The 244,465-nt window shown below is 53.7% G+C and overlaps 9 protein-coding genes and 2 pseudogenes across 20 annotated transcripts; 5 read left to right on the forward strand and 6 right to left on the reverse strand.

The window, feature by feature from the left end:
• The first annotated feature begins 6,396 nt into the window (after nucleotides 1–6,396).
• L3MBTL2 (L3MBTL histone methyl-lysine binding protein 2) lies at nucleotides 6,397–25,776 on the forward strand. The gene is made up of 17 exons (XM_070411192.1): nucleotides 6,397–6,478; nucleotides 9,866–10,106; nucleotides 11,699–11,832; nucleotides 13,532–13,655; nucleotides 14,443–14,522; nucleotides 16,202–16,319; nucleotides 16,743–16,877; nucleotides 17,134–17,222; nucleotides 19,733–19,964; nucleotides 20,398–20,474; nucleotides 20,639–20,743; nucleotides 21,090–21,237; nucleotides 21,341–21,423; nucleotides 21,699–21,933; nucleotides 22,391–22,456; nucleotides 23,231–23,347; nucleotides 23,771–25,776. The coding sequence occupies exons 1-17, from the start codon at nucleotides 6,455–6,457 to the stop codon at nucleotides 23,881–23,883; spliced, it is 2,121 nt and encodes a 706-aa protein (XP_070267293.1). The 5' UTR covers nucleotides 6,397–6,454; the 3' UTR covers nucleotides 23,884–25,776.
• Nucleotides 12,780–12,940, reverse strand: LOC139007967 (U2 spliceosomal RNA; annotated as a pseudogene).
• CHADL (chondroadherin like) lies at nucleotides 23,233–33,865 on the reverse strand. Its single transcript, XM_070411191.1, has 6 exons — nucleotides 33,794–33,865; nucleotides 32,222–32,390; nucleotides 29,781–31,478; nucleotides 29,094–29,260; nucleotides 28,280–28,466; nucleotides 23,233–23,406 (listed from the first exon to the last, which is right to left on the reverse strand). The coding sequence occupies exons 1-6, from the start codon at nucleotides 33,799–33,801 to the stop codon at nucleotides 23,380–23,382; spliced, it is 2,256 nt and encodes a 751-aa protein (XP_070267292.1). The 5' UTR covers nucleotides 33,802–33,865; the 3' UTR covers nucleotides 23,233–23,379.
• A 2,993-nt stretch (nucleotides 33,866–36,858) lies between these two features.
• RANGAP1 (Ran GTPase activating protein 1) lies at nucleotides 36,859–60,376 on the reverse strand. Of its 2 annotated transcripts, XM_070411194.1 has the most exons (17): nucleotides 60,134–60,189; nucleotides 59,538–59,616; nucleotides 56,245–56,394; nucleotides 52,134–52,261; nucleotides 49,323–49,382; nucleotides 48,167–48,346; nucleotides 46,071–46,205; nucleotides 44,908–45,066; nucleotides 44,707–44,820; nucleotides 44,084–44,183; nucleotides 43,907–43,991; nucleotides 42,758–42,947; nucleotides 41,761–41,880; nucleotides 40,444–40,546; nucleotides 39,401–39,489; nucleotides 39,042–39,163; nucleotides 36,859–37,837 (listed from the first exon to the last, which is right to left on the reverse strand). In XM_070411194.1, exons 2-17 carry the CDS (start codon nucleotides 59,599–59,601, stop codon nucleotides 37,768–37,770), a joined length of 1,869 nt encoding a protein of 622 aa, XP_070267295.1. In that variant the 5' UTR covers nucleotides 59,602–59,616; nucleotides 60,134–60,189; the 3' UTR covers nucleotides 36,859–37,767. The 2 variants fall into 2 exon arrangements, with proteins under 2 accessions (XP_070267295.1, XP_070267296.1); XM_070411195.1 differs by lacking the exon at nucleotides 59,538–59,616 and having other exon boundaries at nucleotides 60,134–60,376.
• Nucleotides 60,377–68,517: 8,141 nt separating this feature from the next.
• Nucleotides 68,518–108,657, forward strand: ZC3H7B (zinc finger CCCH-type containing 7B). Its single transcript, XM_070411196.1, has 23 exons — nucleotides 68,518–68,891; nucleotides 81,355–81,413; nucleotides 82,354–82,387; nucleotides 82,505–82,702; nucleotides 87,274–87,432; nucleotides 89,302–89,382; nucleotides 90,136–90,192; nucleotides 91,723–91,765; nucleotides 92,341–92,534; nucleotides 92,825–93,146; nucleotides 93,904–93,962; nucleotides 94,631–94,730; nucleotides 96,035–96,196; nucleotides 97,742–97,947; nucleotides 99,005–99,105; nucleotides 99,987–100,168; nucleotides 100,459–100,544; nucleotides 103,851–103,984; nucleotides 104,451–104,556; nucleotides 104,687–104,795; nucleotides 105,050–105,183; nucleotides 105,275–105,438; nucleotides 105,808–108,657. The coding sequence occupies exons 2-23, from the start codon at nucleotides 81,361–81,363 to the stop codon at nucleotides 106,049–106,051; spliced, it is 2,928 nt and encodes a 975-aa protein (XP_070267297.1). The 5' UTR covers nucleotides 68,518–68,891; nucleotides 81,355–81,360; the 3' UTR covers nucleotides 106,052–108,657.
• A 4,526-nt stretch (nucleotides 108,658–113,183) lies between these two features.
• Nucleotides 113,184–142,451, forward strand: TEF (TEF transcription factor, PAR bZIP family member). Of its 8 annotated transcripts, none has more exons than XM_070411202.1 (6): nucleotides 113,288–113,330; nucleotides 125,015–125,039; nucleotides 125,915–126,232; nucleotides 130,697–130,917; nucleotides 132,295–132,453; nucleotides 141,739–142,437. In XM_070411202.1, the coding sequence occupies exons 3-6, from the start codon at nucleotides 125,971–125,973 to the stop codon at nucleotides 141,829–141,831; spliced, it is 735 nt and encodes a 244-aa protein (XP_070267303.1). In that variant the 5' UTR covers nucleotides 113,288–113,330; nucleotides 125,015–125,039; nucleotides 125,915–125,970; the 3' UTR covers nucleotides 141,832–142,437. The 8 variants fall into 8 exon arrangements, with proteins under 8 accessions (XP_070267299.1, XP_070267300.1, XP_070267303.1 ...); XM_070411203.1 differs by lacking the exon at nucleotides 113,288–113,330 and adding an exon at nucleotides 122,542–122,578; XM_070411198.1 differs by lacking the exon at nucleotides 125,015–125,039 and having other exon boundaries at nucleotides 113,184–113,330; nucleotides 141,739–142,438.
• A 13,049-nt stretch (nucleotides 142,452–155,500) lies between these two features.
• On the reverse strand, nucleotides 155,501–165,407 carry TOB2 (transducer of ERBB2, 2). Of its 2 annotated transcripts, none has more exons than XM_070411205.1 (2): nucleotides 165,001–165,407; nucleotides 155,501–159,334 (listed from the first exon to the last, which is right to left on the reverse strand). In XM_070411205.1, the coding sequence occupies exon 2, from the start codon at nucleotides 159,235–159,237 to the stop codon at nucleotides 158,230–158,232; it is 1,008 nt and encodes a 335-aa protein (XP_070267306.1). In that variant the 5' UTR covers nucleotides 159,238–159,334; nucleotides 165,001–165,407; the 3' UTR covers nucleotides 155,501–158,229. The 2 variants fall into 2 exon arrangements, with proteins under 2 accessions (XP_070267306.1, XP_070267307.1); XM_070411206.1 differs by having other exon boundaries at nucleotides 164,997–165,407.
• Nucleotides 165,408–172,296: 6,889 nt separating this feature from the next.
• PHF5A (PHD finger protein 5A) lies at nucleotides 172,297–179,947 on the reverse strand. The gene is made up of 4 exons (XM_070411207.1): nucleotides 179,748–179,947; nucleotides 179,316–179,339; nucleotides 178,696–178,862; nucleotides 172,297–172,938 (listed from the first exon to the last, which is right to left on the reverse strand). The coding sequence occupies exons 1-4, from the start codon at nucleotides 179,797–179,799 to the stop codon at nucleotides 172,849–172,851; spliced, it is 333 nt and encodes a 110-aa protein (XP_070267308.1). The 5' UTR covers nucleotides 179,800–179,947; the 3' UTR covers nucleotides 172,297–172,848.
• A 561-nt stretch (nucleotides 179,948–180,508) lies between these two features.
• On the forward strand, nucleotides 180,509–223,767 carry ACO2 (aconitase 2). Its single transcript, XM_070411208.1, has 18 exons — nucleotides 180,509–180,589; nucleotides 199,341–199,477; nucleotides 204,468–204,726; nucleotides 208,684–208,776; nucleotides 212,630–212,788; nucleotides 213,013–213,163; nucleotides 214,642–214,746; nucleotides 215,615–215,706; nucleotides 216,231–216,336; nucleotides 217,475–217,632; nucleotides 217,832–217,905; nucleotides 218,389–218,500; nucleotides 220,251–220,373; nucleotides 220,607–220,762; nucleotides 221,578–221,769; nucleotides 222,214–222,346; nucleotides 222,833–222,954; nucleotides 223,293–223,767. Exons 1-18 carry the CDS (start codon nucleotides 180,554–180,556, stop codon nucleotides 223,425–223,427), a joined length of 2,343 nt encoding a protein of 780 aa, XP_070267309.1. The 5' UTR covers nucleotides 180,509–180,553; the 3' UTR covers nucleotides 223,428–223,767.
• LOC139007606 (small ribosomal subunit protein eS26 pseudogene) lies at nucleotides 185,836–186,272 on the forward strand (annotated as a pseudogene).
• A 985-nt stretch (nucleotides 223,768–224,752) lies between the features above and the next one.
• POLR3H (RNA polymerase III subunit H) lies at nucleotides 224,753–233,433 on the reverse strand. 3 transcript variants are annotated; one of them, XM_070411209.1, is made up of 7 exons: nucleotides 233,377–233,433; nucleotides 232,940–233,253; nucleotides 229,663–229,759; nucleotides 227,990–228,076; nucleotides 227,428–227,491; nucleotides 225,864–226,065; nucleotides 224,753–225,045 (listed from the first exon to the last, which is right to left on the reverse strand). In XM_070411209.1, exons 2-7 carry the CDS (start codon nucleotides 233,078–233,080, stop codon nucleotides 224,992–224,994), a joined length of 645 nt encoding a protein of 214 aa, XP_070267310.1. In that variant the 5' UTR covers nucleotides 233,081–233,253; nucleotides 233,377–233,433; the 3' UTR covers nucleotides 224,753–224,991. The 3 variants fall into 3 exon arrangements, with proteins under 3 accessions (XP_070267310.1, XP_070267311.1, XP_070267312.1); XM_070411210.1 differs by lacking the exon at nucleotides 233,377–233,433 and having other exon boundaries at nucleotides 232,955–233,336; XM_070411211.1 differs by lacking the exon at nucleotides 233,377–233,433 and having other exon boundaries at nucleotides 232,970–233,334.
• Between the last annotated feature and the right edge of the window lie 11,032 nt (nucleotides 233,434–244,465).

Below are 244,465 nucleotides of genomic sequence, written 5' to 3' on the forward strand. Positions count from 1 at the left end.
GGTAGGAGAGGAGACCAGCTAGAACGATTCAGTGGAATATAGAGGAGGAATCGCCCTAACCAGTCTGGCTTAGTGGATAGAGCATCGGCCTGTGGACTGAAGGGTCCCGGGTTCGATTCTGGTCAAGGGCATGTACCTTGGTTGCAGGCACATCCCCAGTAGGGGGTGTGCAGGAGGCAGCTGATCAATGTTTCTCTCTCATTGATGTTTCTAACTCTCTGTCCCTCTCCCTTCCTCTCTGTAAAAAATCAATAAGATATATTTTAAGAGGAGGAATGATGGTGGTCTAGAGTTGAGTGGTGGCAGTGGAGATAGAAAGAAGTGGAAGTTGCCCTGGCCGGTTTGGCTCAGTGGATAGAGCCTCGGCCTGCAGACTGAAGGGTCCCAGGTTCAATTTTGGTCAAGGGCTCATGCCCAGGTTTCGGGCTCAATCCCCAGTAGGGGGTGTGCAGGAGGCAACCAGTCAATGATTCTCTCATCATTGATGTTTCTGTCTCTCTCTCTCCCTCTCCCTTCCTCTCTGAAAGCAATAAAAATATATATTAAAAAAAAGAAGTGGAAGTATTTGAGGAAGGTTGGGGAAAAATAAAAGATTTACTGGTGGGTAGAAAGTGAGGAGGGATGGAGAAGGAGGAATCAAGAGGTTCCTGAGTTGTTGGTAGTGCTGTGCACTGACATGGGTTTGGGGTAAGGGAATAAAGTTCTGTGGTTTATGATGCAATGTCGAGTGGTCATCTCTACAGAAGGATATAGGAATCTGGAGCTCAGAGGACAAGCGCATGGGCTGGAGATGTGAATCTGGGGCATATACATGGCATTTACAGCACTGAGAATGAAAGACATCACTTACGGCGAAAAGTGAAAGGAAGAGGCCTCAGGGCAGAGCCCTGGAGAATGCCAACCAATACTTAGCATTCAGGTAGAAGAAAGGAAAAGATAAATAAAAGCATTCAGGTAGAAGAGGAAGGTCCTGAAAAGGAGAGAGAATTGGCCAGAGAGGCAGGACGAAAACCAAGGGGCCCAAGAAAGGACAGCGAGTCATGAAGGAGGGGCGTGGCTATGCATCAGAGAAGCTGTGTGTAAATTTGACCAAGCAGTTTGGGTGGAGTGTGAGGATGCAGGGACTCTCATTCTGTCTTAAAGGGAGGATGCCAACATTGCAGAATTTAGATCTGCAGTCAGGGCTCTCTGATGAGCCCCAACTGCCTTCTTGCCCCCCTTTTTTTAGTCCTCACCCAAGGAGTGAGGATATTTTTTCCCATTTATCTTTAGAGAGAGAAAGAAACATTGAGGTGACAGAAATACAGCAATTGGTTGCCTCCCACCACCAGGGCCAGGGACCAAACCCGCAACTAAGGTACGTGCCCTTGACTGGGAATCGAACCCTCAACCCTTAGGTCCAAGGGCTGATGCTCTAACCACACTGAACAACTGGCCAGGGCCCTTCTTGCCCTCTTGGAGACATCTCAGACGAAGTAAAATTCTTATGCCTCTATTCAGCTACCCAAACAATGTTTTTAATTTTTTTTATTGGTTTTTCTTTTTGTATTTAAAGAGAGAGGGAGGACAAGAGAGAAAAATATCTATGTGAGAGAGAAACATTGGTCTGCTGCCTCCTGCACACCCCCTACCGAAGACAAAGCCTGCAACATGGGCATGTGCCCTGGCTGGGAATCAAACCATGATCTCCTGGTTTATGGGTCGATGCTCAACCAACTGCGCCACACTGGCCAGGGCCCTCCTAAAATTTTTAACGATTACAGATCTCACTATCTACCCAACTGACATGTTTGGAGTCATTCTGGATTCCTCCCTCTTCCAAGCCCACTCCATGCAACTAATTACTGCTTCCCATTTTTTTTTCTCAAATTCCTCTACTTCTCTGCATGCCCTCTGCGCCTGCCCTGATCCAAGCCATGATCACCCTTCCCCTGGATCATTAGAAGAGTCTCCCAACTTGGTCTCCCTGCTGCCTCTCTCCATCCTCTTCCAACCCATTCTCCACACGGCAGCCAGAGAGGGAGCAATTAACACACAATCTGAGCCCTGGCTGCTGTGGCTCAGTTGGTTAGAATGTTATCCAGGACACCGAAAGGTTGTGGACAACTGATCAATGTTTCTCTCATATGTCAGTGTTTCTCTCTCTCTCTCTCTCTCTCTCTCTAGCAATAAAAACATATCCTCTAGTGAGAAATGTAAAAAAAACCCACATAAATCAATTCACTCCCCTGCTTAAAGCCTTCACAGGTTTCCCATTATATTCTCCTGCGACTGGAGCAGTTCACCTCTTTCCCTAGATTCTGTCTCTTTGCCTGGGATGCCCTTCCCCTCTGCTCCTAACGGCTCCTTCATATCCTGTAAGTCAAGGGTGTTCCTTAGGTAGCAGGCCTTCTCTGGACATCCCCGAACCCGGCGCTCCCTTCCCGTTCCTCCCACAGAGCACCCTGCTCAGTGCCTTCCCGGTTGGAATGAGCTGTTTTCACCGTCTCCCTGCAGGAGGCAGGAAACTCCCGGAGGAAGAAATACGCACCCGTGTCTTCTCAGAGTGCAGCACGGCCCTGGCACACAGTAGGCACTAAATAAATATTTAATGAGCACGGTGATTCGCCATGAGTAGATTCTCTACCTGTGAGATTCACGGCTGCTCTCTGATAAAAATTAAAAGATTAAGTAAACCATGCCCTGACCAGATAATTCAGTTGCTTAGAGCATCATCACCATATGCAAAGGTTGTGGGTTCAATTCCTGGTCAACCAGTGAATGCAACCGATATTCTTCTGGTTGCTGCCATTCTAATGTCTAGGACAGGGATGGCGAACCTATGACACGCGTGTCAGAGGTGACACGCAAACTCATTTTTTTGGTTGATTTTTCTTTGTTAAATGGCATTTAAATATATAAAATAAATATCAAAATATAAGTCTTTGTTTCACTATGGTTGCAAATATCAAAAAAATTTCTATATGTGACACGGCACCAGAGTTAAGTTAGGGTTTTTCAAAATGCTGACACGCCGAGCTCAGAAGGTTCGCCATCACTGGTCTAGGAGGATGATAGTAGCTGCCATTTACTGCATCCAGTCTATGCAATGGCAAGCGCTGCACATTTCTAACAGCACATTTCTAACTCATTGGGTTGCTGTGATTTCTAACAGCAACCCAATGAGGGGGCCCTGTATTTCCATTTTACAAATTAAAACCTCGACTCCATTTATTTATCACGTTTGATGTTTAGTCTTGAATTGCTTATTGTACTCCGAAATCATGGAACTCCTCAAGTTGAGTGAGATGAACTCAATCCCGTTTACCTGACGAGGCAGGTAAGGCCCAGAGAAGGAAAGCCTAGCTCTCTTGGTGGGGGATCTGGGCCTGGACCCCGCTAACGGTAAAACAGAAGAGTTTACAAGCGTCAGGAGAGCAAGCTACCCGCTCTAGTGTTCTCCCTGCAGGCAGCAGCGTGTTGTCAGTCACAGAGAGACAAATACCGTACGACTTCACTCATATGTGGACTCTAAAAAGAAAACAAGCAGACCAAGCCAAACAGAAACAGAGATTCATAGAGACAGAGAATAAACTAGTGCTTGCCAGAGGGGAGTGGGGAAGGGCAAACAAGGTGAAGAGGATTGAGAGGAACAAACTTATCACATAAATAAGTCACAGTGATGTCATGTACAGCACAGGGAGTATAGTCAATTATAATTATTAATGTTGTACGGTGACAGATGGTTACTAGACTTACTTCATAAAGTGTAAGAATGTTGAATCACTTTGTTGTACACCTGAACTAATATAATATTATATGTCAATTATATATACTTTAATTTTTTTAAAGCAGCGGCCTGTTGTAATCCTTGAAGTCTTATTATTTAGCTCTTTAGTTATGAAGCACCTCATGTATGCGAGGCTCTGTTCTTGACTCTGGAAATACAGCAGAGAACAAGAGAGACTAGGTTCCTGCCCTCATGGGGCTTATAATCCAGTGGTGGGAGAACGGCAGTGAACAAGTAAATAAATGAACAGGATAATTTCAGACAGAAACAAATGCTACCAAGGACTGTAAAATGGGTGAAGGGATACACAGTGAGGGGAGAGAACAGCTACTTTAAATAAGTTCCTGAGAAGGTGACTTTGAGCTGAAACCTGAAAAATGAAGAGCCATCCTTGAGAAGAGCCATGGAAAGAATTTCCCGCACAAATGGAACAGCGAGTGCTAAGGCCCTGAGGCCAGCTCAAGCCAGGCAGTCAAGAACAGGAAGCGGTGAGTGGATGGACACAATGGAAAGGTGGAGAGGATGGTACAAGAAGAGGTTGGTGCCCTAACCAGTTTGGCTCAGTGGATAGAGCGTCGGCCTGCGGATTGAAGGGTCCCAGGTTCGATTCTGGTCAAGGGCATGTACCTTGGTTGTGGGCACATCCCCAGTAGGAGGTGTGCAGGAGGCAGCTGATCGATGTTTCTCTCTCATCGATGTTTCTAACTCTCTATTCCTCTCCCTTCCTCTCTGTAAAAAATAAAATATATTTTTTTAAAAAAAGAAGAGGTTGGTGAGACAACTGGGGCCAGTCACTTAGGGTTCTTGAAGTGTTTGGATTTTATTCGTCAAGTTTTAACCAAGAGAATAAACATGAACCAGTTTATGATATTAAAAGAGCACCTGTGAGGATTAAAGAAGGTGAGTTTTTCAAATAAGGAGACCAGTGAGATGGCTGTTGCAGTGCACTGGTGGCTTATATTAGGATGGTGGTCGTGGAGGAATAGGGATATATTTTGGAGATAGAATAATCAACAGTACTTATTGATAGCATGAAGGTAGAAAAGGTTGAAGGAAAGAGTTCAAGGAAGACTTTTACTTCTATGTAGTGGAACACAAATTTAGAAATATAATGTCCTGGCTTTGTAGCTCAGTTAGTTAGAGCATGGGCCGGATACAGCAAGTTTGTGGGTTTGATCCCCAGTCAGCACACATGCAAGAGTCAACCAATGAATGCATGGAAGGGCAGAGTGGCAAGTTGGTGCTTCTCTCTCTCAAATCAATCAATTAATAAATAATTTTTTAAAAATATATATTTTATTGATTTTTTTACAGAGAGGAAGGGAGAGAGATAGAGAGTTAGAAACATCGATGAGAGAGAGAAACATCGATCAGCTGCCTCCTGCACACCCCCTACTGGGGATGTGCCCGCAACCCAGGTACATGCCCTTGACCGGAATCGAACCTGGGACCTTTCAGTCCACAGGCCGACGCTCTATCCACTGAGCCAAACCGGCCAGGGCAGATAAAATTTTAACGCATTTTTAAAATTGATTTAGAGAGAGAGGAAGGGAAAGGAATAGAGAGAAACATTGACAAGAGAGAAACATTGATTGGCTGCCTCTCGCATGCTCCCCACCTGGGGTCGAGCCCACAACCCAGGCATGTGCCCTGACCAGGAATCAACCAGTGACCTCTTGGTTCATGGATCGCACCCAACCACTGAGCCACACTTGCTGGGCAATTTCAAAAAAATTTTATTAAAGAAATATATTTAACACATATTTAGCCTCCACTTACTACATTTAGATTCTCAATGAAATCAGAGCACAGCATAACATAGGGAAAGAATTTGAACTAATTCTTAAACTCCAATCCAGTGTGATCTTGGAAATTGTCTGAACACAAAGGGTGAGGCGTCCCCGGATTTGAGATGTTTGTGAAGCTCCAGGACAGCACCTGGCATCGGGAGCCTGAAGAAGGTTGTGGGAAGTCCAAACGGAATGAGGCAGAGAGCCTCATACTGAGGTTTTATTCAGGAGATGGTGATGTAGGGCCAGTGTCGCAGGATTTTCAATATGCAGAACATGTATAGCATTGGGCATAAGAATATTCCCGTTTCTCCCTGAATAGGCACCTACCTGGTCCTGGAACAGCACCTGACTATCGCGGGTATCAATAACTGACTAATGCAGAATGGGATCTGGGTGACGGGAAGAGGTTGTCTTGTAGTGGTTCTCAACCTTCCTAATGCCGCGACCCTTTCATACAGTTCCTCATGTTGTGGTAACTCCCAATTTCATTGTTACAAATTGATCATAATTAAAGCATAGTGATTAATCACAAAAACAATATGTAATTATATATGTGTTTTCCGATGGTCTTAGGCGACCCCTGTGAAAGGGTCGTTCGGACCCCCAGGTTGAGAACCGCTGTAGAGAAATAAAAAGAACCAGCGCCTGGGAATTTTCAGGTCGCTCTTGTAACGCCCCCCGCCACAAGCACCCCGGGGTGAACTACAAGTCCCACAAGACCCCGCCTCAAGGGGAGGCGGGGCCCAGGCGAGGGCGGCACCGGCTGTTCCTCTTTCTTGAAGCGTGATTGGCTCGCGGCTCTGGAAGGCGACCAATGAGCGCACTCGGGAAAAGCGGCGAGGCCAATATGGCTTCCTGCACCTGGTGACGGTTGTGGGAACTGTTGGGTCTCATGGAGAAGCCGCGCGCCGTCGAGGTGAGTGGGAGAGGACTTTGGCGGGAGGGAAAGGGAACCCCGAGAGCCCAGCTCGGGGGACGCTGCGGGCCTTTCAGCGACGCCTTGCGGTGCTGGGTGGGAGGATGGATAAACAGGCTGAGCAGGGCCAGAGGGGTCGGTGCTGCCTTCTGGTCCGAGGTGGCTGGGGTCGGCGTCTGGCGAGCAGTTCCGGGAGGAACCGCCTCCCTGGCCTCGGGAAGGGGAACCGGGTTGGGGGTCGGAGAGCTCCCGAATCCCCGTCGTCCCTCCTGTCGCGCGGCCCCGTTCTTTAGGGCTTGCGAGGCCTGTCACATCCCGGGTGACGTGACGGGAGATGAAGGCAGAATAAACATTCCGTGTCTAGGCTGCCCACGTGCGCGGTCTCCCGGGACACGCACCACCGTCCCGGTTACTGTTTCGCTTTTACGGTTCTAGTGGCTGCGGCTTCGGTAGCGAGACTCCGGGAAGTTCACGCCGCCGGGAGGCGGAGGAGGCCGGCGCCACGCCCGGCCGGCCCCCAAATCCACCTGTTAGGTCCCCGCTCTGCCGACCTGTGCCCCACTCACTCGTTCATCATTGGCTTCCGGTCGCCTTGTGTTTTGTGTGTTGTTTTTGTTTTTGGAGACCAGAAAGGAGAGGGAGAGAAACATCCATCGGCTGCCTCCTGCGCGCCCCCTACTGGGCATTTGGGGATCGACCCCGCACCCCAGGCTGGTGCCCCGACGGAGATCCCAACTGGCCACCTCCCGGGACGACGCCCAGCTAACTTAGCCTCCACGGCCGGGGCCTTGTCACCCTGTATTTGAATTCAGTTTCCTTTCTAGCACATTTGCATGTGTAATTGGAAATATAAAGTGGAATCGCCCTTGAACCAGGGGGTCACGGTTGGATTCCGGGTCAGGGCACACGCCCCGCTTGCTCCCCGCTTGCGGGCTCCATCCCCAGTAGGAGGCGTGCAGGAGGCAGCCAGTTGATTCTCTCTCATCACTGATGTTTCTCTCTCTCTTCTCCCTCTCCCTTCCTCTCTCTGAAATCAATTGGGGAAATAGATATATATTTTTTATTTTTATTTATTTATTTTTTTTAAGAATAATAGCTCACACTTTGAGAGCTGTCACTAAGTCCTGGAAACAGATCTAGGCTTTACATATCTCAGTCTTCACAACAGTCTTCTAAGGGAGGCCTGCTTTTCTCTCCGGTGCACTAGTGAAGAACAGAGCGGCCAGGGTGACTGTCCTGCACCAAAGCACACAAAAGTGGCAGAGCCAGGATTCAAACCTGGGCAAATCTGATTTGAAATGCCATGCTTTTAACCAGTAAAAATTGCCAGTACTTATTGAACACTTACTATGTGCACGTCACTCACTGTTCCCAGTGCTTTACATGTATTTTTTTTTAAATATATTTTATTGATTTTTTACAGAGAGAGGAAGGGAGAAGGACAGAGAGCTAGAAACATCGATGAGAGAGAAACATTGATCAGCTGCCTCCTGCACACCTCCCACTGGGGATGTGCCCGCAACCCAGATACATGCCCTTGACCGGAATCGAACCCGGGACCCCTCAGTCCGCAGGCCGACGCTCTATCCACTTAGCCAAACCGGTTTCGGCAGCTTTACATGTATTAATCCTTACTTTTCCCCCGAAGCCTATGAAATAGGTGGTATTGTGCTCATTTACAGATGGGGAAACTGAGACACTGAAAGACTGACTTACTGCAGAGCATACAGCTGGTAAAAACTAGCGATGGGCTCTGGCCAGTGTACTCAGCGATGCAGCGGTTCTCAACCTGTGGGTCGGGACCCCTTTGGCGGTCGAACCGCCCTTTCACAGGGCTCGCCTAAGACCATCCTGCAGATCAGATATTTACATTACAATTCATAACAGTAGCAACATTACAGTTATGAAGTAGCAACGAAAATAATTTTATGGTTGGGTCACAACATGAGGAAGTGTATTTAAAGGGCCAGAAGGTTGAGAACCACTGGATTAGAGCATCACACTTCGCACCCGCATCGGTGGAGGTGGAGGTGTGTGGGGAAGGCAACCAATAGATGTGTCTCTCTCACAATGATGTTTCTCTTTCTCCTCCTCCTCCTCCTCCTCCCTCCCTCCCTTCCACACTCTCTCTAAAAAGCAATGGAAAAAATATCCTCAGGTGAGGATTAACAACAACAAAACTAGAGATGGTATTTGAGCCCTGACCTAGAGTCCAAATTCTTCACACCTTTTCTACTACACGCCAGGTAGATTCATATACACTATCTCATTTACATCTCACATCCTGTGAGCCAAGTTTTTTATTTATTTTATAGATAGGAAAACTGAGTCCCAGAGGTTAAATGCCTTGCCCCAGCTAGTTAGGATCAGAGCTAAGTCCCAAGTTGTGGTACATTCCACTGTGCTATAGCTAGTGTGTCTTCTGCCTTCCAAATCCTTCTTATGGCAGTCTGGGTCCCAAATTAACTTTTCTCTGACTTAAGTTGTTTTTGAGTTGAGGTTATTTTGATGTACATATGCTGAAGGGGGAAGAGTACATTTCTCCTGAGTTCAGTTCCAGGCCACCGCGACAAAGACAGTCGTAATCTTTTTGCTGGTGGAGAGTCTTGCCTTCAATTTGTGAAAATTGCAACATCTGTGAAGTGCAATGAAATGAGGTATGCCTGTACAGGTTTCCCTCAGAATCCGTGGGGGATTGGTTGCAGGAACCCCCACAGATACCAAAATCTGCAGATGCGCAAGTCCCTTATATAAAATATCATAGTATTTGCAAATAACCTATGCACATCCTCCCATATACCTTAAATCATCTCCTGATTACTTATAATACCTAATACAATATAAATGCTATGTAAACAGTTGTTATTCTGTATCACTTAAGGAATAATGAAAAGAAAATTGCCTTCGTATGTTCAGTACAGATGCGACCACAGGCCTAACTATATGGTACATGTCAGCAACACTAACATTGTATTGATGTTTTTTTACGGAAATGTGGAACCCACTGATATGGAGGGCTGGCTGTATATTTCTCTCCCAGAAAGTCTTCATGAGGCATCTCACTTAGGATATTTTCATATCATTGTATTCTATTGAATCATGTAAAATATCATCACTTACAAATCCACAGAAGGAGCTTGCTTAATTCCTAAAACATGTTTTTTTCTGTTTTAAGCTATTCTGTTGAATTGTGCCTGCAAAGTGTATGAACAAGAGTGACGCTTCTGTTGTTCCCAAAGGGGTGTTTGATTCTGCCTGCCATTTTGCCCAAAAATGTTGACTGACCAAAAACTGGAAAGGGAGCAGCTAGCGATCTGCAGCTGCCCTCCCTGTACACGAAGCCAACCAGGATTCCTGCCTGCTTTGTGTCCTCCTTTCTTGCACTAGGAGATTCCTTCTTCAGAACCCATGGAAGAAGAAGAGGAAGATGACGACTTGGAGCTCTTTGGTGGCTATGACAGCTTCCGGGGTTACAACAGCAGTGCGGGCAGCGAGAGCAGCTCCTATCTGGAGGAGTCCAGTGAAGCAGAAAATGAAGAGAGGGAAGCAGGGGAGCTGCCCACCTCCCCCCTGCATTTGCTCAGCCCTGGGACTCCTCGCTCCTTGGACGGCAGTGGTTCCGAGCCAGGTGCCTTCAGAGTGTCCCCGAAGATGGGAGGTTTCAGGAGGCTGTGGCGGAAGAGGGGGGATCTAGGCCATGTGGACAGAGTTGTCAGGTGTAAAGGGCTGTTTGGTCTTAAGTATGAGGGATCAGATGTGTAAGGACCTGTGAGAGAGACAGAAGCACCCCAAGCATCCCCAAAGGTCATTTCCCCTGGTGCATCTGATTTCAAATTGTGATTTCACTCCTTTCATACAACTGATTTTATTCAGCACATATTAGATGCTAGTCATTAACATGGCACTGCTTTTACATTTGTGTGAATAGTTGGTGTATTTTTAAAAAATATATATATTTTTATTAATTTCAGAGAGGAAGGGAGAAGGGAAAGAGAGATAGAAACATCAATGATGAGAGAGAATCATTGATCGGCTGCCTCCTGCACGCCCCCTACTGGGGATCGAGCCCACGACCCGGGCATGTGCCCTTGACCAGAATTGAACCCAGGACCCTTCAGTCCACAGGCCAATGCTCTATCCACTGAGCCAGGGTAGCTGGTGGATTTTTTTAAAATATATTTTTATTGATTTCAGAGAGGTAGGGAGAGGGAGAGATAGATAGAAACATCAATGATGAGAGAGAATCACTGATTGGCTGCCTCCTGAGGATTGAGCCCGCAACCCATGCATGTGCCCTTGACCGGGATCGAACCTGGGACCCTTCAGTCCACAGGCTGATGCTCCATCCACTGAGCCAAACCAGCTAGGGCCGCTGGTGGATTTTTAAGCGTGGATGTTGAGAAGGTAGGATACCTAAAGTGTTCTGATTATTATCCAGTAAGCAACAAGAAATAGCTTATGGTTTGGAAGTGACAGTGAGGGAAATAGAGAATAAAGTGACCCCTGGGTAAGAGGAGTAGGTGGTTGGGCAGATAAGAATCCCCATGGAGCATATGGAAGCCAGTTGGCTTCAGCGATGTGATGCTTGGACAGCTGCTGGACCCATGTCGGGGTCTCCACATGTCACTGCCTGTGAAGAGAGGCAGGTTAGGGGTCTGTGAGGACACTCTGTTCCTTGGTGCCCAGCCTCTTCAGAACAATTACCTAAGACTCTCTGCCACTTGAATCTTATTTCCTTTCTATTCATCCTGTGCTGTCTGCCTTCGTGTGTCTGTCTCCCTTCTGTCTTCTAGTTGTTCTCTTAGAATCTCAGAACTTTAGGAATAGAAAGACCCGAGAGAGACCATCGAGCCCAGGGTTCTCTAGCTCTGGCCTGGGCATTTTTAAGAGCCCCCAAGTGATTCTAATGTGAAGCCGGGGTTGCAACACTGATCTAGTTCAGTCCCTTTATAGATGAGAAAAAAAATAGACTCAGAAGTTAAATGATTTGGGCACTTTTTTCTACTTTTTTCCCCTGCAAACTTTCCAACACACGTTTCTTTGTGGATTTTTCTTAGCCCCACTATTGACACATAGCCAAGGGATGCCAAGCAGCTTATCTTAGGTGAAGTAGATTCAGGATTTACCTGGTTAATGCAGTGCCAGGTTTTTAAGGGCCTATCATTCTGTTTGATTTGGGGTGACAGATCAGGTGAGTCATGTGCTAAGTTCTCTTCCCAGCTGTCTGTGAGATGTGTGGTATCGTGGGTACAAGGGAAGCCTTCTTCTCCAAGACCAAGAGGTTCTGCAGCGTCTCCTGTTCCAGGAGCTACTCCTCCAACTCCAAGAAAGCCAGTATCTTGGCTAGATTACAGGTGAGAGGCAGTCACTTGGGAAGACCCTTCCTGGGGCCCAGGGTGCTGAGACAGGAACAGCCAACTAACTGATGGCAAGGGGCCAAGAGGGCTTGGGAGGACCTTGCCTGTATCCATCCCAGGATATAAATTGCCTGGTATTTATTATGATCTCAAACTTTAGGGGGCAGAGGAATCTATTTATGGAGCTTATTAACTTGCAGATTCCTGGAGCTGCATTCACTTCATTCCCCACTCTGGGGAGGTTCAATAAGTCTTAAAAATGCCCTTGGTCTTTGCACCACATTTTTATAAATGTTCTGAAAGGAAGCTGGGGACCAGCCACAGGCTCATCAGCCCAGTGGGTTTAGATGGTTGATGCTCATCTCTGACTCCGTGTCATAGCCACCCAGAAAGTCTTACAATCTCTAGTTAATTACTGACATTCATAGCAGTTTCAGACATGGAGAGATTCTGATGTGCTGTCCGACCCATACACTAACTGGGACGTGTGCCGGAGTCCAGAGGAAGAAGGACTTGCTAGGGTGGCTCTGGGCTGAGGCAGCAGAGCGAGGCTGGAAGCTAATCTCAGGTGCAGGCCTTGTGTTGTTTATGGTGACTGGCTGCCGTCCACAACGCCTGTTCTCAGACTTGACTGCATGTTGAGCTCACCTAGAAGGTTTTAAAAATATTGACGCTTGGGTCTTGCTCCCAAAGAGCCTGGCTTAACTGGGATGAAGTGTGGCCTGGACACAGGGGCTTCAAAGAGCTCCTCAGGTGAACCTACTGTGCAGGCAGGCTTGGGGCCTGCTCTGGTGTGTAGTGAGTCAGCGAGCCAGTTCTGCTCAGTGCTTCCTACACTCGCTCACCTTCACGAGATCATTACTGTTGTTGCCCTCATTTTGTGGATTGTAGTCAAGGCATGGAAAATCCTTCCTCCGTGAGCTGGTAATATTGTGAATAGCTGCAATTTGGAGGTACTTACTAAGGGCTTGGCACTCTCAGTGTAACCAGTGATCTCTAAAAAAAATAATTTTTAAAAAGTCCTTTTAAAGGGCCAAAAATTTTTAGTAACTTGCTGAAAGGTACACAGATACACTTGATCTTAGCCAAAAGGCCGAGAAGCGATGAAAGGCACGCAAGTAAAATGGAGCCAGGATTTGACCCTAGGTCTGTGTGGGTTCTAAACCCACATTTCTACTACACTGATCTCTAGCAAATTCTCTGGGCCTCTGAGCAGTGCTTAGGTTACAAATTACAGAATGGATCGGCGTCCTTCAGCTTTGGGGGAGGACTCTGAGCCCTGATGGAAGCGGAACCTCCATGTATATACAAAAAGTCTCCCGGTTCCATTCACAGATCCCCTGAAGCCCATTCTCTGCCATAAATCTGCAGAAGCGCAGGAGCAAGTAATGGCTGAGAGTTCAAGCCACTAGGAAAAGGTTGCTGGAGGAAGCAAAAGTTTAAAAGATGGGACAGGTGTCGCTCTCTGCCTTCCTGCTCAGCCGTCTGTCCGTCCCTCCCCAGTGACAAGAGTTAAGCCCTTCTCCCATCCTTGCAACCCTTATTGTTATTAGCATCACCTCGATTTACAAATGGAGAAACTGGAGCCCCGAGAGCTTACTAGGAACTGACCCATGTTAAGATTTAAACCTAGGCAGTCTAAGTCTAGAGCTATATTCTTAGCCAATATTCTCCACACATCCTCTCTGCCCTTCAGGGAAAACCACCTACCAAGAAAGCCAAAGTCCTGCACAAAGCAGCCTGGTCTGCCAAAATTGGAGCCTTTCTCCACTCCCAAGGGACGGGACAGCTAGCAGATGGGACACCAACAGGGCAAGACGGTAAGCGGGCAGAGGACTGTGCTCAGGGAGCTGCTGGGCATGGGTATGGGGGTGGGGGGCAGGGCTGGGGGCCCACTCTGGGAGTGAGGAGAAAAGATGGTCCGCTAGAAAGAGCCCTGACACAGGCTTACTGTGGGTTGCATCTTCCTCACCTGGTAGCTATTGTGGAAATCACTGCAGAAAATCCCTTCAGACACCCTAAATGGCAGGACCCCCACTGATCATTCAAAAGCCATGAATTAGCCTCTATTGTTTTGCAATGATGTTAGCTCTGTGCTTTCCGTTTCCCTGGGCGGTGGAAAACCAGGTCTAGTTGGGAGAGGGGTGGTGCAATAAGAAAGGGAACTTTGAGTGCTGAGTGCGGAGCAATTTCTGAGCAAGTTAAATAGAGGCACAAAGCAACTCTGCTCTGAGTGGTCAGAGTTTCTGACAGAAATTGAGCTCCATAGGCGTGAGGGTTGCCTGCTGTAGCCAATGACAGGTCAGGGGGAGGTCTGAGGAATTTAAACTCAAGGGTCTTTGAATTTCATTTTCCTTTGGGGGAAGAAAGGCCAGACATTTCCTTCTGATTGTTTACTCCTGAGAGTCTGGCAGCCTTTGGAGAAGGTCCTGATGGCCACTCGTGGGCCAGGTATGGGGACAGGTGGCCTCGCCATGCACTTGGGACTGAGATCCTGCTGTGGTGGGAAAGGGACCTGCCTCTCCAGGCTCCTCAGGGGCCAGGTGCCTGGAGTGGCTGCTGCCTGAGCTCCGGACTCCACTCTCTTCAACTCCTCTTTGTCTGCAGCGCTGGTCTTGGGGTTCGACTGGGGGAAGTTCCTGAAGGATCACAGCTACAAGGCTGCTCCTGTCAGCTGTTTTAAGCACGTGAGTGCCCTGGCGGGGAGGGAAGAGGGAGCAGGGAGCCCAGGGGCTCACCACCCACCTCACCTCACTGCCTCGCAAACACTGTTCCAGGCTGGGCGCAGCACTGGCACCGCGAGAGAACAGTGGTGGTGGAGCAGGGTCCTGGTGGTTGAAGTCCAGCTTTGTTACTCATTTACCTTTCTGTTCACTTCTTTGCAAAAGTCTTCCCTCGGACCCTCACTGAGGGCTTCTAGCACTGCACTGCCCCTCTGAGGGCAACTTGTTATTTACATAATGGAACGTGGTGCTCGCTTATGTCTGCGCACCAAATATGAACTCCTTTTCTCCTTTCTTCCCATTGTCCATGTTTCCCATTGAAAGCCTGGTGCTTCTGAACTACCCTGGGCCCCTTGGTCCCTGGAGGCGGATGTGGATGCCTCCTGGAGCCCCTTCTGCAGACGGCTCCCTGGCCCCTATCATTGAGAAACACCATCAGGGTGAGGCCCTGGGGGCTGGGCGTGGAGTGGAGGCGCTGACTGTGAAGCATCTGTAGGCGATGGTTGCAGGCTAGGAGGGAGGCCTAGAGCAGCACTCTTTTGTCTTCCAAGCCAATTTCTAAAACACCAGGAAATGTAGGTGGAGGCCTCTCACCAGAGTAAACCCACCCCCTGGCCTCTCCTTTCTGAGCTGCTGCTGAACTCTGCAGGGTGCCCTGAACAGTGAAGAGCTGACCTTCGACTCCTCTGAATTGCTAGTGCAGGCGGCCTCTCCTAGTTGCCCTGAATTCTCTAGCACCCCCGGCATTGGCACCTTCGCTGCAGGGGAGTTAACGGCACACTTGCATTTAACATGTGCGGTTCATGTGCCCTGGGAAAAGCCCGCTCCTGTGTGCCTGGGTAGCATTCTAGGTCTATGATGAACCCAGTCTGTGGCCAGGGACATGGGACAGGATACCCCGATTGGCGTAAGCAGGCTGGGATGCAGAAAAGGTGAATTTCCCCAAAGGAGATCAAGGTGCCTGGCAGCAAAGTGAGGATTAGTCAGTGGGGGGCACCCAAAAAGCAGTCCCTTGCTGTGGGGGGGGGGTGGGTGGGAGGGGCACGTGAACAGGCGGAGAGGACCAGCTGGAGGGGTGGAGAAAGAACACGCGGGAGTGATGTGTGGTGGGCGGCTCTGTGAGAGGTGGAGAAAGAACACGCGGGAGTGATGTGTGGTGGGCGGCTCTGTGAGAGCCGGCGTGGCGATGGCTGAGAGATCAGGGGTCATGATCCTTACTGCCCAGGCTTGAATGATGATTTAAGGAGGTGATATTTGTGCCAAGAACAGGGTTTGGCATGTGGTAAGCACTAGCAGCTGTAATGTGGCATGCAGGGTGTCATGCAGGCTGGCACAGGTGTGATGTGCTCAAGATGATACAGCGAGGAGCTGGTCCTGTACCGACTAGTACCGGCGCTGCCTGACTGGATCTCTGACCGTCACCCTGGCCACCCCATCTCCATTCCCTGACTGCTCTTCAAGGGCAGCAGACACACCTTGCTCACCTCTCCCTCCCTCGTCCTGTGCCTGGTTTTCCTCGTCCAGGGACTGATGCGAAAAGGCGAAAGACACAATCAGTTGGGAAGCCATGGGGCCAGTGCTCTTCTCTGCCAGCCCAGGCAGTTACTTCACTGTTTCCTTTGGGTTCTCTCATCCCCACCCAGGTCCCACTCTATGACCAGTGGGAGGATGTGATGAAGGGGATGAAGGTGGAGGTGCTCAACAGTGACGCTGTGCTCCCCAGCCGGGTGTACTGGATCGCCTCTGTCATCCAGGCCGCAGGTGGGTGTCCTCTGGCCAAAGAGGAGCAGGGTCTGGAGAGTGGTGTCTGCAGATGGGTGGGCAGTGCTGTGGGCAACAAAACCCCACCTGCTGGAGTTGCTGGCGCCCTGGCAGCCCTACCTCGCCTGCCTTAGAGGGGACCACCGAGCTGGGTGAGTTTGGAAACTCCCATTTTTTAAGGTTTATTCCAGGGGTAATCAGGCTATAGAAAATTAATTCTCCCCATTATGCCGCACTGCTTTCCAAGTAAGTGGCATGGGTTTGTTTTGGCCATGACTCTGTGGACAGCAGAGACCACAGTGTCTGCAAGGAGTTCTTGGAGGTGGCAGCTGAAAGTCTGGGTTAGGCTGCGGAAGGAGGAAGGCCTAAGAACATACCTTTCCCCATCGCACCCTCCCTCACTGCGGCTCGTGTCCTTTCCAGGGTACCGAGTACTGCTTCGGTACGAGGGCTTTGAAAATGATGGCAGCCACGACTTCTGGTGCAACCTGGGAACTGTGGATGTCCACCCCATCGGCTGGTGTGCCATCAACAGCAAGATCCTGGTGCCGCCCCGGAGTGAGTTGATGAGGGCTTCCGTGTGCTGGTTTCCGAGAGCCCTTGGGTTAGGCAGAACAGAACCCACTTGCCTCCTCTGTCCCAGAGGCCTCGTGGCAGCTCCAGGTTTAGAGCCTGATTGTATAGGATGAGGTGATTGCGGACCGAAAGGCAGAAATAAGTCGTCCATCTCCTCTGCTGGTCTCTGGGGTGGCTCTGGCGCCCCCTGTCGGTGGAAGTGTTGTCAGCGTGTAACCAGGAATCTTCTGTCCCGCAGCCATCCACGCCAAGTTCACCGACTGGAAGGGCTACCTCATGAAGCGGTTGGTGGGCTCCAGGACGCTTCCCGTGGATTTTCATATCAAGGTCTGGCACTGAGCCCTTTGGGTCTCCTCAGTGGTCTCCTTCCTGCCCTCCTATTTGATGTGCTTCCTGCTGCTCGTTGGTTCTTCCTAAGACCCTTGTTTAACAGTCCGTAGTGGCTCCATGGTTCTCCAGGAAGGATGGTGGTTCTTGCCTCCTCCCCAGCCCGACTCTGATCCCGCCGCATCGACCACCTGCCTTGTCTGCCGTTTGTTCTCCTGGGCCCTCACCTGTGCTCAGGGCGTTGTTCGGGAGCATTGCTCAGGAGGCTTTGTTAAGAGCTGTGGGAACACAGGCCCTGCATCCCAGGACCCTCCTGTCTGGCCGAGGACACGAAGTCATGCACATGAATAATTATAAAGCGGCCTTGGTTCTGAACCAGGGAGGTGCTTCAGAACCACCTGTGTGGCATTGAATTGTAATTTTAAAAATTATTTAGTTCTTTAACCTAAAAAGCCATACACATGGTAAAAATTCAAAGGGATCTCAAGGGGACAGAGTGAAGACTCAGTCTCTCCCACTCTAGAGGCCAGATTGCTTGGGGCTCACTCACCGAGGTGGTGGGGCCGAACCTCAGGTCTCCTGACCCGGATCTCACAGGTGTGGTTCCCTTGTTGCCTGGGTGTCACAACAGTGAGCAGGGAATGCAGGGCAGGTGCTGCCATGACACGAAATTGAACTGGAACAAGTATTAAAGAAGGGTTCATGGAAAAAATGGCATTTGAATTTGACCTTGGTCAGTAGGGTGTGGGTGGCATGGAAGCCAGCATTGGAAAACAAGGATGGAGGGGGAGTTGCCGTATCGCCCAGGGAACCGGCACCAGCCTGCAGCAAGAGGTGGTCCCCAGCCCTCAGGAGGCATTCTCGGACTTTCTTTCCCTAAGTAGAAATGATTTTTCCCTTCTTTGAACTCAGTGGGTGCTACTCCCTTGCTGCTTATCTCTCTATCTGTTGTTAATCATCGTTTTGTATTCTCTTTCCAACCAAACTGTAAGCTTTTCCTCCTGCATTTCCCATAGTGCCTTGCACAGTTGACAGATTTGCCTTGAGGATGACTGTTTACTCTTTCTCAGCTGGACCTTGTCTCAAGATGAGGCAGAGGATGGTGGTGGTGCAGGGCACTATGAGTATTAAGGTGGCCTCTTTTCTGGTGGCAGAACAGGGTTCCATGTGAACCAGTCGGCAAGCGTGCGGTTCGTCACCTACCCAGGTGTGCAGTGCGTGCTGGAGCGGACACAAAGCAGCTGCCTGTGAAGACGGGGGGAGGGTAAGAGGTGGGTTTGTGGAGGAAGCTTCAACTCAAACATGCCCTTTGATGCCTGCAGTATGGTCAGTGCTTAGTAAAATCTTTTGAATGAATGACCCATCAGCCAGTGTCTGGTGTTGCCTGTGTTTGTTCGTTGCTGAGAAAAATCATTAACTGGGCACTAACTCTGTGCCTAGTTCTGTGCTCGGCTGAGAATGTCGACCGGAGTCAGAGAGAACCTAGTTTCTGTCCTTGCAGAGCTCAGGTTCCGGTTGTGACCATAAACCCTGGAGTAGGGTTGTTGGGTTGTGGGCTGCCACGGGTGGGTGCAGAGGAAAGGAATGTCTCAGGGAGGCTGGTGGGGGGCAGTCCAGAGGGACCCCAGTCCAGGCCTCACCTGCATCTCTCCCTCATCTAAATGGACCAGCAGGCAGGCGGTGTTGGGGTGGTGCATTCCGGCCTTGAGGGCTGAGGGTCTGTGGTGGAGGACTGTCAGCTTTTCCAGGTGATCTGGAGACGCCTTCCCTTCTGGTGGGATTTGAAATAGCACAGCTCAGTGCCCCCATGCCAAGGGGTTGAGAGAGCCCTGCGGAGCTCACTGTCCCCAGTCCTCACCAGAGTTACAGCAAACAGAGCATCTCCTGCCCCCGTCACCCGTGCCCACCACAGGGCTCTCTAGAGCCGTTGGTGGGCCTCTTGGTCACTGTCCTTGCTGCGTCAGAGGGGGCAGGCATTGCTACTGAGGTGCTACAAAAGCCATTCAGAGTCGCGGCCCGGTGAGGCCAGAGCTGGAATTGGATGGATGGAAGCAAAGGCGACTCTACTCAGGAAGCTTGTGTGTGCCACCAGCAGGAGGCGGGCAGGAGAGGGGAGTGTGGGACACCTGTGGGTCAGAACACAGGTCCCGGAAGGAGCACAAGGCTGGATACTGGGATCAGGTTCAAGGCTCAGCTCTGGCACGAATGACTGTGTGACTCTGGGCAAGTCACCTGACCCTCTGGGCACCCGCTTCCTTAGTCTGCGAAGGGTTTTGTAATTCCCCGCAGGTGGGCTTACTGGCACTTTGGTGTGCGCGTTGTGAGCTGCCTGCCTTCTCAGTGTCATCCTCAGGACGTGGAGGCCAGGGTGGAATCGGGGGACAGGAGGGCTCACTTCCTGACTCAGTGTTCGGGCGGCTCCACCCCACTTTCCCCGTCCTCTGGTTGCTTGTAAGAAGGTGGTGGCAGGGGCCCCATGCCCACAGCAGGCCTGTGTTCTGATGTTGCAGATGGTGGAGAGCATGAAGTACCCCTTTCGGCAGGGCATGCGGCTGGAGGTGGTGGACAAGTCCCAGGTGTCTCGGACCCGCATGGCCGTGGTGGACACGGTAATTGGAGGTCGCCTGCGGCTCCTGTACGAAGATGGCGACAGTGACGACGACTTCTGGTGCCATATGTGGAGCCCCCTGATCCATCCAGTGGGTTGGTCACGGCGTGTCGGCCACGGCATCAAGCTGTCAGGTTAGCAGAGCCCCAGGCAGCCTGACCCCAGCTCTGCCACCCCGAGGCTGGGTGGGAGCACCTCTGTACCCCACAACAACGCCCTGTGGTATAGGTGCTCATCTCCATCCTGCAGTTGGCAATACTGAGGCCCAGAGAGGTTGAGTGACTTGACCAAGGTCACTCAGCTTGCAGGTGGTAAAACTGATTTGGAACTGGAGACCACAGGCCCCATCTTCCCCCTGTCACCTGGGAGGAGAATGGGTCTTGGGGCTAATAGTTCCCATAGAGGGTGCCTGACGCTTTTGGCTTCTAGTCCAGGCGGGTGGGGGCTGAGACACAGATGGCAGCACCTGCAGGGCAGCACCCGCACTTCTGGGGAGTGTAGCAATGGCCCTGTTAGCAGCCTTCAACTCCCTTCTCTCCCTCACTCCCTCTGCCATCTCCCCAAAAGAGAGGCGCAGCGACATGGCCCACCATCCCACCTTCCGGAAAATCTACTGTGATGCTGTTCCTTACCTGTTCAAGAAGGTGAGGCAAGCTCTTGGGCCCCTTCCCCTTGATCATGGGTCCAATCCAGGCCTTTGGACCCTGGCCCTCCCTGTTCCCTTCCCAGGCCTCTGGCAGTAGAGGCCTGCTCCCTCCGCCCTGCACTTGGGCTGTCCCAGGTGCCCCAGCTGTCCCGTTCCTTTAAGGTTCGCGCTGTCTACACAGAAGGCGGTTGGTTTGAGGAGGGGATGAAGCTGGAGGCCATCGACCCCCTGAATCTGGGCAACATCTGCGTGGCAACCATCTGCAAGGTGAGCCTGTGGCTGCCTCAACCTCCAGGCGGCTCGGGGGAGGGAGCTGGTGCAGAGCCCTCACTCCGTGTCCACCACATTCCCGGCTGCCTGCTCCTGGAGCCTGGAGTTCTGTGAGCTCCCCACTGAGAACACAGTGGCACAAAGACAGACATGGGCCCTGTGGGCACGGACTGCTGTCCAGTGAGGAGGGTCAGTAATCTCCAGCATAGGCTTCGAGTGCTGTAGCTGGAGCAGCAGCTCAGGGGAGCCATGGCCTCGTGTCCCCACCACAGCCGACTTGCCCTGGGATGGGGTGCAGCTAATGATACCGTGTTCTCTGGGTACCCCTCTCGACCACCCCCAGGTTCTCCTGGATGGCTACCTAATGATCTGTGTGGACGGGGGGCCCTCCACCGATGGCTCGGACTGGTTCTGTTACCACGCCTCCTCCCACGCCATCTTCCCAGCCACTTTCTGCCAAAAGAATGACATTGAGCTCACACTCCCAAAAGGTAAGACTGGCCTGACCAGGCTACAGGCGCCCCTTTGGCTGGTGCTCCCCCCTGGACTCCTCCCACTCCCCCTCCTCCCTCCACATCTCCTTCTGCTCCTCAGGCTACGACACACGCACTTTCAACTGGGACACCTACTTGGAGAAGACCAAGTCGAAAGCAGCTCCATCGAGACTCTTTAACATGGTGAGGAGACTGAGGACTGGGCACCCGGTGGCCTCGGATTGGCCCTGCCCACTGTCAGCGAGTATGTGCTGCTGAGATCAGCCACTTCCGGGGAGAGGGCCCCGCTCCGACACAGGCACCGCGCCCCAATAGTCCAGCGGTCCCTTTCCCACAGGGACTGGTGCTTGGGCACAAAGTACAGGGGGGCCATTGGTCAGAGGGACCTTCCCCTGCAGGCACTCACCACTGGGGCAGGGAGCTGGCTGGCCAGGTCACTGCCTTCTTCCTCCTCCCAGGACTGCCCCAACCACGGCTTCAAGGTGGGCATGAAGCTGGAGGCCGTGGACCTGATGGAGCCCCGGCTCATCTGCGTGGCCACAGTGAAGCGGGTGGTGCATCGGCTCCTCAGCATCCACTTTGACGGCTGGGACAACGAGTATGACCAGTGGGTGGACTGTGAGTCCCCGGACATCTACCCCGTCGGCTGGTGCGAGCTCACCGGCTACCAGCTCCAGCCACCCGTGGCCACAGGTCTGGGTTCTTGCAGCCCTAAGGGGCTCCTGACTTTCATTTTTCCTTCCTTCCAACCACGCCCCCTGCCCCATGCCCACCTCATTCTGTGGCATGAGATCGAGAAGTCTCCTGGCCCACCCTTGCTCCTGACTTCTCTGTCTCCCTTTCCCTCTGGCCTGCAGAGCTCCTTCCTTGATCTTGCCCACTCTGTCATATGCTCGTGCCCTTATGCACCCAGGTAAACTACCCAGGTCCCTCGGCGCAGCCCTGGTGACGAGGGTGGGAAGGGACAGCTGCTCTCCAGTCCCTCCCCCAGCCCCTTCCCCTTTCTCATGCCCAACTTTGGCTTTCCTTCTTGGGGTGTCCCGAGTGTCAGGGAGGCTATGAGGGGTGGGCAGGGGTCTCGGGATATGCCTCTACCCTGTGTCCTCTCAGAACTCTCTCCTCACCTCTTGTCCTTTTCTTTCAACAACAGAGCCAACCACACCTCTGAAGGCCAAAGAGGCCACGAAGAAAAGAAAGAAGCAGTTTGGGAAGAAAAGTAAGTGACGCTCTAGAGCTGCCTGGGCTGGTGTGGGACCCGGATCAGCAGGGCCTGTGGCCCTGGGAGCAGAGCTTGGGTGTTGTCACTTAGGTTGTGATGACGGTCCCTCCATTTCCTCCCCTTCCCATTTGGCCCCACGGGCGGTCATCCTGTCTTCCGTGACCCAGAGCAGAGTAGGGAGCCTTTAGTCCCTGGCAGTGGTCAGATGCCAGGAAAAGACAGGAGGTTGTATTTGAGAGCAGGAAGGGGAGGGAGGGGCCCCATGCTGCCCATGACAGGAACCAGCCCCTCTGCTGTGCTCAGCTGCTGGGTGTGGAAGTCAGAGGTGCTGGAGGAAACGAAGCTGCTCCCCAGGCTGCCGGTCTTCCCTCTGCCCCCTCAGGGATGGGAGCAAGGGCAGCCACAGCTTCAGGGTCACTTCCCCAGGCGGCGCCACTCTCAGCAGGTCCTGAGTCCAGCAGGGGCTTGGCTCGGGGCAGCCGGTTGGAGGGGGCAGGGCGTAGAGGAGGGTGGTGGCGAGGCAGCCTCCATGACCAGCACCACCCAGAGAAGAGGTGCCCGCAATGGGAGGCCGCTGAGCAGGATTAAGGTTGTGAGGGGCTCTGAGCCTCAGGCACAGGGCCTGAGGGGTGATGTCAGAAGTTCAGGCCAGTTCCCCTAAGTCAGTACCGTCCCCTCTGCTCTGCTGCCCAGCCGCTGGATGAGATCCAACCTTCAAGCCTCACATGGATGTGACCCTAATGCTGGGTTTAATTCCGTTTTTATTCAAAGGGAAAAGAATGCCACCGACCAAGACGCGGCCCCTGAGACAGGGGTCCAAGAAGCCCCTGCTGGATGAAGACCTACGGGCCACAGAGAAGGTCTCGGCGGGGGCCGTTCCCGATGAGAGTAAGAGCCCAGGGCGGGCTGGCGGGCAGGGCTCAGGGGCGGCGCCTCTCCTTCCCCACCTGGCACAGAAGGGTACAGTCAATTTTGAAGGGAATTTTCTGGGCACCAAGCAGCCCTTCTCAGACCACTGGGCAGAAGAGCTTCCGAAACACCCACCCCAGATCTGAGCGGAGCCAAGCCGCTCAGCCTGGCCTCTCCACCTCTGCCCACCTCGTGCTTGGCAGGGTGGGCAGCAGAGGGGCAGGTGCAGCGTCTGTGGCACAGCCAGCCTGGTGGGCGTGTGACGGGCCTGGGCCTTCTCCCACCTCATCCTGAGACCCCCAGCTAGGGAGTGAGATCCCTCCCCCAGATCCGGAGCCCCCACCCTTCCCAGCGTTACATGCACAGCCTCTCTCTCCCCCACCCCCCCTCCTCCCTCTCCAGTCATCGCTGTGCGTGTGAAGGAAGAGCATGTGGAAGCGGCCACGCCTGACAAGGCCCTGAGTCCAGAGCTGCCCGTTTCCATCGAGAACATCAAACAGGAGGCAGACGACTGAGCCGCCCCTGCTGCCAGCCTGGCCACCTGGAGGCCAGCGCAGGCTCCTCTGTCGCCACCTCCCTTCCACCCTCCTCAGTTTGGAGACTGAGCCTTTCTGCGTAAATACTGCCTGGTGCTGAGGGCCCGGCACTGAAGGATGAGCCGGGTCTCCTTTGACCTGCCTTGTGACCTCTGCCCTCTGGCAAGGCCTGGTGACTGGGGCTGCCTGGGGTCCCCACATGGTCGGAGTGGCTCCCTCTCCAGCTCCAGTTCCTGAAGCTCTGCCTCCCAGTCGCCCCTCCACACCCCTCAGCCGCCCGGGTTGGGGCTGTGGCCACACTGCAAGACCCAACAGTGAAGTGTCGTGCGCCTGTGTGTGCGGCCCGGCCCGGCCCGGCACATAATAAAGGCGGCACATAATAAAGGCTGCGGCCGCTCCTGAGGGGGAGGCCTCGCCTGGTCGGGGTGAGTGGTGTGATGGTCTGAACATTTTACCAAGTGGCCTGTCTTGCCCCCTGGGCTGTGCTCTTTCCTCCCAGCACCGCAGGGACAGCCATGTCTGTCGGGCAGCTGAGAAGCAGTGACCAGGATGTGGGTTTCAGTGGCTTGTGAGGCGTCCTTGACCTATGTTCCCTGTTGGCAGGAGCACCAGTTCCCATTTCTAAAAGGGCAGAGGTGGGGTGTGCTCCCTGGGCTGGGGGCTTGCAGGGACCTGGCGAGGGGAAGACCACGCCAGCCCGTGCCCCTGGGGGAGCAGCAGGTGTGGTGGGGGCCCCACTGATTGGGAGACGACCTCCAGCCTCCATCTGAACCTGCTCCAGAGGCCGGCTGGGCGGGGGCCTGTCCTTGTCACTCCCCTTCTGTGAACCAGGGTCAGAGTCAGGGCTGCGAGGGGAGTGTCAGTCCTGCTGGCGGAGGAGCCTGTGCAGGAGCCCCGGAAGCAGGGAGCAGGGGTAACAGGACACACTTCCTGGTTCCCTCTTCTTTGCTGTCCGAGCCCTTAACTCCTTAACACGGGTTTCCCTGCTCCTCTCGGAAATTACATTCTAGTTCACCTCCTCTTTGCCCAAATTAGTCTCCTTTGAAACTGTCTCCTTTCTGATCAATCCTGTCTCTTCATTCGCTCCCCTTTCTGGAACCTAAGGCGGAAGCTGCAGCCTCAGCCCTTTTCTCTCCTCTGCTGTGGGTAGGGAGCCGCACTGTCAGGGTCCACCTCTAAGGCGCAGCTGTGCTGGCCTGGAGTCCAGCTGCCGCCTGAGCTGGTCAGTCAGGCTGCTGTGGCCTGTGCTTGCCACTCGGGGTGCTGTCTGCTTGCTCAGGGCCTGGCTATGGGGTGTCATCCCAGAGATGGGTGATCAGCCCAAGGGGAGCCAGTTTCCAGTCAGTGGAGAGAACGTGGTCTGGTCTCCTTTGCTGAAGCCATCAGGCAGCCCCACATGGTGCAGAAACGAGCCCCAGAAAGCAGCTTGTTGGTGCAGCCTGATTTCTCCAAAAAGTGGCTAGATTTGCAAACAGTGAAGGCCAAAAGCAGGGACAGACCGGGGTGTGACAGGCAGTGGCATCAACCCCCAGGGACGAAGATGGCCTAGGTGTTCCCTGTGGCTTCTGGGGAAACGAATCATATGGCACTTTGGCCTTTAGTTTCTTCTTGAATGAAGAAGTTACGCCTACAGGTGCCGTGGGCACAAAAGCTCCTGATGGCGGAGCTGAAGGACAAGTGTAGCTGCTACTCAGGCCCTGGACTGGCCTCCCCAGACAGTGAGATAATGAAATCCCTTACTTGCTGAAGTCCAGTTTGTCTGATTTTTGTTCCTTACAGCAGCGTGTTCTGATATACCGCCTCATAGTAACAATTGCGAGGTGAGTTCACATGTGAAGAAGCAATAAAGAATAAATGGCACCTGTCTCCATAGCAACCACACATAGTGCCCTTATTTCTGCCATTCCCCTCCCCCAAACCCTGAGTTCCCCCAAGGCCTAGCGCCAGTGATGGCAAACCTATGACACGGGTGTCAGAGGTGACACGCGAACTCATTTTTTTGGTTGATTTTTCTTCGTTAAATGGCATTTAAATATATAAAATAAATATCAAAAATATAAGTCTTTGTTTTACTATGGTTGCAAATATCAAAAAATTTCTATATGTGACACGGCACCAGAGTTAAGTTTGGGTTTTTCAAAATGCTGACACACCGAGCTCAAGAGGTTCGCCATCACTGGCCTAGCCTGTGCCTTGTGCCTCGTGCCCTCTGCATGGGCCTGGTGCAATGAGTGTGTACGACATGAAAGGGTATGGATGGGGCCTAAAGGTCAATTTGATGTGTCCCAGGTGCAAGAGTTGACCTCTGGGGCATTCTTCCCCAAGGCACAGAATGACCCTGTGTCTCAGCTCCCGGATGGTCTCAGTGGGGCTGCTGGCTGGGAACCTCCTGAAGGGCCCTTCTGACTCCCTGCTTCTGCTGCAGGACATGCCGAGGCTCCCGGTGCGGATTCGGCCAAGTCCAAATGCACCTCACACTTTCCTGCCACCTGGTCCAGACCTCCTCTGCCGAGGGACTGGGAGAAGCAAGGGGACGGCCGTTTATGGCAACTTCACATGCTGGCCCTGGTTTACACACTTACAGCTTCATCTCCACAGGGCCTGCAAGGAACATGCCTTCATCTTACAGACAGGACAAGAAAGGCTCCTTAAGGTCTAGGAACTTGGTTGCTTAAATTTACTACTTAAATGACAGCAGCGGGATTAAACCCTGGTTGATCAGCCATATTGCTGCTGCACAATCCATTCCCTCACCATTAAGCATCTTCCATGTGCTGGGCCCCAAGCTAGAGGTTAGGCTCCAAGGAGAGGCAAGGTCAGCATCCCGACCCAGAGCATCCTGCCACAGGTCAGGACCCTTATCCTTCAGTTCCTTTGTGTTCCTGGGAGAAAACTGCCACTTTCAACAAAATAAGAACAAGCCCAGAACTCCAGGCTGGCCTTCGGTGGGGTATCTGCGTCTCAGGAAGGGTGGCTGGAGGGCATGGTCTGAGGTACCCTCATTCCTGCCACACCACCGTACTCTGTGTGTGTGGGGGGGGTGGGGGGTGTCCCTTTGAACTAAAGCCCTGGCATGGAGCCGGGGCCGGCAGCTGTGCTCCAGGAGCCCGGGCCGGCACAGGGAGAGCCCGTGCCGTTCATCAGCACAAGCCTGGCTTAAGTCCATGCACACAAGTGTCAGCATCTGCTGCCACTGTCACCACTCTTCCAGGCCGTGCTTCTACGGCAGAACTGCTCACCTTCAGCTTAGGGTCCTATGAGGGGTTCCTTTCTACCCCCACACGGAACACTCTTAGGGGTTACATTATGTCCTCCAGAGAAACACCTCAGAATGAGACCTTATTTAGAAACAGAAACTTCACAGAGGTAATCAAGGTCAAATGAGGTCATTAGGGTGGACCCCAACCCAATAGTCTGTGTTCTTATAAGAAGGGGGCACAGGATGTCGTGAGATGATGTGAAGACAAGGAGATACCAGAGGTTGGAGCTGTGCTGCCACAGGCAAGGAGCATCTGGGGCCCCCAGAAGCTGGAAGGGGCAGGAAGGACCCCCCTAGAGCGTCAGAGGGAGCATGACCATGCCTTGGTTCAGACTTGTGATCTCTGGAACAGTGAGGTGATAAACATACCGTTCGTGGTACGTGGTTCTGCAGCCCCAGGGAACTACTCCATCATCTAACGGTCCCCAGGCACCCCAAATCTTCCGATGCAGGTCCTCTCCCTCCCAGTGCCTCCTTGTTCTGTTCTCATTTCCCTCTGAGGACTGGCTGCTCCCCTATAGACCCTCCCGCTCCCAGTGCCCTCACCACCCAGCGCGGGCCCGACCTGGAGAGGCGCCCGCATCTCGCTCACTCTCCTCTGTGCGGTGAGATCTGGCTACAGCTGATCTTTCAGGTGTGAATGCATTTGTCAGGATGGTGAACACAGTGCCAAGGGGCTGACAGACCACCGCAGAGTGGAGTCCAGCTGGTGGCCGAGAAGCAGGGGGGCATCGGCACTGCTGGCCGCCCGCCCCTGGGACAGCCAGGCCCTCGAGGTCAGAGTGGGAAATGGTTGAGTCAACAGGGATCCAGCCTTTCAGTGACAGTGGGATTGATTTCACGAACACGTCGGTCCAGTGTGCTGTGGCCTAGCGGAAAGGCCACTGTCCCACGGGATGAAATCACGTGAAGCAGCGAGTCCGACAGACCCACCCCAGGCCCAGCCCGGAGGTAGAGGAGGTGAGGAGGCGGGCATGGGCATTCCTGAATGGAGGCAATGGGTCCTTGCCCAGATCTAGAACCACATGAAACTGAGACCAAGAGAAGTCAGAGCCCTGCTGCCCCGGGAGCTCTGGAACCTGCCCCACCCCCCGAGGCCTCCCCCCACCTGCCAACCTTGTCTGCTCCCCGCTGTCTTCCCTTCACGCGGGTTCTCCGGGCACTGGGCATCCGCTTGGCCTTCCTGGAAGCCCAGCTCGGGCAGGCTTCAAAGACAGCAACTGCAGCCTTCACCCTCTGGCCGCGGGCACTGGGAGGGGCGGCACAGGTGGCCCCCACGCGCAGGTTCAGCCCAGTGAGCCACCTGAGGAGAAAGAGTTCGGGGAACCCACGGTGCTGAGCTTTCCTGAGGCGAGGGCCTCGGGAATTTGGGGCAGTGGGGCCTCGTGCCTGAGAACCGACTCCAGAGAATCCTGGTTCGGTCGCTCACCAATTACGTGACCCTGAGCAAGTCACTTCCAACCTCACATCCCTTCTCTGTAACAAGAGGGCAGTCGTGGTGATAAACACTTACGCAGGGCTGTAATGGGTCACACCAATCTATACACGTAACTAATTCAATGTAACTGCTAACAAGCTGCCGCCATGAGGTGGACACGATTACTATCAGCCCCTTACAGAAGGGGGTTGTGTGGCCCAAGTCAGACGGCCAGACAGGCAGGACTCCAGGTGACTCTTGCTTTCTCGTGTAATTATGTGAAGCGCCCAAGAATATTGATGAGGTCCGGCTCCGCTGGGCTGGGCAGATCTCATTCCCACTCTATGGATGAGGGACTCGAGGCTCAGAGAAACCACTCCAAGCTGTGCCCTGGCAGGACCCCGCTCCCCGAAAGCTGCTCAGCCGGGCAGACTCGGGGCCCTGGAGAGCCAGAGGGGACTGGACTGAGAGCAGCTGGCGGGTCCCGCTGGGGGTCCAGGGGGAGGTGCTCACCTGTGAAGTGGGAGCAGCTGGCAGTCGCAGCGGAAGGGATTGCCGCTGAGGTCGACCAGCTCCAGCTGGCTGAGCCCCGGCAGGGCCGGCAGGGCCTGCAGCTGGTTCTTCTGCAGGTGGAGGCTCTGCAGCCGGGGCCCCAGGCCTGAGAAGGCCCCCGGAGAAACCTGCAAGGAGGCGCCAGGCCCTGGGGTGAGCTCCTGTCAGGCCCGGGAGGGAGGCCCATGCTCCCCTAGCACAAGGCAGTGGGGACCCTCAGGTGGCCAGGCAGGAGGCAGCGCTTGGGTGGAAACAGAGGTGCCTCTGACGCCAAAGCACTTGCCCTTTACAAGTCACCTGGACCCGGTCCCGGTGCTTTCTGCTTTGCCTGAGACACCCCACCCCCATCGCGGCAAAGCCCCTTGAGGGCTCCACTGCCTCACAGTGCACAACAGTAGGGGGCCCTGAGGGCCCGCCTCCTCCCTCCTCAGAGCCCAGCAGTGCCCTCCCGGGCAGGCCTCTGTGTGGCATGGATTCGAATGCTCTGTCACCCACACCCAGTTCCCTGGGCAGTGTGGTCTGGCTTATCTAAGGGTCCCGTGCCCAGCCTCGGGCCTGGCACTGCCGGGCTGGCAGTGTTTGTTGAGTGAATGTTCCCTACATAGGACCAAGCTGCCCCCCCCCCCAGTCCCCACCCCCTGTGCCCACCTGCTCCAGGCCACTGCTGTTCAGGAAGAGGTGCTGCAGCGACCGGCCCACGGGCTGGAAGGCGCCATCCCGCAGGGCCCTGAGCGGGTTCCCCGAGAGCTGCAGCTCCAGGAGGGCAGGCAGCCCCTCCAGGGCCCCCGTGGGCACCTCTCGCAGCTGGTTCCTGTCGAGGTGCAGCTTCTCCAGCTCCGGAGCCGGGCCCAGGGCGCCGGGGGACACCTGGGAGAGGCGGTTCCCGCTCAGGTAGAGCCAGCGCAAGGCCTGCGCGCCCGCCAGGTCCCCGGGCGCCAGGCGCTCCACCGCGTTGTCCTGCAGGTGCAGGGAGAAGAGGCGCGGCAGGGCGCGCAGGGCGGCCCCCGGCACCTGCAGGAAGCGGTTGCGCTCCAGGTACAGGTAGCCCAGGCGGGGGGCCCCTTCCAGGGCGGCGGCGTCCAGGCCCGAGAGCTGGTTGTCGGAGAGGTAGAGGTAGAGCAGGCTGCCCAGCCCGGCCAGGGCGCCCGCCTCCAGCGCCGCGATGCCGCAGTGCTGCAGGTGCAGCGACACCAGCTGGCCCAGGCCCGGGAAGGCCGCGCGGGGCACCGCCGGGAAGCGGTTCCGCCGCAGGTCCAGGAGCTGGGTGTCGCCGGGGAAGCCGCGGGGCACGGCCTGCAGGCCTCGGCCCTCGCAGCCGCTGTGCCGGGACGCGGAGGCGCACACGCAGGCGCGCGGGCAGGGCTGGGCCGCGCCGTCCTCCTCCGCGGGGCCCGGAGGGGCGCGGGGCCGCGCGGCCGCCGGCTCCTCGTCCTCGTCGAGGTCCTCGGCCGGGTCCCCGGGGCAGCGCAGGTCCGCGGGCCGCAGGGCGTCCAGGGCCTCGCCCCGCAGGCGCCGGGGGCCCCGGCACGCGCCATCGGAGCGCACGCGCGCCCGCGCCAGCCACTCGAGCAGGGGCCGGGCCTGGCAGCCGCACCACAGCGGGTTCCCCTGCAGCCTCAGCCGGCGCAGCTGGCCCGGGCCCTGCAGCGGCGGCAGCGTGTCCAGCTGGTTCCCGCGGAGGTCCAGGGTGTGCAGGCGCGGGCAGTGGGCGAAGGCCCGGGGGTCCAGGGCCTGCAGGGCGCCGTGGTCCAGCACCAGCTCCCGCAGGCCAGGCAGGGCCAGCCCGTCCTCCTCGCCCGCGTAGGTGAAGGGGTTGTGGCCCAGCTCGAGGCGCGCCAGGCCGCGGGCCTGGGACAGGGCCGCGCCGGGCAGGGCCTGCAGCTCGTTGTGGTGCAGGCTGAGCCTGCGCAGGGCGGGCAGGCCGGCCAGCGCCTCGGGGGCCAGCACGCTGAGCGCGTTGTGGGCCAGCCGCAGCCCGCGGGCGCGCAGCAGCCCCTGGAAGGCCATGGCGGGCAGGTAGACGAGGGCGTTGTGTGCCAGGTTGAGGGTGACCAGCGCGCCCAGCGCCCCGAACGTCCCGGGCCGCAGCTCCTCCAGCAGGTTCCCCTCCAGCTCCAGCCGCCGCAGGGAGCCCAGCCCGTCCAGCGCCTCCTGGGGCAGCGCGCGCAGGCGGTTGGAGGCCAGGTTGAGGACGAGCAGGCGGCCGAGGCCACGGAAGGCACCCTCGGCCACCAGCTCCACCTGGCAGTGCCGCAGGTCCAGGTGGGTCAGGTAAGGCAGGTCCTGGAAGGCGGCTGGGCCGAGCACCTTCAGCAGGTTGCCCTGGAGGTCCAGCCGCTGGGTCAGCTAAGGGGGAGGGGAGAGGAGCCTGAGCACCATAAGGACCAGTGCGGCCTGTGCCCCTGGACACGTCTCCTCCCCTTCACCTCTCTCTCATTCTTCTCCTCCTGCTCCCTGACACCTCCTCCAGGGAGCCTTCCTCCCCAGCCACCTGGGCCTCCCCAGCTCTGGCACTTTTTGCATTGAATTATCACTGCCTGTTTACTTTTTTTCTTTTTTTAAAAATATTATTATTGATTTCAGAGAGGAAGGGCGAGAGAGAGAGAGAGAAACATCAATGATGAGAATTATCGATTGGCTGCCTACTGCACAGCCCACACTGGGAATTGAACCTGCAACCCAGGCATGTGCCTTGACCAGGAATTGAACCGTGACCTCCTGGTTCATAGGTCGACGCTCAACCACTGAGCCACACCGGTTGGGCATGCCCATTTACTTTTGTCCCCACTAGTTCTTGTGTCTCTAGAGCAGACACCATATCTTCCTCCAATATATCTCCTGTTCTCTGCCACAGGGTCTGTAATTAATTCAATGTTTATAGGTCAACTACTTATGCCAATCACAGAGGATTTTAAATAGCTTGTCATCTTGTTGTTGCTTATTATCATTCCCATTTTACAGATGTGAAGACTGAGGTTCAGAAAGGAAAAGTGACTTTCCAGGGTCTCCTCCCAACCAGGCAGTGGCAGGTCCTCTCATGCCAGCCAGAGTCCTCCTGCCATCCTCCCCCACCCCCTCACCCTGCTGACCTCAGGGATGGCGTTGGGCACCTCAGTGAGGTTCTGGTGCCGGCAGGCCACATGCCGCCTGGAGTTGTCACAGACGCAGGTCTGTGGGCAGCGCTGGGCAGCTGTGTGCCCAGTTGGGCCCAGGGGCAGCAGCAGAAAAAGCAGCAGGACCGAGGAGATGCTTTGGGGACTGGGAGAGAGGAGAGCCCGTTGTTCACAGGGGCCAGGGTCCCACATTGTCCACTCACGGAGCCCAGGCTCTGGTCCTTTGGCCCCAGGGAAGGTGTCATCTCCCCCCTCCCCCACGCAGCAGAGGTTCTGTTGTTAGCCCTGCTTTACACTGGAGGAATCTGAGGCTCAGAGAGGTGACCTGGCACCTGCCTTTGGCTGTGTGCACGGAGGCCTTGCTAAATCCCAGAATGCCTCTGGGTTCAGTCTGTGCAGCTGTAGGGAGGCTCCCAGTCCAGGGAGGCCCGGACCTCCCAGCCGAGGTGGGAGGTGTAGGGAGAAGCAGCCCCCGTGGTGGCAGGGAGCATAATGACACTCATCTCAAGAAGACAGGCTGCCAGCCAGAGGGGAGGGCTTAGGTCCAGCCCAGGTTGTGGGGTAGGACTTGGGGGACCAGGAATTACGGGGTCCGAGAGCCTTGAGGAGCCTTAATGGCTGGTCAGAGCCACCTGACAGGTGAGCCAGTGGCTCAGCCCTCTCCTCTCCTGGTTATTCCCTGTTGTCCTCTCATTTTAGTGTCACTAGCTGGCCAGGACTGGGAAGGGAAACTGAGGGTCTGGGATTAGGGCTGAGCTTTGGGCAAGGCCTATCCACTTCCCTGTCTGTCTCCCATCTGTCCCTCCACCCCCACCCCCACTCCTCCGTCACCCACTGGGACCTCTTCATGTCACAACGTCAGCCACTGCCTATTGCTTCCTGGGGACAGTCGCTGTCACAGTGTGTCTCCTGCCTCCGCAACGCTCTGCTCACCACCAAAGGGAACTTTCCCAAGTACAGATGGGCCCTGACAGCCCCGCTGAAAGCCCTCAGCACCTCCCAGCTGCCTGTGATGGCAAGTCCCGCTCCTGGTTCCAGTGGGAATCTGCTCAAACACTTGAGGTTCAGCGTGTAGCTCCCCACCCTAAGCCCAGAGCTCCCCCCCTCACCTGCAACACCTAACGCACCGGCTCTTCCTTCTGTTTACAGCTCTGTCAGGGCCCCTAGCAGCCTGTCCTGATCCCTGGACTCCGTTCCACCCTGGGCCTCCCCCATTTCCACTCACTGCTTTGTCACCATCTGTTTTTCACTCTCCTTGGGGTCTCAGGGCTCAGCCTGGCCTTGGGGCTGGTGGCATCCCCCAGTCTGTGGCGAGGCTGAGGCTCAGGGTGGACCAGGGAGGGGGGCCTGGAGGAGGGGACAGATCCCTGAGGGACAAGCCCCCAGGGACTAGCCCACATTCCCACTCCCTCCCTCCTTGGAGTCTCTGCCCAGGCAGATCCCAGAGGCTGGAGAGGGGCGGGGTGGGGGTGAGGGGCTTGACAGCAGCCGCTCAGCTTCTCTAAACCCGCCCCCGCCCCCCCAGACTCCCGGGACCCAAAGACTCACCCCTCCATGCCGTCTCACGGGCAGTCCAGCCTGAAGAGCAGCAGCACAAGGGAAAGGCTGCGTCTGTCCCTGTCGGGATGCTGGCAGGAGCCCCCTCCCCGCCTGCAGGCCTGGCAGTGGGGACAGGGCTGAATGGGAGGCATTGTGGGCAGCTCAGCAGAGGCTGAGGTGAAGGAGGGGCGGGCAGGGGTGGGAGCAGCGGCTGGAGTTACACGGCCTCCTGCCCAGCGCCAGCTCAGGACTCCGGCCCAGGCCTCAAGGCCGGGCCTGGGCAGCCAAGTCCCAGGGTGGCCCGGCAGGGAGGGGCCTGGAGGGGTTGAGGGGCCTCCAGCTGTGGGGTCCTGTGTGGGGCTGTGCCTCACGGATCCTCAGTTTCCTACTCTGTGAGGAGAAACCCTAATTAGTAACTAGCTCAGTGGGTTCCTGTGGGCATTAAATTAGGCACCTGGCACATAGTAGGTGCTTAAGAATGGTTAACTCTGTCTGTTCCGTTTGTTATTAAACATTACCTACATTGTTTAATACTATACATACAGCATTCTGCAATGTTTTTTTCCACTCAATATCAAATTATTGTAAGCTATTCAAATTGATTCTTAGCCATACTCATTCATTTTGACAGCTGTATAGTATTTCCTGGTATAAATGTGTCAACTTTACTTACCCATTAATTTCTGTTACTTCCAAGTTTTTGCTACAGTGTTGCAAAAAATATACAAATAATTACCTTCTTGGAAATAAACAATTGAGCGCACAGTTGCATTTTTAAATGCAATTGTTCATCCAGACCATAGCAAACATGAAATTGCATTTTTCATTATTTTAATTGACTTAATTTTTAAACATATATTTTTTAATTGATTTCAGAGAGTAAGGGAGAGGGGGAGAGATAGAAACATCAATGATGATAATCATTGATCAGCTGCCTCCTGCACACCCCCTACTGGGAATCAAGCCCAAAACCTGGGCATGTGCCCTGACTGGGAATTGTGGACTGGCCTCATGGCTCAACCACTGAGCGACACCAGCTAAGCTTTTGTTTCTTGTTTAAGCCGAAATAGAACCACATCACACACAACCTCTGCATGTGCTATTTCACTCAGCAAATCCCCTATCAACGGAATCCCAGTGCACACCCTTTATGTCCGGCTTTCTTCACTCAACGATTAGTCTTGAGATTCACCGTGATGCTGTTTTTGCATGTGTTCATTTTCCTATAGCCCTCAGCATCCCCTCTGTAAGTACTCCACAACACTGGCGGTATATTCTCAACATGAGTCCTTGTTTTATGCTCTCCATGTTGCCAGGTCTTTCCACTCTCTGACCTTGTCTTCACTTCCATGGTATTTCCCCATCACACAGGCCAAGGTCCCATGTTTTAAGCTTTTTGTGTGTCCAAAACACTGCTCTCCTGTGTTCTCTTTCCACTTGAAGACTATGGCTCTGAGGTGGATGGACTTGGGTCACTTTGAGTGCTTGGTGCTTCCACCCCACCCTGTCCCCTGCCCTTCCCAGACTAAGTCCTACTGTGAATGCTGGGTTTAGCGCCCCTTTCATTGATGACAGCGTCGCACATACATACGGACGCCTGAACGCACGTTAACGTGCTACTGCATCGCCCTATTTTCCTCACTCAGCACTGCAGACTCACCGTGGCGTGCGTGGAATGCTCCCACCTAGCTGACGCGTTTTCACCGTGTGGACCCTCCACTGGCCCGCATCGCATCTGACCCATTTCCCCGATACTGGCTCCTGCCATCAGGATGTGCGGCCGGGGCACCCCTGACTACACTTCCTGGGCTTTCCTAGCCGGAGTTTCAGAATGGGATTGGTGGGTTAGCTCCAAGCCAGAGGTGGTGTTCCCTTTAGTGGGGACAGCCCGGTGCTGAGCAGGCCCTTCACACGTGGGGCTCCCAGGCCGGGGCTTCTATGATCTTGCAGATCCCCCAATCACGGTGCTTAGGGACTTGCAGCCTCTGCAATCTCAGGGTTGGCTAGAGCTCTCAGGACACAGCGCTTTCCCGAACCTGCAGCCGGTGCGGGGGGTGGGGGTGGGGGTCCCCACGGCTGAGCTGGCCTGAGATGAGTGGGGCTGGGCAGTCAGAGCCTGCACCCCTGGGACCGCGAGGAAAGGACAGCCAGGCCAGGAAGCCTCGGACAGGCCCCTACTCAGCCTCGAGCCTATTTCTCCACCTGTCAATGTCTCCTGTGAGAAGTTCTATTTGAACCTCAAGACTCAGTTCTTGCATCCCTAACTCGAGCGTCCCTGCCCTCGCCACTGTCCCCACGATGGGCCTCGATTGTGGGTCTCCTGCACTGGCCTGGGGGCTCCCCAAAGGCAGCCGGCAGCTCCAGAGCCCAGCATTCCCGAGGCAGGGGTCTTGCCCTGCTCCTCCCCCACCTGACGAAGGGTCACCTGAGTGGCCCATAGCCAGTAGGAAAACCTGCCCCCAGAAAACCTAGAGGAGCTCTCCATCCAGTGGACCCCAGGGTGCTGCTCTCCAGGCACGAGGTGAGGAGGGTCTGCGGGCCTGCCCTTCCACCACATGTGGCAACGGCAGGAAAGACCCTCCAGGGAGGTGTCCTCTCGTCCAGGCCCCACAGCCCAACACCCTTCAGTGGCTTCAGCCAGGCCCGACCCTGTGCAGTGACCTTGCTGGCCAGCCCAGGGGGTCCAGACTGCAGACAGCGGAGCCTGTGGTGAAGTCAGCAGTGTCCAGCCCAGCCAGGCCCACAGATGGGGCAATGCTGGGACCCTTGGCGCTGTGCTCAGGGAGGGGGAGGGTGGCCTGGAGCCCGGCAGGTGAAACAGGCCCTGAGGGGGAGCCCTCCGCCCACCAGCGCCCCCGAGCTGGAGCTTGGTCCTTGCACCACCACTCGGCTGTCAGGGCGCTGGCGTGCCCACATGGAGGACGCATTGGGCTGTGGTGGGAGACCTGCCCCAGGTGATGACCCGAGGCTGGCAGGGGGACTCCTCGGCAGGAACGACTGCCCCTTCAGCGGAGGTGGGGTGCCAGGTACACAGGCCCCGAACGGCATGAGGGGAAGAGCTTCTCAGTCTCCACTGTTGTCACACGACTTTATTATGAAGCCTCAGGCACAGCCCGGACACACAGCACGAAGGGAACCACAGGACGCTGAGGGCATCGCTGGCCAGTCCAGCCCCCTGGCCCCACCCCTTTAAGAGCTCAGTAACGCAGCTCAGGCAGCAGTGGGCCCGGCCCCGCCCTCGCCCCCCAGGCTGGAGAACAGGTGTGGGCCTGTCCAGGTGCCCCTCCAGGCCAGTCACTGACATCTCCTCGGAGTCCAGAGCCAGCACCGTCCGGGCATCTTCTACTCCAGGACCCTCTGGTGTCTGCCCACTGGCTTTTGTCTTGTCCACATGGCACGGCACCAGGGTCTGGCCCTCTGCTGACCACCCCGGGGCTCCACCCAGGGCCGTCTCTGCCTCTCATGGGAGGGGTCGGCACAGCAGAGATGGACAGAGGGGACTGCGGTGGCTGCAGGGCCCGGGCTTGGTGACAGGAAGCAGAGGCCCAGGCAGTGAGAAACGCAGCTGAGCCACAGCCCAGAGGGAGGACAGCATGTGGGCAGCAATGCCCCAGGCGCTGGTGCAACCTGAGGGCAAGGAAGGCAAAGTGGTGGGAACAGCCACAGGCCGAGCCTGAGGCACAGACCAGCAGAGCGCCCTCAGATGGCGGTGAATTTAATGGCAGAGCAGCTCGCAGCTCACAGCCCTTTCTCCTGGGCCAGCTCCCCTCCAGCGGACCAGGGCCAGCCCAGCAGGGAGACGTTAAACACCCACACCCGACAGGAAGCACACACCGGCACGCATACCACACCGACACACATACTCGGGACCAGCACGACACACGCAACACAGACCCTCCCTGCCTCGGCCAGGCCCTTCGTCCGAGTCCCTTCCCGTCACTGGTCCAGGCTGAGGGTCGAGGAGAGCCGCCTCGTGTCCAGGTCTAGACCTTGTACAGCGTCTGCAGCAGGTTGTGGCGTGCGAAGGAGCAGGCCTCCAGGGCGCCGTTGGGCCTGTGGGGAAAGGCACCTGTGGGTCGGGAGCTCAGGTGGCAGCAGAGCGTGGGGCCATTTTTGCGGCTAGAAATGTGCCTGACTCCACTCTTCTAATTTTCACGACTTTTCTTTTTTTAATTTTCATAATATATTTTATTTAGCCCAATGGATCCAAAATATTATCCTTTCAATATATAATTACTACGAGATTAATGAAATACATGAACTATTGCTGTATTGTGCACTGCCGTGTTCTCGCTAAGTCTGTGGAACGCAGTGCTCCTCTCAGCCCTCAGTGTGCTGACCGTGTGGAGCTCAGGGCCACACGCGGCTGGTGTTAGAACGTCGGCGCACAGCTCTCCGCTGTCCCCTAGCTCCTCATCTCCCCCAGCCCCTCTCTCCACTGCAGCCAGTGGGGCATATCTGCTGGTGTCGCTGCTTTTTTAAGATCCTTGCTTGATTCCATGCTGCTTCAGACTTCAAGACCCGTGATAAAGGTAATAAGCTGTACTTACCTCTCCAGCATCGTCTCACTCACTCAATCCCACCCGAAACCCTACCCGGATTCAGTTCATAGTGACTTTTCAAAGGGGATGCACACGCGGTGGGGGTGGCCCCGTCCCACCCCTGCCCACCACTGTCCCCCAAGGCACTGGATTCACCCGCAGTGTGGCTGGTCAGAGCCCTTGGAGACAACCTTGGTTGGTCATATGGGGAATCTGAGGCTTGAGGCCTCCGTGAGGACAGGGGACCAGCCCACCCCCCCATCCATGCTGGGCCTCAACAGGGCCTGGAGGCTCCTCATGACTTGACTGGTCAGCACTCACCAGCCCCAGGATCCTCCAGGCCAAGGCCAAGGTTTTCACGGCCGGTGGCTGTGCAGGGCCAGCACGACCAGGCCCCGTGGCCTCGGCTGCTGTGGGAGTGGACACAGAACTGCTCGGAGGGACGTCGCTGAGCGCCGGTGAGGGCAAGCTCCTAACTGACTGGGCTTCCCCTCTGGAAAATGGGGCGCTATGTCCCCAGTCTCTCGCAAGGAAAGGCTTTGTCCCCGAGTCCTGTGTCCTCAGCTGGGCCCAGGGAGGAGGCCTCAGGGGTGGTGGTCACACAGAAGCGAGACCCAACATGGATGCCAAGAGCCTGGGAGGCCCAAGGGCCTCTCACAAGCTGAGTGGAGGCCAGGGAAGCCTCGGACCACAGGCGCCGCTGTGGACACACTCACTTGGTCATGAACGCCTGCAGCAGGGGAGCGAGGGCCTTGGGGAAGTAGTCCTGTTGCACCATGTGGTTCAGTGCCATCAGGGGACCGTACAGGTTGGCAATGGCCTTGACCTTGTCTTCACTCTGTGAGGGGCACACACGGAGCTGCAGGTGAGCTTTGAGGTCCCCTGGGGGCCCAGGGTCTCCACCATCCAGTCCCTGCTCAGAAGCCCCACAGCCAACGTGCTGGAGCAGAGCCAAGCCCAGGACGGGGTGGGTGGCAGACCCCTGCAGGACTCGTGTGGGACAGGGCGTGGAGCGTGGCCAGAACACCCGCTGGGGCCCCCCCTCCGCTCCTCCCACCACTCCTTCCAGCCGCACCTTGAGCAGACCCATGTGGATGAGGAGCCTGGTGAGGAAGACATTGGGGTTGAAGGAGGATGAGCTGAAGGCCTTCTTCATCAGGGCGTCTGCAAGGCAGAAGCAGCGTGGGCAGAGCGCTCACTGCAGCAAAGGGCTGGCCTCGGGCCAAAGGGCATCAGCCCTTCCCCAAGCCAGTCCTGCTGAGGGGACAGCTAGCACCGGGGAAGGGCTGGCTTTACCGGCTGTGACATCTTGGCCCTTCCCTGTCCTGGCCTCTCAAGTAAAATGGGCTCGGGGACCTCGCACCGCTGGGGGGGAGATGAAGTGAGGGTTCAGCCACCTTGTGGAGGCGAGGGAGATGGACAGGGAGACAGGGAAGTCTGTGCTGGGCTGCTCAGGGAAACAATTTGGGTAACTTGTCCTCACAAACGGGGCTGGGCTCTCACCCACCAGCCCGGGCTCGCTGCTCAGTGACCCTCCTGCCTCAATGCTGCCTTTTCCGCGTGCTGTGCCCCTCACATGCAGGCCCTTCCTCTCATCTGCCTAGCAGGACCTGGGCCACCCCAGCACATGCTGACAAGGTGGGAGGTAGATGGAGGTAACAGAGAACCAGGTGGGAGAGGGAACTCATGACAGGGCTTGGGGAGGGGGACCAGAGATCCCGGAAAGCCTGGGAAAGACATCAGGGAAGCAGGGGAACCTCCAGGTGGAGAAGACACATGTGCAGAGGCTCAGAATTGAGGACAAAGGCTCAGTCTTCACACCCCTCCTCTGAGAGCAGTGCCTCCCCAGGGCCCTGGGCTGTGGCCAGCTGGTCCTCCTGTGTGGCTGTCCCGGCCCGAGTTCTAAATGCAGAGCTGAGCTGACCTGGGAAAGGCCTCTGTCTCCGCATTTACAAAAACCAGAGAGGAGAGCCTCCAGCGAGAACCCAAGAGGAACAGGTGGGAGGGGCCCAGAGCAGTTCATACATCAGCGCTGGAGGGGATCCAAGTAACTGGAAACGCCCCCCGCCCTGGAGCAGCGAAGAGGCAGGAGCCCCCCAGGCCCCACGCCCACGTTACCTACTGCGTCCTGTACTGCCGTCCTCACGGTGGCTTCATCCTTGAACACAGAGGACACCTTCAGGAAGGCGGAGACCACCTTCTCCGGGTCAGAGGTGTCGGTCTGAGGACACAGGAGACAGTGGCTGGTCAGCAGGGCCAGAGCCCCAGGTCCTGCCTTGGCCCACACGGTCCCCGCAGAGCCTGGCGTGGACCCGGCCCAGGCAGGTGGGCCACACACACTGAGTGAAGCAGCAATCGCCACCTGGTGACTCTGACCCCTTCCCATGATCTAACCTGAATAACCCCCGCTGCAGACAACATTCCCAGGCAGCCACGTGACCTCAACTTGACCGCTAACGAGAAAAGGAGGGACAACGCACACGTCCAGAAGCCGGGGCTGCCTGGCTGCTCCATCTCCTCCCCGGGCAAAGGGCACAGAGAGTTTTACTGACACAGGAAGACGATGAACCGTAGCCAATGGAAAGGTGGGCCACAAACAGGTTCACATTATACAATCTCACTTTTCATGAAAACACAAAACAAACACAGATAAAACAAGGAAATCAGCCAAGCCAGCCGAGAGTGAGCCCATTTAAAAAAACCCCATATATTCTTATTGATTTCAGAGAGGAAGGGAGAGAAAGATAGAAACATCAATGAGAGAGAATCACTGATCGGCTGCCTCCTGCACGCCCCCTACTGGGGCATGTGCCCTTGACCGGAATGAAACCCGGGACCCTTCAGTCCGCAGGCTGATGCTCTATCCACTGAGCCAAACCAGCTAGAGCGAGTGAGCCCATTTTATTTCTATTTACCACTCACCCTCTTTTAGCCTCAGTGTTTTCATCTGTACAGTAAGAGTAACAGGTCTCCATTTCTAGTTGCCAACAGTGTTAAACAAAACCACGCCCAGGTCTCAGAACAGTGCCTGGCAGACAGGAGGTGCTTGATAATCACCTCAGAATGAATGAGTGGAAGAATGAATGAATGACCAAACCCACTAACCAACCAGCAAGGGAGGCCAGAGCAAGGGCAGCCTGCCAGCAAAACACACAAGATGATGGCCACAGAGTCCTGGGCAGCCGGTTGTTCTAGAAGCAGCTGGTCCTACAGAACATGCAGAGGGAAGCCTAGGGCTGTGTGTGTGTAAGAGAACACACTCCCTAATTCCAGTGGTCCGAGTGCGGCAGGCCTGCCCGTCTGCGTTCTGCCTTAGAACGCCACACTCACTTACACGTCTACCTGTAAAAGGGTCTGCGCATGAAAGGAACCCTGGCAGCCCCTCCCGCTGACAGCCTCCCCTCCCAGTCCCCGCGCACAGCTGCGCACTCTCACCTGTTGGGCTATCAGCACGGAGCTCTTGGGCCCCAGGCGCAGCAGCTTCTCAGGGGAGGGGAAGGCCAGGAAGGTGGAGACATCAGCGGGAGGCGGGGAGGACAGCACGGGAGCTGGGTCCTGGATGGGGGGCACGGGCAGCACGGTAAGGTCTGAACCCAGACTCCTCACCCAGAACACGAGCCAATCGGGGCTCAGAGTCTGAATTCTTCCTACCACTCACATGCACTTCCCCAAAGGGCAGAGCCCAGACACTGGCTCCCAGCGCTCAAGCCTCTGAGCTGGGGACAAGCCACCTCCCGAGGACTCCAAGAGCCTTTAAGACCGAGTGGGCCCTCGCCATGACGTGACATGCCCCAGAAATGACTCAGGAGCCACGTGGGCCCTACCGTGGACCCCCCAGACCTGGATGGAGCCTCGCCCGAAGAAGCACTGCTAGTGAGCACCAGCGGTGCCCAGAGAAAAACTAAAACTGCCGAGTGGTGGCTGAAATGCTTCCCTAAAACTAGGAAAGCCAAACTCAGCAAGAGCAGGGGATCCTTGTCCAACCCAAAGTTCTCCAGAAGCTTTACTGGGGAACCTAGAGGGAACAGGATCAGTGAGGCAGGACATGGCAGCCCTGGCTCCACCAGCCTCCTGGCCAAGGAAGGGCACCACGTACCCAGCTGGGTCATGTCCCAGCCAGCCTATGGGATGGGGCTGTCCCTACAGGTCACCACGATAACCCACTGATGGGTGGGAAAATTCTCTATTCTTATTCTTTTACTGTTCTTTTAGAAATATTTATGTATGTCTTATACACAACATAGCAGCATTACATACGCTATAATTTCTAAGTAGACACATCTATACTGGGCTCAATACAAATACAGCAAAAATAGTTTGTGGCCTCTGTGTTCAAGTGGATTCCATGCCTGTCCTGTGGCCCCGAGAAGCTGTCTCAGGATTTCAGGGTAGGGGCCCGGGTTCTGATCCTGGCAAACGATGAGGAACTCACCCCACTGTTAGGGTCCAGAATCTTCCTTGAGGGTGTGGATGACTCCTCTCCTTGCCCTCCTTGCTGTGGCTCTTCCTCCTCCTCCTCTTCCTCTTCTTCTTCCTCCTCTTCATCTTCCTCCTCTTCCTCCTCTTCTTCTCCTTCCTCCTCTTCCTCGTCCTCTTCATCCTCATCCTCACCCTCATCATCACTGCAGAGAGGAGTTGGCTAAAGCAGACCCTCCCAGCCCATGGCCCATGTTGGCTCTGAGGCCTGGCTCTGAACCCACAGACCTCAGCTGGGCAGCTGCTCTCAGGGCGGAGCAAGTGGGTCACCAGGGAGCCGGTCACTCATAGCTCAGCGCCCAGGGAAGCCCATGCTGAGAATCAGATCTCGTCCCTGTCAAAAGAGCCCCCAGATCCACCGGGGGTACACAGGAAAGGAAGAGAACTATCTCAGGGGGCCCAGGGTCTGGCAGGAACACTGCCCAGGCTGAGATGCCCAGGGCCATGCCCCCCTTATCTTGCTGACCATAAGAAGCCCCAGCTGGAGGGGCGGGGGGTTCCTGCCCCGAGGGCAGCTGTTCTGTTTCCCCTGGACCCTGAGACTTGAGCCCATCGAGTCCCCACATTCTAGCGGCAGCAGAGCTCTAGCAGTGACTGAGGATGACAGTGAATGAAGCCAACTTGGAGGTTACAGGGACGGAGGGAGAGGGTGCTATCTACTGGAGGAGGCCGCCTTCCCCCCGGCGCCCCCCGGCACGCCTCCAGTGGGCTCTGCAACCCAGAACCCCCACCCTCCTGCATGGGTCCCTTCCTTTCTAGTCAGTCTCTGAGAGCAATGCGGAGCCCAGCCCCAGGCCACCCCGGCCTCATGCTGGCTGCCCTGCCTTATCCGTCAGCATCAGACCAGCCATCATCCCTTCAGAGCTCTCCCCAGCTCCCTGCTCTAAAGGGGACATTCCCCTCAGCCCTCCTTTGTCCCTCTGCTGAACATGTAATAACAATGTGACTATTCTGGACCCCTTGCCCCAACAGAATGAAGTGGCACCTTCATTGTTGTATTCTCACATCCCTAATGCCTAGCACAGCACCTGGTACATAACAGAGCCTCCATCAATGTTTATGAAATGAATAAAATGAATGAGTCCCTAACCACCCAGAGCCCTACCTGAGGGATGCCAGCACCTGGGCCATGTGGAAGCTGTCCAGAACCTCCTGGAGCTGCTCACAGCCTTCTTCTCCCAGGGCGTTGCCTGCTCGGGGCGGGGGAAGGGGGAGAAGAGGAAACCAGGGTCAGGGTCAGACCCACCGGCAGGCCTGTGCTGAGGCCACCGCCACTACTTACCATTGAGGTCCAGTTTCTCCAGCTCGGCCTTGTCTGCCACAGCCTCAGCCACGGACAGAGCAGCATCTCTCTTGATTTCACAGAAGGACAAGTTCAGCTCCTAAAAATAAGAGCAAGGGGTGATGGCAGGCAGAAATGTGGGCCAGGAGAACCAGGTAGGCTCCGTCCTCCAGATGGCCAGAAGGACACCAACAGAAATGCCATGTACCCAGTGAGGTGCCAGGTACCCAGTATGTTTATATACAGTCAACTATGATGACCTCATTTTAAAAATTAAGAAACTGCCCAGCCGGCATGGCTCAATGATTGAGTGTTGACCGATGAACCAGGAGGTCATGGTTTGATTCCTGGTCAGGGCACATGCCAGGGTTGTAGGCATGATTCCCAGTGGGGGGCATACAGGAGGTAGCTGATCAATGATTCTCTCTCACCATTGATGTTTCTGTCTATCTCTCCCTCTCCCTTCCTCTCTGAACTCAATAAAAATATGTTGTTTTTTAAAGAAGAAACCGTGGCCCAAAGGGGAGAAGGCACTGGCACAACGGCACGAGGGAGGATGCAGAAGAACCCAGACCCTCTGCCACCCCCTGACCAAGTGGGGGAAACCCTGACCCCGGAGGCACCTTCAGCTTGGGCAGGCCCCCACGGACGGCGTCTGCAATGGCGACAGCGCCCTTAGAGCGCACCAGGCAATCCCCGAAGTTGATCACCTCCACCTGCCGCAAGGTCTTCAGGGTCTGCAGGAGGAAGTGAGGGCCAGGGTGAGGCTGCAGGCCTCACCCAGGCCCCCCGAGCCAAGGTCACACCCGGATCACCCGCCTCACCTTGGCCATGGCCACAGCGCCCTTCTCAGTGAAGGTGTTGTCGTTCAGGTTGATGACCCGCAGCAGGGGGTTGATGGCGAAAGCCTGGGCCAGGGCGGTGATGCCAGGGTGATTGATCCCGTTCTGGGGCATGTGGACCTCCCTCAGAGTCCCTATGACCTGATGGGTAAGAAGCATGAAGGTTTCTCTATATTTGTAACAACTATAATTGGACATGGAACATCTGCGATTGCTGTTAACAAAGTCACAGACGTTTCTAAAGCTCACATTCCCGACTGCAGTGAGGTCATGCGTTAGCCATGTTAATGAGGAAAATCATGTGATTTCCCCCGTCCATGTGCAAAGGCTCCCTGTTGTATCCAGGCTATTGGGGTCCCATTGGCCCGGGTTAAGATTCCTGTCCCAAGGGCCCCGGAGGACACCTGAGGACAGCCCAGCACACCCACCATGCGCCCATAACCAGCACTGAGGATGGCGGCTGAGGGAGAGGGTGCAGAGAGGGCGCCATGGTTTGCGAGGATGGTAACCTGCTCCTCCAGCTCCAGGGGGGAAGGCTCCCCTGCAGCCTGGGGTCCAGTCAGACACAGGCCCTTCTCCCTGCCATGTCACTGACTTGAGGCAGCGCTTCGGCAGGGAGACCCCTCAGGGCAGGCCTGTGGGGGACACTATTCTGGCCTGAGTACCGTTAATGCTGATAGAATACTGTTGGCCAAAGAAAACGTTTAAATTAAGAGGAGGGGCACAGACCCTGTGGAGGCAGGTCTGGTCCTCTCACGGAGCTCACCACCAGGGACTCAGCAGTGTCCTGGGGGAGAGGAGGGGCACCTGGGCCACTGCTCCTTCCCACCTCCCTGTCTCAAGGGCCAGTCTGCCCTGCCCATTAGAGGCCAGAGACGCTGACCCCACTGCTCCGGCATCACCACGCCTGCTTCTGCGCCTGGCAGATGCCCCTGACGCTCAGAGCAGCCTCACAATCTTCTCAGGCAGCACTCCAGGGGGCCACTGCCAGTTCACCTGGGTGAAGGATTGTGCAACTTTCAGGCATACCCAGAGGAACCTGCCCCTGTAGGGTGAGCCAGCAGGCTCGGGGCGGGGAAGCGACTTGCTTAGGTCTCAGCTGTCCCAGAGCTGGAGGCACTCCCAGGACATGCAGAACCACTCACCCCAAAGGCTTCTGCCAAGGCAGTGGCTCCATCATTCTCCAGACGGTTTCTGCCAGCCACGAAGACCTGCAGGGCCAGCGGCTTGCCTTGGGCACTGGACTTTCGGTAACACTCAGTCAGAGCTGCCGCCAGGATCTGTGGGGGAAAAGGTAAGAGGCCCAGGCCTAGGCAGGAGGCCCTTCTCCCAGTAGGGCAGCAATGCCACTGAATGGGTCTTCAATGTCCATGCCACCCACTGGTGGTGGATACGGGGACAAAGAACTGCTCAAGCCCTAGCCGGGAAGCTCAGTTGGTTGGAGCATCGTCCCACAACGCCAAGGTTGCGGGTTCAATCCCAGGTTGGGACACATTAAAGAGACAACCAACAAATTCATAAATAAGTGGAACAACAAATCAATTCTCTCTCTCTCTCTCTCAAAATCTTTTAAAAAGAACTGCTCAAAAGCTGAATGGTCACCTCTCACATGTGCCCAGCACCCTATAATTTACAAAGAGCTTTTACATCTATTGCTTCATGTGCGGGTCCCACCACCCTGGGGGTGTAGCCTCATGGTAAAGATGGGTGACCAAGGCCCAGGGGGAAGGGAGAGACCAACACCGAGGGGCCAACCTGAAGCCAGGTCTCGGGAAGGGCTTTCACAATTAGCCCACTGGACTGTCACAAGCCCTCTTGCAGGCTGGGACTGTCAGGAGTCCCTTTCCAGCTGAAGCTACACAGGCTCAGGGAGGGACAGAAACGGTCCTATGGTTGCTAAGCAAGTGGCAGACTCTGGACAGGACCCAAGTCTTCCAGTGTCTCTCCCACGCTCCCCAAGATCGAAGGGGAGCCGGCCACGGAGACCACGGCCCCCCTGAGCCCGTCTGAGACATGCCAGTGTGCAGGCAGCCACACAAAGCAGGGTCTCAGCTGCTGGGAGCAAAAACCTAAACCCAGTCTCTCCTGTCCTTGGGGTGGTGCCTAGAGCAGCTTCTAAACCTCAGTTCCCTGGGCAGAGGTGAGGTGAGGGGTGGAAAATGGAAGCATTTACAGGGATGAGTCTGGCTCCCCCAGTACATCACACTCTGTTGGGCCTGATTTCTGTGCTGACTCAAATCTTTTAGGTCGTAACGCACACCAAGCTTATTTTCCAATCAGCTGGGGGGAGGGCCAGCCGGGACAGCTGGGGAGCGTGGCCCCTGCGCCCCCTCCCAGCGGGCAGGGCAACAGGCACCCTCTGCAGGGGAGGCAGTTCTGGCTCCTCAGCCCGGAGCACTGCAAGCGTCACACAGGTTTTTCCTGCTGCCCTGACAGGGCCACGTGGATGAACATTCAAGTCCCACGTCATCTGGGGCACTCAACCCCAGATCTCTAAGCCCAGGTCTACTCCTCTGAAAAGAGGGGGACAGCATCACCCACCTGTCACTGTGGGTAGGAGAATTAAGGTTCTGCACATAACACAGCCTCAAAGGGAAGGTGTCCCGACCGCTGTCGATTCCTGACCCCCAGCCCTTTTCTACTTCAGGTCAGAGCGTGAAGGGGAGGCACTTAGTCTTTCTAGAATCTGGGCCCAACGGAGCCAGGAAGGAGCAAGAAGAGACTAAAGAGCCTCCTCCCTCTGTGCAGGTTCTAGGAAGAAAAGAGGAGCCTTTCTAACTGACCAGCGGGCTGACCAGCAGGATGGGGGAGCATCGGGGCCCCCCAGGAACAAAGGCGAGTTGCGCCATCTCTCTCTGGGTTCCTTCCCCACATGCACAGCCAGGCCTCACAACACTCTGCCAACTGTTCTGAGGGCACAGCAGGCCTAGGGACACCCAAAGCCCTGCATTTTGCAGAGCCAGCAAGTCGGAGCACATATGCAATACTGCCGGTGTTGCCAAGCAACACAAGAACTGGGGTGGTTGCTTGGCAACCCCACCCTCACGCACTCCATCTCCTCTCCCCACTGGCCACAGGCTGCCACCTTTGAGGCCTTTCTCCTTTGAAGAGAAAAGCAGGCCAACCAACCCAGATGGTGGGTGGCCAGGGCACACACTGCCGACGGAGGCAAGTGTAGTAGGGACTGGGCAGGGAGGGAGAGTGAAGGACAGCGGGGACATGGAGGGGCCCCTGCACCCACCTTGCCACCACCGATGCCCATGCCACAGTTGTTGAGCTTGAGCTCGTGCAGGGTGAAGCAGGCGGAACTCTTCAGCAGGGCCTCGAAACCTCGAACTCCATCGGGCCCGAATGCATTGTCACTTAGGTCCAACTCCACCAGCTGGGCCCCGGCGGTGATGAGTCCCTCCCCTAGTGAGATCTGGGCACAGAGGGACATGTCAGTGTCCTACCAGGTGCTGCTTCTGTGCGGCGGGGCACTCAGACTGGTGGGAACTGGCAGAGGGCTCCCAATTCTGCTGGGGAGTGGGGCTTGGTGCATGCCATGTGGTCAGGGAAGGCTCCCTGTAGGAGGTAACATTTGAACTCAGTCTGGATGAGAATCAGCCAATCAAACATGAGATTCCAGGCAGCAGTAAAAACATGAGCAGAGACATAAGCACAAAGCAGCACGTGTGTGCCTGGGGCAACAGCTGGCAGATTCCAGAGAGGCTGAGGCTAGAAGGGAATCAGGTTTTGCTAGAAAGAAAGTGAGGCGTCAGATCAGGCAAGAGCCTTGAAGGCCAGGCCAAGAACTGTGAACTGAGACAGCAATGGGCTTTGAGGTGGGTGAGGCGTGTGGAAGCAACAGCCCCCCAACCTGAGGAGGCAGAGTGAGGGGCAGATGGAGGCTGGAGGCAAGTGCCCACCCAGGAGTGTGAGCAGCAATCTAGGGCCCCAGGGAGGATGCTGCTGTCCAGTGTGTCGGGACATGGAGGAGAGGAAACCGAAGCCTCTGCCCAGGACCAGATGTGGCAAAAAGATGCTGAGCAATCCCGGGACCTCCTAGCCATGGGATACCTGCAGTGCCCCAGGAGAAATGGGGGCGGAGAGGAGGCTGGGCAAAGATCAGGGAATGGGGGAGGGGAGGCAATGCCTAAGCTGGTCTCTGGCTGCCCCACCCACAGGAGCAGGCCCAGCCCTAAGATCTGCCCCAACTGGCCTCTCGCCCTCAGGCAGAGCTGCTCAGACCCTCTGAGCCTGCTCCATGTCCCTGTACTTCACCCAGGGCAGAGGCTGTGCTCGCCAGCTTCCGTGTCAGCATCTCAGTCGTCCACAGGACATATCCTGGCCTCCAGAAGGTGTTAGAAAAAGGCCTGGAATGGCCAGAGGGGGGACGCCGCGGCCCGTTCACTTACCAGGGCTGGTGGGATCTCCGACCGCAGCCGCCCCGTGAACATGTCGCTCCAGTGGCATCGCTTGGAAAGGAGGAAGAAGAGTTAGCTGAGACCTCGCCTCATGGACTTACACTACCGAGCACTACAAGACTTCCTCTGGGCTTTGTCAGCGAAAAGTTGGACCAGCTCTGGCCAAAGCTGGTGGGACCTGGAGACCCGCAAGGGCCATGGGGGCTCAGCAGAAGGTTAGGAAAACCCCCGATCTGCCCGACCCTCTGGCTTCTGGGAGGGGGAGGGACAAATGGAGATGCTCTGGGAACAAATGGCAGTGGCAGTGGCAGTGGCAGGACCAGGACCAAGACGGCCAGGTGCTCCTTTCCAATACGGTTCCCACACGGGCTGGGGGCAGCGATGTGAAATGACTGGGTGGTGGAGGAACAGCAGTTAACAGTGAGGGACCAGCAGCAAGGAAGTTACTCTTTCTGAGCCTCTTTTCAGCCCTCCTGCCGCCTCTGGAGGCGAGCTCACCTTGAGGCTGGCGGGTCTTGCCCGCCTCCCCACTTCTTACTCGTCTGCCTTTCGAGCCAAGGAGCAGACCTCGGGCTCAGGGCCTTGGGTGGCCTTGTGGGTTGGGACACCTGTGGATTGTGTGCGTGAAGTGCCCCAGGACAGGTTAATACATCCCCATTTATAGAAGGGATCGGGTTTGCTTTTCAATTACTTCAAAGTGAGCTGATTTCGAGGAAATACTAGGTAAATGGCACAGAAGCGGTGGCCACAGCACCCGTCTTATGCTGCCCAGCAGTTTAGCCTCAATGCATGGGCACAACCCTCCCCTCCCACTCTGGCTGCTGTGTCCATCTAAAACAGTGGTTCTCAACCTTCTGGCCCTTTAAATACAGTTCCTCACGTTGTGACCCAACCATAAAATCATTTTCCTTGCTACTTCCTAACTGTAATGTTGCTACTGTTATGAATCGTAATGGAAATATCTGATATGCAGGATGGTCTTAGGCGACCCCTGTGAAAGGGTCGTTCGACCGCCAAAGGGGTCGCGACCCACAGGTTGAGAACCGCTGATCTAAAATATCACTCTGGCATCTCTGGCCTTTCCTGACCAAACCTGGGACTGATGAGACATGGCCTGGGTTCTGATTCTGACTTAACGGACCCCAGGATCAGAACCCTGGCCCGACAATCCCATCTCTGACGCTGAAAGAGGCTTCAGGCCTCACAATCTCAAGTGGCAGCAGAGCAGTTAGGAGGCTAGGCTAGTATCGGCTCCAATCCCGGCCCATTCCTGAGATGTGTAACTGTGGGCCACACTTTTCTCCTCTGTCACAACATCTCCCATCAGCATGTGCCCAGAGCACAATGGGCATCAAGGGCAGCGCCCCCGCCCCTGCCCCTGCACAGAAGCAGGCCCGCGGTGCTGGGCGGGTGGCTCGAGGCACTGGGTCTGCACAGGGGACAGGATGCAGGCAGCGCTGCCCCTGGCCGCGCTCTCATGACAGGAGCCTGCATCTGGCCATCACAACCACCTCTCAGGGAGGAAAAACTTTTCAAGAAGGAGCCCAGGCTCACTGAGTTTAGTGCAAGGCCATGTAGCGGAAGTAGGTGGTGGTGCTGGGGCTTGAAGCCAGGCCTTTGGGCGCCGAAGCTCAGCTCCTGCAGCCTCCAGGCCGAGGTCCAGGCCCAGGCCCAGGCCGCATCTGCTCCGTTTCCTTCCTGCACAGGCCACCAGCCACCGGGAAGGGCTAAACTCTTCTGAAGGAAAATGTCCAGCTTCTGCTCAAGAAAGGGCCTCCCGGGCAGGAGAACAGACACAAGCACTGCCCGGCTGCTCACCCGACCATGACCTTCCTGAGCAAACAAGCACGAGGGGCTACTTCATAAACCAGCCGGCCCTCGCTAGACAAGTCCACTCCACTTGTCTCGTGGCCCAGCCCTGCATGCCCTCCCTTTCCCAAAGCCCAGGGGAGGAGCACTGGACGCAGGAGTACCAAATGCGCTCGGCCACTCAGCAGCAGGAGGATCCCCGGCCATTACTCAGCCCCCTGAGCCTCCAGTCCCGTGACTTACAGAATGGACACTCTTTATTGCCTGGGTGGCTGTGAGGACTAAGAGACCCATGCAGAGGAGGCCAGCACGAGCCCATCCTTTTATGAACTAAGCCGTTCTCACCTACAAAGCAGGGCCCTTTCCCTCCGGACTCTTTGGGGGCTTTGCTACACTCACACGCCGACCCCGGCAAACAAGAGCAGGCGGCAACATCTTCCCAAAGAGCACCTTGAAGTACTGGCGCTCAGTGGCACCCACTTTGGTGGGTCACCCCTTGGATCTAGCCCATAAGAAGCCGCCAATCAGCCGTGAGGAGGGCAGTCAGCTGGCCGCCGAGGCATCCAAGCTAAGGCCGGGCCATTTCTGGCCAACACCAGACTCCCCTATAGGGCAGGGCAGCCTTTGCTTGGAGCAGGCTGAGCGTTTGCGAGAGCAGGGAGGTTCTCATGCCGGTTCTGTGTCCTTCCCTCCTCACAGGCGCCAGAGCTGCCGTGCAGGTGAAGGCTCTCTCTGTCCAGTTCTGCTCCTCCCCCTTTATCTTCTCACTTGTAGCCCAATAAACCCGCTACACTCCCAATACCATCTCCCTGTCGCCACTGGAGGACCCGAATGGACACATCATGCAGGGGCAGGGCCCTGGCCAGTGCCGAGTGCTCTGGGGAAGCCAGAGGCAGGAGCTGGCCGTGGGCCTGGGAAGGTCTGTGGCCATGTGAGTGGAAGCTCATCCCCAGCCAGTCCCCTGGGGGCAGCTCGTCCCCTTGCAGGTCTCACCTTCAACTCCGACTTCTTCTCCAAGGCCTTGGCGATCACCCTGGCTGCTTCCACGCCCACCGTGTTGCCTTCCAGGCGCAGAGCCTCTAAGCCATCAAAGTCTTCAATCTCTTTAATCACATCCTTGGCTGCCCAAGACCAAAGGAGAGAATCTTAGACTTGGAATCACAAACAGCCGAGGCAGGAGAGAGCCCAGACACTACCTTGTCACTCAAGTTCCTGCAGCGATGATGTACCTACCATGTGCCAGGCCCTGACTCACAAAGAACAATCACACAGGCTCACAGTCCAGCAGGGGACACAGCTACCCAGACCATTTTTCTGTAACAAGTGTTAAAACAAGGCATGTGTAAGGGTCTGGGAGCCCAGGGAAAGACCAACTGGCTGCTTGAGGCAAAGAAAGAGCTTGGACACCTAGTGGGTGGTGTGCACGGAGCCTCCCAGGACAGGCAGGGCAGCAGGCCCAGTGGGAAAACAGCACCCATGTCGGGGGGCCAGCAGGTACAATGGCACGAAGGCTTTCGAGCGTTCCATTATTCATGTTTGGGGTGTTCATTACTGTGCTGTTTTATTATGATGAAAAATTCCAAACAACCGAAATGTCCATCCACAGCAGATAGGTTGATATGTTATTTGTATTCTCTCTCGGATGTGCATATGAGCATATAAACAAACATACACATTCACACAATAAGGTCCAGAAAGATAGAAACCAAATGTTAAAGCAGTTATGTCTAGGTGGTGGGATTATAAGTGATTCAGGTTAATAAAGTAGCTTTTAAACTATCTGTAATAAGATCCTAATTATTAAAAAAAGAAAAAAGAAAAAAGCACTCACCTATGTTTAGGAAAAACACACACACAGCAAATGACTAAAAAAATGTACAAAAATTAACAGTAGTTGTATCCCTGGGCTGTGTGATAACGAAGTTATAGAGGTTTTTTCCTTCTTCCAATGTTTCTGTATTCTATAATGTGCATGTATTAACTTTACAATCGGAACAAAACACACTAGTTACATGAAACAAATAGTGGAGAAGAGATGGAGACATATATGGGAGATAAAAGTTTGAACCTGACCTTCCAGGTTACAAAGCCCTCAGAGGGTCTTGAGAAAGGTTTTAACTTGCGATCTCTAAGGGGGTCCCTACAAAGCTTTCCAAGCTGGGGACCTCTGTGCACCCCTGCCTCCCTCCGTCTGCCCTCCGTCTCCCGTCTCCCCTCTCCCCTCTGCTGCACGTCCTCAGAAGCCCTTGCTAAGCTCCCAACAGGGTCAAACTTCACAGGCAGCACAGCCCCAATCTCCTATGGAGCCTGCTACAATGTTACACCGTCTAAATGAACTTGCTCATTACGGTGGCTTTGTTAATACTGTCTTCCCACTGGGTCATGAGGAAAGGGGCTCGCTCTACCTCTGCTCACTACCTCCTCTGCTCACTACCTCATACAGATAAGCACTTAACACACTAACGTGTGAGTTTTACACACATTGGCTCCTACATTCCCCACATCATCTAACGAGGTGGTTACTGTTACATCTATTTTATGTGAATATATTAAGACACAGAGAGGGGAAGTAAATGCCTACCAAGGTCACACAGGTAGAAAAACGAATGACCCAGCATTCATTTTCCACTTCTCAACAGGGAGGCTGGACAGGTATGGGCCTCCATTTATAAAAGAGGAAGCTGAGGTTTCAAGGAATGAAGCAACATTGCTCAGGAGCTCAGGGAAACCAGCAGGGCTGCTTTTCCAAAACTGAACCTACATGCTCCCCCCATGCCCTTGCCTCTGTGTACAACCATGGACTTCAAGCAGCTCCCCAGCAGAGAAGCTCCTTAATCCTCCCTTCCCCTCCCTGCCCCCCTCTCCTGGTGACCGCACCCTGTGCAAGGGCTGAATGACCTGTTCCAAAGGGGAGCGCCCCTTAACACCCAGGGACTGGCCAGGTCAACAAGGGGCGAGGAGGGCTGCTCAAGATGTTTATAGAGTCCTTGAAAGCAGGGCCCCAAGGGAAGACAACCTATGCTGCCTCAGTGACCTAAGGACAGAAATAGGTGCTGTACTTTCCACAGACCAACCTGGGGAGGAAATGCACCAAAACGGGAAGAGCAGGGACAGGAGGAGGTGGGGGTCCCATGTGAGTTGCCTCTCTCACTGGTTTCCAATCCAAATGGAGTTACACTAACTTAAAAACAGATCAGAAATGGGCCCCAACCATCCCTAAGTAACCAGCTGTCACGTGGCTGCATGGCAGGGATCTCTCCTCAGCCTCTGCCGCCTCACACAGTAACAAGTTCCAGGTTTCATTACTCTGCCACACAGAGCAGAAAGGCCTTTCTTTGGTCCTTAAATGACCTCCTGGGGAGAAAGGGGCCTGACCTAATCATCAAACACATGGCCTCCTCGCACAGGCCCTCGCCCACCCCTGTCCGCGCTGGCTCACTCCCAGCCGAGACAGAGCCCTTTGTGGGTCCAAGATGAGGCCGCCAGGCTCCTCGGCACAGCATTCAAGGGCCTCTGCCCTGGGTCCCTGTGGGACTCTGACTTTTCTTCCAAGCCCACCCTGTGGGTCTCAGCGTCGGTGTCTGGCTCACGTGTTTCTCCCAGCCTGCAGTGCGCTCTCTCCTTAAATCTTCCTTCCACGACAGTTCAAATAGACCTCATCCACAGACTTCCTGGACCTCCTACACTCAAAGTGGTCCCTTTCCCAAACTACACGCTTCCCTGAGCCTTCCACTCAGGTCTCAGAGTATATTTCACCTTCCGCCTCCCGTTCGTTACTTGAGTACCTCATTCCCATTCCACATTATGAGCTCCTCCGAGGCTGGGGCTGTAAGGGGGCGTCCTTAGTGACCTTCTAATCCGGAGGCAGCATGTCCAGCCTGTGCTGGTGAAGTGCTTGGCTATCTGCACAGATTTTAGGGCCACAGAAACCTGAGTTCTAATCCAGCTGCACTACTTACAGCTGTGCCCTCAGGCAAATCATACCACCACCCTGAGCCTTAATGGAGATGAAACCGACTTCAAGGGCTTTTGTGAGGATAAACTGAGATGCTATTTGTAAGGCACTTAAGACTCTGCCTGACACAGTGTTCAATCAATAGCGTTGAATAGCAAATCCACGTTGACAGCACTGAGCTGAATGTCCACGGAGAAGCAGAGGAACAGGATGCAGCCAGACCTCTCTTAACATCCTGGCCCTGTTTACCAGCTGTATGACCTTGGGCAAGTTATTTAAGTTTCCAAAGTCCTTTTTCCCTATTTCTAAAATAGCAACATTTGTATCTCAGGGATGACGCAAGAATCAAAAGTAACAAAAACACAGGGAGGAGCTGGGTAAATTTTAAGAGCCTATAGCATGTTAGGAGTGTGCAGCAGCAAAGACTGAAGCAGTCCCTGACATGGCGGAGGGGCAAGCCTGCCACACACACTCCGGACCAGTTTCCTGGTTGGGCCAAAAGTACCAACATAGGTGCCTTCACTTCCAGACACCAGGGGATTCAGGAATGGTCAGTGCCAGGCTTGCCTTGGCCAGGGATGGAAAGACAGGGTCTGCATTCTGATTCCTAGTTCTCTCCCATCCTGGTGCCTGCACACAGACAGGGACGGCCATCCTCCCTCGGGGAGATTCAGCTGCATCGACCAGACCTCCCAAGAGGGACCAGACTGTTGTTTTAATGCAGCGCCAGCGGGGAGGGCCTCAGCTCTGGGGAAGGTGACAGGTATTCCCAGACCATCTTGGGATCACGGGGGTGAAGGTGGGAGTGGATCTGAAGTAAGAAGTTAGCAACTAGACCTTGGGGCTGCCATTAACTGTGGTCGCTCACGGCCTCCGTCCCCCCAAGAGATAAAGGGGCCCTCCCCACCTGCCAGCCTGAACCATCCTGGCAGGAATGCCCACCGCAAACATGGAGACCGGCAGGGAAGCCTGTGCATGCTCAAGGGCAAGTCATCTTTGAGCCTCACTGTTAGATGGGCCCAGTGATACCTCTCAGAGCTGCAGGACAAAATGTGACCATGTAGCTAAACGAGCCTGACAACCAGTAAGAGTGAGCACTCGTTCCCACACTCCCTTTCCTCCCCTGGGCCAGCCCACCCCGGAACTCACCATCTTCTGCAGTGTTGAGTTTGAGGCTCTTGCCCTTGAAACTCAGCTGTCCCCCGGCCACCTGGGTTTTGGCTAGCGTCTCTGCCAACTTAGCAATGTCTTCAGAGGCCATGCTGGACACACTGGTGGGCTCCCCCAGAAACCTGCAAACTGAGGTGACCAAAGTTTCATTAAGAGAGAGGAGGCTCATATCCAGAGAACATCACAGAGCTGCTTGTGCACATGAAATGCACTCACGAATCGTTTATAAGCAAGCTAAGTTAGCAAATCAGTTCAAGCCATAAGTATACACAAGTGCTGTAGGATGTCACTGATGTGATTAGTTTTGTGTTTTAAATAAAATCTTTAAATGGTAGAAAACAATCCAATTTGGGAGAACAGTACTTTGTGATAAGATGGAGAATGGCTGAGTACTGTGTGCACCACATCAGGCTCACTGGTTAGCTGGTGGCAGACCACTCAGAAGCAACATCAAATTTATGGCAGCCATGCATTTTTCTTTTACACGATGACAAAGAATGCTATTTTACTGTTCTCTTCAGTGACGACAGGTGGATATTACTATGCCCTATAAACATATATGTACTTTGTGTGTGGGGAAAACCCAAACAAATATACTTTATCTCTATTTTTAAAGTAATGATAGTTACAATGAACAAGAAGGTAACTGAGACCCATGTTATGGAGAGAATGTTTTCATATTTAATGTTTGTAATTATTTTCTTTTATTTTTTATGTTATTCTTTCTTTTTATTTAATGTATTGTGGTGACACTGGTTAACAAAATTATACAGGTTTCAAAAAAAAAAAAATGATACAGGTTTCAGGTGCACAATTCTACAACACATCACCTGTACACTGTATTGTGTTCATCACCCCAAGTCAAGTTTCCTTCCATCACTTCTTATAAAGAGTCTGCCCCCCACCCCTCCTTGTAATTATTTTCATTATAATGTAATTTGTTCCTAAGCTAATGTTATTGTAAAACTCGAGTTTCTGTATAATTTTAAAACTGCACAAAACTGTACCTGAATACTTGGAACAGAATTTTATAACTTGTTTTAAAATCTTTCAAATGAAATCTTTAAATCAGTTCAACAAAAATTTTTTTGTTAAAAAATTTAAATGTGCCCTAGCTGGTAGCCCAATGGTTAGTGTCGTTGGCCCTCACACCGAAGGTTTGCAGGTTCGATTCCTGGTCAAGGCCATGTACCTGGCTTGCAGGTTTGATTCCTGGCCTCAGGCTCCCATCTGGGCACATTCTTGGGGGCAACCAATCTATGTCTCTCACATTGATGTCTCTCTCTCTCCCCCCCCCTTCCTCACTAAAAAAAAAAAAAATCAATGGGAAAATACATTCCTATGTGAGGATTAACCAAAATAATAATAAAAAACAAATAAAAATGCTACATATAAAAGAGGGGGGGGGGGGAGGGGGGAAGAAGGGAGAGACTCCTGGGTCCCTGGTTGGGGAGAACCCAACTGCCCCAGCTGGGACACCTAGCACAGCCCTGTGAGTTGCCCAGTTCCTGGGCCCCCGGTGAGAGGCAGTTAACTTCCAGACCCACGGCTGTAAGGAGTCTGCCCCAGGCACACACCTGCCTGATCATCTTGGCTACTTTCTGTTGGAGGGTCCCATTCCTCAAACAGGACATAGAAGGCTACGGGATCCAGGTCATCCATCCCAGAGAATGCCCCACCACCCACGCTGGCATGACTCTGGGGGTGGGGCACGGGGGTCAGCCCACTGCACATCTGGTTTCAACCTTGGCCAGGGGACTAGGCAGCCCACAGTGGTCAGACCTCAGGGGTTCCTAGGACACCAGAGGTCTCTACATCACAACAGCCACCATCACAATAGACCAGGGGCAGAGCTGCTGGGAAAAGGAGCTACCAGCCTGGAGTCCAGCAGACTCAGAAAGGACCACTCCATTTCTCCAGAGGAAACGGCAGGTAACAGAGGAGATCAAGGCAGACAGAACTAAGGGACTCCATGGACACTGCTTCCATCCAGACGCTTCCTCCCCCAATCTACTCACCCTCAACATACAGTTGTGATAGCTCCCCATCTTCTCACCCCCCCAGGCTTCCTCTGGGCCTAAGCAGCCAGCTTCCCACCCCCTTCTCCTGATCTTAACCCTTATCACCCTAGTCCAGTGGTGGGTAAACTGTGGCTTGCGAGCCACACACGGCTCTTTGGCCCCTTGAGTGTGGCTCTTCCACAAAATACCGACTTCTGCGCATGGGCCACGAAGTTTCAATCGCACTGTACGTGTGCGCCCACACGTGGTATTTTGTGGAAGAGCCACACTGAAGGGGCCAAAGAGCCGCATGTGGCTCGCGAGCCGCAGTTTGCCGACCACTGCCCTAGTCTGTCCTTTTTTCTTTTTTTTTTCCTTTTTTAAGAGAAAGGAAAGGAAAGAAACATCGATTTATTCTTTCACTTATTTATGCCTTCATTGGCTGGTTGTTATTATGTGCCCTGACCGGAGATCGAACCCACAACCTTGGAGTATTGGGACGATGCTCTAACCAACTGAGCTACCCGGCCAGGGCCTGTTTTTATCAATAAGCATGAATTATTCTTCTGGGGTAAGGAGGCATCCGTCCACTCATTCATTCAGCATTTATGAGTACTGCTGTGTGCTGGACATCGTTCCAGGTACCAGCAGTGCCTGATGAAACAAAAACCCTGCACTGTGGAAACGCATGTTCTAAACAAGATATTTAGTATCTTAAACAAGATACTCAGTATCTGAAGAAAAATAAACAGAAAAAGGGGTGGGTACATAATTTTCTTGGTATGTGTGTGTGTGCCCGCGCAATTTCAAGTAGTGTGGTTAGAGAACTTATTAGGAAAGAAAGACTGGGAGGAAGAGCATTCTTGCAAATGCAACTGCTTGTGGGGGAAGGAGGGGGGGGGGGACTTCAAGGAGGCCGGCGGGGCTGGAGCACAGAGAGCTGGGAGAAAGGAGGGAAGAAATGAGGAAAGAAAACGAACAAAGGCCCAAGTCACAAAGGTCATGGGAAGAACGGTGGCTTTTATTCTGCGTGGCGAGGAGAGCCACCCACGGTTCCTAGCAGAGGAGAGGGGAGACCTGCCATGACCACTCTTATCCGCGTGGCATTTAGAAAGTGCTCCGACCGCGGTTTGAAACAGAATAAGAATTAGCCCGAAACTCCCCCACCTCTGGCAGTTCTGGGAGGGAACAATTTGAGGCCAGAAAAATGGAGGTGAGGCCTCCAAAGGTAGTAATAGGCGCACAGAACTTATCAGCTGGGCAGGGGCCCACCTTTCAGCCTAGTGCACACACACCGACCCACGAGGCCAGGAACCCCGAGCACAGAGAGGTGCATTCACTGGTGCAAAGTCTGCAAAGCAGCAAAGACAAACAGTAAACACACGCACGGCCCCCCCTTCCCGGGAGGGCGGCACACACTTTCTGATGCACAGCCATCGCCCCCGTGAGGCGCCCGCGGTGACTCACGCCAGCCCGGCCCTCGGCAGCGGGCGTGGAGGCAGCGGTGGCGGCGAGCGCGGGCCGCGAATGACAGGCGGGCGGCGCGGGAGCCCCACCCGGGACCCGGGAGGACGCGCACCGCCCCCAGCTGACACCGACGCCAACGGGAAACGCCACTGCCCGCGGCGGCGTGCGGGGCGCCCCGGCCAGGCGAGCCAGGCGCCTCTCTAAGCCTGTGTCCCCAATTGTGAAGGGGGCCGGCCCCCCACTCCCAGCCCCTCCGCGCTCGGCCATGGAAGGCGCAGGGAGAACACGCTCAGGAGGCCCCACACCTTCCACGTCCAGTTCCAGGGACGTGCCCCCCCGCACTCCCCCCCCCGCACCCCATCCCCGGCAGGTGACGGGAAAGGAAGGGGACCCGACTCTACCGTAAACAGCCGGCGCCGCCGCGCGGGGAGACCCGAGCAGGCGCGAACTCCGCCGGGGCGAGGACGTAGGGTCCGGCAGCGCAGATCGGCGTCGCCGCCTCCGAGTCCAGCGGTACCGATGCCCAGCCCGCCCGCCTGTCAGTTCTCCTGACGGTTCTCCCCACTCGCGTCTCGACACCACCTGCTCGCCGCACGGCGGAGGATGATGGCGGAGGAGGAGGATTTTGAAAGCCGGCAGTTTCTTTCCTTCGATTTGATTTGTTCCAGTCCCTGACGGCTTCCCCGGCCCCCGCGCGTATGGCCTACGGGGAGTGGTAGTCCAGTTCTCCCGCTTGGGGCGCGGCAGAGAGCGGCCGCGAACTACCAATCCCGTGATGCAACGCGTCCAGAGCGCCGCCGCCGGCCCCTCTCCGCCCTCCCTTTTCAGCTTCTGGCTCTTTCTGCGGGAGACCACAGGGCGGCGTTTAGACGTGAGCGCCCCGGAAGACTACAATTCCCTTTATGCTTTGCGGCCTAGCATCCCCGCCCTTCCGGAAAGGTGCACACTCACTTAACAAAGCCGTAGAGCCGAAGGCACGCTGTTGGGTCAGTTCAGCAAGCGGTAGGTATTTCCTAAAAGGAAAGCCGCGCCGTTTTTGTTTTTTTTTTTGTCCCATGAACTTAAAAGGATATTGGAAACTTTCCATGTAAATAGCCACAAATTACTTGATAATTAAAAAGGGAAAACAGTAACCCTGTGGTACAGAAACTGTGACACTACACTACCTTAACCCAAGTGGTCCACCTGAACATTGATAACAGGACAAACTGGCATCCACCGTACACCTCCCGGTGTGATGCACTGAGAACGCAGCATCACCATCCAGTGAGCAATGCATACAATTCATCTAATAACGAGGGAACATCAGACAATCCCAAACATGTTCCAGAATACCTAGTCTGTACTCTTCCAAAAACCTTCTGTCGTGAAAAAGACAAAGGCCAAGGAATTGTTGCAGATTAAGGGAGGCTAACAAAACAGATGACGGGAAAGGAAGGGGACCCGACTTTTCCCGTAAATGCAATACATGATCCTGTACTATAAAGGGTAATATTGAGCCCGGCTAGCATGGCTCAGTGGTTGAGAGTGGATCTATGAGCCAGGAGGTCACGACACATGCCCCGGCCCCCCTTGATCCCCAGTAGGGGCTCCAGTAGGGGGCATACAGGAGAGCCAATCCATTATTCTCTCTCATCACCATTATTCTCTCTCATCATTGATGTTTCTCTCTCTCTCCCTCTCCCTTCCTCTCTGAAATCAATTAAAAAAAAATTTTTTTTAAAAAAGGTAATATTGCCCTGACCAGTTTGGCTCGGTGGATGGAGCTTCGGCCTGTGGACTGGAGGGTTCCGGGTTCGATTCTGGTCAGGGGCATGTACCTTGGTTGCGGGCACGTCCCCACTGGGGGGCATGCAGGAGGCAGCTGATCGATGTTTCTCTCTCATCGATGTTTCTAGCTCTCTATCCCTCTCCCTTCCTCTCTGTAAAAAATCAATAAAATATATTTTAAAAAATAAATAAATAAATAAATAAATAAGGTAATATTGAGACAATTAGCAGAAGTTGAAAAGGGAGGGCGAAGAGGGGACCGGCGGCAGCGCTCTGGGCATGTTGCATCACGGGACTGAAAGATAACAGTATTGTATCAACATTAAATTTATTGATTTTTATTACTGTACTGGGTTATGTAAGAGACTGCCCTTGTTCTTGGAAAATACATGCTGAAATTATTAGGAGCATGAGGTCTGCAACTTACTCTCAAATGATTCAAGCATTCCTGTAAGCCTTCATGATGTAAAGCAAAGAAGCAATTACCATTAATTTATATGGGAAAAATTTTAAGGGTTCCCAGACTCAAAAAATAACCTACCCAATCATATCAAATAACACATAAAATCTAAGCTAACACAAGCATAGAGTAAAAGCAAGAATGATGTGATATATGGCCTATATAAAGTAGAAATAACATATTTACAGTGCAGTTTCACTTTCTACAGCACACTGTGTGTATAACAGCTCACTGCAAAACCCAAATGTAGCTCACCACAAACACGCTATTTTTAGTTTTCGTCCATTTTCTGAAATCTTTCTTATTTCTTTCAGTTATGAAAAAGAGGTAGTCATCCCTCAATATCCATGGTGGATGGGTTCCAGGACCCCACCAGAGTGCCAAAATCTGCAGATGCTCAAGTCCCTTATGTAAAATAGTGTAGTATTTGCATATAACCTAAGCACATCATCCTGTATACTTTAACCATCTCTAGATTACTTGTAATACCTAACCCAATGTAAATGCTGTGTAAACAGTTGCTGCACTATATTGTTTAGGGACCAATGACAGGAAAGAAAGTCTACCTGTTTGGTACAGATGTAACCACTGTAAGGCCTAACTACACGGTACAACAGCATAACTTTTTCCCCCAAAATATTTCCAGCCCTGTTGATTGAACCTGAGGATGCAGAACCCGCAGGGACAGTGGGCTGACACTACAGTATATGTCTTTCATAAAAAAGAGTGGCATAGCAAACTTTCAAAAACTTTCTCTCTCTCTCTCTCTCTTGAATATTTTGGCTTTTCTGTAGGTGCGAATTTTTTAAAGTATCAATACACAAGTAGCTTTTCCTTTTTTCTTTTCATAGAAACTGTTTCAACCATTATATAAATAACACATGTTCATCATAATCACTTCAACCAATATAAAACAGGATACAGGGAAAAGTAAACATTACCCAGAAGCTCTCGCACCCAGAGATAATCACCGTCAACATATGCAGCTGTCTTTTCCAAGGTTACCTCTCACAGCTTGGCCCACACACATGCTTTTGCTCTACCTGCAATTCGGTTACATACAGGGTGGGGCAAAAGTAGGTTTACAGTTTTAATAATACAAGAATAAACTGTTTTGTGTACTCACAACTGTAAACCTACTTTTACAAGCCAGATCCTTTCACACACAGTTAATTTAATCTTTATAACCACAAAGAAGGTGGACATCATTACCACCCTTCCCAGCTCAAAGATGAGAAAACGGAAGCTCCAGCCCGGTTCACACAGCATGCGGGCTGTCTTTCTATCCTCTTTTTCATCCTTTGCCTACAAGGCTCATATCCAATGCTTCCCTACACCGCTCCAGCCAAGATGAGTCACTTTCCGCCGGCCCCCACAGCAAGTTGAAAACCCCCGCAGCACGTGGTCTGTGGGCTTTTTCACAGCCAGAGTTCATGGTGTCCTTGTCAGCTTCCTCCTCAACCTGGGGGCGCCTCTGGGATAGGGCTATTTCCGTCCTGGCAGCATCCTCTGGGGCCAGGCCTGTCACAGGTGCTTCAGGTTTCCTCGTTTGAATGGGATTCCAGTCAGAGTCACTGGATGTTTCCTGAAAATGAATCAGCAGCCCTACCTGGTTTGGCTCATTAGATGGAGCGTTGGTGGCCTGTGGACCGGAGGGTCCCCGGTTTGATTCCCGTCAAGGGCATGTACTTTGGTTGCAGGCTCCTCTCTGGCCTGGGCCCTGGTCGGGGCTCACACAGGAGGGAACGAATGGACGTGTTTCTCTCTGTCTCTCCCCACCTCTTCCAATCTCCCTAAAAATCAATGGAAAAATATCCTGGGGTGAGGATTAAAAAAATAATAATAAAATGAAGCATCATCTGAGAAGGCTGAGATGCTCCCAATTAGGCCTGATGGCATTCCCGTGCTGACTCCAGCTAGGATCGATCAAGTCTGAGGTTATCATGGGGTGATCCCCGGGCTCCTTCCAGGTTACTTCCTGAGCCTTTCCAGGCCCTCAGACACATACCTCCCAAAGAGAAGAGGAAGATGGGCAGTGGGGCATATTAGGCGATCTTCCCTTTCCTCATCCGGCTGATGGATCAGGGGTTTCAGAACTGGGGGCGGGGCGGGGGTGTCTTAGCAGAAACTTTATGACCTTCAAAGGTCAGGGAGGTAACGGGAGTCAGTGAGGCTGGTAGAGAACTTGAGAGTAGGTGTTCCGCTTGAAGATGTTCACATTCCGAGCTAAAAATCAGGAACCCAGCCTGACAGATTCTGTTTGCAATCCTGAATCTAGATTCTAGCTCAAACCCCTTTAAGATGGAGACTGGGGTTTAAAAATAAGAAGGGAAAGGGGTTTGCCCGAGGGTGTACAGTGAGTCAGAAGTGTCCAGAACCATCATGTTTCCAAGCAACCCATTTGTCATCTTCTCTCATTCCTTCCCTTTCTCCAACTCCCTCTCCTTTGTTACCACAGGAGAGCTGGTCTGTTTGCCTGGCTCTAGAAGTGGAACCATAGCCTTTGCAGGCAGATAAAGCTATCTTAGCTACCCCTTTCCTCTTTAAAATAGATGAAGACCTGCAGCCCAGAGAGGTCAAGTAACCTGCCCAAGTTATACAGAAATTTAGACTAGAGACAGAAGCCGGGTCTCTAGGCTTCAAGTCTACCCTCCCCGCCGCACCCCCCCCACCCACAGCACACACACACAAAACAAGTCATTTTGTGGGTGTGAGGTGGGAATAAGAGGAGGGGGAATGTTCTAGACCTTTCTCTGTTGTACAGTGTGTTTTGTTTTCTTTTTTAGTGTTTTGAAGAGGAAAGCAGGCTGCCTCTGATGAGGTTTGGCTTATTTTAAACCGAGTGTTTTAAATTCCATTCTGGTGCCTGAAATCAAACTTAATTGCCAATTGTAAATGATATAAATAATATTTACCCTGGTTTCCTGAAGAGCTACCAAGGCTGCAGACTTGCCTTTTAGTCGTATCAAAAACAAATGCCGTAAGCGTGCGAAACAGCGAGGAGGAATGTGGAGAGACATTCCTAAGATCCAAATGAGTGCTGCCCTTGGGCCTAGGGGAGAGATGTGTGGGCCCGGCCTACCCTCACGCAGGGGAGCCTGCCCCGCATTCCCAGGGGACACCTCCCCGTGGGAGGGGGTCTCTACACAGTTTACAAAAGACAACTCAACCCACATCCCCCCTGGGTGCAAGCCCAGGGCTCTCCATGAGAACATACTCTCTTTTTTTAACCTCGATAAACGCCCATAATTAAAATAATTCATTAACTCTATTAATAGTTACCAAGCATCTACTCTGTGCCAGGCACTGTTCCAGCTCCTGAGCAGACAGTGATGAATGAAAAAGAAAAGGGTGGTGTCTGCAGAGGAGCTTAAATTCCGAACTAACATTTGTGAAGGGTTTTCTAGTACCAGATGCTTTGGGTAGATTATTTTCTCCTTTAATAAGTATCTTGTTCCAAAACAGCAATTTAAGAAAAAAAAGAAAAAAACTGCTGGTAATTAAGAAAATTAGTATAAATGCAAAAGAGCATGAAGAAGAAAGCTAAAAATTATGTTTTTTTAAATTTTATATATATTTTAAAGGTTTGCATTTTAAAAAATATATATTTTTTTATTGATTTCAGAGAGGAAGGGAGAGGGAAAGAGAGATAGAAACATAAATGATGAGAGAGAATCATTGATTGCCTGCCTCCTGCACGCCCCCTGCTAGGGATCGAGCCAGAAACCCAGGCATGTGCCCCTGACCGGAATGGAACCCAGGACCCTTCAGTCCGCAGGCCGACACTCTATCCCAGGGGTCCTCAAACTTTTTAAACAGGGGGCCAGTTCACTGTCCCTCAGACCGTTGGAGGGCTGGACTATCATTTAAAAAAAAAATTTTGAACAAATTCCTATGCACACTGCACATATCTTATTTTTTTTGTTTGTTTGTTTGTTTTTTGTTTTTTTTAAAAAATATATTTTATTGATTTTTTACAGAGAGGAAGGGAGAGAGATAGAGAGTCAGAAACATCGATGAGAGAGAAACATCGATCAGCTGCCTCCTGCACATCTCCTACTGGGGATGTGCCCGCAACCCAGGTACACGCCCTTGACCGGAATCGAACCTGGGACCTTTCAGTCCGCAGGCCGACGCTCTATCCACTGAGCCAAACCGGTTTCGGCCACATATCTTATTTTGAAGTATAAAAACAAAACGGGAACAACTACAATATTTGTATTTGCATGTGGCCCACGGGCCGTAGTTTGAGGACCCCTGCTCTATCCACTGAGCCAAACCAGCTGGGGTCTATTTTGTTTTTAACATAAATGTTATGTGGATTGCTGGATGGATGGGTGAATAGAAGGATAAATATGTGACAGAGCAAATACAACAAAAGGTTCCCAATCACAGCATAATCTAGGGCATTCGAATACAGTTCTCTCGACTTTCTGCATGCTCGAACACTGTTATAATAACACTAGAGGCCTGATGCACAAAGATTCGTGCAAGAATGGGACTTCCTTCCCCTGACTGCCGGCACCGCCTTCGCTCCGGTCGGAGGTGCCTTTCCACCTTCCCACACTGCCCAGAGGCCCGGAGGCTGGGGCGGTGAGGAACGCAAATTAACCTGCCATCTTTGTTGGATTAATTTGCATACCTACTCCCGATTGGCCGGTGGGCACGAAGGTATGGTCAATTTGCATCTTTCTCTTTTATTAGTGTGGATGTGGGGGACAAATGTGACCACATTTTATGGCCTGCATTTCATCCTCTATTACAGGCTGACCTCTAGGCTCGTGGGGCCTGCCCTCTCTTTTCTTAAGTCACCTTTGAGAATCTGAATTCTATGGACTGTTTCCCAGAAGGATGTATTTCTTACTTATTTTCTCGTTAACCACACATTTATCAGTGCTTTGCATGCTTAATCCTCATAGTGACACTATCAGGGAAAGTACTCTTACTATCCCCAACCTAAGCTTGAAATTGTGCCTACATCCTCGGGGACCTTCCCTAGGCCCCAAGGTGAGAATCTGTGCTGGAGGACTGGGGCCTGGGACCCACCAGAGCTGTGGGCCCATGGGGCTTCTCTGCACTCCCGGGACCCAGCGAAGAAAGGAATGTGTGTCAAGTGAGTGAAGAAACTGCACATGGTTGCTGCTAAGGTTGCCATGTGCTCGGGCCCTGCCCAGGACACAGCAAGGCATCTCTGGGGGCCGGGCGGTGGCAGACCCACGCCCGGAGCAGGAGGTGCTCACTGGAGAAGGGACATCACCTGTCTGTTCCTCAAAGGTCGGAGCAGGAGTGTCCGGCTCCCCTTCTCCTGCAACCCACTCACGTGACAGGCCCTCATGATGCATTTGGATGGAAGATGTCCATGGCTCGGTGGGTGCAGTGGCCAGGCCTTTCAGGTGGACAAGCCTGGGATTGAACTGTCTCTCTGCCTCTTTCTGAGCCGTGTCATCTCAACCAAGTCACTTCCTACTTTGTGTCTGTTTCTTCACCTGAAAACCCTACCTTATGGGGGCTTGAGGAGGGTAAAGAATCAACATGTGCAGAGTGTGGCTCATCCTATATAATAAAGCGGTAATATGCAAATTGATCCTCAGGCCCTCGCATCATCACAAGATGGCGGCCCCACGTCCTCACAAGATGGCTGCCCCCCACATCGTCACAAGATGGCTGGCAGGGGAGGGCAGTTGGGGGGGACCAGGCCTGCAGAGGAGGGCAGGTAGGGGCAATCCGGCAGCAGGGGAGCAGTTAGGTGTCAATCAGGCTGGCAGGGGAGCGGTTAGGGGGTGATCAGGCAGGCAAGTGGTTAGGAGCCAGCAGTCCAGGATTGTGAGAGGGATGTCCGACTGCCGGTTTAGGCCCAATCCCACAGTGGTCCCAGATTGGAGAGTGTGCAGGCTGGGCTGAGGGAAACCCTCCCCCCAGTGCACGGATTTTGTGCACCGGGCCTCTAGTGGTAAATAAGAAGTGGTGGCTGTTGCTGTTGTGTCAGCTTTCACGTGGGGGCGGGGAACACTGCTGCCCAAGGGACATTGGGCACTGACTGGGGTTTCCCAGAAAACAACCTGCCGCTGCCAGCCTTGCCGCCTTTCTCTCCAAAGCGCCACCACCTCTGGGTGGGGTCTTGCAAAGGCCCATTGACTATCTCAGATAGTTTAACTAGTCTGTGCCAAATGAAGAGACAGCGGGGCTGGTGTCCAGCTGAATTCCCCCTTGCATGAGGAGTGTCTCGAGGGTTACAGCTGGTCTCCCTCCTTGGTAGCCGCCCCTCACCTTCTGGGTCTTCTAAGCTGCCTCACCTCCTTGCAGGAAAGATCCCACTCATAGAACACCAACCCAGCGAGGTCCCGAGGCCTCTCTGCGCCCCAGGGCCTCGCCGGGACAAGACGGAGCAGCTGGGGCTTTGGGAAGCCTTCAATGAACGCTCCCTGGAAGCCCCGGCGCTTTTCACACACCCGGGAAGGGCGGAGGCGTGAGCCGGACCCGCATCCGCCCAGAAAGGCAGAATTGCCCAAAGAACAAGCCTCCAAAGAGAAGGACACTTAGAGAAAGTAAAGATGAATTCCAGGCGCGAGCTTTCCCGGGGACGCGGGACTGCCCCGCCCCCCGGGCCCCCAGGTGCGCCCCGCGCCGCCCCCACCCCGGCGCCTGGCTGGGGAGCCGCGCTAGGACCCGAGGAGGAAGCGCCGCGGCTCGGACGGGCCTCCACCCGGTGCTGCCCCAGCGGCGGCCGAGCGGCTGCTGATGGAAGTGCAGCGCCGGGGCCGCATGCACGGAGCTGCCGGGGCGGCGGCGCCGCGAGCAGGATGCGGCCGCCCGTAATTAAATAGCACTTACTCTTATTATTACTAATAATAATAACGTAATCATACCTCTAGTCATAGCATACCACTTATCGGGCTCGGCGCGGGCCCGCGGGGAGCGCAGCCGGAGAGGTGAGTGCGGCGGCGCCCGCGCCCCGGGCGAGGCCGGGCCGAGCGTCCGGGCGGCCGGCGGGAGGGCGCCGGGCCGGGCGCGGGGCTGAGGCGCGGGGCCCGGGGGCGGCGAGGGAGCCCGGCCCGGCCGGAGCTGCGCGGGGCCACCTGGAAAGTGCATTTGGCGGAACCCAAGCCATGGCCCCCCACCCCCATGTCCTCCTTTTGGGGGCTCCCCCTCCCGGTCCCCGTGCCCGGCCCCAAAGTTTCAAAGTTATTGGGCGGCCGGGGGCACCTGCCGCTGGGTGATCGGGGCGCCCCTGGAGCTCGGGGAGTGGGGGGGTGCCTGGGAATTTTCTTTAGGGGGTGCTCTCGGCGATCGGAGCTTGGGGGTGCGCGGATGCTCGGCCCGTGCCCGCGAAGGGGCCCAGCCTTTTGTGTGCGCCTTGGCCCCGCAGCGCCGGGAGCTGGAGGGACCACAGCGAGAGCCGTGGACTGCGCCCGCCGACGCGCCGCCCCAGCCGGCTGCGGCGGCCACGCGAGCCCGGGGATTCCGGGCCTGCAGCCCGGCGGGTGGGGGCAGGAAAGGGGGGCGCGGTCGGGGCGGGGGGCCTTTCCGGTCGCGGGGCGGGTCCCGGAGCCCCGAGTCCTGGGAGGAGCGGGGCGCACGGGGGCTGCGAGGGACGCCCCAGCCCCTGGTGTGGGGGTGGCGCCCCTGAGAGAGGGGTCCCCCGGAGCTGCCGACCCCCAGCCTCGGACCCCCTCCCATCCCAGCGGCCTCGGACCGCCCGGGCCTGCTCCCTTGTTTTACCCATTTCCCCGTAAAATCCGCCTGCAGGTTTGGGGGTCACAGACACAAAGCCGGTTTCCCAGGGGAAATCAGGTGGGAGGGGTCCCTGGCAAACCCTGATGGCGGGGTGACAAATGGCATTAGTGGGGAACAGTGGAGTTGGGGTCCAGGATGGGGGCTGAAGGGGGGCCGGGCAGGAGTGGGGGGCTGGGGTCCCACCGCAGCTGTGTCAGGAATTTCATTCCTCCGGGGTTGCTCACTGGGACTTTGGTTCCCAGGGACCAGACTACGAACCCCAACTTCTTACCATTTTTCTCAGCGCCTGGAATCCATCAAGTCTCACGAAAATAGCAGAACGCAGATCCTTGAATTGTCCCAAGAATTCCATAATCATAGAACATTGAGCAATGGTTGGAAGCAAGATTCCAGCGGAATCTTCAGTGGTACCACCATGCGGGCCCCTCCCCTCTCCCCACATACAACCAAACCAACTTCCCATAAGAACCGGCCCAAAGCGCGGTTGGAGCGGGTCTGAGGCTCCGGATGCCTTAGGCCGGGAAGGAGGCACCCGTGTGGAGGAGGGATGAGATCTGAGGAGGGGAGAGAGATTTGCGGCCCCTGAGCTGGGCTGGGGTTTGTGTTCCATGGATGCAGTGAATTCTCAGCTCTTGGCTTTTTGTTTCTGATGGACAGTTAAGAGTGTGGGTTTGGGTCTGGCCGGCGTGGCTCGGTGGTCAAGCGTCCACCTATGAACCAGGAGGTCACGGATCCGAGTCCTAGTCCAGGCACATGCCCCAGTGGGAGGCGTGTAGGAGGCAGCTGATCAACGATTCTCTCTCATCACTGATGTTTAAAAAAAAAAAAAAAAAAAGAATGTGGGTTTGGGTGGCTAAGGAGCTCTGTGGGATGAGCTAGTCTCTCGAGTCTCAGGTAGGAAAGTTGAGGCGTCAGTAGGTTTGGATGTGAGAGTCTGCAAATATATACGCTTAACTAGCACTTCTAGCTCATAACAGAAGGGCTTCCACGTGTGATGGCTCCTCTGTCCTCCAGAGCAGCCATGTCAGGGCGACATTTTTCAATCCTCACTTTCCGGTTGAGAAACCTGACCCTTCGCGAATAGAATGTCTCGCTGTGTAACTTTCCTGCCTGGCTTTTGATTCCGAGTCTTCACCCTTTCCCAGAGGCCTGGGCTCCCTCAGCGAGCGACTTTTCGAGCGCCTCTTGTGACCATGGGGAGGCGCTACGGGGCAGGCTTGGGGGTGCATTTTTCCCTTTGAGTCTGCCTGGAGAGGGAACGTGAACCCTAGTGAACCAAGGAGAGAACAAGGAAGCGCTCAGGACTGGGGTCAAGCAGAGGCAGTGGAAGGAAGAGAGCTCTTGGGTAACCTGGGAAAGTTAGGGAAGCCGTCTTCCGGGAAGTGGGGCTTGCACGTGATGAAAGGATTGGCTGGGTGGAGAAGGATGTCACCCCAGGGCTCCCCACACTTGCCTCTGCGCTGGGAGGCTGACATGCTTTCTCTCTGATTCTTTCCCTCTGGCTCCGTGAGGGGTGGGTGTTGCTAATCACCATTTCACAGTGGAAGACACCGAGAAACACAGGATTTACGTGGCTGGCCCAGGAGCGCCCAGCTGGATTTGCACCCAGGCCTGTGAGACCGTTGGCAACACAATGGCTGTCCTAGGTGACACCATGTTATCGGGCCAGCTCCGTCTTAGATATGTAGACAAGAACGGAGACCAGCACAGTCTGAACTGGCAAATGCAACAGGGGTGGAGGCTTCAGCGAAAAGGTCAGCAGGCTCCCCAAGGCCAGGGAGCTTTATTAAAACGGCCCTACGCCCCAGCGCCTCGCAGGGCTGGCCCAGGAAATGTGCTCTCGGAGATTTCTGGAAGTGAGACTGGGGAAGGCAGGATGGCCCTGGAAGGAGGACTGGGCCCCGAGCGTGGAGATCTAAGTTCAGTTCCTTCGTGCCTGCCGGGTAGCTGGTGGGGTACCATGGGGGAGCTTGTAGCTTGGACAGGAAAAAAGATATGGATGATTAACTTGAGCTGCCCAAGGACAGGAAGTGGGTCTGACTCACTCTGTGCCCCAGGCCTCAGTGGAGGTGCCTGGAGGACGCTTCCAGCCATTGTGCTGTCAAAGTGACTTATGTCCCACCGGAAAGGAGGACGGCTTGTTTTGTCTGGAGGTGGAAGTTCTTCCTAGAAGTGCCGTTTGAATATTTGAAAGGTGGCTTGAGAAAGGCCATACCAAGGGCATTCTAAGGAGATGCACTGAGAGGTATAAGGGCAGGGCCACGTAAGGAAGGAACAGGCAGACCATCCCGTGCAGCCACAATATAGGTGCCAGGCCCTGGCCAGTGTGGCTCAGTGAGGTGGAGCATTGTGCTGTACACCAAAAGGTTGGGGGTTCGATCCCCAGTTGGGGCGCATGCTGGAGGCAGCCGATCGATGTTCGTTTCTCACATTGATGTTTCTCTCTCTAAATGTCAATAAAATACTAGGATGTATGTGACAGGTATGAGTTCAGGTTCGAGTCTGGCTCTGCCACTGAGTTCCCTCGGGGTCTCTGGGCTTAACTTTTCCTTCCTGAAAATGAGCCCTGAGGTTTGATGATGTTTGGTGGTAACTTGTGGGAGAAGCTCCGTGCCCAGAGATCAAGACAGGAGACACAGATGAGAGGAACTAGAGGAGTGTATACATTTTTAATAATTTAAAAACACCGATCTGGCAATTACCTAGTGGTCAGGCCCTGTGTGAGTGCTTTCCCCTAGATTAGCTTATTTAATTTTTATAATAGCCCTAGAGGTAGGCACTATAATTATCCCCATTTTATTTATTTATTATTTTTATTATTTTTAACTGATCTTAGAGAGAGGAAGGGAGGGAGAGAGAAACATCAATGTGAGAGAGAAAAGTCAATCAGCTGCCTCCTGCATGGGCCCTGACCGGAAGTCAAACACGCCACCTTCTGGTGTACAGGATGACGCTCCAACCAACTGAGCCACACCGGCCAGGGCTAATTATCCCCATTTCACAGATGAAGAAACTGTGGCACAGAGACTGTAACACTGTGTAAGAGGCCGAGCTGGAGAGCAAACCCAGGGAGTCTGGCTCTTGAGCGAGGCCAGTGTGGGCCTAGGTTGCCTGGGAGGCAGGGAGGGGACCGACAGGGCCAGCGTGGTGGTCTTTAGACAGAAGGCGAGGGGGCCCCTGAGGAAGTCGGGCTGCAGTATGAAGCTGGAGCCTCAGCCGTAGTTGATGAAGTGACAGCTCCGTGTCAGCTCCCAGGAGCCTCCACAGAAGCCAGCTCTTTTCATCACATTTAATGGCCCGTAGAACACCGGCTCATTTTCCTTTCTTTGTCATCACCAGCCACCGGGCCGCCTTCCCCCTCACTCATTTCCCCTGCTAGTCTGCTTTCTTTGCGAGCGTCCTGATGGCTTCTGCAGGTGCATTAGCGCTGCTCCCCATCAGGCTGTGGAGGCCCAGAGGAAGGGGCAGCGCATTTCTGATTCAGAACCCATCTACAGCCGACTTCCGGTCAGCAGCAACTCCTGAGCCCCGTGTCCGCCTCGGGACACCAGCTTGATGGTAACGGTGGCAGTCGCCACAGCGGCCACCGCATGTTTAACACTGCTCTGTGCCTGCGCGGTGCTTGGCCCTTGGTGTCTTATTGAAACCTCTTAACAACTCGTTGAGGCAGGAGCGATTATCAACAGCCCCATTTTGCGGACGAGAAGACTAAGGCTCCAAGGTCAAACGCTGTGGGGGAGCAGGGGGTCAGAGGGAGCCAGGCACAGGAGGCTCCCGAGTCTGAGGTCTTAGCTGCCGTGCAGGGGTGACGCCTTCATGTTAGTTTGGTCTCCACGGAGCTCTTTTCTTACTGTCTGGAAACCCTAATTATCTAACGTCTGTGTCACGCTTTTGGCCGCCGTCTCTCGTTAATTCTCCTGACAGTCCTTTAAGGTAAGAGATGTCCCTCTTTTTCAGAAGGAGAAAACGGAGGGTCACCCACCCTCCAGCTCCTTCTACCCTGTCCACACTGCGACTCAGAAAAGGGACAGCGTGTTAGGGTCATGTCTTCCGAAGTGCGGGGTCAGCCAGCGAGCAGCCGCTGAGCACTCCCCAGCGAGGGCCGCGGGGGCGGGGGCGGGGGGGGTATCGCCGTGACCCTGCTGGGGTTTTCCGAGGTCCATCGGCTCTTGTTCCCACAGCATTCCCCGCTCCTCCGCTCCTCCACAGGCCGAGGAGTGCAGGGCAGGGAGGCCAAGGTCCTGCGGTTCACTCCTGCGGTTCACTCCCGGCTCCAGCACGTGCTGGCTGCGTGGTCCGGGGCTCGAGCATTTCACCAGGTGTGGCCTCAGTCTCCTGGTCTGCAAAATGGCCTCGCAGGTTCAGTGCCGTCCGCCTGGGGTTTGCTGGGAGCCTCAAATGAGGGCACACTGAAGGCTATAAAGACCACCCAGTGTCTTCATAGGGCATCATTGTGGTGGTGGCTCCATGAGCGTGTAATAACTTCCAGAATGTTCCTGAACCGGCTCCACAGCCCTCTTGATCCAGGCCTGGACCACGACCACTGCAGTCGCCTCCCCGCTCATTTTCCAGCTTCCCCTCTTGGCATCCACCCTCAGTGCAGCCGCCAACGGCATCTTCTCAAGATTTAAATGAGCCCTGTCACTCCTCTGCTGAACACCTTCCCGTGGTTTCCTGACACTCGCGGAGCACGGCGCCATCTCCAGCGTGGCCTGCCCCTCGCACCTTGCTTCCTGCTTGGCTTGCCTTCACTCCAGCACGGACACACGGGCCTCTGTCCCTTCCTTGAACATCCTGAGCTTGTTCCCACCTCAGGGCGGTTGCTTTTGCTGCATCCTTGGGCCGGGTGCCCTCTGACCCACCTCCCATGGCCACATGCTGGCTCCTTTTGTCTCTTAAATGCCACCTGCTCAGAAGGGCCTTCCCTAAGCTCCCTGCCATTTCTATCTTACTTTCTTTGTAACTCTTAGCTGTGTCTTTACTTGTGCATTTAACACTGACCTGATTCTTTGTCTTCCCGAGCCTGGGACACAAACCCCACAAGGCCAAGGACTTGGTTAACCTCGTCCCCCAGCATCTGGCAGCACCCCTTGCCCCTGCAGATGTTCTGTGGATATTTGTTGAATAAATGAGTGATAGTAGCAGGATGTTGCCAAAAACGAGTGGCCTAGACAGAAACTGCAAAGACATCGGTGTGGACTGATGGAAAAGGACTGTAGGCTGATTTTGTGAGCTGCCAGGGGTTCTCACGGCATCCAGCTCAGCAGAAACACAAATTCCCCAACTCCACGGTGGGGGGCACACCTCGGAAATCTGCACATTGCCTTGCCAAGTGCCTGTTTTGAGCTCCATGTTGCAAAGGAAAAAGCTTAGGCTCAGAGAGGTGCCCTGAAAGCCAGTGTGGGACGGCGCTGGGATTGGAACCCAGGTCTGCCCTGCACACGGCTCCGCGCGCCGACCGACCTGCCTCCCCGTCTTCAGGCCGGGAAGTCGGCAGAGCAGCCCGTGAACCCCTCGGCGCTCCGTGTACCAGGCGGTACGGCCACCAGGACTTCTGAGCTCCCACCGGCAGGAGCGGCTTCTCAATTGCTCAAAAGAAAGAAACTCCACCACGTTAAGCGGTCACTCTGAGCTACGGGGCTCGGAGTATTTTCTGTTTTGTTTTGTTAATACTTGCCCACAATTCCCAAGGCTTGTACAACGAGCTTCTGTTACTTTTCTGTTAAAAAAAAAAAAAAAAAGAGTTCTTGCTGAAACATCTCACTTGAGCCCCATAGCTGGCGGGTGGGGGTGCCGCAGGAGCCTGGCCCCCGACCGGAGATGTGGCTTCCGGCCCTTCCTGTGCAGTTTGGCCCCCAGGTTGTTGGGAGCCGGAGACGAGATGATGGCAGTTACAGCTCCCTGTGACCGGAACACGCGGGCCGGAGGAGTAGGCTCTGCTGCTGCTGCCTCTTAGTGTGGTTTATGGTGCAGCAGTGGGAGGGCCTGGGGGCAGTTTCCTGAACTTCGGTTTCTGTTGAGGTGGCCAGTTTAAAGGAAAGAAAGTGCAAGTTGCTGAGGCCTGGGCGGGGGCATTCCATTCCACGGTCACTCCTTCCCAGGGGCCGTGCGGGTCCCGCCAGCTTTCTCCCTCGGCGGGCAGGTCACGGACCTGCCAAGCCTCCCTTTTTTATTTTATTTTATTTATTTTTTTAATATTTTATTGATTTTTTACAGAGAGGAAGGGAGAGGGATAAAGAGTTAGAAACATCGATGAGAGAGAAACATCAATCAGCTGTCCCCCGCACACCTCCCACTGGGGATGTGCCCGCAACCAAGGTACATGCCCCTGACCGGAATGAACCCGGGACCCTTCAGTCCGCAGGCCGACGCTCTATCCACTGAGCCAAACTGGTTAGGGCTATTTTATTTTTTAAGTATACTTTTATTGATTTCAAAGAAGGGAGAGAGAGAGAGAGAGAGAAACATCAATGACGAGAGAGAATCATTGATCCGCTGCTTCCTGCACGCCCCACACTGGGGCTCGAACCCACAACCTGGGCGTGTGCCCTGACCGGGAATCAAACCATGACCACTGAGCCACACTGGCCAGGCTCACTTTTTATTTTATGATTTTATTTTTTCAAGCCTGGCTTTTCTGTGGAAAGTGAGGATAATAACACCTACGTGTGAAATTACTAGAGGGATAAAACATGACTCCTTAGAACAGAGCTTTTAGACCATCGCTGCCCCGCTGACCCGTCGGGCGGCCTGGGGAAGCCTCCCTAGAAGCTGCTTTGAAATGCATTAAACTTGAAATGCTCAGGATGACAGAGGACACCGATCCTGTCGGCCTGTGGCCATGCTTTTTCATCAATGCGCTAAAAAGCAAGACCCAGCGGTGAGAACATAACTACCGTAACTCCGCAGTTGTGATGAGTGTGAGCAATATTTTGTTATGTCTGCAGGAGCTGAAAGGTGACGGGGAAAGCAGTGATTTCTAGCACTGAGACTAGAGCGGTGGATTGCCTACATCCATAATTGAAGGGCATGCTAAATATCAGGTAGCGGTTAGTGAAAAAAGCTTGAAAATGGCCCTCGCCGGCGGGCTCAGTGGTTAGAGCGGCGACCTGGGCACTGAAGAGTGGCAGGTTCGATGCAGGTCAAGGACACATACCTGGGTTGCAGGCTTGATCCCTGGCCCCAGTTAGGGTCAGTGCAGGAGGCAACCAGTCGATGTGTTTCTCTCACATCATTGTTTCTCTCTCTCTCTCTCTCTCTCTCTCTCTCTCTCTCTCTCCACTACCCCCTCCTCCTTTCTACTTTCTCTGAAAATCAATAGGGGAAAATATTCTCGGGTGAGGATTAAAAAACAAAACAAAACAAGCAAACTTCTAAGTGGACCCCTGAATTCTCTCGTGGGCCCCAGTTCAAACCCCCTGCCATAGAAGGTGCTTGGCGCTCAGTGGGTAACCTCCAAAAATGAGCCGAAACCCCTGCCTGACCTCCTGGGAGCCGAGGGTCCGAGGGTGGACTGGCAGGGCCCATAGCACTGTGGGGAAGGGATCGGCGCAGACCCAGAATGCTGACTGGGGAGGTCGGGATGGCGAGAAGAAACCTTCCCAGGTCTCTGAGTAAGCCACTGAGGCTGGTGAGTCAGGAGACGGCCAGGGATCTTGCAGCTGACATAACCTCAGGTAGCGTGCATGTGTGTGTGTGTGTGTGCGCGCGCGTGTGTGTGTGTGTGTGTGTGTGGTCTGCATCTGCACTGGCTGCTACTTTTTCAAAAAACCTGGGACAGGTGAGTGCCAGGAGGTGGCGTGTGGGCTGAGACTGGTGATGTCCTGTGGGTGTGGGTGTGGGGATGGGGAGGAACACCGTTGGGTTGGGAGGTGACTGGTGGCCTCCAGAGTCGACTGCCAGGGTTCAAACCCCAGCTCATCACTTACTTACTGTCAGATCATGTTACCTCCTGGTGCCTTGGTTTCCTCATCTGTAAAATGGGGATGATGACAGTACCTTCTTAGGGGATGTGGTGAGGATTGAGTGTTACATTTAAAGCTCCTAGAACAGTGGTCGGCAAACTCATTAGTCAACAGAGCCAAATATCAACAGTACAACGATTGAAATTTCTTTTGAGAGCCAAATTTTTTAAACTTAAACTATATAGGTAGGTACGTTGTTATTCACTTAATTAGGGTTCTCCTAAGCTGGCCTTTGCTAAAAACGTCCTCAATCTGAGGAGTCGACCTCAGCGAACGTACCCCTACTTCTTCTAACGCCACTTCTTCAAAATAGACTCGCCCGGGCCGAAAACCGACTTCTGCGCATGGGCCACGAAGTTTCTACCGCACTGTACGTGCGCACCGGCATGTGGTATTTTGTGGAAGAGCCACACTCAAGGGGCCAAAGAGCCGCATGTGGCTCGGGAGCTGCAGTTTGCCAATCACTGTCCTAGAACAATGTCTGGTAGGAGAAAGTGCTTAATACCTGGGAACCTAAATCAGCCTCTACACTGTTATTCTAGGGTTTGTGAGGCTCCCCTTCCCCACAGTGGGTTCAGGCCTGTTCCTCTGGCTCCCAGAGATGACCCACGGGCAGCCTATGCCTTCAGGGAGCTCATAGTTTGGAGAGAGCTGGGGACACAGCACCTGATGTCAGTTAACCAGGACAAGTGGTGGTGAGCTTGGGGCTGTGTGAGGGCCCTCGGGGAAGGCAGCTTCCTGTACCGGACCCTCTGGGCCGAGCCTCACTGAAGCACCGGGCACTGGCCAGGGTGGGAAGGCAGCGAGGGTATGAAGGGCGTTCCAGACAGATGGGCAGCTTGAATGGAACGTTGCCAGAGTGTAAGAGTCCAGGCTGGGCCCGGGCTGGAAGGAGGCGGTGCCTACAGTGCTGTGTGCCCGGGACTTGCCCTGCTAGTGGGTGTCATGGAAGGTTTGTTTGTTTAACTTTTTATTCACAGGAAATTGCAAAAATAGCACAGCGTTCCCTACCCAGCCTTCCCGGATGGTAATATATAGTTGTCTTATCTTATCAGACCCAGAAAACTGGCACTGCTCCATCACTAGACGACAGAGTGTGTCCGGTTTTCACCTTTTAGAAAAGCCTGCACTTTGTGTGTGTCTGCGTGCGCACACCCGGAAGGGTGTTGAGCAGGGGCGTGGCCCTGACGTGTGTTAGACAGATATCCTTGACCGCCAACCCCTGGCAGCAGGTTGGAGGGGCCTCCCTGGGGGCTGCTGGCAGGAGATAGTGAGGGCCTGAGAGACAGCCCCGGTTGTGGAGGGGAGGGGAGGAGCTGCGGAGGGAGAAAAGTTTCGCAGGTAAAGGTGGAAGATTGGACAGGATGGCAGTCACAGCTATGACTAGAGTTGGGGGTTCATGGAAGAGAAACAGGGTTAGGGAGAAGCTGCTGAGTTAAGATTGGGATGTGTTGCCCAGACAGTGTGGTCAGTGGTTGAATGCAGACCTATGAACCAGGAGGTCACAGTTCGAGTCCCAGTTGGGGCACTTGCCTGCAGGCTCGATCCCCAGTGGCGGGGTGTGCAGAAGGCAGCCATCAATGATCCTCTGTCATTATTGATGTTTTTTATCTCTCTCTCCCTCTCCCTTCCTCTCTGAAATCAATAATAAAAATATATTTTAAAAAAGATTGGAATGTTATGAGTTCAAGGATCAACCAACCCAGCAGGGGTGGCACCAGGGAGGACTTTCTGGATATGGAGGCATCTGAGCTGGGTCTTTCTATTTTTATTTTTATTGATTTCAGAGAGGAAGGGAGAGGGAGAGAGATAGAAACATCCATGATGAGAGAGAACCATGGATCGGCTGCCTCCTGCACGCCCCACACTGGGGATTGAGCCCGCAACCTGGACATGTGCCCTGACCGGGAATCGAATCTGTGACCTCCTGGTTCATAGGTTGACATTCAACCACCAAGCTACGCCGGCTGGGCTGAGCTGGGTCTTAAAGGATGAATGGAGTTGGCTGTGTGTATGTGTGTGTGTGTGTGTGTGTGTGTCGTGGGGCATTCTAGGTAGAGAGCCTAGGATTGGGGAAGGCATGGGAGTCATTAGCAGCCTGGGTGTTGGACATCCAGGTAGCTCTACCCAGAAAGTCAGAGACACCAATCTGAAATATTGGGGAGGGGGTGGTCTGGTGGGCGGAGCAGGTTTGTGAGTCATCCACATGACTCAGGAGGTCACCAAGTGCAAGGGCTCACCTGGGGAGAGCGCGTGGACTGAGGAGAACAGGAGTATTGTCCCTATGGGAGCCCAGGTGATTTGGGGGACCTGGGCAGGGGAAGAGGAGCCCTAATGGACGGAGCAGGAATGCTCGGAGAGGTGGCTGTGAGGGGGCCGGGCAGGTGCAGTGGGAGGGCCAGGAAAGGCGAGTGACCTGTCCCTCTGCCGGACTCAGCAGTGAGGAGGTCCCTGGGGCGGGAGGGCCCTCGGCAGGCGGCTGCGGAGCAGTGGGAGTGGGTGGCTGTGGGTGGGGAGTGGCGTGGGAGGTGAGGATGTGGAGACGGTGTGGACAACGCTTTCACTACACGTGACCAGGAAAGGGAGGAGAGGTTGTGCAACAGGCAGTGGGGACTCCAGGCCAGGGAGGGAATTATTTTGAGCCTGATGACAGGCTGAGGGTTCCCAGGGAAGTGGGGGGGCGGGGCCGATTGCTTAGTGGGTGACAGGAAGGGTGATGGTGACGTGTAGGGGCTCTGGAGCCAGGTTGCGGGGTTTGAATCTCAGCTCCCCCATGAACTAGCTGTGTGACCTTGGACAAGTCTCTTCAACTCCTCTGTGCCTCTGTTTCCTCCTCTGCAAGATGGGCACATTATGGCAGCCCCGACTCAGGGCTGTGCGGGGAGTAAGGGTTAAGGAAGGAACTGCGTGTAAAACCATCGTGACAGTGTGGTTAGCACTCTGCAACTGTTCGCGTATTATTATCTGATTGTTAACGTCTCATGGTCAGTTCTTCTCGTTCACTTATTCTTATCTATAGGAAGTCTGAGTTGGGTGAGTTGCTACTCATTCATCTATTTCTCTCACCACCATGTACTGTATGAACATGGTGCACGTAGGGCTGAGTGGAGGGGTTACTGGGGGGGGCATGAAAGGAGAGGGGCCTGGGTTCAGATCCTGCCGCAGCTGTACGCCAGCTCATGACGGGGGCTCCCTGAGCTCCAGCTCCTCCTGGGTAAGAGGGGCAGAATGACACCTGCCTCGCTGTGCTGTTGAAAGATTCAGTAAGAGCCTTAGACGAGAGCCTGGCCCAGTGCGTGGCGCTACGCTGTAGCTATAGTCAGGGGCAACATTTTTCTTTTTCTGTCTCTTCTCCCCAGACTGAGTTTGAAGGTTACACAAGGTTTTTCCCCTTGAACTTGAGGGTGTCCCGTGCAGTATTGCAGCCCAAGCCATGCTGTGGGAAAGGACAGGGGGCCTCCATGCAGCCCCTTGGCCATCGAGGGCACTCTACAAACTCCACATCCGGGGGACTCGGGCGGGGAGGGCAGGAGCTGCATGGCTTGGCTCAGTCTTTGGAGGCCCTGAGACAGGTTACTGCCCTCAGTGCCTCCCCTCTGCTCCTGCGCAAAGGGATGAGTGAGGGCGAGTCCCTGGTGGGGGGTAGGTGGCCCCGGCCCCTGCTGACGGACTGATGTACTGTTCTCTCCCCCAGAGACTGATGGAGAGGCAGAGACGGAAGGCGGACATCGAGAAGGGGCTGCAGTTCATTCAGTGAGTGCCCGCTGGGCGGCTGAGCAGGGGGTCCTCCAGTCTCCTCTTCTTGCTCACGGAGCCTTTGCTGCTCGGGTTCCCGTGTGCGTGGGGGAGGGGGGAGGTGGGGTGTGCTAGGAAGGGGCTGGCATGGCAGGGGCTCGGGGGCTGGATCTGCGAACCCCACATGTGAGCCACGAACCCCACAGGCACACGCGCTCCCTGGCCCCGGTTACCTTTCGGTCTTGCCCGTACACCATGTCCCCTACCGTCCGCCTGTGCTCGTTAATTCTCTCGCTTGCCTTGCACATCGTAGAGTAAGTCAGTGGTTCCCACTTAATGAGCACATCCTCCAGGCTCCGTGCTGGGCCTTCGCATGCATCATTGTTCTCATCTTCACAGCAGCCCAGGAAAGGAGGCGGTCTGGTCTCCATTGTGCAGATGAGAAAGCTGAGGTTCAGAGATTAGGAACTTGTTTAGGGTCTCACTGGACTGGAAGAATCCTAGGGGTTGACGGGCTCTCGGTGTGCCTGGCGTTGGCTGGGTCCTGTGTGTTCTGTGGCAGGGACGGGAGAAGGGGCTGGGCGGACTGCTGGTGGTGCCGGGGGCCTGCAGTTGCAGGTCTGGTTGGTGGGCACGGTCATTCCCAGAGGCCCGGTCTCAGGCAGAGGACAGCCGGCTCACCTAGAGCATCTGCTCCTGGGAAAGCCGGCTGCCGGGCCTGGGGCAGACACGAGCCTTCCTCCCTCCCTTTCACGGGGGACGGAAGGCCAGCGTGGTGAGGGTTTAGGGAGAAAAAAGTGCTGTCCCCTCACCCTAACCGCTAAGCTGACATCTGAGGACGGAGCTGGAGGAGCCACTCCAGGCATGATCTCTGGCCTGTGGCCCCTGGCTCCTGGACCTCGATGTGGCCGGACCCCTGGGCTCACCAGACCTCGTGTTCCTCTCCTTTTCCTGCCAGGTCGACCCTACCCCTAAAGCAAGAAGAATATGAGGTGAGTGTCGGCTGCCGGGCTGGGGATGGTGAAGGGGTGTGGGGGCCGGGGGTCAGGGGCCGGGCTGGGGCTGGATGGAGAAAGCCCCTGAGCCCCTCTGTGCCCTCCCCCCGGCAGGCCTTTCTGCTCAAGCTGGTGCAGAACCTGTTTGCTGAGGGCAATGACCTGTTCCGGGAGAAGGACCACAAGCAGGCCCTGGTGCAGTACATGGAGGGGCTGAACGTTGCCGAATACGCCGCCTCTGACCAGGTGGACCTGCCCCGGGAGCTGCTGTGCAAGCTGCATGTCAACAGAGCCGCCTGCTACTTCACCATGGTGAGCCCGGCGCCCTCCCCCACCCCCCTCGCCACGCCCCCAGACGCCCAGTGAGCCAGGCCCATTCCGCGGGAGCCTCTGCAAGGCCAGCTGTACATCCTCCTGTCTGACCCTCACCGTCACCCCCTGGGCTCTCAGCCCGGCTGCACAGCACACTCACCTGGAGCTTTTAAAGTCCTAATACATAATATCAATTCTTAAGTGATACTTAAGTGGCCAGCCCTGGCTGGGGAGCTCAGTGGTTAGAGCATTGTCCTGATACACCAAGGTTTCAGATTCGATCCCTGATTAGGGCACATACAAGAGTTAACCATGAGTGCATGACTAAGTGGAACAACAAATTGATGTTTCCTTCTCTCTCTCTCTCTCTCTCTCTCTTTCTCTCCATTTCTCTAAAATCTGTGAGAGTTGTGATATCCACGTCCTGCGTGGCTTGGGTTCAGGACCTGGAGAAGGGCCGCACGCAAATGACAAGACTAGACAAGAAATATGAATTTGGAAATGGGGGGCCAGGCGGAGAGCCCAACTCTAGTGGGAGAGCTTCACTGGTGCCCAGGCCCTGCCAACCTTTTATTCAATTTTAGATACACATATTGCCCTTAGGCAGGCAATTCTGGTAGCAGACAGACTATCTTAAAAGTCAGTAAGTACTAATAAAGATTTACTTTGAGACTGTTAGGTCAGGAAATTGCTTGAGCCACCATTGTCTCAACTAAACAATCGGTGCATAGCTTTGGCCCTTGCCAGAGCTCAATGGCCATCAGCATTCTGGGTTCCTTGTTTATACTTTCCTGATAGCATAGACCAGTGATGGCGAACCTTTTGAGCTCGGCGTGTCAGCATTTTGAAAAACCCTAACTTAACTCTGGTGCCGTGTCACATATAGAAATTTTTTGATATTTGCAACCATGGTAAAACAAAGACTTATATTTTTGATATTTATTTTATATATTTAAATGCCATTTAACAAAGAAATCAACCAAAAAAAATGAGTTCGCGTGTCACCTCTGACACGCGTGTCATAGGTTCACATCACTGGCATAGACAATGGGTGGCTTCCAGCATCTCCCCCTTTTCGTTTCCTTAATAAATCTTGAAAAGTGAATGCCGCCTGAAGGGTTCGAGTCCTTTTAAGACTCTTCATTCCGCATCTGCAGACTAGAAATAAACATATAAGAATGAGAATGAGACAGGCAATAGTGGTTATGCTGAGAGGCAAATGTAAGGAGATCCAGTGGAAGGGATTAAATTCTTTCATGTCCTTTTAAAATTGTTGCCAGGCATCTAAGGAATTCGTTTGTAAGTTTGCCTGGGATAATTGTACAGTATGCTGTTGTAATTCTAAAATATCAACGGTTGTGTTACCTTTACTCCAAGCACCAAGAAGGTGATTTTTTATTGATTCCCAAGGGTGTAAGGTACTATTATAGGGAACGGGGGTAACACAAATCTGGTAAAAATCTTAATTGTCTATGCTATCAGGAAAGTGTAAACAAAGTACCCAGAATGCTGATGGACCTTGAGCTCTGGCAAGGGCCAAAGCTATGCACCAATTGTTTAGTTGAGACAATGGTGGCTCAAGCAAAAATCAATCAATAAATAAAAATGTTTCAGATAAAAAAACAATTTTTAAAAATGGTACTGGTGCTCTAGCTAGTTTTGCTCAGTGGATAGAGCGTCGGCCTGCGGACTGAAGAGTCCCAGGTTTGTGACCAGTCAAGGGCACATGCTGGGGTTGTGGGCTCGATCCCCAGTAGGGGGCATGCAGGAGGCAGCCAATCAATGATTTTTTAAAAAATATATTTTATTGATTTTTTACAGAGAGGAAGGGAGAGGAATAGAGAGTTAGAAACATTGTTGAGAGAGAAACACCGATCGGCTGCCTCCTGCACATCTCCCCACTGGGGATGTGCCTGCAACCAGGGTACATGCCCCTGACTGAAATCGAACCTGGGACCCTTGAGTCCGCAGGCTGACGCTCTATCCACTGAGCCAAACTGGTTAGGGCCAATGATTTTCTCTCATCACTGATGTTTCTATCTCTATCTCTATCTCCCTCTCCCTTCCTCTCTGAAATCAATCCTATCTAATAAAAGAGAAACATGGTAATTAGCCATACCTCCACTACCCTTCCCATTGGCTAATCAGGGCGATATGCAAATTAACTGCCAGCCAGGATGGCGGCCGGCAGCCAGTCAGCTTGAAGCGAACAGGGAGGCTTGCTTGCTTCAGTGACGGAGGAAGCCAAGCTTCCCCGCCTGCCTTGCCGGCCTCTGAGCTGCAACTCTTAGAAACATTGTAACAAATATAGAAGCTAAACCAAACCCCAGAAACCTGCTTTAGTCAGCAGGACCGCAACATTGTTTCAAATACAGAAGGTAAACAAAGGCCAGAAACCTGCTTTTAGCAGCCGAGGCCTCAGAGCTAAAGCTGGCCCAGAATTAAAAAAAAGAAAAAGAAAAAAGGATAGGTTGGGAGCTTCAGTCACCCGCCAGCCTGAAAACGGCCCTCAGCCCCTCACCCAGGCTGGCCAGGCACCCCAGTGGGGACCCCCACCCTGATCCAGGACACCCTTCAGTGCAAACCAGCTGGCCCCCACCCGTGCACCAGGCTTCTATCCTATATAGTAAAAGGGTAATATGCCTCCCAGCACTGGGATCAGCGGAGCAGCGAGGCCTCCCAGCACCGGTATCAGCATGACAGGGGGCAGCGCCCAAACCCCCTGATTGCCCTGCAGCTCTGTGAGTGACAGGGGGCAGGGCCACAACCTCCCTATCCGCCCTGCTCTGTGTGTGACAGGGGAAGGTGCCCCAATCCCCTGATCGGCCCTGCTCTGTGGGTGATAGAGGGCGGCGCCCCAATCCCCCCCCACCCCCCTCCACGGGCCCTGCTCTGTGTGTGACGGGGTAGAGCCATAACCTCCCCATCGGCCCTGCCCTGAGTGTGACAGTGGTGGCGCCCCAACCCCCTGATCGGCCCTGCTCTGTGTGACAAGGGGCGGTGCCCCAACTCCCCTATTGGCCCTACTCTGTGACTGACAGGGGTGAGCTCCTCAACCCCCTGATTGGCCCTGCTCTGTGTGTGACAGGGGGCAGCGTCCCAACCCCCTGGTCGGCCCTGCTCTGTGTGTGACAGGGGGCAGCACCCCATCCCCATGATCGGCCCTGCTCTGTGCGTGACAGGGGGTGGCGCCACAACTTCCCTATTGACCCTGCCTTGAGTGTGACAGGGGGCGGTGCCCCAACCCCCAATTCAGCTGTACCCTGAACGTGACTAGGAGTGGCATCGCAACCTCCCGATCCGCCCTGCTCTGTGCATGACAGGGGGCAGCGCCCCAACTCCCCAATCGGCCCTGCTCTGAGCCCGACCAGGGGCTGCACCTAGGGATTGGGCCTGCCCTCTGCCACCCGGGAGCAGGCCTAAGCCAGCAGGTCGTTATCTCCCGAGGGGTCCCAGACTGCGAGAGGGCACATGCCGGGCTGGGGGAACCCCTCTCCCCCCCGAGTGCACAAATTTTTGTGCACTGGGCCTCTAGTAAAATATATATTTAAAAAAGAAATAAATAAAATAGTACTGGTGCCTAAGCCCACCCCCAGATGGATTATGTTAGAATCTGGGCGGGGGGCGGGGGGGGCGCTGAGCATTGGCAGGAGTCTGTGGGCAGTCAGAGCTGAGAACCCCTCTTCTCATCGCCCTGCCTCTTTCTGCAAACCTCTGGCCTCTTGCTCCTCCCTCCTGGGCTCCTTGCCTCCCATCACACCCTCACTTCTTTCTCCACACTTCAGTCTCCTCTCCTCAGAGCCCCAGCCTCCCCCTCGGCCCTGCCCTGCTCGCTCGCTGACTCAGGCACTGGCCAGATCCTGTGGAGGCTGTGCTGTGGGCTCTGGAGAGCCTCAGTGACACCTGGAACTCACAGTGGACTGTTCTGGATAAACGGGCCAGCCAGGTGCCTGCTCACACCCCTCTGTACGCTGGCTGCCTTCCTGAGTTCACTTCCTCTTGAAGGCGCCTTTATTATTCTCAGTCCATGGTGTTCTCTTTTTTTATTTTTAAGACTTTTGAGAAAGAGAGAGGGGGAGAGAGAGAGAGAGAGAGAGAAACATAGATGTGAGAGCAGAACATTGATTGGCTGCCTCCTACACCCTCCCTACTGGAGATCAAGCCTGCAACCGGGCCATGTGCCCTAACTGGGGATCGAACCAGCAACCTTTTGGTGCACAGGATGATGCCCAACTAACTGAGCCACACCAGCCAGGGCTCAGTCCGTGGTGTTCTGAACTGAAGGCAGACATGGAACAGACATGTCTGAGCGACTGGGCTCATCACTGTGGCATGAAGGCCCTCCCTCCAGTGTCCTGACAATTGGCTGCCCCTGCAGCTGGACACAGGGATGCCCTTGACCGGAGTGTGAACACCAGAGCTGTTTCCTGGAGCTCTGGAGCCTCTCCCTGAGCCGGTCCTCTGGCGTCCTCTGTCTCTGCAGGGAAGGGAGGCTGGTCTTCGGGGGGAAGCGGCAAAGGCTTGGGGGAGGGAGGGTAAGGGCTGACAGAGCACCTGCTCCTCTCCGGCAGGGCCTGTACGAGAAGGCGCTGGAGGACAGCGAGAAGGCGCTGAGCCTGGACGCCGAGAACATCCGGGCGCTGTTCCGCAAGGCGCGCGCCCTCAACGAGCTGGGACGCCACAAGGAGGCCTATGAGTGCAGCAGCCGCTGCTCGCTCGCCCTGCCCCACGTGAGTGTGGCTCTGCATCCGCGCCAGGGGCCAGGCTTAGGGCCGGGGCCAGCCCTCTGTACTGGCCCTCACTCAGACCAGGCCACCCCATCTTTCTGAGCCTCAGTTTCCTCTGTTACATGGAGCTGCAGATACTTTTGTTAGCACCGAGCTCTGAGTGCCAGGCGTTGCTGAAGATACATTGTATTAACTCAGTTAAACAGACAACCCTTTGAGGTGGATACAGTGATCCCCATTTTAAAGATGAGGACAGAGAGGAAGGAACTTCCCCACCGTCACTGCTGGGGGCGGCAGAGCTGAGATTTGAACCCAGGTAGTCTGATCATGGAGTCGGAGAGACACTGAGTACAGGGTTGCAGTGGGACTAAAAGGGGTGCCACATGTGTGGGCCCTAATGTCCCGGCTGTCGTTAGGTCGGGGGGAGACAATGGGAAATGGCCAATAGAGAGCATTGCTTGCACCAGCCCGTGCATCCTGGGCACATCCCCCCTCCCCATTTATCCATCCGCTTAGCAGGTATTTACTAAGTGCCCACACGTGCCCCATCTGTGCCTTTCGGGGACCCACCGTCTACTGGAGACAGAGGGAAATATCCCAGTTTAGGCCTGGCTCCAACATTGACCCCTGGCATGGCTTTAGACCAGTGGTCGGCAAACTGCGGCTCAGCAAACCGTGGCTCACAAGCCACATGTGGCTCTTTGGCCCCTTGAATGTGGCTCTTCCATAAAATACCGGCTCTGCCACAAAATACCGACTTCCGCACATGCGCCACAAAGTTTCAATCTCACTGTACGTGCACGCGCGCCCGCACATGGTATTTTGTGGAAGAGCCACACTGAAGGGGCCAAAGAGCCGCATGTGGCTGGTGAGCTGCGGTTTGCCAACCACAGCTTTAGACAAAGCACTTCCCCTCTCTGCATATCAGCTCCACGTTTATAACGTGTCCATCCTACTTCATCCCTGAAATAATGGGTGAGAGAGGACTTGGGGATGGGTAAATGCTTCCTGGGAAGGGCTGGGAGGACTCCCTGAGGAGGCAGGGCTTGGGTGGGGCTGGAAGAAGCAAGAAAGATTTGGGTGAGCAGAGCAGAGAGGAAGTCACTGCACGGTGGTCAAGGATATCGGTGCCAGGTTGCTGGCCTGGCTTTGGGTCCTAATCTTGGGTCTGCCACCTGCTAGCTATATGACCTTGGACACATGGCGTAGCCTCTCTGAACCTTGGTTTGCACCCCTGCAAAATGGGGAGATGACATACCATGCGTCATAGGGCTGTGCTGAGGATGGAATCAGAAAAGCAGACAAGGCCGTTAGGGAACCACACAAGTCACACAGCTGGAGCGTGGTGGGCGCCCTCGGCTGGGTGCTTTCTTCGGCAAGTTGCCAGCCCTCGCTGGGCTGTACGGGGGGGGGGGGGGGGGGGGGGGTAAAGCCACCTGCCCTCCCAGGAGTCGTAGCTGTGACAACTGGATGACAGGGACCTGCTGTGAATGCTGGAAAATGCCGTGTGGATTGGGGACAACTGTCAAAAGAAAGGTTCTCATTGTGAACGAAACTGAATTGGGGGAGCAAGAATAATAGACAGAAAGTAGAATAACAGTGAATGTTTTCTGAACGCTTACTGTGTCCGGCAACTGGACAATATTAATAGAAACAAAAATTATTCTGTTGCTCTCCCTACAAGAAAAAAACAGAAGCGAGGGTGCCTGGTCCCAGCCCACCACGCTCTAGCCGTGTGCCTGGCACCTGGCGTCCCCTCCCGGGGCCGGCTCCTTGTCCGCAGCGTGGGCTGCCGGCGGCCCCCTCGCAGGCCACACCAGGTGTCACAGCCCAGAGGGGCGAGCCTGCTCCACCCCGTGTCTGTCTCCCCAGGATGAGAGCGTCACCCAGCTCGGTCAGGAGCTGGCTCAGAAGCTGGGGCTGCGAGTTCGGAAGGCGTATAAGAGGCCCCAGGTAGGTGGGCTCGGGGTGCTGGGGGGCTGGTGGGGGTGGCGGTGGGGAGACCAGAAGAGAGGGACCGGGCGCCGTTGGGAGAAGTAGGTGAGGGTGGCCAGAGCCCGGCCAGGACAGAGGGCGTGACAGCAGGTGATCTTCCCTCTCTCTGGCTGAAAGCCCTGGAAGGACTCTCAGGATCTTTAGGGACAGGAAAGAGCAGCCAAAGCTTCCAGCTCACCTGACACCAGCTATTGGCGCCGCTCCCTCCCCTGCCCTGGGCTTCAGCACCGGGGCCTTAGCTGACAGTGCGTCCTTCAGCCTAGTGTCCTCAAATAACCCCCGAGGGCGCACATGTGAAATGTTGGTGTCTGTGTGGTTCACTTGGCACCTCTGTGCGCCGGGAAGCTGCACATAGGAAGGGTCCGGCTCTTGAGTCTTGCTGCGACTTTGAGCAAGTTAGTTCTCTCTCCACCTGGAACGTGGGATAATGGTGCCCACCCCAGAGGTTCATGGGAGGATCAAAACGAGAGGATGACATGGCACCTGGGGCTGTGACGGGCACACAGTAGGAGTGTGTGCTTGGAAGTCCTCTCTCCAGGTCGTGGTTGCAGAAAGGAGAGACCCAAATATGACCCAGAGAGCGTGCAGGTGACTCCCAGCAGACCCGGGGCAGGGAGCTTGGCGGGACTGCAGACCCCAACCGCTGGGGTGATGGGACCCCAAGCTCCTTTCCCGGATCTTCATCTCTTCCCCCTCTCCAATCTCTGGCAGGAATTGGAAACCTTTTCTCTGCTCAGTAACGGCACTGCGGCTGGTGCGGCAGATCAGGTAGGGTGGCCGGGGCCCCTCGCCTCCCTCCCCACCTCCAGGAGCAGCCTATCGCGGTTCATCCATCACCAGAGCTTTGAACCCACTCTCTGGGGCGCCTGACCTCAGGCAGCAGGTGCCGGGGCATCAGACTGAAGGGCTGGGCTCAGTCTGTCCTCATCCCCCTGCTGAGCCGGGCACCTGCTCTGGGAAGAGGTGTGACTGCGGCCTGGGCCTGGGCCTGGGCCAGGCCTGTGAGGACAGCTCTGGGGTGCACGGCGTGGGGACAGGCGGTGCTGCTGCTGGTGGGAGTGGTCACTGCAGGGGACCATCAGGGATAGCCCACGGCCCCTTGAGAAAGGAAACCATGGGCGCAGGAGGGAGGGCATAAGGCAGTGGAAGGAAAGGCGGTTGGGGCCAGCCACACAGGCCTCCTCATGTGGGCGTGGCAGGGCTCAGCACACGCATGACTCCCCCGCTGCTCACCACACACGGACTGCTTGGTGGGCTGTGAGGCTTTCTGCAAGATGAGGGACGGGCTGTAAGTACCGATGGAGCCTACATCCTGCCTCATTATCCATAAGGAGAGACTGAGGCACAGAGTGGGCGGAGGATTTGGCCAGTGTCACCCAGCAAGGCAGCAGCAGGCCTCCCTCCGGGCGCTATAGCACTTCATCCACCCACTCAACACATCCCAGGGAACCCCTGCTAAGCCGTGGGCGCCGCTGTGCCGTGGCCGCGGGAGGCATGGCCTTGCCCTTGGGAGCCTCGCAGGCGGCAGGGAGGCAAGCGTGATCTCACCTGGTTTGTAACCGTCACTCCTCATGGTGTGTAACCAGAAATTATCAGCCTCGCACATACTGGGTGTTCAAAACTAAAATGAATGAACGTATTAGTCTGTTCGGGCTGCTATAGCGAAGGGTAGCCTGGGTGGTTTATAAACAAGAGTTACCTTCAGTGCTGGAGACTGGGATGTGCAGGATCAAGGCGCTGGCAGATCCGACTGCAGGACCCAGGGGCCAGTGGCGGACGTGCGGCCGAGGAAGGATGGCCACGGGGGCGGGGGGGGGGGGCGGGGGGGGGGCGGGGAGGAGCCAGGCACGTCCACGGGACCGAATGTGGAGGCTGCGGTGAGAACCCCGCTCACCGGGCCAGCTCTGAGCGCTTGGGCTTAACCTTTTACGTTACACGTTTATCAAGCCCGTGAAGCCCTCCCTGTGGGTCGGGCATGTTCCAAGCTCGGTGCAAGTGTCCAATGGTTTCTCCTTACAAAGCCCCAGGAGGGGTGACTGTTACCCACTTGACACAGAAGGAAACGGGCCAGAGAGGATGAGGCCTCGGCAGGTCCCACCCGCCGACTCAGCGGGGGGCGGGGCCTGGGGCGGACACTGGTGATTCGGGGAGTGGCACTTCCGTGCCTTCCTGACCGTCCTGTCCCGTCCCCTGGTTAATAGCAACGGTGGTCCCTCGGGCCCAGGTGACACCCCGAGTGCTGGGCACCGTGGCCTCCCAGCCCGGGTCTGCCTGACCCCTGTGTCCTTCCTCCCACAGGGAACTTCCAATGGACTGGGGTCCATAGATGACATCGAGACAGGTAGTGTCCCTCACTCAAGGGGGCGGGGTGGAGAGGGGGTCCAGGGGAGGGCTCAGCCAGCCCCAGCCCTGCAGACAAGGGCTCCTGGGGACTCCCTGAAACATGAGAGCAGATAGTGGGTTCAGGAAGAGGCCCCACAGGGAGGGGAAAGCACCCCTCCAGCCTGGGGGGGGCAGGGGCCACCTCCCAGTGAGGGGTGCTGGTCCCATGTTCTCCACTCCCGCCCCTCACCCGGCAGTCCACCTCTGTCAAACCTCTGCCTTTGTTCTCACTGGCTTCCCGGGAGGTCCCTTTAAAAGTGCCCCTCAGAGAAGGCTCCGCTTGCCCCAGGTTGGGATATTCACACTCTGTGCCAGGCCCGTCAGGGACGTATGTGGGGCTCCAGGACCCTCCCCCACTTCCTTGACTATGACTGAGCCTCGGCCACTGGGTCAGGCCAGCGGGCAGGCAGGGTTAGGGTAGGAGCCGGGGCAAGGAGGGAAGGTGTTGGGTGAGGACTTCGGGGCCCTGGGACACGGGCCCCCCTCCCACCAAGTAGGACCTCCTGCAGCGACTGAGCCCCCCCCACCCCACAGACTGCTACGTGGACCTGCGAGGCTCCCCGGCCCTCCTCCCCTCGACCCCCACGATGCCCCTGTTCCCCCATGTTCTGGACCTGCTGGCGCCCCTGGACAGCAGCAGCAGGGCGCTGCCCAGCACCGAGGGCCTGGACGACTTCTCCGACGGGGACGTCTTTGGGCCTGAGCTGGACACCCTTCTGGACTCACTGGTGAGCCCTGCTGTTCGCTCTGAACCCCCTCCTGCCTGGGACCCCGTCACAGTCATCCTCACGTCCCACGGTGGGGGGGTGGCCCCGTCTCCGTGTCACAGGTGGGGAGACAGAGGCCTTGGGGGCAGAAAGGCGAAGCTGCAGTGTGTGCAGGGGGGGAGGGGACGGTGAAGGTTCCTGGTTCCCCCAGGGGTCAGGTGGGGCTGAGGCCCGAGGCGCTGGCTGGTCCCAGTGCCGACTGTGCCAGGCCTGGGCACGGAGCTCTCTGACCCCGGTTCCCCACCTTGCAGTCCCTGGTCCAGAGCGGCCTGCCTGGCAGCGGTGTGCCCAGCGAGCTGCCCCAGCTGATACCCGTGTTCCCCGGCGGGACCCCGCTGCTGCCACCCGTGGTGGGGGGGTCCATCCCCGTCTCCAGCCCACTGCCCCCCGCCTCCTTTGGCCTCGTCATGGACCCCTCCAAGAAGTTGGCTGCCTCTGTGCTGGATGCCCTCGACCCCCCGGGCTCCGCCTTGGACTCCCTGGACCTGCTGCCCTACTCAGAGACCCGCCTGGACGCCTTGGACAGCTTCGGGTCAACCCGGGGCTCCCTGGACAAGCCCAGCGCCTTCATGGGTGAGGCCTGGTGGCAGGTACCCCTCACCCCCTTGACAGTGTGCAAGGGTCCTGTCACCCTACAGCTCTCGGCTCAGTGTCGGGCTGGTATCTTGTTCAAAATCGAACAGCAGAGCTGGGATCGGCTAGGACTCCAGACCTGTGGTCTGGTGCTCTCTGTCCAGCCTCCCAGGGACTGGGGTCGCTAGGCCGGTGGGTTCAAGGCCATGGGCTCCTTCAGTGCCACACAGCTGGGTGCCAGGAACCCAGACAGGCAACCGGCTCACATGGGCCCTTCCAGGCAGGGCTTTCCCCAGACGTGGCCCAGAGAGCTCGCGGCTGAGGGGAACTCACGGGACTGCAGGAGCCCCAAGGGGCTTCCCGGGGGAGGTGACGGCGCCTCCTGCAGGAGGCATCTGCCAGCAGGGGGAGCAGTTGACACAGGCCCTCATGACGGAGGGAGGTCTCCCAAGGCAGAGGAGCAGAGTAGGAGGGTGGGCAGGATGGGGGCCTTGAAGACCGAGCTAGTCTCGGAGGACCTGTGGCCGAGCTGTGGCTGTCTCCTGGGGCTCGAAGGGTGCGGGGGGTGTGGGGCCGTGCTTGGCTGGGATGCTTCCCTGTCCCCCGGGGGTGGAGTGAGGGGATCAGCATGAATAGGAGAAGGTGTGTAGCTGGGAGGCTTCTCTGGGTTCGAAATATGGAGAAGAGTCCTCGGAGGGCCCCCCACCCCCTCCCGGGCGGGGCCGTGACCCCCTGTGTCTTCCTTCTCCTTGCCCAGAGGACCCCAGCTCACAGGACCATCGTCCCCCCAGCGGCACGCAGAAGCCAGCCCCCTCGGTGAGTGACGTGGTGAGGATGTGTGACCAGGCACCCCATGCTCCCGGGGGTGGATGGCGAGTGGCTGTGGGCTCCAGAGTGGGGGTGAGCCCTCTGCCTGGGACAAGGGGCTGCATCCCCGGGAGGGGCCTGGGAGCAGATGGTCTCTCAGCCCTTCCCAACTGAGCCACGTGCTGGGAGGGCGAGCAAAGGGCCCGGGGCTGGCAGAAGAGGACACGGAGGCTCAGGGGGGCTGAGTAACTTCTCCAGCGTTAGTCACATCCCTGGTTTCGGGGCTCAGCCAGGCTCTGAGGGTGGGCGCGCACCTGACCAGGAGTTAAGCAGCCTGGCCTCCTGCCTCAGCTGGACAGTAGCTGCGTGGCCCCAGGGAAGAGCCTGACCTCCCCTCGTCCTGTGGGGCTTGGGAAATGGAGGCCGGGCGTGCACAGCCCCACGGGCCCACTCCTCTTGCTCTGCTTCTCCAGTCCTATGTTCTGGATTCTTGGATCAGATAAGGAGCTCCCGGGCTGGGAGGGCAGAGGAAGAGGGAGGGCCCTGGGCTACAGTTCTGCCCTTGGATGGGGCGGAAGAGTCATAGAGCCCCCCCACCGCCTTCTGGTGCCCAGGCCGGCCCTGGTGGCTCCAGCCCTCACCCAGGGCCCAAGATGCCCAACTTCCTCTTATCACAGCCAGAGCCCTCCATGCCCAACACCGCCTTGCTCATCAAGAACCCCTTGGCTGCCACCCACGAGTTCAAGCAGGCCTGCCAGCTCTGCTACCCCAAAACAGGTAACGTGCACCCTCACCTCTGTCCCTCTGCCCCAAGATGCTGGGGGTCTCCGGATGGATCGTGGACACCCAGAATGATAGGTCCTCGTGTGCCAGTCAGAGATGAGGCGGGAACAGGAGCAGACAGGGAGACAGTGTGGGGGCGGGGCTTGCACAAGTGCTGGGGAGGCTGGAGGGCAGGGAGGGCGCTGCCGGTGCATCTCGGCGCCCTGCAGCCCAGAGGCTGGGACCCGGCTGCCGAGTGCAGAGCCGCCTCTCCATGCTCCCCTGAGTGCCTCTCTCGGGGTGACTGCAAATCTTGCCCAGCACCCAGGGGGCAAAGGAGTTTGGGAGAGGACACTAGCTCTCCCTAGACCCCAAATCCAAGGGAGGCGGTGGAAGTCGTTCAGAGAGGCCCAGGATTGGGAGATAATTTTCAGCTCACCCAGCCTCTCAGGAGTCTAGACTCTCAGGCTCAGGGTTGCATCTGCCAGAAGCCCACGGCCCCGAAGTTCTAGACGATATAGGGTCCCAGGTTAGAAATCTCAGCAGTCTACATCCTCCCTCTCAGGGGTTGGAGTTGGCAGGGCCTTAGGGGTCATCCAGTTACTGTCATCCACCGGCTGCAAGACCTCCCTGGCCCACCCCCAATGCATGTCGCCCCTGCCTGAGTCAGCCCACAGCGCTCCATGGGCCTGTGGGGACGAGAGCAGATGCCATCTTGGCAGATGGCTGTGCCCATGAGGAAGTTCTTCCTTGGCTGCCTCCCTGACCCCCACGCCCGCTGCCCCTGCCCCGAGGAAGCCGACAGGCCCGGGAGCCGGTGCACACCTGGTGCTGGCAGCCAGATCACAGGGGGCCCCCACTGGGGCCGTTTCCCGTTGGTCTCTTTAAGGAGATCACCCCACTCCACTGTCCGGGGACAGGGGGCCCTTGGCCAGCAGATTTTAAAGGACCAGGAAGAGAAAGGAGCAGGGGAGGGAGGATGAATCCGGGCGATGCCATTCAGACAGGAAAAGAAGGGGTGCGTGTGGAGGTCTGCTCTCTGCTGGGCACTGTCTTCATAATTCATTTAGGGAAACACAGAAACGCCCAGGCTCACTAGAGGGCCAGGGGGAGGGGGCCGGGGTGCTGAGAAAGGGCTCCTTGAAGGGCTTTCCCGACCCAGGCCCCAGAGAGCATATGGCATGGGTGGGGGGTGGCGGAGGCCCAGGTGAAGGAGGTAGGTTTGTAGATGGGGCCGATTCCCACTGCTTGGGCCCGTCAGCCATCAGCCTTCGGTTCTGCTCCCGGAGTCACGTCCCTGCATCCCCCTGCACCCACAGGCCCCCGGGCAGGCGACTACACCTACCGCGAGGGCCTGGAGCACAAGTGCAAGCGCGACCTCCTGCTCGGCCGGCTCCGGAGCTCCGAGGACCAGACCTGGAAGCGGATCCGGCCCCGGCCCACCAAGACCAGCTTCGTGGGCTCCTACTACCTGTGCAAAGGTGGGTGGCCGGCGACAGGGCAGCTTCGCACGCCAGGCTGCTGCTCTGCTCCTCACAGGAGGCAGGTGGGCAGAGCAGGTGTGGCCCATCGAGGATGAATCCCACATCCAGAGAGCGGCTCCCACCCGGACCAGCTCTGCAGACGGGCGGGGGCGGGGACATTCCGGAGTTCCGTTCGAGCTGGTGGCCGTGCTCTCGAGTGAGAGGGCCGCACAGTTGGTGGAGAGCTAGCCTGCTACTGCGGCAGGGCCCGCGGCTGTGGGAAGGTGCGGAAAGAATCGCGTACAGCATTGAGGACTGGCACATAGTAAGGCTCGATAAATGTTAGCTTTTATTTTTTTTATTTGTATTTATATTTCGTTAACCCTCACTCGAGGATATTTTTCCATTGGTCTTTTATAGAGCAGTGGTTCTCAACATTCTGGCCCTTTAAATACAGTTCCTCATGTTGTGACCCAACCATAAAATTATTTTCGTTGCTACTTCATAACTGTAATGTTGCTACTGTTATGAATCGTCATGTAAATATCTGATATCAGGATGGTCTTAGGCGACCCCTGTGAAAGGGTCATTTGACCCCCAAAGGGGTCGCGACCCACAGGTTGAGAACCGATGTTTTAGAGAGTGGGAGAGGGAAAGACAGAGAGAAACATTGATGTGAGAGAAACACATTGATGGGTTGCCCTCCTGCACATGCCCTGACCAGGGCCCGGGCTGGGGAGGAGCCTGCAACCAAGGTACGTGCCCTTGATTGGAATCGAACCCGGGACCCTTTGGTCCACAGACCGACGCTCTGTTCACTGAGCCAGACTGGCCAGGACAGTAAATGTTAGCTTTTATTTTTTTTATTTTTTATTTTTTTTAAATATATTTTATTGATTTTCTACAGAGAGGAAGGGAGAGAGATAGAGAGCTAGAAACATCGATGAGAGAGAAACATCGATCAGCTGCCTCCTGCACATCTCCCACTGGGGATGTGCCCGCAACCCAGGCACATGCCCTTGACCGGAGTCGAACCCGGGACCCTTCAGTCCGCAGGCCGACGCTCTATCCACTGAGCCAAACCGGTTTCGGCAATGTTAGCTTTTAAAAAGTATTCTGTTGCCATTGCCCTCATGCCTGGCTCATGCCAACTTGGTTGAAATTTAATAGATAGTTATATACCTTATATGCTTCTATTCCTCACCCAGGCGTCTTGGTGCGTCTACATAGCGATATACGACAGTCACAATATTGTTAAGTGCTTTCTATTGTCACCTTTTTGTACCCACCGTCACGCATCCTCAGACTCTGGGTGGAGCCTGATGATAGCCATGTTTTGCAGATGAAGACGTGACTCCCCACCCCCACCCACCCGGGTGTAGAGCAAAGAGGAGGTCGCCCCTCCCCGGTCCTCATGGCGGGCAGGGCACCGCCCCCGTGTCGGAGATGAGCCCAGGGCCCGCCGGGGGGTTGCTGGCACCCCCGGGCCGCAGCGGCGGTCCTGGGGGCGCTGGGGGCTGCCTTCCCGCCTGGCAGAACGTGTGTCCTGTTGCCTCTTTGCAGACATGATTAACAAGCAGGACTGTAAGTACGGGGATAACTGCACCTTCGCCTACCATCAGGAGGAGATCGACGTGTGGACCGAGGAGCGCAAGGGCACCCTCAACCGCGACCTGCTCTTCGACCCGCTGGGGGGCGTCAAGCGCGGCAGCCTCACCATCGCCAAGCTCCTTAAGGAGCACCAGGGCATCTTCACGTTCCTCTGCGAGGTACCTGCCTGCCCGCCCCACCCCCACCGCCCGTCGCCTCCACAGCCGGTGGCACAGGCAGGGCTGGGAGGGCTCCCTGGCGCATTCCACTGGAATGGCAGCCCTGGAACAGGTGGTGTTGGAGGCCTGGCCCTAGAGTCCGTAGGTCCTTGGGCTGTTAGGCTCAGAGGCTCGGTCACGCTAGAGCCCCGATCCTGCCCAGCCCCTCACCGAGGGCAGGCGGACACTGAGGCAGAAGAGAAATGATCACACCTGCTCTTCCCTCCGGCCGTCGTGGGCCAGGCTGGGCCAGGTGCTTTAGGTGCTCATTCCATTCCCTCACCGCCTTGTCCGGTTGTGCTGACTTCAATGCCCGCTGCACCGCCCTGCCTACTTCTCTGCGTGTGTGCAGTGTGTGCAGGCTGTATCCTCTCCCGGGAGCATCCTCAGACCCTCAGGCCCAGCTTCGATCCAGCTGGCCCCACCAGCTGCCGTTCATTCCCTCCCCTGAGCTGCCACAGAAGGCCCCTTGGGCCCTGCCTCCCCACCAGCCACAGCCTGTGAGAGTCCAGATCTGGGGAGGGAGAGCTCTGGTCCCAGATGCTGGCAGGGTTTGGTGCAGCTCAGCCCCACCCCGATCCATCACACAGCCAGCCCTCCCTCCGACTCGAGCAGGCAGGCAGCTTCGGAGAGCGGGCCACCTGGGGTCAGCTCCCCGTCGGACGCTGCATGTACTTTACAGAGCACTGCGGTTTGGTTCTATCCTTTCTGAGCTTCACAGGGAGCCTGTGGGACAGCCCCTGTGTGGTTATCCCCACTTTACAGTTAAGGAAACTGAGGCTGAGGCACGGAGTAACCCCTGCCCTCGGCCTGGCATGGTCACTCCCCACCCAATGCAGGGTGGGGTCAGAGAGCCCGCCCAGGGTACCTGTGAGCGAGAGCCAGAGAGGCAGGGACTGCAGACCCTGGCCCTCCCTTCCCCGACTCAGGCACTCAGAACAGGGCTTACGGGGACCCGTCTGTCCACCCCCCACCCTGGGTGGTCATGCGGGTTCCAGCCCAGGCCCTCCCCGGGCAGATCTGCTTTGACAGTAAACCCCGGATCATCAGCAAAGGCACGAAGGACTCTCCCTCCGTCTGCTCCAACCTGGCTGCCAAGCACAGCTTTTATAACAACAAGTGAGTGTCACCCACAGCCCAGCCCGGGGATGGGGGCGCATGGAGAGGCTCCCTGGGGCGGCTCAGATGCCTGGAGAGCAGCTGAGGTCAGAGGGTGGACGGAGGGCGTCAAGGTGAGGGGTGGAATTTGGGACTCAGAGCTGGCACCCACCTGGAAGGGACAGGCAGACCACCTTGATGGAGCACCTCTATTCCAAGCCTCCTTTTGGGTGTCAGTGACCCCCTAGTCCTGTGAGGGCAGAGATGCCGTCTGTGTTGTACGGATGAGAAAGTGGGAGGCCGCGCCTCCGACTCCTGTCTCGTGCCCCCACTCTCGTGCCACCAGCGAGGGCAGAGTGGGAGGGGCTGGGTGAGCCAGGCGCTCACGTTCGCTCCCTCTGACCCCCTTGGCTCTGCCCCATCGGGGACGATGGAGCCCAGGCCCTGGAGTCCCAGCTGGTCAGGGAGCGGCCTGTCCTGTGTCCTCGGGCCGCCCTGACCCTTGGGTCCTCATCGTACAGTTGATGATTCCGAGTCTCCTAAGGAGCTGCCTTATTATTCCTCTGGGGCAGGACCAGTTCTGGAACATCGGGCTGGGAGCCCGAGGGAAGTGCCCCTTCTCCACCCGTGGGCACTCCCTTCTCCCAGCCTTGTAGCAGGTGGGAGCTGTGGTCCTGCTCCTGCTGGCAGCTCTGCCCTTGAGCTTGCCCCAGACTGCGGGGGGCGAGGCACACAGCTGGACTCTAACCAGGGCTGCCTGAGTGAGGGACCCCCACCTGCCGCCTCCTGTGCCATCGCTTGTAGATGCGGTCAGCAGGGCAGGAGGCACCCAGGGAGGAGCCCCTCCCCTCAGGCCCAGCAGGAAGGGGGCTGCAGCCTGCATTTCCCCCACCCGCCCCCAGGTGCCTGGTGCACATCGTCCGCTCCACCTCCCTCAAGTACTCCAAGATCCGCCAGTTCCAGGAGCACTTCCAGTTCGACGTGTGCCGCCACGAGGTGCGCTACGGCTGCCTGCGGGAGGACAGCTGCCACTTCGCCCACAGCTTCATCGAGCTCAAAGTCTGGCTGCTGCAGCAGTACTCAGGTGGGGCTGGGCGGGGCAGGCTTCTGCGAGGGAGGCGGGCAGGTGGAGAGAGGGGGCCGGCTCCTGGGGGGCTCCCTGGCGGGGGGGGGGAGCCAGTGCTTCCTAAACATCACAGAGGCTCTGCTCCCAGGCAGCGGCCCGGCTCGGAGGATCCAGGTTTGTCCCTCTCCGGGCACTGCCAGGGGGGCGGGCGGAGGCAGGTGGAGCCTGGGTGGCACCAGCACCTCGGATCGCTGCCTCTCCTGGCTGAGCTCCTTCAAGGACACCACGTCCGCTCTCGCCCTCCCCAGGCATGACCCACGAAGACATCGTCCAGGAATCCAAGAAATACTGGCAGCAGATGGAGGCCCACGCGGGGAAGGCCAGCAGCAGCTTGGTAAGGCCCTGGGCTTGGGATGCACATCATTTCAGATTTACCAGAAAATTCTAAGAATCGTACGTAGAATATGTGTACCCTTTTCTGAATTCCCCAGGTGTTAACATTTTACCACATCCTACGCTTTGTCCCGTGTGTGTGTGTGTGTGTGTGTGAGTGTACCTACATAAATACATTTATATACAGAAGGCACACACTTTTTTCTGAACTATTTGAGAATAAGTTGCAGACGTGATGCCCCATTTCCCCTAAATACGTCAGCGTGTGTCTTCTAAAAACACAGGCGCTCTCGTCCATAATAACCACAGGACAGCTACCAGCACCACAGTTAACATCGGTGCACCTGTGCAGTCTGGCGTGCTGCGTTCAGGGTTTGCGAGTCATTCCCAAATCCCGAGCCCCACGCAGCATTCCCACTGTGTCTCTTTAGGGTCCTTTAACCCAGAGCAACCCCTCAGTCTCTCTGTCTTTCATGACCTTGACATTTGTGAAGAGCCGGTTGCTTTGTAAAAGGCCCATCCGCCCGGCATTGTCCGATGGTTCCTCAAACCTCAGGGTGGTGTTATGTTCTTCTCGGGTCACTCACCGGGAGGCACGTCGTCCGACTTGTCCTCTTACTGGTGATGACTTGACATAAGGTGCCTCACTGTGCAGGTTTCTCTGCTGTGAGGTTGTACTTTTCCCTTTGTCGTTAATAACTGTCTTCCGGGAGGTACTTGAACCATGTCAATATCCTGGTGCCCCTCACACTTTCACCCACTGATTGTATCGCCTCCCCTCCCTCTGGATCCTCATCCGGGTCCTGAAGATGGCACCGCGGCATCACGGCTTCTGCAGACGCGGGCACGGGGGCGCAGGGCATTCTCGGACCTGCCCAGGGGCACACTTAGTGGAGTAAATCCCAGCTTCTCTGACGTCTGGTCTGGAGCTCCCTCTGCTCCCTCCCACCCTGCACCATGCCTTTCACCCCTGAGGGTTCCTCATCCATAAAATGGGGACCATACTCCTGCCTGCCATCTCCCAGGGTAGGGTTGAGGCTCACAGGAGCCGATCATGCCGCAGCTCGCTGAGTCCCTCTGTGCCATTCCCATCCTCACCCCTGCCCCAGGAGGCAGGGATCCTTGTAACTTAGGTGACAGCGGGGAGAGAAGGGATGGCCTCAGGGCACAGGAGGTGGTGACTGATGTGACGCCCCTGTGCCATCCACACAGGAGGGACGACCCCCTCACTCTGCCAGGCCCACCTGAAGCCAGCCTGGGTGTGGCAGGGAGCCAGGGAGCAGGGCAGGCTGGTTGGTCAACAGAGCTGCCCAGCCCCCTCGGGGCTTCCCTCTCTCTTCTTAGCCCCCTTGTTGCTGGTCCTTTTCCTTTCTCTCCCCTATTCCTGGTTGCTCCCTTCCTCTGTCACTCTCCCATGGGTTTAGTTTTGCTCTTGGCTGGGCTAAGCCTGGACGTGCAGCATCACCTTCTAGAGAGAATACTGTCCTTGCCACCACCTGGCCTTCTGACCCCCTTCATCCCACCCAGGGCGGCTGCCAGGGTCCCCAGGAAGGGGGCAGGCCTGGCTGCTCAAGGTACCACGATAGCTTTCCACCCCCTCCTGCTGCCAGACCCCCCCCTCCCCACCAAGATGCCTCTCTCGGGCCTGGCTCTGGAACAGGGCTTCTGGCCAGGCCCGGTCATGTGGGCATGGGCGTCTTGTTTGTTTGCCACCATAGGGTGGGGCCAGTGGCACTGTGGGACCGAGAGCGAGATGCCGGGGTATCTGGCAGTGCCTGTGGCACAGCTGGGCCATCCCGCAAAGAAGTGCGAGCACCTCCCTCTCGCCAGGCCCCTGTCCTCGGGCCGCCTACCTGTGGGTGGGTCAGTGACCTGGCTGAGCCTCAAGGGGAATGACCCTCCTCCCCCCAGGCTGCAGCGAGGCGGGAGGTGGCCGTTGTGAAAGTGAACCGGTGTGGCAGTTCACTCGCCATCGGCTGAGCCACAGCGCCCCTCCAGGCCCCACTCACCTCCCCCGTGGAAAGGTGAGAAGTCAGTGCTGCCACAGATAAACATCCTGTCGCGCTAGGGTAGGCAGGGCCCAGTGAAAAAGCTGTGGTTTTATGCCATCATCGGGACGATGTGTGTGATCCTGGGGCGGAGCCAGGGCTCAGTCAGCACCCAACAAGGACAGAACCCCTTCCTGCCCCAGGGCAGCCCCAGGGACAAGTGCACCCGTGGCCGGGGACTCGAACCTGCAGCCTAGAGGAGAGAGTGCTGCCTGGAGGGGAGGCCCCGTATCAGATTCCAGGGAGGCTGGGAGGCTCTAGCTGACGGAGGGACAGCAAGGTTGCCGGGAGGGAGGTTGAGTGGGCATCTTCTCACCGCCTGCCCCACCCTGACCCAGGGATGCTCAAGAGCAGGAGCTCCTGCCTGCAAGGGGAAGGCTGGGGCAGAGGACGGGGCATGAACGCGTGGGATTTAGAGTCCAGGGCTGCCCGGTGGTCGGTCCCACCGCCCATCGCAGGTCCCTCCATCCCCACCCGCCTCAGGGGGCTGTCCACCTCCTGGGCGCTGCTCTCCAGCAGGCCTGGCCCTCGTAACTGGATGAGTCCATCAACATGGGGTAGCTTGGTACTGTGGGAGCTCAGAGGATGGGCAGCTGCCACTTAGAACTCTAGGAAGGCTTCCTGAAGGAGGTGCTTGAACTGAGTCTTTTTTTTTTTTTTTTAAATATATTTTATTGATTTTTTTACAGAGAGGAAGGGAGAGAGATAGAGAGTTAGAAACATCGATGAGAGAGAAACATCGATCAGCTGCCTCCTGCACACTCCCTACTGGGGATGTGCCCGCAACCCAGGTACATGCCCTTGACCGGAATCGAACCCGGGACCCTTCAGTCCGCAGGCCGACGCTCTATCCACTGAGCCAAACCGGTTTCGGCAGAGTCTTGAAAGTTTCTAGACCAAACCCATGAAGAACGGAGAAAGGGCATTCCAGGAAGAGGGAACGGCGTGTGCAAAGGCAGGGAGGTATGAGGTCGCATGCTGTGCCCAGAGAAATGCCAGCAGCCCCACAGACTAGGCCGATGTGGACTAGCCAGCTAAGACGGAGAGCACTGGATCAGGAGTCAGGATTCCCATTCCAGGCCTCGCTCCCACATGGAGCGGCTACGGGCCTGGAGCTGGGGATCACTTCCTACCAGTAAGTGGTGATGGACCTGCCCATTCTAAGGCTCTGGGCAGTCCTAATGCCCCTGGAGGGCCTTCCTGATGGACCTCAGGCGTTAGCCCTGGTGCCTGGGCTTCACCAGCCCCTCTGCCCACAGGGTGCCCCGCGGACACATGGGCCCAGCACCTTTGACCTGCAGATGAAGTTCGTGTGTGGCCAGTGCTGGAGGAACGGGCAGGTGGTGGAGCCTGACAAAGACCTCAAGTACTGCAGTGCCAAGGCCCGGCACTGGTGAGTGGGCGCGGGCTGGGCACGGGCACTGGTGAGTGGGCGCGGGCTGGGCGGGGGCACAGGCACTGGTGAGTGGGCGCGGGCTGGGCGGGGGCACGGGCACTGGTGAGTGGGCGTGGGCTGGGCGGGGGCACGGGCACTGGTGAGTGGGTGCGGGCTGGGCGGGGGACGGGCACTGGTGAGTGGGTGCGGGCTGGGCGGGGGCACGGGCACTGGTGAGTGGGCGCGGGCTGGGCGGGGGCACGGGCACTGGTGAGTGGGTGCGGGCTGGGTGGGGGCATGGGCACTGGTGAGTGGGCGCGGGCTGGGCGGGGGCACGGGCACTGGTGAGTGGGTGCGGGCTGGGCGGGGGCATGGGCACTGGTGAGTGGGCGTGGGCTGGGCACGGGCACGGGCACTGGTGAGGAGGCCACACAGCCAGAGGCTCTGCCCCCGCCTCCCCGACGGCCCTCGCTCTGCCCTACAGCTGGACCAAGGAGCGGCGGGTCCTTCTGGTGATGTCCAAGGCCAAGAGGAAATGGGTTTCAGTGAGGCCACTGCCGTCCATTCGCAACTTCCCACAGCAATACGACGTGAGCGCTGGTGGGGCAGGGTGGCAGTGGGACCTCAGATGGGTGCGCAGGGCCCCGGGAGGGCTTGCCCTCTGGTGGGGCAGCGATGCCACCCGGCGGTACTCAGCAGGACTCCCCTCGCCGCCCACAGCTCTGCATCCACGCGCAGAACGGCCGCAAGTGCCAGTACGTGGGGAACTGCTCCTTCGCACACAGCCCGGAGGAGAGGGACATGTGGACGTTCATGAAGGAGAACAAGAGTGAGTGGCAGGTCGGGAAGGCGGGGCCTGGCCCTGTGACCTTCGTGGCCGACACCCCGACTCCTCAGCAGGCCTGAGAGCACCTTTGCCGCGGGGGCCCTGCTCCAGGTGACCAGGCCACACGCTCTCTGGTCTCCTCTGGGGCTGACTGGGCAGCCCAGCAGCAGGGCCTGAGAGGCCCCAGCTCTCCCGCAGGGGTCGCAGGGCAGAATGGAGGGCTCAACCTCCCATGCCCTCTGTCCGTCTCCCTCCAGTCCTGGACATGCAGCAGACCTACGACATGTGGCTGAAGAAGCACAACCCAGGGAAGCCGGGGGAAGGGACCCCCATCAGCTCCCGGGAAGGGGAGAAGCAGATCCAGATGCCCACGGACTACGCCGACATCATGGTAATGCCCACGCGCGTGCGGGCAGCGGGGAGGGGCGCGGCCTCCGGGCGGAGGTGTGAGGCGCGGGCACCCACGGTGGCTGTGCCCCCAGATGGGCTACCACTGCTGGCTCTGCGGCAAGAACAGCAACAGCAAGAAGCAGTGGCAGCAGCACATCCAGTCCGAGAAGCACAAGGAGAAGGTCTTCACGTCCGACAGCGATGCCAGCGGCTGGGCCTACCGCTTCCCCATGGGCGAGTTCCGGCTCTGCGACAGGTGCTGGCGCGGGTGGGGGCAGGGAGGGCGGACATGCCGTGGCCCCGGGAACAGAGGCCGTGGCTAGCTCCGGCTCTTCTGGGTCCGGAGATGGCACTCAAGGGATGGTGTGTCCAGAAACAGCTGCTCCTGGACATGAGGAGTGTGGTGCCAGGCAGGGCAGGGTTGGAGGGTGAGGAGGGTGGCCTGGCCAGACCCTACTTCGCAGCCCTGGGTCCCTGAAAAGGCTGGGCCGTGCCAGCTTGCAGCAGCACCGAAGCTCCCCGGGGTGGAGCTTGTCTTGGGGGAGGCTAAGCGGCTGGCCCAGGTCCGGCAGCCCGAGGTGGACAGGGCACAGGGCGTGGGCAGTGAGCCTCCTGCTGCCAACAGGCTCCAGAAGGGCAAGGCCTGCCCGGACGGGGACAAGTGCCGCTGCGCCCACGGCCAGGAGGAGCTCAACGAGTGGCTGGACCGGCGCGAGGTGCTGAAGCAGAAGCTGGCCAAGGCCCGCAAGGACATGCTTCTGTGTCCGCGGGACGACGACTTCGGCAAATACAACTTCCTGCTGCAAGAGGACAGCACTGCTGGTGCCGCCCCCGAAGCCCCTGCTGCTGCCACGGTCCCCGGGGAGTAGGCAGGTCTGGGTTGTGGGTGAAGTCCTAGGGTCAGGGGTGTGGATGGGAACAGAAGGCCTGGCGGAAGGGCCGGGGCAGCCTGGGGGTGGGGGTGGGGGGCGCCCTCATCAGGCAGCCCCTGGCCCTGGAGGCCCTACCCATCCCATCCGCACCCACTACCCAGTGTGCAAGCCAGGTGCACGTGCTGTGGCCTCCAGGGGTCCCAGGGTCCTCATCCTGCTGGAGCCCTGGACAGCCCCCTGCCCCCAGCCCCAGCGCCCCTGGTTGGACCCCTCCAGCTTCAGCTACAGCTTTAACTTCTGTCTGCTCCTAAGGGGGGCCTGAAGCTCAGGGCTGGGGAGCCTGGGGTCCCCACTTGAATCTGCAGCAGGAAGGTCCTCTCTACCCACCTTCATTCCACCCCCACCCCCCTGGGGACAGATCAGGACATAACAGAGGGTAGGCGGCCCCAATTAGCTTTAAAATGCAGCCCCAGAGTGGAGCTGGGACACGGTATTGGTCACTTACCCCTCTGGGGCCTCAATTTTCCCTCCGGTTGGAAGAGTGGGAGGGACTGGGCTAGATGATCTCTGGGTCTGGCCCTTTAGTGAGGCCGCCAGCCCAGCCCCTCTCATTCTTGAGCCATTGAATGTAGATTGTAGATCCTCAGAGCCTTTGGTCATGACCCAGCCCAAAGCCCCCATTCTACAGATAGGAAAACCGAGGCCTAAAGGGAAGGAGTGATCTACACAGGGTCTCCATCCCACGGCAGGAGGTAGACCTGGGGTGCAAACTGGTCAGGAGACTCAGGGCCCGTCATTAGGTATGTGACCGCCTCTGGATCAGTGTGCAGCTGGGGTCCCAGGCAGCGCCACCCAGGGGCTGGGGAAGGAAGCTCAGGGGTTTGGTCTTGTCAGCACGGAGGAGAGGAAGTCCTCTCCTGAGGATGGTTGTGGGGAGCGTCCAGCAAAGGTCTCTTCCCACACCACTCAGGGACAGGTGGGAGGGGCAAGGAATGAGGTACTGAGGTGAGGGGATGCTGAGAGAAGGGAGACATGCCCCTGGGGCATCATGGGCCATTCTGGGACCAGACACAGCCCCTCTTTTTGGGGGACCCAGCATGGTCCTCTCCCCCTTCTCCCTTAGACCCAGAAGTACAATTATGACTGTCTGTCCTGGCCCCTCCCTGCTCCCTGGCTCTGCCAGCTGCCTAGGACCCCAGCTGACCCCCCAGCCCCTGCTCCCACCCACCAAGCCCCTCTCCTGTCCTCGTGTAGCCTAATGTCTGTGTGCACCCTCTGGTCTCCATCCCACCCCCTGTGTGCAGGCCCAGTCTCCCCTGGTTCCCTAGACATTCCAGAATGCCCCACACCATTGGCACAGAAGTGGGGCTCCCCCAGAAGGAACCAGGGACCAAGGCTGGGGTCGGGGGTGAGACGGAGAGAATAGCGCACCCCTTACTTCTCCTCAAGCAAGGATTGACAGTGTGTGATGATACGATGACGGGCATCCGGGCTGCAGAGAAGCCTGTTTCTCTCGCCACCACTGCCCACCCTTTCCCCAATAATTGAGGCATGCATCCCTCCCTCCCCCTGCCCCTCCCCCCGCAGGCCAGCACTGCAGAGTGGGTGCTGGTGGCGTGGCTGGAGGGCAGGAGAGACCACACCCAGTGTGGGGGCTTGGCCATGAATGTCAATGACACTTGTTTTCCCTGGTCCGTGGTGTTGCCGTCTGTTGTCACCAGCCTTGTTTTTAGTGTGTATATATGTCGCCCCCGTGATGCATATATACACAGGTATTAAATATATCGCTCTATATAATATTATATACGTGTGTGGTATCCAACGAATCACTTCTATTGAGGGCTAAAGATAAAGAATTTGGCCAGAAAATGCAGCCACCCTGGTGTAATGTGGAGAGGTGTTCAAGGTCCTCGGGCCATTTCCGGGGATTCAGGGACTAGGGCCAGGGCCAGAGTTGACTGGGCAGCAGGGGCAGAGGTGGCTTTGCTGGGGCCCAGCTCTGCCCTCAGCTTCAGCGCCCCCTCCTGGGGAGCGAGCAGGAGTGCGCAGGAACAGCAGAGGATTGGTGTTTCTCTCTCCCCCAAGGGAAAAGGCTTAGAGTCCAGATTTTTCTTCAACCCGTTTTCGTCCCAGGGCCTCCGGACCCAGGCCTTCCTGGCCTGGCCGAGCTGGATCCCTCGCAGGAGGCAGGAAGGGGCGGGGAGGGAAGCAGGAGTGCGCTCGGAAGGATGAGGGCGATTATTTCAGTTGTGATCCTGACTGGGAGGCTCGGAGAGGGGAACCAGGGCCTGTGCCCACCGCCATCAGGCAGGGACAAGAGGCCATGCAGCGTGGTGACCGGGCAGGCGCCCTTGATGGGAGTGTCCCTTTGGGGCCGGACAGCCAGGGATGCTGCATTTCTCAGCTGGGCAGGAATCAATCCAATGGTCCTTTAAAAATGTGTATTAAAATTTTAAGAATACCACACTTTAATATTAAATATTCATAAGGTCTAGTATCTTGATAATAATGTAGATGTTTTAATAACGATTTTTGTCCTTCTTAAAATAAAATGAAAGAAACTCGCTCCTTTCAGCCTTTGTTCTAGAAAATAAACGTGTGCATTTTGACCTCTGTCCCCCAGGTGTCGCTCCTGTTCCTCCCTGCTTGGCACTTGTGCCTTGGGCAGAGCTGGCTGGTGCCGGGCAGGCCTCAGCCAGGCATTCCAAGGGGTGCAGGGCAGGTCTGTCCCTGTGTAAACAGGACAACTCAGCTGACCCTGGCTCGGGCAGCCTGGGCCGACGGGGACAAGCTGTGCTCTGCATAAGTGGCCCCAGTCGCCACCCTCTGCTGGCTCTTCTGCCTGGCGTGGCGCTCCCTGCGGGCTGCCCAGCAGCACCCACGCCTCCCTGCGTTCACCATGTGCACAGTCCTGGGGTCCAGAGGTCTAGCTCTGTGCCCTTTCAGGGTGTGGCTTTTCCAGAAAGGTGAGGGGTCATGTCATGCTTTGGAATATGATCCTGACCGCAACCCAGACTCCTCTGGGCCCAGTCACATGGGCTTCCTCATCTCTAAAAGGAGAGTGTGTGTTAGACCAGGAATTCTCAGTGAGGAACATCTGTATCTGCTGGAGGTGCTTTTTCACATCTCGGATTAGGTGTGGTTGCAGGTGATGGAGGGGGCACCTGGTGGGCGGGGCTGCACATGCTCATGAGCAAGCTCACCTGACAGCTTGAAACAACAGTACAACCCTAGCTGGTTTGGCCCAGTGGATAGAGCATTGGTCTGCGGACTGAACAGTCCTAGGTTCGATTCTGGTCAAGGACACATGCCCGGGTTGCGGATTTGATCCCCAGTAGGGGGTGTGCAGGAGGCAGCCGATCAGTGATTCTCTCTCATCATTGATGTTTCTATCTCTCCCTCCCTTCCTCTCTGAAATCAATAAAAATATTTTTTAAAAATAAATAAATGACAGTACAGAGGCTCCAGGAGCAGAGGTCCAAGACCTGGGACTTGTCCGAGAATAGGGAACCATTTGGGCCTGGTGACCAGGAGGGGCGAAGATGCTTGAAAAATGACCAGAGGAAGAGCAGCAGCCAGTTTGACAGAGGACCTTCCGTGCACCAGGCTCTGTGGATGCAGCTGGTCTGTTCACAACAACCCTGCACGGTCAGCACAGGCTCCGGGACCTTCAGGAAGGAGGTGGCAAAAAGACGCAGAACCACTGGGAACTGGCCGATCAGCAGAGGTCCCTTCAGCTCCGACATCTGGGGTTCTCAGCATCCCTGGCCACGCCCAGACAAACCCAAGTGGCGTGAGCAGGTACTGCTCCCCGAAGAAAAGTGCAGCCCTTGAACTCAGGAAATCAAAGAGAGTAAAATAAGGAAGTGGACTAAGCTCTTAAATTCTCACAAATTCCCCTAAATTCTCCTCTGGTCCTTGTTTAGCTCAGGTTTGTAAGCATGAACTGAGCACCCACCCCATCTCAGATCCTGGGGACACAGGTTACTGAAGAATCATGGCTTTCCCAAATCAATCATCTGCTAGGGAGACAGACCTGCAGGGATGAATGTAGGATGATGTGACAGGCTCAGTTGTGGGACAGACACTCCAAGCGCCGGGGAAGGTACCTCATCCAGGCTGAGGGAACCGGGAGGGCTTCCTGGAGGAGGTGACACTGGAATTAAGGCTTTAAAAAATTGTATCATTGTAATCAGTGTGCACTTACTGTTCTGCATCTTTCTTTTTTCTTTCAATTGTATTTCACATTTGCATCTCCATGCCCCAATGTAACCTAGGTATTTATGGTCAGTGGCTGGCACTTCAAGGTGCCAGAGCTGGCTTGAGCAGCCCCCAGCTATTGAATGCAGGCTCATTTCTGGTCTTCAGTCCTGTGACGAGGAACTGTGGTGACCACTACTGCCACCAATGCAGGCTCCACCTCCTCCCTGCCTTTGGGGAAACTGCCTTTGAGGAGAGATGACTGTCAGGGACTTGGGGGTGCAGATGAGAGCTCTGCCAGAAACTGCATCCACGTATACCATGACCAGGGGAGCCATCCCAGCAAGACCTCTGAGCTAGGAAACCCAAGAAGTGCAGACAGCCCTGGCCGGTATGGCTCAGTGGATAGAGCATCAACCTGCAGACTGAAGGGTCCTGGGTTTGATTCCAGTCAAGGGCACATGCTCAGGTTGCAGGCTCCATCCCCAGGAGGCAGCCGATCAATGATTCTCTCTCATCATTGATGTTTCTATCTCTCCCTCTCCCTTCCTCTCTGAAATCAATAAGAATATATTTTTTTAAAAAGTTCAGACAATCCCAACACACCTGCCATGTGGCTCCTCTGAATGTCCCCAGGCTTGTACTAGTATATGGCCTCCCTCTCCATACCTCTGCCCTCTCTAGCATCTTTTTTGTTGTTGTTATTAATCTTTACCCGAGGATATTTTTCCATGGATTTTTTAGAGAGTGGAAGGGAGGGGGAGAGACAGAGAAACATTGATGTGAGACAGACACATCGATTGGTTGCCTCCCGCACACACCCAACTGGGGCTGGGGATCAAACCTGCAACCAAGGTATGTATGTACCCTTGACTGGGAATTGAACCCAGGACCCTTCAGTCCGTGACCCGACGCTCTATCCACTGAACCAAAAGGCTATGGCGTCCCTAGCATCTTGATTCAGCAACCTGCTGATGTGGCCCGTGCGTGACCATAGGTGATACTGCCGGCTGGACACCCTGGGTGCAGAGTGGAGGTGCCAGGTGGACTGACTCAGTGGCATGAAAATTCCTTAAGGGTAGGGACTTGCCTGGCTGTGTTTGTTATTTGACTTTAAATCCTCGCAAGAGCGAGGCTGGGCCAGGTATGCAGTAAGCACTCATTCCTACACAGAAGGGGTCTGCAGAGAGCTCGCAGGAACAGATCTCCGAGAATGAAATGTCATGCAGCCGGTGGATGTTTTGAGACATGTAGGGTACGTCCTATTGCCTCTGAAATCACGCTCCGTGGGCACCTACCCACTCCGCCTTTGTGGCAAGCCTACCTTGCACGTGACAGGGTTCTTGGGCCAAGGAATGGTTACTGTACCAGCTCAGCCTCAGTCAGCCCCAGCCTGCAAGTCCAGGCAGCCTGCACACCAGGCTACCACGTCCTTGCGTCCCCACGTCCTTGCCCCGGGCTCACAGAGGCAAAGGGCACTAGAAGGCTAAACACAAAATTAAATTTGTTATGAGGAAGGGGAGTGGGGAGGAGGGACAGGGTAGATATGACATGTTTAAAGGATACCTTTATCAAAAGTTTTGAGCTTTAAGCCATATATTGTTTTATTAAATTTAAAAATAGACATTTATTTTCATTCATTTGGGAAAAGAACATGGTTTGGGGAGGGCTCTTAGGAAAGGAGGGAGGGTAATTAGAAGATAAGATGAGGGCTGTTTGGAAGAGGCCAGGAAAGGTTCCTGGAGTATGTTTGATTCTGTGCAAAATGAGATGTTGGAGAGCAGTGGAGGACTGCATAGAGATCAGCTACAGTAAAGGAAGCAACTGCTTATGCATCCAACTGGAGTGTCAGAGACAGAGCCCCAGCCGAAGGTTACAATGTCCAGTAGTTTTGGTCACAATGTCCAGTAGTTTTGGCCCGGAGACCCAGACTATCTGCACAGCTTGTTCAAGATCCCACATCAGTGTGTGGCATGATTGACAGCTGACAACCCCTACTCTGATGTTGGTCTTCCGTGGAAGGTGACATACAGAACCTTGGCTTCAGCCAGACATTCAAGTGGCCTAGGGACCACACAGGCCAGTACCCTGGTGAGAGGGCCAGGGAGAGGACTATAGCAAAGAGCCATCGTCACCCAGGTTCCTAGGATGGGCTGGGAAGCAGGACATCATCCAGGACAAGCCTGAGCCAGGTCTGGCAGAGCTGCCCCCTCCCAGCTGGCACCTGCCTCTTCCCCCCTCTCAGGAAGACCAAAGGGACCCCAGGCTGCAGGTTTGTCACTTCCCTTACGAGAACAGACTTCAGGCTCTGCAGATGGTAGAAAGCCCCAATGCCACATGCACACCCGTGCGCCTAGCAGGGCACACGTGGGTCAGCTTCAAAACCCACAAACAACCCCGGGAGGCTCGCAGGCCCGCAGGTGACTGCATGATGTGCCTTCACGTGCCTTAAAGCGCCAACACAGAGTTTATCCTTTGTGCTGAGCTGCCTGCAGTGCCGAGTCTCACGTCCCAGCTGAGCTGGTTTCCATGGCAGGCCCTGCTGTCTGCTGCACCAGGGCTCCTCTGTCCAGTGTGCCTGAATGTGCGGTGCACCTCGCTGTGGGCATGGAGCTGGCTTCCGGTTCTCACCTAGCAGGCCCTGGTCATGGCTCCCAGCCTGGGGGAGAACTTCCCTTAGCAAAGCTAGATAACAGCACAGTCTCCCTGTCAGAGGATTGGCGCAGTGGCTCCACGTGTTGCAGCTGGCACAAGGCCAGGCTGCCTTGCCAGGCAGCGGGAAGGGAAGGCCTGGCTGCAGCCAGGGCTGGCAGGTGGCCAATCTGGGGGGGTGGATGGGCGGGCCAGGGTCCATGCTGCCCATTGGCTGCCTCCGGCTCCCGCCCCGCCCCCTCCAGAGCCTGTGGCTCCCAGGCCAGCTTCTGCCTCTCCAGCTGCTTCTAAACTCCCAGAGCAAGCTCCTCCTGCCGGGCCATGTCGAGCTGCGACCGGATCGGGGTGGCCCCTGCCATGGACATGCCTGAGGTCCTCAAGTCCCTGCTGGAGCACTCTCTGCCTTGGCCAGAGAAGAGGGCAGGTAGGAACGGAGGTGGCCGGCATTGGCTGGCCGCCCAGGTGCCCAAGGGGTGGGGGGCAGCCACAGACACAGTGGCAGGACAGGCATCTCCAACCTAGCGAGGGTCCCCGGCAGGGGTCTATTGATCCTGGGTCCCTTCCTGAGCAGGAGGAAGGGCTGGGGTGCAGAGAGAGGCATGGTGGGAGGGCCGCTGCAACTCGGGGACTGCCCCTCCGCCTGCTAGCTGGCGGAAGTCACCAGTGTGTGTCCACTGACAGGTGTGGGCTCACATGGGCCAAGAGCAGGACCAGAGGGCCCTGCTGAGAGAATGCACTGGATGCAATTGCCTATTCAGTTCCCTCCCTCTGCATGTCCGGGTGGCAGAGACTGTGGACTTGGGCAGCCTCCTGCCTGGAGGGCAGGCTTCTTCCACGCGCCTGCTTCAGCTCCTGCTCACTGGAGGGCTGAGCCCATGGATGGGAGGGAAGCTGTTATGTAACAGGATCACAGGCTCGGAGCCCGCGTTCCTAGGATACCACAGGCAAACACGGGATGAGGGAGCCGGCAGAGGAGGGTGTGGACGGAGGGGCAGAGCCCGCAGCCAGCACCAGGTGTCCCCCAAGTCCTGCCTGAGAAACCCAAGGCCACGGCTAGCTTTGGGGGCCACCTGCTCAGGCGAATCTCCTGATAAATGTTTCTCCACTCTCTGCTGTTCTAAGCTGTGAGGGGCTCACACCAGGTCCCCACTGCTCAAACTGCCCAGGCGCCTTTAAAGGAGCCCAGCTGTCTTCTGCTGCCCGAGTCTGACTTAGGAGCCCCGGGGTCCCCTCAGGAGACCTTTCTCAGGCCTCTTCCTCATCCTGCTGTGCTGGCAACTGATGTATCTCATCACCAGGTAGCCTGGATGTCCCCTCGGGACTTCATCCCCAGGACCCCCAGCCCACTCCCAAACTCTGGAGCCTAAGGAAAGACAGCGAAGCCCAGGCCCCCTCTCACCCCTCGGGGAGCGGGCTCAGGGAAAGGGCGGCGGCAGGCTCTGCTCAGAGGAGAACTGCCTGAGGAAAGAAAGTGGGTCCCAGAGCTCAGGGCCAGGTCCCTGTGGGCTCTCACAGAGCTCTAGGCCCCGGCTCCTCAGACCACACCCGTGGTTTCTGCTGGGGCGGTCTGGGCCACCCTCGGAGGTGGGCATCACAGGAGTCCCTGTGCCCTCCTCGCACTCAGGACCCCTGCTGCTCACCAGGAGAAGCGCGTCTCCTCAGGACACCCTCAACTCATGGCGGAGGAGTCACAGCTGACTTTTTCTTGCCACCTCTGAACGGCCGTGTGGGTAGGTGAAGCTGAAGGCCTTCCAGAAGCTCGAGGTGGGGCTCTAGCTTCTGGGTCCAGGCACCCAGGGAAGGTGGGGGTCCAGGATGGCTCAGTGCATGCACAGGGAGCGGCTTGCAGGGACAGCTCCCAGCGGGGCAGGGAAGGGTTCTGGGGGCAACTCGGGGTGCTGCTCCTCCTCCGATGAAGGGTGGCAGCAGCTGCTGGTCTCTGGTTCCCAGCTGGTCCGCAGAGCCCTGTGACAGCCGGAAAATCCCCATCACTCACTGTGGATGAGCAAAGTCGGGGCCTAGCGCTGCGAGGACTTGCCAAAGGTCTGGGCCAGAGCTTTGCCAAGCGTTGGCAAGCCCTGGCTGAGGATCAGTTGTCTGCGTAAGCTGGGTGGGTCAAGGCGTGTGGACCAGTGTCTCAGGCCACCTCCTGTCACTTCTCCAGGTGCTATCTCACTGAGGGTCAGAAGCATGAGGCCCCGTGGGACTGACAGATGCCAAGGGGTAGATAAAATGAGGGGTCAGTGCACTCACACTATTGCCCCAACCTGGAATCACCACTTCCAAAGCTCCCAGACTCTCCAAATCTTTTATAAAAATAAATCTACCTGAAGGGCCATGTACCTGGGTAAAAAGAGAGTGCACACGCCGCACGGCGCTGGAGTTTCTAGCTGTCAAGGAGCTTGTGCTCTAAGTTGTTGATGAAGCGCTTCTGTCCCTGGGTCCCCCACTCGGCTTGGACCTCAGTCGGAGGAAGGCAGCCGAGGTGCCAGGTGCCCGGAAACAGCTGCCCACAGGATCACTTGCCCTTTGCCGTGATGCATAAGGGCAGGTTTCTCATGGGGGACTGAGACCTGTGTACAAACTCCTCGCTTTCTCCAGCCCACTGACTGCTTCCGCACACGTGTAGGCCACGTGCAGAGCAGAGCTTGGGTCCAGCGTGAAGGAATTTCAGAGGAAGGCGAGTGGCGTGGGAGAAATACCAGGTGTGCTCTCACGAGACTGCTCTCCCCACAGCCTCTCGCTTTCTAGTTCGAAGATGCTCCCTGAGAGTGGCCTTGGGGCTTCTCTCTCTCCCGGGGGCCTCCCACCCCATCCTGCACACAGACCCCACCCCTTTCTTGTCCCTCGGGAAGCAGCTTTTGTCCAGCAGAGCTGGCCGGGCTCCAGCCACCCTTGGCTCCAGGTTTCAATGGCCACCAGTCTGACCAACTTTCCTGTGGGCAGAGAAATCCATGTCCAGCAAAAGGGTGGTCTGTACCCCAAGCCCCAACTCAACTTCCCCTCTGTCTCTGAGCTCTTCCTGTTTCCACTCCTGCCCTTTCTCCACAGGATCCTCTTCCAGGATTCTGTCCCAGCCTGCTCACTCGCTCTTTCTTCCTCTGCTTCTCTAAACCATGCTGTCAGCTCTCCACAGCCCTCCCTTACCTCACCCTCTAGGGCCTTGGCTGTGCTCAGAGGCTGGTCCCCCATCTTCCCGCCAGCTTGAGTCACTCGGGCCTTCCAAGGAGCCATGTAGCCTGAAACGCACCCACGGGTTGAACAAGGCCTCCACTCGGAGCTGGCCAGGCAGCGTCCCCACCTCAGGGAGCTCCTGCTGGAATCACTAGTGGGCCACCCAGTAGGGTGTCCTAGACGCACCTCTCTCTCTCCACCCCCAATCTGTAAAAATGGGGAAAAGAATAGCGGCTGCACTGGCTTGTTGCTGGGTCACATGTTAGCCCATGTGGAAGTGTTTGCCAATGTGAAGTCCACGCTGTTTTCCCTGTGAAAGGCAAAGAGCAGCTGGGCCTGGCACTATGCTCCTTCCACCAACATCATATCTGCCACCTGACCCTCATGTCCTTTCTACCCTCCTTCCTGTGAATAGTCTCCCTTAAAACAACTGAATGTTGCAAGTTTGTGCTGTCTCCTTGGGAACGTGTGCTGAGGCTCTTGGGGACATGGTGCCATCAGCCCTGCTGGACTGGCCAGGGAAACAGCTGAATGATAACAGGCCGGAAGCCAGGGGGGCTTCCTGGGACAGAGGCAGTGGTGCAGAGGAGGAGCCTGGGTAGCTTCCTCTTGGAGGATTGAGCTAAATGGCCCAAGAATGTGGACTCCCTGCAGCCGGGCTGTCCTGAGGTTAGGCCCATGTAAGGCCCATGTGGGCGCCTCCACGCCCAGCCTGGGGGAACCAGGCAAAGCCAAGAGAGAGTGAAGTTTTCCTCCAGGGAAGAGGAGGTGGAGGAAGCCTTATGAGCTGGAAGCCTTAGCTCTCTTAATCCTTACTACTACCTTCTAAATGCCGAGGAAATGCACTCAGAGGTTGGCCAGCCTCTCTCCTTGCTCCAGCCTTAGGGACCCAACTGCTTTCTCTGCCTGCCCCCCGTCACTAATGTGAGAAACTCAATCTCACCAGGGCCAGGAACTGACAGCAGTGTCCAGGAGCCCCCCTGCCAGAAGGCTTTGCATCTTGACGGGGCCTGACCCAAGGCCAGGCTGCTCAAGGAATGCATCCTGAATCCAAGGCCACTGTCCCTGGGTGTTGTGCTAAGTGCTCTGACATCACCGCTTGTGAAATGGCCTGGCAAGGGAGGTGTCATGATCAGTTCTACAGATGGGGAGAATGAGGCTCAGAGATGGGAAGGCCACAGCTGTAAGGTGTTCCAACCCATCTCCGCCTGCTTCCAGGCTCGGCCCTCCCACAGGACCCCAGGGTCTCTGAAACTGAGACTCGGGCAGCACCTCTTCAGTCCTCCTTTGCTTTTTCATCATTTGCTTATCCAACATTTGCTACACTGGTGGCATGAAGTGAGTGAGACATGCATGACCCCACTTGCCTGGCAGCTGCACTTCCTGTGAAAGGACAGTCAGTAATCAGGAGTCAGGGCCGCCTCCGAGGGGGTCACATGGTCATATTTAAACCAAGGCCTGGAAAGTGAGGAAGAGCCAGCTGCGCCAAGAACTTTCAGGCTGAGGGAACGGCACCTGCAAAGGCCCTTTCCTGGGGCAGGAAAGACAGTGTCTGAGCAATAAAAGGCCACTGTGGCTGCAGAAGGTGAGCAAGGGGGGAGAGAAGGAAGAGGTGAGGCTGGAGGGACCTGGAACAGGGAGAGCCTGCAGGGCCCTAAAGGTCATAAAGGTAGCCAGGCTGTCATCTCCCTGTCTGCAAGGCCCCACCCACCCACTCTTCTCAGGGAAGTGGCAGGTGGTGGAGAGGAGTGAGGTAGTCCCAGAACAATTCAAGATGGGATTATACCAAGAGTTAACTTCAATTGAGCATTTGCTATGCAGTGTGCCTGAATCGCCTCCTTTACTTGTGACACTCAGGCACAGAGAGGTTAAGTAACTTGCCCGAGGTCACACAGTTAGGAAGTAGTCAAACCAGGAATCAGACCCTCATGGCCCGACTCTGGAGCCCGCACCCTGCCACCGCACCCCCAACACGGCTTGTACAGGAGAATCCCTGGCCATCAGGCAGTGGCTGTTGAGATGGCAGAGACTGAGACTGGAGCTGAGGGCTTCGCTCTGCAAATGGCCCTCTTGGGGCAGCTCTCCATCTGTCATCAATCTGAATCCTGGGAGTGGGCAAAATGCAAGCCAAACAGGAAATTAGTGCTCTTGAGAGTCCTGGAGAGATGGACAAGAGTTAGTGAAGGGCCTTCACCCACCACTTCTGCCCTAGGACACACTGCGACCAAGGCACAAACCACAGCCACAGGTATGTGGGCTCGACAGCAGGCAGCTGTTGGTTAGGCTAGTGCTGGGGGGCTTTCCACGTTATTCCAAGTTCGACTGTGAAACCCAGTGACTGTTACTTAATGTTAATAACGTTCCAGATGTATAGGACTTGGCTCTGAAAGGTTTTGTTAACCAGCACCAACAACAAACGAGCCAGCAAATATTTACCGAGTTACTACCTGGAACAAAGCTTTGTACTCTCCTGCATTTGGTATTGGCAAAGCGCACAGACAACTGGGCTTTGTTAGAGCTCCACGGAAGCCTTACTATTGCCCTGTTCTTACACACACAACGCTTATATCACATATTTCAGTAAGTCGAAAGATGGAATGGTCCTGTCCTACTAGACACTGAATACGGGACGAAAGAGATAATTTTGGGGCTCCCATGCTGGAGTTTTAGCTCCTCTAAACTCTGAGTTTAAATGATACTCCAAACGGGGGTAATGGCTTAATGAAAGGCACCTGTTCTGCATCTGCTCAATTGAATTGAATTAAGTTTTAAACTTGGGTTGGTTAGCAGGTTTCTGGGACATGAAAGAATAGAATTTAAAGCCAGCCCAGCTCAAGGACGCTTCCGCATAGACTCCGGCGGCCACCCTCAACCACACAGCCTTGTCCCCACACCCCAAATAATTCTCCTCCAGGCCCCACACAGCCGAGTGGAAGCGGAAGGGCGGAAGCACCCCCACTCCATGCCACACTGTTCCAGCCGAGCGCTGGTCATTGCTTCTCACACGTAACCCTCACAGCCACTCTGTGAGAGAGGCATACCCATCTCTGTCTCCAAGAGAAAACAACTCAGGCTTAGGCAGAAGTCACTTGCCCAGGCCACATGGCTGGTCAGCATCCGAGGGGAGATTTTTATTTTTATTATTTTTTAAATATAATTTTTTTATTTCAGAGAGAAAGGGAGAGGGAGAGAGAAACAATTATGATGAGAGACAATCATTGATCGGCTGCCTCCTACACGCCCCCCTACTGGGGATTGAGCCCAAACCCCAGGCACGTGCCCTTGACAGGAATGGAACCTGGGACCCTGCAGTCGGCAGGTCGACACTCTATCCACTGAGCCACACCGGCTAGGGCCCAGGGGAGATTTTACCTCGGTCGGCCTCCCGAGCCCACAAAGCTGTCCCCGGGACCACGCTTTCCCCAAGAAGTGGCTGCATTGAAAGCCTGTGACTACAGAACACCGAGGAACCACTTCATACCTTTAAAGCCTTAACCACGTAATCACATGTTCTTTTTACAGAGTTGATTTCTTTGGAAGGGCTCACAAACACGGTGGGAATTAGCTAATTACATCTCACCACATTTATTTCTCCCCCGAGAAAAGGGGCCAGGCTGCACTTCGTTGACAGGAAGCGGAGGTAGAGGGGGGCGGCTGTGGCTCTTGCTGGGTCAGGTCAGCTGGAGAACGAAGACTAGAACAGAATGGCTCCCGCCTCCAGGACGGTGCTGCTGAAGGCTGCCAGCCCGAAATGTAGCCAACCTCCCAGCTTGCAAGTAGGCACGAGAGAGAACATGTTTGTGGTGTTCCTGCCGTGTTGGTGACACACCATTTACCCTGTGGTTATCCAGGGGGAAAACCCTCTCTGGGGAGTGTCGGGACACGAACAGAGAAACAAATCAAAAAAACCAACTTTCGCAGCCTTAGCCTGCGTGCCTCGCTTCTCACCAGTGCCTCCCACAGATAACTGGGCTTGGTAGGTTGCTCCAGGCTGGATGATGAGTGGAGTAGGCATTTCCCCCTTTGGATAATTGTAGCTTTAACAATATCTAAATCTTTATCCTTAATACATCCCACTCCTGCTGTAAACCAATGCTGTAACTTTCCACTGTTATCCTATAAAACCTCCCTAATACCTTGAGATTTTGCCCCTTCAACAATGGCACATCAGCCATGCAAATACACATTTGACTCTAGCCCAGGAAAGTCTCTTTTCCACCAAAGTAGCTATTTAAAAAAAAAAAAAAAAAGCTTCATATATTGTTTTAATCACTCCCTTAGATACCCCTTTAAAATTTCTTTCTGAAAACCTCTAAGTCAGTTTCACCTAAAGATCTCTTAGCCACGTGCAGAATTCCCTCTCACCCTGCAACACAACAGATTTCGTGTTTCCGCTAAAACGAGAGGGACTCGCCCCGGGCCGGCCGCCAGGATAATGGATACACCAGGCGGTGGATTTGTACCCGTTCGCTTTCTTTCTTTATAGTTTGATAAAAACTATGGAAACTCCCATTTGTTGCAGGTTTCCAACTGTGCACTTTACATGCACTGGCCTCCGGACGACCCACAAGGTGGATCCATTTGACTTGTAAGGAAAGGCAGCGACGGGCTGAGGTTGTCAGGTCAGACAGGGAGCCTCCCAGGGCCGGCAGTCAGCTTGGGTCCCGGAGTCAGACCCCATCGCCCGCCCCGCCCGCCACTCTCCGGCCGGTGCGGGGCCCCGCCGCGCTCGCATTGCATCAGCGGGACGGCGTCCAGCGAGCCGGGCTGTTGCGGCCACGCCCGGGCCCGCGAACACGGGCTCCGTCCTCCCGCCCCCGGCGCCCTGCCTCGGCAGATGCGGGATAAACAAGCCAAAGTCCGGGCCTCCGGGCCTCCGGGAGCGGGGCAGGCAGAGGCTCGTGTTGTCTGGGTTCGAGGCGGAGCAGGGTCTGGGCTCTAACGAGGGACCAGGCCTGGGCGCTGCTTGGGAGCCGCTTCCGGCGCCGACTCCTCCCGCTGGGTGCCCCGCAGCGTTTCATTCCCCGAGGGCCTCCCCCGGCGTGTTTGCATTTTAATGGCGGCGGCTTTCCCACAGGCGTGTCTTCGGTTTCTTGTCCCTACGATAAGGGTGGGGAGGTCCCGGCGAGGAACAGCTTTTCAGAGCTGAACGTTTAGGACTTGAGAGCGGATCTAGTCCAACCCCCGGAACGAGGAAGCGGGCTCCTCGAGGGAAGCAACTGGACTTTCCCAAGGTCACACCCAGCACAGAGCTGGGGGGCGGGGGAGGCGGTACCCCAGCCCTTGGCTCCGAGCGGGGCCCGTCTCTCCACCTCACCTCACCCACCCCACCCCGCCCCGGCCTCAGGAATGCTCCCGCCACGCTAGTGTTTATCTGGCCGCCACGCCCGCAGAAACCGGGATCCGTGAGGAACCCGACACCCCCTTCGGCGGCGGCCAAGGCAGCTCCTGCTCGGGCCACTCCTCGGGGAAGGGCAGGTCGCCGTCCGCCGCCCTGCCCTCAGCCAACCCCTCGGTCGCCGGGGAGGAGGGGTACGAGCTCGACTCCGTGTCCCGGCCCCACGACCCCAGGCAGTACCCGGTACAAAAGGCCCGCCCCGCCCCTCCCCGCAGCAGGCCGCACGTGCTGCGCCTCGTGCACGGACTCGGGCCCCGCCCCCGCCCCCCATTGGCTGCTCCTCGACTTCCTCCTCTCTCCTCCTCCCCACGCGACGGGACTCGGCTGGGGCTCCACGTGACCTGCGGAGGCGGGGCCTTGCGGCCCGAACAGGCTCTGTGATAGGTTCCCCCGGCCGCCCCCAGCCCCGCCTCCCTCCAGTGCCGAGTCCCGAAGGTGGCGAGATTGGGATGAGAGGGAAAGGAGAGCGGTCACGATGGTCTGGGAGGAGAGTGGGGGTTACGAAGAGGAAGGCGAAGGTGAAACCTCTGGTAGAAGGGAAGGAGCTGCCGCCGAAGAAGGCCTGCGGCACAGACTCCAGCCGGCGCCAATCAGGTGACCCGGGAGGGCGGGGCGGGGCCTCTGGCGTTGCTCCTCACCTGGCCCCGCACGTGTCTCACTTACCCCCTCAGCCTAACCAATCGCGGCCCAGAAGGCTGCTCCCGCCCTCCTCGCTGGGTGGGCCAATCCAAGGCCACGATCTGGGGACGCTGGCCTGGCCTCATGAATAATGAATATCCCAGAGCTAGTCCACTGGCGGGGTAGGGATGGAGGGAGGCGGGGGAGCTGTTGGGCGCCTGCGCAGTAGCTGCCCGTGTCGGCAGCTGCGGCGGGTCGCACGGCTCCGGCCTTTCTCGGGGGGCGGGCGGGGGAGGCGAGGCGCGCGAGCGGAGCGCGGAGCACGATGTCCGACACGGGCGGCGGAAAGAAGCCGCCTGTGGAGCCGCAGGCGGGGCCAGGCCCAGGGCCGGGGCGCGCAGCTGGGGAAAAGGGCCTGCCGGGCTCCTTCCCGCTGGTCCTGAGGAAGCTGATGGAGAACCCCCCGCGCGAGGCGCGCCTCGGTGAGGGCGGGGGTCCGCGCGTGCCCGGGGGCGGGGTCTCGCAGGGGCGGGGCCTGGTGAGGGCGGGGCCGGGAGGTCGGAGGTCCGGGCGCAGTGGTCCCGCTGCGGGGCTCGGGGGGGGGGGGGGGGGGGGGGGGGGCCGGGATGACGGAGGCCCTGGTGGGCGAGGCGGGAAGGATGGGAGCTGGTCGCGGGGCGTTGAGAGAGGTTGGGCCGGACGGGCGTTGGCGGAAAAAAGGGTCCGGGAGGAGCAGAGGGGTCGTGGCGAGGAGGTTCTTGGGGGCGGCCTGAGCGCGCGCGAGGTGCCGGGTTCCGAGCAGGCCGCAGCGGGTCGCAGCAGCCCCTTGGGTGACGCTCCAGGGCGCCTTCCCTGGGACCGCTTCGTCGGGACCCCTTGGGACGCTTGTTTAGAATGCCGGTTCCTGGGCGCCGCCCATCACCCCGCACCTGCAGCTCCGGGGCCAGGAGCCTGCACCTTCAGGAGCCCCCCACCTCCGTGTTCCCAAGTCCACTAAAGTTTGAGGAGCGCCGATTTCCCCGGCAGGTTGTCCTCAGCAAATGGCTGTGCCCCCTCCCGGGAGGAGCACCCCTCTTCCCCCCACTCCTAGGCGCACCCTGGAGGTTTTCTGGAGTGTGTGTGTCTCAGGGTTGCTGCTGAGGTGGGGGAGGGTGTCGGGAGAAGGGGTGCCCAGGCACCTTCTGGGGGGGCGAGGCAGGTGAGGGAGGGAGGTCAGAATAAGGCCCTTCACTTCGTTTCGGGGGATCGGCCCTAGACCGGGGGCCACAGTGGCGGAGCCGAGCTTCATCCCGTTCCCTAGGCCACACCGGTCGGTCCCTGGGGCCTCTGTGGAGAGCAGGTTTGGCCTTGTTTTTCTGGCCTGGGAACAGGAGGTTCAGGGAGCAGCAGAGCACCGCCTATTGTGGTTTGAGGTGCACAGAGGTACGCCTTCCATCTGAGACCTTTGCATTCCCAAGACCGTCAGTGTGGTCTAGGGACTTGAGAGGGAATAGGCCTTCTGTGAATTACCTGTCTTGGGGAATTAATTTTCTTTTTTTAAATGCCACCTCTTCCTTTCCCCGGTGTGTTCTGAGGCTTCCATTCCTGTGGCTTGTCTCTATTGGGTTATAAATAGCTTCAGCATATCAGGTGAGACCAGGCATTCTCCTCCGGCTGCGGGGACTTCGTGTGCACAGACCCTTTTGTTTTTAAGGCAATGCTTTGTTCCAGTTCTGGGGCTGAGACAAGCTGCTGGGACAGGTATACACACTGTCAGGTTCTTGTTCACGATTGCCAAACAAGAGCCATCCATAACAATAGCTCTACTTTACGTTAGCAGAGTGCTCACAAAGCACTGGGACGGAATCCCTGTTTTATTTACTCTTCCACTGCAGTCCTATAGCGTGTCATCCCCCCTTCCCAGATAAGGGAAGTGAAGCTCAGAGAGGAAGGGGGATACTTCTTCAAGGTCACATAGCTAGGCCTTGTAACTCTCAGTCTGGTGCTTTTTACTGTATCACTGGCAACCCTGTGACCTGAGTGATGGGCCTAATTTTTTAAAAAGTATATTTTGATATTTTACAGAGAGGAAGGGAGAAGGATAGAGAGTTAGAAACATCGATCAGCTGCCTCCTGCACACCCCCTACTGGGGATGTGCCCGCAACCAAGGTACATGCCCTTGACCGGAATCGAACCCGGGACCCTCCCTTCCACAGGCGGACACTCTCTCCACTAAGCCAAGCAGGTTAGGGCAGGCCTAATTCTTTATCATCTCTTCCAATTAAAACTCCATTTTCTAAAAGTATTGATTTAAAATATCCTTAATTGGTTAGGCCAGGCAAAACCTGGAACTTACTGTTACTTGTCCTTCAGTGTGGCTGTTTTTCTATCTCCTTCCTTCTCCTGTCTCCTTTGATCCCCATGACCCTACCCAATATGGATCTGAACAGAATGTAGGTCAGGATCTCCGGGAGCATAACAGCGAGGCCATCTGGCCCACCCAGCCCACCAAAGCTTGGCTTTCTTACTTCCCATTTGGTTTTCAACCAAAGCCTGGTACAGAAAACAGTTACAAGAATTCAGGTTAATTTGTCTTAGAAGCCATTACCAAATTCTGTTTGTCAAAAGCTCCACCTTCTTAACCCACTGGTGTGTCCATTTTTATTGGACCAATAGGCTTCTTTTTGGCCGGCTAAGGTCTGGGAGTCCATGCATGACTGGTTATTTCCACCATAATTATATTTGATTTCTCTTTTTCACTTCAGAATCCAGAGTTCAGAGTTGTCTCCCTCAATTTGAAAACCCAGTATGAACTTGTCATAATTTTATCTCCCACTTTTCCGATTATCCTCCCTGTCACTTTGATTTCCTTTCAACCGTGTCACATTTCTCTCTTGTCTTTTTTTCCTAATTTGCTCTTTCTTTAATATCCACACAGGTAACTTTTGACTGAGACGACTGAGGTGAGATCCAGTCCCTGCTAATTTATTAGTTTTGCTTTGAATGGGAGCAAGCTTTCTTCTTCAGTTCTCCCTTCTCCTTCCCAGAAAACTTGCTTCAGTCTTCTCTGCTTATTCAGGAGTAAACTTCTCTTGAAATTGTTGCTCTGAAAAGGTCCTGAAAAGACAGCTCCAGCATTCTTCATTCAGTATGCAAATTTTCCCATAGCCCACGGTCAGCCTGCTCCTGTGGTGGCCCTGAAATGTAGAAATGCATCAGACACAGAATCAATGAGTTCACTGTAGTAATGAATACCTGCCATTTGCCAGGAACTGTTATCTCTAGTCTACACACCAAAGCTTTATTTTTATATACAATGGGTGACACTGAGGCTGGGAGAGGTTAAATACAAAGCTAAATTAACACACCACAGCAACTGGTTGGCAGAACTGGTATTCGAGCCCTGGGCTGAGTTGCTGTGGAGAAGCATATCTGGTAGGGACAGGACAGGAGAAAATACAAGTTCTTGGCCTGAGGAATCACCCTTTCCTACCACAGGGATAAGATATCAAGAAGACTCAGAAATTCCATTTCCTCCCTGTAGCCTCTCTTTTCCAAATGCTAATTCCACAGCCCATTCTGAACCACATTAAGCCTTGGAACTTTCGGCGAGCATTCTGGAAAGCCCAAGCATGGATAAGGACATGCTGCCATCTCTAAAGGAGACCAGTGGGCCTGGGTCAAGCATCAGGTTATAATGAGAACACAGTGGGCTCTTGAAATGCATGGGAAGGATCAGGACGCGAGAGCTGGGCCAGCCCTGTGAGGCCCACTGCTCCCCTCTTGGGATTGAATTACCCTCTTGTGTGGTGTCTCATCACAGATTTTGTGTCTGCAGATAAGGAAAAGGGGAAGGAAAAGCTGGAGGAAGACGAGGCTGCAGCAGCCAGCACCATGGCCGTTTCAGCCTCTCTCATGCCACCTATCTGGGACAAGACCATCCCATATGATGGCGAGTCCTTCCATCTGGAGTACATGGACCTGGATGAGTTCCTGCTGGAGAATGGCATCCCTGCCAGCCCCACCCACCTGGCCCAGAACCTGCTGCTGCCTGTGGCCGAGCTAGAAGGAAAGGAATCGGCCAGCTCTTCCACAGCATCCCCACCATCCTCTTCCAATGCCATCTTTCAGCCCTCTGAAACTGTGTCCAGCACAGGTTGGTGACGAGCCTTTGGGCAGGGCCACCTGTCCTATCTAAGGAGGTCCATTTCCCACTGAAGGCTTCTTGTGTCTACATACGCAGTGAGCCCCTTCTCTCAGGGAGGTCCTGGTGGGCCTGCAGTGTGGAGAAACCCTCTGCTCCCCACCCTTCAGCACAGTCCCCAAGACTAAAGAAAAAATAGCAGTCATATCGGTTTTGTCGGAGCCTTTCTGTTGGTTGGTGTGCTGCAAATGGTCAGGACAGTGGAGCAAGATCTTCCAGTCTGAGGTTCTGCAGGGTAGAAATCCCATTCTGCATTTTATCAGCACAGCTCTTTACCCCCCACCTTCCACCCATGCACTTTGCCACAGATTATTGGGAAGCTTGGGTAATAATGATAATAATATTATTACCAGCTAACATTTATTTAGCACTTACTCTGTGCCAGGCATTAATATGTAATCCTCACAACAACCTTATCAAATTGGTAATATTATAACACACATGTTATAGGTGAGAAACTGAGAAGTTAAGTAACTTGCCCAAGGTCACACAGCTGGTAGGTAGTAGAGGCAGCACTTGAACCCAGGATGTCTGACTCCATAGCCAAGTACTGCTTATGAACAGGCACAAAGAAGGCATCATCTTCAGGATTTCTCCTTAGTCCTCTTGTCCTTTTTCTGTTTTACCTCTGGGAGTTGGTTAGTTGGTTTTTTGGTTATTTGGTTTTCATGCCACTTGGACATGAACCCTCCGGAGGACCAATGACCCCTGTTTCAGGAGTCTCTGCAAAGCTTTCTTTAGGCTCAGTTAGAGGCATGCAGGCTGATGGCTCCTGGAAGGACCCCAGGCGCTGGTATGGAACCCAGGGAACCCACACCCAAAGAATTCTCATGCTCTGTTTTTTAAATTATTTATTTTTTTTATTTTAATCATCACTGAGGATATGCTTTTATTGATTTTTTAGAGAGAGAGGAGGTGGGGGGGGGGGGGGGAGAGAAACATTGATGTCAGAGAGAAACATTGATTGGTTGCCTTCTGTACACGCCCTGATCAGGAATTGAACCCAAAACCTTTTGGTGTACAGGACAACGCTCCAGCCAACTAAGTAGTGCTCATGCTCTGTTTTGTTTTGTTTTTTAATTTTATTTTTTATTATGGACAAATTTTCAAATACAAAAATTAAAAACTAATGAACATCCATGTAACCATTCAGCTTCCATAATTCTTAATTTATAACCTATCTTGTTTTCTGTAACCTCTTCCATTCCCCTCACTTAATTATTTACAGTCAAATCCTACGTATTATTTCAGCCATAAATATTTCAGTAAGTATATAAAATACAAAGGTTCTTTTTAAAAAGTAACAAAAACACCAATTTTACATCTGAATTAGACAATAAACTCATCAGCATTCAAATTTTGAAAAAGTTGTCTCATAAATGCTATTGTTTTGCGGTTTGTTTGAATCAGGATCCAAACAAGACCCACATATTCCATTTAGTTACGCCTCTTTTTTTTTTTTTTTTTTTTTTAATATATTTTATTGATTTTTTACAGAGAGGAAGGGAGAGAAATAGATAGTTAGAAACATTGATGGGAGAGAAACATCGACCAGCTGCCTCCTGCACATCTCCCACGGGGGATGTGCCCGCAACCCAGGTACATGCCCTTGACCGGAATCGAACCCGGGACCTTTCAGTCCACAGGCCGACGCTCTATCCACTGAGCCAAACCGGTTTTGGCAAGTTACGCCTCTTAAATCTTTAGTAATCTATAGGGTCCCCTCTCTCTCCTTTTTATTTTTTCTTTGCAATTTTTTGAAGAAATGGAATCATTTATCCTGTAGAGTTTATCACATGCTGTTTTTTTCTGACTATATACCTGTGGTCCCATATATCATGCTCCTCTACACCTTGTTTTTCCTCCTGTAAATGGGTTAGAAGCTTCAGCTGATTCCAGCCAAATTCTTGTTGAAGGCAGATCATTTTTGTGCTGGTTGGGTTGTCCTAGAGCAGTGATGGCGAACCTTTTGAGCTCGGCATGTCAGCATTTTGAAAAACCCTAACTTAACTCTGGTGCCGTGTCACATACAGAAATTTTTTTATATTTGCAACCATAGTAAAACAAAGACTTATATTTTTGATATTTATTTTATATTTAAATGCCTTTTAACAAAGAAAAATCAACCAAAAAAATGAGTTCGAGTGTCACCTCTGACATGTGTGTCATAGGTTCGCCATCACTGTCCTAGAGGGCTGGTTTCATGTGTGGGTAGGGAGCGAAGTTTAAAATGAGCCCCCATCTTGTACCTTGGACCACCTATGTAACATTTTCCTTTGATTTTGTTTTTAAGTAAATATTCTTAAATATTGTTATGGCCAAAGGTGACCCTAAGTTGGGGAGGTGAAAGGATTGAGAAAAGACAAGAGAATGAAAGCTGGGTCTCGGTGGGACGCTGCTCCCTGATGAGACAGCGCCAGCGCCCACAAGCCATGTCTTTATTTTATAGCAGATGCCATGAGGCAAAGTAGGGGCGTGATCAAGTTGTTTACAGCATTCTCGTGAGTTTCAACCCTACTCAACTACATGCACCTGAAATCTATTACAAGGCATGTGGGGCTACGTGTTCGGACCATAGGTTCAAGCTTACAACTATAGTTGTTGCCTATGATTGTGCTGGGAGGGCCCTGCCCTCCAGCTGGGACTTGCACGTAGCAATGAGAGGACCCTGTCCTTTCATTAGTCCAAGGCTTGAACCTGGCCAAAACACTGTAGCCGCACCCCACAAAATATGGTGCACAAAAGTGCCCACATCATAAGTATACACCTCAATGAATCTTCACAAAGTGAACCCACCCATGTGACTCCCACCCAAATCAGGAAATAGAGTACTTTTGGTGTTCCCAAAGTGCCTTGTGACCCCACTCAGTCATTACTCCCCAGAGGTGACCACTGTCTTTATTTCCATCACCAAAGATTCCTTTTCCTTGTAACTGAACATTCTATAAATGTAATTGTATATTATGTCCTCTTTTTTGTCTTTATTATATGTTAATTACTTTTATACTTGCTTACATTGATAGCTTTCTATAGCTAGCTTTATAGCTACAGACGTAAATTATGTGGGCACCAAATCTCCTTACACTAACAACATAGATTTACAGAACATACTTATGGAATACTCCTGTAACAGAGAAAAACCAACTTTGTTTATGAGAACCGTTCATGTTGTTGCCTATAGCATAGTTTGTTCATTTTCATTGCCAAATGATGTTCCGTTGTCTGACTATACCACAGGTTTCCATTCTACAGTGATGGACCTTCTGGTTTGGGGTTATGCATAGCAATGCCATGAACATTTGTATACATATCATTTGGTAAATAGTTGTGTACATTCGAATAGTCATTTACCTAGGAGTAGAGTGGCTGCGTCATTGGACATATGCATATATTCAGCTTTTATAGATACTACCAAGTACTGTACAATGTTGTTGTAGCCGTTGATAACTCCCACCAGTGGGGTATGGGTGTTCTAGGTGTCAGCCTATGGTACCTTGAACAAATAGGCAAAAGGTCTGTGTCTTTTTTAGTTTTGTTTTTTTAAATATGTTTTTATTGATTTCAGAGACAGAGAGAGAGACACACCAATGATGAGAGAAAATCATTGATCAGCTGCCTCCCGCATACATCCCATGGGGGATCGAGCCCACAACCCGGGCATGTGCCCTGACTAGGATTCGAACCATAACCTCCTGGTTCATAGGCCAATGCTCAACTACTTACCCACACCGGCTGGGCAGTCTATGTTTTTTTTTTTTTTAATAACTTTATCTCTAACAACCTTTGAATTCTGAAAGTGCCTTAAATCCAATGTCCACTATAAAATGGCAGCCAGGTAGGACAGAGAAGAATGATTCGGAATCAGCCAGAATCAGACTCAAATTTTAGTTCAGTCTCTTTCCTTCTGTGTGACCCTGGGAAAACCATGTCCTTTCTCTGAGCCTTAGTTTCCTCATCTGTAAAATAAGGTTAACACCCATCTTGCTTTCAGAGTTGTCATAAGACTAAATGAGCACTGCGACTGATAGGTCTCTAGGGAGTCCATTGTGGAAGCCGTTTCACTATTCAGTCTGTCCCCAACATGGTTCACGGAGGTTCAGCTGTTTCTCATTACTTCAGAGCTTGAAACCACAGGAAGTTAAGGAGGGTAATGATTTCATGTTTTGCTTAATATTTCGGGGAAGGGGGGGGCTGAAAACCCTGTCTTTTTCAAGGGCCTCTGTTTCCTTTTGAATATTTTATTCCTAAAGGAAGTATTTTTTCTTTGTTTGTGTTATTGATCTGAATCACATATGCCAGTCTAGCTTGGGGATTGGTCCCTCCAAGTAGCAGTGGCTGTGCAACATTAAGCTTCAAGCAGGTATCTGAGTGTGTGACATAGGTCTCTTCAGGACCACCTGCCTCTGTGTCTTTCAGAATCCTCCCTGGAAAAGGAAAGGGAGACACCCAGTCCCATCGACCCCAGCTGTGTGGAGGTGGATGTGAACTTCAATCCTGACCCTGCCGACCTGGTCCTCTCCAGTGTGCCAGGCGGGGAGCTCTTCAACCCTCGGAAGCACAAGTTTGCAGAGGAGGACCTGAAGCCCCAGCCTATGATCAAAAAGGCCAAGAAGGTCTTTGTGCCCGATGAGCAGAAGGTAATCTGGTGTCTGTATAGGGAAGGTACAGCATTGGTTCAAGAGCCGAGGGCTGTGCTTCCTCATGTTTGATTTTATCTGGAGGGTCCTCCCTCCTATGGACACCATTTAGAAAGGCATGAGTTCAGAGCATAGGGCCATACCCTTCCTGCAGCAGCTGGTAGAAAGAAAGGGAGTCAAGTCGCATTTGGCCCCAGCGTGACTCCCTGTGGCTTCTCTGTTTCCTGACTGGCTGGTGGCTGTGTTGATGTTCTTGCTTCCCTGGCTGTAGCCCCGCCTTCGGGCAAGAGCTCACGGCCACAGGAATTGGGCTGAACAAGCCCTTGCTTTGAAGGACAAAAGACAGTTGTATTGTTACCACCCCTGGGACAAGCAAACAGCTTTCAAGCTGATGGTTTTATAGGAGTTGGGGGGGGCAGGGAGAGGAGGATGCTGTAGTTTTTCCATCCTCTCCTATGGAAAACTCACAGGAAGGGCTTTTCATCTAAGCTTTGGAGTTAGGCAGAGCTGGTTCCAGACCCCACTGTGCCACCTAGAACTACCTGGGCCTCAGGTTCCTCATTTGTAAAATGGGAACAACTGTACCTGCCTCTCGGGCGGTTACTGAGGCTTTCATCATCATGTAAACCTGGATGTGATCCTTACTGTAATGAGCACTGTGCACACATTAACTCGTTTAATCCTCAGACAACTCTATGAGGTAGTTACTGTTATTCCCAGCGTAAAGATGAGGAACCTTAGACATGGAGAGGGGAAGGAACTCACATGGTCCCACTGCTGGTGAGGGACAGAGCCGAGACTTGCACTCAGGAGACTGGACCTTAGCCATAACCCAGATGCCTGGGCGGCAGGTGTGGACAGCGCTTCATGTTGGAGCAGCACAGGTCAGGCTCCCAGCAAGTGGAGGCCCCTCCCTCCACCGCTTCCTCGTGGACGCTTTGTTTCTCATCCTGGCGAAGGGGAGGGCCCCTTGCTGTCCTTGGCACATGCATCTTCTTCCCTGGGTCCCCACTTCCGTTCTGACTGCGCCAGAGGAGTGATAAGAGGAATCTGGGGTGCCGAAACCGGTTTGGCTCAGTGGATAGAGCGTCGGCCTGCGGACTGAAGGGTCCTGGGTTCGGTTCTGGTCAAGAGCATGTACCTGGGTTGCGGGCACATCCCCGGTGGGAGGTGTGCAGGAGGCAGCTGATCGATGTTTCTAGCTCTCTATCAATCTCCTTTCCTCTCTGTAAAAAATCAATAAAATATATTTAAAAAAAAAAAAAAGAGGAATCTGGGGTATGGCTTGCTGGCAGGAGGAGAGAGGCTCTTGAACCAATGCTGTACTTTCCCCTTGTGGGAAAAGAGGAAAGACTAACAGAGGGCACTTCCCCACAGGATGAAAAGTACTGGACAAGACGCAAGAAGAACAATGTGGCTGCCAAACGGTCCCGGGACGCACGGCGCCTGAAGGAGAACCAGATCACCATCCGGGCAGCCTTTCTGGAGAAGGAGAACACGGCCCTGCGGACGGAGGTGGCCGAGCTACGAAAGGAGGTGGGCAAGTGCAAGACCATCGTGTCCAAGTATGAGACCAAGTACGGGCCCTTGTAACTCATGCCTTGCCAGGCCGCGCTGCCTACACCCCAGCCTCTGCCTGAGGGCTCCCTGAAACCCCACACACATGTGGAGACTTAGGACTCCTCGAGGGCCAATGGCGGCGCACCTGCTCCAGGAGTGGTCACGTTCAAGCTTCATTATCACATGGCCAGCGCACGGGGCAACTTCCCTAGGGGGCCAGCCTCCTCACTGGTGAAGCCGCGAGGGAATCGACGTAGACGGGTGCATCAGCCTTAGTTTCTATTCTTGGATGTCCCAACTGAATCAGAAGGGGCCTCTGGAGGACAGCTCTCCTTTCCCAGGGGCTCAGGCTGCCCTGACTCTCCCTCGGTCTCCACAGAACGAGTCCATCGTTGTCACGTCTTCTCAGGTAGCAGGGTGTGTTTCCAGGTGGACTGTCCATGGTCCACCTCACCCTCCCCAGAAAGTTCGAGAGAAGCATCCATTTCCATCTCCCTCAGCGGTAGAAAGACACGCCTGCTCCTCCATAGTGTCTGCATGGGTACCAGCCCACCAGAGCCGGGTCTCTGCAGCCGGGGATGGGGTTTGGGTCTGGAGCCTGCGGCAGAAATGCACCCAGCCATTCTTAGCTCCCACACCCCTTTACTCTGGCTCCGAGGCCTGGAAGCCAGGGAGGAGGCGCTGGCAGTCGGCTGTCTATGTTTTGTCTGCTGTGAAGGAGACTCCCAGGTTGGCCAGACTCTGAGCCCTAATCACAGTGCTGAGAGGGGCTTTTGCATCTCCTCTTCTCCAGGTCACTTGTGGATACCACCTGAATCTTGTTTGTCCTACTAGACTGGGCCTCTAGGCCTGTTTCTCTTCACCCAGTGATCAATCTCAGATCTTGGATTTAAAAGGAAAACCCCCCTCATCTATGAAGCTTAATTTTCTGGAGACAGGATGCACCACCTGCATGGTGTTCAGAAAACCAGCCTCCACAGCCCCTTACACTGCGGGCAGGGAGCTGGGCCATGTGTCTCCATTTTGTCTTGCTCTGTTCTCCAGTGTGGGCCAGGCCAGAGGAAAGAAGAAGAGGGCTTCCCAGTTCTTGATTCAAGATCCCTCCCTGTGCAAGCTGCCTAGAGCCACCTGCTGGGCAGGACAGCCGGCCAGGGTCACAGCACAACTCATGGAACAGCCAGTTCTCGGGACATTTATCCACTAGAGTCCCCTCAGCTGGGTCCCTGAAGATGTGGGCCACCCACACAAGCCGGGCCGTGGTATGTGGAGGGGTCCTTGCAGCTGTGGCTCTACCTCACAGCTGTTTTCTCTTGTGTCTGGCTGGACTCGTCCTTTTGCTCCGCCCGGGAGATTCATTGAGGAAATCTGTGGAACGCTCTGTTCCTTGTGGCCAGCCCGAGCACCTGCAGATAGGTGCATTTATTGGCTCAGGGCCAGGCAGCCTGTGGTTAAGGGGGGTCAGAGGTGACGGGTACACTTTGTCATGTTTTCCACTGGCTTTATTTAAAGTGGTAGCTCCAAGACCCGGGCTCTGACCCCTACAGACTTTATATAACATGTTAAGACCCGGGGACGCCATCCACTGGCCGTGGACCGCACCCAGGGGAACGCCATGGTCCTCTGGGGACCTACATACCCACCTCTCCTGGGGACTTGACAAGGGTGCCTGAGGCCAAGGGAGGTCACTGACTCTCTCCAGGCCCCTGACTTTTATTTTGTGGTTCTATAAAAACCATGTTCACACTTTTCACTCTATTGTAACCACAACAGGGCAGTTGCATCCGGCATGTCAGTGTCCTGCCCTGGGCAGCTCGCCCGCCCGGGCACTCGCCCTCTGGTCTGGCGACCCACCAAGAGGGCAGTTCTCATTTTGTTATTAGTAGAAGAGCTTCCAGCGTAAAAGCTCTTCATTTTCTTTGGCCAGAAAGTGTATGGTTTGTGTTTTGTTTTGTTTTTTTTAAAGAATGGAGACTTAATCTCTGAATGGTGTCCATGTTCTGATCCCCATGGGTGGGGTAATGGCCTGACATCTTCTCTTTGTCCCGCCTTCTGCCTGTACAGCCCTCCCCTCCTTCCCCCCCAGGCAGTGGGCGGCTGGTTCCTTCCCAAAGTGCTTACTTGGAAAGAATGTGGCTGCTGGCCTCTTCTAGAAGAGCTCCTTGGAGCCAGGGCCTAGCAGAGACAGGAAGGAGCTCTCCATGAAGGTGGACATGAGGGGAAAGGAGTGCTCAGGGAAGTGTGTCTCCTTCCCAGGCCCGAGAATCGAGTCCTTTCAGGGGAGGGTTGGCGCCTGCTAGTTTCCATCATGGAATTGGGAGTCTCCTTGACTCCCTCCTGGCCCCTCTCCATCTTGGGGCTGACAGCCAAAGACTGAGGCTCCTTTGCTCAAATCTTTGACATCTCCTAAAAAGCACTGGAGGCCAGAGGAGCCAAAGTAAATGGCTTTCCGGGGTTTGTGATGGGCTGGGAAGCACCATCCCTTCCTAAGCGCCCTGTCCTCCGTTTCCTGGCAGCTTTGTTGCAACCTCAGAACAGACAAATCATGAATGAGCTAGAATGTTGTAAGAATGTAATAAATGTATATCTAGACACAGAAATATATATATTGAGAGAGCTTTCACAATGGGCAGCAGCCTGTGGAGGACCTGGGTAACTGTTACCCTTGGCCAAAGGTAGATAGGGGTTTGCTTGTCTGGATCCTGAGGTTGGAGAAGGCACTGAGCAGTGAACCTTGACTGGGTAAGTGTCACCCTGCTGAGCGGCTGCTGGGGCGGCTGCAGTCCTCTATCCTGAGGCTGGGTGGCAGGCCTGGGAGCCCGCAGAAGAGGGCCCCTTTGTTCTGGGCAGCGCCCTTCCCAGGCCCTGCGAGCTCTGCTTCACGTAACACAAAGGGCCAAGAGCTCCTTTAACATCTGTTAATTAAGTGCAATAAATTTTTCTAGAAAATGGCAAAGATGACTTCCAGGTGGATGTTGCTATTTTGTGGTGTTGGGGATGCCAGATCACCACTTGGTTTTATTTTTCTAAGTGCATGTGATGTGACAGTGTGTGGGGCTCTGCGTCCTCCTTTGGGAGCTGGGATTCCAGCGAGCCCCTTTTTCTTACCTGTGTTGGGGGAAGGAGGCAAGGAGAAAATTCCTTCTTCCCAGCTGGCAACGGCAGAAGCAGACCACAGCCCGTTGGCCTTATGTGCGTATGTGCGTGCGAGTGTGTCACTGCTGGTGGGCCGGAGTGATGTGGCTGGGAGGGAAGCCGGGAATGTAACCTTTTCAAAGCAAAATTAAATATTTTGAGATGAGAATTGTGGGGCTGTCTTTTCTGTCCTCCTCCCTCTGTGTCTCCCCTGTGTGCACGTTGGCCTAGGACAGTGGTTCTCAACCTCTAGCCCTTTAAATACAGTTCCTCATGTTGTGACCCAACCATAGAATTATTTTAGTTGCTACTTCATAACTGTAATGTTGCTACTGTTATGAATCGTAATGTAAATGATATGCAGGATGGTCTTAGGCGACCCCTGTGAAAGGGTCGTTCGACCCCCAAATGGTTCACGACCCACAGGTTGAGAACCGCTGGCCTGGGAGTTTGAGGGTTATCCCTGGCACTCCTGCATCACTAGCCAGGCACCCTTGGCCAAGTCACTTAACCACTCTGTGCCTCAGTTTCCTCATCTGCCAGGTGGAAGTAATTCCTGCTTACCTCACAGTTTACCGAGAAAGGACAACATCAGACCAAAAACAGTTTGAACAGTAAAGTGCTGTACAACTGGTAGAAAGATAGGGACCTGCTCATGAAAAGTGTTCCCAAACGGAACAATTGATGGCAACCACGAAAAACACACACACAGAAACACGAACACTAGAAGAGTTGGGTCTTGGTGAGATTCTGGAGGTTTTCTCCTTTTGCCCGATTTCTGTCTGTGGCCATGTGAACTTCACAATTAAAAAACAAGTTAATATGCGAGTGCAGCCACTTGCAGGGCTCCTGCACTGCTGTTACTGATTCACTCAGCATTGGTGTCCCCAGGTCCCCTGCTAAGGGCTGTCCAGCCCCCCCCCACAGGCTTTCATTAAGGCAGTGGTTCTCAACCTTCCTAATGCCGCTACCCTTTAATACAGTTCCTCATGTTGTGACCCCCAACCATAAAATTATTTTCGTTGCTACTTCATAACTAATTTTGCTACTGTTATGAATCGTCATGTAAATATCTGATATGCAGGATGTATTTTCATTGTTCACGACCCACAGGTTGAGAACCGCTGCATTAAGGGGTGATGCCATAGGGTGCATCACCTGTGGCAGTGCCCCTGTAAGTCCCCCTCTCCTCTTCCAGCTCCACCATCTTGTCATGCTTCTCGCTCTGGTGCCTCGAGTGTGGAGCCCAAGTGTCTTCTTCCTCGGTGAGATCTGGAAGGGCTGCCTTCTTACAGCCAAGGCTGCTCTGTCCCGTTCCATCCCACCACCCCCCAACCCCCTCGCTGCATGGTGTTGGTGCTCAGGCTCCCTGTTGCTTGAGGGGCCAAGAACCACTTGTAATGCTAAGGAGGAAGACATGTGTTTGGAGGTTGGAGATAGGCTGGCAAGGTGGACTTTCATTTTTATTATTTTTTAATCATCTGAGGATATGCTTTTTATTGATTCTAGAGAAAGAGAGAGGGAAACATCGATGTGCGAGAGAAGCATCGATCAGCTGCCTTCTGCACATACCTCTATCAGGGATCAAACCCACAACCTGGGTATGTGCCCTGACTGGGAATTGAACCCACAACCAACTATGCCACCCAGGCAGGACAAGGTCGACTTTTTAAAATGGCCATTTTACAAATAAGCATTGAGGCTCAGAAATCAGAGTAATATGCCCCAAATCACAGCTGCAGAACTAAAATTCATACCCAGAGTGGGTTTCAAATCTTCAAATTGGAATTCCCAAAACAGTAACAGCAGGCAGACTATTCCCAGCCTGGGATCAGGGTAGTGTCTCATATTCCACCTCCTTACAGCTTACAAAGCCTACAGCTCAGCCTCCCCCTCATTCTAGCTCCGGAATCTTGAGCACCTATGACATCCTTATCTGTAGAATGGGACACCGTCCTCACAGGCGCTCAACACATGTAGCTGCCACTGTGGCCATGATGTAGATGGTACTGACCTACCTTGAGATGAGCCCTGCAGACCTAGCAGCTGTGGGTCCAGCAGACAGCGGGATGCAGCCAGGTTCCAACCAGATGTGTGGCTGGTTTGGGGCAAGTCCCTCCACCTCCCTGAGCTATTTATCTTTACAGTGTGGATGTGCTGCTCAAATATGTGAGTACCCGACACAACTCAGCTCTTCTTACCTCCCAGCTCCCTGGAGGACAAATTTTCCAAAGCTAAGCACAGGCCCCCTTCCTTGAGTGTTCCCATCTACCGGACAGCCCTCATACACCTCCCCAGGCTGGGCAGCTCCTGGCGTCAGCAGCTAATCCGGGAAAGCTGCCAGGCGGAGAGAGGGGCAAGCAGCAAAGGAAATCAGAAACAGGTTTCAGGGTGGGTGCCCCCAGCCAGCCCCTCCTGCGCTCTCATCAGCTTCTCACTTCAGCGAAGCCTCCCAACCACGCAGGCTGACACCTGGGCCCAGTGGAGCAGGAGCCTTTTATTGTGAGCAGTTTCTCTGTCAGCAGGAGCTGGGGCTGCACAGTGCGCCATGCTCAGCCTCCCCCAACTCTGAGTCTGCAGGCTAGGGAGGGGCATCCACTTGGGCCTGGATTCCAGGCCAACTCCAGTCCGGACTCAGGGGCAGAGGGGTGAGTGGGTCCTTGGTGCTGCTCCAAGGCCCATGCTGGTCCCATGTGGGCTACAAGGAAAGCAGAGGAAGAAGGGATCTCAGCCAGTCCTCAGAGCCTGAGCCGGGTGCACATTCCCCACTGCTCTTCTGTTCCAGCCCCTCAGCACTCGAGGGTGGGCCTCTCCATTTTATAGAGGAAACAGACTTCGTAAGGTCTTAGGTGACTTGCCCAAGCGCTCACAGCTGCTACATATCAGAGCTGAGATTCTAACGCAGGCCTGGTGGCTCCTAAGCCCTGGGGCCATCTTTCTGCCATCTCGGCGATCTCCTGACCACGGTGCTGGTGCTGCCTGGACCTGTCCCCCACCCTTCACCTCCCTTTGGCCAGCAGAGGTCAGCCAGCCAAAACAGCCAGATCAGTGCCGATCTGACATCTTCCATGGGCTGCCCTAGCCACCCTGGCCAGCAGCAACAAGGCCCGGCCCAGCAGTGGGTGGTGGGCAGGAAAAGACTGACATTTGTTCCACATGCTGGGCCGGGACCTGCACCGTAACTGCGTTTGACGAATGTGGAAACAGGTTCAGAGGAGACGTGTCTTCCCCGAGACCACACTGCTGCTCCACCCCACCCTCCTTCCCACCTCTTCCTTGGTCCCCACACAGCCCTGGACCCATCTCTCTTTCTTCCTCCTCGTGCCATTTCTTCTCCTCTTGGGTGCCAGGGTCAGAGGCTTTGGACAACAAAGACCTTAGACGTTATCACATCCAGCCCTAGATGGTTTGGCTCAGTGGATAGAGTATCAGCCTGGGGACCAAAGGGTCTCAGGTTCAATTCCATTCAAGGGCGCGTACCATGGTTGCAAGCTCCTCACAGGCCTGGGCCCTGGTCGGGCTGGTACAAGAGGCAACCAATCGATGTGGTTCTCTCACATCGATGTTTCTCTCTGTCTTTCCCTCTCTCTTCTACTCTCCCTAAAAATCAATGAAAAAATATCCTCAGGTGAGGATTAACAAAAAGAAAAAATAATAATAAAAATAAAATAGAAAATGGTTCTCTCTCATCATGGATGTTTCTATCTCTCTCCCTTTCCCTTCCTCTCAAATCAATAAAAATAAAAATAAAAAGACCCAGCTCAGATGCCTCCATAGCCAGAAAGTCCTCCCTGGTGCCACCCCCTCTGGGTTGGTTGATCCTCAAACTCATAACTTCTAATCTTTTTGAAAATATATTTTTATTATTGATTTCAGAGAGGAAGGGAGAGGGAGAGAGAGATAGAAACATCAATAATGACAGAGGATCATTGATGGCTGCCTTCTGCACACCCCCACACTGGGGATCGAGCCCCGCAACCGGGGCATGTGCCCTGATGGGGAATTGAACCGATACCTCCTGGTTCACAGGTCGATGCTCAGCCACTGAGCCACACCGGCCAGGCTTGCTGTGTTTCTCCTTGCCCTGGGCCTAGTTTCCCCTTCTAGCCTCCTCACAGCAGTCGTTTAAAGTTTAAACCATCCACCCTGGCTGGTTTGCCTCAGTGGATAGAGCGTTGGCCTGTGGACCGAAGGGTTCCAGGTTGCAGGCTTGATCCCCAGCAGAGGGCGTGCAGGAGGCAGCCAATCAATGATTCTCCCTCATCATTGATGTTTCTATCCCTCTCCCTTCCTCTCTGAAATCAATAAAAATATATTTAAAGTAAAGTTTAAACCATCCATCATAGTCTGTGGCTCTTCATCACACCCAGAAATAAGTCCAAACTCCTCACTGCAGCCCAAAAAGCCCTGTGAGACCTGGCCACCACCCTCGTCCACTCCCCCACCTCCCTACACCCCAGCATCCAGGTCTAGTCATGTTGACCCCTCTGCTCCTCTTGCGTTACACCCAACTCCTCACCTCAGAGCCGTCGAACTTGCTCTTCCGTCTGCCTAGCCCAGTGATGGCGAACCTATGACACGCGTGTCAGAAGTGACACCCGAACTCATCTTTTTGGTTGATTTTTCTTTGTTAAATGGCATTTAAATATATAAAATAAATATCAAAAATATAAGTCTTTGTTTTACTATGGTTGCAAAGATCAAAAAATTTCTATATGTGACACGACACCAGAGTTAAGTTAGGGTTTTTCAAAATGCTGACACGCCGAGCTCAAAAGGTTCACCATCACTGGCCTAGAGTGATGTCCCCTGGACCTTCTCAGCCTAGCCCCATCCTCAGTGCAGGGCCCGCCCAGTGCTTGACATGTAGTAGCTGCTCACTAAATACCTGCTAACCTCACAGGGATAGACGACAGGACCAGGGCTGGGTGTGACCCGAGTGCCATATCACCACCAGGTGGTGCTGTAGACACATCCCTCGGCAGTGACCTCGGATCCAGCCTCCAGATTTGTCCTCTCAGCAAAGCCTACCAGGGCTGGGCCAGGCGTGGCTGTGGGGCACCAGCTGACTCACCGTCTTACCCCCGAGCGCCGCCGCCCCCCCCCCCTCCCTGACTGTCCCCCAGTGGCTCTACTGGCAAACATGGGTCAGGGGATCCACAGAAGCCTGGGAGGAAGAGAGGGCTGGCTGCCTCCTATGGCCTGTACTTCTAGGCTCTTTCTGGGGAGGGAGCGGATGTGTAGGCATGAGGAGGTGTGGTAGAGGGACGGGGATGAGGGGCTCTGGAAGGCCTTGGACTTGGAGTCGGTGCAGTGAGCCTGAGTTTGCATCCCGCCTCCTCCAGGCCCCCTCATGCCTTTGACAAGCCTGGCCCTGGCTCTGAGCCTCCAGTTTGTTTCCTCATCTGTCGACAGGGGACAAAAATGTGAGCAAGAACTGAAACCCTGTGGCTGCTCTGTTAGAATGAGGCTGAAGAACTTTTTTGGGAGGTGGGGTCCCAGTGGTGGGTGGTGTGAGCAGGTGGAAAGTGTGTGGGTTGGGGGGAAAAACAAGTGGACAGGAAATCAGCAGCCTTCTGCTCCATCAAACCGGCTTCCCCAGGCCCCGCTGCCCTGAGGCCTGTGACCTGAAGTGTGTCTGTGAGTGTTCCTGGGTATGCATGTGTGTCTGTCTGTGTTTGAATGACGGTGTGTGTGTCCACATCTGGGAGTCCATGGGTGAGGACAGGCTGCTGTCACCTTGGCAGAGGAGGATGGGGGACTCCAGGGAAGAGGGGCCCTGAGGGCACCCCACTTCTGTTCCAGCCCCCAGCACCGGGTAGCTGCATCTTCTCTCTCCATCTTTGCCCCAGAGCACCCTGGGCTTCCTGATTGGCACTGATTTGCTTTCAGACCCCCAGGCCTCCCTCATTCTCACACCTGACCTGTGTGGGCTTCCTGAGGGTCAGGGGGCTGGGATTAAGTTGGAGGAGCCGGTTCCCAGCCTCCCCACTTCCTCCCACGGAGAGTCAGTCTGGCTCTTTCCCTTAAGAGATATAATTATGAAGCACTGTGTGCCAGACGCTTCATATACCTGTTCATTATGTCCTCGCAACAGCCCTTTAAAGTATCTTTACTCTCATTTTACAGGCGAGAAAACCAGTTCAGAGAGATGAAGTGACGTGTGAGACGGGAACCTGCTCTGGCGAACTTTCTATTGACACAGCTGGGATGTGGGAATGAGGGGTACCCAGGTTCCCTCTTTTCTGGCTCCTAACCTCCTGGTAACAAGCCATCTGTTTAGCCACCTGGCTCTTGCTCTTTTGCCTCAAGTGACCCCCTGGGGGACAAGGGTGGTATGGGTAGTAGTGGCAGAAGACAAAGCAAAGCAGCTGCTGAGGGTTAGGGCTCCTGAGCTGATTCGGCCTCTCCCCGCACAGCCACCCCTGTCTAGTCAGGAGGTTTTCTCTTCAATTATTCCCCCCAGACCAACTGAGCAGCCATCTCCCAACTCCTGATGGCTACTCCCAGACACTGCCTGAAGAGGCCACCCTTCCAGGCCCAGCTGCAAGGTCGCTTCTTCCTGGAGGCCCTCCCGGATGTCCCATCAGAAGTGACCTCTCCCGCAGCTTTGGCCCTTATCTCTGGACTTCTGAGTCACTTGGGGGCAGAGGCCATGTCTGATTCCCAGGAGCCAGAGCAGAGCTGCCAGGGTAAAGATTCAGTGAGTGCTTGTTCACGGATAATAATAATAATAATAATAATAATACTGTTAATAAGATCTACTATTGGTTAAATGTTCACTAAGTGTCCAGCCATTAAGTGCTTTTCGGGCAGTTTGTCAAGCAGTCTTTCCCACAACCCTCCATATGCTTCCTATTATTATCCTCACTTTACAGGTGAGGAAACTGAGGCACAGAGAGGTGAAGTGACTCACCCAAAGTCACACAGCCAAGAAATGCCACAGGCGGGCTTCCAACTGAGTCTGTCTGGGTCCAGAGTCTGTGTTGCACTGAAGTGAACTATCAAGACATGGAGATTCTAAGGCAGGGGTTCTCAACCTGTGGGTCGCGACCCCTTTGGCGATCGAACGACCCTTTCACAGGGGTCGCCTAAGACCATCCTGCATATCAGAGATTTACATGACGATTCGTAACAGTAGCAACATCACAGTTATGAAGTAGCAACAAAAATGATTTTATGGTTGGGTCACAACATGAGGAACTGTATTTAAAGGGCCAGAAGGTTGAGAACCACTGTTCTCAGGGCTTGTCCTCGCTGGGTGCTCTGGGCCACAGGGGTGTCTTCGACCAAAAACTCTAGGCTGAGCTGTGTATTCGTAAGGTAGGTCACTCTCAGCTCTCACAGGGCTGCAGGCCAGAGCGCCCTGGATTCCAGCCACCACACAATCACTCTTCCCCTTTGGGCTTTCATTTCCCCATTTGCCGAAAGAGGGTTCTGGCCCGTGCCCAGCCTCCCCAGGCAGTTGTGAGGATAGAGGAATCAACGCTGCCATTTTCAAATGGATTTTTCCAGGAGAACCTCATTTTATGCCACAATCTTATCTAAAAGGCCAACATATGAAACTGATAAATCAGCATAAATTTCTTTCTTTTTTTTAATCCTCACGCAAGGATATTTTTTCCATTGATTTTTTTTAGAGTGAAGAGGAGGGAGGAGAGAGAGAGAGAGAGAGAGAAATATCGATGTGAGGCACATTGATTGGTTACTTCCTGAATGTGCCCCGACCGGGCCAGGGATTGAGCCTGTATGTGCCCTTGACAGGGAATCGAACCCATGACCCTTTTATCTGTGGGCCGATGCTCTAACCACTGAGTGACTTGCTAGGGCAGCATAAATTTCTAAGCTCAGGGTGCTGACAGGTCCTTAGCCTAAAGTCACTTAAGAGGGTGTGTCACAATTGTGATGGACACACATCCTGCCCAGGGTGTGGGTGAGGGCTGTGTGCAGCTGGGAGGTACCCCAGCACCCAGTCTATTTCTGAAGCTTATCTGAGCTGCATGGCATCAAGAAACCTTGAGGCCCACTGGCAAAAACCTGTTGTTTTTTAAATGAATTCAAATCAAGTTTTGGTGACAGCTCCAAGGCTCAGCCTGGGGTTCTAGGTGCCTGCAGAGCCATCTGATGACCCCCAGCCCTGGCTGTGGGGCTTTCGGCAAGTCTCTCGCCCTCTCTGGGCTTCAGGAGGCACAGGAGGCTGGAGTCCGCCTCCAGGAGCCCATCTGTTTACCTCGGCAGGTCTGGATGTGGTGATGGAGATTTGGCCAATGGCCTGGCTCCTCACGGCCCCTCAGAAGCCTGGTCAGTGTGGGTCAGGCAACAGAGTATGTGTGGAGAGAACCTTCCAGAACTGCCCTGGGTGCTCAGCTGGGGGGTGGGAAACAGGGTAAACAGAATGAGGTGGGGTGTGAAGGGGAGGGGGCGGGGAGCTGACCCAGCCCTGAGAGTTTAAAAATAAATCCTACCCGAGTGCTGTCAGCTACCGCCAGCCAGGGCTCCCAGGGCCTGGTGACATCACCAGGGCACAGGATGTCCCTGGCAGGGGCTGGGGGTGGCAGAGGGGACATGGCAGGGGGGGTGGGGGAGGGGCCCTGATGTGCCCTTTCTGCACCTGGGAGCTATTTGTGTGTGGGGAGAGCCAGCCTGGGTTGTCCTGGGCCAGAGGGGCTGCCCGGGTCCCTCCTCCCCCAACATTTTCCATTTGCCTCTGAGAACACTGAGGGCCAGGGAGGTTGTGGCTTGTCTAAGGCCTCTTAGACACAAACTGTGGCAGCTGAAGAACTCAAAGCCAGAAGTTCTGGCTCTCAAGTACTGGTTCTTTTATATATATATATATATATATATATATATATATATATAATTGATTTTTTACAGAGAGGAAGGGAGAGGGATAGAGAGCTGGAAACATCGATGAGAAAGAAACATTGATCAGCTGCCTCTTGCACACCCCCTACTGGGGATGTGCCCACAACCAAGGTACATGCCTGACCGGAATCGAACCCGGGACCCTTGAGTCCACAGGCCGACGCTCTATCCACTGAGCCACACCGGCTAGGGCATCAAGTACTGGTTCTTGAAGCTTGGTGGCACGGGGTGGGGGACCATTTGGGAGAAGGCTCACCTGATGGAGGGCAGAGGGGAGGCATCAAATGAGCCATGGCTGGCACTGTGCTGGACACTGGTCAGAACCAGCTCCTCACGCTGACCCTGAGGAAGGAGGCGGGGACTAATGCTGCCCCCATTTTATAGATGAGGAAACTGAGACCCAGGGAGACAAAATCACCTACTCCAGGCCTCACAGCCAACACATCATGCCCAGCTGGGATGGGGTCCGGGGCCCCCTGGCAGTCAGTCCCAGCTTGGGCTGCTGAGAGAAAGAGACCTAAGGTGGAGCCAAGGTGGGTGCAGGGGATGGGGGAAAGCGGGCTGCCATAGGTGTACAGGGCAGGGGTAGGAGGGAGGCCCTGCCTCTGCAGGTCGGTGCCCCTGTTCATTAGGCTGCCCTGCCATTCCTCCTCCTCCTCGCGGGGATTGGTCATGCACTCAGGACAAAGCCCAGCCCCCTGGCCTGGCCCAGGCTCTCCCTGCACAGCCGGCCTCTCTCTCATCACATACGTGCCGCACTCTAAGCCTCAGCATCACCAGCTGCTCCCAGATCCCTCCAGCAACTGCTATTTCAGGCCTCTGAGCAGCTGAACAAGCTGTTCCCGCTGCCTGAATGCCCCTCCTGCATCTTCCCGGGGGACTCCTATTCACCCTCCCAGTTCAGCTCCGAGCCCTCGTGCCTCCTCAGGCCACGGTTACGCTTGTGAATAGGATGGTTGTTAGCTGCCCATCTCTCTGGACCCACAACTCTTCGGGGGGCAAAAACTATATGGTACTTCTCCCTCTGTGCCAGTGTCTAGCTAGCGGGCGAAGGAATGAAAATAAGGTTCTGACCCTGTTCCTGTCTCACCAGGGGTTTTGTCCAAGTCCCATCCCTTCTGGGAGTCTCGTGAAGTGGGGGCAGGTCCCATTTTGCAGGGTTGCTGGCAAATGGTGGGACCTACTGCATCGCTGAGTGGGCATTAAAGGGCTTTACTGTAGCCCTTGCCGGTTTGGCTCAGTGCACAGAGCGTCGGCCTGCGGACTGAAGGGTTCCGGGTTCGATTCCAGACAAGGGCATATGCCCGGGTTGCACACTCAATAACCCAGTGGGGGGCGTGCAGGAGGCAGCTGATCAATGATTCTCTCTTATCATTGATGTTTCTATCTCTCTCTCCCTCCCCCTTCCTCTCTGAAATCAATAAAAATATATTTTTTTAAAAAGGGGGGGCTTTCCCATGGGGGTGTTGCTCCGAGGAGGCCACAATTCACACTTCACACATTCTCTAGCCAAGTCCTCGTCTACCCTCCCCCCAGGCCCTCGCTTGCTCTGCCCCAGCGTCTCCCCTCTGCCCTGTCCTTCCATCCACCCCAGGGAATCAGAGCAGGGGGTGCCAGCCTGTGAGCTCCCTCCCCCAAAGGCAGCCCAGGGCTCCCAGCCCTCAGAAAGCCCCGGATTCCCCTGGGGAGCCTGTTTCGGGTGCAGAGTCCCGGCCTCCTCCCCACGAGGCCCATTCCGAGGGGCCCGGCGTGGGACCGGGAATCCGCCTCGTTAAGCAGCGTCCCAGTCACCACATCCCGCTGTAGGACCCTCCTGGGGTGGGGTGGGGTGGGGGCCACAGGGAGGCCCAAGATGATGGCCTGGCCAGGCGGGGGAGGGAGGGCGAGCCAGTGCCGCCATGGTGGGGCTGGGGGCGGGGGTGACCTCCGCTGCCTGCATCCTTCCTCCTTGCCCAAGACCAAGGTGAGCCAGGCCTCGGTAAGGGGCTTCCTGGGTCCACGGGCCAAAGGCGCCCCCCCCCTGCCCCGCCCCGGCATCTGCTGCATCAGGTGTCCGTGCAGGCTCGGGCCGTCCGCTGGGACACAGACGCCGATATAAATAACCACGAGGCCAGGCGGATGAAGTAAGAGGGAGGGAGAGGCAGGGACGGGCCCCGAGCTCCCCGGGGTCCCCAAGGGCCTTCGGGGAGGAAGCGGGGGCTCCGGCCCCGAGGCCCGGCAGCAGGCTGAGCTGCTTGCATCTGGGCCGCGAGCGGGCGTGTGACGGCCCCGGGCGAGGTGGCCGCGGTCCCTCCGCCCCCCCGCCCCCCCCCCGCCCCGCCCCCCACGGAGTCCGCCTCCACCGCGCGCTCCGGCTCCGCGGGCGGGCGCGGAGGGGGCTGTTCTGAGCCCCGAGAACGGAACAGCCGGGCTCATTCCTAGGGGCACCCCCATTGGTTCCCTCCCCTCCCGGGGCTGACGCCCCGCCCCCCGAGCCGCCCGTTACGTAATCCTGCCCCCCTCCTGCCTCCTCTGCAATGGGGGGCGGGTAAGGAGAGGAGAGGCTTGTCCCCTCACTTGGCGCCGCCAACCCTGGCCCAGCACCCCCGCCTCTGCTCAGCGCCCAAGGGGAAACTGAGGCCGCTGTCCAACCAGGGGGTGGCCGCGGGGATGGGGGTGACAGCCCTCGGTCTGGGCCTAGGGTCTCCAGGGCATCCCGGCTCCACCTGGGGCCACGCTTCCTCTTCTGAGCCACGTTTCCCTCCCTGGCTCCGACTTGGGGCGCTGGAGGTGCCTGCGGGGGAGCCCTCCAAGCTGCTCCCCACCCCGCTGTGCTGGGCCACGCGGTCTCTAGAATTCTTAGTCCGGCGCTGAGGCCCAGAGATGACTGAGTCCTCCACCTGCCCTCTGGGTGACCTTGGGTAAACTTGGCCTCTCTGAGCCTGTGTCCCCGCCTATCAAATGGGGCTACGATGGGCCCTCTTTCTAGTGTCGCGGGGAAAATCCAGGCTGTCAGCACCTGCTGAGTACTTAGCAAGGGAGCTGAGCCGTCCCACCCTCCCCTGCCCCAGCCAGGACCTGGACCCGCGCCAGAGCTGGGCCTGGCTCTGGCTGGTAGGTGGGGCCCCTCTGGACCAGTCAGCGCCCTGTGGGCCTTGGCCTTTGCCCAGGGAGCACGTGGTGCAGGCCTGCCCTGGGGGGGGGGGGGGGGGCGGCGGGCAGCTGGGCCTGTGGGGCTGGGCCTGCAGGTCGGTGCAGCAAGGGGCCCAGCCTGGCTGCCCTCCGCACAGAGCGTGCGTCCGGGAGGCCCCCCGCAGCGCCCCCCATGGTCTTCCTCCCTGACTAGCCCACCCCACACCTGTTTTGAGCAGCTCCTAAGAGCAGATTTAGAATGAGGGCGGCATCTGCCCGGGCCTTTTCTGCTCCGCTGAGAAACCACGGGGGCCCCCATCTCTGCATCTGTCCATGGGGATAACACCACCCCCGCCCCCCCTCTGCCTCCCTCCCTGCTCCCACTGACCTGGGCCTGACCTGCAGGCCCCGCTGGCTTTGTGCTGATTTTACCTTCAAACAGCAACCTGAGGGGAGAGTGGCCTTTTACAGCCGAGGAAACCAAGAGGCGGAGAAACGCCCACGGCGGGGTGACCAGCTGCCTCGGTTGGCCCGGGACTGAGGGGTTTCAGTGGGAAAACCCGGCATCACCTACCTCAAGGCCACACATCTTACAGGCGACCGTGTCTGAGTCCAAAGTCTGGCAGGCAGGCTCCAGAGGCCACACTCAGCAGCACCGAAGTGTATTTCCCTCAGTCGGGACTTCCCCCACCTGCCCGGCCCTCGCTGGGCCCCTCAGCTCATGCATCTGACCCAGTTCGGACCCGCCAGGCGTGTCCTGTGAGAAGCAAGACAGGTCTCTGGGCTCGGCCCCTCCCTGGTTGTTGTCAGGCGGAGGGAACCCCCAGGGTCCACCCATCAGCCCCTTACCCTCTGCCTGCAGGGGAGGCTGGGTTCCCACGGGGGAGCCACTCGCCCCCTACTACCAGCTGTGTCACTCTGATTCTTTTTTTTTTTTTTTAAATGTATTTTATTGATTTTTTACAGAGAGGAAGGGAGAGGGATAGAGAACCAGAAACATCAACAAGAGAGAAACATCGATCAGCTGCCTCCTGCACACTCCCCACTGGGGATGTGCCCGCAACCAAGGTACATGCCCTTGATCGGAACCGAACCCGGGACCCTTGAGTCCGCAGGCCGACGCTCCATCCACTGAGCCAAACCGGTTCTGGCCACTCTGCTTCTTGGAGCTCAGTTTCCTTCACCTGAGGCTGATGAAACCTGCCTTCTGGGTGCTGGGAGGACTCGGGACAATGTGGGCAAGGCGGGCACACGGGGCCCTCGATACAGAATCGTTACTGTTGCTTATTAATGTGCTAATTACAGCAAGCGACTCCACCAAAAGCTTCCTCCCTCCCTCGGGAGGGGAACTGTACTGAACGCTTCCCACATCAAAGACTAAAGACACGGATGCCGTGTTTTCCCTTCAGGTAAAGATCTGCGTTCCAGAGAGGTGGTGACCTGCCCAAGGTCACAGCAGTCAGGGTCAGGGCCAAGGGCTCTGCACTCTTGCAGGACTTACTTCAACTAAGGACAGTGGGTGGCGGGATGGGGAAACTAAGGCACAGGGTAGGGAGAGATTGTCGAGGTGCCCACAGGCTGCCAGGCCCCCTGCCTGCCTCCCAGACAGGCTGGTCCTCTCCTTGCCCAAGGTGGCAGGACACGGTATAGGAAAAAGTCCTTTGCTTAGGCCAGTCTGCTCTCCCCCCTAGTTGGCCGGCTGCCCGTACCCGCTGCCAGCCACTGTTCCCTGTCAGCCAGCCAAGGCATGGAGCGGTCCAGGACATTGTGTTCAGAAAGAGGGCCAAGTGGCGCCCCCCCCCCCCCCGACTGGTGGCCCCTGACCTCCCGTCCTGTCCCTCCAGGCCTCAGGCCAACCTGGCCTGGCCCTGGCCCTGGCCTGAAAAGGAGGCCACAGCTGCCCTCTCGGAGGCCAGGACTGTGCCCCCTGCTACGGCCCATGCCCTCTCCCCAGAAGACAAGGAAATCCTGGGAGACCGGCCCACAGGGCGCCTCTCAGGAGAAGCCAGCGGGGCTCCTGAGATGCCTGTTCTCCCGCCCTTGGTAGCTTTGCTCTGCCTGTCTCCAAATCCAGCCGAGCCAAGGTGAGAGGCCGCTCAGGCAGAGAACCAACTGTGTGTGCCCAGGTGAGCTGGGCACAGCCTTATCTCCCCACTGAAGGAAGTTGAGGCTGAGATTCCTGCAAAGCCACGCAGCCAAGCTGAGACCCCACGGAGTGGGAGCAGGACAGGGCTGAGGGACAGTGACGATGGGGAGGGGGCAGTTTCAGAGAGGCAGGGGTACGTGAGACCCTCCTGGTCTTAGTTTAACTGCCCAGACACACCTTCCTTCACCCCCTCCCTCAGGTGGAGGAGAGCCCCCACTCCTGTTTTTCCCTGAGGACATTTCCCCGGTGGCTTTTCTTGTTGGTCAGATGGATTGTTCACCTTGGCCTCTAGAATATGGACCGGTGAGGCTGAACGAATGAGCAATTAAACTTTGGCTGTGCCTTTCAGTACTTTGGACAGTCTCGCTTCTTTCTTTTTGAAATAGTGTTATTGGAGAATAATGGGCATACAGTAAGCTGCACATCCTTAAAGATTATAATTTGATATGTTTTGACACATTATACACCCATGACCGTCATCACCACAATCAAGATAATGAATATATCCATCACCCCCAAAGCCTTCCTCGTTCCCCTTTTTAATCCCTCCCTCCTGTCCCTAGGCCAGTAATGGTGAACCTTTTGAGCTCGGCGTGTCAGCATTTTGAAAAACCCTAACTTAACTCTGGTGCCGTGTCACATATAGAAATTTTTTGATATTTGCAACCATAGTAAAACAAAGACATATTTTTAATATTTATTTTATATATTTAAATGCCATTATTTATTTATTTATTTATTTATTTTAAATATATATTTTATTGATTTTTTACAGAGAGGAAAAGAGAGAGATAGAGAGTCAGAAACATCAATGAGAGAGAAACATCAATCAGCTGCCTCCTGCACATCTCCCACTGGGGATGTGCCCGCAACCCAGGTACATGCCCTTGACCGGAATCGAACCTGGGTCCTTTCAGTCCGCAGGCCCAAACCGGTTTCAGCTATTTTTTATTTTTATTTATTTATTTATTTATTTTTTTTAAATGCCATTTAACAAAGAAAAATCAACCAAAAAAATGAGTTTGGCCCTGACTGGTTTGGCTCAGTGGATAGAGCGTCGGCCTGCGGACCAAAGGGTCCCGGGTTCGATTCCGGTCTGGGGCATGTACCTTGGTTGCAGGCACATCCCCAGTAGGGGGTGTGCAGGAGTCAGCTGATCGATGTTTCTCGCTCATTGATGTTTCTGGCTCTCTATCCCTCTCCCTTCCTCTCTGTAAAAATCAATAAAATATATTTTTTTTAAAAAATGAGTTCGCTTGTCACCTCCGACACGCGTGTCATAGGTTCGCCATCACTGCCCTAGGCAATGCTAAACTACTTTCTGTTGCTACATGATTAGTTTGCATTTTCTAGAATTTTCTGTAAATGGATTCAAACAGTACCCATTGTTGGTTTGTTTGTGTTTTGGTCTGGCTTTCAGCATTATTACTTTGAGAGTCCTCCATGTTGTTGCATGTATTGTTTCTTCATTTCTTTTTATGGCTGAGGAATACTCCATCGTGTGACTGTATAGGAGTTGGTTCAGCCTTTCAGTTTGGGGCTAACAAATAAAGCCGCTATGAACATTTGTGTACGAAGTTTTATATGGACATATATTTGCTTTTCTTATGGGTAAATACTTAGGAACAGTTTGAATTACATTGCAGGTGTATGTTTAACTTTTTTTAATTAAAATTTTTGTGTAAAAATATATATTTTGATTCTAGAGAGAGGAAGGGAGAGGGAGTGAAAGTGAAAAACATTGACTGGCTGCCTCCTGCACCCTCCCCTCATTGAACCCCAAACCTGAGCATGTGCCCTGACCAGTAAGTGAACCCACAACCTTCTGGTGTATGGGATGACACTGCAACAAACTGAGCCACACCGGCCAGGGCATAACTTTTAAAGAAGCTTCCAAATTATTTTCTAAAGTGGTTGGATTAGAGATCAACCAAAGGACTTATATGCAAGCATATAGGCCTAACCAATGGACACAGACAACAGGGGGGTGAGGGCATGAGTGGGGGGATAGGGGGTAATTTGGGGATAAGGACACATACGTAATAACTTAATCAATAAAGAAATTTAAAAAAATAAGTGGTTGGACCATTTATACTCCCACCAGAAGTGCATGAAAGTTACTCATTCCTCTACATCTTTTAAAAAATACCCTTCTGTACCTTTTAAAATATATATGTATTTTTTATTGATTTCAGAGAGGAAGGGAGAGGGAGATAGAAACATCAATGATAAGAGAGAATCATTGCTTGGGCTGCCTCCTGCATGCCCCCTACTGGGGATGGAGCCCACAACCCAAGCATGTGCCCTGACCTAGGTTACGGGGCCCATGGTGCAGCCCTGAGGACTTCCACAACCTCATCTTGTGCTACTCGCCTCCTGCTGCTTGCTAGCCTTTCGCTCCCTGAGCGCGCCATGCTGGCTTCTGCCTTGCCTGCCCCTGGAAGTGGCTGCCCCCCCTGCTGCTGTCTCTGCTCATTCCCATGTAATTCAGAGCACAGGTTGAAAGCCCTTTGGGGGGGCCCCTGCCCCCACCAGCCGAGTGTAAAGGGACTGCCTGGTCCCTAGCTGCCATCGCCAGTTGCGATGGTCTTAACGGCACATCCTCCCTGTCTAACAGTTTCTCACTTGCTTGTGGTTAACGGAACACCATTTCCAGGGGAGCAGGGATTTTGTCTGCTGTCTGCCCTTACTTTCCTCACACCTACAACAGTGTCTGGTGCTGACAGGGGCTCCGTGTTGAATGTTGAATATAGTCAATCAGGGCAGAGCCGCTGGGGGACCCAGATGGCCCTGTGGCTGGGCCAGGCTTCTCCTCCTGCCTGGACTTACGCAGCCCGGCCACAGCCCACAGGATTCTGACCGGGCCCTTGTACCTGCGGAGCTCTCTGTCAGCACCCACGTGGTCCTGCCCAGGGCTGCACCCACCCCTTCTCTCTCCCCTCCTGGGGAAGGTGTCACAGCTCAGGGTCCTCCAGGGTCCTCAGCAGGTCTTGGGAGCCAGTGGGGCAGGAAGAGGAGCTGGCCCCAGGACTAGCCCAATGGCCCAGCTAGACAGGGGCCGAGGCCTAGCCCCAATGTCCCTCTTACAAATGGGATAGATGTCAAGAGGGGAGAGAGGTGTTTGAAGTTACGCAGAAAGTCGACAGTGTGAGGACTTCTCTTGCCGGCCGTGAAATTCCCTAAATTAAAAACCAGCAGACCAGCAGGTGCCTCTTGCCTAGGGACTTGGAGACTTCCTGGCTGGTCCCAGCCTGTCCTGAGCCCGGCCCAGGCAGGACTTGGCCAAACTCGCCAGGGCCAGGACAAGGAGGAGGGAGGGTGAGGGTGAGAGTGTGCCCTCCACCCACTGAATCACTCAGGGGAGGATGGCAGTGGCGGAGACCAGACAGTGGCATCCCTTGGCTTACGGGCGGGCACCGAGGCGGGCAGACAGTGAGGAACAGAGCAGGGTTGTCCTGCCCCCATGACTCACTCCCACCCGCCCATCTGCCTCTCCAGGGAAAGACTCCCAGGAGGTTTCAGGACATACATGGAGGGCCCATCCCATTCCCAGGCCGCAGGCTGGGCCCCTGGAGAGGAGGAGTGTCGATCAGAGATCAGCATACTTTCCAGGGCGCTGTCTTGCAGGGGACAAGCAGCCTCGCAGGGCGGCAGAGCAGAGTGGGAGCCAGCCGAGGCTCTGCGGCTCGGAGAATGGCTTTCTCTTCCGCCCCAGCCTGGCCTCACTGCTGGCAGGGCTGGGTTTCGGCCTGTTTGCTGATGCGAGGACACATCCTGGTCTGGGTTGGCCATTGGCATTTGCAGATGAACAATAATGACCCTGATGATGGAAATGCTACCTGTTGTTTACTCTGAGCCAGCCACTGTGCTCAGCATTTCCCATTCATTGTTTCATTTAATTTCACAAGTAAATATAGTTATTATCCCCGTTTTAGAGGTGAAAGAAATGAGGTGACAGAGTAGGTGAAGTGTTTTGCTTGAGGTCACCCAGCTAGGGAGTGGTCAGGGCCGGGCTCAGGACAGGCTGGGACCAGCCAGGAAGTCTCCAAGTCCCTGGGCAAGAGGCACCTGCTGGTCTGCTGGTTTTTACTCAAACCTGAGTCTTCTGAGAAAACAGAGTCCACACTCTTCGCTGAAGGGCGTCCTCCTGACAGGTTCCCTGCGGAGGGAGGGGCCTTGGCCTTGCTTTCTCCTTCCTGGCCAACTCCTACCCTTCCTTCGCCTCCTGATCCTAGACTCTCAGGCCCCCTGTGCACACCTGTCCTGTAACTGCTGTCCCACCTGTGCTTCCAGGGCAGATAAAGCACTTAAGCGAGGTGCTTTATTTATATTAACACTAGAGGCCTGGTGCACGAATTCGTGCATGGCTGGGGTCCGGCTGGCCCGCCCCGATGGAAGTCCATCAGGCTGGGCCAGTTGCGGGGGAGGGGTGCCAATTGGGGCCCAGATCAGGCTGGCTGGCTGCAGCAGTGCGCATCATAGCCACTGGTCGTTCTGGTTGTTCCACTGTTCGGGTCACTGGGCTTTTTATATATATATAAACAGGAATGCATGCAAGGGGCCCTGGGCAGCTTGGACACAGGGATATAGGGACAGGCTGGGCTTCTCCCTGGCAGGACAGAGGAAAGTGAGACCCCTGAGAGTGGCCTTAGGTCTGGCAGGCACCCTGGACCAGGGCCTCTCTTTGCTCGACACACTGTAGCAGGACTGGCTCATGGAGGGGCTGGACATCAAGGGGCTGGACATGCAGAGGTTGCGTGTTTGGCCTGAGAGGTTCTAGGCCCAAGTCACATGCTTGGGAGGGGAGGGGCCAGTTTGGGCCAGTTTGGGTCTGTTTGGGGAGGGGAGGCTTGAGGAGACCCCGTCTCACAGACGCCCAGTGCTGCTTGCTCACTGTCCAGCCTGGAGGCTGCAGTCGGCTCTCCCATGCTGCCCCCAGTGGCACTTTTCCACAGCTGTTAGGTTTCATACATGAAAACAGCCACACACAGGTCAACATCTCTGCTCCCCACTTCCTAGCTGTGTGAAGTTAGTGAGTCATCTAACTTGCAGCCCATTTCTCATTGGTATTGTGGAGATAGTGAGGATGAGATGAGATTCAAGGAATACCTGGCTGCTCTCTTCAACCCAGGGGCCTTTAGGGGCTGGTGTGAATCCCTGCTGGGAAGAAGGTTGTCTGTACCCTCCCCAAGCATGGGCAGCATTAACGGGGCCCTGGGAGGGGGAGGTGGCTGAGCCCCAGCCCCAGCCCAGGTGGGCCCTCTCACCCCTAAAACAGCTCCAGTTCCAGACTTACCCAGCAAGAGAAGAGCCAAGAACCCAAGCACCAGGCTTGGGGACAGAACCTGAGGTGGGCTCTCATCTGTGCCCACTCCTAAAGGTCTAGCGGTCTGGAGCCGGCAAATGCTAGAGCCAGAGGCAGCTGGAGGCCGAGCCCTCCTTCAGCCTCCAAGGAAGAGGCTGTTCCTCAGAGCCTGTTCTCAAGGCTCTGCTTCCAGGCCTGGCTCCACCATGAGTGAGGGAGCTGGGGTACTTGTCACCCTCCTGGAACCTGTGTCCGACGTGGGCAAGGACCTGTGGGAGTGGGTCCTCTGTGGTGTCCTGTGCTGATGAGGCAGGTGGTAAAAAAGGAACCTGTGACACTTATGCCCACCCAGGGATCAAGTGAGGATGAGTGAGTGTTTCTTGAAACTAAAGGGGCTGTGTCACTCCCAATCTCTCCATCCCAAATCGGGGACCAGAAACAAAACAAGCCAGGAGCAAGCAGAAGACTATTATATATCATGCTTTTAATACAAACTTAAAAAAATCTGGAACAATATAAACTGTACAGATTTGATCAATCTTTTTGTTTTGTTTTTTAAACTAAATCTCTAAACACACCAATGTCCCATTCCAAAATATTGCACAACATTCTGAATACAAAACGCTGATTGTATTCCTCCTTCACTAAAGAAAACAAGTTCATTGCCCTGCTCCCCAAGCCCCTCTCCACATTGCCTCAATGCCCCCTTCCCATCCCTAAGGGTCAAACTAGAGAATCTAGAGCTCACTGCATTGAGAAAAAGACATCATTCTGGACTAAAAGCTTACACTCTTTACAAGATGATCCACCTTTTGATTTGTTCCTGGAAAGAGGGGTAGATAGAGGATGGGGAAAGGGGAGAAAAAGGTTTTATTCTCCTCTTTTTTATTTTAAAGTTTGTTTTTCCTGAAAAAATATCTTTGTTTCTCTCCTCTTTTTAAGAAAAAATCTTGAAAAGAAAAAAATTACATTTTACGTTAGAAATATACATATATTATATATACCTCTTACATTTTACAAATGTAGCAAATTATTCAATACAAACGGACACCAAAAAATGTAAAAAATAAAAAAAAAGTTTTCCTACCAAACCAGGTAAATTAGTGCAGATTTCTGTTTCTGTTTTCTTAAAATAAAAAAAATTTGAAGCAAAAATGCCTAGATTTGAGACAAGACAGACTGAACTGGGCCCAAGAGCCCAGCACTGGAGTCATGCTCCTGAACACACATTTTTCTTCGTATTTCAAGACACTAAGGGGTTGGTCTCGCCCTCTCCCTACATGTGGTGAAGACAAGCTGACCAGGTATGGGGGTACCTGTGTGTGTGAGTTTGGGAGGAGGGAGTGGGGAGGGGGCATAAGGCAGCATCCAACCTTTCCCAGGGAGCAGCAACCTGCCTGGGCCTGTCACCTGTGTGGGAGCCAAGGGCTGGGGAGAGAGGGTGGCCCAGATTGGGCTGGCCCCTGAGGAGTCTAAGGGGACAGATGGTGCTGGGCTGAGGAGGCAGGGCACTGCCCTGCTGGGGGAGGTAGAGCTGGTGCCCAGTGCGGGGAAGGCTGGCAGTGTCTATCTGGGCTGGACCCACTGCCAGAGCAGTTGCCCACTTGGGTCGCTGGGGAGGATGGGGTGGGGTGCCGAGGGCTTTGGAACTTTCCAGTGATGGGGGCCCTGATGCCATGTGCCCCACTTGCCGAAGCATCATGGCATGGAAGCTGGCCCACTACGGTTGGGTTGGAGAAACAGCTCTTCTGACAGAGGTGGGGAGCAAACGCTCTTCTATATCCAAATGCCCCAGCTTCAGTGGCTAAGCCTGGCCTGCCCAGTCCACTCCTCTGGCATCAAGGCCAGTGGGGTTAGGTCGGGCAGTGAGAGGGGATGGGCAAGAGGTACCAAAATGTTCCCAAGCAGGCAGGGGCAGAAGTGCACGACAACATCTACAGCCAAAGGACCCAAAAGTCTCAATTCAAGGCTCAGGACTGCCCACTACAGGCACTGATTCAGAATTCCCACCCCAGGGTGCTTAGGTGAGCAGCTCCCACCCTGGGCTAGTCACACAACAGGAGGGTCCAGGGACTTCTCTTAGGCATCAGAGGCTGGGTATTCCCCTCAGCCCCTCACAGCCCTCCCCCACCCCCCCCCACCCCCTTTTTGGTCAAATACAAAAGTGCAGATCCCTCTGCAGCCGGAAACCAGTTCCTCCTGCAGTGCTTTCCCCTGGGAGTGTCTCAGGCTCAGCCAGTCTCACCCACCATGTGACCCACCCTACAAAAGGACTGACAACCGCCCTGGCCTACTCCCCCACCTCAAACATAAATAAGCATTTGCTACAACCCAGAATCACATGGGGGGCGAAGGGGGGGGGGTTCACATGGCTTGGAATCCTTTAAAGTAGGACAGCAAACCACCGCACACTGGCCCCACCTCCCTACTCACACCTCACAGGCCCAGGGAAGAAAAGGCTGCCTGAGAGGCCACACAGGTCAACGGCTGTGTCTCCAGGGCCACGGTGTAGTCTGGGACGCCAGGTGGGAATGGTGGTGTGGGGGCCACAGGACAGAGATGAAAGGAATTCCAATAGAGGGCTAACCTCCCTGGAGTTAGGCGTCAGCTCTGGGGGGAGGGTGTCACGCGGCCAGCCAGCAGCTCCCTGTGACCCATGCCTGAGGAGTGGGGGCTTGGGTCAGACCTATTTGGGTGGCAGGACACAAGGCCTGCTGAGGTCGGATGGCTCTGAGTGAGAGGTTAGCTGGGTGATGGGTATAGTGACAGGGGAAAGCCTCTCCCTGTTCTGAGGGCCAGGCCCAGCTGTGGCTCTTGTGAGCTTGAACACACCAATCCTAAACCAGGTGTGTGAAGGAGGGAGGGAGGGAGGGAGCAGCAATTCACATCAGGACCATTCTTAGCACAGGAAGCCACTAATTAAAGATGTTATATAGAAAACTACATGTAAGGAAAAAAACAACAGAAAAATCAAACCCCAAACCAACCAAATAAATCACAGGCAGGCAGGAAAACAGCAAGGAGGTTGAGTTAAACACGATTCAGGTGCCTCGGCTGCCTCTTTTCTCTAGAAGTGAGAGCGAGAAGATTGGGAATATTTTCGTATTTTTCTTTTCCTCTTTTTTTGGCCTTTCCTTTCCTTCTTCTCTTCTGTGGTCTTGGGTGCTCCTGGCCCCGCAGGCAGGGGGGGTGGTCAGTTGGCCAGCACGACGGGCTGGAAGGGCTGGCTGGGATACTGCATGGTGTTCAGGTTGTAGCTGAGGCCTTCCACGAAGGGCGTCTTCTCCAGGAAGAGGCTGTTGGCACCACCTCCGAACACCTGGGTCATGTCGAAGCTGCTGCTGTTGCAGGAGCCGGGCCCACTGCCCTGGCCCTCGGCCCCATCAAAGAGGCTGGGCGAGCCACCGCCATTGTACACGAACTCCTTGGCATTGGGCGAGAGCTGGGACTGCGGGGCCGGGCTGGGGGCGATGAAGTTCAGTGAGTGCATAGACAGGGAGAGGCTCTTGTGCTTCAGCAGGTTGTTGGTGGGAGAGCGGGCCAGGCGAGGCTGCTGCGGTGGGGGCTGCTGGACACCTGCCCCACCGCTGGCCACGCTCCCACCACTGGCTGCCCCTCCGCCCTTCTTCATCTTGGTGGAACCAAACTTGGTGGCAGCGAAGGAGGCAGTAGTAAAAGTGATGGGTTGGGCGGAGCGTGGAATGAAGGTGGGGCTGGGAGATTGACCAAAGGATGGCGATGGGGAGTTGGACAGGGAGCTGTCCTGACTGCCAATGGGCACAAATACCTGGGCATCAGGGTTGAAGCTGCTCTTGATCTCCTTGTCCAGCTCTGGGGCAACACAGCCCTCGCTGTCATCCAGGTATAGCACTTTCACAGCCCCCTTCTCACCAATCTGGTAGGACACCTCGAAAGGGTCGATCCAGACGCTCAGCTCCTCGGGCACATTGGCCCGCACATCCTCCACCGCCAGGCCACTCCGCTTGGCGGCCAGCTCCACCACAGGGTCCACTATCTCCCCAATGTGGACGCAGCGAAAGCCAGAACCCTTCAGTGGCTTGTCAGGGTACCAGTGGCCTTCATATTTCTTTTTTAAGAGCCGCTCTAGCTCCTCCCCAAACAGGTCTGCCCGACGCCGGGGCAGCTTGTTGTACAAGTAGGAGATGATGAAGTTCAGGGCCACTTTGATCTCCAGCTGCATGGCGCTTCCCTAAGCAAACAAGCAGTGCAGGGCACGTGCACAAGCCACGGACGGTGGCAGAAGACGGAAGGTGGGCAGCCTTGGGCTCCAGAAGGCCCTGGGAAACAAGAAGGGGCATCATGAGTAAACACGCAAAGAGCCGGGGTCCCATGGCCAAGGACAGACAGAAAAACACCAACTGCAGGTCACAGACCTGAGGTCCCATTTTTGCCCCACCAGTGACTAGTTTTATTTGTGTGACTGGGCAAGTCACTTGTTCTGAGCCTTAGTTTCATCAGCAACATGAGGTTATCATGAAGATTAGGTTAGTTCAAGGATGTAAACTGCCTCACACGGTACCTGGTTTTTAGTAGGTACTTGATAAAATTAGCTTTTTTTTTCTTTTAAGTAATTCTAAAGAAAATAGGGTTGCCGCAGTTCCCAGTATTTTGAGAATTCAGACCACTGGATGACTGGCACCAAAAAAAATATCGAGCCCTTAATTTAGCTGGAGAAGGGAAGGCTCCTGCTAACGTTCTCTGCAATATCTTGGTGAAACTGTGCCCCCAAGTTGTCACAGGCCAAGGTCTAAGTTCATAATCTTTAGTTTTCCTCCGTAAGCGGAAGGGATGCAGGTCATTGAACAAGAAATAGCACTGCCACCGTTTCGCTGGGGGCTTGGACTCCAGTCACATCCCATTTGTCATGCTGTGCTCCCTGGGTGTGTGTGTGTGCTCTGGCTCACTCTGGGTTTGCAGAACTGATTTCAGAATTGCACAGTGTACCCAAGGCAAGCACTGCCATCCAGAGAGCCTCCAAGAATAGAGATGAGAGCATGAGCCCCAGGAAAAAGTCAAGACCTGTCAGAACCAGAGGCCTGGGCCAACAACAGAACTGCTCACACTGCTGATGGCAGCTGCCCTGGGGCAGCAGAGGAAAGGAGAGGGAAGGAGGGTCCTGCTGGCCAACAGATCTTTACCAGCAGTACTAACGTGGCCTGAGGGAATCTCTGTAGTTTCTGGCTAGAGCAAGCATGTCAAACTCAAGGCCGGCGGGCCGCATGTTTGACATGCTTGGGCTAGAGAGGGTAAGTGATGAGGAGGGCAGAGAGGAGGAATTTTCCATTACCCTGCGGCTTCCAGCTGGGGATCCATCATCACTCAGTCTCCCAGGGACAGTGTGACCACCTGTCCTTGGCACGGGATCAGATTTATCAAGTGTTTGGAGATCCCTGGAGCGGAGGCAGCCCAAGATGAACACTCAGATTGTTATTTTGGGAGTCCCTCATAGCCAGATTGCACAGAGGTCAAACAGGTTTAGTCCCCAGTTCTGGGCCAGCCTGTCTCAGGAAGATGATCTGTGAGGTCCTAAGACCCAGTGAGCTTCATCTTCTCACTTTCTCCAAATGACAGCTCCAGGCTCAGGCTGTGGGTGAACTGAACTGAAAAGGCCACCCCCTTCCAGGGCCAACCAGGCCAGAATATGTTCCCAGCCAGACCTCTGGTGAGACTGTGCTGCTGAGCTCAGCACAGAGACAAGACTGATCCATGATCCGTCAAGGGCATCTTCTGTCCTGTGACCAATCTGGAGCTGGAATTTGATAAAAATCCCTTCTAGGTCCAGCACAGAGTATCCAGAGACTAATTCTAGGCGTGAGGATCTCGAGTTTTCTGAACACCTGCCTCAACTACATCCCTTCTCATTTTCAGCCCTTTGCCTTAACTCACTTCCCTATAATTTTCAGACCTGGGCCATGGCTCCCAGGGGCATTTTTAGGATTGAATCCTCAAGCAAAGCTCTCTGAGGCAAGTCTCAGAGGAGATGCACTGGCTCAATCTGGAGCATCATACACACTGGCCAGGTCTAGTCCTGCCCTCATTTCAGGTCTGAGGAGGCAGAGGGTCACATGGGGCGTCATCAGAGGTGCCATGAGCATGCCTCTCCCAAGCCCTGCACAGGGATGCCCAGGCTCCAGGGGACCTTTATCTCCTCTCAATCCCAGCCTCCAACAAAGACTTAATCTCCAAGTTGCTCCAAATGTCTATTCATGGTCACTACAGATCAATCCCAGGGTCCTTTTAGTTTTCAGAGAAATAAGAAGAATGGTAGAAGATTAAGAGCCTTTCTGTTTGTGAGGCCTGAGTTCATCACCAGATGCAAAGCTAGCCACCAGGAACTTGGGTCTCCACTCAAGAACAGCGGTATGAAGGGCCACAGTGGTGGCCCACTAGAGGTGTCCAAACACAGAGGAGACTGAAAAATTGTGAAGAAAGTTGGTCCTGGTTCCCAAGAATGAGCCTGAAGTTAAAGACAGTGTTTTCAGAAAAGTAAGAGAGACCCGAATCCAGCATCTGACACTTCTCAAGGCACACACAGCCTCGGGTATGCCTCCTACACCTTCCTAGCCCTCTCTAACTTGGGTGCATATTTGCCTTTCAAGTTAACCTCCCCCCTAAACAGTTCAGCCTCAAAATGGGAGCATTTCAAATGCAGGCCAAAGTCACTGGGATAGAAGCCTCCCACCTCAATATACAATAGAACCACTGTCGTCAGCCCTGCCCAGCTAACCAGTTTCTGCAGCATCAGCAACTAAAGCTGCACACCAATTTATACCTCAGTGATGCTGCCGCACAAATAAGGAAGTATATATAATGCCACCTTTGCCTCTTTAATTGGAGAACAGGCTAAGCCAGATGGCTGTGGGGTGGAACCTTACAAAAATGCCAGACAACCAGAATGATATTTTCTGCTCTATCAGCTCAGGCTCTAATTTTGACTTCAAGAAGCTTATGGAACATAGGATTAAAGCATTGGTGCTGTCTTGTCTTTAACTAAAGATAGAAATAACCCATTCTGATGAGTTTGTCCATTTTTTTTTTTTAGGCAATAGGCAAATTCTAGAGCTTGTATATAAAATATTCATAGAATGTGGTAAGATTAGAAAGCTTAGAAATAACTACCCTTCAATAAAAGGAACAAGTAGATTTGGGTTAAGCAGCAAGAAAGGACGCTAAGAACTTTTCCAACCTTGACTCAGGGGCAAAAGGTCAGAAAGGTGGCAAATGGGGGTGCGGTGGGGGGAGGCTGTGTTTAACAATAGCAAATCTACATTTTGTCAATATACCAAAAAGTTGCAAATGTGAGAATAAATTCTTTTATCTTATTTAGAATCTTACCCCCTTCACTAGTTTACTTTCAGCAACAAAGTTAATCCTGCGCTTAATTGTGTTTTAAAGAAAAGTGTGAAAAAGGACAAAAACGGGGGGGGGGGGGGGGGGGGGCGAGGAGGGAAAGGATGGCTGCAGACAATGATGTGGTGATCGAGATTCCAGAGAAAACATCTAGCAAAAATACAAAGGAAGAATTTTAAGAAGATAAAGTTATGTTTTAAACGAGAAAAGGAGAGATGATGGCAGGGGAACCCACCAGGCTCCCCAAACCATGAGAATCTATAAAAATATTGAGGCACCTGAAGCTTTAACATCCAAATCGTTTTACAACCAAGCACAACTGGATTCAAGTGAGTGTGGACAGAGGAGTGAGGGGGGAGGGATCCTCAATTTTGACAAGGCCAGTAGGTGTCATAAACTGGGTGCCTGGGAGTCAGAGCTGAGATCCAGGGGGACAGGGGACAAACCCATCCCACCGGTCCTGGAGCCCCCCGTTGGGCGGGTGTGGTTGAAAGGTTCCAGGACTTGTGGCAATTGAGTGCGCCCCCCCGCCCCCAGAGTCTCACACCATCACCCCCAAACACAGGCCGGCACAGCCCCAGTCTGACTGCCAGGTTCCTTCTGCCTAGGAGGGCCTTTTCTAGGGCTCTCTCGGTTCCTCCGAAGCCGGGAAGACTTGACTGAACCCCAATGTAAGTGGAGTTGCGCTCTGCATTCTGGGAATTGTAGTCCCCACAAACCTCACGCTCGGTTTGAAGCAAGTGACCTACTTCCTCTGCACACTACACCTCCCTGCGCACTTTGCGAAGGTTCGGCCGGCAAACCACGCATGCCCAGTAAAGGGAGCTGGCCGACGGTCGGAGAAGCATGGAAAAGTTTCCGATGCACATGCGCGCTGTGGCGGATGGCCCCATCCCCCGCCCTAATACATTTTATATAAATTCTACTCGTAAGGCCCACGCGCCGTGGTTTACCGCCCTACCATATCCATGTCTTGGTTTCTCGAGAGGCTGAACTCTCTCCCTTTCTCCCCACCACCTCCCATGACCGCTGAATTAAGGATCTGCTTCCAATGAGTTCTTCCCGGCTGAGGGCGGCGGACGGGAATGGATAAGGTCACATTCCCACCCCGCTGCCCCTGCGGCTTTAATCTGTACTCCTGGGGCTTGGTGGTCTCCGTCTGGAGTTGCAGTAGGTTCGGTGGATTCAAAAAGAAAAGAGCCTTTTCATTCAACGCCCAGCGGGCTCGGCTCCAGCATCCCAACAGCCAAGAAAGTAAGGGCAGGAATGAAAAGCCAGTTCCCCGGGCCTCTTGGCCAAAGAAATTCCCAGATAAACTGCGGGGAGGCGCCAGGCCGACAATCTGACGGCCGATGCCAGCGGGGCCCAAACCTCACGCCTCTTCTAATCCAAGTCCCAGTAACCAGACCCGGAGAGGAACATGGGAAAAGGTTCCCGGGCAGGGGAGGAAAAACGGTGCCTCTGACACCTGCACGTCCCCTTCCAACACTTAAAACTGTTTGCATCTCCTCCCACTGCAAGGCCTGCTCTCCGACCAGACTTACCAGATTCCCAGCAAAGCTCCCCTACCGAGCGCTAAACCTCTCTAATCCCTCCCTCCACACAAGCTTGCTTCCCCCTCCCCTTAAGAGGGGGATGGGGACAGGTGCCCAAGAAAGCAACAGGGGTGTTTTTCTGCTGGAAAATCTAAGATGAGGGACCCACTCCTGGGGTGGGGGTGGGGGGCGGAGAAAAAGGTTAGTGTACTGAGCAGGCCCCCAAGACCCTCGCCGCTGGCCCCCAAGGTGAAGCCTGCTGGATGGGGTTCTGGTTCCCTGGGGGCTGGGAAAGGGCCTGCCAGTTGCCCTTCCTCTCGCTGCCCCCACCTTCCCCTCCCTTTCTGGTCAAGGACACAGTCCATCCCCTGGACAGGAGGGAAGGAGCCCAGGGCTCTTCCTCCCGGGCACCTCACCCCATCAGTCCACCCACTGCTATTGCTCTCAAGGTACTTTTTTTCTGGCCCAGTTTTCCCTGAAAACACTAAAGAGGATAAAGAGCTTAAGCCCAAATGGTGAATTCCGGCTCAGTGGCCAGAGGACAGCCAGCAGTGACCGGTTCAAAAGGGGACTGTCCACCCTTCATCCCTCAGGCTTCACCTGGCCAGATACAAACCCTATTAATTATTGCTCCCCCGCCCCCTCCCCCCTTCCCCGAAAAGGGAAAAGCAGGAGAAAAACAAGGCCTGTATCCCTCCTGCCTCTGAAGTACTCAATGGTGATGGGAGTTAGGTGTTTTGGAGGAACAAGAAAATTCTAGCCAGTCTCTAGGAGATTGAGAACTGAGGGGGGCGGACAGGGGGGAATGCACCCCACCCAGGAGCGGCCACACTTGGAGGAGGGAGAGGGGGGCTCTGGGTACCCAGGCTGAGCGCGAGCGTGCGGCGGGGAAATGGAGCGCGGGGGGCAGGGGAACGGAAGGGGAAGGGGAAGGGAAATGCTGCCCAGGTGTGGGGCGGGGGGCGCGACAGCAACGTGGAGCGTCCAGCGAGCGAGGAGCGGGGGTGGGTGCGGAAGCCGTGGGGACTGTCGGGTCTCGGGGCCCCCCACGCACTCACGGGTCTCCGCGGCGGCGGGCGGGCTGCCGACCCGGCGGCTTCTCCCTCCAGAGCGGTCCGGGGCGCGGGGCGGAGACCGCTCTCCCTTCCTTCCCCGGGCGCCGCCAGGCCGGGCGCGGCGTCCCTTCCTTCGCGGAGGGTTGGGGGCGAGTCGGAGGGTCGCGGGCTCTGGCTCTCAGTAGTAATTCTCGCAGCTTTTCTGGAGGTCGGGCTCCGCGGCGGGGGCGGGGGGCGGGAGGGCCGGAGGGTGGCTGGCGTCGCGGGACGGAGGACGGTCCGGGCTGTGGCCGGCGGGCGGTGCTGCCCTTCGGGCCCCGCGTCTCCCAAGCCGCTCCCTCCCCTCCGCCGACGACCCGCACCTGCCCGCGCCCCGGCTCGAAGTGAGCAAAGTCAATGAAAAGTTTCACCCTTAGCAACCCTGCGCACGGATCCGGCTCCCGCCCGGCGTGATGCGTCCCTCCGCCCGCGGGGCGGGGCCGGCCGGGACTACTTCCGAGCGGGCGGGCGGCGGAACCCCCTGGTGCTGCCGACGCGCGGGCACCTGGCGCCCCCCTGCCCCCCCGCCCTGCGGGGCCGACCCTGCCCGGCACCCAGGTCCCCGCTCCAACGTCAGCGAGGCCGCCTGCCCTGCGCATCGCGCCGCCGCCTCGTAGTCATGTCCTTCAGGCCCCAAACCACTGAGATCCGCTCGTGGTGCAGGCTGTGTCCGCAGGTGGACAGCGGGCTCCTGGAGGGCAGGGTCCTGAGCTGGGACCGCGCTGCCCGCTTGGGGTGTGCTGGCTGCGGGGCTGCTGCGGTGAGCACGGCTGTCGGCGGCCCGACACTCGCCCCCAGGCCGCCTCGGCGAGCCCCTCCAGCTCCGGGCGACCGGCCGTGCGGCTGCCCTCGCACCGCCGTGACAAGCGGCGGGGGCGATGGGAGGGGCGAGGAGACGACCCGAGCGCTGGAGACGTTTCGGGCTTCATCCCCTCGGCTTAGCCCGGCTCTGCGCGCTCGTGCGTCCTCAGAGGGCGCGGGGGACCGGGAGGGAGAAGGGGGAGGCGAGGGAGAAGCCGGACGGCCACGGAGAGCAACCGCCTCTGGCGCTCCGTTACCTCGCGGCGGGGCCCGGCCCTTCTGCGGACGCCCCCGCTCTCTCCCCGGCTGGTGACCCGCCGGGGGGTGGGTGGGTGGGTGGTCTGCGCCGGCCAGGCCCAGGGGCGCCGGGGCGCCGGTCCCGGCTGTGGAGCGCCAGCCGCGCGCTCGCCTCCTGCCCGGGCCTGGCCACGCGGCTCTGGGTCACTGTGACTTGGTGGGACCGGAGTGCGGGGAGGGAGGCCGGTGCCCTGTCCGCTGCTCCCCTGTCCCTCCTTTCATCGCCCATTCCCCATCTCTCCCACCCCGACTTTTATTCTCATTACAGACAGTTCCAGCCCAGCGCAGCCGCCAAACGCACGGGGGGTGGTGAGATCCAAAAATTTCCAGCTACGAACAGTGGGCATGTTTCCCCTTGATCGTTCTTTTCGGCAAGGGTCGAGAGCAACAGCAGCGCGTGGGTCTAAACGCGCTTTCCTTGACTGCAGCAGAGAAACCCCGAACTGGAGCAAACTCCACGGCGGGGCAGGGAAGCGCGAGGGAGTGGAGCCCGGAGCCCCATCCCCCTACGAAGCGCTGCAGCTCTTGGGGCTCCTCCAGGGACTACTTGCCTCGTGCGTCAGCGAGGCTGAGCGTCACACACACGCCCCCTCCGCCATACCCCCCTCCCGCCCCTTCTTCTCCCTCCCGCTCCACCTCGCTCCTTTCCCCTCCCTTCTTTGCCCTGTTCTCCCCTCCCTCCTCCCTCCTGCTCCTCTCTCCTCTCCCCCCACCCCGACCCCGAGCCTGTTCCACTCTGGGAGCGGCCCCGCCCACCCACGGGGTTCAGAGAACCGAGCGGCTAAAAATATAACTGGTGTGTTAGCAACAGCCTCCCCATTGGTCGGTGAGGGTAGAGGCGGCATCTGATTGGGTTTTCGAGCCAACCGCTGGCACGAAGGTTAGAGACCCGGAGCCCAGAAACACAGCCCTGGGGAGAGCGCGCATTTGCGCAGCGGAGCATCGCGAGCGATGCTGGTATTTGTAGTAATTTATTAGAGGCAGCAATGGAAATGGTAGGGTTTGAATCCCGATTCTGCCACCAACCATGCTATCCTGATTTAACGGCAACAAATGTCTTTACATCATCAAACCTGTTTTCTCATCCTTAAAATGTAGATCGTATGCAAAGCTTGGCTCAAATAGTTGCTATTCTTAAAGGTAACCATTCTGGCCAAGTTACACTGTGCCGAGTTCTGTGTGCATTTCCCAGTAGGAAACCTTGCAAGACAGAATGATGAGAAAGGTGAGGGTGAGCTGAAAGGAACTCTCCTAGGGTATCTAGGGTACCTCGGGAAGGGGGTGGGGGGCGACCATACAAGCAGATAAAGGATGGAGGACTGTACCATTCAGTGCAGGCTGAGCGAGGGCACTGATGTCTGGAAGGCAGGCTTTGAATTCGTGTGTTCATGCTTTTACTCGACTCTCTCCTGCACTGCTGGGAACAGCAGCCCCGAGCAACATCACTGAAAACAAACGCAGAAATCCAGCCTCCTTCGCAAATGGGACCCTGGATAAAGGGTTAGCATGTCAACAGGAAAAGCAAACAGGGGGAAAAGGTAACCACCCTTCCTAACTGATGTCTCCACTTACTAGTACTAGTATGATGTGGCGAGGAAGACGCTTTTTCTCTTCCCAGCATGATTTCATCTTGCCAGGGCTTGTGAGCGGAATCCCTAACCCAAGCATTCCACAGTCCCTTCCCGTTTTGAATAATCATTCCCCGAAAAGCACACAACCATGTTTGAAAACGGCGAGCTTCGGAAGTAAGCATGTGCAGAGGGGAGAGGCGGGGCAGCTCCCCTCTAGGAGTAAGCAAGTTATGCCGGAAGCTTTGCTGCTCTGACAAGTCAGGCTGGTCATTAGTGCCAATTAACTCTCAGGGGTGAGTGACTCATATACACATGCCAGGGCGAGAAAATTTGCAGTTTCTTTTCAGTTATCCAAGAAAACAGTTCCTCAATTTGATTCTTCAGAGCCACTGCCCCAGCAGGGCAGGAGCAAAAAAAGCCACGGCTGAAACTGGCTTTGGAGGAGTGATTGGATGCAGGGCAAATGACTTGCAGTTCATTCATCACAACCAATGTGAGTGAATTCTAGTAAACAAGTGAACCACCTTTTTTTTTTAAATCCTCACCCGCTGATATTTTCCCACTGATTTTTAGAGAGTGGAAAGACAAATATCTGAGAGAAACACATTGATTGGTTGCCTCCTGCACATACCTCAACCAGGGCCCCGGCCAGGGAGGAGCCTGCAACCAAGGTACATGCCCTTGACCTGAATCAAACACAGGAGCCTTCAGTCCGCAGGCAGAGGCTCTGTCCACTAAGCCAAACCTACTAGGGCTGAAACTGTAGTATTTTAATAGAGTAACTGCATTTTAGTCTTGGTCGTGGCAGACAGGCCATTTGGAATAGAGTTGATAACTGAAAAACTGGGAAAATATGGGAATTGGAATCCTTTTTTTTAGGCAGAAAATTCCAACCAAGGCAAAGAATCTTTCACCTTTACTAGTACATCGTAGCTTCAAACTACTATTAAACAGCTGCAGGTCAGAACAGAGTGAGTCTCTCTGAAATGTAGTCAGTTCAGTTTGATTCTCTGAGAAGTTAATTTTCTTAACTTAAAAGCTGCTACTTGGCAGGCCAACGTCCACATCTGGTGCATGTATTGGCTTGGCACAGACTAACACATTAAAAAATTTTAAATGAGTTGACATTTAAAAATTGGAAGACTGCACAAAGATCTTAATTAGCCACTTGTCTTTAATTCAAAAGATCTGGCAACACTGGGCATTCAACCTGGCAACTGGAGTTGCATGGCAGCCCTCTCTCCTTTAAAACAGGGCCTGTGCTCTTGATTCTCCCAAGGTCCCCATCACTCCCTACTGTCTCCCAGACCGGGAGGCCAAAGGTCACGTAACATTTATCATCATGGTTGGGTTATTTTTCTTACACTCCCTCTTTCAATCAATTATATTATTCACCCAGACTCCTGAGTTTGTGACCCCGTTTCCAGTTCAGTGTAATTGTTTGAGTGGCTGCCTGTTGTGTGCTCTGTAGTGGAGGGAGAAGCAAAAGGAGCTCAGGGGTCTATGATCTAATTCATTGTTTTTAAACTCTGGGTCATGACACATTATTGGGGTAATGAAATCACTTGCGTTTAATGGATTTCAGCCAGAATCTTTAGACAAAAAAAAAAAAAAAAAAAGAAAATGCTGGAGTGCAATACACACAGTAAATATTATTTCATGAAATTTTTGTTAAATGTATATACTAGGCATGAAAAGAGTCCAAGTGAGAGATAGTTGTGGAGTATAGAGTATCTGGAAGTATCCATGACATATTGGGAGCTTAGAAGGAAGAGGTACCAAGTTGGCTGGCTGATGTGAAGGTGGCTGGCTTAGTTCAAAGGAAATCAAGACAACAGGGAGTGTGCAAGGAACATCCCTTCAGCTGCCTAATGAGGAGCACAGACAGAAGTAGAGGAGAACCTTGGGGGCAGGGAAGAGAGGGAACCATTTGGAGGACCTTCAGTGCCAGGACTTACATGTTTCCCTGTGGAGAAGCAGAGACCCACTATAAAAGAACCACCATTTATGTAAAGCCTTCCCAGTAAAGGTCAGGCTCGTACAAGGTCGAATTTAATCCTATGACCCAAAAAGGTAGGCACTATTATCCTTGATAAGAAAAAAGCACAGAAAGGATAACTGACTCACTAAAGGTCAATAGCATAGCAGAAATCAAGGTCTGATTATAAAGCCCACACACTTCTCATGTTTTTTTTTTAGCAAGAACAATGTAATAAATGCAATGTTTAAATATGTGTACTGTGTACTTGATAAACTGGAAGCAAGACACCCATCCTTTCTAGAATCTAGAACTGAATATTTAATAAAATTGAAGACCATTCTGATTTTTTGTGGTCATACACAGATCATTATTCTAATTTTCTTCACAGAACTGTATACTGTTGGTTAAAATTCAGCTTGTAAGCCATGTTTTCCCACAGAGAATTTGGTACTATAATTATGCTAATTTTTACAATTGAAAAAAATTTTTCTAAAGTCCAAGGTAGACAAATATTAATTAAAATCAAACCACTGCCCGGTCGGTGTGACTCAGTGGTTGAGCATCGACCCATGAACCAGGAGGTCACGGTTCAATTCCTGGTCAGGGCACATGCCTGGGTTAAGGGATCAATCCTCAGTAGGGGGCATGCATGAGGCAGCCAATCGATGATTCTCTCTCATCATTGATGTTTCTCTCTCTCTTGCTCTTCCCCTTCCAATCTCTGAAATCAATAAAAACATTTTTAAAAAAATCAAAACCATTTACTTTATCTCAGGTGTTTTTAACTCATTCATTGTATTGTATTGTTCTTTTGGTATCTGAGAGAAACAGGATTATGAAATTAGGTGAAAGAGGAGTAGAGTTCAGAGGAATTCACTGGGCTAAGGGTGAACTTGCCCCATTGGTGATTAGTGTGGAGTGTGTATGCCCTCTGATATCCTACTGGGCATTAATCTTAAGTTTCCTTGCAAGACCTTTTACAGGCATTCACATGGAGAATGACAGAGCACTTAAGTTGGTGTTTTGTTGAAATTAAGGAGTAGCTTTGGAAATATTTGTAGATGCAAGATATTATGTGGACCAGGGTGGTTAATAAGCAAAACATTTTGACTCATATATTAAAACTAAAATTACTATAGAACCAATGACACATAATTATAATCTGAAAATGATCTGTCCTTTGCCACCTTACATATTGTAACAACCCACACCTGATGTTTTAGAACTGCTTAGAGAGCTCCCCAAACACATCATCCCAGATTGTCTTGCCCCACCCACAAAGGCCCTCATCTGCCCACCACCTGCCTTTGCCTTTATGTTCAACATGTTTCAAAGCTCAATGTATTATCTGGGTTCTTTGACTTCAATTGTTTATTCAATATGGAGCACCTGCTATCTGCTGCACAGACCAAGAGTTGGTTCCTGCCGCCACAGAACACAGCCTAGTAGCAGTCAATAATTACCAAATGCTATAAACAAAATGCGTATGGTGCTATGTAGAAGTATAAGGCGAACTGACTTAGATTGGGGGTCCAGAGAGGCATCTTTGAGGAAATATTTAGCTGAGGTCTGAAGGATGAGTAGGAATTAGCTGAGCAAGACTGAGAAAGCACTGGAGAGGGATTAACAGCACTGAGGAGGGAAGGAGAGCAGCAGCTTCAGGAGCCGAAAGGAGCCCCGTGGCTGGAGTGCAGGGAACAGGTGAGGTGGCAAGGGCCGAGATGGGAAGCCTTAACACGGTCAGTGCCCAGCCTGTTTTGTCTTCCGGACGGGAAGTGTAGTGCCAGTCACCGCTTTAGCCCTGTGACCATGACCTTCCCCTAGCCTTCCTGAGGTGCCCCAAGCACGGCTAAGAACCCTCCCTTTGTGCATCCTAGGGGTTACACTGGAACTGTTTCTGGCAGGCTCCTTTATTAAATTATTGAAGGCAGAGATTATCTTAATTTAATTTTGGACACTCAATATATCACAAGTAAGAGTTTTTTGTTAATCCAAACCCAAGAAGTCAGAAGACTCATTTCTTTCCTTGACTTTGCCACCAAGTTGTAGCACAACCTTGGGCTAAGACCCTGGATCCTCTGGACGTGCAACCTTTTCCAAATCGATGGTGTCCAAAGGCCTACTTGACTAGATGTTGCAAATTATGAATGTACCTCCTCAGGGTAACTTGCTTATCATCTCTAGTGGGGACAAAGTACAGACAGTTGAGTTAAGGTCAAGTATGTCTGAATTTGCCCTTAGTCCGTTATTTTTATATGTTTTTATGTTTATTTTAAAAAATCCTTAATGTGAGTATATATGCACTTTATGAAACAAATCAACTAAGTTCAGTTCTCCTGACTCATCAATTTGAACACATTCTGTCACATTCCCTTCCCCATCATTGGAAGCTATCTATTCAGTTCAAAATTAAAGTTGGACAGGAAAAATAGTTTCTAAAAATGACTTTGGTTCACCTATAATGAAAGGCATGAATAGTTTTGAATTTCTTCACGTAGTAATAAGATCCTGAGGTGCTCAATGAATCCCAATACTTCTACTCTGAATCACAAATTCCTGGGTGACTAAAATAAATTCCTGGAGTTAAACTTAAATTAGATGGTGCTCAACTACCAGAAAATAAACACCTACTTTATTAATACAATAGCAACAGAAAGGGTTTCCAATTTCTTAGAACATGAACCAGCACCACCTGGTAAGTGTTACAAGATTAAACACCCACATTTATTGTTCCAAGAGCTCCTTACCACACTGCTGATGTTTCATCAAAGACAACTACCATCAGAGCTGCTGTTAGATCACAGGTAGTTTTATAGTCAAAAGATCACTGAAATGATATAATTTCTGTTTTAGAAGCTCTTGGTGTAGAGAGAACTTGTCAATGTGGAAAAAAGAGTCTTGCTTCTTGAATTCAAGAAAAACCATGAACTAATCTATCATTTTTTTCTCTGATTTAGTCTGCCAGAGCACTCTGTGAAGAATCCTTTTCCATTCCTACCACCTTATCTGGGTGAGAGGAGAGGAAAGGGTGGAGAGGTGCCAATGTACTAACAGGCAATTCGGGCGATGTTCTGCACTCCGCTCCCTTTCTGTTGGCAGTAGTAGGCGTCTTTTCTGGCAGCTGCAGCAGCTTGATGAGGGGAGAAAGAGGTCACCCACCAATCACCTCTTCTTGAAGCCGTATTTTTTTCGTTCATAGAAGAGATCTGTCTTAGAGCTCCCCAAATTGACAATCTTTGGGCAACCATCTCTCTGGAAAACAGAAGAATAGAGAAGTTATTAAAAGTCCTTGAGCCTATGTTGAGAGGGATTTAATATAAAAATAACTTTTGGATTAGTGGTTCAGCCATTCATTTTGCTATTTTAGTTATCCTATTCAATCAGTTGTCAAGAACCTACTAAGCACCTAGAATGTGCCAGGGCCTGTCTACCCTCAGTCCGGTGTCTGCACTTACAATGCTGGGTTCTTAGCCCACTTCGGTTGCTAGTAACTATGATATAGTGAGGTAGGATCTAAAACTCTTAAAATGTCCAAAGGGTTTTCTTCTAGTGAAAGGTAAGATAAGGAATAATCATCTTCAGATCAAGCTCTCTGGTTCTCTTCCACTATCCCCCCAAAAAAGAGTGAATGTGCCCAGCTGGTGTGGTTCAGTGATTGAGCATCGACCCATGAACCCAAGAGGTCACTGGTTCAATTCCCAGTCATGCCCAGGTTGCGGGCTTGGGCCCCAATAGGGGGCGTGCAGGAGGCAGCCAATCGATCAATGATTCTCCTCATCATTGATGTTTCTATCTATCTATCCCTCTCCCTCTAAAAATAAATAAAAACACACTAAAAAAAAAAAAAGGGAGAGAATACCACCAAGGAAAATATCTAAAGACTATTAGGAAATACCTTCATTTTAAATATCACAGAATACTGGGTTTAATGTGTCCTTATTAATTCACTTAATTTGACACATGGTCTTGGGGGAAGAGTACTCCTGTGCCAGAGGTGGCTGCTGACAGTCCCTACTCTGATGTGTAATGACATGCCCCCTGACCATTTTGTGAGCCTGAGTGGTTTCAGTGAAGCCCTGGGAAGCTGTGTTCTGCAGAAGTGACGACTCCATTAGTTGATGTGGAATGATGGCAGGAAAACTGGGGGAGTTGCTACTGGAAAAAACTTTCACAGATCTGATGATTTCATTTTATCCATGCCAAAGGTTGTTGCTTCCTGTGACATTGGGCTACAGAATGAATCAATGAAGTCCTTAAGACATCTCATTTCTAATTCAGCTGATTTCTTTTTCCAGGGACTAATAGCAATACTACAAAAATATCTGAAAACACACAAAGCCAACACTAACATTTCATTATTTTCTAGAAAATATATAACCCGTATTACATTGAGAACTACCATCTGTGGAGTTTGGTGTGCTGAGGGAGCCAGGCTGTGGGCCCAGCCCCATCAATGGCTTGCTAGGTGAGCTCTAGTAAGCTATGTACTCTGTATTGTAAGTTCTCGTACAAATGAGGGGACAGCTGCCTTTTCCTGGCTTAAAGTAGCCTGACATTAAAACACAACAGTGCTCTAAGACTTTAGAGATGCTATGAAATTTTGTGGAATTACGATAACCTGTTTAGGCTTATTGTGCTATACTGACTTGTGTGACTGTGGGCAAGCCCTTCTTTTGGACTCATATTCCTCAGTTGTAAAGTAGGTAGACTGGTTAACGTTTACAACCTTGTACTTATCTAGCCCTAGAGTCCTGAGAGGTGCCACACCAATGTGTGCAGTTCCATTCTCACTTGTAGCCTAGGTCAAGGCGGTAGGTTCTGGAGCGAGGCTACCTGAATTTTGCTAAGTTATTGACCTCCCTGTTTAGTCACATATAAAACTGTTTAGTACATATAAAATTATTGCAATGGTAAAACCTACCTCCTAGAATCAAGAATCAGTAAATATACTTAGAACAATGCCTGGCAGATAGTCAACTCTTAGTAAGTTATAAGAAGTTGCCAAAAACAAATATCAGCAATTTCCTAATGGTTCAACACACACACACACACACACACACACACACACACACACACACAGCTTCTATATATTTTTGTGAAGATAAGACTACATATTTTTTAAAAGTTTGGAAACCAATGCCTTGGATTATTAGATCTTGGGGTTTATGACATTTTTCTTATTGACTCACAGGTTTTCTGTTTTCTTGCCTAAATTCCTGTTTTTTATTTTCTACATATCTTCCATGGGTCCATGGTCGTTCCCAAATTCTACCAATGTGAGAGGTGAGGATGTGGGAACTGGAGGGAACTGGTTGGCTTATGTTGGAATGCCTGTGAATGGAGAGCATGGAAAGGAAGATGGAAGGACTGTAGAGAAAAGTTGGAGGATGCTACAAGAGAATATTTGTGAGTTGAGCTAGGACTTCTTTTAAAAAAAGTTTTTATTGAGCCCTGGCTGGTTTGGCTCAGTAGATAGAGCATCAGCCTGCGGACTGAAGGGTCCTGGGTTTGATTCCAGTTGGGAGCACATGCCCGGGTTGCGGGCTCGATCCCCGGTGGGGGGCATGCAGGAGGCAGCCCATCAGTGATTCTCTCTCATCATTGATGTTTCTCTCTCTCCCCTCTCCCTTCCTCTCTGAAATCACTAAAAATATATTTTAAAAAATGTTTTTACTGATTTGAGAGAGAGAGGAAGGGAGAAGCTGGGCTTCTGTAGCAATCACTAAGGAGAATTCAGTGTCTTTGGGTTTTTTCCCTGAGGAGGGCGGTGTGTCAAATCTAGTTTTATGTCAGGAAGCAAGCTACAAAAATTACCCTGTACCAGTTGATGAAAACCCAGTCAGGACTTTCAAGTAAAACTTTAAAACTAACACTAATCATGTACCAAAACAGAACATACCAAAGGGAAATACATATAGAACTGAAAGGAAGGAAAAGGCAACTTTTAACTGCTCTGATGTTCGCTGAAATGGGGAGAAGAAAATGGTAGAAACTGCACGAGTGAGAGGCACATACCTTACCACCCTAACAACAATATAGTGCGATGGTGGAGTTAAGTGCTTTGAGTTAGACCATGCATCCTCAAAGGGGACAAAAACATCCTTGCCATTACAGTGGTTTATGACCTAAAGCTCCTCCTTATGCAACAAAAATCTTATTCCTTAGTACTTAATTCCTCTTGTTAAGGAGAACATTTAATTTAAATTTTAACTTTTCTCCTGGGGGGAGGGGGCAACAATGAAAAAAAAAAAAAGTTGAGAAATACTGAGTTAGATAGACCTTGAACCAAGTTGCCTAACACGTCTAGCCCTTAATTTCCTCATTTATATCACACAGAATTTGTGGGGAAAAGATGTTCAGCATAAAAAACAAAAACAAAAAACACAAAACCAACAACAAAGGGGGCATCTATAATACTTTCAACAATAAAGATAAATTTAAAGAAAGTGTTTCAAAAAAAATGTTCTGCATAGTACCTGGCACATAGCAAGAACACCATAAATATTAGCTATTTTGTTTTCTGGTTGGGACAGCTGAGGAAAAGGGTAAGTAAAAGGAGTAAAGGAATCAAGGGTTACAGGGAATCAAGATGATACTGCATTAGAAGAAACTACAAATTAGTCCTCGGGCAGCAACACCCACAGGCACTATCCCTGACGCCTGAGCATTCTCGAAGCTTTGAAAAACTAGATAGAACACCCAGCTTAGTTTATTGGTCTAATTCCCTTAAAAATGATGAAAGTTGCATAAAGAGAACTATAATGAGGGTTAAATTTTAACTTTCCTCCTTGGGTTGTGGGAAAATTTCCGCATAGGAAAGTCTTGGGCCCTTAATCTATATGGTGATCTGTCAGCCTGAGAGGCTGGATCATGTCACTGGACTGCTTTGGGTTCCTTGGAAACAATGTAAGCTGGGTGTCGTCTCAAATATCCTCAGAACATTCCTGTACAATGTGAAGCAGGGGAAGGGACGTCTAGAATAATGCTCAGGGACAGAATGAGGCACGAGGATTCAGAGGTATCAGGTCACACACCACATGCAGATGAGTCAGAGCAATTAACACCTATTCAGCACTCTCTGGCTGAAAGTTTATGCCGGAGAACAACTCTAGCAACAACCATGAAAAAGTTCAAGAAAATAATGGAATCTTTAGCTAGTTTAAGATTTTTTGTACTTTCCTCCTCACTGCTGTTGTCGTACACGGTTTCACTACTTGTAGACTATAAATAATTACCCAACGCCTACTATGTACCAATCTGTAGGGGGAACGCCTATGGATAACTCATAGGGATAGCACCAAAAATGTGTCCCACCCTTACACTACATGTCGGGCACTGTACCAGGAAGTGGGGAAGATGAGATACAAATACACAAACCAAGGTCCTTCCTCTAAAGGAGTGGAACCTAGGTGGGAGATCAGAGCAGCAGGATATGATGTGACAGCCAAAGGTACTTATGGAATTACATTTGTCATCCTTTATCAACGACCCTTCTCATTTCCCTAAATAACAGAAGACTTAAGTAATAAACAGTCTTATCTGGCCTGACATGTCACACTTACTGGGGGTAGACAGGATCCACATACATAGACTGCTGAGGTGGCAAGGTTGTTTCTCCTCAATACAGGCACTTCCTACTAAAAAGACTTACAAAAGGACAACCTGGGGTAATGGGGACCCCACAAAGTTTAGCAGATAGTCTCGGTTTGCCACTTATTAGTTGGTTGAGGGACCGTAAAATGGGGATAATAATAATTCGTATTTAACAAAGTTATTGTGAAGAATAAGGGAGAAAACATCTATAAACTACTCTTTGCTCGTGGGAATATTAAGAATTATACATTTCTTGCTTTATCCTAGATTAGGTAACCAGATACCTTCTATTAGCCTATTGAATCACACTTCCTCTTATTCTGTCATAAGAAGAAAATAAGCAGATTCCTGGGATTTCCCTCCCAAGAAGTCTGCTAAATAAAATCGGTAAAACTAACCCTGGCCGGTTGCTCAATGGTTAGAGCATTGGGCCACACATGGGGGGTGTTGTGGGGGGGTGTTATTGGGTTTGATTCCCACTCAAAGGCAAGCTGGATCAAATAGGTTTGATCCCCAATGCCCAATGTGTCTTTCTCACATCAATGTTTCTCTCTCTCCCTCTCCCTTCCACTCTCTCTAAAAATCAATGGAAAAAATATCCTTAGGTGAGGATTAACAAAAAAAGAAAAACAGTAAAACTCACCCTTACTATAGAACTATAAGCCCTCTATCTTGCATTTGGTCCAAGGCGTTGAACAGCTAGCCACTGCCACCACATAATGTCAGGGGCCAAAAATGTCAGGAGACAGAATCACAATCAATTCGACATTATCAAACCAAGAAATTCTGTAACCTCTTAAAGCTGAAATCAACCTGAATTGTCCCCAATTCAAATGTCACCACCTCCACCCAAGCAGTCCTTAATGATAGTATTACTGAGTGGCTGTTACACACCATGTACTCTGCTAGGACTTACAAAATGCAGGGTGTTGTTTCTGAATAAAAATAATCAGAGACATCAAAGGAATAGAGTGAGGGTTCTCCAAATTGCCGGTGTTGACAAAGATTTGCTTCTCTTGCATTTTTACCCTCGACGGAAAATAACTGCCTTTTATCGGACTACACCCAGTTTGGCTCACAGAATTTGAAGAAATTATAACCTAGGTGACTAGCTGACCATAGTAATCTCTACAGGCTATAGGAGTTTGCCACGGTTGGCAAAGTTTTTTATTTTTTTAATGTCTTCATTGATTTCAGAGAGAGGAAGGGAGAGGGAGAGAAAAAAAATATCCATAGTCTGCCTCCTTCACGCCCCCTACTGGGAATTGAGCAGTAACCTGGGCATGTGCCCTGACCAGAAATCAAACCAGCCACCTCCTGGTGCATGGGATGAAGATCAACCAACTGAGCCACACAGGCCAAGTGGCAAAGTGTTTTTAAATAAAAGATCAGATGCAAAGCTTAGAATACACTCACATCCTTCTCCTGGATGGTGCACTCCTTGCAATAATAGGCATCAGAGACGCCCGGGCCTCCACAGATCACACAGCGCCCCTGATAGGAGCCGTAGTTACACTCATCACATATGCGCACCAGGGTGCAGGGACGCACATAGGAGTCACAGATCACACACTTGCCATCACCTGTGAGAAAAAGAGAACAGAGTTATGTCCACTTGCAATTCCTTGCCCTGCTCCTGTGATGGGGAAAAACACTAGTCTCCTCAGACAGTGACTTCAGGGCCTTCTACTTTGGCATTACAAAACCTGGCTTCCTTAGTGTTCACCTCAACCCCCACAACACATTGGAAAAAGCTAATCGAGTAACAAGTAAAGAGCTTAGAACAGCATCTGGTAGGTGGTAAGTCCATATAAATGATTGGCAAAGACTGTGTGTTGGAGATGGGGTCAAGCTACTTCCTATCCACAGCTACAGATTTTCTCAAAACCTGAGCATAATAGTGTCTAAAACGTGGAAGCTGGGGGAGGGAGGTGGAGGAGGCCTTGGGTGCACATGCTTCCAGGAACATCTACTTGCTGGCTCCACAGAAACTGGGTGCTAGGGGTGGGGTGTCTGGGAGGGCGGATTCCACTTACATTTTTCACAGAGTCTTCCGATGGCTGCAAGAACAAAGACGGAAAAGAGTACAATCAGAATTACGATTCTGGCGAAGAGGAGAAAAACATCCTCGAGTCTGGGGCGGGAACAGAAGCAGGGACTGCAAGGGGCGATTTCATCCACCTTAATCCTCAAATTTTCCAAAGCCGCACCTTCCTGAAGCCCCTCCCAGGTCCCGGACCGGGAGTTTCTCCGGACCCCACCCTGGCCACCCGCCCCCGGCTCCCAGCACGCGCGTCCCCGCCCCCTTTTCGTCGGAGTCCAAGAACCTGCGCGCTCCTACGCTACCCGCCGCGAGGCGGGAAACGTGGCGCCTCCGAGGCAAGACCTTGGGAAGAGATGGAGCCCTGACTCCCCAACTCCTAGGGCTACCCCCACCCGGAGAGCCGCGGCCATGGAAGCTGTCTCACCAACACCAGCCTGCTTGCGACAAAAAATCAAGTCCGGGTGATGTTTAGCCATAGTTGGCGCTCCAGCCGGCCACCGGAAACTCCGGGAACTTCCGCCCGACCTTTAACCCCCGTTGTTCCTGCCTCCTCGTCTCCGGGATTGGTCCTCGAGGCTTCTGTCGGCGTTCGCAAATTTGGCACCAAGCCCCGCTCATTCTCGCGCGATCTAACCCCTACGTTCCAAACACTAGTTTCCGTTGTAGCGGGCGGCCGAAGTCCCAGCAGGCCCGTGAGTCATAGAAAATTGTCTTTGCCCTATTTGGATGAAAGAGACAACCTGAAGTACAAATAAGAAATTTGCACTTTGCCCTGGCTGGTTTGGCTCAGTCGTTAGAGTGTCGGCCTGCGGACTGAAGGGTTCGGGGTTCAATTCCAGTCAAGGGCACATGCCCAGGTTGCAAGCTCGATCCCCAGTGTGGGGCATGCCGGAGGCAGCCGATCAATGATTCCCTCTCATCATTGATATTTCTCTTTCTCCCTCGCCTTTCCTCTCTGAAATCAATAAAAAAAGGAAATTTGCACTTCGACAAGACGTCTTTGTCGGGTATTTACTCCTACAAATGTTGTTATGCAGATTTCTCCCCTCTTCCATGTTGGTTGCTAACATGGGAGCTCGGCCCACTGCGCTCGCGGGCTCTGGAGCCTCAGTGGAAGCCCCGCCCTCTCCGTGACGCCTCTTGCCTCAGGCCACGCCCCCTGCCCGAAGGCTTTAAATTGGTCGTGTGGCACGTCACTTTCACGCGACCTCATCTTTGTCAGTGCACAAAATGGCGCCTTACAGCCTCCTGGTGACCCGGCTGCAGGTGAGCGAGCTCGGGGCCCTCCGGGTTCACGGGGGCGGGTGCCTTCCAGTCCGCCTGCGGCTGTGGGCGAGGCCGGGCCGGCCCGACCGGCGGTGACGTTTTGTGTACCTGTCGCGGCCGTGGGCCCAGCGCCCGTGTCGGGTCCTCCAGTGCCTGAGGTCAAGGCGTCCCCGCTGTCAGCTCTCCCGGCCCTGCCCCCGCCCTGCGGGAAGTGTGGGTGGCGGCCGTGGCGGCCTGGTGAAGAATGGAGGCATTCTTTTTGAGGACGGCACTCCCCTTCCCCGTAGGGTTTCTTTCCGTCCCTCAAGGTGAGGACAAGGTGACTGGGGGGCATGGGCATTGCTGAGCCCGCTAGGCCCGGAGCTTGGAGGCCTCATTCTCACCTCTCGGCAGCGGAGACCTGCCGGCGAGGTGCGTTCATAGCCGCCGGGTCTGGAAGCTGGAGAAGAAACGAGTGTCCTGGCCCATCTGTTGCGGATTCTATGGAATCCATGGCCAGGAATGAAAGGGGGGTCTTCAGGCCCCGGATGTAGTAAATAGTAAGAACAGTAATCTCTCACGTTTGCACAACACCGCAAGATTGTTTTAATTGCTGATCATGTTTTAAGCCATATAATCACCTGGTGAAATTATTATTCTCATTTGATAAGGAAGGAAATTGCTAGAAAGTAGGTGAAAGTTGCTGCTGTCACCGGAGTGGCCTGAGCATCTTGTCCTATAGCCCCTCTGTCCTCCTTGTTCATGTCAGCCTGTCCTCACCGGACTTTCCGAGCCACCGTGCGATTTTTGAGCTAACATTTATGTTTTTGAGAGTACCAGCATGGAGTATTTTGAGCTCACAATGAGTGGCTTTCCAGCTACTAGATGAAAGGGTAAAGAGACTCAACAGTTTGACCTTGACTCCCCTGTTATGAAGCATCTAGAAAACCTACTGTAACTGCCAGATGGGCTTTTCACTTCTAACGTGACAGCCCTAGGAAGGTGTGTACGCGGTGGTTCAATGTCTAGCATGTATTTTGTTAATAAAAATAAGGCAATTGTTTGTAAACATTCTCAGAAAGTCTTTGAACTTTGCTAATCTACTTTGAATCAAGTAGCACAACTTGGATTTAAAAAGAAATTGTTATATGCTGTACTCAGCAAGCGTTGTGTTACTAGAAGTTATTTTTTTTTATTTTGCTTAAATTTAAACCATATGTTTAAAGTTAAATCATTCATCTTAAAAATACTTCTGACCTCTCAATTCTGGGCAAAGACAAGGGATTTTCCCTAATTACCACCTCAGATCTTTTGATTCTCCAGGTTAACACTGTGGAAATACTGTAGTTGTTTCTTCCTGATCCTGCTGTCCCATGATGTAGTGAAGTCAGAAAAGATTATTTAAGAAAAATGATTACAGACTTAGGGAGCGTGAAAGAAAGGACTAATGTCACAGTATTTTTTAACTGAAAAGGAGTTTTGGAAAGCATGATGTTAGATCAATGTAGAAAGAGATCTGGGCTATAGTTTATATTTTGCCCTCATCCTGTGACCTTGAACAAGTTACTTCTGTATCCTAGTTTCTTCATCTGTCATTTGGCTTCCATTCAGATTGTTATGATGATTGTTATACAGTCATGAGACAGTTTATGATCATCATATAGTCCAACTTCCTCTTTTACAGATAGACAAAATCCAAGACCTTAAGAGCCTGGGTGACTTCCAGGGACAGAGTCAGGATTAAAATTCAGGTCTGTTCATGAAGATGAATGAACAACATTATACCACACTACCTCCTAATAGCCAGGCTGTGTTAAGTAATGGCCAAATGGCCAGCTAACACTGCCCTCTGATACCTTGTAAATTTACCTCTTTCGTGTTTAGCTCCATTGGAGATGTGATGGAACTACCTTGGTTGTCATGTCTGCAGAACTCTGTCTATGCATTTAATATTTTCCTATCTCATTCACCACATATTTACTGAGCACCATGGCTTGCTTCAGATACAATGATAAGCAAAGCAGACAATTCCTGTCCTCATGGAGTTTCCACTATATTATAATGCATTCTACTTCAGAGAACCTTGGAGATCTTTCTCAGCCAAGATATTTTTCTTCTGCCCTTGACTGGACCAAAGGTGAAGGTAGATAATAGAATGATGGCAATTATAGTACCACTAGCTAACATTTACCTTACTGTGTACCAGTAATCTCACATGACCCTGCGAGATAAGGCAAACCTATTCGCCCTGTCTTATAGATGAAGAAACAGGATTAGAGCAGAAGCATAATGTAATGGTTAAGAGCATGGATTCTTGCATCACACTACCTTATTGGAATGCTGGCTCTAATACTTACTAGCTGTAATGTTGGGCACGTTACTGCACCACTCTATACCTATTTCTTCACCCGTGAGATACAGATAATAAGAGTACTTCAGACTGGTCTAGTAATCATATTATAGTTGCAAAGTATTTAGAACCTTGCCTGCATGTAGTAAGTGTTATTAAGTAAAATAAAATAAACTTGTCTAGGGCCTTATCACTAGAAGATGTCATTTGAGTTAGCACCTTTCTGTTCCAAAGCCTAAGGCCCCAGCCACTGCACTATTCTGCTTTCCTTTGGCATCAAGATTCAGCCTGTTGCCCAGGGTACCATTAATGCTCCATAAGCTGAGAACGGTATTCTTTAAATTGAAAGTGTTCTATCATTTGACAGTACCTGCTACCAGGTAGTAAGATTAGAAGCAGAGTGAAGAAAATGGAGGTGAAATTTTTGAAAATCCACATTTACTTTCTGTTTTTTAAAAATTTAGTTTTCTGTAAAGGGCTGTGGGTGATAAATAAAAGGAGTCGGGGAATTTGCAAATACATTTCTTAGGTGTTTGGTTTTGCCTTAAGGTTCTGAGCTGCTGAGTTCTCATGTGGCTTTGGGATGCCGTGTAACCTTTGTCTGTAAATCTGAGATGGCAGTTAACCACGAAGAGACCTGATGTTTGGCAGAAGTTAGAAGTGCCTCTATAAAGTGCCATGTAGGTTTCATGTTCACTGTAGTGTCTTCTCAGATGTCCTGTAGTCAACTGTTGATTTGAATTGAGTGAATGAGTGATTGACTGGATGAATAAACAAACTTCCAATGTCAATTTGAGAGAGGGGATAAAATCACTGTCTTGAAGACCAGGGGAGCACACCATTGCCTTTTGGACCAGCTGTTCCCAAAACATTTATTGAAAGTTTACTATACGCTTAGTGCTGTTCTAAACATTGGGAGTGCAATAGTGAACAAGCATAGTGGAACTTGTACTGTAGTTCCGGAGAGACAGAAGAGGAACAAGTAGACAAATAGGATGCGTCTACTAAGCGCTAAAAGGAAGATAAAATAGGATAGTGTGGTAGAGTAGGGGTGGGATGTGGCATGGCTTTAACCGGGGTAGTTGGGGAAGGCCTCTCAGAAGAGGTGACATTTGAGATGATACTTCAATGATAAGAAGACAGTCTCTCAGCGTTTTGGAAGGGAAGACTTCAAGTAGAAGGAGCAGCATGTATAAAGTGCCTGAGATAGGTATGAGCTTAATGTGTTGAGGATAACAAATAAGGCCAGTGGTTGCTATGTTGAGAGGAAAGGAAGGTCCAGGCAAGAGGTAGCAGCCAGAGTCATGGCTCTCCTAAGGATTTTGAGTTTTACTCCAAGTGAAATTGAAGCTTTTAAGCCAGTGATGGCGGACCTTTTGAGCTCGGCGTGTCAGCATTTTGAAAAACCCTAACTTAACTCTGGTGCCGTGTCACATAGAGAAATTTTTTGATACTTGCAACCATAGTAAAACAAAGATTTATATTTTTGATATTTATTTTATATATTTAAATGCCATTTAACAAAAAAAAATCAACCAAAAAAATGAGTACGCGTGTCATAGGTTTGCCATCACTGTTTTAAGCTGTGGAGCAACAGGACATGATTTATGGTTGAGAAAAATCACTTAGTCTGCTGCTTGGGTGACGGACCACAGAGAGAAAAGGAGGCAGGGAGACTAGTATGGCTGATGGATTAACCAGGGAGTGGTGAAGGTGTCTAGGACTCTGGTGCTGGTAGTGGAGATGTTTTGGAGGCACATGGGTTGAATGCGGAGTGTGAGGGATAGGGAATAATTAAGGATGATGCCTAGGTTTGGGGCTTGAACAATTGAGGGATGGATGAACTTGAATTCAGTAGTCATGTGTTTGCACAGCACTTGTAAAACTTAGGTGTGGGCCGAAGCTCACTTATAAATTCTTGATCTTTTTAATTAGCTCTCAGCAAGTTACCTGTATTTTACAGGTAAGGACTCTGGATAGGGCCAAGTGTCTTGTCCTAGGGTCCCTCATTTGAGTTTGAGCATCATGTGCCCTGTATGAGCATCATGAGGTGAGCCTTGTTCTGTCTCAGGCCTTATTCTGGTGCCTGGTGTCTCTAAGAGGCCATCTGGGAAGTATTTAAAATGAGTGTTGCCCTGGCCAGTGTGGTTCAGTTGATTGGGCATCGTCCTGTGCCTAGAAAGGTCACCGCTTTGATTCCCGTTTAGGGCCCGTGCCTGGGTTTCTGGCTCGATCCCCGGGTGCAGGAGGCAGCTGATTGATGTTCCACTCTCACATTGATGTTTCTCTTTCTCTTAAAAAAAAAAAATCAATATAAAAAAAATATTTTTAAATGAGTGTTAATGCGCCCGCCTGGCATGGCTCAGTGGTGGGGTGTCAACCTATGAACCAGGAGGTCACACACAGTTCACTTCCCTGTTAGGGCACATGCTGGGGTTGGGGGCTCAATGCAGAAGGCAGCTGATCAATGATTCTCTCTCATCATTGATGTTTCTATCTCTCTCTCCCTCTCCCTTCCTTTCTGAAATCAATAAAAAAAATATCTTTAAAAATGAGTGTTAATGCTTGAGCAGTCAGTCTTCATAGGCTCCAGCTTTGTTTGACCCTCTGTTTGGAAAGCAGTGGTGTCTCTGGGCCTGTCAGCATGAAGGAGGTGAGGGGCTGCAAGGAGGCTGCTTGTAGTCTTTAAACACAGCGCACAGAATGTCAGGAACCTGAGGGTTACTTCTCTACCACAGACTCACTGTGAGGCTTCAAGCAAGGTCTCAGCCTTCTGTTTAACCAGAAAGGTTAAGTAGTTGTCTGAGGTTACAGGTTACACATCTGCAAAATGGGGCAATTAATAGCTACCTTCCCATTAAGAGAGGGTCCTGAAGGCCTAATCATACTTGAAAAGTTCTTTAAACTCTAATGCAATATAAAATTTGTGAGTACTTCTCTCGGGTCCTCGTTTCCAAGATGACCAAGAAAAGAAGGAATAACGGTCGTGCCAAAAAAGGCCGAGGCCATGTGCAGCCTATTCGTTGCACCAACTGCGCCCGGTGCGTGCCCAAGGACAAGGCCATTAAGAAGTTTGTCATCCGAAACATAGTGGAGGCCGCAGCCATTCGGGACATCTCCGAAGCGAGTGTCTTCGACGCCTATGTGCTTCCCAAGCTGTATGTGAAGCTGCATTACTGTGTGAGCTGTGCCATTCACAGCAAGGTAGTCAGGAATCGTTCTCGTGAAGCCCGGAAGGACCGAACACCCCCACCCCGATTTAGACCTGCGGGTGCTGCCCCACGACCTCCACCAAAGCCCATGTAAGGAGCTGAGTCTTCAAAGAGTGAAGAAAAGTTCTCTGGGGGGGGGGGATTAATGGAAATTGTATTTAAAAAAAAAAAAAATTTGTGAGTAGTTTCTGGTGTTATTTTAGAATTGGGCCACTTCTAACATTGACAAAGGGACAGACTTTTCCTCAAATTGTTCCAGAATGAACCTGTAGAAACTCTTCTTTATTTTGGGGGAACTTGAAAGGTATGAAGAATGGTTTTCTTGGTTTCATTCTGTGAAGCTTGGGCCAAGGGAAAGGGCACCAGCTTTGGAGCCAAGACTGGAATTCCATCTTTGCTGTGTGGCTCTGGGCAAAATAGTTAATATTCTAGAGCCTCAGTTTCATAATTTGTAAAATGGGCACAGTATCTTCTGCCTCGGATGATAGTTGTGAGTATTAAATGGGACTGCATGTGTAAAGTATTTGAGGCAAATCTGGCGCAGGGTATAGGCACTTGGTGAATGTTAGTCTCTGTCCCTAGCCCTGCAGATGGCCTACAGACTCCATGGCCCCAGCACTTACCTTCAGCTCATACGTTTAAAAAAGACTGGCTCCCGGTGTGGTAGGGACAACCCCGGTCAGGTTGAAACGGCCCCGGTGTGGTAGGGACGACCCCGGTGAGGTTGAAACGGCCCCCGTGAGGTAGGGACGACCCCGGTGAGGTTGAAACGGCCCCCGTGAGGTAGGGACGGCCCCGGTGAGGTTGTAACGGCCCTGGTGAGGCTCAGACGGCCCTGGTGAGGTTGAGACTACTCCAGTGAGGTGGGGACAAATAAAGGGGACCAGTATGGACTGATGAACAGGGGTAGATACAGAAGCAGAGCAACATTGAACAGAATGTTAAACTACAGTGGGAAGCCTGGGGAGGGTTGGGGGGGGGGGGGATTAAGAGACCAACTGAAGGACTTATATGCATGCATATAAGATTAACCAATGGACACAAGACACGGGGCGGGGGGTAGGGGCCGAGGGAATGTCAAGGGGGGGCAAAAAGGAGACATATGTAATACTCTTTGTAATACTTTAAGAAATAAAAATTATTAAAATATAAAAAAAAAAAAAAAAAAAAGACTGGCTCTAGGAAAGTTGTGTGTTCCTTCAGTAATCTCCATGGATACTGGGAATGTACTGATTGTTCAGGAAAACCTTTTGGGTACTGCTCATAAGAGAGTTGGGAGAAGAGGTAGAAATGAATCCACTGGTTTCCTATTTTTTTGTTCTCTAAGTTGAAGGACAACATTGAGAAAATGAGCTCTTGAATTGCATTTACACTATTTTCATAATTAAATGTTAAATTCCTTGGGGATTTTAGGGGCAGTAGGAGTATTTCTGTTTTTGACTACAGAAATGGAGATGGTTTCTGATTGGGAACTTTAATTCTGTGGCCAGTGCTGGGAGGAGGTACCTAAGGGTCTCAAGAATTCCTTTAACCCCTGCCCCCAATTCAGTGTTTGGCTCCCTCACCTTCTGCTGGATATTCGTGGTGTTACTGTTGTTTTTGTTCACGGAGAGAGCTACAAAGCTGGTTGAAGACAAGGGCTTTGCCTGTGAAAGAGCTTATATACATGCTGGTGAGGAAGAGATCACTCAATTGCTATAATAATACACTGAGCTGAGGTAAGGGGAGGGACCGCATGCGGGAGGGGCTTGCTCCACACTGGACCACCCTGGACCTTGGCAGTTGCCCTGGCATATGTAGTCAGGCCAGTCACTGAACTAGATCTTGTTTTACAAATACTGTCTGTTTGTCCCTCACAACCACCCTGAGCAGTAGGTATCATTAGCCTGCTTTCAAGATGTAGAGACTGAGGCCCAGAAAGGTTAAATAGTTGTCTGAGGTCACAGCTAGTACAAACAGCCAGATTTTGAATGCAGATCTGTTTGGCTGCAGAATGCAGGCTTTCTACCACTCAGCCAAACTGTTTCCCCAGAGTCCTCCCCTGGGGTAGAGAGTGAAACTAGACGTCTGTAAAGTAGGCGAAATAGAGGGGACACGGTTCGGTTGGCTCCATGTCTGAATGTATGTCTGTTTGGGACCGTGAATGCCTTCTGCTCAAAATACCTGCAGAGCTTGAGGGGGAGAAGCTAAGCTCTGGGTCAGCCTCACAGGCTGCCTCCTGAGCTCGAAATAGTGCGTTGGTGCAGAGCTGCTCCCTGGGGGCCTGAGTAGGGCTGGGAATTTGCATGCATTTCACTGTGTGCCTGGAGTTTGCTGCTGACGCCAACAGCAAAGGAGAACTAGACAGATGAGTGATTCTATTAACTGATTCCTTAAAGGAACCCCCTACTGCCTTGGAGCCCATTAGAGGCTGTGACTCTACTCCCTGTCACCTTTCCAAGTCTCTGAAAAGGACTGCATCACTTTTGTGCCTGCCAGTTGCATAGCAACCGAGCTAGCTCATTGCCTCCCGGCAGGAGGGAATTGTTTCACTTTGGATTCTTAGGAGAGGTGCCAGGTATCGCCTACCAAGGGTGGGAGAAAATTGTTTGAAACAGCGGAGGTGTGGGAATATGCTTTTTCTTAGGAAGCTGTTGACTGACATGCATTCCTGTGTTGTTCACCTAGGCAGTGTCCACCTGAGGCTTCCCTGCTAGGAAGAGCTAGGCAGCAGGTTGCTGCAAGCTATGTGCCTGAAGGGTCAGGGTCAGAGGAATCAGGGTCTTAGCTACCCAAGAGCTCGAGGTCATCATCCTGCCTGATAAGGTAGTGCGATCCCACCGCTGGGCTAGGCCTGTTTAGGTTGGATGACTCCGTGCTAGGCGTTCAAGGATAGGAAGAGTGGATAAATGAGACGTTTTCAGTCCCATTTCCATTCTGAGATGCGCTGTCCTGGTGTTTATGACCTTCTGGTGTTTGGTGGTTGGGAAGAGAGTACAAGGCATAGTGGGAAACAGCAGCCTTCTTCCCATTCCAGCCCCCAGAGGCAACCACTGACAGGAATTTTGTGTGCATTATTCCAGACTGTTTTCTCTGCATTTCCAAGCAATACATTCTTTCTACTCTTCACAAGATCTCTGCTCTCTTATTCCCATTTTACAGAAGAGGAAACTGAGGCTCAGCTGGCGGAGCTGAGATTCTAAGCCAGATGCATCCCGCTCTAGAGTGGATGCCCTTTCTGTAACTTGGCACTGGGGTTGCAGTGTTTCTGCCATGGACCTGGCCAGGTCGGAATGTGGCTGGAGACTTGTCTCTCTTACAGAAGCAGCTGCCTGCAGAGACCGGGCCTCCTTCAGGAGCCCAGCTTGTTGGGACAGCTCACTTGCTCGGAGTGCTAGTGCCCGCTGACACGTTCCCTACGGCAGTGCTGGCGTAGGCCGTGCTTCACAGGATGGACAGAAGGTCAGACTGGCCTCCTGCCTGAGAAGTTGTCAGTTCCTTTGGTTTGGACTGTTCTCTGGATACAAGTGGTCCCAAGGGAAGCCACTGTCCCTTGAGATGAGAGAGCAGCATGTCTGACCTTGGCCAGATGGGGAGGCCAGAGTTGTGAGTGGGTGTGCATGTGACATGCCCCGGGTGGGCCACTTTCCCATATGCTGTGTCTCTGAACAGGCACTGAAGGCTTAGCACAGCCTTTGCCACAGGCACTCACTACTTGAGCTTGAAAGCATTAAATCATTGCTCTGCCTTCATCTGTTCTGTCACCAAGTATTTCTTGAACAACTGCTCTGTGTCAGACATTGTCCTGGACTCTGAGTATACAGAGGTGACCAGAATAGACAAGTTTTCTGCCTTTGTGCAACTTACATTTTAGTGGAATTTACTTTCTCATCTGTCTGAGTCACCATTTTCTCATCTAAGCTAGGAACACAATGACCTGTAATAATCCCACTTGGCACAGTTGGGAGGGTAACCTTGTGATCTTGCCTGGCACAGTTTCACTTTGTTTCTTCTTCTTCTTTTTTCTTTCATTTATTTTCTTTTTTTTAAAAAAAAAAATATTTTATTGATTTTTTACAGAGAGGAAGGGAGAGGGATAGAGAGTTAGAAACTTCGATGAGAGAGAAACATCGATCAGCTGCCTCCTGCACACCCCCCACTGGGGATGTGCCCGCAACCAAGCTACATGCCCTTGACCGGAATCAAACCTGGGACCCTTGAGTCCGTAGGCCAACGCTCTATCCACTGAGCCAAACTGGTCAGGGCCTTTCATTTATTTTCATTTCATTTCATTTCTGGTCTAGCTCCTCAGTGGGGTCAACACTGAGTATGTTCCTTCCTTCAGAGTTTGTCCTGTGTCAGTAAATGCAGGATCAGCAGAGCCTTTGTTAATCCTTGGGGGCCCTGGAGATTTGTAACCATCCAGCAAGGAAGGGGAACCTACAAGACCTGGGAATCACTCCACCAGACACACTGAGAGCCCACTAAACAGGCTGAGAGACACTGTGGGGAGCATGTGAGAAGGGCATGGGCTCAGCATTCCCAGCTGTGTGGCCTTGGGCAGGCCACTTCCTCTGCATCTTCAGGGCAGTTAGCGAGGCTGAGCTCTTTACAGTGTCACTGGCACCGAGCAGGTGGCAGCTGACATTTACCCAAAACAGATCTCAGGGCATCTGGCTACTGGTCACCCTGATGGGAGACTCCCACCCAAGGTAAAATTAGGGAGTTGGTTTATAGCAGAGGAAGCCCTATAGGGATGCTTAGATTGAAGAAGACACAATTACGGTTTTCAACAGTTTGAAGGGCTAAAGTGTGGAAGAGTGGCTAAGTTAATTTGATCTGGTTCTAAAGGACAGGGCTGGGAAGGGTGTCTGGCACTGGGCTGGGTACTTTCACATAGGTACTCTTTAAAAAAAATATTTTTATTGATTTCAGAGAGGAAGGGAGAGAGAGAGAAACGTCAATGATGAGAGAGAATCATTGACTAGCTGCCTCCTGCACGCCCCCTACCGGGGATCAAGCCCAAAATCCGGGCATGTGCCCTTGACCGGAATAGAATCTGGGACCCTTCGGTCCGCAGGCTGACGCTCTATCCATTGAACCAAACCGGCTAGGGCAGTGGTCGACAAACTTCGGCCCCTTGAGTGTGGCTTACAAAATACCACGTGCGGGTGCACACGAACAGTGTGATTGAAACTTCGTGGCCACACTCAAGGGGACAAAGAGCCGCACGTGGCTTGCGAGCCGCAGTTTGCCGGCCACTGGGCTAGGGCATAGGCATTCTTTTTTAATCCTCACTGCAGCCTGTGAAGGTGTTAACTCCACTTACAGATGAGAAAAGCAATGTTTCGAGGGTTAAATAAAACCACACAAGGCTACAGAGCTTGTTGGGCAGAGCTGGGATTTGAGCCCAGGTCTCCAGCACTAGAGTCTGTCCTCTGAGAGAATGGAGGCACGTTTCCGTTCAATATAAGAAGCATTTGCTGTAAAGTATTAGGCCTGTCCAGCAGTGGAATAGACTTTCTGGAAGAAAATGAGCTTCTTAGCCTAATCTTGTCGAATCGGGTTATGGAGTTTGCCAAAGAGAGGTTTTCTGCCTTGAGGCTGCCCTCCTCCCCTCTGTTCTAAGAAAGTGAAGGGTGAACACTTAGTGAAAGTCTGTCTTTTAGATAAGAGCCTGGTGTTTGTCCAGGAGAATTTCACAAGGCCAGAGACTTGGGCTCCAAGTATGGGAAAAAATTTTCCATGTCCTAATTGTTGTGACATCTGGGCTGGATGGCCTTATGGGTGAACTGAGCACTGAGTATGTTTTACTTTTTGATTTAGGAAATAAAAACAAAACCCAAGTAAGTTATTATTTTTTTTAAAATATGCCCAAATCGCCGAAACCGGTTTGGCTCAGTGGATAGAGCGTCGGCCTGTGGACTGAAGGGTCCCGGGTTCGATTCCGGTCAAGGGCATGTACCTGGGTTGCGGGCACATCCCCAGTGGGAGATGTGCAGGAGGCAGCTGATCGATGTTTCTCTCTCATCGATGTTCCTAACTCTCTATCTCTCTCCCTTCCTCTCTGTAAAAAATCAATAAAATACATTTAAAAAAAAAAAATAAATAAAAATAAAATATGCCCAAATCATCATTCTTTTTAAAATAATACTGATCTGCTGGGGGGTGGGAGTGGCCGGGGAGGGGCCGATGGGGGAAAAAGACATATGTAATACTTTAAACAATAATAATAATAATAATAATAATACTGATTTGGCCCTAACTGGTTTGGCTCAGTGCATAGAGCGTCGGCCTGCGGACTGAAGGGTCCCAGGTTTGATTCCCGTCAAGGGCATGTACCTTGGTTGTGGGCATATCTCCAGTAGGGGGTGTGCAGGAGGCAGCTGATGTTTCTCTCTCATCGATGTTTCTAACTCTCTATCCCTCTTCCTTCCTCTCTGTAAAAAATCAATAAAATATATTAAAAAAAAAAATACTGATTTGGACTGCTCATACCCAGCCAAGTGATCAGCATATTATAAGACTCAGTGATACCTACTTTTAAGGTAAAATTAATTTCTTACCTTTTTTCTTTTTTTAAAATTTTTATTTATTGTAGTTAATATATATTTTTTACTTTTTGAATGTATTGGGGTGACATTGGTTAATAAAGTTATATAGGTTTCAGGTATATAATTCTATAAAACATCATCATGTCAAGTCTTCTTCCGTCACTATTATCCCCATACCCTCTTCTATCTCCCCCACCCCCTTTCCTTCTGGTAATCACCATACTGTTGTCTGTGAGTTACTTTTTAATTTTTATTTTTTTTGTAATTCTTTCATCTTTTTCATTATTTTTTTTTCTTGTTTATAAAGGTACTTGTAAGAAACTTGGAAAATACAGAGGTATAAAAAATTAACATTTTTGCCCTGACCGGTTTGGCTCAGTGGATAGAGCGTCGGCCTGCAGACTCAAGGGTCCCAGGTTCGATACCAGTCAAGGGCATGTACCTTGGTTGCGGGCACATCCCCAGTGGCGAGTGTGCAGAGGGCAGCTGATCGATGTTTCTCTCTCATCGATGTTTCTAGCTCTCTGTCCCTCTCCCTTCCTCTCTGTAAAAAAATCAATAAAATATATATTAAAAAAAAATTAACATTTTGGTAAATTTCCTTCCAATGTTTCTTAAGTTTTACAATTCAAATTAAAAACATGTACAATAAATAGTACATTTATAATCATACAAGTAACATTGAGAACATTATAAATATTTGAAACACAACTGACAAAGCTAAAATCCTCCATTTCTATCAGGCCTTGATTGAATTTCCTCCTTCCCTAGGAGTAGAAGCACGTCAGTTGGGGTGTGTCCTCTGAGGGGTAAATCTACATACATAAATGTACATACAGAAGTACAGAGTGTTAAAGCACTACGTTGTACATTTTATCTATAACTTAACAATGAGTCTTGGGGATTTTTCCCAAAGTGTTGTACAGTATTCCACAGAATGGATGAAGTATAACTTTTTGTTTCATTTTTGATTGATTTGAGAGAAAGAGTGAGAGAGAGAGAGAGAGAAACATTGATTTGTTGTTTCACTTACTTATGCATTCATTGGTTGATTCCTGTATGTGTCCTAACTGGGGATGGAACCCGAAACCTTGGCATTACAGGATGATGCTCTAACCAACTTAGCTACCCGGCCAGGGCTAAAACATAACCTTAAAAAAAATAAACGGACATTTATGTTGTTTCTAATTTTTTAACTATTTCACTTAAAGGTGCTTTGAGCATCCCCCCCCCCCACACACACACTCTTTTTTTTCTTAATTTAAATTTTTTATTGCTTAAAAATATTATGTAAGTCTCCTTTTTCCTCCATTGACCTTTCCTCACCCGCTCCCACCCCCCAGCACATGCCCTCATCCCCCTACTGTCTGTATCCATTGGTTGTGTTCGTATGCTCATTGAGCATTCTTGCAGCTGCCTTGTGTATAGGTATGGTGTGGGTAGATATGGAGAAGTGGAATTTCTAGGTCATTATGTTGTTACTAAGGTTTTTGTGTGTGTTTTTTTGGTTTAATAAAGTTTTATTTTTCAAAATGTACAGTTTCGGCAACTGCTGAGATTTTATGTCGAGAAAACATACGATTCGTTTGAGTCCCAGGGGGTATTGAAAAAACACTGTCGAAGAATCCCAAACAGCGCAACCGCACTTTCTCTAAATGAGTACAAAAAGACCCAAACAGCGTGATAGCGCTTGTTTTATTTTATGTCGAGAAATACCAAGCAGCACGATTGCGCTGCTTGGTATTTTATGTCGAGAAATACCAAGCAGCACGATTGCGCTGCTTGGGACTCAAACGGTTAAGGCAAGGGTGGGGAACCTTTTTTCTGCCAAGGGCCATTTGGATATTTATAACATCATTCGCAGACTATACAAAATTGTCAGCTTAAAAATTAGGCTGCTATATTTGGTCAAACATTTAATTAACTCACCCCTAATGCCTTGGCAGGGCCAGACCACATGATTTCACCGATGTTCCCCGCCCCTGATTTAAGGAGCTCCTGAAGGGTTACCCTGGCCAAGGAGCCCAGGGTCTTCATTCAGTGTCTGAGAGACAACAGCTGAGGGTTATAGATGGGAACAGCTTGAGCTTATAGTTGGGAACTTCCTTTCAGAGTTTGTCATACGTTGCTTTGTCAGACAAAACTAGGTTATTGAGGTTGTCCCGAACTTTGTCTTTGGGTCACGTCTTCTTTTTGGCCTTGCCCCAGATTGTTCACTGAGTCTTTGTCTTTCTTGGCCAACGTTCCAGCATCTTTCTTCTTGTCATCCTTGGGCAGCGTCGCACTGGAAGAGCAGCTGCTACCACTGCTGCCTCGATAAGAGCCGTTGTTACTAAGTTTTAAATGCTAGGCCCTCGTTGAGTAGCTCAGTTGGTGAGAGCATTGTCCCAATACGCCAAGGTTGCAGGTTTGATCTTGGGTTAAGGGCAAGAAGAATTGCCTTTCTTATTTATGGGTTCATTGGCTGGGTCAAGAAGCAGCCAATAAATGCATAAATAAGTGGGACAACAAATCGATGTCTCTCTCTCTCTCTCTCAAATCAATGATGATAAAAAGTTTCAGTAGCTATTGCCAGTTCTCACTGAGAAGACTTTACTAGTGTTCTCCAATTCAAGGCCACTCTCCCCCAAACCCTTGCTCATACTTTATGTTGTAAATCTTTAAAATTTTTGCCAGTTACTTTTGTAGAATAGAGGTTAATATTCATGTTCTTTAGAAAACTCTGTCTTCATTCTTTTTGCTTTTTAACATTGTGAAGTAGAACGCAAATTGCAGAAAATAGCATGCGTGGTGCTTAAAAAGAAATATTTAAAATTTTTTATGATTATAAAAAGTTAAAAGTTCTCCATAATTTCACCCTCCAGTGATAGCCACTGTTAACAGTTTGAAATCTATTCCATTTTGATTTGATTTGATTTATTTTTTAGTTAACATTCAATATTATTTTATATTTGTTTCAGGTGTACAGCGTAGTGGTTAGATTCATTAATTTCTTTAACTCATTCAGGTCCAGGTCAGTACTTAGAATTGTCAGGAGATACTTGGATTTGAATGCTGGCTCTATTATTTTCTACCTGTGAGACCTCGGTCAAGTCACTACCCTTATCCAGACCTCGGTTTCCTCATCTGTTGTGGCCCTTGTATACAGTAGGGCTGTTCATAGTCTTATAACTTGGCACTCAGTAGAGAGTGTTAACTATTACTACTGATGATTGTTATTATTTTCATTGTCTTTGCTTAGAAACCTCAGCCATGACACCTGCTCAGTGGGGTACCGTGGTACCAGGGACTGTGGGGAGGGGAGATTCATTGTGGAACCAGTGTTTGGTGCCTCTCTTGGAATAACAGAGTGTTAAATACCACTGGGTATCTGTCATCGGGCCAGAAAGTGGTGGAGTGGTGGTGGTTATAGGTATCCCTGGATGGGCCTCAGGGAATTAATCAAATTGTGTGTTTTATGTATTTTCTAACTTTTCTCCATGAAATATGTCCTACTTTTTTAAATGGTAGGAAAAAGCCCAGTAAGTGCTACTTAAAAAAAAAGACCAAAAAACTGCTTGTAGCATTTTACATTTAATTGTCATTCTTTGGGGCCCATTCATGTCATTTTATATCTCATGTAATTCTGCAGGTATTATTCCCTTTCTCTAAATGAGGAGATGGGTTCAAAGGCGAAACCTGCTTGAGCTCACACAACTAGTATAGGGCAAAGCTGGACTTTGGAGCTAGATCTAAGCTCTCTCACTGCCACATTGCCTCTTGTAAGCCACAGGTTATAATTCAGGTTTTGGGATGGTGAACCACACCCTCCCTGACTGCCTGGTTGATCTCCCATTTTCTGCTTTGTCTTTACATCCCACCATTTTACATTTTAATAGGTGGTGCCTAATTGTCTCTCAAAAATGTTAACCTTGCCCTGGCCATTTCCTCAGTGGCTAGAGCCTGGCCTGAGGACTGAAGGATCGAGTGTTTGATTCACAGTCAAGAACATATACCTGGGGTGCAGGTTTTTTGCCTTTCTTTTTAAAATATGTTTTTATTGATTTTTTAGAGAGAGGGGGATAGAGATGGAAACATCAATGAGAGAAACATTGATCAGCTGCCTCTTGCATGTCCACTACTGGGGATCAAGGCTGTAACCTGGGCATGTGCTCTGACCAGGAATTGAACTGGGGACCTCTTGGTTCATGGGTTGATGCTCAACTACTGAGCCACACCGGCCAGGTGAGGTTGCAGGTTTTGATCACTGCCCTGGTCTGGGCCTGTGCAAGAGGCAACCAATCAATGTTGGCTCTCTCCCATTGATGTTTCGATGTTTCTCTCTCTCTCTCTCTCTCTCTCTCTCTCTCTCTCTCCCCTCCCTTCCTTCCTCCCTCCCTTCCACTCTTTCTAAGAACTAATGAGAAAAATATCCTGGGGTGAGGATTTAAAAAAAAATTAACCTGTTTACACTCTAGCCAAAAGCATCTGAGACTAGTAAATGATTGATTTGTCTTCTTACCAGCTTGCTCGCACGAGGTTAACCACACCTGCTCTGTATTTAACCCTGCTCAACACGAGAGAGCTGGTTGGTAAAGAAGCAGCAACATTCATCGGTGTAATTACTGATGTTTTCTAGCACCCCCTGTGTGTCAGGCCAAGTGCTCAGGCCTGGGGAATTCAGTAACAGGTGAGCAGACACAGTTCCTCCCAGAGGAGCTTACAAACCACGCAGACAGCTCTCACATATGAATGTCAAGAAGTAGTCAGTGGGAATATAAAATGGGCTCTCACTGGGCTGGGAGTTCAAGAATGATTCTCTGAGAAAGTGAAATTAATTTGGAACTTGAAGGATTAATGAGAACTACCTAGACAAAAGGCATATTGGGGAGGGGTGGGCAGTTAATTTACAAAAAGAAAGCGATAGATCTGTATATAGACATTGGAAAGATGTATAAGACATGTTGACAAATGATAAAAGCCAGTGGCAGAACAGCTTGTGTAGTTTCTCATTTGTGTGAGAAACACAGAGGCTGAGTGCTTGCTTGTGAATGCACTGGAGTAATCACAGAAACTGCGCCCAGTGCTTATGTAAGCTCCTGTCCTCACAATAGCTCTGTGTGGAAATGAGTGTTTAACGAGGGTTAATTGTCCAAGATGACTCAGATAGTAAATGGCGTGCCAGACATCAAGCCCAGGTCGCCCTACTGGGGTGGCGGCAGGTTGTAGCTGCAGCTGCAGCGCCCTCGTCCTTCTGTGTACAGGCTGTTCGAAGTCCTCTGATGGGTTCTTCACCCCTACCCAGTGCGGTAGAGAGTGAGGACCCCTTGGTGGATTTTGAGCTGGAGGACCAGTGGAGCTGAAGTCTGCACTGAGAGCTCCCTCCTGCTGTGGGGGGAGGTGGGCAGTGCTGGGGGTGCTGTTCCGAGTGGGGTTGGTGTTCACCACTGGGTGACCTGCACAGGGAATGGCACTTGTGCACTTGTATTGGTTCAGATGCTGAGATTGGCAGGGGTTGGATTTAGATGTCCTGTGACACAAAGAAGGGAACCTGGGCAGTAGCTTGAGCTTTGCCTTGTCCTTGCCCAAGGGCATATTCCCCCGTAGACAGGGAATACCACCTTGAAGGGAAGTGGCTGTTTCTTTCCCTCTGTCATTTCTTGGGTTCAGTTATTCTTCCCTGGTCACAATGAACCCTTGGAAGGTTGTCACCCACAGTTTAAAATGAACTTATACAGACCCCATCATAACAATCATTTATCTATTGCTGTATAACAGGTTGTTGCCTCCAAACATAGAGTATTTAAAACAACAAACATTTCTTGCGCAGTTTCTGTGGGCCAGGAATTTGGGAGTGGCTTGTTTGGGTGGTTCTGGTCAGAATCGCTCAAGAAGTTGCAGTCCAGGTGTCAGCCAGGGGTGCGGTTATCTGAAGGTTTGGCTGGAGCTGGAACACTCGCTTGCAAGATGGTGTGCTCACACACCTAGCAACATGGTGCTGGTTATTGGCCACAGTTCCTCTCCAGGTAGGCCTCTCCCAGGGAAATGCCTTAACAACATGGCGACTGTCTTCCCCAGGAGCAAAGAAAAGGAGCCACGTAGGAGCTATCCTTTTTATTACCTAGTCGAAGGGATGAGAAAATATCCAAAGTTCATGGATGAAGTTTTCCTCATTAATTCTTGCATCTACTCAGCAGTCATTTATTGAATCTCTAGTATGTGCCAGGTAGCCTAGATGCAGAGATAAATAAGACAAATAGCGCTTGATACCGACCCTCAAGGAACGTGTAGTGCAGTGGAGTAGCAGCCGTGCCATGGTTAGTGCTTCACAGCTTACTGAGAACTTTCAGATGTTCTCATCTCCTTTCCACTAACCCTGTCATCAGCGGAGCTGGTTATGCCCCATTCCCCATCTCCTCTGGTGCTCAAATGATGGTGGATTTCTTAAGCTGATAGAACTTGACTTTGCTCCAGCAATTCTGGCTACAAGTCCCTTACCCTTTCTCCTGCCACAAGCTGTGTTCCTTGTGGCTGCTGTATCATCTGTTTCATCCCTATGCCTCAGATGAGAAAACCGAGGCTGCGGGCACTGAATAGCTCTTGACGTTGTCATTTCTCACTTTTCACCACACTGATCCTTCAGGGGTGGACCACCCTAAGTCCTCCATTGACAGTTGCTGTTGCCTTTCTTCTTGCAGAAAGCCCTGGGTGTGCGGCAGTACCATGTGGCCTCAGTCCTGTGCCAACGGGCCAAGGTGGCCATGAGCCACTTCGAGCCCAATGATTACATCCGCTATGACCTGCTAGAGAAGAACATCGACATTGTTCGCAAACGGTAAGGCCGCTGGGGGAGCTGGGGGACGGCCAAAGGTGCTGCTTTTGCTACCTGCCCTTTCAGGCAGCAGAGCGGGTGCTTGAGGAAGAGTGGTTGAGGATGATGGCAGAAGCAAGGCGCTTAGGGTACAGTGGTCCCTGCGGAGGAGAGGCTTTGCCGATTGGCGGTGGTCTTTCTCCCTCTGCCGAGGAAAAGTCTGTTATCAAGAAGCTGGTGATATGGACTGGGCCTAAGTGCCAGAGAAATATCTATTTCCTCTTCTGCGAGTGGGCCCGGAGGAGAGCTCGGTTGGGATCTGGAGCATATCTTTATGGGGTCTCCCTTCCCTCATTTCCTCATTTCCATCTTTGCACTGCTGTCCTGTGTGCCAGGTCCTGGGCTAGATGGTGGCACCAGAAGGATGACGAAGATGCCGCAGGAGGATGGGGTCAGGGGCTGGTGGTATACACCAGCCAGCACTGCTCCTGGAAATTGAACACTCCCCACCTGGTGACAGTGACCCTGGGAATAGTGAGAACAGATATGAATATACCCATGTTACAGCCAGGGAACAGGCTCAGGTGGAGAAGCAACTTGCCTGAGGCCACACAGTGAGCGAGTGATGGGACCTTGTCCCATGTCCTCATCCAGTGCTCTAGCCATTCTCCCACACTCCCTCTCTGTGGTCACTGTTTGCCTCTTTACTGGTATCCTCACGTCAGTTCTAAGGGTAAGGACTGACTGAGTCTTTATCTAATTGTAGTGAGGACCTGTGAGTGTTTGGCAAGGGTGGTCATACTAATAGGAGCTACCTAGGTGTCCAGTTTGGTCCTGGCACGTCACATACATGATTTCTATTCTTTTCAACAACTTCTGTAGGTTGTTAAACCCTCCTCATTTTGCAGATAAGAAAATCAGTGTCATAAAAAGGGAAGTTACTAAGGCCCTTGTACATACTGGGGCTACTTTATTTGTTCTTAACCCTACTCAACTAAGTTTCACTCTCCCTCAGAGTAAAGCTTTTGGGAGGGGTACCTAACCAAAAAAAAAAAAAGAAAGAAGAAGAAAGAAAAAACGTCAGTGTCAGCTTGGGGAAGTGGCCTGCGGTCCGTCCAGCTCCAGTGCCTCCCAGTGTCAGTCCCAGCCGTCTTGTGGGTTTCATCTGGGCTGCACATTAGAGTCACCTGGGAAGCTTTTAAAAACGGCCAGCACGGCCCCTAGCAATTCTGATTCAGGTTGTGAAGGTCTTTCTTTTTTTGGGGTCATGAAGATCTTACTCCTGAAAACATGGTCCAGGGATCAGCAGCAGCAGCATCCTCTGGGATGTTGTTAGCCATGCAGAACCCCAGGCCCTAGCCCCGCCCCACTAAATCAGAATATGCTGTTTAACAGCCTCTCATCAAACTGTCAGGAGTGCTGGCCAATTTCCCAGCTGGTTCTAACATACACTCACAGTTTCCAACCACTGTCCCCATCAATATGGGGTCTGGTAAAAATACTGTTTTCCCAAGGAAACAACATTTTATTTATTCTTGGAGCTCTCTGACCATAGCTCGGTGGGAAAATGATGGATTTTCCTTTAGACTGCAAAGGATTTCCACCTTGCTCTTCATCGTGCTTAGAAGGAGAGTTAACATAGATGTTTGCTTTACAATAATGTGACAAAGAGTATTATTCACCTTTTAGTCTTTGCTTTAAAAAATTAACCAAAAAGCCCTAACCGGGTTGCTCAGTGGATAGAGCACCAGCCTGTGGTCTGAAGGGTCCCTGGCTCAATTCTGGTCAAGGGCACATGCCCAGGTTTTGGGCTCGATCCCCAGTGGGGGACGTGCAGGAGGCAGCCAATCAATGATTCTCTCTCAGAGTTGATGTTTCTCTCTCTCTCTCCCTCTCCCTTCCTATCTGAAATCAATAAAAATATATATTTTTTAAATTAACCAAAAAACTACCCTCTAAGGCACTGGGAATTTTTTTGGTTTTAATTATATCTGTAAAATTAACCAAAAAAAGATTTTTTTTTCCTTTGCCTGTTTATTACAACCCTGCATTAACCAGAAAAGTCCATTAACTTTCAGCATTTTCCAGATTAGTGCAGATAAAGGATGTTGCCATAGAGCAGGGGTTCTCATGGGGGGTGGGGTGTGGGTGTCAATCTTGTCCCCGAGAGGAATTTAGCAATGTCTGCAGACATTTTTGGTTGTCAGTGGGGGCACGGGGGGGAGGGCGGGGTGAGGGGGGCAGTGAGTGTTATTTAGTGGGTAGAGGCCAGGAACCCTACCGAACATCCTACATTGCAGAAGAGAGCCCCCCAACAAAGAGTCATCTGCCCCCAACTGCCCGGGGTGCCATGGTTGAGAAACCCGTAGGTAGAAAAGAAGGTAGAGTGAGGCTATTCTAAAAAGATGTTAGTGAATTAAACACATTTAAGAATGTTTTGGAAATCCAGGGGACTTGCAGCGGGGACTCTTTCTCCACCCTGTGTCTGAGAGAAGGGGCCCAGTTCTGTCCTAGCTGGTTTTGCTCAGTGGTTAGACCCTTGGCTCTCAGACCGAAGGCTCGTGGGTTTGATTCCTGGCCAAGGGCACATACCTCGGTTGCAAGTTAGATCTCTGGCCTGGATCAGGGTGTGTTCGGGAGGCAACCAATTGATGCCTCTCTCTCCCCTTCCTCTCTCCCTTTCACTCTCTCTAAAAATCAATGGGAAAATATCGTTGGGTGAGGATTAAAAATAAAAAATAAAAAGAAGGGGTCCAGTTCTGTTCCTGGGAACTGGCTCTGCCTTTTGGTGAAGCAGAGGGACAGAGGGATATAGAGGACTCATTTTACTCCTCAAGGAAATGTGATGATGGACTCGTCCTTGGGCTTTTGTCATTGTCGGACTTTTTTATACTAGTTCAGGCATTTGCTGTCAAGGCCTTTAGTTTTTTTTGTGTGTGTTTTTTAAAAAATATATTTTATTGATTCTTTTACAGAGAGGAAGGGAGAGGGATAGAGAGTTAGAAACATCGATGAGAGAGAAACATCGATCAGCTGCCTCTTGCACACCCCCTCCTGGGGACGTGCCCGCAACCAAGGTACATGCCCTTGACCGGAATCGAACCTGGGACCCTTCAGTCTGCAGGCCAAAGCTCTATCCACTGAGCCAAACCGGTTAGGGCAAGGCCTTTAGTTTTAAAGTCCATGTGCTATTTTTTTGTCTCCTCTGGGACCCAGAAAGGGGGGTCGTGCTCCGTAACTCACTGCTCATCCCACTAGCCTTGGAGATGCTGCACAAAAGGGGGCAGGCTGTGCCTCAGGCCTGCACTATTTTTATTCAAGGTTCTCATGACAGCAGAGCATAGAGATTCTCAGAATTGCCACTTGCTCTGCTGTTGCCCACAGAGCCAGCTCCTGAGGCAATTCTTATCTCCAGGGACTTGGTAAATTGAGAGTGAGGGGCTGGAGCCCAGGCTAGCAGAAGAGAGGTCCCCGCTTTCCCAGCAGAGCCCTGTTGAGACAGTGCAGGGTGATGGAAGGAGCACGGACCTGGAGCCACTGCTGGGCTCCTTGCGCTCTGCTCTGCCACTTGTGACCTGGGGCACGTTACCTCCGCTGCGCTTCAGCTTCCTCATCGTCTTGTGAGGATGGAATGAGTGACATACAGGAAAGTGCTAGCAATGTATCTGTAGTGACAGAAAACCGCCAGTGGTGGTTTGGGGATGGGGGCGAGTGGGAGGACACAAGGAAGCTTTTGGGGTGATGGATGTGTTCATTATCTTGATTGTGGTGATGACATATGTGTATACAGATGTCAGAACTTATCAATCGGGTACTTTAAATATGTGCAGTTTATTGCACTCCAATTATTCCTCAGTAGAGCTGTTTTATTATAAGTGCTATCTGTTACCTCATTCCAGTCAAAGTCCTGGACTTTAGAGTTGGTGAGCTCCCAGAAAAGGACTGTCGCTAATCTGTCACATTGGTTTAGTAATAGGGTCAGGTCTAGACCCAGAGCCTCTGACTCCTAATCTGATGCCCTTTTTTTTTTTTTTTTTTTTTGTACTTATTGGGTGTGAGTGGAACTCTGCCTTCCCAGGAGGCCTCAGGTTTGGCATAAGCTTCGTGCGTGGGGGAGGCAGTGTGAGGTCTGTGCCGTGTGGGCAGCCAGGTGCAATGGGCAGCAGCAGGGAATCATCAGGGCGCCTCAGGTGGGTGGTTGAGAGTTGAGTTGAGGGAACCCTGGGGAGAAGGAAGCATTTGAGTCCTGGCAGGGGCTGCACCTCCCTTAGGGTCAGACTTTTCTGCTGTTTTGGCCCTGATGAGGAAGGAGGGGAAATGGGGTCTGAAAAGAGGAGGACCAGTGAAAGGCCAGAGGCAGCGATAGGGGTTTCTGTTCTTAAGAGCTGACAGCCACGCCTCTCTCAATGGGGGAAGAGCAAGTGGAGCTAATGGGCAAGGCTTTAGCATAAAAGGGTAAGAAGGCCTCCTCCCCCTGGGGTGGAGGTTGTGAATGGAGGGTGGGCAGGTTGGGTGTCGGGTTACTGGTGTGGATCCTCTGTCTTTGTGGGGCCGACAGCACAGGGGAGTTGTTCATGGACCGAGAGAGGGTTCAAGGAGAGCCTGGCTGCGAACTTGAGCAACTATCACCACTCCGCTGAGCCTCTGCTCCCTCTTGGTTGTTTTATTAAATGCCAGGAATACAGTGAGGATTAGACGGTATGAAATACATGTAATCGATGCTCATGAGATAATAGTGGTTAATATGCTGAAAAAACAAATATTCTTAAAAACAGAACAAAACACCACCTCTTGTGTTTCACTTATTCATCAAGTAACTTTGAATCACCTAGTAAGTGCCAGGCACTGTGCTGTGTGCTGGAGATGCCACAGTGAGCAGGACCGCTCCAGCCTTGTGGAGGGAACAGTCCCCTCCTGCCCTCTCTCAGGGTGACCATGTGCACAGAGGGGCAGTGCTGCGGGTGGGCAGGGGATTGTGCAGACAGTACCAAGCAACCTCTCCCATTTCCCCCAGGCTGAACCGGCCTCTGACCCTCTCTGAGAAGCTTGTGTATGGACACCTGGATGACCCAGCCAATCAGGAGATCGAGCGGGGCAAGACGTACCTGCGGCTGCGGCCGGACCGAGTGGCCATGCAGGACGCCACGGCCCAGATGGCCATGCTGCAGTTCATCAGCAGTGGGCTGCCCAAGGTGGCGGTGCCGTCCACCATCCACTGCGACCATCTGATCGAGGCCCAGGTCGGGGGTGAGAAAGACCTTCGTCGGGCCAAGGTGAGCTGAAGGTGGTGTGGGGGGACAGTGGGTGTGACATGAGGTGAGAGGCAAAGCCCTCGAGGGAGAGAGACATAGAAACATCAATGATGAGAGAGAATCATTAATTAACTGCCTCCCGCACGCCCCACACTGGGGCTTAAGCATGCAACCCAGGGATGTGCCCTGACTGGGAATTGATCCATGGCCTCCTGGTTCATAGGTCAGTGCTCAACCACTGGGCCATGCTGGCCGGGCATAGTCTTTTTTTTAAAATTGTTTTTATACTTTTCTAATTCTTAAAATACCATTTACTCATTTTGAAGATGTTAGAAAATAGAGAAAACCTAAAAAACAAAATCATCCTTAATCTTACTACACTGATGGTATTTTTTTCTGGTCCTTTATCTGTTATACTAGAGGCCTGGCTCATGAAATTCATGCACGGTATGGTCCCTAGGCCTGGCCTGCGATCAGGGCCATCTTCCCTCAGTTCCCGTTCGCCATTGGGCGATCAGAGCCTGCCAGCCGGGGGGGAAGGACCAAGGGGTCAGCCGTTCTGCCCGCTCGCTGGCCCTGCCCCTGCCGCCACCTCCCCAGTTCCCTGTTCGCCATTGGGCGATCAGAGCCTGAAGGCCAGGGGAAGGGACTGAGAGGTTGGCTGTTCCCATCCCCGCCGCCGGTTGTCCTCCGTGTGGCACCACCCACCCCAGGTTCCCCGTTTGCCATCGGATGATCAGAACCTGCCAGCCAGGGAAAGGTACTGAAAGATGGGGCACCTCATAGTGATTGGTTGAGCGGTTGTTCTGGTCATTCCACCATTAGGGTCAATTTGCATATTACCCTTTTATTATATAGAATTAGAAAAATGATGCAGACAGGTTCTGATGAATGTTGGCAGCTGCTCTGGAGAGGGTAGTTTAAGTTTCCTGTTCTTCCAGCATCACGGGTGCACCCACTCACACTCTTGTCTGACCCCAAAGATCCTATCAGGGAGGTAGGCCGATGGCTACAATGTAAATTTGAGGCAGCAAAGGCACCGTGTAGTCAAGTCCTACAGCTGAATGGGGGCGGAGGGGATGGTTAGGGCCAGACCCAGATCCGGCTCCCCTTTGCGTGCTCTCTCTTACTGACTGGCCTCCTTTGGGGGCTTTCTTCTTCTTCTGTTTTGCTTAAGGAGACGCAAGGGGCTGTGTGCCACACTGAATTCCCCACACCCTTCCTTAGGAACCAGATCCCTGCCCCTGCCCAGGCTCTGCTTGTGGTACCTTTGTGTGTGCTCAACACTTGGCAACGGCAGGTCTCTCCCAGATCTGGGCCGCCACCCTCTCCACCCCCTGCAGTGGAAGTGGGCGCCCCTCATGGGGGGCAGTTGGCAGGAGCTGAATGCTGGCAGGGCCTCGGCCCAGCCAGGCACAGAGCAGGGCATGCAATTGAAAGTGGTCCGGCTCCCAGGGTCAGCACAGCTCAGAGAGCCCCTCAGACCCATGGGAAAGGCTCAGGGCAGCGTTCCCATTCAAGCCCTTTCTTCCCCCGCTGGCCCGCCAGTTTGTGTCCTGGTTGCACAGCGGCTCTTTTTGTTCTCAGCTGAGAGAGCCCAGCCTGCAGGCCCGTAGTTTCCGTGTTCGCAGCAGCAGTGATGGTAGCGTTGCAGAGGCTCCTGTGTGCCCGGAACTGGGCATGCCCAGGAACTGGGACCTTATCACCCCTCTGGGTGACTGACTGCCACAGCAGGGCCACCACCCTCAGGGTCTGGCCTGCCCTTACTTTGTGAATTCAGAACCTATCTTCTGGAGGTGAGATTCACGGGATCATAAGGTTTCAGAGCTCATTCCCCCATTTATTTAACAAATGTTTATTGAACATTAATTCTATGCCAGACACTGCTAGGGACTAGGGATGCAGTGTGAACAAGACAGATGGGCCCTGCCATCATTGATCTTAGTCTGGTAGGGAGACAGAGCTAAACAGTCACACAAATAAATAGGAAATTGCCAGTTTGTATATGTTATGAAGGAAAAGCGCAGGACGCTGAGAATAAGAAAACTGTCAGATTTGTGGTTTGGAGGGTAAAGGACCTCTTTGAGGATGTAACCTGGCTGGAACTGACCTGAGCAGATAAGTTGATGTTAACTGGAGGAAGAACATTCTAGAGAGAACAGTGTGTGTAAAGGCCAGAGGCAGGAAGCAACTCCATGCCTTTATAGATTGAAAGGGAATTGTGGGGCCGGAGCTCTGTGTGAAAGAGGGTGGGATGAGGTGTTGGGGGGCAGGTGGAGTCAGGGCCTTGAGGGTGATGGGCACCATCCCAGGAGTCATTGAAGAGGTTAAGGAGGGGAGGGATATGGTCAGATTTACATGGTTGGGGCGAGAGGCAAAGTGACTGTCCAGGGTCACACAGGCAGCCTGAAGGGTCTAGGCCACTGGTTCTCAACCTTCTGGCCCTTTAAATACAGTTCCTCATGTTGTGACCCAACCATAAAATTATTTTTGTTGCTACTTCATAACTGTAATGTTGCTACTGTTATGAGTCATAATGTAGATATCTGATTTGCAAGATGGTCTTAGGCGACTCCTGTGAAAAGGTCGTTTGATTGCCAAAGGGGTTGCGACCCACAGGTTGAGAACCGCTGGTCTAGGCCAAGTTCAGGCCCCGACACTGATGGACCACTCAGGGCACCACACTGCCTCTTCCCCACTTGCACAGACACCGTGCATATGCACCCAGACTGGACCCCCTGCCTCCCGCCCTTGGTACCAGTTTTATAAGTGACTAGTGTGTAAATGAAAAAGCCAGTATAGTAATAATTAATCGGAAAGAGACCGCTCTGGGAACCCAAGTTCTTTGTTTGCCATTCCTTCACCTGGGAGAACCAGATGGGCCCTCAGAAGGGTCATGGTTGGTCTGGCGTTAGGTGAAGGGGTTACGTGGTCTGAGGGTGTTTATTGAGGGCCCAGGGGAGCTGACAGTGGGTCCCTCCTCTGCTTGGAGCATGGCTCTCCTGCCCAGAGGCTGCCTTTAGGACTCTGCAGTCCGAGGTGGTCCTACCTTCCTGGCAGTGGGGTCTCACCTGTCCGGGGGCATGCCATGGCTTCCAGGTAAACCTCGGGCTCCCATCCGGTGCTGGGAAGCCTGCCTACCCCTGAGGAGGCTGCCTTCTAATTACAGGCAGAATAGGTTTGGCCGCCCCCATGGGACATGGTCCATTTGGCAGTCTTTCTTTTGGGGCCCATCAAATATATTACCAAGTACTGAGCACCTAGGCTGTGCCAGATGCTGGTCTAGTGTTCTGAGATATGGGAAGGTGCCCTTCGTTATTTCCTATCAGACTGTAGTTCTCGGGCTCTGGGGTGAACAGGCCTGGTTTCAAACCTGGGCTTCTCCGTTTAACTCTGGGATCTCCAGAACGTGGTTTCCCCTCTGAGCCTCTGTTTGGCACCTGTAAACGGCTTGAGGACAACACCTCTCGCTCCTGGGGTGGGTGGTGAGGATATTTACGCGATGCCCTTTCCGTAGTTGGGCATTCGGTCAGGGTCAGCCGGGATTACCGATGAGGCCCCCGAGGCTCAGGTGGAGAGTGCACCCAGTTCTGCGGTGGCCTCACCTCCTGCTGGCCCTGGGGAGGACTGAGTGCCAGAGGGCCCTTGGAGGTGATGTAGCCCAGCTCCTTCTACAAATGAGGAAACTGAGACTCCAGGCAGGGAAGGAACTTGTTCTGGACCTGCTCCCCGACCAAGAATCATAAAACTGGGCTCTGGCTCTGCTCCCTTGCTTTCCTCCCAGTACTGCCAGCCGAAACCCTGGGCCACCGGCCAAGCCCTCTGGGGCTATTTGTAGAGGCCCCCGGAGAGGGCCTGTCTCCCCAGTGCCAGCATGTCAGGCCGTGGGGGAGGTCAGGTGGGAGGAGGGCGTGAGCAAGGGTCAGCCCGGACACAGACTGTGTTACTAAGGCGCTGGGTATTGATTTGTCTCCACAGGACATAAACCAGGAAGTGTATAACTTCCTGGCAACTGCAGGTGCCAAGTATGGCGTGGGCTTCTGGCGGCCTGGCTCTGGAATCATTCACCAGGTAATGCAGGGCTTGGCCTGCCTTTTGTGGGGGGTGGCGGGCTGCCCTTAGGGAACCAGAGAGCACCTCCAGGCCTGCGGGAGCAGGGGCTCAGGGCTCAGGAGGGAGGAGGGGAGATTGATGACGACATCTCAGTCAGCTCTTAAGTTTCTCCTCTTTCATTTTTGAATTAATTTTCATTATGTCAGGTTACACATTCTCACTTTCCATGTAAGGAATTAAAGTAGTCCCTTCTGCCCTGACCGGTTTGGCTCAGTGGATAGAGCGTCAGCCTGCGGACTCAGGGGTCCCGGGTTCGATTCCGGCCAAGGGCATGTGCCTTGGTTGCGGGCACATCCCCAGTGGGGAGTGTGCAGGAGGCAGCTGATCGATGTTTCTCTCTCATCGATGTTTCTAACTCTCTATCCCTCTCCCTTCCTCTCTGTGGAAAATCAATAAAATATATATTTTTTTAAAAATAGTCCCTTCTGACCAATTCAGTAACCAACATTTTACGTTTGGCATGTTTCTTGCTGCCCTTCTCCTAAGCAGTATAGTTTTGTATTACTTTTTGTTTTGCTTTTTTTACACAAGTGTGACTCCTTGTTGCATGGACAGCTAACGCTAGCTGAGCACATGCCGTGGGCCAGGCATAGACTTGGCACTTTCAGAGAGTCACTTCCTCAGTGCTCACCACCACCTATGAGTAGGGGCTTTTATCAGCCACACCTACAGGTGAGGAGACTGAGGCACAGAGAAGTTAATCTACTTGCCCATATGTGTGTGGGGGGAATCATGCCATCCGACCTGATGATGGAGCTGGATTTGCATCCAGGAGTCTGGCCCTGGTGCCAGTGCTCCCTGCTGCTGTGCAGCCTCCTATCACCCTGGGCCCGCTTCCCCCTCAGGGCACACAGCATCCTAGGAGTCTTTTTGGCCCTTCGTGGTATCGGTAGGATGAAGGTCCCATAGACCATGGGGCCATGTCGGCCAGCAGTTCTTCCAGGGTCTCTCCAACGAGGAATTGTCTCTTGGTTGGCAGTTGTGTCTCTGTAAGTGCAAGTGTTTGTGTTTGGGGAGGTAGGTGCTGAGCTTTTCGTTACATGACCACTGTTCTGGTTTGTGGCTCTGCACTGATGGTGTATCTGTCATACATGGGACACCTGCCTCTGCACCTTTCCAAGGTGACCCGTCCCCACCTCCGTCTCAGGCCTCCCTTCCCAGGCCACCTTCAAGATGAGCTGAGTCAGGCTGTAATCCGACCTGTGGGACCCAGCACTGCCCCCTCTGAAACCAGAGCCACGGATCACTGCTCTGCCCTTTCAAACCATCGCCCTCGCCAGGAATTGCTGCCTGGCAGCAGCAGGTCACATGAGTCTGCAGGGGCCAGAAAGCCTCTCTCAGTGGCAGGGCCAGGGAGGCAGGGGGACCCAGCCTTGGCCTTTTGTTGCTAAGGACGCCCTAATCCAGGTGTCCCCGATCCTACCTCAGTACAAATGCCCAGGCCTTTTTGGAAGCTCCTGGGCCAGAGTTTGGGGATGTGAGTAATGGCAGCTCACCCCTGCCACTGGCCACCAGCTAAGCAGACACCCTGATGTATTTGTTTCTTTAAAAAGGAAATTCCCAGGGAATTCTTTACTTTTCTCTCCCCTTTAATGTCATTTCGCCAGCAGTTTTAATCCACCATGTCCAAGTCAAACCTTAACTCCTTTCCCTCCCTTGAGTGCCTTGGCAGATTCTTCCCTGCACTCCCCTGCCAGGGCCTCCCCCCATCAACCCCCCACACACACTCCCCACCCCACCCCCATCCCCGTGCCCAGCATTGGCGCCCTCTTGTGGGACCCCTTCACAGTGACCCCAGTGTGTGCCAAGTGCTTTCCCCACGACTTTGTGCCCTGGGGGTGGGGACAGGGACGGTGGCTTATTTCTTCCTCTGGGCCCGCAGCCAGGTCAGTACAGAATAGGTCCTCAGTGTATGTGTGTGTTGTATGGACAGATGGTTGAACTTCCAGCTTTATGTTCTAGATGTTAGTTCAGCCTAAAATACACTTCTCCCACCGTCACCCCTACCCCCATTCACCCAGCCATATCCAGCTGACCACCAAGGTCACCGTCGTAACCAGCGTCTTTGTGACACTTTCTGTAGTCCATAGGTCTGCACTAGCCTCTCCCTTCTGGGCGTGGACCACACTGTGGCCTACATCCTGTGGGCACACTGACTTCTGTGTGCTGGTCTTCACGGATCAGTCTTTGTACATGACTGAGCCAAGGAGGGCCAGAGAGATGAAACAGTTAACCAGAGTTCTCACCATCAGTTGTTTTTTGTTAGAGATTTCCTCTATGCTGGCCTGTCCTCCCAGCCTGCTGTCACCTTGGGAAGGGGCCAGACCTTCCAACTCTGTGTTCCTAAGAGGAGGGCTCCCCGTACCTTGCTGAGTCTGCCAGGCAGGTGCCTGGCCGGAGCAGAGACCCTGGGGTTCTGTGATGTTGCAGGGAACCTGCCCACCACTTGGTCGGTCCTGACAGTTCATAGAGCCTTTCACATCTCTGATCTCATTGGTCCTTCCCAACACCCATATACCCATATGTGTGTGGGGGGAATCATTCCATCTGACGGATGAGCAACAGAAACTCAGATAAAGGATCTTGCTGCAAATAATAAGTAAATGCATCTCCCAGGCACTATTACAGTTTAATGTACATAATCTCACTGAGCCATCACAGTGATGCATGAGGTAAGCACTGTTGTTTGCCTGTTTTTATTTATTTGTTTTTTAAAAAATATTTTTATTGATTTCAGAGGAAGGGAGAGGGAGAGAGATAGACACATCAATGATGAGAGAGAATCATTGATTGGCTGCCTCCTGCACGCCACCTACTGGGGATCCAGCCTGCAACCCGGGCATGTGCCCTTGACCGGAATCGAACCCGGGACCCTTCAGTTCACAGGCTGACGCTCTATCCACTGAGCCAATCCGGCTCGGGCTGCCTGGTTTTGCAGATGAGGAAACTGAGGTGCTGGGAAGCACTTACAAACCCAAGTCATACAGCCAGGAACTTTCGGAGCAATTCATGAGCCCAGGCCATCTGTCTCCCACGTCTCTGGCTCTTCCGGGACCCACCGGAGGGACCCTCCCTGGAGGAGGGCCTGGGAGGCCCCGGCCCAGTCTCAGCAGGGGGACCCACTGAGGGTCCCTCCCTGGAGGAGTGCCTGGGAGGCCCCGGCCCAGTCTCAGCAGGGGGACCCACCAGAGGGTCCCTCCCTGGAGGAGTGCCTGGGAGGCCCCGGCCCAGTCTCAGCAGGGGGACCCACTGAGGGTCCCTCCCTGGAGGAGTGCCTGGGAGGCCCCGGCCCAGTCTCAGCAGGGGGACCCACCGGAGGGACCCTCCCTGGAGGAGGGCCTGGGAGGCCCCGGCCCAGTCTCAGCAGGGGGACCCACCAGAGGGTCCCTCCCTGGAGGAGTGCCTGGGAGGCCCCGGCCCAGTCTCAGCAGGGGGACCCCCGGAGGGACCCTCCCTGGAGGAGGGCCTGGGAGGCCCCGGCCCAGTCTCAGCAGGGGGCAGTTTTACAGACCCCTTTGGGGCCCCACCTCCATTCTCTGCTGAAGGCTTTTAAAAAAGTATAGTTTTTTATTTCAGAGAGGAGAGGACGGGGGGAGAGAGGTAAAAACATCAGTGATGAGAGAGAATCATTGATCAGTTGTCTCCTTCACACTCCCTACTAGGGATTGAGCCTGCAACCCGGGCATGTGTCCTGACCAGGAATCGAACTGTGACCTCCTGGTCCATAGGTCGACGCTCAACCACTGAGCCACACTAGCGGGGCTGAAGGCTTTTAAAGCTTAAGATCTTGGTTTCTTGAGATCTTTTTCAGATCATTCTGGAAAACTATGCATATCCTGGGGCTCTTCTGATTGGCACTGATTCCCATACCCCCAATGGTGGTGGCCTGGGGGCCATCTGCATTGGAGTCGGGGGTGCTGATGCCGTGGACGTCATGGCTGGGATTCCCTGGGAGCTGAAGTGCCCCAAGGTGAGGAGTTGGGAAGGGCTCGCTCCGGGGGGCTGCGGAGGGGTGGTTGCTGAGGATGCATGGGATATGTGGAACCCACAAAGAATGAGTGAGTAGGTCAGCCTCCCACCTCTTTGGAAAGGAGGCAGGGAGAAATAAGCAGAAACGGGAAATCCAGCAGGTGGATTCCTGGTTGGCACATGGCACACAGGACCTGTAATTGCTGTCTTGCCCCATCTATTCAGGTGATTGGTGTGAAGCTGACGGGCTCACTCTCCGGTTGGACCTCACCCAAAGATGTGATCTTAAAGGTGGCAGGAATCCTCACAGTGAAAGGTGGCACGGGCGCTATCGTGGAGTACCATGGACCTGGCGTAGAGTCCATCTCCTGCACTGGTGAGGAAGGCGCCACGTGAAGTGGCCGCAGCCTGCGTTGGGCCTAATGGGACCTGTAGTTGAGCCGTAGGAGCAGTGAATGGCGTTCCACGGAGAATCTGCCCAGTCAGTTTGGGGACTTGGGGTGGACACTTACAGGCAGAGGGAGATGGTTAGTCCAGGTCCCTCATTAAACGGGAGGAGATGGAGGCCCCTCAGGAGGGCAGGGCACTTCCCTGTGGCCACACAGAATTGGGGGCTGAGCCAGCTTCTGCTCCGGCCATGGCACTGGGGCTCCTTGGGTGATGCAGAGGATGACCCAGAGAGGACTCAGGTAGGTGGTGGGGGGACTGGGGAGCCAGAGCCAGGGCTTCACCTACTCTTACCCCTTCCCACATCTTCTCTTGGCTGGAGTTGGAGCCTCACTCACTTCCCTTGGATTAGGAGGAGCCGGGCCCTTCCTGCTCGTCACTCCTGATGACCTGGCCTCCATGCCTGGGCCGTCAGAAATCCAGGGAGAGACTTGGACCAGGCCTGAGAGATGGTCCAGTCCAGGCGCCCCTGGTGCCTGTCTCAGGGCCACAGAGCTCTGTCCAGCTGGCCCTGCACCTGCCCATGTTGGGGGCGGGGCCACTCTCACAGGTTGCCCTTCCTGCTATTGACAGATCAGTTAGGAAATCAACAACAAACCCAGACCTATGTCCCAGTGGCCTTATGAGGCCAGTATTTTGACAGCAGTCAGGACATCTGTAAGCCTTGCCAGTTACTCTTTTATTTATTTTTATTTTTTTATTGATTGCAGGGAGGAAGGGAGAGGCAGGGAAAGATAGAAACATCAGTGATGAAAAAGACTCATTGATTGGCTGCCTCCTGCACACCCCATCTGGGAATCGAGCCTGCAACTGGGCATGTCCCCTGACTGGGAATCAAACCGTGACCTCCTAGTTCATAGGTTGACACTTAACCACTGAGCTGTACTGGCCAGGCAACCTTGCCAGTTCTGTGTGGGACTCTGTGGTCCAACCAGTGGACATTATTCCAGTCTTACTGCTGGAAAGCCTGGGAGCCAGCAACATTTCCACATAGCACCATGGGGTGGCTAAAAGACGGCAGGCAGACCTAGACTTGAATGTTGCACTTGCATTTGCTTTATGGCATGACCTGGGACCTCTGAGCCAGTTCCCTTACCTGCAAAGTAGACACCGTTGCAACAGGCATTCGGGCCAGGTCAGCCTTCAGTACATTGGCTGCTGCTCTGCTGAGCAGGACAGCCAGTCCAGAACTAGAACTCGGCCTGTAGGGGCTGAATCTTGTGTTCTCTTCACTCTACCCAGTAGCTTCTCTGAGCCCAAAAACAGCTCTGGTTTTAACCTGGTTTTAACCTGGGCCACTAGGTGGCCGTGTGAGCGAGGGAGGAAGGGCTGCCCACTCCCTGGTGTGAAGGTGGTGAGCACACCTAGCAGGTGTGTGGGACCCACACGAGGGCTCTCTCTCCTCAGGCATGGCGACCATCTGCAACATGGGCGCAGAAATCGGGGCCACAACGTCGGTGTTCCCTTACAACCACAGAATGAAGACTTACCTGAACAAGACAGGCCGGGCAGGTGAGCCGGCAGGGGCAGGGTGGTGGGGGCAGAATAGTCATCAGCTACACCCTTCCCTTTAGGACAGGGCTCCTAAACCCGGCGTCTCCGGACTGGCTTCGGGGGCTCTGAAGAGCCCCTCAAAGTGTTTGCAGTTATGTGTGTGCTCTTGGTTCGGAGTTGGGTGTCTAGTTCTCACCAGCTTCTCAAAGGGCCTCCGGTGCTCAATGTTGAATCTTCTTGGCCTGGCCCCTGGTGCCCCCTGCAAGAAGCTCTGGAAATGGCATGGATCTGGTTGTGTTTGTAATTCCTGCTTTAACAAGGGGAGGAGGAAAAGCATTTGTTAACAAGAACCACTTTCCCAGCCTCCCTCACAACTTCCCTGAGCTTCTAGTTTGGCATCTCTAGCCTCAGTAGGGTGGTGAGCGAGGGTGCTTGGTGGAGCCAGAGGCCAGGGCGCTGAGGGGAGAGCGAGTCTGTTCGCTTCTGAACTCTGAGCACATGGAGTCACTCCTGGAAGGCCCTCCCCTCCTGTCCATTACCTAGTAACTTCTTCAAAACTCAGCACTTCTAATCTCCAGGCAGCCTTCCGTGATCTCAGCCGGCTTCTCCTGTGTGCCCATGTTCCTGTGTCTGTCAGCGTATTGTCACGCTGGCTCACTGACACTAGACAAGCCCCTCGAGGTCATGGACAGCGTCCTATGCTGCTTGTTTTGTTTCTTTGTTTGCCATCAGTGCCCAGGGCCCAGTGTTTGGCAGGTACAGGGTGATTGTGGCTTGGACGGCTGGGTGGGTGCGTGGATGGATGGATGGATGGATGGATGAGGCCTCAAGGACTCATGACCAGTTTGTTTCACATACTTCAGCCTTCCCCCCTTGTTGATTTCAGAAATTGCCAAGCTAGCTGAGGAGTTCAAGGATCACCTGGTACCTGACCCTGGCTGCCAATATGACCAATTGATTGAAATTAACCTTAACGAGGTGAGGAAGGGAACTGGATCCAAGGAGTTTCTGAGGGTGGGGAGTTCAGGCTGCACTTGAGGTGCCCTGGGGAAGTCAGGGAGGGCCCTGGCCTGCACACTAGCAGGGCTCCTGCACCTCTGGCTCCCCAGTGCCCCTGCCAGCTGCTGCCTGAATCAGGCTCCAGTGCATTGGGAGGGGCTGCAAGAGGGCTGTATGGCCAAGGGGCGCGCAGAGGGAGCTGTGGCTGATTCAGAAACTGGTTCAGTTTGCCACTCCTTAGCTCTAGCAAAAACCAAGAGTATGTCCTGGAGTTTGCTTTGTTGTCAGAGGTCAGGCCCGAGATTCCCAGGCTTAAGCAGTTTGGGGCCCTGAGACCTGCAGATCAGGCCAGAGGACAGGCAGGCCATGGGAGTAGTTGGCTTCCCAGGCTCTCTGTAGGGACTTGGTGAGAGGGGCCAGACAGCCTCTGAGGAAGACAGGCTGTCACGCTCCAAGATGTGTTCTCTCCCTCTCTTTCTGCTTCTCATGCCATTTTTCTTCAGCTGAAGCCACTCATCAATGGGCCCTTCACCCCTGACCTGGCTCACTCTGTGGCAGAAGTGGGCGCTGTGGCCGAGAAGGAAGGCTGGCCTGTGGACATCCGAGTAGGTGAGCTGCTGCCCCTCCGCCGGGAGCCGGCCTCGGGGCCAGTGGGTCTGCGGGGCTGTGGGCAGTCGCCTGTGCTCACCACGGGTGCTTCCTAAATGTACCAGGCACTTTCTGAAATTGTTTGGGTTTTCTTTATGGCTTTTTAAAGAAATTACTTTTTCTTGGTGTAAAAGAAATATGCTCATTATAAAACATCCCTCATCTCAGCCCCCAACGAGAGACCGGCTCTAGGAGCTCTTTGAGATGTGTGCTGTTTCTGTGCACATGCACATGTGCATGTGTGTGTCCTTCTGTACAAACATGTCACCATATTACCCAGGGTGCCTGGTTTTACTTTCTGTAAACGGACACACTGGCATGTCGTCATCACTAGCCCCTGCTGTTGTCAAAGTGTGGCTGTGAAGAGCACGGCCCGGAGCCCGGTGGCCTGTGTGTGAATGGGGGTGATCACAGGCAGGTCCCCCTCACTCCCCACACCCTGGTTCTCTGTCTGTAAAATGAGGTGGTCATCGTACTTACTCGTCGAAGTTCTTGGGAGGAATGACAAGTCAATACATGAAAAGAGCTCTCTGTAGTATGTGGCATGAAGTGCTGTATAATGTGGTCTACCTTACTAGTGGAAGCAAATAAAATATTTGGTGGTTTAGTAATTAGAAAAAAATAGCTGAATTGATGAGAGATTAGACTGTCTTGATACCTATAGATAGCATGTCATCCTGACTTTTGTAATAACTGTGATAATAGACTTTTTAAAAAGAACTCTTTCCCCCTGATTATAAACCAATTTTTAAAAACCAGAGAATTCCAGAAAGTCTAAAGGAAGAGAATGAACATCTCCTGTCGCCCTCACCAGCAGTGGCCTGTTTCAGCGGAGCCCCCTGGTGTGCACACACCTGCAGAGTACATATCCTCAGAGCAGGGGCAGTTCAGTGGTCACTGACTTCCCTTCAATGACTGGGTCATGACTAGCTGATTCATTCAGGACAGTCGGGTTGCTTCCAGCTGGTGTCTGTTAAGAACAGCCCCTGGCCCAGCACAGTTGGTGAACACTTGACCAGGTCTGGGTAGTTGAAGTCAGTGGAGATCTCTGGTCACTGTCTCCTCCTGACTCCTGGCCCCACCACCCACAATGTACCAGGTCTGATCGGCAGCTGCACCAACTCCAGCTACGAGGACATGGGACGGTCAGCAGCTGTGGCCAAGCAGGCGCTGGCTCACGGACTCAAGTGCAAGTCCCAGTTCACCATCACACCGGGCTCTGAGCAGATCCGCGCCACCATTGAGCGGGACGGCTATGTGAGTGCCCAGGTGCCCCTACCCCTGGCTCCCACCGCTGAGGAATGCGGCTTCAGGAGGGACAAGCCACAGTGTTGTCGGCGAGGGCTGTTCAGGTCCCTGCAGCTGCCCCAGGATTCCAGGCAGCTCTTCAGCCCTCAAGCAGCTGAGCCACTTTTCCCTGCCCCTGATAACGCCTGTCCTCCTTTCTGCCCTGCAGGCACAGGTCCTGAGGGATGTGGGCGGCATTGTTCTGGCCAATGCCTGTGGCCCCTGCATTGGCCAGTGGGACAGGTGAGAGGCACGTCTTTGGTTGGATAGTCCCTTGTGTCCTGGGGTTTGGAGCCCCAGAGATTGAGGGGAGATGTTATTGGGAAGGAGACGAGACTCTAGCTTCAGGCAGGACTGGAAAGTTGGGCTGGAAGTAAAGAGGAAGAGCCCTGCAGTGGGACTGAGTGGCCACCCGACTGAAGCTGAGACTGTGGGAAGAAGCCGAGGAGGCCTCATCCTAATGGACACAGCAGGGGCCCCCACAGAGCCATCTGAAGGGGGGAGGTGGTCCGGGTTAGCAGAGTCAGGCCTTGGTCTGGCTCTGCCTTTGTCTTTCCTCTGGTCTCTGGTGGAACTGTGAGCCCCAAGGTTCCCTCTTGCTCTGTCTGCCAGAGTCCCACAGTGGAGGCTCGTTTCAGGGTCTTCTATTACCCCTTCTCAAGAGGTAGGCAGAATGGGCCAGGTGACAAGGCCAGACACCTCTAACCCTGTCCTCTGACCTGGCAGAAAGGACATCAAGAAGGGGGAGAAGAACACCATCGTCACCTCCTACAACAGGAACTTCACAGGTCGCAATGACGCGAACCCTGAGACCCATGCCTTCGTCACGTCCCCAGAGGTGAGATGACCTAGCCAGGCCCTAGCCTGGGACTGCTCTGGGGACCCTGCCCCTAGCCAGTCAGAGGAGGTAGAGGGACATGGGGCTTGGGGCAAGGGCTTCTGACCCACGGGCCTGCTCCGGGAGGGTTGGCAGTGAAGGGCAAGGGGTTATGGGAGCAGAAACCAAGGTCACAGGCCTTGCCAGCACCAAGTATTGTGCTCCCTTGATGCCCCCACTTGGCCCCTCACGTCCCAGGAGTCAGAGGTGCTTGTTGAGTACAGTTGTGATCACCAACAGGAGCTCTGGAATTAGCACCTGGACAAATGCCTCTACCCAGCGTTCGGCTTGGCTGGGCCACTTTTCTGTGCCCTGGATCCTGTCAGGATTCATGAGCAGCACGGAAAGTAGGGGCACTGTCAGCCGGACAAGGCCTCCTTAGGATGAACATGGCTTGAGCCTCGTGCTCCAGGCACTTGGTGGGAGTTCAGCCTCGGCCGTTGTTGGCACACAGCCAGTCCTTTTTTCCTTTTTTTTTTTTTTTTTTTTATATATTTTTATTTCAGAGAGGAAGGGAGAGATAGAAACAACAACGATGAGAGAGAATCACTAATTGGCTGCCTCCTGCACGCCCCACACTGGGGATCGAGCCTGCAACCCCCAGGCATGTGTCCTGACCAGGAATTGAACAGTGACCTCCTGGTTCATAGGTTTATGCTCAACCACTCAGCCATGCTGGCTGGTTCGACTTTTTAAAATAAGTATTTGAGAAATACTTTGGTTATTTTTGCTAAAAATGAGTGACAAGATGGCCTTCCATGTTTCCAGTATGCTACCTACTTAGGGACATTTCTAAATACACACACACACACACACACACACACACACACACTCTAGAGACCAATGCACGAAATTTGTGCACTCGGGGGGACCCTCAGTCCGTCCTGCACCCTCTGGCAGTCCGGGAGCCGTTGGACATCCTTAGCGCTGCTGTGGAGGTGGGAGAGGCTCCAGCCACCGCTGCTGCTGCTGTTGCTGTGCTCGCCAGCCATGAGCCCAGCTTCTGGTGCTGCATTCCCCTTGTGGGAGCGCACTGACCACGGGGGGCGGGGGGGGGGGGGGGGGCAGCTCCTGCATTGAGCGTCTGCCCCCTGGTGGTCAGTGCGCATCATAGTGACCAGTCATTCCACCGTTCGGTCGATTTGCATGTTAGCCTTTTATTATATGGGGTTTTTAAAAATATATTTTTGTTGATTCCAGAGAGAAAGGGAGAGGGAGATAAAAACATCAATGATGAGAGTCATTGATTGGCTGCTTCCCACACGCCCCCTACTGGGGATGGAGCCCACAATCTGGGCATGTGCCCTTCACTGGAATGGACCCCAGGAGCCTTTAGTCCACAGGCCGACACTATCCACTGGGCCAAACTGGCTAGGGCTCCACTTCGGGACATTTTTATCACAGCAGGGCCTCTCCCTGTCCAGGGTGGCACACGTGGGAGAGGAGAGTATACCCAGCAGTGCTGGCCCTGCCCTGAGGAGGACACTGAGGTCCAGACCCCCGTGGGGAATGGTCAAGGCCAGCCTGCCTTGGGTTCAAGTCCTCTGCAGACCCGATGGCTGGTGGTCCCAGAGCTATTCCTGTAGCTCTGGCCTCTGCAGAGACATGGAAATTTCCTGGGCTGTGCTCCGTTTTGATTTGGCTTTGGCTGGAGATGGGGGACCCGAGTGGCGTTCAGTGTTAACCAACAAACTGGCCGCCTCCATTTCAGATTGTCACAGCCCTGGCCATTGCTGGCACCCTCAAGTTCAACCCAGAGACTGACTTCCTGACGGGCAAGGATGGCAAGAAGTTCAAGCTGGAGGCCCCGAATGCAGACGAGCTTCCCCACACGGTGAGCAGGCACGGTGCCCCGTGCTCTCAGCCCTGCAGGCCCCGGGCCACTGCCGGTGCAGTGTGGCCAACACACTTCCTTCCCAACATCTGGGCCCTGGGCAGGCGTGGTGGTACCGTTAGTGACAGTAAAGCAGCTATGTTCGTTGGGAGGGAAGGGCTTCAGGCACAGGGAGCTTGCTTCCTGTGAGAGGGGACTGAGGATTCAACACCCATGTCCCTGTCCCCCCACAGAATTTTGACCCTGGGCAGGACACCTACCAGCACCCTCCCAAGGACGGCAGTGGGCAGCGGGTGGACGTGAGCCCCACCAGCCAGCGCCTGCAGCTCCTGGAGCCTTTTGAAAAATGGGACGGCAAAGACCTGGAGGACCTTCAAATCCTGATCAAGGTCAGCAACGTGGGGACGAGGAGAACAGCCCCAGCCTGCCAGGCACACTTTCCTGACCGGCAGGATGGCCATGAAACCACGTGTGCTCCCCTGGGCCTGGGGAGGAGAAGGGCAAGGTTAAGGTGAGGGCGGGAAGGAAGCAAGGGCATCTGCAGCCCAGTGTCCCCTTCACTGCCCTGTGCCGGGCAGAGCTGGATCTGGGCAGCCGCTGTCTGGGGCTCCCGCCATCTGGCTGCTGCTGGGAGGGCCACCTCCAGTGGGTGTGGGCAGTGAATGCCCCACAGGGAGGGCAAGAAAGGCATGTGTGAGCAGCACAGCGGGTCCCCACCCCTCAGTGGAGCCGTCGATTGCTCTGTCCCCAAACTGGGCACTGGCGGTGTGGCCTGTGTTCGGAGCTGAGCAGATATCAGCCTTTGTGGTGTGGGCGGAGGCCTCGCACCAGCGTGGACACGCATGATGCCGTTTACTAGGGAGTCTCCAGGCAGCGGCACAGGTAGCAGTGAGCCTGGGCTTCTTTCTCTTCCTGGGGCCTCGGCCTGAAGGCATGGCGAGCAGACCTGCCTGGCGGCCCTGACTCGCCTCTGCCCCCTTTGGGTGTCCGTTCCGGGGGAGCTCACTCCCAGGGCCTTTGAGGGGTGGCTGACGGCCTTGCCTGAGCCCTTTTGCCCACAGGTGACAATGCCAGGGCTGCAACCACACATCTTGCACCTCTTCTCTGTCACTGGGTCTGCTGCCTGCCTCTAGAGGGCTTCTCCCCTAATCCGCCAGTCAAGGGCCATGCACCAACCTCTGTCCTCTCTGCCCACCCACCCAAGGTCAAAGGGAAGTGTACCACTGACCACATCTCCGCCGCCGGCCCCTGGCTCAAGTTCCGTGGGCACCTGGACAACATCTCCAACAACTTGCTCATTGGTGCCATCAACATTGAAAATGGCAAGGCCAACTCTGTGCGCAATGCTGTCACCCAGGAGTTTGGTCCTGTCCCTGACACTGCCCGCTACTATAAGGTGGGTCAGTCAGTGGGAACAGGGGAGCGGGGTCCCTGGCACCTCCTGATGGCTGGGTGGGGCAGAGTGGGTGGTCCAGGGGAGGGGTGCTCTCCACCCAGGAGCCCACACCAGTAGCTCTGCAGTTGAACGATGTCCAGTGCCATGGAGGCAGCTCCATGTATGTCACCTCCAGTGAACACCCACACCCACTGCTCTGGGCTCTGCTCCCACACTGTGGCCTCCACCCAGCCTGCCTCTGTGCCGAGCACCGTGGTGGGGTGCACCTCCCCTTGCCCACTATAGTCAGGGCCTGCCTCACCTCTGCCTTACCTGACCTTGGGGAGCAGGTGAGGAGGGGCCTCTCCAGTCCCATGACCTGTGAACTTCAGGAAGCCCAGAGGCAGGGTGGGCAGGGGCCAGGTCCTCCTCTTCCTCATACCTCACTCCTCCCTCTCCTGACAGAAACATGGCATCCAGTGGGTGGTGATTGGAGACGAGAACTATGGCGAGGGCTCAAGCCGGGAGCATGCGGCCCTGGAGCCTCGCCACCTTGGGGGTCGGGCCATCATCACCAAGAGCTTCGCCAGGATCCACGGTGAGCTGGAGCCAGGCCCAGCGTCGGATCTGGAGCCATGTGCCTGGTTTCTAGGCTGTGCCCATGGCTCCTGGTTTCCACACCCGCCAGCCTCTGCCCCTTCAGATTCATGTTGAGTCTGACACCCACAACTTCCAGTCTCTGGCAAGCACTGATCTTGCTTCCAGACTTACGGACCTAAACAGTTGAAATCCAGGCCACACGGCCAACAGGGTTTCTGCTGGTGAAAGTCCACCAGGAAGGCTTACAGAGACACAGCACCAGCACACACGGTAGGACCCTAGCGAGAGGCAGCGCATCGCTGGGAGTGCAGCCGACCTGGGCCTTGTAGTCACTGTCCCAGGTTGGTCCCCAGGTGGCAGGGCTAGGGTGTCTCCCAGAGCCCTGCCTGCACTTAGGAAAAGCAGTTCTCTGGCTGGGGAGGTTCCTGCAGAGAAGGGGGACAGGCCCTGCCCATGTGGACTGAACGTGCTTTCTGCCTTCCAGAAACCAACCTGAAGAAGCAGGGCCTGCTGCCCCTCACCTTCGCTGACCCAGCTGACTACAACAAGATTCACCCCGTGGACAAGCTGACCATCCAGGGCCTGAAGGACTTTGCCCCTGGCAAGGTCAGGGGGCCAGGCCGGCCATCCCATCTCTCCAAGGGCTCTCCTGAGGGGGGCCTGCAGGGGGCAGCCACCTTGCTTCCCTTCCTATACCTGGCCCCACCTGCACCTCTTCCCATGAGCCTTTGTTGCAGCTGGAAGGGCTCTTAAATTCTCCAGGCAATCCCCAGAGAGCAGGAGTTGTATTATTCAGGTCTTACCACTGCCTCAGCCCAGACCTGGCCTAGGACTTGGTTCACCTGTTGGCACCCAAGGCCCCAGGCGGTGCCCTGCCCCTCCAGCAGAACCCAGGGCCATGTGCCTAAGAGCCATTCCACCCACACCCGCCTCCTCTCTTGCAGCCCCTGACATGCATCATCAAGCACCCCAACGGCTCCCAGGAGACCATCCTCCTGAACCACACCTTCAACGAGGGCCAGATCGAGTGGTTCCGCGCAGGCAGTGCCCTCAACAGGATGAAGGAGCTGCAGCAGTAGGTCCCGCCCCACCTCAGACTCCGCTCGCGTCTCCGTGGGGTGCTGCATGTCACCAGAAGCAGATCTGACCCACGCGGGCTTCCTGCACGGAGAAGGCATGGCCAGGCCTCCTGCCCGCCTCCCTCAGCCCACGGACAGCCCATGGTTGGAGGGTTGTTAACCTGCCTTCCCGTTTTTCGTTTGGTTCAGATCTTGAGCACCTCCATGCAGCTGTATTTATTTTTGATGACAAGACTCCGATGTAAAGTTTTTCTGTCTGATCATTTCACTGGTGGCTGAAGGATTTTAAAGAACCTTTTAATCTTACAAGGAAAATAAGAACCCACATTCAGTGACTGTTCCTGTGTGAGTGGTGGTGTCTGTGCTGTTACCAACTCCAGGGTTTGGGGGGCTCTTTTCACCAAAGTTGGTGGAGGCCCTCAGTAATCAGCCACAGCTGGACCGGTCACAGCAGTGAAGCAGACCCCCCCTTCTCCTTCCTTCCCCGGTGGGCCTCCCGGGGAAAGCCCTTCCCCTCCGATGCAGCTAAAACCAGGGCCCTCGAGGCACCTGCCAGACTCCGGTACCACTACCTCCCCTTCCACTGGGCCTTCAGTCCTCCAGACACAAGTGGACACAGGCCGCCCTGTCCAAGGTCACGGCTTGTCCATCCACACTCCTGGCCCTCGGCAGGAGGCAGTGGCAGGCACCTATTCCACAGCTGCTCCTCCCCCTGGAGCCACACCCATTGGCACTACCCACACCTCCGGTGCATTTGTGGGCCAAAAGGGCAAGGGCAGGGGCCCTTCACCTAGATTTACTACAAAACCAGTGTCCTGGCCCCAGAAGTAGGTGAACGTGGCAGAGCCATTCTGAATAAACATGCCAGGATCTGGGGGCTGCAGCAGACCCACATGGTGTTCCTGTTGTGGCCATGGTCTAAGAGTGACAGCTGTCCCCAAGCTTCCTGCTATACAGATGGGAGGAAGGGCCATGACACAGCTGGTCACCAGTCCTCACCTGGAGCCAGCAAAGCCCATGGCCTCCACCTTCCACGTTAGTGGGAAGGAAGGTGCTTGTCCCTTAATCCTCACTCTTCTCAGCAACTGATGGCTCCACGGCCCGGGCAGCTACCCCGGGCCGGCCTCTCACTCCCTGTGTGACCTTAGGGAGCCACCAAGCTCAACCGGCCCAACGCCTGGCCTGCGGCAGCCTGGATCTCAGCCCCCAACCCTGCCATGTGTGGGGGGCTGTCTCCACAAGTGATTTGAAGAGGAAGGACATGCTGTCCCAGCTGTGGCAACTCGGGGACCTCAGGTCGTACAGCAGCCAGTGAGACAGGTGGCTCCTCAGCTGACGTTGCCATTGTTTATTCAATAAAGTCTCTGTCCCTGAGAGCGGGACTTCTGGGAAGAGGAGCAAGGCCAGGATGGCAGGGAGGCGACGAGCTGGCAGGGCACTCCTGGCCCCACCAGCAGCTTCTACCGCAGACTGCCCCTCGGCATCTGGGCTGCTGCTGTCTTCAGGCATCTTCGAGGCTGGGGTAGGGCCTGTGGACTGGGCTGGTCCACGTCCAGCACCAGGGCTAGCTGCTCGTCCACCAGGAGAGGAGGCCCAGGCCCGGCTCACTAATGGATCCCTGCGGGGGGAGAGAACAGGCACATTTCATCTACCTTCAGGGCTTGAGCCAACTCAGGAGGCAAAAGGAGCCCTTTGTTCAGGGTACCCAGCAGGCCCAGTGCTCCCAGCTGGCACATGGGCACACACAGCCAGACTCCCCTCCTGCCCCAACTTGTAAGGACACTGCCCTGGCCCCAAGGCCTTGGGGTAAGATACCCTTCCTCGTCCCCAGGCCCATCCAGAAGCACCGCAGGTGAGTGGTGAGCGTGCCCTCCCGAGCCACCTGCGGTCTCTCCTGCCAGAAAGGCCTGGTGACCTTGAGCCCCAGCAGCCAAATACGTGCAGGAGGATGCCCGGGGCCACCTGCGTTTCTGACAGACACAGCTGCCAACCTGGGGCTGACGTGACACCAGACGGCCCCGAAACCCACTTTTTCACTGAGTTCATGAGGGTAAAAGGCAAAATGAACCCGTCAGCTCTGGTGGGTCACAGCTTCCCTGTCACCTCAGGCCCGTGGGGTCTGGTGTGGGAGCAGCCCTGAGGGTCACCCTCCCTGAAGCCCTACCATACTCTTGAGACTGACTCCTCCCAAGGCCCCTCCTTGGTTCTTCCATTATCAGTGGCCTTGTCATCGGGCTCGGCTGTCCCTCGCACCGCATGGCCTGCAACTCCGCACAAGGGCTACGGCCCAGCCACAGAAACCCAGCTCCCAGGGAGACATGACTGCACTCTGACCTGCTGGGGGAGGGGCTCCAGGAGCGGGACCCAAGTCACTACGCAAAGAAGCGGCTCCCACACCACGGCCCCAGGGTTTCGGCAGCACATGCGACATCTCACCACAAGTGTGTACGGGGCCTCCTTCTTTGGCGGCTCCTCACTGGTAGAGGCCACCTCGGCGGAGCTGGGCCCGGTGGGGGACGTGTCCACAAAGCTCTCATCCACCACCCGGAAGCGGATCTCCTCGCCGGTGTCCATGTACAGGTCGTGTGCTCCTTCCTCCGTCTCATACTCCCACACCCACACCTGCTCTGCATCGTCGCTGGGCGGGGTGCAGGTCAAGGCAACAACTGGAGGAGTTCCTGAGGGTTGGGGGTTCCTCCCACAGAACCTCCCCCCCTCCCCCGAAAATCCAATCCCAGATTGAGTTCACTCTGGCTGGCAGGCCCATGAGCAAGTGGTGAGGTCTGGGCCCGAGGAGAGGAGCAGGAGCAGGCTGGGAACTCGGGGGCGCCCACCAGGCACCCACAGGCTCTGCAGGTCATCAAAGCAAGAAGGAGGCTTGAGAGCGGAGTTGGAGTTTGCCTCTCAAGCGGGAATGGCCATGGCCAGCTGCTGCCTGGGGTCCCCCTGCCGGGTCCAACTCGGCCTGTGCATCCTCTGAGGCCAACTGCCAAGTGCAGAATCAGCCCCACCACCCACCAGCTGTGACCGGGGGTCAGGCCCCCTCTCAGGGTCTCCATCTATAAAATGGGGGCTGCAGCAAGGCCCCCCTCACAGGCTGTGGTAAAGAGGTAAACACACTGGTCAGCCCTGTGTTAGCTAAGCTGTCCTGTGTTCTGTGCACCTTGCGAGTCCACACCCCTTTCCATTCACACCCCTCCATCCGCACCTAGGACACTGACCAGGCAGTGCAAGGGGTTGGTGGTGGGAGGTCAGGTGCCCGAGGGCCCACAGCTGGCGAGAGCACCAGCAGGACTGGGTCAGGTTTTCTGACAAATTCTGGAATCACACACAGACCTTGACCCTGGCCCTGCCAGAGCTCTGCTGAACCAGGGAAGGCAGCCGGTTCTCCCAAAGGAGCCCACACTGGAGCCACACTGCCCTCTAGTGGCAGCTAGTGGTCCTGCCTCTCCTGTGCCAGGTCCTGCACTGGGCATCATGGGCACAGTCATGACAGGATGGGGTCCCTCCCAGTGAGCAGTGGGGTCCCTTCAGTGAGGATGCACAGAAACAGACACCTGCAGTGCAGCAGGCGAGGGCTGGGACAGGGACAACAGGGGAGACCAGCAGAGGGCAACCACCCAGCCAGGACCCTCGGTCAAGCCCTCACGTGCAGGCTGATGCTGCCACTTACAGACCAGAGGAGGGGAGAGGAGCCAGTCAGGGCAAAGCTCTCAAGGGAAATCATCTTTGAGATGATTCTTGCAGGGACGACCTAAGCCAAGTGCACCGGAAGTGGCAGTATCCTGCCTACAACCCACAGAGCCAGGACGGGCAGCCCAGACAGGCACAGGCATGGGGCACCATGGTCAGTGCGGAAGCACAGGCAGGTCGGTGCTTCCAGAACACAAGCACAGCCGGCAGGTGGGCAGAGGCCGGCAGCTGCAGATCCCAAGACCCAGCCACACCCTGGAGTGAGGACTGTCTTTCAGAGGCCCGAGCTTTAACGCTGGGAGGATACAACTTGGCTGGCTGCTGCAGTGACTCGGGGGGGATGAGGATGTCCTCGAAGAACCCTAGAGAGACTGGAAGGGACAGCCAGGGACAGGGGCTTACCATGGACAGGTCAACACTGAGGGGTCTGCAAACTCAGGAGGCAAGCCCCTTACCGTGTGCTGCCTATGGGGCAGATGTCATCATGGAAATCTGCCCGCCCCACCTCGGAGTCCCACGTGGGCCTCTGCCTATACCATCACACACCCTGAGCAGCCACCACAACCTGAGGTGGACACCACACACGACATGGACCAGTGCTGACCACCCTGAGTCACCTCCGCCCGCTCCAGGACCCCCTGAGGTCCGGCCTCATGGTGAAGCTCATAGCGCTGGGGTGTGAACGCAAGAGGGGGCTGAATATTCTTGCTCACCCCAGGAGATCCTGCTTCTATATCTGACCCTCCCCTGACCACAGGGCCCAGCACAGAAGCTCAAGGGAGGCCATCTGGCCTGGCCACTGCCCCAGCCACTGTCCCCCCCCTTCCCGTGCTCCCAGGTGTCGTCTGAGGAGTCAGGGCCGCCATTACCGTGCACTCCCTCGGGGCTGCAGCCTTTAATCTTTCCAATCAGGATCTCGTCCAGGAACGGATGGAACACCACATAGCGGAAATGAACTGGAAAGAGAGCATGTCAGTGACGAGCAGGCACATGAGGAATGGCTGCTTCAACCAGGGCGGCCCCCATTCGCCAGCAACTGACTTGGAGGCCCCGTAGCTGCTCCAGGAGCCTGCCCAGCTGTCCACTCAGGAGTCCCCCTGTGGGCCCGCACCCCGCAGCTGAGTCAGAGGGACCCTCACGCCGTCCCGTGCAAGGTCCCCTGCTTGGGCCTCATAAGAGGCCAGCAGCAGTGGCCCCGGACCTGAGAGCTGGCTCCCAAACCCATCAGATGAGTCACACCTGAGTCCCTCTAGTGGCAGCCGATTCTGGGCCAATGACAACAAAGTCAATTCCAACCTTCCTCCAGGCTCTTCTTTAAGTTCTAAAAGGGCAGAAACACCTGGCAAAGGCTCCCCCTGACTGGTGAAGTGTGCCCCAGGCACAGCTCTGACCTGAAATGCTACAAGTGCCCTGAGATTAAGGAAGGGGACAGAGCTGATAACCTTGCATGCATGCTCCTGTGGGTCCTCGTGCCCTGTCCTAGGAGGCCCCCATTCGCCGGACTGCAAGCCAGGGCCTGGCAGAAGCCATCACCTTGCCACTCCTGCCCCCGCTTAAAGCACTGAAGGGGGGGTGGGGTGGGGGGAGCATCCACACTGGCCTGAACACCCAGGGCTAAAATGTAAGCATGAGGCTGCCCCCTGCTGGCCATTGAGTGATTATCTCAATCTCACCGTGTCAGCTGTCATACTATTGCCCAGAGAGGCTGGGTCACCTGCCCAGAGTCACACAGCTATTCTGCCTTGTTCTGCCATGGGGAGACTCCACGTCTTTCTGGACCACCAGACAGGGCCATGTGGTTGAACCTGCCTTCCTCAGACAGGTTTAATCCTGAACACAGGCTTCTGCCACCAGCACCCTCAGCTGCCAAGGGACAGCAAGGCCCACGTGCCCCCAACTCCCTGCCAGGCTGCCTCCTTGAGGCTCCATGGGGCAGGAAGGCTTGGGGGAAGGAGAGGAGGCAGCAGGCAACCCCTCCCTGTGTGGGAGGAGGCACACGGACATCTAAGCCATCATGAAGATTTATGGTCCTCATCTGACCTCACGGAGAGCAAATGAGGGCACCCTCGGGATGGAAAAACCCCGTCCCCGACATGACACAACATCAGTTCAGCTCACTAAATCCCCAGGGAGCCTCTACCAAGCCTGTGCCAGGCTGGCTTGGGCACTGAACTTATGGGGGGGGGGGGCAGGACAATACGATCCTGTGCCCAGGGAGCCCCATCTGGAGCAACCACATCCAAAAGCACATGGTGAACCACCCGAGGCAACAGATGACTGGGAACACTGCGGCCTACTGTGCGATGGATGGTATCCGCCTCAAAGGCTTAAGTGCTGACACATGCTCCAACATGGATTACCCTCGAGGCCTTGAGAATTTCTTACAGATGCGGAAACTGAGGCCCAGAGAGAAGAGTCTGCCCACCAGTCAATTCCTGGCAGTCAGGACTAGGCCCCAGGTCTCCCAACCCCAGACCAGGACTCCCACCCCCGAAAGCCGAGCCTCAGGAGAGCCAATGCCCCAGGAGAAGAGGGTACCCACCTTTGGTGTGCGACGCACCATCCCCGGGAAACACGTAGGCATCCTCCAGCTTGGTGATGTCGAACAGACAGATGCAGAGTCCCACGTTGTACACGACCTATGTGCACCAATGTACACACACACACACACACACACACACACACTCAATGACCCGAGGCCCAGCTCCAGGCCGTGTCTTTTGAGGCCCACCACCTCAAGGCAGGTATAATCACCCCGTTTTACAGCTGGAGACGAGTTGGGTCCTGCCTACAGTAAGTACAGATACGGAACCTCAGAAGGAGGGGGAGCTCTGGGAAGAACAGGCCTTTGGAGACAAGGCAGATCCAGGTTACAACGCCAGCTCCACCCTGTGGGACCTCCAAGGTCATCTCTGAGCCTTGGTTCCCCGTCTGCGAAAATGGATATACCAGGTTGCAGGCTTGTGAAATAGAGAGAGAGAATGGATGGGAAACCCCTACCCAGTACCTGGCTCACATGCTAGAAATAATAACACTCAATCAAGGATCACTATTATCACCAGTAGGGATAGTGGTAGGGGAACCCCTGGTTAAACCTACACTTCCCAAGGTCCCCACGTCCGTGCTAGAGCTCACGGCTCAGTGACCATCAGAACCACAACTCATCTCCGTTCTGCTCACAACGTCTCAGATACACAGACAAGGCCACAGGGACTGAGGCTGGCAGAGTGACACGTGGCCAAGGTCCCAAGACTGGGCAGAGAACATCCCATGCCCATTCCCACCCCACGGTGCTCCGAACAACTGGCCGCTTGCTTGGTGTCTGCTAATCTGCCACCAGCATCATCACCTCCCAATGAGAGGACGGTTCAAGGATTAGCAAGAAGCTCAGAGAACTCAGAGTCCTGGCCAGGCCTCACCCCGGTGAGGCAAAGTCCAGCACAAGCTCTATGCCCTCAGCTAGACCATGAACCTCTCTGTTTGGCCTCCTCTCAAATGACTCAATGATTCAAATATAGAGCCTTAGCCAGTCTGGCTCAGTGATAGTGTTGGCCTGAGGACTGAAGGGTCCGGGTTCGAGTGCGGTCAAGGGCACATGTCTGGGTGTGGGCTCGATCCCCAGTAGGGGGGCATGCAGGAGGCAGCCGATCAATGATTCTCTCTCAACATTGATGTTTCTATCTCCCTCTCCCTTCCTCTCTGAAATCAATAAAAATATATTTAAATATATATTTAAATATATATATATATATATATATATATATACACTTTCAACAATAAAGAATTTTTTTAAGTGCATATATATATATATATATATATGAATATAAAGACTTGTCTGACCCTGGCTGGTGTGGCTCAGTTGGTTGAGTGCTGTGCCATGCACCTAAAGGTTACCGGTTCAATTCCCAGTCAGGGCACATGCCTGGGTTGCAAGCTGGACCCCAGTAGGGGACATGCAATCAATGCTTCTCTCTCATAATGATGTTTCTCTCTCTCCCTTCCTCTATCTCTAAAAATCAAAAAAACATATTTAAAAAACAGAAAGAGAGACTTGTCTCAACAGGTCACTAAAGGACCCATGCCACAAAGGGACTACGTTCCATTCTTGGGCTTTGCACACCTGCTCTCCACGATGATCGCACTTCATCCCCCACAGGCCAGGCCCCTGGTTTTCTACATCACAAAGTAACCAGAAGCCATCCACCAGGACTCCATGAGTTCTCACCACCACCACCAACTCCCTAGATGTGCACACCCCTTCTGTGAGCGCAGCCTCTATGGAAGGGACTTGCTTTCTGTCTAAGGCCAGCCAGTCTTCCCCTGGCTGGCTCCTCCCCACCTGCTGTTCCACAGATGAACACCAATATCCCATGAAGTCCTACAGGCCCTGTGCGGGCTGGCCGCTGCCCAGGCCATACCAGCCTCCTCCACGCCATGAAGGTACAATATTCCCTGCAAAGGTCACATGCTGTTTCCTCTTTCTGCACAGCTCTCCTCTGGGGCAGCCCCTCTCCCCACAGAAAACGAATCCTCTAGTTAGCTCCTGCTCTCCCTAACAAAGCAGCTTGTCTCCCTCACTGGAGAAGTTCCTTTCTTCCACAGGCTGCGAATACCAGTCCTTCATAGCCTTTTCCTCAACTTGTCATCACACTCCACTGTGGGATCCTCTCATTCAGGGCAGAACCTTGTCTGTGTCATTCATTCAATCAACAGACAATTATGGGACATCTGCTCTATGCCAGACTCTGCCTAATATGGGGGAGATACTGGGGAGAGAACGCAGACAGACAAAGGTCCCTGCTCTCATGCAGAGGAAAAGAGAGAAACCGTAACCCACTAAACAAATAAGAAAATAGAGCATAGAAATTAAAGTGCTAAGAAGGAAGGAGTGACATGTCACAGAGTCACTGAGGAGGGAGGGTTACTCCAGAAAAGGCAGTAACTTTCTGGCGAGCTGGCACTAAGGCACGTAGGCCTGGCACACAGAAGGTGCACATACATATTTTTGCAAGAATTAATGGATAGCCCTGGCCGGTTTTGCTCAGTGGATAGAGCATCGGCCTGCGGGCTGAAGGGTGCCAGGTTCGATTCTGGCCAAGGGCACATGCCTGGGTTGTGGGCTCGATCCCCAGTGTGTGGCATGCAGGAGGCAGCTGATCAATGATTCTCTCTCATTGATGTTTCTATCTCTCTCTCTCTCTCCCTTCCTCTCTGAAATCAATAAAAGTATTAATAATAATAATAATAAATTAATGCATAAACTTCCTGACCATCCATCTTCACAAAAACAATGCATGGTTGGACAGAAATTATTTCTTTAAAAAAAAAAATACATTTTTATTGATTTCAGAGATGAAGGGAGAGGGAGAGAGAGAGAAACATCAATGATGAATCACTGACTGGCTGCCTCCTTCACGCGCCCCACTGGGGATGGAGATCACAACCCGGGCATGTGCCCTGACCGGGAATCCACCGGTGACCTCCTGGTTCACAGGTCGATGCTCAACCACTGAGCTATACCGCCGGGGCAGCAACTATTATTTCGATTTTACAAAAGGAACCCGCGGCCCAGAGTGTGAACCCAAGATTGCAAAGTAACTTGGGAAGTGTGGCATCTCGCACTTCGCAGTTACAGGGGCCTTTCTCGAACCAGACTTCCTTTTGGTTCCCTCCGACATCCTTGTGGGAGAAGGACTGCCACGCACAGGTGAGAAAATGGAGTTCTAAGAGAAGCTTCTTGCCCAAGGCCAGAGTCTGGCATGGGCACGCGGGTGGGCAGTGCGGGCCTCCCGCGCCTGGGCTCACGCGCGACCCCGTACCTTGTTGCCCAGTACCTTGTGGCCCAGTACCTTGTTGGCCAACTTCTTATTCAGTTCCTCGGCAATGGAGTCGTTGAGCTTCCTCTCAAACTGCCACGGGGGGATCCGCACAGTGTCCACCATCTCCACCAAGACGAACATCCTGGCCTGCGCTGCGGGCTCTGGGAACGGGAGGGTCAGTCGCGCACCTGGGCCTGGGGCTGTGGGGTTCCCGAGCCCCTTCCGTGCGGTCCCAGGCGCTGCGACAAGCCTCCGGCGGGCAATATGGCCGTGCGGTGGGGGCTGCGGTGTCCCGTGCGGAGCATGTTCCGCTACTGCAAAGGGAGAAAACAGGCTCAGCGCGAGGGGAACTCTTCCCGACGTGAAGTGAGCGTGCTCGCGCCGCGCCGCCCCGACTCCCAACCACACGCCACGCGCCGCCGCCACGCACCACGCACCCACACGCAGCCGGCGGTCGCACGACTTCAGGCGAGATTCCGAATCCTATGGCTTCCGGAAAACCGACCAATAAGAAGCCTGTGCCCGCCCCTCGACGTGGAGCGGCGCTGCCTACTGGCTCCTTCGCAGAGCGGGGTGAGGCGGGGCCTAGATGGGATGGGGCGGGGCCTATACCGCCTTCCCCCACACTGAACTGTCAACCCTTGCACCACGCTGTCTGGTTGCTAGGCGATCTCAGTGCAACCAGTCAGCTCGTGCCAGTGCCACACTCTCCTTGCTGGTCTCAGGCTGTCTTCTGCTCTGTAGCCAGAGTGGTCCCTTCAAAACGCAAACACAATATACTACTTTTAGACCCTTCAGAACTCTGGACACGGGGAGAATAGACTGGAAAGAGACAGGCAGGACCGTTCTGGGGTGATAGAAAATATGTGTCTTGCCCTAGCCGGTTTGGCTCAGTGGATAGAGCGTTGGCCTGCGGACTGAAGGGTCCAGGGTTCAATTCCGGTCAAGGGCACATGCCCGGATTGCGGGCTAGATCCCCAGTACAGGATGTGCAGGAGGCAGCAGATCAATGGTTCTCTCTCATCATTGATGTTTCTAACTCTCTCTCCCTCTCCCTTCCTCTCTGAAATCATTAAAGAAAAAGAAAGAAATGATGTGTCTTCTTTTAGGTGGTGATTATACAGATGTATACAATTCTCAAAACTCATGGAACTCAACACTTAGGATCTTTGCATTTATTATAGGCTGATTACATCTCAATTGAAAAGTGGTAATACGTTAGGACCAAAAAACCACCTCAGAGCTTCTCACTGGACTAATAATAAAGTCCAAACCCTTATGGTAGCTCACAAGGCCCTAATGGATCTTCTTGCTCACACCCACACCTCCACCTTCTCTTTCCCCCATATTCCAGTCTCCTTCATCTTGATCTGATAGCTAACTTGGGCTTGGGCTAAGAGAATTCAATAACTTGTCCAAAATCAGGGGCTGTTAAGTCTAAACCTCTTCAGGGGTGAGGAACCTTTTTTCTGTCAAGGACCCTTTGGATATTTACAAAAGTATCAACTTAAAAATCAGCCATTTATTTTGGTCAAACATTTAATTAACTCACCCCTAATGCCTTGGCAGGGCCAAACCAAATTATTTTGAGGGCCTTCTACGGCCTGAGGGCCAGATGTTCCCACTCCTGCTCTATACTATACTGCCTCTAAGGTTGGTAGGTTGTGAAAATAGACTGTAGTGTGTTTTAACCAAATAAAAATTTGAGAACTTACAAAGAGCCTTGGGGTAGGTGACAGGCGCACTCAGAAATGCATGATACGTTAATTTGCTGATTTTACACATATAGAGCTCTCTCTATGAGACGGGCGGCAGTGGCACTGAATTTGACCTTCCCTGCATCCATATTTTTATTTATAGGTCTGTCTGCCTCTCCTAGGATTTGAGCTACTTGAAGGCAGGGGGAAATGCTACTTCTGCTTTTCCCTACCATCTTTCCTAGGAGGCATTCAGTAAAAGTGTTTAGGAGATCATATTATTTCTCTCAAATCTTCCCTCTTCATCCTATTCCCACAGCTACTGCCCTGGTTCAGGCCTCTTCATTGTTCCACATACCCAGCTCCCAGCCTTATTCTCTCCTGCAAGAAGCTGCCACGTCACAAACGCCTTCCCTCATGAATACCCTTTACCCACACAGAAACGTCTGGCTTGAACCCAGCCTTCCTCTCCAACCTCACCTCCCTCCTGTTCTCCAGCCCCAAGATGGACCCATTTCTTTTATAGCCCTGCCTCCATCACGTCTTTACCTGCAAAACTTTTATTCATCCATTAAAACCCAGGCCCTGGCCAGGGAGCTCAGTTGGTTAGAGTGTTGTCCTGAATCACCACGGTGGTGGGTTTGATCGCCGGTCAGGGCACATACGAGAATCAACCGATGAATGCGTAACTAAGCGGAATAACAAACAGATGTTTCTTCCTCTCTATCTGTCTCTGTCTCTCTCTCTCTCCCCCAAAACAAAAACAAAAACGAATGCAATGCCTTTCTCATTCATTCATTCTTTCAAAACTACTGTCTAGCTGTTGGAGATCTAATGGGAAAGAACTAGGCCCCTGGCCCAACTTCAGCTCAGAGGGGTTGGAGGGAGAACAGAGAAAGAGAATTTGATGCTCTCAGAAAATCAGAAGTATTTTAGCTGATTTATAGGAAGATGAGAACTGGTGAGATTAGAGACCTAGACATGGTCCAGATCACAAGGGCCTTATCATTATACTATTAACTTTTATTTATTTTTAAAAAATATATTTTATTGATTTTTTACAGAGAGAAAGGGAGAGGGATAGAGAGTTAGAAACATCCATGACAGAGAAACATCGATCAGCTGCCTCCTGCACACTCCCCACTGGGGATGTGCCCGCAACCAAGGTACATGCCCTTGACCAAAATCGAACCTGGGACTCTTCAGTCCACAGGCCGACGCTCTATCCACTGATCCAAACTGGTCAGGGCAACATACTATTAACTTTTAATCCTCACAACAGTCTAAAAGGTCGAGGTTGTTATTATTATCATTACTAATTTATCTGTCATTTCTCATTCTCCTTTATGTCATTATCTCATTTTGCCTCAGCTAAGGCAGAGAGGTTAAGTAGCTCTTTAAGGTCACAGAACTGATGAATTACAGAGCTGGGATTCAGGCTCCAGAGCCCGCTATCCTAACCACTGGGCTGTTCTTCTAGGGCAGGGGTGGGCAACCTTTTTGTGAGTGCGTGCCAAAACCAGCAAACTCTCTGACTCAAAATTCTTCTGCGTGCCAACCCTAATTTTTGAGAACATGTTACGCCTACTTGATATCTCTTAAGGTGTACATATGTGAAGAACCTTGAAGAAATAATGAAATTCATTTGAGTGACAAAAACACAGTATATGATGATGAAAAATACATTTATTTTTTTAATGTATACATGTACACTGATAGTCCGACAGAAAACTTTATGACTCCGTTTGATATTATCAGTGGGATTTTTGCTGCTGCATCACTGATGACAGAGATTTTACATCAGGTTTATATTTCGTGACCTTCAGAGATATGCACGAGCTACTACTTTTATCCGTCAGGCTACTCCTATAACGAGACTTAACAAAATTCATCCCTGAGAACAAAGATTCACAAGCGTATGTGGATGAAACCAAAACACTGGTCGGATCTAGGAAGGCAGGGAGAGTTAAGGCAGAGGCATAGAAATTGCTCTTCCCCTCTCTCATCAATCCATGTCTATGGTCTTTAAGATAACTTGTTATGTAAAATTATTTATTTATCTAAGATGCACCTATACTGAATTTATCTGAAAAATAAAAAAGTTGATATTAAGAAAAAAATTGTAAATGGAAGATTATAAGAGAGGGTTTCGCATGCCAGCAAAAGTTACTGGTGTGCCATGCGTGCCAGGGGTTGCCCACCCCTGTTCTATTACATTAGCCAGAGGGCAGCAAAGGGAAGCCTTAGAAGGTTAGAACAGCCCTAGCCAGTTTGGCTCAGTGGATAGAGTGTTGGCCTGCAAAATGAAAGGTCCCAGGTTCGATTCTGATCAAGGGCACATGCCCAGGTTGCAGGCTCGATCCCCAGTAGGGCATGTGCAGGAGACAGCTGATCAATGATTTTCTCATCATTGATGTTTCTATCTCTCTCTCTCTCTTTTCCTCTCTGAAATCAATATATATATACATACATACACACACATACACACACACACATACACACACATACACACAAACACTAGGGGCCCAGTGCATGAATTCGTTTACCTTGAAAGGAACTGTGGGCCACAAGGCTGCGGTAGGCACAAGAGCAGGTCTTGACCCATCTTCCACACCCCTGCCCAGCCCCTCCCACCATGGCCCCCGGGCCCCTGTCTGCTGGCAGCCCCACTCCCACGCACTGAAGGTGCTGGCCCTGCTTGCACCCGCTAACTGTGCAGAGCGATTGGGGCCGGCGCCAGTAGCAGGTGCGAGTGGAGCTGCTGCCTCGATTGCCTCTCAGGAGCAGGGGGAGGTGGAGAAGCCCTCAGGGGTGATCAGGGCCAGCAGCCGCCGCTCCCACCCGCTGATGGCGCCAAGTGATCAGGACCAGCACCGGGCACCGGCAGTGGGTGCAAGTGGTGGCTCTGGCGCCAGCTGCAGGTGCAAGCGGGGCCAGTCCTGGCAGTGGGTGCAAGCGGCCGCTCTGGCGCTGGCAGTGGGTGTGAGTGCCAGGTGGGACTGCAGTGCACAGAAGCAAAGAATTTTCAGTAACCACCAGAGGCCTGCCCCGATGACAGCGGCTGACACACCCCCTTGGTCTGGCGCCTCCACTCACCTGCTCCACCATCCCGCTGTGGCCAATGCCCTCCATGTTCTGCACACGCCCCCTGGTGGTCCGCGCACGTCATAGCGACTGGTTGTTCAGTTGTTCTGGTTGTTCCACTGTTCAGTCTATTTGCATATTAGCCTTTTATTATATAGGATATGTTATATATTAAAAAAGGTTAGAACAGGTAAATGACACAGCAACACATCAGCTGGATGGACGGTGGATGGGAAGGGGCTGGGGTGGAGACAAGAAGACCAGGGAGGAAGTTATTGGGTGACTCCTATAAGAGAAGGCTCCTGGCAAGGTTGGTAGCCCTGAAGAGTGAAGTTGGGCAGAGTCCAGAGGTCTTCAGGGCGTGGTCTCATCCATAAGGTGAATGACCTGGGGACAGAAGTGGGGGAGCCAATCCCTGAGGGCTTTAGCCACTAGCTCGGGGGGAGGCTTTCATAGAGATGGGAAACTGGAGGAGGGCCAGGCTGGGGATGGGGCAGGGCAGGCATGGCCGACGCCAGTGTTCTGGGTTCCCAGGCTTCTTTCATGGTGTTCGGCTCACAGGACTGTAACAGTGATTTGTTGGCACGCTTGGCTTCCTCATTAGTAAAAAACAGGGACCAGCTTCTTTATTAATTCTCCGCATCATTCCATGGAAGATTGGAGGTGGTTTACAAAAACGCACAAAGACTCAGTCTGCAAGGTCCTGGCCAGCAGAGGACTTCTTTGTCATGTCCCTCCACATCCTCTGGGCCTAATTCTGTGCCTGGCACATGGTCAGCGCTTGTAACTCTGTGTTATTTGCGTGAACAAAAGGGTAGCCAAGTAATTGCTAAGAGTGTAGAATGAGGGAGAAGTACGGTGGGAAACTAATCCAGGAGGCGGAGGAGAGCCCGGCGTGAGGTTTGGGGCCGGAGTTCCCACGCTGGCGCTCGCTGAGCAATCGTGCGGGAACCGATGAGCCTCTCAGCACCGCAGTTGCCTCTGCAAAATGGAGACAATAACAGAACTGACCTCAAATAACTGCCCATCGCTGGGGGGCCGGGTAAAAACATATACAGGGTATCAGAGAACGAAATAATATGAAGCCATAAAAAAGGATGAGAACGCTCTCTGTGTATTGATATAGAATGATATTCAGAATATATTAAGTATTAAAAATAGCCAGGCACCCAGCAGCGTGTATGGGATGTAACCACTTGTGTCAAAAAGGGAGAAAAATTAAAGTAATAGTCTGAGTGTAGCCGGAACCGGTTTGGCTCAGTGGATAGAGCGTCGGCCTGCGGACTGAAGGGTCCCAGGTTCAATTCCGGTCGAGGGCATGTACCTGGGTTGCGGGCACATCCCCAGTGGGAGATGTGCAGGAGGCAGCTGATCGATGTTTCTCTCTCATTGATGTTTCCAACTCTCTATCTCTCTCCCTTCCTCTCTGTAAAAAATCAATAAAAATATATTAAAAAAAAATAGTCTGAGTGTACACCTGATTGCATTGGTTGTCTCCAGGGTGGGGGTTGGGAGAGGGACAGGGGTAGGAGGGAGAATATTTAACCCAATACCATTTGGAGTCTTTGATGTGTGGAATCATGGGAATATATTACCTACTCAAACCTGAGTACAATTTACATTTTTTAAAAAGCAATTAAGATTTTTTTTCACTTCTTAAAAAAACCCTCTCCTGGCCCCCTTTCCCTCCAGCCAGTGCCCTATTTTCTGCTCCCTTTGCCAGCAAAACTGCTTGGAGGCATCGTCTGTGCTTGCTGTTCCCAAGCCCTCTCTTCAACCTGCTCCAGTCGGGCTTGGGGCCCCACCTCTCAACCCAAGCTGCTCTCACGGTCACTAATGGCCCCCACATGGCCAGGGCCGGCGGAAATTCTCAGTCCTCATCGGCAGCATTTGCCCCGGCGGATTCCTCCCTCCTCCTTCACACACTCCTTCCTCATGGCTCCCTGGGGCCAGGCTCCCCACCTCACAGACTCCTCTCCCCGCCTGGAAACCCTGGTGGCTCAGGCCCACCTTCCGGCGGTCTTGGGGCCTCACCGCTCAGGGCAGCAGCCATGGGCAGCTGGCCTCCTCCCACGTGTCCATCCGGGGCTACCCTCTCCCCAGCACCACGTCCACACATCCCGCCTCCTCCATCGCCCTGCCCTTTGGCAACTCAAGCTGCTGGTCACCCCCCCATCACCCCCCCCCCCCAACCTGCTTCCCTCCCAGTCTCCTCCCCCTGGAAAGTGACTTCTCCCTTCTTCCGGTTGCTCAGCCACCACCTGGGAGTCCTCCTTGATTCTCCTTTCTCTCTCACACCCCTGCGAACCCTTGGACCAATCCTGCTGTTTCTACCTCCAAAATGCACCCAGATCCCAGCCCTCCCTGACACCTCCGCTGCTCCCCGTGGTCCCAGCCTCCCTCACCCCTCACCTGGGCCTTTGCAGCAGCCTCCACCCTGAGCTTCTGTCTTCCGCTCCTCCTCGTCCCCCACAGTCTGCACTCAGCACTGACACAGAGACGCTGTTATAATATCTATCACCCAGCAAGTCTCAGTCCTTCTCTCCAGACACGGGGAAGAGCCTTCACAGCCCTGGGGGGCCCACACCAAGATCCCTCTGACGAGTGCCCATCCTCTGCCTGATTTCCCGACTCCTCACTCAGGGCTCTGCCTGCTGCTGCTCCCGTTCCTGGGGCGTTCTTCCTCTCACCGCCCTCGTGTCCTTTTTTTTTTTTTTTTAAATACATTTTTATTGATTTCAGAGAGGAAGGGAGAGGGAGAGATAGAAACATCAATGGTGAGAGAGAATCATTGATCGGCTGCCTCCTGCACGCCCCCTACTGGGGATCGAGCCCACAACCCGGGCATGTGCCCTTGACCAGAATTGAACCTGGGACCCTTTAGTCCGCAGGCTGATGCTCTATCCACTGAGCCAAACCGGCTAGGGCACCGCCCTTGTGTCTTCATCCCTCACTTCCTCCAAGTCCTTGCTTTAATGTCACTTCGGTGTCGGTGTCATGTTCCCTGACACACATATCCCCGTTTTAAATTGCGAACCAGCCCCCTCCCGGCCCACTCCCCTCCTTAGCTGTTTCTGCTGCATTTACTGCCTCCCGACATGTGGACAGGCCCTCACTAGGCCGCTTACTGCCTCTCCCTCTTGACTGTGAGCGCCACGTACACGGGTGTCGCCTGTTTTGTTCACGGTCGGTTCCCCAGTGCCAGGCACACGGCAAGCCCAGGACGGATATCTCTTGGGGGATGAAGTGAAAGGATGAAAAGGAGAGACTGGCCCTGAGATACGCACGGTCCTGTGAACTTGCTGGCGTGGGAGAATTTAGTCTCAGCTTTCTAGCAGCGAAAGCAAAGAGAAGAGCCTTTCAGTTACAAATGGGAACCAACCAGGTGTGCAGGGTAGGCCTGGCTTCCCCGGACCTGAGCCTCAGAGGACTTCCTCCAGGTCCTCCGGGAGCGGAGGCTGAGGAACGGAGGGATGCCCTGGGTGGTGTCCCGACAGGCCCAGGATCCGTCCTCAATGGGGCGCTTTTAAAACGCCCCTTCAGCCCTAACTCGTTTGGCCCAGTGGATAGAGCGTCGGCCTGAGGACTGAAGGGTCCCAGGTTCGATTCTGGTCAAGGGCATGTACCTTGGTTGTGGGCACATCCCCAGTAGGGGGTGTGCAGGAGGCAGCTGATCGATGTTTCTCTCTCATCGATGTTTCTAACTCTCTATCCCTTTCCCTTCCTCTCTGTAAATAAATAAATCAATAAAATATATATTAAAAAAATAAAACGCCCCTCCATGGAGGCCAAGGCATGGCTGGAGAGCTGCTGGGAATGGTGACTCTGGAAGGGACCTAAGCAGTGTCCCAGGATGTTGCTCCGTTTGGGCTTGAGCCAAAACAAAGGGTGGGGAGTCAACAGGTATTTGTTGGGGCCAGTGCCTGAGGCCCCAGACAGATCCGGGAGATGTGTCAGGCCAGGAAGGTGAAGTTGAGCCCAGCTGCTGTTGCTCAGAGGTTGAGCGTTGATCCATCAAGCAGGAAGTCACATTTGATTCCTGGTCAGGGCACATGCCTGGGTTGCAGGCTTGATCCCCAGTCGGGAGCATGCAAGAGGCAGCCGATCCATGATTCTCTCTCATCATTGATGTTTCTATCTCTCTCTCTCTCTCTCCCTCTCCCTTCCTCTCTGAAATCAATAAAAATATATTTTTTTAAAAAATGAAGGTGAGGATGGAGGTGAGCCCTTGGTGTTGAGAAGGCTGGAGGCCCACAGCCTGTGGTGTGTGTGTGTGTGTGTGTGTGTGTGTACAGATGGCCGATTCTGATTGAAGCCTGGCTTACAGCCCAGCCCAGCCCTGCCCTGTGTCAGCTGGGGGTCAGCCTGGCTGCTCCAGCCCCAGGTCCTAGGGCAGGGTACAGGGGAGGCCCAGGCCAGGGGACCCCTCGGGGCTCCCTCATTCTCCTGCCCGCACAATCGCACAATCATTCCCTAGGCAGGACTGCCAGATTGCCAGGGACACTAGAGGCAGAAGCATGTCATGCCCCCCTATTTCATTTCAGGCCCCCAAACCCTACACAGTATGGTCCCTGCTCTTCTCCTCCGCCCGGCTCTAGCCACATCAGCGACCTTAAGGTCCTTGAATATGCAGAGTTCTTTCCTGCCTTTTCCCTCCTGATTTTTTGTTTTTTTGTTTCGGCCAAAGGTAAACTGAGTGGGGGGGCGGGGGGGGGGGTGAAAGGATTAAGGAAAGACAGACAAGAGAATGAAAGCTGAGTCTCGGTGGGACGCTGCTCCCTAATGAGGAGACAGCGCCGGCGCCCACAAGCCGTGTCTTTATTTTATAGCAGATGCCACGAGGCAAAGTAGGAGCGTGATCACGTTGTTTACGGCATTCTCGTGAGTTTCAACCTCACTCAACTACATGCACCTGAAATCTATCACAAGGCACGTGGGGCCACGTGTTTGGACCATAGGTTCAAGCTTAATTGTGCTGGGAGGGCCCTGCCCTCCAGCTGGGACTTGCACGTGTCAATGAGAGGCCCCGGTCCTTTCATTAGTCCGAGGCTTGAACCTGGCCAAAACACCGTAACCGCGCCCCACATTTTTTAATAAGAGAAAGTTTATTTAGAGTTACAGAAGCAAAAAGGGCCCTTGGAGCTTAGGAGAGAGAAAGGTGCAGGGGATGGGGGGAGGGGGGAGAGGAGGGGGAGGGGGAAGGTGCTTCCCAGCTTTTTACAAGGCCGGATCGTTCTCACCCTTTGGGGTGCAGGGCGCCTTCTCAGAGCATTCCTTTCGAGCCCTCCACTTCAGCAGCTGGACTCGGCTCTACCAGTCTCCTTGGTCTCCAGTGTGTTGTCTCCAGATCTGTGAGTATACATTTGTTTGTGTACTTGCTGCTATGTCTCTTCCTAGATGAGACAGCTTGGTAAACTCAAGGAGGGTGTTTGTCTTAGTCACTGCTATGTCTGAGCCGAGACCACCTGGCGCAGAGTAGGTAGTCAATAAGCGAACAGATCACGTGATCAGAGCTGCAGAAAAGTATCTTCTCAACAAGGCAGTCGTGGGATCGCAGAGGATGACTGGGGGCGGGGAGAGAAGGAAGGACCGCTCTGAGATACTAGGCAAAATCCCTGGGATGGGCTGGAGCGGGTGCCCCGCCAAGGAGATGGGCACCGGGGAACTGAAAGACCTTTCAAAGGCAGGTGGTGCAGCAGAAAGAGTAACAGTGCAGACATTCTTTAAATGGAAGCCAGGATTCCTGCGTTTTCATCCCAGCTCCGTGACCAGCTGTGTGAGGCTGGGCCAGTTTCCTAACCTCTCTGTGCCTGAGTTTCCACATCCGTTAAGTGGCACCAACACCTTAGGGGTTGTGGGTGCAGGGTTATGCGGGTTCAAGGCCATGGTTGTCCAGCATGGCCCCGTGGTGGGCTGACGGTCAGTCACGGAGTGGGACTTATAACCCAGGTGGAAGCACTAGGATTCCAGGGCTGCTGGGCTCTGACCCGCCTCCTCAGCTCCTCCAAGATGAGGGAGGCTTTCAAGGAGACGAGCTTTTGAATTCTCAGCTTTTCACAAAAATAGCCTCCTCCCGGGCAGAGGCCCTGGTGGGAAGCAGATGATGCTTTGTTACTCGCTGCTGGTGGGTGGTGGGTGGCGCCAGGCTGCTCATTTCCTGAATGAACAGCTGTGCCCTCTCCTCCTTGTCGAGAATAATCGTGGCACTGCTCCAGCCGGCCGGCCGGCCCCCTTCATTCACGCCTCTCACGCTGCCTGGCAGCCAGCACATGTCTGCCAGCTGGTGGGGAGGAGCCGGGGAGGAAGAAGGCTGGACATGAAGGGGGTCGGGCCCTGGCCTCGTTCACGGCGCACCAGGCTCAGCTTCTCAGAACTAGCCCTCCAGGCCCTGCCTCCTGGCCTCCAGGCCTCCAGGCCTCACCAGCCTCCTTCCTCTCTCCCTGGCACCCCAAAGCTCGAGCCCATCTGAGGGCCTCCCGACCAACCGGCCCCTCCCCACAATGTCCTCTCTCTGGATTCTGGCAAGGCTGGCCCCTTCGTGTCAGCTGGGGCTCCGTTTAAACATCATCACCTTGGAGCTGTCCTCCCTGGCCACTCCCCTCTGCGGGCCATTGCTTTGTCACCCATGCTGGCCACCAGCAGCCCAAGGCCAATGCTGCACCAGCTCAGGGGCCGAGGGGAGAAGAGCTAGCCTCGGCATCCATCGAGATTCCAGCCCAAGTCCTGGTACTGGTTCTCCTTGGCC

Source organism: Myotis yumanensis, unplaced genomic scaffold, assembly GCF_028538775.1.
Source record: "Myotis yumanensis isolate MYYU_CA2020_CCGP unplaced genomic scaffold, mMyoYum1.0.hap1 SCAF_3, whole genome shotgun sequence".
Taxonomy (NCBI): domain Eukaryota; kingdom Metazoa; phylum Chordata; class Mammalia; order Chiroptera; family Vespertilionidae; genus Myotis; species Myotis yumanensis.

Excerpts from the sequence above, each read along its gene's own strand:
- L3MBTL2 (XM_070411192.1), top strand. The coding sequence starts at position 6,455 with ATGGAGAAGCCGCGCGCCGTCGAG. Across the intron at positions 6,479-9,865 it reads AGAAGCCGCGCGCCGTCGAG|GAGATTCCTTCTTCAGAACC; the intron begins GTGAGTGGGAGA and ends TTCTTGCACTAG. Across the intron at positions 14,523-16,201 it reads CTGTCAGCTGTTTTAAGCAC|GTCCCACTCTATGACCAGTG; the intron begins GTGAGTGCCCTG and ends ATCCCCACCCAG.
- CHADL (XM_070411191.1), bottom strand. Across the intron at positions 29,261-29,780 it reads ACAGCAGTGGCCTGGAGCAG|GTTTCTCCGGGGGCCTTCTC; the intron begins GTGGGCACAGGG and ends GCCTCCTTGCAG. Across the intron at positions 23,407-28,279 it reads GACAGCGGGGAGCAGACAAG|GTGGGGAAGGAGAGGCGCCG; the intron begins GTTGGCAGGTGG and ends CTTCTGTGCCAG.
- RANGAP1 (XM_070411194.1), bottom strand. The coding sequence starts at position 59,601 with ATGCACCTCTCTGTGCTCGGGGTTCCTGGCCTCGTGGGTCGGTGTGTG. Across the intron at positions 45,067-46,070 it reads CCTTGGCAGAAGCCTTTGGG|GTCATAGGGACTCTGAGGGA; the intron begins GTGAGTGGTTCT and ends CTTACCCATCAG. Across the intron at positions 40,547-41,760 it reads CCGTGCTGATAGCCCAACAG|ACCGACACCTCTGACCCGGA; the intron begins GTGAGAGTGCGC and ends CTGTGTCCTCAG.
- ZC3H7B (XM_070411196.1), top strand. The coding sequence starts at position 81,361 with ATGGAGAGGCAGAGACGGAAGGCGGACATCGAGAAGGGGCTGCAGTTC. Across the intron at positions 93,147-93,903 it reads CAAGCCCAGCGCCTTCATGG|AGGACCCCAGCTCACAGGAC; the intron begins GTGAGGCCTGGT and ends CTCCTTGCCCAG. Across the intron at positions 99,106-99,986 it reads CACAGCTTTTATAACAACAA|GTGCCTGGTGCACATCGTCC; the intron begins GTGAGTGTCACC and ends ACCCGCCCCCAG.
- TEF (XM_070411204.1), top strand. The coding sequence starts at position 122,422 with ATGTCCGACACGGGCGGCGGAAAGAAGCCGCCTGTGGAGCCGCAGGCG. Across the intron at positions 130,918-132,294 it reads TTGTGCCCGATGAGCAGAAG|GATGAAAAGTACTGGACAAG; the intron begins GTAATCTGGTGT and ends ACTTCCCCACAG. Across the intron at positions 132,454-141,738 it reads TGGCCGAGCTACGAAAGGAG|GCGAGAAAACCAGTTCAGAG; the intron begins GTGGGCAAGTGC and ends CTCATTTTACAG.
- TOB2 (XM_070411205.1), bottom strand. The coding sequence starts at position 159,237 with ATGCAGCTGGAGATCAAAGTGGCCCTGAACTTCATCATCTCCTACTTG.
- PHF5A (XM_070411207.1), bottom strand. The coding sequence starts at position 179,799 with ATGGCTAAACATCACCCGGACTTGATTTTTTGTCGCAAGCAGGCTGGT. Across the intron at positions 178,863-179,315 it reads CGGAAGACTCTGTGAAAAAT|GTGATGGCAAGTGTGTGATC; the intron begins GTAAGTGGAATC and ends TTTTTCTCACAG. Across the intron at positions 172,939-178,695 it reads GCACCATCCAGGAGAAGGAT|AGAGATGGTTGCCCAAAGAT; the intron begins GTGAGTGTATTC and ends TCTGTTTTCCAG.
- ACO2 (XM_070411208.1), top strand. The coding sequence starts at position 180,554 with ATGGCGCCTTACAGCCTCCTGGTGACCCGGCTGCAG. Across the intron at positions 217,906-218,388 it reads TGCATTGGCCAGTGGGACAG|AAAGGACATCAAGAAGGGGG; the intron begins GTGAGAGGCACG and ends CTGACCTGGCAG. Across the intron at positions 222,955-223,292 it reads AGGACTTTGCCCCTGGCAAG|CCCCTGACATGCATCATCAA; the intron begins GTCAGGGGGCCA and ends CCTCTCTTGCAG.
- POLR3H (XM_070411209.1), bottom strand. The coding sequence starts at position 233,080 with ATGTTCGTCTTGGTGGAGATGGTGGACACTGTGCGGATCCCCCCGTGG. Across the intron at positions 229,760-232,939 it reads ACAAGGTACTGGGCAACAAG|GTCGTGTACAACGTGGGACT; the intron begins GTACGGGGTCGC and ends TGGTGCACATAG. Across the intron at positions 228,077-229,662 it reads TGGTGCGTCGCACACCAAAG|TTCATTTCCGCTATGTGGTG; the intron begins GTGGGTACCCTC and ends CTCTCTTTCCAG.